At 43.3% G+C, this 288358-nt stretch overlaps 1 protein-coding gene across 1 annotated transcript; it reads right to left on the reverse strand.

Moving 5' to 3' along the window:
* Positions 1–10682: 10682 nt before the first annotated feature.
* Positions 10683–144888, reverse strand: SEMA5B (semaphorin 5B). Its single transcript, XM_065637691.1, has 21 exons — positions 144735–144888; positions 128268–128367; positions 113073–113118; positions 88592–88654; positions 78915–79013; positions 77992–78205; positions 75198–75483; positions 70835–70970; positions 66716–66923; positions 64358–64565; positions 49878–49995; positions 43640–43821; positions 40425–40568; positions 38783–38930; positions 37175–37400; positions 36299–36517; positions 34314–34484; positions 33277–33426; positions 32333–32377; positions 28966–29171; positions 10683–11301 (listed from the first exon to the last, which is right to left on the reverse strand). The coding sequence occupies exons 1-21, from the start codon at positions 144886–144888 to the stop codon at positions 11146–11148; spliced, it is 3279 nt and encodes a 1092-aa protein (XP_065493763.1). The 3' UTR covers positions 10683–11145.
* Positions 144889–288358: the final 143470 nt, after the last annotated feature.

The raw sequence follows: 288358 nt of genomic DNA on the forward strand, positions 1-288358 counted from the left end.
CAGGGTGTTTTGGCACCTCTGGGCTGCAGCCCAGTGCCAGGGGCTGGTGGCATTGGGGAAGGGCAGAAGCAGCACTCAAATGCAGGTGGACCTGCCCTGGCTCTCCTGCTGGGAGTCATGAGAGCCAAGTGGCTGCGATGCTTTGCCTGCTCCAGGAGCAGGGTTTGTGCTGCAGCCGGGGAGTTTTGTCATGAACCAAGGCAGGAGCCTTTACCTGACACACACCGCTGGTGTTGCTCTGCACCCGCTGCCGTATGAACACAGATTTGCAACCAGGGGATTTTTCTTTTTGCTACGATTTGGGCTGAGCAGGCAGAGGGGAAGCCCCAGAGTGTGCGCCATGGCAGGACCCCTCACGCAGCATGTTCTCCTCTCCTGGTGCAGGCCAGTCACCAAGTGAACTCATCCTTGGATAAAAGCTGCAAAAAACACCTTAACTCTTTGGGAGCCAAACAAGCCGGGGAGCATGGCGGTGGGGCAGCCCTGGGTTGTCCTGGATGCCACAGGAGGCTTTGCAGCGGGTTCCTCAGCGAGGTTTCTTTTGGGGAACTTTCTGCTTTGCTGGATCTGCAGGCAGGTGCCAGGGCTGGAGCGGCTCTGCCAGGGGCACCAGGGTGAGCCAGATCCCTTCCCTGGGGCTGCAAGGGCTGTGCTGTGAGCAAGCCTGTCCATCTGTCTGCCCATCTAGCCGTCTGCTTGGCCACAGCCCTACAGCCACAGTAAGTACCCAGCTCAGGCACTAAAAGGCAGTGGGCAGGGGATGCAAACCTCCCCCTGGGACACACTGCCTCGGTGGGACCCTGGTGAGTGGGGCTCAGGTGAGTGCAGGCAGAGGAAACGCCAGCAGCCGACAAACTGACCCTGCTGTGTCCTGAACCTCAAACTCTCCCTGGGGCTCTCCTAAACCTGCCTTGGGTTGCAGAGCTGAGGGTTGGGATTACGGATGTAGCTTCACAGCTGAGTTTTGGTGCTGAAAGAGCATCTCTGGTGGGCAAAGGGTGGTTCTGAAAGGTTTGTGGTGAGCAGATGAGCAGCAGATGTATGTACTAAACCAGTGCAACCTCATACAGAAATGAACTCAACAGCCACGGGTGTGCAAATAAGACCCTTTTGAGAGAGATTTTCAGAATAGGTCTTAGTCTGTGATACAGCATCGCAGCTTATCCTACCCTGTACACTCATAGTACCTAAAGATGATTTTATCTTGTCCGGGATGTGACTGTGGGTGTCCAGGCTGGTGCACAGAAGTGATGCTCGTGGCGTGAGTCCGTACCCTCTGAGAGCACCCAGCGTTGTGGGGACTGCCCGGGACTGAGCTGCTCCCCTGGCCCCTGCCAGCCTGCAAGGTTTGTCTGTTCCAGCGATGGATCAGCAGAAGACAGCAGTAATTGCCAGGAGGCTTTCAGGCAGAAAGCAAGGCTCTTGCTCGTGGACAGGCTGATGTAAGTCGGCACGTAAATTGTGTACAACATTAAAATAATTTCGGCTGAGCTCCTCTGAAGAAACCTATGAACAAAACAGTGTTGTTGCTAAGAATATGAAAACAGAAAACAATAACGTGGCTCCTGCCAAGGTAATAAAAGTGCATCGGCGTTATGCCTGCTCTCTCGTACAGATCGCTTGCTCGTGACAGTAAATTAAGTCCTGCAAAAATGGGTACAGTTTTCTCCCTGGCCACTGACGCTTCACATCATGGAAATATCAAATGTTTCTGATGGCTGTTCATTACCCTGCGCTTGAGAGGGAAGCAATCCATTGCTGGGTCCATTATTTCTATGACAGAAAGGAAATGACTATGGAAGGTTTAAAAATGAAAGAATACAGCAAGGTTAGATGGATTGGACCTTGACAGCCTGTTGCTGTTTGCCATGGTCAATGCCAGCCCCGGATCTGGAAGACACCACGCTGTCTCCCGAGCAATGGAAAACCAGGGCTACTTCTTGCTTCCAGCTAATTGCCAGTTCATAAGCTGTGAAGTTTGACCTAGAAGATCTCCAGAAAACTTATTTTGAAGTGTGACAGCGATACAGCACAACTCCTCAGTGAGGAGACATCTCTGCCCTGCAGCCAGAAGGAGCTTTAGCATTTGCTGGGTACCAGCCCTGCTTCAGCTGGTGCAAGGAACCGATGAGCTGCATCTTCCATGTTACAGAACACACCATGGGGTTGATGGGTGGATGTGGCTGGTGTACAGCACGCAAACATTTCCTTCGGATCTTTGTAGTTTTAAAATAAGAGCAAGCTAATCTTGCATGCGCTTGAGTTGCTGCCATGAGATGGTCAATGTAGAGTCAGTCACAACAACAAAAAAGGGTGATATGAACTTGCCCTGCAAGCACAGCAGGGCAAAGCAGGAAACAGTGAGAGTCTACCCAGCTGCTGTCAGATCCCCTGAGCCAGCTTCACATTTTTATCTCAGCAAACAAAATTACCTTGGCCTGATTCAGTCATTTCTCCAGAGGAAAACGGTTTGGTTTGGGGAAATGGTAAGCAGATTGAAGGGCTGAAATCTGACAAAGGCAGGCAGAGGTTGGGGAGTGTGTCCTGGGAAAAGGGCTGAAGTTTTACCCTAATAGTCTGATTCTCTCCGTTTCTGATGCTAGGGAGGGAACAGGGAGAGCGTACCTGTGTGTGTGCTGGTTTTTTGCTCCTGGAAGCAGGCTTGGGCAGTGCTGAACTCTGCCACCTTCTTGGTTAATTTGAACCCCGCCTTTTTTAAACAGGAAGTGCAATGACAACTCCACAAAATGCATTTTGACTTTTAGCAAAACAGCATTTTTAATGAACCGCCAAAACTTTTGGTAATCGAGCCGTTTGTTTGAGAGCGTGTGGTCTCTTGGCTCTACGCTTGAGGGGGAAAAAACACGAGACACCATGGGAAATGATGCTTTTGTGGGAGAGTGTTGACTGCCGTGCACCTTGAGATGTTTGCTGTGCGGCGGCGTGGCTGGCTCTGCTGATTCCTGCTGACTCGGGGACTGTCCCCGTCCCACAGCAGCACAGCCACACGTGCTCGTACAGCTGAGCAGAACGTCTGCGTGGGCAGCGGGAAGTGCAGGAGCCAGGGACCGTGGTCGTGTCACGACGGAGGACGGGGGGCACTGGTGTGGCACTGGTCGGGGTGCTGGGCACTAATAAGGCGCTGGGCATGGCGGAAGGAGACCCACTTGGGGCTTTTCTTCATTGCCACAGCCTGACTGCTTTCAGAGGAGGGTGTCTGGCCGGTGCTCCCCACGGTGTGTGAGGATCACGTAAGAGAGAGTCGAAAGCCTTGCTGAAAATCCGGCTGCAGGATGGTCCTCAACTCTGCGCTCTCTGCAGGACGTGGTGGCTGCTCAGAGGAGGGAATTGGTCTGACACAACTTGCTCTTGACAAAGCCCTGGTGCCAACGCGCAGCTGCTCAGCAGCTCTGTGGTGGTTGCAGCTCGTTCCCCAAGTCCTTGCTCCGGTGTTTTCACAAGCGCTGATGTTAACTGGGCCAGGCTGCAATTCCCTGCCCTCCTTTGCTCCCTAATGCCGAGCGCTGCCTATGCCCTTGCCCAGGCAAGCACCGCACAGGCTGTGGATTTTTCCAGCCCTTGATGGAGAAGAAGACACCAGCGGTGGGTGCTCCCCAGCAAACCCCGTGGGCAGTGGAGCCCATTGCCAGCAGCACAGCCCCAAGGCTTGGGCTTAATGCATGGCCCACGAGGAACCCCCAAGGTAACAAAGTTTTCACTGTTTACTACACATAGCTAAGAACTAAAGAGGGAAAAGGGTACAGCTGGGATGCGTAGTGAAGGTGAGAGAACAAAATGCACAGGGGCTACAAGTGAAACTGGTATGTTAATGAACCAAATAAGCAACTAGGAAAAAAGTAAAAGAAGTTGTGGTAGGCAGATTTTTAAGGAAATTGGAAACAGTTTCCAACATGATACTTTGCTCCAATTGTGCGCAGAGGCATCTTGATGCGAAACAAAGCCATTCAGAAATGGCCTCTTCGTGTTGTCATGTCAACTAACTAGGAAAAAAATCCATCTTATTCACAGCAAGTTTGTTTTTACTGATCTTGTGCCTCTCAATTACTTTTTAATGGTCGGCATTGAAAAGAAATTCTTGTACGCACACTTGAGAATATGAAAACACCCAAATGATAGCTTATGATTTAGTAGGATTAAAGTATTATGTATGCAGGTGTAGCACGTTTCAGGTTATTAGTAATCCAATCTATTTTTTATGACATTACGGTGTAATTTTCTGTATGAAACTTCAATATAAGTCTTGAGCTGTATCGGAACATAAACTAAAATGTTCCTTACTCTGTCACTTTTCATGGTCTTTACTTTGATTAATAAATGTAACAAGAGCTATAATGTTCTTCAATATGAGGCTACGATCACCCTTCAATCAAATGTGTCCCTCAGCTTTTTATAACTTTTCACATCAATATGTAAGGCTTGAGAAGGAGCAGTGATAAGATTTCATTGCAAGTGAGCACGTAGACCTGAAAGGCTCTGCAGAAAATGAGTGTTTTTGCTGGCTGCAGCTGTTGCATCTCCTTGGCGGGGCGAGCAGTCGTGTCCTTGGAGACTCAGTGTCGTGTGTGGGGAGCAGAGGTGAGATGGGGACTGCAATACTGGACGTGGATTTGGCACCCCGAATTTCAGCTAGATTTGATCTTACCTTGTTGAGCACCTTGCTCAGAAACACCATTTTTTGAATGTCCCCCCCAGATTTGAAGTGGAGCTGGATGCCGACGTTCAGGCTTGTGTGGGAGGGGAGTTGAATTGCAGGGACAGACTTTGCTGTTGTACTCACTAACACAATTTTGTAACCACATAGCCTACAAGCCGTGACAAATACAACCCAAACGGAGGCCTCAGGATGCAGACAGGGAGGAAGGACGTACACTGCAGTTCCCCGTCCCCGCAGAAGCAGCCAAGTGAATTTTGCGTTGCCCTTGGCCACCGAGGCCAGGAGGAATCTCCTCCGCGTTCGCTCGACCCGTCCTGCCAGTGCTGCTCAGGAGCCCCGGCCACACCGCACATCAGGAACGAGGGGAAATAACCCACAGGCTTGCCAGGTTGGTCTGTTTTATTTCTGAATTATTCTTTACATTGTACAATATATAAAAATACAGAGTACCCCAAAAAAATTCACAGTGTCTAAAGGCAGTGATTACAGTCTAGGTCACCTTTATACTAAAGTACCATCAGGTTCAATTGCATAGGAACGGTGATGTGCCTTGACAGCAGAGTCCAATCATACTCTCTAGGTTTTGCTGTTTTGGGGCAAGCATTCTGTGTTCGCATAATAATTCCTCACGTATCCAAGACCCAGTATTGCCTCTGTCACTCTCCCACCTCAATTACGAGCTAAATCCTATCATTTCCATCTCACATACCATTCATCCTCCCTAAACTTTCCTCTGTGAGAATGCTCCTAATTAACCACATCACTTTTAGGTATGCGCAGGTTTGGATGTTATCTGAGGAGGGGTGCGTGGATGGAAACCACACTGTCATGCAGCTGGCTGGCTTTTCGTTGTTTGACATTTTGGTAGTAAAAATATTTTTGCTTCGGTTATTAATGGCCCATCTGTGCCGACCTCTGCTTGACTTCGTGGCACGCGAATGAACAGCTCCCTGCTCCTGGAGGCTTCAGAACTAGAGCGCAGTGTTAATACTTTTCATAATCAGATTTGTTTAAAACTGAATCGCGGCTGGGACTTGCAGGAGCCAAATGCTGCTCTTACAGCACTGAAGCCTCTTGAAGAGCAGGGGTGAATTTGCAGCTGAGTCTGGAGGCAGAGCAGAAAAAATAAAAAATCAGGTTCAAGACCCAAACTTGCATTGAATGCTATTGAGCACTTAAATTTGCGGCAATTTGCTCCTCCAGCCAGGACTAATGCAGACACTAAAATTTCCCAAATGGCCCAAAGGAGGAATTTCCAGGCAGAATGGCTGAGACTGGATAAGTTCCACAAGGGCTTCTCTCCAGAGGGGGTTCTGTCCAGTTTTGAATTGCCTGGCAATCAGGCAGCATCAAAATCTGTGGATTTGCTCACCCACCACAAATCTGCTCTTGAAGCCGCCTGAAGTTTTCTCCTAACAAGCTTAAGGGGAAGGTTCACCTGTAGGAGGCTGGACCTTGCTCACCAGGGCTTCAAAGTCATCTGTTAAAAAAAAATGAATCCTTCCAGCCCAGTTTCCCAGGTATTTCTCTGTTGTGCTCCAAGGGGGCTGCACCCTGCCCTGGCTGCGGGAGGAACAAGACGCAGAACTTCGGCTGGTGATGCTGGAAGCTCCGGAGACACGCAGAGCACCAGGTGCCTGATTCCCAGGGCCTGGTGGCTTTTTTTGGACCCCTCTGAAAACCGAAAGTTTTGGTTTGCAGGGTTACTCTTCCCTAAATTCTGTACTAAAACCTCCTAGTGTGACTATAAGGCAAGGCTTATAATGCCAATCAGTAGCTCAGAAAGCAGTTGCTAACTCCTTTAACATGCAAGATGACATTTTTCATGTTCTAACAGAGGATGTCTTTTCCTCTAATGGTACAATATTTGTTACTCCTACTTGCTGTTTCAATTTTCTTTCTGCAATTACTCCCTATTTATAATTACAAAAACAATAGAGTGATACACATGAGAGATTTGGGAGGCTTATTCAGAAAATATAAGCACTAATAAGAATCTTTTTTCTTAATCATTCTTAACCAGAGTGATTTAGGGAAGAATCAGCATTTCTAACTAGAAAAATCAATTTTATTTTCAATTAAAAATTATATTTCATTCACCTCAAAAGTGTTTTTTTAAACCTTATGGAAAGGTTACTAGATTTTTACAGTTTTTTTTTCTTTGCTTTGTCCCTGTGGAACTTGAATACCAGTACTGCCTTTCTTATTCTAAGTTTCCTCTGCAGGCATTTTGCTAAATATATATATTGTGTGTGTATATATTATAAATATATACTGTATCTATCCACTGATAGATGTATACACTATTACAAAAGAAAAGAGTAAGTTGTTGCACAAAATTTACATTTACATTTTTTATATATATATATATAACTCTCCCCCCACTACATTTGGTACAAAGAATAAATCAATCTCACTGGACAGCAATTTCCTCTCCAGGTGAGCTTAACATCAGATTAACACTGGAGGCGTCAAATTGTCTGCATCAGACGTGCACTCCATTCCTCCTCTGATTTCAAACCAACCTTCTCATATTCTGAACGTAAGGCATTAAAAACAGTGGTGGCAAGACAATATATATTCTTCTCCTACAGTATCTGTACAGTTCACACATTTAAGAGCAGCCCTGGCTCATCTGCTGAACATTCAAGTGCACCTTTAGAGCAACAGCACCTCTAACGCTGGGGCTTGATCATTATGTGGTTTGTCCGTCAGGGAGCAGCACAACTGGTTTTTGGGCGGCAGCTGATCAAGTAAAGCCCGACGGTGAGGGCACAACACAGCCTGGATAACGCTGTAATGAGCACCCCTTCTGGAGGGAGAACGGCAGCCTCTCCCATGGAAAATGAAAGAATGGCCTAATTAAAGATGATTCCACTACATACTTGGCTGTACGAGTTCCATCATATTTGACATGCTGTATACTTGAATTCAAGCCAAAGGGCTTGTAGGGAACCAGTGTCTCTAGACCACCACAGGAACTGCCCAGGGTTCCCCTTCTCTGTCTTAGAAGTGAAAGAAAAGAAATATATATATATATATATATATATATATATATGTGTACAACAAGATGAGTCTTTTGGAAAGTTGCTCCCAACCTAAATGCATTTCCAGTGCACTTTAAGATGGCCTTAGGAATAGGAAACTTTAGCAAGTTTAATGTCCAGCTGCAGGAGCAATTCAAGCTGCAACAGATATTACAGACCTGGTGACCACGCTGCTGAGTTACCTGGATTGCAAGAATATCACTGTACATGATGTCATTAACCTGCCATGCATTAGAGAGTTCATTAAAAAAAAATGCAACCCTCATACCACATTAACATCGTCCTTAAAGAACTGGACTCTCCTGCAAACATTAATTGAGTAATAAGCATCCCAATTTCTTTCTTTCACTCTCTCCTGTTCTCTCCTGGATTCTACTTTCTGCTTGAATGGAGTCTACAGACCCTTGCTGTGATTGCCAATTATATGAAAAAGGGCTGAATCCATTTGGATGACTGGTAAGAAGGAATGTCTTGATGAAACTATAACTACATGCATCACACTCGAAACATCTGCCCTCCAACAGCCTTCAAAATATCCACCGCCTGAGTGCAATGGCAGCAATGACCTATCTTGATGAGCTGAGCATTTAAATAATTTCAGCTGCCATGTGGCACTTCGGGGAAAAAAAAAAAAAAATACCAGTTTACATCATGTCATTCTGCAAAGCTGAAAATGGAAAAAAATGCTTAATGGGGGGAAAGAAAAAAGAAAAATAGGAAATTAAAATAATTGCAAGATTTGACTCACTCGCATCCCCTCAAGCTCCAGCTGCAATCCTGCCACATGCATGGTAAATGCAGGGAATGCTCTGAAGGGGAAGCTCGGAAATGGCTTTAATTTTCACGATGGCTAGATTGATCTTGGGAGCCAATGTTTTCTTCTGACTCACATAAATTAAAGCTGGGAAACCCCATCCTGATAGTCTAATGTAATAATTTCCAACCCTTGGGCTACATACTTGTTAGAACTACTTTAAGTGAGGATTTTCAGTGTTGCTGAGGGGGACGTGGAAATTCAGTGAGACGGGGTGAAGTTGTTACGGCATGAGGCACAAAGTCATCGCTCCTCAAATGGGGTTTGGGGGCCAGGCAGGAGCCCCCGCAGGTGCTGGTACCTGCTACCAGTGTTTCCTGTTTCGCCTGGCCCTTTCCTCCCCTGCAACACCTGTGAGAACATCTATTTAAGGACACCCTGGCTCTCTCTCTCTTTTTCTCTGTTGCCTCTGTTTCACCCGGTGAGACCAGAGCAGAAGCAGGACAAGCTGCTAAATTAGACGAGCAGCAGCTGGAAATGATGGGCACCACTGAGCCTAAGGCATCCTCATGGCAATTCTAATGCCCCCACTTTATTACAAATATCCCTACAGCCTTCAATCACTGCAAACTGAAGTTGAACAAAGTAATTTCAAAATGGGAGGCTGCTTTATTCTGGCCTTCTAGTCAAGCCATTATAACACAGGCTTACAGAGCCATGTTGGCTTTTCCTCGCAGGAAAAGCAATATACTTGTCAAGAGCAACACGGTCTTTCTTCATTTCCTACCAGCTGCCTACGTGAAAGAGCTGAGCACACAGCCCAAGCTGGGCTTTCAAACAAGCAACTACAAAGGAACAGCACTGAGAAACGATCAGTGTCAGCTTACAGCAAAATCTGAAATAAAGCACAGACAAACGGGACCGCTGGGAACACGGCCAAGGCAATGGCCAAGCATGGGCATGGACATTGCTCGAGCGAGATGCAGACGACAAAGCCACGCTGGGACCACGTGGAGCTCATGCGCATTTCGGGGTGTACTTTTATCTCATGCTCAGTATTGCGACATTCTAAAATCCTTAGCATCAGGAGTTCATTATAAATATTTAGAAACACTGAATGATAACAGCAGTGAACTTGTTCACGTTGCTAACACATTGGATGTAATTGTACATTAAGCACCAGCAATAAGTTTCCTTTTTGCCAAACAGTTATGTCAGACAAACATCTGGTTGTAGACAACATGGCTTCTGCATCAAACTAATACAGTTCTTATAGACACAGTCACACACATACACAAAATTACATTTCAAGGCTGGAGATATTGTTTAATAATGCTACCGCCCCAATTTATTTTAATAGCTGCAGCAGCCTTTGTTTGGTGGTTGGTTTTTTTTCAGAAAAATTTAAAAAATATTGGCAAACAACGCACATTACTTAGCTGTGTTACTATTTCATAGAATACTGACTGGAAGACACTATAAGAATGTGCAGCAGACTTTCTGGGTCATGTCAGACTATGCAAACATTCCTTACAAAAATACCCTCCCCCTGCAAAGTCAGAATTGTTCATTCTTTGAAAGTAAATGAACTAAAAACCAACAATAAAACAAGAAGGAAACTTAGCCCAAAGCATGGTGATTTCCCACAAGAAGAGCATGGCCTCTAAAGTTGCCTTTCCTGGCAGACACAATCAGGATCAAAGATAGAACAAAAAGAGTTAACACTCTCTCAGGAAAAAAAAGAACAAGAAAGTAAGAAAAAAAAGCCCATGGCTCTTGTGCGGCAATCATCACATCTCTTTTCCAGTGATATAAACATCTTTGTTTGTTAGGCACTCCAAGTTATGTCTCCGATGTTATTCCAACATTTACTTTTCTCAGTGTCTCACTGCCTGTATAATTTTATTTTAATTAAGACTGGAAACATTCTGGAAAGCTTCTTTGGGTAATGCATTTTGTTTGTGTGTTGTTTCTCATCAGCTGAACTGCATATTACCAAAGAAGGCTGTGGAGAGTATTTCCTGCAATACAAAAAAGATTCTGTTGATGATACAGGGAACACTGCCCTAGAAAGTTTTTTTTTTCTTCTTTATAAGAGACATTAAAAAAAAATAAAAAAATTAAAAAAGGAAAAGAAAAATAAAAGGAAAACATTATTCAAGTTGTTGGCACGATGGAGTCCCGCTTGGCCTGTCCCATGAGCTGCGTGTCATCCAGTGCACCATTGTTACCCTGTCTCAGGAAGGATGCTCCTCACCAGCCAGCCAGCCCTGTCCCAGGAGGCCACCTCTTGTCTTGCTCAGAGTGCACCTGTGTGTCACGTGCTGCTGCATGGTGGCCACTGATCCCAGCACAAAGCCACCTCCTTGACAACGTCGGCCTTGGACAGCAATGCTGATCATCCAGCTGTAAACAGTTGCAGTAGTAAGAGCCATCTCCAGCCAAATATCCACAAAAGCTCTGCAGAATGGTCCATATGCATTTTTGTCCTTGTAAGGAGATGTGCTGTTTACAAGAAATACAATTAACCAAAGGAAAAAAGAAAAGAAAAAAAAAAAAGACCCTATTGTACAATATTTACATCTAGAAGCTGGGCCAGTATTTGGTCCATAAAATCAATTAAAAAAAATCATATAGGAAGTGATCCAGTCCTTAGGAGCTGTCCATCATCAGCTGTTGGTAAAGGTCCTTCCAGGGGAGGCCTCGGGCCTGTAGTCGTATTTATTCAGTGTACTTGGATAATAGGTTGTCGTGTACACATTGGTTTGCTGCAACGGGTAGAAGTTGGTCCTGTCATCTGGTATCAAATTGTTCTTGTTAAGTGTCTGTAAGAGAGAAGAGGAAGATGACAGGCATGGCAATGGTGTCACACGATTTCTCCTTTCTACCTGCAGACACCTCCCTCTCACCTGCCTTCTCCATCATGGTCTCTGTTGCAGCCACCACCACCTTCCCTCCGGCTGGGAGAGGAAGACGGTCCATCGGACACACTACGGGCTGGTCTGCAGGGGACCACAGCTCCTGACAGGTCTCCTTCGGTGGACCTGTACTCAGCTACTGCTAGGGCCAGAACCCAGAGCCTTCTCCAGAGACACAGAGTCTCCTGGTACATGGCATGTTGTCTGAATGTCATTGTCACATGAAACCATGCTGGGCCTACACGAAAACTGGTGATTAATGGCAGCGCTTAATCTAATCTGGTCCAAAATGCTCATGTTATGGCCTGCAGCTCCCTCTCAAACCAGATGCCAAAGGGCAGCTTTTTCTCTTTGGAAGAGCAGGTGTGCATTTACCTGATCTCCATCTCCATTGGTAGATATCCAGGTTTGGACCCCCCGATATTAAGTGTGTCACTTCTGTAAGCTACAGTGTAAGTAACAAATCATGGTCACTTTTGGAAAAACTAAAATGACTTAAAAAAATATTTAACAACCACGTAACAATTGCTGGCAACAACAACATAAAAAATGAGAACAACAAACACCCCCTTTACCATAAAAATTTAGAGATGAGGCTTTTCTCCCTCCCCTCTTCCCCCCATTCTTTGCTTTTTGCAAGAATTACTGTTATTCTTCCCACCAGCAAATAGATGTCCCCCTCCCCCCTGATTAAAGCCCATTGCTATGCCAGCCATCTCCTATGCATAAGTATGAAATTCCATTTCAGGGGTGGGGATGATGCAATAATGTTATAGAACTTTCTCCTTCATCTTTATAGTCATCTGATTTCTATGAATTTGGCTGAGGAACATTTATTATAGTTTTTTCAGTTAACCCCTGGCTTAAATTTCTTACACATATTCCTGGCCTATGTTGCTCCTAGGTGCACCTTTAATGGTTGTCATGCTCACTCCTTTGATTTGGGAGTCAACACTAGGTGTGTTTGCTACAGTACCGTCATGATCAGGGCACAGCACATTTAGTGACAGCATGAGCATCTCTCCTGTCTGGAGCAGAGAGATGGAGAGGTCTAGTGAGGCAACTAGTCCTGGGACCTAACAATTGTTCTGCCACAACCCGATACTCCTGGGGGAACCACTTTACCTCAGTTCCCCTTTGAGACAAACAGCTCATACCCGACCCACTCAGGGCAAGAAGAAAATTAATTAACTAATGCTCAAGCCCATTAAATGCCCAGCTCCATTAGCCTTACTCGACCCATCTAACTTCAGCCACCTAAACTTCAGGTACTGGGGCTCCATTGGCAAGCCAGGGAGAAGCCCCCTTCCTGCAAGAAGGCACGTGTAGATGAAAATTGCCTCCTGGGGGATCCCCTCTCCCCCCCAGCCTTGGCAGTGGCAGGATGGCCCGCCGACAGTGGGTGCCCGACTTTTAGGAGGCTACAGTTGGGTGAGCAGGGTCTCACCCTGTACACCTGCCCACGGGACAGCCAGGGCTCAGCCACATCCCAGCTGTGACCACTGAAAGGGTCAGAGCTACAACTTCTTTGTAATTGAGTAATTTGACTGCATGGGGAAGGGGAGAGGAGGAGGAAGAAAAGAAAGTGCTTTCTTCTAATCTGATAGCAGGCTCACAGCTAGAGCTACCCTGGGAGCTGCAACTCCCAGTTTCATACAGGACATCAGGAGGAAAGGCTTTCCTATGGCAAAAGTATCCTGGCAAAGAAATTTCCCATTTGCCAAACTACCAAACAACCTTTCTGGAAATGAGCACTACCTGAAACATCCCATACATGAAAACAAGAGGAGGCTCAGTGTCCTCTTGGTCTGACTGTGATCTTTCCCTGCCTCAACCCTCTAAAACGAGCTCACAGCACGCCACTTGTAGGAACCAAGGAGACAATTTGTATAGGCACCCTCAAAGGGACAAACATTTCCAAGGAATGAGGCTTTGTGCCCTTCACTATGGAAGGAAGAAAAGCAATGGCATGCTTTGCTGCCAGTCACCCAAAGAAATATTAAAATAGTGCGGGCAGCAGACTGCTGCTTTGTGCTGGAGCTGAGACACAAGGAAGCCAGGCTCAGTCCTCTGCTGCTTGCTCTGCTTCCTCGGGAAATCCAATTAACTGCTCTCTGCTTCAGTGTCTTCTGACCCAACTTGATAAAAACGATTGAGATTCCCTGTAAAAATGCACTTCACTAAGTACTACTGCTGAGTGTTTGGGGGAACTGCTGTCTGGCAAACACCACAGGTGTTCACACCGGCTGCGCATGATGACTGCAGTTTCCCATCGGTGTCTCCAGCCGAGAACACCCACTGTCAGCAGTGTTACCCCTTACCCCACGGTCACGCTCCACCACAGCAGGAAGATGAGGCTGATCCCCACTGCTGCGCTCCCTGGGCTTTCTTGAAAGTGGTCCACCATCCAGGCTCTGGGGCACTTTTTAGGACAGTTAAGATTCATGACGTGCCAGGATTAGCACCTCTGCAATTTGTGACATCAAAATCCTGGCCTGCGATGGCTCGGGACCATCTTGATCTGAGGACAAAGACCTCAGAACTCTACTTTTTTGGATTTCAGTTGGAAAATCTCTGTGAGTTTCAACATGTCCCACACTGTTTAAAACTAGTCTCTTACAGCAGGCTTAGCATTTAATTTACGTTTTGCATTTTTTTTCTCTTTCATATAACATTTAATTAGGAAAAAACACCCTCGCAACTGCTCCTTTGCTCTTTTTGGTTTTATTTTCAATGAAGGGCTTATATCTTAGGGAAATACCTTAGGAAAATGGTTTAGTGGAATTTATAATGCAATTAGCTGCAAAGAATTTGTCTCCAGAAACGCTGCAATGGCAGTACAGTCCTAAATCAGTGTGATCAATGTGCACTGCCTTAACATTTCCCCACACAAACTTATTGGCTGTCTTGTTTTAATAAATAGGTTATTAGGTGCCTTGGCACTAGAAATTCGTTGCTATTTCGACAAAGGGAAATCAGTCAGCAGTGAATTTTAGAGATGTACACATACATACCCATGCATGCACTGCACGAGAGGTATGCAGGTGTGTCTCTCTGGGTGGGCTCCTGTGCTGTTTTACACAGCGCTTTAAAACTTGCCTTTGTCCTGCAGTTCTTCCCTGTGACAGTACAGACATGGCCAATGACCTTCCCTTTGGAAGATATTCCCCCAACGCTATATGGGTTGTGCCATCAAGGTCAGAGCCTCCCAATGACTTGAACTCACTGGAGTTACTGTGGGGATAAAAAAAGCCTGCTGTGCCCATAGCCACTCCCACCAATATTTACCAGTCCCAACAGGAAAGACCAAGAGTCATCACCACCACACAACTACAGCCAATCACAAAAACTAACATGGACCAGATCGTTGCTCACAGCCCAACTCCCACAAGTGCCTCTTCACCTCAGCCACCTCTGAGCCAAGTCCCCACTACTACAGGGGCCAAGAAGTGGTTACTGAAGACAATGCTCAATAAGTCCTCTTAGAAGGGACAATCCTTTGGTGCTTTTGCAGGGACTTATCTGTGTCTGCGGGAACTAAGCTGACTAAAGCAGCACAGTGAGCACTGGAGACCAGGCTGTCCTCACCACTGGTTTCAGAGAAGGAAGACAGACTTGCCTTTGTTGCCTGAGCCCTTCTGCACTACCATCCTTCACCCTTCAGGGAGACACATCAGTCATCAGAGCTCTCACAAGACCTTATTGAAGACGATTTTCCTGATACTCAGCCTGTATTTTCCCCTTCTTCTTGTCTGCTTCCTCCCATATCAAACACTAATGCTTCCTCCTGCCTGCAGCTACAGCCTCTTAGGACTGGTTGCTCAGTAAGCTGGATCAGAAAAGACCAAAAGCCCAATCAACTTCCACGCCTGAAACACTACTTGGTGCAAAATCTCTGTGCCACACACACGATGTATTACAAACACTGAGGGAAATGTATGTCAGGCCCTCAGTTTGGTCCTTGAGAAGACAGAAACTTCCAGTACTTGTACAAGGATAATATTCCCCATAAAAAGTGACCCTTTATTATGTTGTGTTGGCATATGACTAATATATTTTAAAACATTTCCTGAGAACTCTGCTTTGTCAAGCAGGGATGTTTTCAGATGGACTAAGGTTTTAAGAGAATGTAAAACACCAGCAGCTTTCTCCATTACGTGTGATCTGTCAGCTAATCAAAAGGTCCGATCTTATTGCCAGTGAATTGCATGTCTATGCCAAGCACAACAGAATCCTTAGTATTTCATTATTTACAGACATGTATAAACAAATTGTTATCACTCTTGCTATTGTATTAGCAATTAGTCAGAACTGGAGTCCAAGGGGAAAGTTTACAGATATCCTCCCTTGTACGCTGCTTTGCCTTTGTACCAGAGGCAGAATACTGGCATTCACTCTCAGGCTGCTTCTCCCAAGGTAGAGCCAAGTGTCGGATGTGTTAAACATGACTGCATTGTGCCGTATGCATACATTTAATCTTGTTTGGCTTTCTCCATTGATATTTTTAGCCTAAGTCATCATTCAGATTTTCCATTTGTTACTTTTTCTCCAGCAATGCCTTGCCACTACTCCCCCAAATTCTGCCTGTGCTCCAAATCATTAAGTCATAATCCACTGACCTACTTGCTTACATTCTCCCAGATGTATCAAAACATTTTCATGCATAACAGTACGGGACTTTCAGTACTACTCCCATCCTATAGCTGCATGCACAAGCTGTATAAAGATTTCTTACACACACAAACAGATTAAATGTTTCAATTTTCACTAAACAATCATGAAAATGTCAAAACTTGATCTTAAAAGGGGATGAATTCCCCCATCCCCAATTAAAAGGAATTCCATGTAGTGTTTGAGAAGATAAAGTGAAAAGGATGCTTCTAAACCATCTGATACATGTATAACTAATACCAAACTAAGGGCTATAAATTAATTCCCACAGAGTGACTTGCAACGACAAGATTTCCTGAATCTTCTCATGCAGGAAACACTGAGCTTTCTGGAGCTCAGCATTCTCTTTGAGCTTCAGATTTTCTTTTCTATTTTGGGGGTGGTGTGGGGGAACAGTCAGCAAGTTTCCCAAGAGTTTTGTAGGTTAAACTTTACCAGCTAAGCAACACCACAGTCCCTGTGAACCCAGCAAGGACAATTTCTCCCAGTCTCACAGTTTATTATTTCCCCATCAGCAGGGGTTATTTCAGTTCTTCCACCTCTCACTCATGACACTTTCCTCTTTAAAAAGGTAAAAAGAAGAAAGAAAAGGTTGGGTGACCTTCCTGGGCAGCTTCAAATCACTCTGTCTAGCATTTATGGATAAGTTATCTAACCTCTGAGAAGGCTGAGTAATGCAGCGCGCACCTCTCCAAGGGGCATGACTCATCAGAGACGTGTCACCTGTGCCAGCACTGACTGCATGGTTGGAAGTTTCCATCCTGCAAGTTCGTTTGTAATGTTGAACGTCTCAGCGTACTACAAAGAAAACTTTTCCCTTTGTCACAAAGTGAGCGCAGGCACTAAGCCATCAAGGGTAACAACTCCAGTCACTGCTAACCTTGGTCACCCACTACAGACACAGGTGACGGTCTAAAATCAGGGTCCAGGTAGCAGACAGCAACTTTGTAGTCAACCCATTCCTCTTAGAAAGATGCAAACGAAGCCCATGTGCATCCTGCCTCTGCAGAAATCAGGACAACATTCTCACTGAACTCAGTCACACAACGAGCCCAAAAGAACTGAGGGAGCCTTCCCAGTTTTCCTTGGAAAAGCATCCAACAGATTTCCTGCAGAAACAGAGGGATGGCCACTACACCCTGCATCCCCCAGGAAAAGAGAAGGATAAGGGAGTTGTGCAACGATGTAATGAAGCCAAGAGCCAACATTTAGGTTCTTTTGTGCTCCTTTTAAGTTGTTTGCTTCTTGCAGTGAAATCAAATTGAGCAAAATGCCTTTTCTATGCAGATCAGCTGTTTCATGGAGCTAGCCATGCCTTCTTGTTAAAGGATGCTACTTTTTGTGTTCTAGGAACATTAGCCAAATGACTTAGAGTTGTGGAAATATATTAATATTATGAAACATTTCCCACAGCTTGTACATCTCTGGAATTACCAAGGCAGAGACCTCAGAATTATAGTTAACCAGTATATTTGAAAATAATTAGCATAATAATTACATCTCAACAAAATAAACCATACAACTAAAATAACCTCTTTTGGCAAAAACTGACACTGAGAAAATAGATGACGTCTGGCCCACCCACATGCTCCCTTTCTTCCCATCAACTGGATGCCACGACACCGCTGTGCCTCTTGAGCTGTGCATTACAAATGACCCTGGAAAGAAGGAAAGTTGCCAGAAAGACCTTATGAGACCCACGTATTTACTGCAAGCTAAGAGTGATTTTTAAGACTTTAATGATTCTTCTTTCTGACCTCTCTTAAAAATTTGCGTAGTGTCTTACACGAAACCAACTATCTCACCTGATGTTTTTATTAAATCTCTTGAGCTCTGCCTAAGCTGAAGTCAAAGGTAGCAGCAGCCTGGGTTTATGTATCAAGTTTTTTCTGATGAATTCAATAAGGCTGTTTGCAGGATTTACAGTGAAGTGCAGCTGTACAGATGAGGAACCTATTTTCTATATAAGAAGGTTTTTAATCTCAAAAAGAGATACAAAAAAAGTCCCACTGGGACACTAAACTTATGATTGCATGTTCTTTTTGGATGGAAGCTTACCATATTTTTAGACTGGAAATTCTTTGTTCACTGTTATTGGTGAATAAATTAAACAACCCCCAAATGATGGCAGCATCTGTAGATGTGCTCAGGTTGACAATGGAACTAACATTGAATTATAAGAAAACGAATAGCTACAGTTTTCTATAGCTGTTTGAAAATTGTTATTTCATCCTTTTACTTAGGAGGGAGTGAGGTTATATTACTGCCATTTTAAACTTATAAAAACCTTCAGAGTTGGCAACATAAAGGACCATTGTCAGAAAGATGCTTTGGCACATCTCTGAGTTTAAGCACATGAGTAAGATGACAAAACAAACTGTATGTAATAGTAAGGCAAACTGAAATGAGTCTCTGCTTAGAGCTAAATCCAGGTTTAAGTATTTTTCTGAACTGGAAACTGAAGCCCGAGGAGTTGATTGAAATCTTCCCCCTGGCAAATGCAGGTGTCTAGCCTAAAGCCTGCTATTTATCCCTGCCTTGCCAGTAATTTGGTGTTGGCAACACCCATGACGTGGTGTCCAGACACAAAAGGGGAATTCAGGGCTGCCCCAAGCTGCTTCCCAATATAGCTGGTGCACAGGACAGAGCAGACATGATCTCAGCTGCGTGGGAAGGTGCAAACTGTCTCCTTGGCGCATCACTGTGCCTTGGTGTGTGCCCTTCCTGGGTCCCTCACGTATACAACAGCGTTACTACACAGAGACTAATCAGTTGAGCTACAGCATCTGCCCTCCTGCATGCTCTAGTACTCAGACTAACTCACCAGAGGCAGAATCACCGCCTTCTAAAACTGATAGTTCGCACTGGGTGCAGACCACAGAATCACAGAGTGGTTGGGGTTGGAAGGGACCTCTGTAGATCGTCTAGTCCAACCCACCTGCTAAAGCAGGTTCACTCAGAGCGGATCACACAGGAAGGTGTCCAGGCGGGTTTGAATGTCACCAGAGAAGGAGACTCCACAACCTCTCTGGGCAGCCTGTTCCAGGGCTCTGGCACCCTCAAAGTAAAGAGGTTTTTCCTCATATTCAGATGGAACCTCCTGTGCTTCAGTCTGTGCCTGTTGCCCCTCATCCTATCGTTGGGCACCACTGAAAGGAGTCTGATCCCATCCTCTGGAAACCCACCCTTGAGATATTTATAAACATGAATGAGAACCCCTCTCAGCCTTCTCCAGGCTGAACAGACCCAGCTCTCTCAGTCTCTCTTCATAAGAAAGGTGATCTAGGCCCCTAATCATCTTTGTAGCTCGCTGCTGGACTCCCTCCAGTAATTCCGTATCCTTAAACTGGGGAGCCCAGAACTGGACGCAGTACTCCAGATGCGGCCTCACAAGGGGGAGGAGAACCTCCCTCGACCTGCTGGTCACACTCTTCTTAATGCACCCCAGGTACTGTTTGCCACCTTGGCCACAAGGGCACATTGTTGACTCATGGTCAACCAGAACTCCCAAGTCCTTCTCTGCAGTGCTGCTTTCCAGCAGGCCTGCCCCTAACCTGTACTGGTGCCTGGGGTTATTCTTCCTCACGTGCAGGACCCTACACTTGCCCTTGTTGAACTTCATCAGGTTCTTCTCTGCCCAGTCCTCCAGCCTGTCCAAGTCTCACTGAATGGCAGCACAGCCTTATGGTGTGTCGGCCCTTCCTCCCAGTTTGGTATCATCAACAAACTTGCTGATGATCATCATCATCTGGAGCAACTGGGCTACACTGGGCTTCAGCTGATGGTAACTACTAAGGCCCCAGTGACCAGCTGTAGGTCTGTCTGGGGCAGGTAGTGCTCAGTGCCCCATTGCAGTTATATCCAAGCAACCAGCCCCGAATTTTCAGGTGGTCTCAGAGCTGCTTATCCTGGTGAATTGCCTACTCAAGTCATGCAGCCTGGTGCCAGCCCACAGTGCTACATTTAGACTGAAAATTGCAAAGGTGTAACTGCAGTAGTGCAAAAAAAGGAAAAAAAAAGTAGTAAAAATAGAAATAAAAGTAAAAACTGGGCTTAATTTACCATCTGCTAACTCTGCACAGTCTCTTATAGTCTTATTGCTTTCCAAATATCTCCCACCCTCTAAATAGCTGCTTTTCGATTATTTTCCTCACGATTGCTTTGTTTTCTCCCCATGCTGCATCTCACCGTGTTATTTCCTCTCTACATTTATAACCTCCTCAGGTCATTTTCCACTATTTCTATACCAGTGGCTGTTTTTTTCTGACACACCTCCCAATTTAATATCTTCTGCCAGTTTAATTAAACACACTGACTGCACCCTTTCCAAGCTCATAATGAAGATATTAAATAAAGCCAAACCTTGCATTACTGCTTGCAGTGCCCCAAACAACTCCTCCCCATAGCCCTGTATGTTCCCATTAACGATTGCCCAATGTTCACAGTCCATTAGCCAGATTTCAATCTCTACAGCAGCATTCCTGTCCAAACCAATTTCTATTTACACATCACAAGATTATTTAAGACACCAATACCATCCTCTTTTCTTTAGGTGTATGGACCAGTGTAGCTACGTTTTTAACTAGCTGAGAATCTGCCCTTATGCAGCTCCATCTCGTGCTTTCCCTTTGTTTTTGAAAGCCGAAACTCTGTGAAAAAAAGTGATGTTTGATTTGTTCCTGCTCAGCATTAGGTCCCAGCTCAGCTGTCAGTTCAGCTCAACCACCTTTCATTTCGTCAGGGTATGTGATATGTTGCCTCTCAAATATTAATTCAGCCTTGCCTGCATATTAACACTGACAGATTGGTTTCAATGAGTTTCCATTGCTGTAACTGAAAGTACAGTCAAGTAAATCCCATTTGTTTCTTCTGGCTTCACTCTCTGGTATGGCGCCGACTCTGACAAATTTTGAAGACCAAGCGGGATTTAACACCCCGTTGATATGCTCTGTTGCACAGGGAAGGTCCAGGCATACTCTATCGATTGTGGGCCTGTATGCTTCTAGATATTTTGTCTGATCCCCAAATCCAACTAGTGTTTCCCACCCAGACTTACTGGACCTACTTGTGTGACTTTAGTGCATTAGACCTCAGTAGCTTAACAGCGACTCAATTAGCTGGGAGGAAATTGGCCTGCTTTCTTACAAACACTTTTGTGTTACCTTTGCATTGCATGGCACTGGGGTTTTGCCCAAGATCCATGATAGGTAAGGTAAGGTAATTAGAGTTGTTCATTAGCAGGTTCTCACAGACTCTGGGATACGGTCCACCTAGATTCCTTCATCCATAGATTTTCAGTTCTTTCCTTTATTCACATGCTTTGTGCCACATCTCAGGACGATGTTAGAGCTGATTTAACGAGGACTCCCGCAGCTATAGGGGAATGCAGGCAGAGCTACTCCTGCCTACCCTATGCCAAACCTGTTGTGCATATACCACTGATGCACCAGGGGAAGGTGGCGATGGACGCAGCATTGCGGAGGCAGCAGCCAGAACATCCTGGGCAGCCCTGAGCTCTCAGCTGCTCTTTAGGACAGGGCGGTCATGGTTCAGGAAAAAACAGCTCAGGTATTTCAGCTATCCTCTCTCAGAGCTCCCAAAAATGTTCTAGACTTTGAGCTCTAGTTCTGAATACTGACACAGCTATCTTTATTTTGTATCATGCAGCTCCATTTCTTCATAATTCTACTTTAAAATTCATTCTTTGCTAGTGAAGCTATTCTAGAAGAATAGCAAGGCAGCTCAGCTCCAAGAGTACCACAAAGGTTATATGGTTCTTGGTATTCATTGTTTGTCTAATATTATCCTCTTCCTTTATCTTTAGCTCCCTCTTCTTTCATGGCTCTCTATAAACTCTTCTGCAAACACACAATTAATTCCTCCTGCACATTTTGGCAGCACTGAGGATTTCCCAGTTTGGCCAATGCACATAACACTGCCAGCCAGAGCTTTGAGGAGACATGGAAGGAAGAACCGCTTCAAGCACCTGGACTAAGGGAGAACTTTTAGCAAATGAGACTAGGGTATATTGGTAATATTCCTCTTCTGACCAGTAGAGGGAAGTCACGTAAATACACAGTAGTCAGTGCAGTGTGATTTTGTTATTCTCATTCCTGTAGTTCTTCATTTAATTCTCCCTCTTCCAGCACAGGTGGATGGGTGAGGGTAGATACATCTTAACCTCAGAGAAATTAAGAATGGCAAAAATTGCAAGAAAAAGGTAATACCAATAATTAGATCAACTAGTGTATATGGAAAAATCAGATAAACTTTTGAACACATCTGTCTGTCTTCAGGTCTGAAATAGCAGCCCACATGTTCAAAAACCTGCCTGCTTTTCCCAGCTATATTCATTGACTGAAATAGAACCAAACCAAAACTTTTTCTACCTACAAACCTGTCTTGCCTTCATCCACAGATTATCACAGCTGCAGTAATACAACCCCACAGAAAGGCTAATGTCAGCATCCACGATGACTAGCCTAGCCTGTAAGAAGGGAGAGCATGGACCATATCCCTGACCTGGGTGTAGAGGAGATATACCTGGTCATACAAGGAGGAGGACAGAAGGCTGAGTCAACAGAGAGAAACGTGACGGGATGAATATGAAGTATCTACCCCTAGTATCAGTTAAAACTTCTCAATACAGGTTAAAGAGGAAAACAAAAAGTCATCCCAAAAGCTGGACCCTCTCAAAATGTTGGGGAGGAGGAATAAATGACGACAAGGAGGAATAATGTGGATTCCCACTCCATGGTGAGCAGCAACAGCCCTGCGAAGTAATGAAGGGTTTGTATGAAGAGCGGATGGAGCAGGGACCAATTCCCATTGTGTGACGGTCGACGGCAGCTGCTTAGCATCCCAGAGGGAGCATTCGGATCTGAATTTGCACTTTTCCCTACTCTTGAATAATGCATTGATGACAGGGAGATATCCATGACTTGCACACAGCAACCTGCTGAGCCACTGCTGCCACAGGGTGAGGACACCTCCAAGGGGTGCACATCACTTTACAGGGACAAGTGTCCTAGGCAATCCACACCTCCAAGCGTGCCTGACTGCTCAATTCGGCTTGACCCAACAATATAAAGCGGAGAAAAGACACTAATAGATTTTGACTGAGACACACCACTTAATCCTTTTTTCCCCATCAGTAAGCTCTCTTGCTTTCCCTTCCTAGCAGGCATTATGTAAATTGAGAGTCCCCTGAAGTGATATTTGCAACTGCAGGATCATACAAGAAAAGACACAATGCTCCTGTGCCAATACAACCCCCTGCCCCTACTATTCTTTTTCAAATAATACTATACTCACGGTAAGTACTATAAATATGTACTCTACCATTCAAGCACTTAATGTTCTTAAATGCCACTTTGTTCAGGGGAAATAGTCTTTGTTAAACATGGAATTCACTGGGATCAAAATTTATGTTTCAATCTGACTTACTATATTTATATATATATATATATATATATATATATGTATTTATTTTTCCCAGCTGATTACATCAGCTAAATCTCTTTCTAAAACACCATGCAGCTAAAGCAAATACTTAAGGGAGGCTGTTGATATCTTATTGACAATGTTGGGTTATCATCAGCTGTTGGCTTATGTCTGAACTTTACAGCCAGTTCCTGGGACTTGAATGATGCACAGTGAAAGGGTCACCAGGAAAAGAAAAAAAGCTTATATCATAGTGCTATTGGTGTATGTGCTGTGATCACTACAAATAAATGAGTTAGCCAATTTTAGTTAAGTAGCAACATATCAGATTAAGCAATAGAACACTGAAGCCCTAAGTTTTCTATGGCAAAGAGAAAAAAACCTCCTCGGAGACCAAGGCCGACTTAGACAAACATTCCTCTAGGGCACTTGACAGTAGTTAAAGCTCATTTAAACTTGAACCACTGGCTGTCTCCCTGCTATAAAGAAAGGTGTGATTTTCAGCAGCAATGAAAATGACCATCACCAAGAGAAAGACATTTAAAATCCATCTAGAAATCCACTTTCCTATATCCTGAGCTTTATTTCTTTTTGCAGTGTTGAAAACTACAGCAAACACCCAGCCTGATGTTTTATTCAGAAAGATTCTTATTCCAAAGACAGAACTGGTTTCTGTTTCATAACCTTCCACTTCAGTATTTTATTGCCATGAATTATTTGGGATTAGTAATGAAGTGTGGATCACAGTGTCCGGAGTCCTTTGCAGGTGGTGTCTGCTCTAAACTTATATGATTCTCAACAGCATTGTTCTCACTTTATTTAAAAATATTCACTGTAGCTTCTAATTTATCCAGAGTTCCAAGTGATCTACTGAGTATTCCCTCAGTTTTCTGGTAGCTGCATTTATATTTGCTGTATAACTTTGGCCAAGTGCAGGATTCACAGTCCTACTGAAGGAGATGTGTGTTGTTCTGATGTCCTCCTAGAAACCTCTGTTATCACGTTATACATCAAATACTTAGTTTCCCTCTTTCATTGCCATATCCTGCAATCTCACTCAGCTGTCACCTCATCTTCCCCCACAATAAATTTGCTTATTGACATAAATGACTGTTTTGCTTGAGCACAACTTCAGTGTTTGGCCCTCAGCTTCTGTGAGAGCAGCAGTGACGCCCAGAGCAGATGCAACGCTCAGGTGCCTCCTCAGCTTATTTGAGGCATCCGTACAGAAAGAGTTTGACTGCTTGACTCATGACTAAAACTGTGTTTAAGGAAGGAAGGGCAGAGGGAGGCCTGTCCAGCACAATCAAGAAGAAAATCTGCAGAATCATCATCATAACCATCTTGCAAACTTACATTTCTCACTAATCCCATCTGGCCTGATCCAAAGGCCATTGGATTTTGGATTTGGACCAATGTGCAGATGCCTTTGCCTGTCCAAATCCTGTGTAGAATAAAATGTTGGCTCTCTCTATTGGCAGAGGATTTAGCAATAGGAAGAAGTTCAGTCCAAACCCTTTCTCCATGTGTGGCTGTTCCAAGAGCTCCAAATTCACAAGGGCTCAACCTTGACTCTACATCCTTACACTTCTACTGCAGGATCATCTGGTTTTCCATCAGCATGACACTAATAAGTAACTCACATGAGTAAGTCACTGAGTAGCTAAAGCAAAATGTTAAAAAAGAGGATCTCCTCTCTGCTTTGATAGCCAGTTATTAACTAATTGGTGTGGCAGTACTGAGAAGGCTGTAGGTGGTTCTGTAACCCATCATGCCAAAATGTGAAAAGCAGATAATTTTTATTTCATTATGCTCTTGTTCTGCACAGTCTTCAATATTGTCAGAGTGTTGTATGAACTTTAACCAATTAATGAAACATGAACTGCTTATTAGGTGACCCAAAAGGTCTCTCCCCTACAATCTGTGAATAACAAATCAAAGTCAATGTGCTGGTGGTAAATGCATATGCATGAAATCTTTTAAGACATCATGGCTAAAATAGCTAATAATAAACCTCACAGCATTCTTGAGAAAACAAAACAGGAAGGGAAAAGAAGCCAGGAAAAATAAAACACTTTTGTGCAAAACACTGCCTAGGCAAGTTAGCATCAGCTAAATGATCAATAGGTCACCATTATGTATGATATTTACCTCCCATCTGCATTAGTGCATTGCTGTGCTGAAATGTCCAACAAGGCTCATATCAGCTAGCACTTCCTTCATTAAAACCTGCCTTCATATAAAATTCACCTTGATTTATGAGTTTGCATTCAGTGCTGTGCATTTGAAGGTAACACTGCCAAACTTTCTACTATGTTCACCTGCTGGTTGGAGAACAGAGATATTTCAAGATGAAAACAAACTAAAGATGGTTGCAGAAGGCTTATTATTATCAAAGAATGGAAAATAATAGACTTGTGCATATGCTCAGCCTTCTGCCACCATCATGTCACTGTGTAATACCATTTTCTGTTACTGAAAAGTAGTCTACACACCATGTACTTCCTTAATTGTGGATTTATTAACTCTTTCACACACAAACACACCCCCCTACAATGATTCTTTTGCTTTCACTACCTAAAACATGTTGGGGGCAGTTTTCTTGGCATTGCTGAATAGAAACCTACTTGTGTTTAGAATCTGGAATTTCAGGTGTTTTCACTTTCTTTCATACATACACATTTTAAATTCAGACGGGCCCATACCCAAGCTCAACCCAACCCTCATTTTCCAGAAGGTGAATTTTAGCTCCTTCATCATTTCAATGCTAATTGTGTAGCATCACAATAAAACCACACATGCTCCTTGAAGGCACGAAAAACTCCCTCCTGACCCTTAGAAAAATCTGCCAGTTATTCCTAAATATAAAGCTGGCTAATAACAAGTTCTGTAAGTAATTACACAGCACAGAGCACACAGAGCCTTCCTCTTACTGCACTAATGCTGTATTCTTCAAGGGAACACTGCAGAGTGACAAATTTGTAGTATTAAATGAGACATTTTCAGGCAAGAATTTAAGAAAGGAGGGTCAATAGAGAAGACAAACATTAGGAAATGTTCAACAGGAATAGAGAAAAGGGGCTTCACTTAATAAACAGATTTTACCCTATCTGTAAATCTCTTTGCCTCATTCACCACTCTGAAAATGTATGACTTCGAGTTCTCAGCAAGTAGCCCCTTGCTCCTAAACATTTAGTTTTGGTCTGTCCAATGACTGCAGATTTATGTACTTGAACTCTTTCACTTCCTACCATTCTATAAATAAGCCCCATCTGGTCTATCTCTCCTCGTGTCCAAGTCCTTTCCCCCCCCAGCCTAACTCATACAGTCCCAGTTACCTAATGCTTTCCTTTAAATAAACTAGACTTTTCAAAACCTGATCTAATGCCCAGGTTCTTTATGTCCCTTGAAAGAAGATTCTAACAGTTGCTCACTGTTACTGCACACTAGATCAAGTACTCAGAGATGGATCTATCAAAGAGGTCAGCTCCCTCCTGGTACTACATTTATTAATCTGCTGCTATTTCAAACTTTGCTTAGCTTTATTATTAATTCTACTCCACCGTACTACTCAGTATAGACATATTGCATTTCATAATCCATTTACTCAATTGATCAAGATCATTCTGCAAACAACTTCATCCTTCTAAATTTTAACCATTCCTCCTATTTTAGCATTGTCTGATAACATACAATAGCACAACATAAATCATGAAGAAAATGTTAACACAAAACCAACCCTGTAACTACCTGCTTTTGGTCACAAAAATAAATTTGTCTCTTTTCTTTTTTTTGCTTGCTATATAATAAACATCTCTTTATTCCTTCAAGCTTTTCTCATCTGGGTCTTCCTATTGACTTTACCACAACTGCCCACATAACTGGAAGGATTACTCTCATAGTTTGAAGTTTCCAGGATCAGGTCCCAGTTCTTTACCTGTCTTAATAATTTATTACCTAACCCATATATGCAGAGTGTGTAGAATAATACATCCTGTGAAACTTTGTTAAAAGCCTCTGAAAATCCCAATATGTCTGCTGCTTCCCTCACATCTAGATCAATATTTATTTAATTTAAAAAAGGAATCCAATTTGCTTGACATGATTTACTTTCCACAAATCCATGCTGACTCGTGTTATGAGGCTGCCCCCTTATTAAACTCTATGCAACTGTAGCCTTATGCTGCTAGGAAAGGTGTTTTTGAGACTGCATTTATAGGCAGCAGGATCCTCTGAGGTGTTGCAATGCCCAACACGAGGATTTCAGCACATGCTTATTGCCAAACTGGTCTGTTATTTTCCAGTTCAAACTGTTTTCCTTTAAAACACCAAAACAACATTGACTTTTTTCAAATGATTTGATGCAAGCTCTTAGGTCTGATGCATATTCATGTTGCAAATCATGGCCATGTATCAGGAATCATCCTGTGCCCAGCACTAAAAAGTCCCTACATAGAAACAGCCCCCAACATCCAGGGAATTTAGGCCTTGGCAACAGTCCCACTGTTGATCGTATTGCTGGGTCTCAGTCAGAAGCCGGGCCAGATCAGCAGAAACAGACAATCAAAATGTCAACAGCACAGAGCTATCTGGAGGAGCAAGCAGCTGCAGGGTTTCCTTCTGTTTTGTGTTCACGTCCCAAATAATGCTCCATGCTGTCCAAGTGACTTTAGGCAGGCTGTTCTTCCTGCGGTGACACGAAGCACCTTCACCTATCCCACTGCTCATGTTGCTGATCCCACACTTCACCTGGAGACTGATGCTCAAATACAACGACACGCTACTGTCTCAGCATTTTGTTTTTGCACTCTTAGTCCTATCTGCTCAGATAACGGGTGATGTTCTCTTTAGCAAGCAGACATACCAACAGAGCATGCCACTCAACACTCATCTTCTCCTAAGGCTTCAACTCTCAGTTCTGCTGCTATCATTATATTCGGCATGGCTGCCTGGGATAAGTTCTGTCCAGGACTGACAAAGGGAGCAGAATCCTCTCTGCTTTCTCATTCATTCCATTTTGACAGTTCCCAAAGCACTTCCAGAATCTTATCCTACCAATAAGTATTTTCCCAGCTATTTGTCTAACGAAGTTTCCATTTTTATTCTTCCTCCCCTCCATTTCCTCTTACCACATACTAACAATGCACCAAACATAGCTCTTACTGATTTCTTAGAGGAAAATTACTATGCATACAATAGTTAGAATGGGCTGGAGTATTTTGGTATGTATTTGCCAGACTGGCATTCATCGGGACTGTGAAACAGAACAAAATCCCATTGCAGTAATGGGACTTTTTAACCCCTTTGTGACAGGACAGCTAAATGCCCCTTCAACCCCACATGCTATGCCAACAGCTGGGCACAGAAACACAAACCTACCCAATTCCAACCATGACATAAATACAGAATTTGTTCAAACAGTATCAAGCCGATTGTGGTATTTCTCAAGTACCCTACCTTGAACTCCATAGGAGTGTACTTCTCGTTCTTGGGGGTTGTGTTGCCCTTGTAATGGAGGTGGTTGGGAGTGGTTGGGTGGATAACAGTCGACTCCTGGGACTGCCTCTGACAGCGCTGGCAGTACACGTAAATCACAAACGTTAAGAGGCTAGAGCCGAAGAAACAGGACACCCCAGTGGCAATCAGATGGATGAGACTAAAACCTGCAAGGGAAGTGACAAGAGATGCAATTTTCAAAGTACAGCCTTTTTCCCTCTCCCGACAAGACCACAGGTGCAAATCAGAGCTATGACATCTCAGGATCAACATTAATAAGCTGTTAAAGCCAGAGTCTTACGTTCTAACATAAACTGACATAATCTCCCTGCAAATCGGTCTCCCCACTGCAGCTCTGCCTGTGCAGTTTAACAGGTTCATGCATTGTTTTCTCAAAGCTCCCTCCCTGTCTCTCCTCTCTCCCCTCTATTGATATTGAAAGTAAACATTATGTTAAGCTGACAGCTAAAGAAATGAGCCGTACAAACAATGCACATTAATGGATTCCAAAGCATGTACGTATCATGGAAAAAAGGGGATAAAATGCTCAGTGTTTCTTGGAAGGGGAAGGGAGGGAAAAGCCCTTTTTGTCAGCTGCCCAAAATGCCTGTGGGACTGGATGTGGCATGGGGGAGATACACATTCCTCCCCCATGTAATCCAAACGTGCTCAGCATTCTTGCTTATTTATGGGGTGGCATTGCCTTGGCCATGTTTGCACTACCTCTGAGGTGTATTTGTATCGCTGGCAGTGAAATAGGGGTCCTCAGGGGAATGAGAAAGATAAGGTGGACAAAGGAAAGGGGGGAACTGCTTGAAAAACACTTCTTTGTTTGCTTTCTCCACAACCTGCAAAGATAGGAAGCAAGCTGCAGGCAGGTGCCGGCAGGGTAGCTACAGTGCAAATATTCCAAACAGAAAAACCCTGGGCCTATAAAAGCCTCCTGCAGAGATGTCTCCACGCGGGATGGCAGCAGCACGCTCCACGCTCAGCGCTGACCTCTGCAAGGAGCTGTACTTGTGCATCCCCGTGCTGGGAGGTACCTGACTCACAACTCTGGCTGGCAGGGGGAACACGAAATCAAACAGTGCTCCTCATTCCTCCCTCACCTCAGAGACTCTCAAACCACAGGGTAAAACCAACCACCACCAGATCTCCACTTACAACAGAACAAACAGCAATGAACTTTACAGCCACCAAGTTAACGAAGCAACCAGAGGCAATCTCGGGTGGCAAAACTTTATGGCCCCCTTGTCTTCTGGACGTGCAGGGGGGAGTGATGATGGCTCCAAAATCTACTGCCTTTCCTCTGCCTTTGCTCTATCACCTGTGAAACAGGAATGACAGGGGTCCTAGTGCCTGGGGGGTGACCCCAACTGCTGCCCCCCAGGCCAGCTCTCCCAGGGGACAGCCACATCGGCTCAGCGGTGACCGCAGTGGTAAAATTCCCATAACAGTTAAAAAGCCAATTCATTTAGACAGACTGCTGTGTTGCCTTGAATGTGTGCAGAGAAATGGAAGGGACTACTCAGAGAGTGGCTTTAAATGAGCTTCATTCTTAGTCTGATCACGGTGTGCATTTTTTTGGTGTCATCTTACATTTTAACTGATATGCTTTTCAAATGGAGAATTCTGCCCATTAGTCTACTGCTCTCCTCTAATCTTTAGTTAAAAAATATCCTCCTGAGTTTAAAAAGAACAAAACTAGTGGAGTTCTACAGCAAAATAATGCACTTCAATCATAACTATAGTAAGGAACATACAGAATTTATTAGACTGACGAGCTACATTTATTTTTTAAACCACACTATAAAATTCTATTGCAAAATTACCACTTTCTATTGTGTTTTGGATGATTGTCCAAAAAGCAGCAGAAAGATGATAATTTCCTACTAAATGTTACAAGACTGTTCCAAAAAGACATTTTCTTTCTAAAAACCTCTGCCTGCTTTACATCACATCACTCATGAGAGCTAAAACACAGTATATGCCACATGACGCTGTCACATTCTCCTCCTGTCCAGCTTTGGTTATATTGCAGTGAATGTTTCATTTCACTGCTACATTTACCAATTCACTACAGTAGGAAATATTTTCTAAAACGTAAATCTCTCTTACATTTCCCTCTCACCTTTGAAAGACCCATCTGATTTTTCAGGTGACTTTTAGCTGTATCTTAGGGAAAAAAACCAAATTATTTTGTTTGCAGCATCTGAATCTCTAGAGGGGGAAGCTTTCTGGTTCATCATTTAGAAAATATAGATTTTCTGAGATGCATCAACAGAATTTCTATTGATTGTCTTCTTTGCCAAATATTGTGGAGCACTAAGTAATAAATGATATTAGCTATGGTTAGATGTAGATTGCAACAGCAAATACAATGGTGGTGGAGAACAAAGGACATGTGGATATAGCATGTAACAGCAGAGTGCAAGCCCTAGTGAGGAGACCTGGAACTGAGGCAGGTACGTTGCACCCTCTGAGGAAGGAGTGATGCAGAAAGTCAACTGTTACATTGCAGGTGCTGAAATCTTAATTCCATTGATTGCCCCACTGCCACGAATCCAGAGGCCACATTTCCATGCCACGAGTGGCATGGCTTTTTTTTTTTTTCGCCATGATCTCCACAGAGACAAGAGATTTTGGCAGCCTGCAGATCATCTAGATTTCAGGAAAGCAGGGATGTGATGTTAGCAGGAATTGACATGGTCATTAGTGTGAAACTAGCATTTTAAAATGTCAAAGGAACTGCCATTTTCTTCAGTCTGCATTTTTATCATAGGGGCTCCTAGGGCAATGGAAAAGTGACACTAATGACTGGATCTTTCCAAGTTACATGCAGAAAGGATACAACTTCTGTGAGAGGTGAGGATTTGAATGAAAGGAAGCGCTTGGAGAACAAGTATAAACTCTAATCTCATCCTATATCAGCAAAGGATCTAAGAGACCCTGTTCACTCAAATCTTTATAGCTTATTTAAAAACACCTGCCTCCAAACGGCTGGAGGCTTACAGTGGTGGAATGAAGAATATCTCTTCCTTTCTCCTGCACCATTTACCCTGTGGGTAGAGAGAGTCCAGCAATGTGCTCCCTAGTAATTAATGACCCTCAGTGACCAGCCCAAACCCCAAAATAAATAAAAATCTTGGAACTGACAATTGGACATGCAATACATTTCTCTAGTCTGACTCAGACAGCAAGACTCCAGTGGAATTAAGGCTATCAGTAGGATATGAGCTGTATAGATTAATGGCTTGGTTGATATTGCACAGGGAGAAAAGAAGCCAGGTTAAGATAAAAATAAGATATATAGTTAATGGTACCCTACCTCCACAGTTCGTGCTCTCATCAATGCTGGAGGCTGGCAGGATCACTAAACAGAGAGATTGGAGAAAGTCATCGTTTTGCCATCACGTTACTTCTTTAAGTAATTAAACCCCCTGTGCTCCAGACACAAGAAGGTGCTCATGTGTTCTGCAGCAAGATGAGAGTCTCTCTAAATTGAATGATAAGCTCAGAGTGTGAAACACATGCAACAAAACATCTCCAAAGACCTGAGAGTTCCAGTACTGTTACCTGATCACTCTTTGGCTTTGATTTAGGGGAAAGAAGAAAGCTGAGAAAACCATGAAAAAGAAGAGTACCATTGCCTAGAGATTTCAGATTTTTAAGTCAGGACACTGTAATCCATAAAAGGACATGTGGAAAGGGGTTATTCACTGTTGACCCACACAAAATAGTTGCCCAAAAGATTCAATATCCACAAAACACAGGGTGGAAGATGTTGATGACCATCTATCTATCCACAGTGTCGCTCTGTCGGACCCTTGATTAATGTCCCCACTTCACACACCAATTTTCTCCATCTGCCTCACCTTATTTCTTTGCTCTTTTGGGATGCTTCTTTTGATACCTGAACTTAAGGACCTCCTGTTGCTCACACTCATACTGAAAAGAGACATAATTTTTATAACCCAGCCTGAGATGAACTATGCAAAGTTAAAAGCTTCAATTCAGGTGAAGCAATACTACTTATTTATTATGGATCTAGGTAATTCTGTTTTAAAGAAAAGCTAAGCTGCCTTAAAGGAATGCCAGTTACCCTATGCCTTCCACAAGGGACTTTATAATGTTTGTTTGTGTGCTCATTTTTCTAGAAGCATCCAAATCCAATTTATAGTAGAGAAAATCTCAGTGTATCTTTACAGTCTGGGCACGAGCTGCTCTCCTGAACTGGACCACCCTCTCCCTCCTTGATGACACTGTACATACCAGGAATTTCATTATACAGGCAATCTTGGTACTGCGTGCTGTTTCCGATGCACTGAGAAGAGTCTGGGCTGTGTACCTCGCAATAACGGCTGCGGTACTGGATGCCTTCTTCATTACACAGGCTCCACTCCGACCACTCTGACCAGCCACCTGAAATGCAAGATCAGGAAAACACACTGAAAACATCATCAAGAAGGAACAGGATCCCTTGTAGATAGCTTTCCCCATGCTGAAGGATGTCTAGATCCTGGCCTGGGCCTTTTTCACACATCTATTCCAGGGGCCTTTAGGGGATTTAATTTTCTCATTTCAAATAACAATACAAGCATCATACCCTACTTGTCAGGTTGTAGTTTTCTTAATACAGACTGAACCATCCCTTGGGTGGAGAACCGCACAGTACAGAGTCTTAAAAGCTCCTATATCAGCTCTTTGGTTAAGATGTACAAGGAGCTAGACGGGGCAGTGTTGCACCAGGACCTCCAATTTTTGAGGTGGCCTCCCAGGGACACCCTGACAGCCAGCACAAGTTGCAGCAGCTAGTTTTGCTGATGTCCCTATGGGCAGGAATCAGCCTGCACTGGATCAGCAATACACACAGGCAGTTCAAAACCAGCACAGATCTAACCCCTGTCCTCTGAGCTGTAGCACATGCTCATCTGCCTGTCTGGGCAAGAAAAAGGAAGGATTGTCCCTTCAGCAACCATATAGTCTGATGCTTCATGACTCCTTTTTTTTTGTCTTTTAAGCTTCCACACGGAAGAACCAAGCTCCTGCTTTTTCAATTAGTTTAAATGGATCAGCCATTAACAAGGTTTTGCCTGTCCAGAGCATAGGCTAGTGAAGAGGTAAAGAGAAACGTGATACGTTGCAGTTGAATACTGCAGTTGAATTTCCCTGGCTCAATAGACATTTGCTGAATGAACAGAAAAGCTTCTAACTGGTGGTGGTTTTGATTTATCTTTTAAACATTTTGCAGATGTGCCTTCCTCCCATCACCACCCAAGCCAGGTGGAGCAGGGACAAGAACTGGCTACCTTCACAGGGGTGCGTGTTGCAAAGGGCCTCCTCAGTGTGCAGACCAATGCAGATATCCTCTCCACTGGATGGAGCTGGATTGGTGCAAGTCCGCGTGCGCTGGTAGTGTCCTCCTCCGCAGGTTGCTGAACAGTGAGACCAAGGAGTCCAGCAAGACCATGAGCCTTTCACTGAAGGACATTGAAAAGCAAGGAGAGAGAGGTAGATGCCGTTGGTTACTCTTCTCACTGTGACAAAGCTGAAGAGCCCCAATATCTCAACTTCCAGACCCACCCTCCCCAGACTAGCTAGCAGCTTCTTGCACCCCAGGACATTTGGGCCTGACAACAAAAACTTCATATCAAGAGAGGGTATGAGTGTGCTACACTCTGTAGATGCAGAATGAAGTCTATGCATGAAAAGACCCTGCATCGTGAAGTGCCAAAATAGAAACTGTTACTTAGGTAGTCACCGGAATATTCTATTCTAGTCTAGTCTAGTCTAGTCTAGTCTAGTCTAGTCTAGTCTAGTCTAGTCTATCCTATCCTCTTCTATCTCATCCCATCCCATCCTATCATATTTCTTTTCCTAAAACAGTGTTGACACTATTATTATATTGTCTCCTGACACTTTGTCTACAACAACAGCAGATTTTTTGTGAGAAAAGAGTGCTGTACAACCTAAGTGGAGTTTATACAGCACCCTTCTGTGGGGGTCCCAAGTCCTCTAGTTCCAGCCTTCAGAAAACAGAAACTCAAAGGCTTTATCTGAGCATAGCCCCATAACCAGTTAATAGTAAAGCTAGGGAGGGACTTAAGACCCCTAATTCCCACCTCCCCTTGTCAGGCTACTAGACTGCCTGATTTGCAGGTCCACATGCCATTATTTCAGAAGATAATAACCTGATGACTTAGTGCAAGATAAACCCGGGATTTGTGTATACACATTGAGTGAGGCAGGGAAGGAGGGAGACACAGAGAAATAGTAATCATGCACTCAGAACAGATCGTAAAACATCATAGTGTCCAAGGGGAGAAAACAGCACAGAAGAAGGGCACAGACATTAGTGAAAAGCCACTGAGAGCTTCCAAAATAGTACTAATAGCTGCCTTTATAGTGCTAGAGTTATTTTCTTTTTATAGGCCATAGAGTGCAATATTTGACACTCTTGCTACACTCTTGCTGCACATTCTGATCATATTTTCCTATCTGCATTGGAATTTCATCTTTGTATTGAATTTTAGAATAATAATACTACTACTATAATAGAGCATTTTCAAGTGCAGGCCACAAACTATAATGACAGAGGTAGATAATTCCTAGAACTGCAAAGAGGCAAGGTAATTTGTGTAAGATCACTTAAATTTAGTTTAGATAGTTATTACAGAGCAAGAAGGAGGATAAGTGAGAGAGAATACAGCAGTCAATGGTCTATTATTACTATTCTGGACCAGGAGCGCAACATAAACATGAGGACAAACTTGAAAACCAGGAAACCAGGCAAGAATACTCCCTGCTGGCTGTGCAGGAAATGGTAACTGATGTCAAGAGTAGATGCCCATCGCAAGAACAATACGTAAGCAGGAGAGGGGAAGAAACAAGTGTTCACAAGAAGAAACACGACATCAAGCATCTCTACACAGTATTAAGCCACATTTATTAAGCCTGTCTCCTCATCTAGGTGCAGATGCACCGCGATGCCCTCCACTGGATGGAGCATCAAACCTTCTCAAAGCAAAAAGTTACTAGACAAGCCACAACACTATTTTCTCCAGAGGATGTGGCTGTGTTACACTCTGAGCCTAGGTGAAACATAAATCATAGCACTAAAGATCACATACATGGGTCATTACAATAGTTTAAAAAAAAAAAAAAAAGGAAAAATCCCCCAAATTAAAAAAAAAAAAAGGCAGCTTGGAAATACTGATTTTTTTTTTTTGTGGCTCAACCATTAAGAAGGGGAAGAACACCTCTGAATTTCACTCAGTAAGATGATCATAGTTACCTGGGCAGGGATGCGGATTGCAGTCTTGGTACTCCATCGCTGACCCCACGCAGGGCAAGCCCCCATTTTTAGGCTCAGGATTTGTGCATGTTCTCTTCCTGGTCCTAAAGCCCAACTCACAGTCCCTGGAACAGGAAGACCAGGCTCCCCAAAAGGACCAGCCCCCATTGATAATCCGTGCAGAGGTCTTACCAGTCTTGAGGAGGTCATCAACAAGAGCTTTGAGGAAAACAAAAAAGATACCACGTGATAAAAATTAATCAGTTGTTGGTCTTTTAAAAAGGGCTTCAGCTTATTGGTAAAATCAGAATTTATGTGACCTGGGGAAGAGGTTCTGTTTAAACTCTTAGCAAAAACTCTTAGTTTTGTTCCACAGGGTTATAGCTAAGCTAGACGCAAAATGAAATCTGGACACACACAAACTGAGACTACTGAGAACCTTGATAAATGACCCTTCTGGGCAAATCGTGGCAGTCAAGGCTGTGCCCTCAGGACACTCTTTGCATCACAGCAGTAGTAAAGGGAATAACCCCAGAGGGTTATTCAGAAGGGGACCCCCAGAGAGAAAGAAGCATAAAGACACACTGTCCTGTAGAATGGCTTGTCTCTTCTTCTCTACACCCTCATTACTTGCCTGTTCTCTGCCTGGCAGTAACAAGAAAAAAAATCTATGCACTGCCATAAGCGCAGAGCTCACAACTGTATTGACCTCTAAGTCAAGGGGCTCTCTCCATTCCTGCCATTCTGCAGTGATACTAGTCATACATGCCAAGACTTATGCAGGCACAATTGGGTTCTGGTTGTTCTGAGAAGATCCCCCTTCCATCACCAAATCTAGGCTTGCCCTATGGTTCCCCCAGAGCCAGCAAGACGTACAGTCAGTATCACACACTGCTGAGCCATCATTGGGGCAGAATCGACTCTCGGTCTTCTTCCTCCCGAACTGCAGCTCATGAGGATCGGACAGCTGGGCGCGACACGTGTAGCGGAAGCGCTGCTCCTGGCGGGCACCGTTCTGGGTGATGTTGACAGGCATCCAAGGGGTCCAGGGTGTGTTCCTGCGCACCTCCGGGCAGCTCTCTGGGTTGCAGGTCTTATATTCCTGCCAAGAAGGAAATCCACTTTCTCCTTACTTATTAAGCAGCAGCAGCCTAACTGACAGAGATTTATTTACACCCCAGAAAATAAGACAGTACCCTCTGTATCCAAAACAACCTCCATCCACCTTATCCGACCTCACAGACACAAGTTTGTGCTGGGCACAGCACAAAAAGTGGTGACTGTGGAGGCAGTGGTGGTGCATAGCTTCAGGTGGACCTCAAGGGTGAACTATGCTTGCTATTTTTACGTTTCCCTCAGGTTTTTGTTTCTTTGCTGACTCAAAGTCCTGTGGGGTTTAAAAAGCTTGGTGCATTATGGGGAGAAGAATAATTCAGGCAATAGATAATAATAACAGCAAATAAGTTTTCTGCTGTGGCCCTGAGATGCTGCTCTCAGGTCAGCCTAGAGGAGCCCCATGAGAACAAAATGTCAGTAAGGTTTATTCCTTGAAAAGTTTACTGTTTTATTTTTAAGATGGGTTTAGATTATCTCTTTTTACAGCTATTTTTGTTTGGTTGGTTTTCTGAACTCTCTAGTGAGGGCTGTGAACCATTTGCCATCCTTGGTGTAGAACATCCATTGAGTACAGACAATATTCCGGATGGATGGAGATGGGGTGATGTGGGGTCTTTACAATTCTTGCCACTAGTGGGAGGAATTCCAGTGGCAAACATTGCGTTCTTGTTTAAAAATAAATAAATAAACCAGTCTTTTCTGGCAGAGGGAAAAGAAAAGTAATGCTTCAGGACTTTATGATTCTAGAGTAAATGCCAAACAGCTTGTGAGCAGATGGGAGGTTCCAGATCAAATCTGCTTACACTGAAAGAAAACTCTCCATAAAACTAATTAAAACAGCTGCATGTAACAGCTGCCAGAATAGGAAAGGGAAAATAAAGAGAGAAAATGGGTAGCCATTGCCTCACTGATGGGTTAACTAGGTGTTTGACCTGTTGGTTACTCAAGTATGACAGTGAGACTCCTTTCCAATGCATGTAGGGCCTTCCTTGACTCAACAGGATCATCCTTGGGAGTGGGACAGAAGAAAAAAAATACACAGTGCTTTCAGGTAAAGGATGTGATATTTGAGCTTACAGAGGCCTAAAGGAAATGTTCTGTACACCAGTCTGTCCTTACCTGTGTGTGCATGTACTTGTGCGCGCGCACACACACACACACACTCCCACACCAATTTCATTGACTCTGGGCATCTGCCACTTCTCTGTTTCCCAGTTCATTTCAGCATCCTCTCCAGCAAAAGCTGAGGATATAATTTTCTTTTAGCTTGAGAAATAAAACCAAGGTGGAGAGAGGAGTTAAATACCAAGTCCCTAGATGCCCAATGTTGATAGGTGCCCCTTATGCAATGTCAATAAAAATACATACCACAGCACAACCTGGACATGTATTTCCATTTTCACAGGACCTCTGCCTTGAATGAATCCCTCCACCACAATTCACACTACATTTATTCCACGGACCCCATGAGGACCAAAAAATTGGTAATGGACATGGACTGTTCTCATTACAGAATCTGAAAGAAGAAAGTGCATTGTTCAAAAAACATCCATGTCAGCACATTGAGGGAAAAAATCGTGGTGAATGCAAGACTACAAGTTGCATTTGGGTGCAATTCATGCAGGTGCAGAAAGCCAGCAGAAGGCTGACACAACAGATTAGCAACATTCCTGTTCGTGGCAGAGAACTGTGCCCTTTGTACAGAACAGGGAGTGGTTAACCAGGCTGAGCTCACCGAGACAGCTGGAGTAAATGGTTAAGATTGTTTTTTTGAAAGTCCTATGAGCTCATAACTTTTATGCACTGAATTCACAAAAGAGCTCATAAGCTGAAGGCCACGTGTCATAAAGAGAGTGGATGGTAAATATTTTCAATGAGATGTCTCATGGGAGGTCAACTCAACAGGGATCTGTCACTAATAGCAGGTGCTAAACTCTTGACAATCTTCTCTTCACATGATCTGGCCCTTACTGCTGCTGGGACCCTAAAAAACTAGTGTTTGCGACTGGAGCTGAACTAGATGCTAAATGCATCTACAAGCAGGCCCTAAATTAATGCTATTTCACGTTCCCATTTCAAAAGGCAACTTTAATTTTGTTCAGCTTTTTAATCAATATTTTTCTCAAATTGAATCATGCAGGACTGCAATTGACTCAGATGTAGTCTTTAAACCCCAAAAAGGACCATTCTGAATGGCCACAAATCAAACCAAACATTAAAGTGTCCTGAATCAAGGAAGTTAAATGAATTGCCCTTTGTATTCTGAGAAATGCAGAGAGATCTGTCTTAAGTGACCACTCAAGGGACATGCAACATTACTTACTACCAAGCAGAGGTGGCCTTTAATGAAATGTCAAATCTGGAAACCAAATTGGCATGCCTTGAAGCATGAGGGTCTGGGCTTGAAGATGTGTAATAGTGCAGCTGGCTCAGTAGGTTCAAAAAGTACTGTCTTTTAGTGATTTTGCATGAAATTTGCTTAGTTTAGAGGGGGAAAAAATATGTTTTTCTGATGTGAGCCCTGCAAAAACTCAGCGCTGAATCTGTGAGTTAACCTATATTCTGTCTTGACCTTCTTTTGGTGCAACAGCACGATACAGACTTAAGATTGGTGCCATTGGCAATAAAAGCTGCACATATTCACCTGCCTCCTCAGGGATGGATCAAAACAGTGCTAACTGTATTGATAAACTCTACACCACCAACAGCAGGCACAGCTGCTCCTTTTGTTGAGGAGGTCAGCCCTCTGTTTGGGGGACAGGAACACCTGTGAAGGTCTGAAAGGTCCTGCCTGAGAGGGGAGACAGCTCTGAAGTCTCTGATGGTCACAGACACATTGAAAGAGAGTGGCCATGCATATGAGCATCCTCATCTCCCCCAGGCTCTGAAATTCCTTCTGCTCTTTGCATTCAGCCAAACAGCCTTAATCTGCATTCACAGAAGAGCTACTGCTTCTGGGTGACAACACTATAACCACAGAAGTGACCACACAGCACTCTGTGCCTCTTACCTTTCTTCCCTGCTCTGTCCAACGCAGACCCTGCCACCGTACCGCGGAGCAGGGTTGCTGCAGGATCGCTGGCGGACCTGGAAGCCGATCCCGCAGGAAGTGCTACAGGGGGCCCAGGACGACCAGGGTGTCCAAGCACCGTTTCTAACAAAGGGGGTGAGAGGGAACAGGTTACCCAACAATCTGCCCATGCCATGGCGTGCTTAACAACAAAACACATAAGGCACTGGCTCATTGGAGAAGAGATTATTCCTCTCAACTAGACTTCACATCAGCAGACATCTAGAAAAGGGAGTTTCGAAAGTGCTTAGCATTGGTTTAACTTTTCTCCCATTGAAGTCTCTAAGAATTGAAAAGGAAAATAATGAAGCCAATATTGAATGATTTTGAAAATGCCTCCTAGGAGGCAACAGTGTCGTTGCTGTAACTCTCACTGACTATTCCCCCATCATCTTCTCCATGTACCGTAACCCCTCTTTTCTGAGCCAATGGCTCATTCTAAAGCTGTATCTCCTGGACTCTTCCGCACAAGCAGTGCAGGTTTCGAGTCTCAGCAATGCTAGTTGTGTCGAAAGATATAAAAAACCTACCCTCTGCTAATCCAGTAGGTACCGATGCTTTAGATCTCTTACAGCGTTACTACTGCCAGCTGCCATGGTTTTATCACAAACCTCATAATATTTGGTGTTTTCCTAAAGCCTTAAGCATTGAATCTTATTAAGTAGAAATCTTAAATTTCATTAAAAATAACAATAATTGCTTCTAGCTTTCATGGCCACCTGCAGACATCACTGCAGCGTGACCTTAAATCCGTAGAAACCAGAAGGCAATTAAGAGCTCAGAAGCAGGATCAAGTTTCGCGGTTTAATGAGTGATCGCATCTCTGCTGCACAGTGGTTAACTACGCCTGCAGCAAACGTGATGTAAAACCCCTTGGTTCACACCTCAGCGACAGAGATGTCGGGAAATGCTCCGCACCTCGCTCCTGCGACAGGCTCAACACGTGCGGGCGGCCGGCGCTGCAATGGTGCTGCCACACGGAAACTCACCCACCTGCTTGCACAGAAGCCAACATTTTCATCTTTAAAATCTTGCGTTAATTAAAGCTCACCCTCCTCTGATTTAGCGGCATTGCTGAACCTCAGAGCAGGAGGAGGAACTGTATCTCATCTCTTCTATGCTGCAGGTTTCACTTCATATGGAGCCAGTGGCAATGCTGTCTTACAGAACTGCCTAATCTTGACACTTCACTGCCTTAAGCCAAAAAATCTCATTTCTTTGGGGTGTTTTTTTTAATTAAAAAAAAACTTTCTAAAAACTCTACTTAAAAACAACTCAGGTGCTCTCTGCCTCTTGAAAGCTAAGCTTGAAAACAGATGTTAATTTTCAAAGCATTTACTGAACTAATAACACTGCTGGCAAGAAATATTTTCTGGCAGAGCACCAATCAGGGCAGAGGATGAAAGTTAAAACCCACGTTGCCCTTCACACTTTTTGTTTTTGTTATCAACTCTTGCCTGTTCTTGGCAGCTTTATTGCAGAACCCTGTTAGATGTTTCTCCCCTCCTCCTCTTCTCTCATCCCTCTCCCTCATTCCCTTCCCCTCTCCCACCCCAAACAAGGTCAAAGAACAAGAAACTCACTTATACAAAAATCTGACTATTCCATCTTATTCTGCCATGTTTTATCCCACCTACTACCTCCTCACTCCTTAACCCAAAAGAAAGACTATATGTAAAATAGCAAAAAGAAAAAATCAAATGGAAGGTTGCTGTTATTGCAGAAAAAAAGGGAAAGCAATTTCTACTCAAAATTCCTCAAAAAACCAAGAATTCTCAGCATCTATTTGTGTTCCACGATTTTTTACAGAAATAAAGACACCTTCCATTTTCAGATCTCCAGGTTTCTAATAGAACTCTCTTCAAGCATCCTGCTTCCTATTTCCAAAAAGAAATCTCAATGCCATATGAAGTCAATTAAAGGAAATTTGAGGGCTGAGGCGGATGTAGGATGACCAGATGTCCCTATTTTTCAAACCATGCTGTTTTCCTATGTCCTAAGATTGAATAATCTATTTTTCATCCCCTTCTTAGAAGCTGTTCCTGCCTCTTGCCATCAGAGCAGCATCCCACTGGCATGTTTTCCATTTGCTGCTGACATAAAAAGCCTCCAGCCTTGGGAAGGCTGCGCTCAGCCCACGGTGGCAGCCCAAGGGCAGGAATGACTGCACGCCTTTGGGGCAGCACAGCCCACAACTGGAAGGAGAGATGCCAATTAAAACATGAGTATTGCTGAATTTTTGGTGCCAAGACCAGTGCTGATCTCCAGGGAGGAGTCAAGAGACAGCTGTCCTTAATGGAATGAACATTTATAGAGAAGATAAAGTAGATAAAAACTGTATTGACCCAATATTTACAAAAATATTGGCTGGCCCCACCCTGGTTAAGTAGTGCTTAACCTTTTGCTTCGTCTTTCCTTGAGTCATGACATGATGTAGTCTGAGGGTGGTGCGGTAACACAGACATAAACACCATGTCTACGTCTGGGCACCCAACCAGAGGACATTTCGCTTCCATACTGCCCAAGCACCAGCTTCGGGGTTTTCTGGAAAGGCAGCACTTGGACATGGGCTGAGCTGCCTGCGTTTGTTCAAGTGCTGTCCCCGGCAGGCAGGACTCCTGAGTGCCGCTCACTGCCAGACGACGATCTGTTGCTTTCACCCAGCCAGTGTGCTGCAGACATCTCACAGACTGGCAGAACAAGGCAAACAAGACTTGCTTGGAGCAAGGTTAGGCCCTGTCTTTACAAGCTTTGCTCTGAAGGAAATTTGTTTGCTTTTGGCAATGCAACTGCGGAATCCAAACTCAGAAAAACGATAAACTTACTGGACTTTTTTAGCTTATTGCTGTTCAGCTGGCTAACAGCTACCTCTGCCGTACCTTCTTCACTGTACAGCTGAGGGAAACTGAGGCACGGAGTAGGAAAGGTTAATGTGTACATTAATTTGGAGCATTCACCTTCCAAGAGACCTGACTGAAGGCCCTTCTCTGAGAGCCTTTGGGCTCCTTCATTTCTCACTGACTTCAAGCTGGACCTCACATACCTCAGTTTGGCTGGGATACAACAACATGGTCACAGAAACACAAGGAAGGAGCTAAGCTGTGGATGGCACAACTCTTGTCCCCTTCTTAAAAAGCACAAAGATTCTGAGATACCTTGAGCAATTTGCGACCTCAATCCTGGCCCCTTCACAGCTGCGACCTCCGCAGCGAGGACGAGGGCTGTCACATGAACGTGACCTACACATACAGGAGCCTGTGCTGTCCCCATCCGAATGCTCACAAGGTTGCCATGGGGACCAAGGCCCCAATCTTCCATTTGTTGTCAAGTTTTTCACCTAATTTTAAAAGAAACAAAGGTCATTAATAGTAAGTTTACATTTCTGGAGACAGCCCCACAATAGAAATTGCAAACAAAGCTGCTGGGGGGATTAGGATGCAGCTTAGATGGGAGCTGTCTGTGCTTGCGAGCAGGATTCAAAACAGAGGGTTGTTTTCAGACAATGCCGCATCAATATTTACCCTCCAAATTCCACCCTGCATACCTAACGTGTGCGCACAGGCACCCAAGCCGACCCAGCCAGCACCACACCAGGCGCATGCATCCATCTGCCCTGCCACAAAACCACCGCGCGCCCCCGTCCCACACTGCGCAGCTTCAGCCTTCCAAGCCACCCTGCAGACAGTGCTGATTGTCCCTACTCCATTATGCTCTTGCCTCAGCGGTGCTTGGGACTGTTCCTGAAGGATATTTTCTGAGTTAGTGTTCGCATAACCATAGTGACCAGCTGGGACTGGGGTCTCGCAGGCTTTGGTCCTATCAAACACACAGTAAGAACTGGCTCCCTTTCTAAACAGAGCTGTAGCCTAAATGGCTAAGCTGGGTGAAGGATAGAAAGCGAAGGAGATGGTGGTGACTTGAATTAATGCCAAGGATCACACAGTGGGCTAAAGAGCAAGAATTCATCTCAAGGCAATTTATAGACCAGAGCACACTGCTATCTGTTTCCTCTGCCCTTCACTTCATGCCTGTACTGCCCTGAACAGGCTGGGGCTTGAGCTTCCAGTGCGCAGTAATGAGGAAGTAAAAATATGGCAGCTCTGGCAGAGCAAAAGCATAAAAAATGGAACTATTTCAGCCCAGGACTGGCGAAGACCTTCCAGAAGACAGGGTGTCAGATCTTGCTCTCCTGTCCCTTGTTTTAACCAGCGCTGCTAGCTGAGCGCCAAGCCGAGGGCTGGGGCAGCGAGCTGCCCGGTCAAGGCTGCCCAGAGGAGGTGGGTGCTGGCTGCTCCCGCCGGGAGCGCTCCCAGGGCCCGCTGCCTCCTCGTGCCCGCTCCATCGCTGGCACCAGCCCTGACGGCGAAATCCAGCAGCTCCAGGACCATGTCTGGGAGGCTGCCCTGGACAACCCTGCCCTGGCATCCCCTCTGCTCCTGACTTCAGAAACACAAGGCAGAAGGACACCCAAACTGGCCCTGCCCAGGTGCAGCTGTTTCCTCGCTGCAGTGCAGCACCACGATGCACTCTCCTCTGGCAGCAACCTCTGTCCTCCCCACCCCATGTCCCAAAGCACAGGGTCTCGCAGGTGTGGCAGCACTGATGGCAGCTGCCTGCAAGTGGCTCATCCCCACTGGTGTCACCCATGGGGTGCTGGGATGCTCAGTGGCTTTGGGAATACCCCTGGCAAAGGCAATCCTGGATTTGGCCTTGGTGTCACACACAAGCAGGGGTGAAGAAAGGAAGAAGCTGCGGCCCTGGCAAACAGCCCTGGCCCCAAATCTGAGCCAGCTACTGCTGACAAACCCCACTGTGCCATGCTTCACTGAGCCCTGTGCTCAGCAGGATCAGTCCCCTGGGCTGTCCCCGGGGGAAATCCTTTCTCCTGCTCTACAAATGAGGAAACCGAGGCACAGAGAGGCTGCGAGCCTGCTCAGGAGCCACACAAGGAGCCAACCACAGCCACAGCAGTGGTGCTGAAACACGCTGCTCCGCGCGTACTCTCCAAGTCTGGCACTGCGTTAAACACTCACGGTGCACCTCTGGTGGGCTGTCATCTTCCCCTCTCACCCATCTACAGCAGCATCAGAAATATGCAGCAGTGGCATGGAAGTAATTTAGATCTGTTACTGTGCTTGTCAGGCTGTAGTTGGAGGGTTTCAAGCATCTGTTGCAAACCTTTGTTTGCATTAGATCATCATGTAGTCATAAAAATTTGCTCTGGGTTGCAGGTTACAAGGCAAGATGCCCAGAGAACACTGAGTTTTGCTGTTGAATTTGTTGTTTTAAACATGCATGTAGTGAAAAATCAATATAGTTGGGTTGCTAAAAGTCAGAGGGAGAAAAAACAAAAGAACTACTTTGAGATATTTAATACTAGATTTTTATCTCCTTTTTCCTCCTGCCTTACAAAAATCATAATCCAAGTATTGGATCATTTCTATTCATTTTCGAGCCAGAAAGCCTTGCTGATTCCAGCAGGGAGTTCTGTTCAGAAATCAATGGTATGATATGGCCCATGGCTTCAAAAAAAAAAGCTGACAAATAATTATTGGCTCATAAGTAATACTGGGAAGCAACCCAAAAATTAAACAAATAAGCAACCATAACCAAAATGTTGAGATTTATAAACATGTCACGTTGTGAGTGTGGGAAGTTTTTATGCTTAAGAAATTACACATGGATTATTGTTCCATCTTTAAATTCATAAATATATCCTCAAAAGAGCAAACTTGGGAAGAGGGATAAAAACCCATATGCACTGATCTTTTCCAGGAATATCTTTATAAGGCGAATCCTTTGTAGCCAACATAGTGCCCATGAGACAGAGAGGACATCTTTAAAAACATCTGTGATCAAATGCCCTTCTGTCACCTGACAATATTACCAATTTCAGAGTTGTTATATTTTGTAAACTGCCATTCTCCCACCAAAGGCGTCACCTTTTCATTTCTTCCCTGTACCATCTAAAGGCTCAAATGCAGGATCTAATAATTCAAGATTGATCATTCCTAGCTCCCTCTACCAAGATATTTCAATGCTTATCCTGATATTACAGATAAGGCTAGAAGCATTCCTTGTTCTTTCGATTCAACTGTGCTTCCTCTTTAGGATTTAGATGTCAACTGCTTATAACTTTGCCAAGTTTCAATTATTTCAGCTGGAAGTTTTCATGTTGGCTGTCTGATAGAAGCTGAAAATTCTTGCAAAGTTTCAGTCAAAATATTTTGCACATTTCTAAAATAAAATCTAGGGAAAAAGAATGTCCATAAGTAGCAACCTTTTCCTTGAAACAAGCTAGTGTTCAGAGCAAGGAACTGAACTTTATGTCACTGTAACGCCTTTTGCAATTCCCATGAAAAGCGACTCAGATCTGCCAATTTTTCAGAGACTCATACATTTTGATCTTGGCACCTGAAGTCCTCCCTATGTACTGGACATGCTCCAGTGTGGGCCAGAGCAGGATTATCCCAGACACTGCAGTTCTGAGTGGCTGAGTCCACGAGAATGGAGAACTGGGTACAAGCCTGCTAGACACTCCAAAAAAAGGAGTGGGGAGATCGACACTGATTAGCAAGAAAATGGAGTATCATGGAGCAGATGCCAGATGACTGAGAAAGGGGTTTGCTGGGCACACAGGGTAGAACTGGGATGAAAACCTGTGAGGAACAGCATCATTTGGCTCAGGATAAGGAGGACTGTACTCTTCATCTGGAATACTCAGTCCCTGACTTGCCAACCATCAACAGTGACCCATCAGCTTGGTTAATTTTTGTTTGTTAGCCAAATCTAAAGCTCCTTTCCTGCTGGTGGCTCATGTTTGCACCAGTTAGATACTATAAAGTAGGATGTGGCTTTTTTTAGTTTTCCTAAAGCCAAAAAGCCATCTCACTCCCTTCTCCCAAGATGGAGAAGAAAGAGCACGCAGTCATGTATTCAGGACTCCCTGATATGACACATTCACACACGGGAAAGAAGAGCAGCATGTGCGATTTGTCTCCTATCATTTCTTAATATTAAAATTTCTTAAAATTAAAATTAACATTGCAAGCTTAGCAACAAACCTTTAGGAGGTTCTGGATGTGTTACCTGCTGATGACATAAATTAGCCATTGCCCAAGGTGCTCTGTTAACACTGTGTGGTTAACCCTCTAAGGTCCCTTAATCTCAAAGCTGGAGAGTGGGAATCTGTGGCACAATGCAATGCTGTACAAAGATATTCAGACCAGCTCTGCACAAGCATGTTTGCACAAGAGCAGCAGTCAAGTTGTGTTAGTGTTGTGGTTGACTCACACAAATGCCTGGCCCCTGTAGGATATAATTCAATAATATGCCAGTTCTGGCTTCAAAAGTTGGTGCACGCCAGCGTCTCAGCTGTGCCAGACATCTGTTTGTGGGCTAGGCTGCAGGAGAACTCACTGACATGATCTGGGTTAGGAAAGGTTTATTTGGGAGGGGTGCTTTTAATCTACACCCTGTCACACTGGAGTGTGATCTCACATACAGCTGTACCAGCACAGCTGAGCGCCTGGTGCTCAGCCCAGGAAAGAGGGGTGAGAAAAGCCAGGATTTCTTAAGACAGTAACTCATCCAACTTAACTCCCAGGCAGGCCTTTTTCAACAGCGAAATTTGACACGGAGTCACTGCATTCCCCTACCTTTCCAATGGTCATTTGCACACACTGGCCTAGACTCTTGCTCTGTTGACCACGACCCTTCTCCTGCATTTAACACAAGGAAATACTTGGATATGCTCAAATGAGCCATCCCACTCCCTGCCAGAGGTGAATTCATTCCAGCGAGAAGCAAAGGAGAAAGAAAAGAAAGCACTTGCGTGTGGATTTTAAACAACTTGGCAGCACGTCAGTTGAAGAGCGCAAGGCTGATGTATGCTTCGGAATGAGAGCACCTAAACAGAAAATAATCTAGAATGGAAATGTTAAAACAAATGTAAAACTAGCATCCTAGGAACAGCCAAAGCTAAACATTCTGCGCTGGATTTTTATGACCTTGAAACTATGATCTGGAGTAGCCTGTTCCCTAGTGTGCACCACAGCAGACATGTTCAAACTAGAGGATTAACACCTCACACACCTATCAACAGACACAGGCATTAAGCAGGACGAGATAACAGCATGGGCAATCACGAAGCACTGCATCCCAGTTCAACACAGGAGGGTTATAAACACACAAGCCTCTGAATCCAGCAGTGAAAAACTTAAGCCTGCCAAGCTGAGGATGGATTGAAGTAATGACTAATATTTCCCAGGAAAATATCTGAGAAGTAAGGAAGATAAGGAGCATAAACATCCCAGCACCTCCAGACAGAAATAGCATAATGAAGATATAACACATCCAGTCCTCTCTCTCTCTATTTACTGGACTAAGCAGTATTAACATGCTAATTGACATTAGATAATAACAATGGACATTAATGAGAATTTCTCCTCCCCTCACACACTCTCATTTATTTAATAAGATTGGTTTTCCTCTCCAACCACCTCACAGGTGCAGCTCAAGCAGCAGGAACTGAATGTGGCCAGACGGCTTCTGGGGATCACAGCCAGGAACTGGGTATTGTCGTCAGAGGAAGGTGAGTGGGTGACTGCAAGGGAGCTGGAAAGCCAACTCAAACTGATTCAAGCAGAGGCACCTTTTTTTAAACTGCTGTATCTGTTGGAGACCAGGGCAAGGAAAGACCATCTCCTTGAAATATTACATAGATTTGGTCTTTGCTCGGCTGAAGTGAGGTTAGAACCCAATACTCTCTTTCTCTTCATCCCTCTCTTGGTTGCACTCATCCCTTCCCTTGTGCTCTCTAGCACATGCTTTATCTTTTTGTTCCCTCTGCATCCATCCATGCATGCCCTGTTCCTCTGCTGCTGCCTAGAAGCCTCTTCCTGCCAGTGCAACACTTCACCAGCATTGTTTACTGGGCCCAGCTCAGGGATCCAAGAGGAAAATGAGCTGGATACTGCCTGAGGATGCTGTACATCAGCTATTCCCACTTCCCCAGCTGCAGGGAAGCCAAGGAAATTGTGCAGACAGTGAAGCAGCCCTGAGAAAGCTCCATTTTCATCTGCCGCTTACAAGGTCCTCGGCAATTACCCAACAGCATGATCCAATCTTTACTCAAGGCATGGGTGGGCTTGAGGAGGACTGAATGCTTGCTTTGGGATCTCTCTTTCAGAGCAAACAAATACATTTGGGTCTCTGTGCTCTAAACAAGAGGCTGTGCACAGATATTAGTGGCAGCGTGTGACCCTGGGCTCTCCATGTGCTTCTGACAGCCAGTCCTTGAGCTGCCACACACTCACTTTCTCTCTTCCTTCTATACATACGCGCACACTCACACACCAGTATATATAAAATATTTCCACTCCTTCCACTTACTGGGCACTCAGTGATATTTTGAGTCCACAGGCTCATGTTGGAGCTGTCCTCAATGGTGGTGCATCGCTTCTGCTTGCTATCCCAGCCGCAATAGGGATCTCTGGCTCCTAGACATTCCCTGCATGTGCAAAGAGAAAAGATTAAAGCTGTTGAAGACCGCCTAGCTCTAAAGACACATATTCAAGTATAGTGCTTGTATATGACAGCTGTCAAGCGCATCGAGGCTCAGCAGAAGAAACAATTTCTTCTAAGCAGAGGTTTACCTGCTTGGAAGGGGAGAACAGCTGAACAGAAGGGTGATAGGACACAAAGCAAATATCACTCAGAGAAGCTGTAGATTAAAAATCAGTTCACTCCTCTCCAAGGCCTAGGGAAAGAAAATTACTTTACAAATTTTAGTCAAAGAACACTTGTCATTGAGATATCTTTGTGCCCCCATGTAATCACTCAGCAGGCCAAATCTCACACAAAGCAACCTCTGTGAGTATGTTTTCTGACACTGTGTCCATCCAAAGGGGTTAGACAAGCAGAATTAGCCAATGGACCAGTAATAAAGGCTTTCTATTAGTCTTGGCCTGTGCTGGAACAATGGTTTCATTTATAATCCCAACATCAAGATGTCAGTTTGGAAAAGTCACAGCAGAACATTATTTCTAAGCTTTTGGCTGCTTTGAACACTGCTGTATTCATTTTCCTCCTGAATCCATATTTACAGGCTAAGTATGTGTTCCCAACATGTGAGCTCCTAAAGAAAAATAACTAGGGTTACTGCTGCCACTAAACAGAAGGTCAGTCACAGAATTAGTCTGTACCGAAAAAACTCAGCTGCATTGGTTGTTCCTGTGAGTTGCTTTCAAATTGTTAATTTTCATTATGAAAACGTAACAGTACAAGTCACATAATGCATGTATTAGTGAAAGACAAAGAAGAGAGGACTAAACCTAAAAAGATTCACAACATGATTTTTTATTCCAATGATCCAATCTCTTGTATCACACAGAAGGCTGATAGGATCTTCCCAGAAGTCCCAAATGATTTGAAAACTGCCAATTAGACAGCAGCAAGGGACCAAGGGGAAAAAATCAGTTCAAGCAGCTAAATAGGAGAGTAATAAAATTTATTCTAAGGGTAGGTATCGGTATGGTAAATGAAATATATATATTAAAAAAAAAATCAAATGCAATGAGATATGAATGGTTCCCTCCCAGAAATTGTATTAGCCCGTAATCAGCCACAAATGAAAAACCAAGTCCCTTAAGCACAGCTGAAAACACTCTATCAGTCTGTACTGACACCATAGCAATTTGCCCCAAAGCAAAGCCCAGATTGTTTTGCTGTCTGGTACTCAGTGCTTTAGATACATATATATATACACACACACACGTGTACATATTTATATTTTAATTATGAGTTTCCAGTTTGGTCCTACATGGCAGCTCCTACAATTCCTCTATTAAAGATTTCACACACTAGAGTTTTAAGGACCGTAACTTTAACTGTCATGCTTAGGGAAGTAGTTTCAATGACTGCCTCTACTGCATTTTTCCTTCAGCTGCTTCAGCACATCCAAGGCAAAGATGATTTTGTCCCAGCCCCAGGCAACAGAACATCAAATATTTGCCTAGAAAAGACTTAGGATCCTCAGTACAAGGACACAGAAGGGACACGTGCTGCTTTGCTCATTATTCTGGCTAAGGACCCCCCTCCTGCTGCTTTGGCAACACACATCCCCCTCACCCATGAAGTGGGGCTGTTTCCACCCCCAGAGCTGCCCTGGCAACCCAGCAGCCCAGCAGCCCTGCAGCAAGGGCAGCACCCATTAATTTTGGAGCAGGCACGGGGGAGTCTGCCCACTCTCTCGGTAACTTGGCCATCAGGAGGAAACTGGGTGGTAGAGAGAAGAATGAGAGAAGCAACTGGGGGGGGGAAGAAAAAAGGCAAAAACCCCCTGCTTTTATTTAGAGAGCCTTTTGGTCAGGCGTCCAGACCCTGCCACCACATACCAACTATTGTTTCCAACTGCATGAAGCCATTTCACCAGGCACCCAGCAAGCTGAGAGGGGTCATTGTAATTCATAACAGGGAAGGCTGTTGTGAGCATCACCCCATTATGATACACATTTTCTCTGAATTTAATTTATAGGAAAACACATGCTGCATAAATTCAGGAAATAATCTCCATATGTTCTGTGCCACAGCCTTCAGCTGCTCTGCGGGCTGCAATCCATCCCGGTGAGGCACTGACCGCTTTGCTGGCACTATCGTCATGTCTGTCATGTAGCTCGTGTGCTGCTCTGGGCTGGGAGCAGCAAGTGACAGATCCCCAATGCTGCACTCCATGAATCACAGCCTGCAGTCCCCTGCTACCACCACTGACCCCCAGCTGATGGGCCATCGGTAACCAAGCTGCGGAGCCGCCAGGAGGCCACAGTGATGGTCACGAGCAAAAGCCAGTGCAGTGCTTGGTGGTGGTGAGCTACGGCCATCCCATGTCCGCACTCTCTGTCCTGGGTGTGATGAATTCCTGCCCATCCCGGGCTCTGTTGAGTTGTCAAAACGCGCACTCTGTAATTTAACAGCCATCACAGCCCGGGACTTCTCCCTGCCTGACTGCAGGCACTCCAAACCACTTGAAATCTAAAACCAAAATAGCCATCCTGTCTGCTTCCCTTCAGGATTCAGAGCCCACTCATCTGCCTCGATTCTGGTGAGAAACCTATTATATCGACTGACAGCAACACACTTAAGGGTGAGGAGGAATGTATTTACTTACACACAATTTGCTCTTTTTTTTTTCCTTTTGTAAGCAGGAAAAGCATTACAATGTGCATTACTGCAAGAGAACAACATTTCTGGCAAATACTTCAAGGGAACACTTCCAAATCTACCCTAATTTATATCCTTACAATATCTTTAGAATATATATCCCTATTTATGTCATTAAAAGGTAAAACCACAACAGCAGATCACACCAAAAGACAAATAACTGTATGCATACATGCACGCACAGATCAAAATGCTTCAGAAATACGCTGTTGTTCTTGGTAGATCAGGCACCACGGTGTGGAAAATGTAAATATATTGCAGCATCTCCCTGTGCTCAGAACACCAAATAAATTGAAATGTTTATGTGTAAATACCATTTTGTATTACGATACCTCCGAAAAGTCTCACAGAGGCTGGGGGACCTGAAGTCTCACAGGGCAGTATGTAAACACTGTGAAATAAGATACAAAGGAGTTTACATGCTATAATGAAATTCTGATGTTTCAAAGGCAATGGGACTTCTGCCACTGTCTCAGTGAGGCCAGATTTCATACCATAGATACAGGGAACACCAGACTCGGGTCTCCTCAGTGGCAGGCTGGGAATGCCTCAAGGAACTAACAATGCGCTATCGTCTGCCATCACAATTCACACAGGTAGAGGGAACCCATTATCACAGAAGACTATCCAAGCATGGCAGGTTACCACTGGCTATATTAATGCTAATGGTTCAGTTAATGAAATCCCACAAAGTGGGATGTTTGTGGAAGTAAGATGGTGATGATACCACACAGTTTGTGCCCCCAGTTCCCCTCTGGGCATCCAGTAACCACATTCAGTGAGGACTTTGGAGAATATCTCTTGACAGTTTTCTAAGAGGTTGGATTTATTATGACAGGGCATTACCATCAATAGCAACTCACTTCAATTCATTGCCTCACAATAAATGTCTTATCTGAGGCATAAAGGCATACACTGAAAATGCTCAATTGAAAAACAATTCCATTTGTATCTCCTATTCAAGGTATTTTTTCCTCCAGTTCCTTATTCTCACTTACTAAGGACATTTGCATGAAAATAAGATCTTACTCATAAGAGCTCACCTGCTGCCTGCTGTTTGGGAGCTGTGAGCCTCCCTCGTGTTGGCTCTTGCAATCATTTCTACAGCAGTGATCTGGGATAATATAAAGGATTAAGATGCTGCAAGTCGGGCACTATCCACAGCCCACTGAAGTCAACAGAAAATCTTACCTATGACTCCAGAAAGTTTTTATGGGGTCTTGGAAGCTTGGCGGTGCTGAGCCTTCACTAATAGCATGTGCTGTAAAAAGGCTTCTGCTTCCAAGATGCTGGTCCTGCCCAAGATCTCCTTTTTTGTAATAGCCTGAATGACATCTTCTTTCATAATCTTAATTAAAGTTTCAATGTCTACAGTTCAAAAGTTTCTCATTCCCGCTTTAATTTGCTCTGGGTCTAGATAACTTCATCTTTTGGTCATTTTTCCCTGAGAGTTAAAAAGCTTCAGACTGTGTAATAAATGCATCATCAAATCAACAGAACCAGATCAAAGAGATTAGGCTTTGACAGACCAAAGGAAAGAAGGAATTACTAGATTTTCTTCCTGCTCTTACTGCCAGACAGAATATACACAAACATGCCATTTTTGTACCAAAAGCCACAAAACTATCATCCAGAGCATTCACACTGAAGGACTCTGCTCCTCTCATTGGCCAGGATATGCTTGTTCTCCTAACTTTAATTGCTTCTCTTTACATCTACCACTTTCTCATTTTGGTGTCTAAAAGCAAACAGGAATGGAATGATAAGACATTACTCTTTGCAGAGGCAGGGCAGTTAACCCAAAGACTGAGACGCTCCTTCCCAAAATGCATTTCCTCACCAAACCCGGCCATCGCGCCAAAAGAGGGTTCTGTGTTTTTGCTGATGAGTTTAGAACCCGCAGTGAACATCATGTTCGCCAGGTAGAAACAACAACTGCCATAAGCACCCAGCCCTTTAAACCCCGATGGGCACCACCAGCGCATTCCCCAGCTGTGCCATCAGCTGGAGCGGTGCAAACATTTATAAGCCTGATCCTGCAAGGCACTGAGCAACCTACGCTCATCTGTGCCCAGCATCTCAGGAGCACAGGCAGCACAAGGGTTCATCTTGCTCCTTTGGGAGAATAAGATCTTAGAATTTCCCACTGGTTTGTTGCAATCTTCGAGCAGTCACCTCCAAGGGAACAGCCCTTTGCAAGCAATAAGGGGGTTTTAGCTGTGTCTGTTATTTGCAAGCGTGAGGCTGTGTTTGGCAGACAGATATTTCCTGACTAGGTTAGCTTACTGTCCCATTGCTATCAACCTATGGAGGGGACGAACTAAACAAATAATCATATTAGCTTCCAGCCAACCAAATCATAATTACTGACAACCTCAATAGCCTGTGCAAGGAAGAGCAGGCTTCTGCCTTCCCTAAAGCCAGATGGCATGAAAAGAGAAGAATAAGAATCAAAAGGATGTTCATGGCTTAAGAAAATAAGATTAGAAAGAGGAAAAAAAGCACCAGACCTTCAAACAATACCTCTACTTTTGATACCTTTAAAAATTCAAACTGCAAAGATGAGCCAGTGATCTGTACAAATCCATTATCTTTCCCCACTGAGAAGAGAAGCCAAGCAGAACTGAGCTGCTTTAGTCAGACACTGGTCAAGTAGAAGCTTCATTTCTCAGCTGGTGAATACAACATGTTCTGTGCCAGATGCTACTGCCCTTTGCTCAAGACCAGTAGCCATGTACTTCATAAGCAATTAATGGGGCTATTTGTGGAGCAGGGCACTGCTCGGGAGGAGCACACTGCAGCTCACAGGTGCCACCACTGGCAGGGCTGCAGTTGATGTTAATCTGGACAGACAAGGTTTGATATTTTGGCACTTGGCATTGGACGCAGAGGCGGAGAAGCTGAAGTGTGCGTGTGCTGAGTGCGTGTGTAATTTATCATCCACACATGCTTAGCATCAGTGGTTGCTGCTCTGCACATGACTTGTTTTGAATGCATAAATTAAAGTTATGGTGTAAAACGACCTCTAAAACTGAAGTCCATCTATGAGCCAAACACATGTAACTTATTTGAAAGCAACAGTGCACAGACAGAGGATTTTCAGAGGAAGTTTCAGCTCATTTTCTTTTCCACATCAGGGACCTTGGCTTGCTGGTTTCCACCTCCCGCCTTACCGTTTTCAATATCACTGTAATCGATTGTGGTTTATAGATTATGGCCTTGCACAATCTACACAACAAACTATTCCATTTCTTACTTTCTGACATCCCATTCCATCATCTTTTAGCAACAGTCACTTCTTTATTGGATAGGTGTTTATTTTTATTTTAAGGCCATGAAATAAAACAACATTGCATTTATTCAAATATGAAGATTAATGCCATCCCGAGAAAAATTCTGATTAAATCTGGATTTATGTTTACATCAGTAAAGCAGGTTATTAAAAAAAATGAGTAAATGTTCCTCCACAAATACTATTAGAAACTCTTGTCACTGTGCCAAACAAAACTGACCTCTAATAAAAACAGAAGTACAGAGGGCCTCTGCCTACCAGTGACGGGATCAGTCTTCCACAAGAAAACTCGGATACTACTGAAGTCCTAATGAAAGCAATAGCCAGAAGGAATTCCTGAATGCAGGGCATCTTTGTCTGGATTGCAAAGCACAACCATTTCCTAGCCTCCAAAGGCTTTTGAGCCTTAAGAAAACATGCCCCCCCAGGGCTGCCATATGGAAAGAGGCAGAGGGGACCAGATATCCCTTTGGAAAGGCAGCTTGGGCAAATCAGTGCACTCCAGTGTTCTTCCCTGTCTCTGCCCTGTGTCAGTCAGTGTCTGGAGGCAGCTGTCACATTAAGATGTGTTCTGCTCCTGCATTTCTGCTCTATGGTTGCAGATCTGAGACTTCTGTAGGAACATGGCAAATTCCTGTAGTCTGGTGGCGTAGGTGGGTACGGCAAAAAGGGTGGTATAGGCAAGAGCAAATCAACGGCGAGAGACGCAGACAGGTGCTTTATGTAGCCTTTGGAAGATGCTGATGATTAAAAAAACACAAATTATGCTAAAAGGGGAACTTAGGAGGGGAAAGAAAACTGCAAAGGCAGAAGACTTAGCAAGAAATGTGAGTGATGATAAAGAAACCTGAAAAAAGGCTACAGTTGTCACCCAGGCTGCACAAAGTAATTCATATTCAAGAAGTTCCTCTGTGAAAGCTGGATTTTGTTAAGCTCTGAATAATTATTTTCTGCTCAACAAGATGTAGATTCAACTAGACAGAGCCTTTGTAGATTAATGTATGCTGGAAAAAGCAAATAAATATTAGACCACCTACCACACCCTGAGGATCTAAGACACCTCTTGCCCAATGCTTCATTATTTTAACATTGCATAAAGGGCAAAATGGTCCTGCCAACATATTCTCCATTGCTTTTTCCCATGTAATAATAAAAATGCTATCAAACGATATCTATTCACTTCATAACAAGAGACAACATCACTTAAGTAAACGGATATTCTTGAAATTCAGCCCTAACCCTTTGTAGACTGAAGCATTCCCATAGATCTACAGTACTTAGATATTTTGACAGGCAAAAGATATCAGATAGTACAATATTATGTTTTTCTACAACCCATACATATTTTATGTACTGATATGTACTTAAATTTTAAACTTAAACCAACAATAACAAATTTGCTCTGGCTCCAGATACTTCCTCCTCCCCAAACAGGTAAAACAGCTCATCTCCTAATAAAAAGTTAATGATGCATCTGTAGCAGTATATTAATTCAGTATTAACATGGGACACATCCGTGTTTTACGCTGCAAATACTGACTGGATGCTTGAGACATGAAGCAAACCAGCCATGGCAGCAGTAAGGCTGCAGACTCTTTGCATCAGGAGCTACGTTGCTGAACGCGACCATTGCATAGAATACAAATCTTATGACATAATAGTAGCAAATTACAAGAGTTGACAGATGCAACGGATATCTGCCCTGGGGCTTGCTGGTAGCTTTAGTTATTAATCTTGTTTGTATAACAATAGCATCAATGTCATCCTAACATTACATATTCCAAGAAAACTACCTGCTTTCCTGTCAGTCGCCACTGTGTTGAAACTAATTTCCCATAGCCCACCTAGCAGGCATCAGATGGTAATGACTTTTAGACATCATTGATCTGAGCTGGCCTAAAGCCAGCCTGCTAGAAGTAAAAAGATCCACACGCTAAACCATTCTTGATATTGAGAGCCAGGTCATGTTGGCAGTACACTTCAAAAATAAGGAGCAAACAAAAGCCCTCAGCACGTTCAGCCTCCTGCTTTTTCCTCCTTTCCAGCAAATCCAAAGTCCCTTGAAACAAATTGGCAACCTAGTAGTGATGGTAAGTAGACAAAAGCCAGTGAGCCCTGAAATTAGCTGATTTTGTTTGGCTTTTTCTGCAGTGACCTTCATCTGTTTCAGCCACAGACTCAACTCTGGCTACCGCTAAAATCCCCTTCTGCCACAGTGCCATTCACTCGGGGCCATTTGCACAGTTTGGTGCTACAAGCAGGAGCCCAAAAGTGTACAGACAGCTTAAAATCAATGTAAAGCTTGCCACTGGTTAGAGCATTTAATAGAAATGGGAAAAACTGTTAATAATTCATCTGGTTCAGAGCAGAGCCCCTTTCCACTCTTTCATCCTCTCCTCTCCTTTTCAGTGATGCAAACACCAGCAATCTCAGCACAGGCTTATTCCTCAAACTCAGCCTCTTGCTGGTTTCCCTACCAGCACCACATTGCATTTCTCTCCTCACTGTTACTTGTGATTCCCTCATACTTAAATGCCATCCACAAAATGTACTATTTTCTTTCTTCCATGCCATTAAAGATAATGTCAAATAAGATGGAACTGAAAACCAATCTCTCTGGCATTTCACTGGAAACATGCCCCTGCACACTACACTGCCAGTTACCCTGGCCTTCTTTTTTCTCCAATTTCAGACACACATGGTGACGTCCCTTTCCCTGACCGTTCAAATGAAGCTCTTCAATTGCTATCCTGACATCCAGGTTTCTTAGACCTGTACCATCTCCTCAAATCTTAAAGGTCCATATACTGCAAATAGTATAGATGTGCTTAACTTTACATATATAAGCAGCCACATTAAAGAAAATGGGAGTAATTGCCTGCTACAGCAGATGCAAATGTGTTTTCAGGATAGAGAAAAGGGTATAATTTTGTACTTCTATTTAAAGAACACAGATCCACTTCATGTACCAAACTTCATTCTTTCCAAGAGCTTTAGTGATGGTGGTTCTGTTTGATGTCTTCATTCTCTGTCAGTGGGAGTCTTGCTATTTACTTAAATGCAACCAGAATGCCAAACCAGATGTTTAGTGATTTATTCTGATGTATTATTGGATACTGTGGATGACAAAAGATTGGGCGAACACTCTCCTTCCTGCCTATGAAGTTTTGCAAAGCTTTTCAGCATTATTGGTGTTACAACAATTAGCTAATTCCCTTAGTTTTGAAGAGGCCGTATCAGCCAAAGCAGATGGAAATTGATGATTAAGCTTTATCACATTTTTGTAGGCTGTTACCTTTCCTTTTGCCTCTATTTTTAAAGGGATGTTCAATGTGCTGGATATTTTTTAACTCTCAGGGAGAAGATTTTCAAAACAAAATCTGGGCCAGATTTTCAACAGCCTCAGCTCGGAAGAAGAGGCTGGATTTTCAGGGTCTTTAATGAACAATCTGGCCATCAACATCGCCTCAGTGATCTGCGGTTGCTGGGCTCCGCTCAAAAACAGTCTCTGTTTTGTTCCCTCCTCTATCTCGTTTAACATTTTCTCTCCTGTGCTTTTTACCCAACAATAGTTCCTTGTTTGTTCTTTGAGGAACTATTGTCATTCTGATGAAGAGGTCAGAGGATCTCCAGCCTGTATTCCATTCACTCCCTGAAACTTGGAAATTTTTAGATCTCTTCTCAGACCATATTATTCCTCCAATTAAGTTCCCCAACAGTTTCACTCCTGAAATTTGGTAATCCTGTAATTCTGGTTTTGCAATCCTAAATTCAAGTGCTTTATTCCTTTTTTACATAGGATCTTGCAACATATAGGCAGTAAAAAAAAACAAAAAAGAAAACAAACCACAATAATCACCAAAGCTAACCTCCATGTGACATCTCAGCCCCCTTAAAGCCTGGTATGGCAGTGATACAGGGATGGTGCTTGGAGTTCCAGTTCTGCACACTGGAAGGCAGGTAGGAAAGAGAAAAGAGGGCCAAAACTGTGCTTCTTTACTGTGGCTGCTGACCCTTTTCTTCCAAAAACTCCCTGGAGCCATTTCAGGAGTTACTCACCTATATGTACTTAGTTGTCTGATCATTGGCCCAGAGCTATTTAGAGGTGAATTGTGTCTCTCACGCAGATCTCAAGTCAGCAAATAAGAGTACTTGTCAGCTGAGTCATTTCTGCTAGCTTTGCATTAAGCACCATGGCTGGAGGGGATGTACGGCAGAATTTAGGCCAAGTAAAAGGGCAAAATCTCAACATCACTCAATAGCAAACTCGCTGCAACCAGGTCAAAAAAGCAGGCAGAGTTCAAATGAGAGCATGTCATAGCTGCACGCAGGAGGACCTGGCTCTCCCCACAGCCTCGGAAACATGAGTATCTCCACTGGCATGAGACTTACCTGATGTTGTCCTCATACAACCTGATGAGATACCCATATTTGAGCACAGATCAACAGAGAGAGGACAAGCAAGCCAAACTGTTCTCAGAACCTCACTCTACATCCCAAATTACAACCTGCATCATGTGAACTGCAGATTCTATGCAGAAAACTGGAGGGAGGAGGATGAAAGAATGAATGAATATCAACATAAAATACATTAAAATAAACCACTCGGGACAGAGAGATCAGAAAAGGTGGGTATTCAAGAGACTCTGGTCTCATTCCCAAACACATTTTCTTTTCCTCATTTGAATGTGTAATCAAAAAATGGCTACAAAATCACTGCAAGGCCAGCCTCAGATGTGTGTCTGTTCAGGGGCTCACAGCCCTGATGCTGCAATACAAAGACATCACAAAGTGTTCTCTACAAGCAGCTTCATTTTCCTACATGTTTGACTCCAGTTCCTAAATTGAACAATCTCACCCCATCCTTTGAAAAAATTACTAAACTACCCCTACAGATAGGCCCCACCTGAAAGTAATGGTCCAAATCTGAAGTCCTCACTCCTCCAAAATCCAGATCTAGGGTTTCGTTCAGACATATGCTAGAGATATGATGGTGTCAGTGATAAAGCTGCAAGGCTGGCTCTCCAAATTTCTCTCCCCAAAGCTTGGGGGCAACTTGAGGTAAAAAACAAGCTCATTTGAAAATTGCAGGGAGTTACAAAGATTTCAAAGCCATGCAAAATCCAGCAGCAAGCACAGCCAAGCTACCACCCGGCAAAGCAGCCTTCAAAACACTCTGCATGTTCAAAGGGCTTGTAGGTTTTGCTCGCGTTGGACATCTTCCTAATAATCTCCAGCAAGAGTGAGGAATGGCAGCACTGAAGCACAACAGGAAAAACACACGCACAAGGCGAGGTCCCTGCAGCCAAGTCCAGCCTGTAAATTTGGGCAGCTGACATTACAGACGTCTTCCCATTGCCCTGTTGCTAAGCCTGGCTGTTCTGAAAAGACAGATTGAGACAGGTCAGTGGGCACACACAAAACACTGCTCAGACACCCAGAAATATATTGGGTCAATGAACTACATCAAGACATGGGGTTGAGATATTGGTCACCATTTAAGAGATTAAATTGGTGCAGTGTCAATAAGCAAACAGTAAAGGAGATGGCAGAAACCCTTTTCCCTTCCTATCTCTTCCCTTTGCTGCTGCTTTTTCCTCTGTCCCATTTCTGAGCCTCGGTACCAAGCCCCAAGGTCTTAAAGCAGCAAAGCAGCAAGGCTCTCTGACGGGGATCAATGCTGGGATCAATTTTCTCTCGATACATGATCGCTCATTCCAAGGAGAAGGAAGGGTGAAGGCAAGAGCTCTAAGTCAGCAACAGAGAACCCACATCAGCCCTGAGGGTGTAAAAGGCTGCAAAGTTTCCTGATAACAGGAGGCAGCGCCAAAAAAACCAGAGTGTTGTGGTATTCCTGCCTGGGAGGCACAAATTCTCCATCACCTCAAAGCTTCCTGAGCCCCCCTCAAAATGATTAGATTATAAAATCCGCTGAAAGCAGAGCTTTTCAGGGAGGGCAGACAAGAAGTCACAGCACAACAAAAAAGTCAGTGGGGGGTGTTGTAGGAGTGGGAGCCCTTCTTCCAGTGGTGGCTGTATATTGGCATGTATTAAACATAGACACAACAATAAGCAATAAATCACAGCCCAGGAGAAGTGCCAGGTGGAATGTACTGGAGGAAATTAAAACATCCTTCTCGATACAGCTCAGTATTGAAAGAAATACAAAGGAGGCCAAGTTGACTTATCACTGACATAGGCAGGATGCTAAGGGGAAAAAGGGCTTCAACATTTGCAGCTGAAAACTTTGCAGTTGAATAATTTCCTGCAAAGGCCCCTTAGATTAAAATTAATAATGTCACAAACATCCTTTTAAACAAATAAATAATGGCTTTCCTTGGCTTTTCTAAGTTTTCTTCTTTTTTGACTCCATTTTTCAAACGCACAATCCCTCCACAAGACTCAGCCATGCGCCAAAGGATCCACTACAATATACACAAGTACACTTGCTGGCCAGCACCCAAATTCAGCAAATTCTGACCTCCCACGTTGCCAAACGCATGCACCCACCACGCCGTCAGGAGACCCTGTCTTGTGTACTTTGGTATAGTCCAGTAGCTGGCTTAAATTGCCTAAAAGTACCATGAAACAAATCAATGGAAGAACAGTTTGAGTCTCCATCCCCCAAAGAGCTGGACTGCTTCCTTATTTCACTGAAAAATGCCTCCAGAAAGTTTGTTTTAGAAAAAAACCAGCATTGGTACACAAGTTTCTCAGCAATTTCAGCCAGGACCCAGTGCCATACAATGCACAAAACGGAGGCTGCTTGTGGCCACCAGCGTGCAAGGAAACCTCTTCGGAGCCAGGTTTCTGTTTTTCTGGGAAAAGCTTATATTAGCAGGGGATTGTGCCAGCCCTCAGGTCCTAAGTGGAAGGTGCTCCTGTGAGGCACCCCCACCTGTCTGCCCTCCAGCCACTGCTGCTTTTTCTCTGCTTGTCCCCCTTTTAGGCAGTTCAGCAAACCTCCACCATTTGAGTTTTAATGGAAGTGTCATACAAAGTACTTATGCAGGCTGAAACTGGGACACGATCTATAAATTACCAGAAAGCTGAACTCAAGATTAGGAAAAGAAAGAAAAGGAAGAACTCATTTCTCTTGAAAATGGATCATATATATGTATACACACATAAATATTCTCCCACTGAAACTCTCCAGCACAGCCTGAAGAGGACAGCTGTTATGTTCTACCTTTTTCAATCTCTGCTTTTAAGGGCTAAGGACAGGATGGCATTTTCCAACTGTGGTTCTCTTTGTCTTACTAAACACTTCTGTGTCAGCCTGTACGTATAAACAACTAAACCTTTACACATTAAACACTTCTGTGTCAAACTTGCAGTAATGACCAAGTTATATTTTCTGAAAGGGATGATGAAGAGGTTCAGCAAAAATAGAGCTGGCATTTTTATATTTAGACAGACATGAATTCAGTACAAGCTGATAGATAAACTCTACTTGTTGAAAATAAAATGATGGTGACATTTTCTATATCAGTTTTTTTGGCAAGAGAACAGGGACATCTTGCAGTAGGCCATGAAAGAGGGAATCCGTTTAGACATTGCTAACAAAATCCTTCCTCTTGTCTGGCACAGAGGACATCAGTTTCAGACAAAACTCTCATCAAAGAAAGCAAGGGAAAAGCAAGAGGGGAGAAGGACGAGTATTTTCAAGAGATGTAAACAAGCAATTACCTTCAGCAGACCCTGCTATACACTCAGGGAGATTATTTGAGCATATGTCGACCAGTGGGTATCACACTCTTTCACCTGCTTAAAAGGGGGATACCATTTGCATGTAAAAACGTTCTACATCCATTTCTGGGTGGAAAACTGCTCTCTTTAAAAGGTATAATCAAGTCACAGAACCTATCCAGGTGTAAGAGGTGCCACACATAATTGAGATGAGCTATTGGGTTCCAAAAGCAGTAACAAGTTGCCACGCAGCCCAGCCCTGCCTCATCAGGCATCTGAGAGGTGATCACTCCAATAAGCCAGGACAGGCTGGCTGCAACCCAAATTCAGAAACCTGCCGCCACAAGAACCACCAGCAAAACACATGGAGTTACTAAAAGCAACACTGAAACGTCAAGTTAAAAAAAAAGAAAAAGGAGTAAATATTGTTAAGTCCTTCTATGGTAAACACACAATTTCTGATAAGGATTAATTAATATATACCAAAAAAATATTGCTCATTCTCATTGTTCCTGTCATGAATGTATCTATCTGGAGATGCACTTCCAACAGTGTCTTTTGTCTTGTAGTGATGAAAAAAAGCATTCTAAACCAAATCAGGCTGGAATATGTTTTCCTGACGCTTTTCTTTTTAGGCTGAAGTGGAATATATCAGAGTTGTAAATTTGCTTACCCTTCTGTTCTGTACATGGAGCATCTCTCCAGAGGAATTTTTAGCACTCCATTATTCAAGCCCACAAAGAGCGACCTGTCGCTGTGCAGGATTTGGAGACTCTTGATTGCTTCCCGTTGTCCATCAGGGAGGATCTGCATTTCCTCTAAATAACAACTCCTCAGGCTCCTGTTAGTGGTAGAAAGGGCCTTCAAGATGGTGCCATACTCTAATGGAACAAGAAAAAAAGCACAAGTAAATCTTGGAGGAATTGACTTAATTTCATACCTGCCTAAAGAGTGGAATATTGTCATCTTTGCACAGCTTCTTTAAACCTACTTCCGGGTCTCTCGTTGCCCATGGTAGAGAGAGCTCCAGCTACATGGTTACAACCCTCAGCAGCTCTCAGACATTACAGAAACCGTCTGTGAATGCATTTCATGGGAACCCAGAAGGATGTGAACTATCTGGAGAGTGAGTACCTGGAAATATTTCCCAGTTGGAGCACTGAGGCAGAAAAGAGTCTGGTCCCGTCACCAGTGAGTTATACTGCAAAGTGACCCAAGATAGCAGGGATCATTTCTGGTGCTGCGAATCTGTATTTCTTTTGGTTTACGGAGCAGATCAGTATGATTTGATGCCATGATAAATGACGACAGAAGTGGTGGCCCTGCTGGAAATCTCAGAGGTCTCCATAATGATTGCATGGGTCACAGATCTAATTGATCCTTTTCCTAGAAGAAACCGTCCTGCCAGCTTGACAAGGGGATGTTATGGCATGAGCAGTGCATACAAAGAAATATATATGTTTGTGTTCACAGGGCTCTTACCTAAACAATTTAAAGATCTGTCAAACTGTGGGAGATTTGTGCTGGGGAAAAGGGGGCAACCACAGCATTTTTTGTTAAAACCCCAAAGAGGTCTGTTAGCCCCAATTTTTGCTGAAGCTTGATCTTTCCATCCTGATAATGTCTGTATTGGTGCCAGAGCTCAGCAACTACAGTGGCGGGACTGGCTGCCACGTGAAGCTTCTCTTTCCCTTAGGAGGGCCTTAAGTGTGAAACAAGACTGAGGCTCAAGGCTGAACTCGGTTTGTCTGAGGACTGGGTTTGTATTCAGGGCTGCCTCTACTGAAGCATTTGGCTGGTTTAAATGTTTCAGGTCCAGCAGAGCTTACTCTTCAGTCACCACTAACTAGGGCCAGAAAGCAAACACAAATAAGAAGGTAAGGCTGTGGCAGCGGACCTTTGTACACAAATGATACGAGGCAGAAAGTATCCCAGCTTTCTCTCAGGTTTTGTAGCTGGGACTCCTCACTTAAAGCATCAAGGTATCAAAATGGCAGAACCATGTTTTACTTCCATTTAAGTACCATCTTCTCATCATAATCAATGCCCACGGAGGCTCCCACAGTGGGAATGTTACTAGAACACATCCAAGATGATTACTTTTAGAGTAAGTGGTGGTAAAAGTTAGATAAATTATGACACAGTCTTGGAAGGTGGTAACATGAGAATGAGGCAATGACTCTGCATTCAGATATGAGATTAAGCTAACACTTACAGAGGCAATCCATCTTATTCTAAAGTCAAAGCTTCTGCAATAGAGGATAACAACATTATACCCATGAGGCTGGCCATATGCTCTGATTAATCAAACTATTTAATTTAACCTCTATCATTACTATGAATATGGGCTAAGACAATCATTTATAACACTTCATTCTTCTTCAGCATCTTTCACTTATCCAAGGTATCTGTGCTTTTCAGAAGAGGCAATGTGGCCTGCTAATTAGAGGATGGCAGTAGAAATCAAGAGACTAAATCACATACTTAATTCTACCACTGGCTCACTATGCTACCACAAAAAATCACTTGCCTCAGCTTCTCCATCTGCATTATATTTCAGGGCATGCCCATTCCTGAAAGCACTGAGAGTCATACAGCAGTAGGCATGTAGAAGTGCAAAGAAAGAAATAATTAAAACGTTGGGCAAGCCTGGAGGTTAAATATTATTACTGCTTATTTAGAGATGAGTACATCTTAGTGCAGAGAGGCAACTTACGTGCACAAACTCACAGAGCATATCAGCGACCTTTGCTTTTCCCTACTGTTATATATTAGCCTGGTTAGTTGAAACATGTTTTTATAAAAGGGAGAAAAATGTTGTTGTTTTTAAACACAACATAGACTTTTGGTCTGCTCACTTGGGACTCTACCTCAAGTCCTCCATCCTGCTTTTAGTTTACTCAGGCAAACTACCTTCCATGCAGTTTTGCGCCAAAATTATATTCAATGACAGCCATGTAATGATGTCACAACTGGGTTCCTAGGTCTGTGAGCAAGTGAAAGGAACTTTCTTAAGCCCTGATGCTCTTACCTGTCCCAATATACATCACATGGTAGAGAGTATCCTTCCCCTGAACAATATCAACCACCAGTTTGGAAAATCGAATGCTGTCCTGTGTCACGTACGGATCTACAGTCACCGGCTGCACGACGTCATTCATCAGGAACAAGCGCTGCGCATCCTGCAGGACTCTCTCCGTCAGGTTCTTGTTTGGGCTGTCGTCACTCAGTGTCCCACACTAAACATGGAAGATTGAACTTTAGTACCTGCATTTTCTCCCCACTCCAGCAGGCCAAACCCTGAAATTCTTCTGGAAATCCATGTTCTGTTGATTTTCTGTGGGAGCAGGTCTGCGTGAGGGTCACAGGATCAGGCCCCTAGCCTAGCTTTGGCCTGTAGCGCACTCTTGATAAATGTTTCTCCCAGCTCGTTCACTGACCACTGATGTTGTGTTTCATTCCCTTGTGATACCCTGGAGCCAGCACACCAGAAGGGCAAAAGGCATTAACAAACCAAGGAGGAAAAGACAGAATTAAAGCTAGCTGAAGAAAGATGTAAAGCTAGCAGTGGAAAGAGTTTCTGTGGTAATCCTTGAAGCATTTCAAACCATCTTCAGACTCTACCTGGCATCTCAGTCTGTACAATAGACAAACCCTAGAAGTTAAAAAAATTGAAAAATTGGTTGATTTTGCATTGAAGAACCCAACTCACCCCACTGCTTCTCTTCTTCCCTTTGAACGGACCACTCAGTTTCATCTTAACCACAGCAAGTTAGTCACTACCTCCCCCATTCCCACACGCAGCTCTTCTGTCTTCACAGTGAATGGCAGACCAACCGGTGTCCATTCATCCTCCAGCACCAAGGGGTGCACTGAGATCGGACTCAATACCCTTGTCCATCCAAAAGAGCAGGGAAGAAGAGAGCTTTCTGGGCTGCAAGCACACATTGCTGGCTCATGTCTAGTCTTTCATCCACCAGTTTTTCTCGGCAGGACTGCTCTCCATTCCTCTATCCCCCAGCCTGTATTGATACCAGGGTTTGCCCTGACCCAGGTGCAGGACCTTGCACTTGGCCTTGTTGAACCTCATGAGGTTCCCATGGGCCCACTTCTTCAGCTTGTCCAGGTCCCTCTGGATGGCATCTCATCCCTCAGGTGTGTCAACTGCACCACTCAGCTTGGTGTCATCTGCAGACTTGTAGAGGGTGCACTTGATCCTACTGGCTATGTCATTGATGAAAGTATTAAATGGTACTGGTCCCAGTATGGACCCCTGAGGGACACCACTTGTTATCAATCTGCATCTGGACATTGAGCTGTTGACCAGTACACTCTGGATGCAACCATACAACTGCTTCCTCATCCACTGAACAGTCCATCCACCGAAACCATATCTTTCCAAGTTAGAGAGAAGGATGTTGTGGGTGACTATGTCAAAGACCTTACAGAAGTTCAGATAGATGACCTCACTAAGTGATGTTCACACCTGAGTAATTTCAGTAGAAAAAAATCACAAATTTCTTTTCCTGCATTTTGGACCCGGGTGTTCAGGCTTTCCTTGGAAGAGAAGTTAGCATATTGTGAATTAGGATGTGAACGTACAGCACTACAGCTACAGTGTACAAATGTTCCATGTGCACACTCTTGCTATGCATCAAGGCAACCCTTTGCAGTGTGGCTGCCTTCCCGAGGTGCACCTTGCAGAGCTTCTCTTACGCTGTGCTAAAATGAGTTGATGGGAATTTAGCTCACATTTACACAATCAATATGGATCCTATGCCCTACAATATTCTGGAGTTTGTATGAACTAGTTGAACAGGGTGATATTAATTCCCACCACCTACAAACATGGCCAGTTTTTATCAACCGTAGCATCTTCCTGTGGAGCCAGACTAAGGAAACTTCAGTGATTTTTTAATGTGTCCTCAGGTGGGTTTTAATGCTTTTTCTATTGTAATGGTCTTTATTATTTGATGACTGTCTCATCCCAACTTCTAAAGAGTTTCTAGATCTCTTCCTTCTGCTGTCTCCTATACTCCTCCTGGTTTATATTACTGCCTTGCTTTAGATGCTCTTCTCCCCACTCACTTCCATTTCTAGAGCATTGCTGAAGGAGGAGTCTCAGTGGCAGGAATGCCATTGTTGGGTTTGTTTTCTGTTCTCATCAAGTCACAGATAATCCTTTTGGTCTATTGGCAGCCCATACGCTGACACAGCATCCCTCTGGTTTGGTTTTATTTTGTTTTGTTCTAATTTCCTGATTATCTGCGCTGCCCTGATCCTTTATATCCTTCAGTATTTTTCCTTCCTCTCTGCAAGAAAAAAAAATCTGGCAACCTTCCTGCATCTTCCTTTGTGAACATTGAGGCAAAAAAATTAATTTAATTTTTTTGCAATATCTGCCTCTTCTGTCACTAAATTACCCTTGTCATCTCCTAAAGGCCCTTCGCTGACCCCTTGTTCCTCCTGTACTTGAAAAACATCTTAATCTCTTATTGCAATCTTCTTTTTGTCTGCCACATACCTCCTTTTCCTTTCCTTATTTTCCTCTGACCCTTTTCTTTCATCTTGCTGCTTCAGTCTTTGCACTCCACATTTTATCTGATACTTTTCACTACATGGAAATGCTTTGCAAAGTCCTTTTCTATTCCTCCTGGGTTAGCCCAGCAAGGGACAGAAAGTCCTTGATTCTCAGGTAACCTTAATATTCCTTTTAAAGTGAAAAAAAAAAAAAAGGTGAGAGAGAGAGAAAAAAAAAGCCTGGCCATGTTTGGCATGGCTGTGTCTTCAGTGAAGCTTTGTTTCTTGGTTTAGAGAACAACAAGCTGAGGGAGTGATCAAGAGCCCAAATCTGTCTCACCTTGTTCAGGCAGAAGCTCTTACTCAGGTGCCATGAGAGAATTCAAGGGGAGAAATTGGGTTCCTCAGCAGGAACCCAAGCAGGTCCCTGCCTGCAGCGTGGACCTGCCTCCCATCTGCTCTTGCTGTGATTTCAGGTGACTGCAGAGTCCTTTTTGGAAGGTCCCTGACATCACCAGCTTGAAGGCAGATGGCATTTGCAGGCAGCCTCAGCACCTTTGCCATAATAAAGGTGAGCCAGATTCACACAGTCAGGCTGAAAGGATGGGGAAGTGAGGACAGGGAGAGAAGTCCACCCACCTTAGGATTCTCCAAGTGGGAAGGGACTGAGCTGTAAAATGGGCTCAGGAAGAAAGGTTCGCTGGGGCTGTCAGACGCATACCCTGCACTGACTGAATCTGGGCATAAAGTGGCTGAAGTTGTTCTATAATTTTCAAATTGGCTTTAACTCATAATGCCGGAAAACCGCTCATTCATTAAAAAAAAAAAAAAAAAAAAAAAAATTGAGATGAGAGGGAACCATTGTGACCATCCTTATGTGTCCAGTTCCTGCTGCAACGTGTCCATAACTTCTGGCTGAGATACTGTGTCTTGGAAGGACACCCATCTCGCACTAAAACACTGGCAGCCTTAGCAGCCCTATCAAGTGATGGAAGATACACCACATGCTTACACAGCATCAGTGGTTAATTACATGTCTTGTTTAAAAACGTAGGTTTTCTCCATTCTAGGTTGACTTTGTCCAGCTTCAGCTTTCAGTCCTTCCCAGTTTTGGTGGGGATGTACCTCTGTGCCCCTTTGTGAGGATCACATTCTCAGAGTTCACGCGTCAGTGATGAGCATAACAGAGATACAAGAGCCAGAAGAGTGGATTTCCTCTACTGTGTCAGAGCCCAACACAGTTCCTACCATAGCCAGTATTGATTCTGTCAGATAGTTGTTTCCAAGATTTTCCAGTGGGGGGATTTCAGTGATGTATCCTGAAGAAAACTTCCTCCAACATTTTAACCTAGAAGAACACCTCCAGGCCACAGATATTTTAAGTTCTTCACTGTTATAAAAACTGTGAACACTCTTTTTATCTGTAAAAACATTAAATTTCTGCCAAGAATTCCATGGTCTCAATAACAAGTGGAAAGGAGTTCCACGGACTAAACTACTCATAAATGTGGAGAAATACAATTTATCTGCACTGTAGATCTACCTGGAAAAATGAGCTCCACACAAATCAGCCCAGTGGAGTAACAGAAGGTAAAAGTGACTGGAGTAAACTGAAGGACAGAAGTATTACCTGGAAATTAGGGATGGGGTTTAACGTTGGCAGCCAGGCTGATCTTGGGTTTTCTTGGTAACGGAAAGGGCCATTAAATGCCTGAGTAATGGCACTCAGATTGAAGGCACACACTGCTGAGGCAGCTATGCTGTTTCTGGAAAAGGGGAGAAAAAAGAATCAATTTAATCATTAGAACATGGACATTTTCATCATAACAGACATCAGACGAAATTCATGTAAAATGTTAGGTAGAGGTACAGTGATACCAACCTCAAAAGGAGTAAAAATAAATAAATAAATTGTAAAACGCAGATGACTTGCATGCCTATTTTGAGAATTAATTTTAAGCTTGGTTTTAAAATCTGTGATTTAAGGGCCATGGAAGCAGTTCTGACAAGAAAGGTGAATACAGTTTAATTTGCATGGATTATTTGTGTCTGGCTTTATTTTTATTTTTTTAACAACTCATCTATCTTTATTGATTACAAACAACCTAATTTTTAATCCCTTGGTGTTTCTCAAGGTGAAATTCTGTTTCTACAGGCTCCTGAAATCTTCAGACATAAAATATATCCCCTAGTGTTTGCATATCTAAGTATAAATACACATGTGCATGCAGGAGAAGGGAGAGGGTGACAGTGCAAACTGCTTGTTACAGCAGCTCAGCACACGAAAAGGTCTTGCTGATACTTGAAGGCCTCTGTTTTCAATGACCACAGTTCACTTGTGTTCCCAGGGGGAAACAGCATCTGCCTGGGGCAGCCCGTTCAGCTGCACCCACCAGCCAGGGGAGGCACGGCCAGGGAAATGCTGCTTTAGGAAGGACTCTTTGGACAGGAATTAGTTTTAAGGATGTTCTGCTGCCCAGCCAGACTTGCACACAGATCAGTCGGGCTTCACTGTCCCGTTTCAGTCATGGAGGACACATTTCTGCAAGGTTCTGAGCAGGCTCAGCTCCTTTTGCCTCAAGAGGGCTGGAGGGTGCTTCCCAGATGCTGATGGCACCTCGAGGGAGCCAGCCCAAAGACGGACCTTTGCTAAGTGGTAACCTGGAATTCAAACCTGCTCCCAGCTCTCCTCTTCCCCCTGTTTTTTTAATATTTTTTTTAGAGGAAAAGAACAACATTTAGAGAAAAAGAAATCAGAATAAAATTAAAAATAGGGTTAGCACAAGAGACTGACTCGTCATGGTGCCTTTTAAATAACCCAAGCCCTGCTGTATGTATCTTCTTGCTAATTAAAGCAATTTGAATTCTCTGAAAAGAACACATTTTTTTTACTAAACCAATAATTACACTCTCTTACACAAAAAAAAAAAAAAAAAGGCGCCTTGCTCTACAATCCCAGGCTGGAAAGCAGAACAGATTCTTTCACAGCATATTTCTTCTGAGCAACACAACATCAGGATGAACTTCTTGCTTTGCCTTCCCATTCTCCGCTCCTGCCCCTGCCCGTTCCACCCCTGGAGTGATGGAGTAGCTCACTTCGAACATGTCAAAGCAACGCCAGGTGAACCTTTCTCCACTTTTGTCTGAACACCGCTGATGCAGTGCATGCTCACAGAGGGCAGCTCTTAAGACAAAGCTAATGATGGATGACAAGTAAATGCCTTGAGGCACACACGAAAAAAAAAGAAGAGAATGCGAAATAAAATGAAAAAGTAGAAGAAAGAATAAAACCCCACTAGACTAACAAAAATACTTTTTTTTTAATAAGATATTTTTAGGACCCTGCTAAGCACTCCATAGTTTAGCTCTTTCCCTTTGCTAGAGAGCAGAAAGGAAAGAGGTTTTCCATTAAATCTGTGGCCCATTTTTCTTTCCATCTGTGGCCTGGCATATTTCCCATCCCTCCTTATGAAAAGTTTGATCCCAGTATCAAGCCAGCGACATCAGCTTGCACAGCTGGCCCGCGCATGGTCCTGGTGTTAAGCGCAACCTCCTCTGTTCCCACCTCCTACTTCCTGTGGTTAACTGGGTGGTTTAGAGAATGGGTTAAGTTCAAGGAGGTTTTAACATTATCTCTATTACCTCTCAGAAAAAAAATAATAAAAACTTCTTAAATATTTCATCAGCAGCTTCGCTAAAAAGCTCTCCCACTGATTCAGCTGGATACAACATAACATGAAGCAATAAATCTGTACGTGGGTGTTACCACAACCACTAATACCTCTTTGTTATAAGATGACCTTAAACGCATTAAACACGATCCTTCCAAAATAAAAATACCTTTAAACAAAAAAATCAGAGTTTTGTGGTGCATCAGTATTCTACTATAAAGAAACTCAGACTGGAGCATATATCAACCCTCTTTGGCATGCAGAGCTCATGCAGCATGATATAAGCCCCAGTGGAAGTTACAAGAATAATTACCATTATTTCCCTAGTCGGATGACAAATTGGAACATTTTCTCTTTGAACTCTCAAAAGAACATCATGTTGTAGACCCAAAACACTACTTGATCTAACTTCAGCTATTATCAATAACTCATTTCTTCAATTACACAAACGTTACATATTATATTGTCCTCCAAAGATACAAGCGAGAACGTACGCCCATCACCTATAAAGAATAACTTAAGTGTAACGCAGAGGAGACGGGTAACACTCATCATGTCTCATGTTAAATCTGGGAAGCAGAAATAGCAGACAAGAGCTCTCCCAACTCCAGTAGCTTATGTCTCCTGCCTTATATTCCAAAAGCTATATCAATTTGATAAATATGATGCAGTTATTAATAATTTTCCCATTTCCAACTTCTGTTCTTGGCTGGATGAACGGATAAATGGATAGATAAAACATTATCACTATGGACACAGAAGTCCTCTCTGATTTAAAAAAAAAAATTGTCATCTCCAATGCCCAAAGCAGAAGAGCAGTAGCCAGGTTTCTTTCTAACATTCAGGAAGTTTGGCTAATATCCTTCAAATGTTTTTAGAGAACAACTCATGCTCTTTTCAATCCCAGGACAGATTTTCCCCAAAGCCCACAGTCAAGGTACAATGCTCAGTCACGTCTATTTTTTTCTAGTTGCTTCTTCACTTGCTTACTTTTGGCTGACATTGGCAATGCTGGTGCAGAAACAACACGTGGGAGATGGATGAGGGTGGCCAGACTCTTACCTACTTCTTGGTATTTACAGAGAGGGAATAACATTCGGGCTCTGCACAGGGAAACACCCAACAGTGTGTTAGCTCAAGAAGTTGGGGCTGGTGCTGTCTGAGTTCAAAGGCTGAAGTTCAAGCTCTGTCACACCACCAAGTAACACATTATAATAAAATAGGAAGGCAGGTACTTCAGTGGGGCTTCACTTCTTTGGTTTGCTGTAGGCTTCTTGGGTCAAGACCTTTATTCATATTGCACAGGACTTCATTGCGCACAAAACCCCCAAGGAAGCTGGCTACTCAGCATGAGAAAGGCACTTTGAGTGTTCGTCATGTGGAGTAACTAACTCAGACTTTCCTTCTCTAGTTTACACATCAGGATAACACCCCCTCTGAGAACATGTATTATTGAAACTCAATACCACACAGACTGGTTATAGCTTGAAACTTATCATCCTAGCCTTGGGCTTCAGGGAGAAAGTTATTTGAGCTTTCCTGACTTAAAAGTATACATTATGAGTATTTTAATATATTTTTTAATTAACTCCTCTTCTCCTTTCTGCTTTCACAGCTACATTAAATCATTCCAATACAAGTTTTTTCAATATCAAGCCAAGAGGTGATTATGAAGTTCCGGAAATCATGCTTTCCCCTCGGAGTTCCAACGCTGCTTTTGATTTGTGGACCTGAAACAGTCTGCAGCGGAGGTGCAGCCCCCCTTGGAAATGTCAAGTCCTGTGCAGCCCACCTGACCTGGCTTCTATAAAGCGTTGTTCTACAGCAATTTCTGTTCATTTCAGTCTAGGCTGTTGGGATCCCATCTGTCTCATTCTCCTTGTTCCAGTCCTTCTCTCCCAAGCATATGTACCTGTCTATCTCCTGGGCCAGCTCCAATGTTCACACAATTGTGTCAGTTAACCTGGGTGAAAATTAATTATCTTTTTTTGTTGAGTCATTTTTAGACTAGTGCTCTGAACTACACAAGTAGTATTGCCACTACAAAATGTCAGAAGTCTGTCACAGCCCAGATTTATACCAAATTAAGTTACCTTAGAACTGCACAGTCACCTGTCATGGACTCCAAGAATCTATGAACCATGGATTAAAAACATTGTCCTAAAGGCTATATTGCCACAATGGATAACACAGACCTATCTTTTCCTTCACATTAACCAAAGGATCATTCCAAAATGATTGCTCAGACTGTTTAAGAAATCAGGATATGTAGTCTCAGACTGCTGGGAATAGAAGAAGGACAGTAAAACCAGTGCAACTTACACATTAGTAGTGAAGACACCATAGATCAGATCTTGCTCAGGAAGGTAAAAGGTGCTTTGCAATTCATTATAATAGAAAGGGATTTCTCCGGCACGGGAGCAGTTCAGCCTGGCCTTCATGAATGTTGTCCATGTGTCCTCCAGCAAAAATCTCCCTCCGATATCATTTTTGCAAACCCTTGCCACACGAGAATACACTGTTTTCCCACAGTCATGTTCTACTGCATTCTCACGGAAAAAGAAGTAGGTGAACAAGCCGATGTCATAGGCAGCAATAAAGTTAGGCTCTGAAAAACAGACATTTGAAGAGGTCAGAAATCAATCCCTGCTCACTGACTTGCCCAATGCATTGTGCTCCCTTTACACAGGCTGTCAAAGCTGGGACCACAGGGAGTTTGGAGTCAGCAGATGACATAAAAACAGTAGATGAGAGTAATGATATGCAGGGATACAGCTCTAGTTCCACTTTTCAGATGTTGGAAAGACCCCATTGTTTCCCCACTTTATTGGCAAAGCTGCTACTGACTTCAGCGAAAGCACAGTTCAACACTTTGCATATGCATGACTATGTACCTATACTCATTTTACAACATAAAGCCTTCCCATTGGATTCCTTCACCTATTCACTTCTGAAGTGCACGTTATTGTGTGTTAAATATGCTGCGTGCATCCACCTGATTCCCCAGACTGCTGCATTGAAACATTCAACCTACTCTCCCAGCGCAATCACATCTGGCTTTCATCATAAAGTCTTTCCAGTTTGTAGGCACAAAAGATTATCTTATGTCCATAAAACAAAACCACGCCACAGACTGACAGTACTGAAGAAAGCTCTCCTTAATTCTTTTTCTCCTAGAATTATTGTTATTATTTTCAGAAGAATTGAATAGAACCTGAAATTGGTTTGTAGCGAATATTTTAATTGGGTATTTAACAAAGCTTTAAAGTGTACAGTCTTTCATCCCAACAGTTTCTTTGGCAAAGGGAGAAGATTGGCCAATGAATAATATTTGACTAAACACAAAAAAAGCCCTATTGTTTTTATAGGGTGTTTTTACAATGTTCATTTCTGAGTAATGCTCAAAGGAAGAAAAAAAAAGGAAAGTACAGAATTCCTTTAACACTGCAGTCCAGGAATGAAAGGAGAACAGAGTCGTGGCGGAGGGACAGGAAGGCTGATGCTGCTGCAGGCAGGTTTGGGAGGCAGATGGTGGTACAGAGGGGAGGGTACTGCAAAGCATCTCCCATCAAACTTTCTCCTTCACATGGTGAATCTTAAGAGGACTGTTGTGATCACCAACTTGACCTTCTGTCTAACATGAACTAGAGGATTTCACCCTGTAACTCCACCACTAACAGGTGAATTAGACCACATCTTCAGAAGGAGATCTGATCTTATTGGATGATGCCACTTTCCTCAGTGACTCGTTCAAATCACTTAAGACTGCCCCAGCTGCAACCTGCACTTCTTTTTCCATCTGACACTATCTGGTTTCAGCTTCCAATCACAGGCTCTTGTCATGACTTGTCTGCTAGATTAAAGAAATTTATCCTGCTTGAAATCTTCTCCTGATATAAGTACTTCCATATCATGAACAAAACACCTTTTATCTCCTTTTCAGAAAGATAAATAAATTGATCTCCTTAAGTCTCTCACTGTGAGGTAGGCTTTCTAAGCTTCAAACTCCATGGCTCTTCTCTGAATCATCTTCAACTTCTCTGTTTCTTGGTGAAAAGTGGCCAGAACAGATGAAATTACTCCAATGTCACCAGCACTGCACAAGGTTAGAAATCCAAGAGGCATATTAGCTTTTCCAACCACAGAACAGAAACTCAGTTTCTGTTTGTCCTTCCTTAAACTCCTCTGTTCCAATGTGACTTCTTTCTGAATTCTTCATTTGGGCATAGAAAAGAGGCACATATTTCTAGTGAGTGTATATGGGTTATGCTTTTTCTTGGTCCTAATTGGCAGTCTTGCCTGACAACATCCTTTTTCCACAACTCCGTATCTCCATACTGACTTCGATATGCCTGGAGAAGCCTAGTTCAGTTTCATTAAGCTCCAGAGAGTCCACAGTCCCACTGCTCTTATTTTTGATTGAAAAGTCATGAAATCCAATGCAAAGATTTTGAATATCTTGTAAACTTACCTGAGTCAAAGGAGAGAGGGGGAGGGGAATACTAGGGTCTCCATCACTACAGTCTGCTCAGAGAAAACGTGCTTTGCCACAATCAGAACATGTGGACTCAGTGCAGAAATCATTGGTTGCAATGCTATAGCTTGCTCGATGTAGGGTATTATCACATTGGGGCAACAGCTGCTTTTAATAACTATAAATCCACAACAGCATGGGTTTACATCCAACATAACTCGCTGTAAAATTTCTCATTTTTGGACTGATCTTGCACTGAAACCAACTGTCTTGAGCTGAGTCACTGGAAGTGGAGGGTGCTTAACACTGTGCAGAACCGGGTCAACAAAATGATGCTTTCAGTTTGTTTTGATCCTCAAATCTTTGAGTGGTTTTCTTGTTAGAAGGTTGTATTGGGTCATCTCACAAGACCCATATATATGTTAAGTAGCCTGTAAGACCCACTTTCCATTTCTAAATCAACTTTCCTGAAATATATGCAGGTTATTTTTAAATGTCTTCTAAGTTGCATTGATTATTGCATAGGGAGCCCTTCCCCATCGTAACTCTGGACCCCAACATGAAAACACAGGGAAAGATTTACAAGCCTGCCAAGTTGACTTTCATACACCTCTTGCTCAGATATGACCCACATAACTTTACCATTGAGCCATTTGGAGTTGTATTGTGCTGTCCTAAGTGGGGGAACATTTCCAAGGCTGCGGTAAATAGCAGGATCCCGTCCAGAGAAATCAATTACAGTTGCAGCATAGAGTTCTCCTCGTGATGTAATCACAGCTGTCGAGTTATGCCGAGGGTCGTACGGGCACCGAGCCACCCCATTAATTCTGTCAATGATTTTGCTAAGATTTCCTACCTGTATTTAAAAGGAGAGAGGAGATAATTTAAACAGCATCTGGCTTTTTTATTGGTACAGAGAATTCAGTTTGCCCACAGGCAGCTATAAGAAAGTAATGTCAGCGAAGACTACAACTTTACATCCACCATGGGCCAACATAAGAAGTTGTGTCTGAGCCTCACTGATCCTATTGCTTTGTAGGATAATTCCCCTGCCAATAAAGCCTGTAGGTCCCAAGCCACTTGCTGTAATCAGATGCTCTTGCTACCAGCACAGGTTTCTAATCTTCCACAGACATCTCCTGAATATATACTGGCATTAAAAAATATAAAAATAAACACTGCTCTGGACCTGCTCCTGTGTCCCTTGAAGCCAAAGAGAGTTATGCCATTTAGTTTAAGGAAACAATTTAAGTATTCAGCTCAGGAGGTGCTCACAGCTAAGCCTGTCTATATTCTGCATTTTCAGCAGCATGCCTAAGGTTTACACGAGCAGCACTTTGTCCAGATCCAGCTCACCCATAACACAAGTTTTTTTGTTCCCCACCTGCAGGTAGATCCACTTCCCCAAAGTAGACCAAAGGGACCCGAAGAAGAAAACCAAAACCACTTCAGTTCAGCTACATTTGGAACATATTCTCTGCAGCCATGATGTCTTGCCAAATGCATGGCCTTCCCCAGAGCACATATCCAGCCCTCTCCATCACCGCAAAAGAGGCAAAACAGACCTGTCGGCTGGAACACACTGGTGAAAAGGCATTGGTACCACAGGTAAAAACCTTCTTGCCATAAACAATCAGCACTCGGACATAGTTCTGGCACTCTTCCTATAGAGACATAAGACAGAGACAAAGATTTTTTAAAAAGGAGACAGTGAGGTTATTATTACATTAAAAAAAGTTACCTGTATTGCAGCTGGAATAGACCTTCCTTAGCTCTAACCCAGACTGAGGTTTGTTGCAGTAAGCAGTGCACAGCTGTAGGGAGCCAGCGGTCTAAGTGAGCAAGCCCAATTTGCTGGTTATTTCTCTAATCATAGCCCTGCACATCCCTGGACAGGATGTTATCCACCAGGCTGACTCTGTATCAGCTACACAAGTGCTTCTTTCTGAGCTGTGCTTAGACTGGAGGAAGAATTCTCCTTCTTTTCATGATGACACTGCTGACCTATTTTTCCCAACAATGCAGCGGCTTAGAAAACATTACACAGACACAAACTCCAGTGAAGGACAGCGGGTCTGTCTGCACTATAATTCACACCACTGCCAGCATGAAAACAGCAGGAACTTCACTTTAATAGACCAGGCTGGTCAGGAGAATCTCCTGCTTGAACAGGCTGTTACTTCTTGCCTCCCACAAGGACTGTGCGTTCAGGATTTTCCATGGTAGAAGGAGTTTCTCTTTCAGGCCAGGCCAGTCAGAAATAGCAAATCTCCTCTTCTCAACTACCTGACCATTTGCTGGTACTAACAGACAATTCCCTCCACATGCCACTCCCCAAAATCCGTGGGGGCTCCTGTTGTCCCATGAGGCAGCACAAGGCTGCACTTGATGCTTTTTTTTCCAGAAAATCTCCTTTGTGTTGCTGGGGAGAGCCACAGTCTCTCTTTTTTCCTGCAGCCTCATACCCAGAGACCTGTGGGCTACAGATCAGGCTGACCGAGCATCTTTGGGGAGTTAAACGACAGGGGAGGCAGAGCTCACATAAGGCAGGGACTTTCTAACGTGCCACACAGGGAACGGGAGGTGCGACACTCACGTGTGGCTCACACGGGCAGTGCAAGAGGCTGGAGAGCTGCCTGTCCTGAGCTTCATTCCAGCTGCCCCGATGAGAAAAGCCCTGCGAGCCCAGCACAGGCTGCCTGCCCCGGGCTCTGGGGCCACCTCAGAGGAGAGGCCATGAGCCATGGCTAACGGCTGGCACCCACAGGGGTCCAAGCACAGAAAGTCTGTTATATTCTACTGTAAACAGAAAAGGAAACTTGTTAAAAAATAACAACCTCAGCTGGGTTATCCTGGCTGCTTTGCTTTCCTCCCTCCGATAGATCATAATTTGCCACTAAGCTGAGCCTACAGCTGCAGACACCGCTTCTCCTTCTGTAAGGAGCAATCACTCTGTGAGCTCCCCTGTCCCACAGCGCTCCACGCTGTTGATCATTTCCCTGAAGACTTCATTTGCAAGATTCAGCAGTGTAAAAACACTCCCCCTCATCTGGAAAGGAAAAGGCTTGCTTACTGGATTACGTGCTATCTCCTTTCATTCGCTGTATGGAAATCGCCTTGTTGAAGGATGGTATTTAGCAAAACCCCTTGAGCGTTAGCCACAGACAAGCGACTGCCTGGGTATGACACATGAGGCTTGCTTTTGCATGGAGAAGATCACGAGGACTGCACTTCAGAGCCAGGCTAGGAGCCCTCGCCCAGCCCAGGCAGAGGCTGCAGAGCGCCACGGAGCAGCTGCTGCCACTTGGGAGCCTCCACAGGGGTACCTGGGGTCATATACATAATGCCTGGCACCCCAAAATGAATGCTTGAATCCATAGCTGGGTCAATTCAGCACTTCGTATTTCAGAAGCATATCAGTCACGGTGACATGTGGGCATCAGTCTATCAAATAGGACCTTGAGAAGCACCGTCCCACCTGCTGTGTTGGGAAAAGAGTTCTCATCATTTCCTTTAAGAAGACGAAGGGCTTGCCGGCCTCTCTGCCCTCTCCCGCCATTGTCACCTGCTGCTGTAAGCCCTGTTAGCTTTCCCTGCCCTAGAGATGTCTGCATTTCATGAGCGGGTTAAATAATTCCTCTTTCTGTAGAGCACAGTTATTAAATCCCACATAATATTAGGACCACTATATGTTTAACTGCGAAGTACTAGAAATTCTTGAGAGGATGCTATAAAGAAAAGGTATGGGCTCCTCTCCCAACACGGTTTTGCCTTTAGAGTATGATTGATTTGGCATCTAACCCAGAAAGCAGCTCTACACCCAAATTTTACACAATAAGAGAGTACCCATCTGCTCCCCCTCTACTTCCACCTTCCTCTGCTTCGTGCAGAGTCTGAACATAGCTTCTGACCTAAGCCAGCTAATACCATTTGTGTGGCTGGACCCTCTCCTGCCTAGGTACTTCGATATATTCCTATCTAAAATTCTGTCCTGTAGAAATCTAAAATCCTAATTTGCAGGATTCCCTGCTTTGTGCAGAGCTATATTACAGATTAACAAACGTCAATTTCTATAAAAATCCTCCCAGCTGAGAAGAGAGTACATAAAAAAGAATTTCTGTGCGAGGTCATCTGCTGGATGGTCTTCTGGAGTCTACTGTCAGTGATGCATCTGTTGCACATTTCACTCCAAGGCGCAGTAGCCTGGGTTGGTAAGGATGCTGGAAGCTGGTAAAATATTGTGTTATTTTAGCCTAATTAAGCATGGTTTTATCTGTACTCATTCACTCCAAAGCAGAAGTTATTTATTGAAACAGAGGAGAAACCATACTGAGCAAACATATCTGCTGCTGTCTGAACCTGCACCAGAATATTTAATCTGGATGCACCAAAGCCCACTAATTATTTCATTTGCTGTAAGAGGCAGAAATTGGGGTGACTAGTGGATGTTTTCCACTCTGCTTAGATAACGATGCCTCCAGCCATGGGCCACATCCAACTGTAGCTATCCCTGTGAATTAGCTGAGCAGGCCTTTTCCCTGAACCTGCCTTACTGAAGGGGTAACAGCCCTCCGTGCTCCTGGAGGAACAGCAATGATAATATGTACTTTCATCCACTGGTCTCCAAGCAGTTTATACAGCTTTAAGTAATGTTCTGAGACAGATGTGCATTACCTGCCCTGTTCCCTCAGCTGGGGACATCAAAACACACAGGTGCTAAAGGATTTGCCATGGTGACTGAGTCAGAGGAGATCCTGAAGGACAGCAACAAAGACCTGACAACCACAGCCCACCTCTCTCGCTTGCCTGGCCTAAAGAGGAGTCCTGTGCTCATCTGGCATTTCTTATTGCTGTACCCGCTACCAGTCATGTCAGTCTATGAAAACCTCCAGCAAAAGCAAAGAAGAAACCAAACCACTCAAATGCTCCAGTTTGTGGGATTTTTCTCAAGACACTGTCGGGGAGATTTACATTTAATCCTCTTTGTACCCTATTCTCGAAATAACTAGCAAGGAACAACCTCCTCTCTGTGTTCTTTAAACCAGTCTGGATTTGCTCCAAAAAGTCATTCAACACACTGCTCTCTGCAACAATTCAGAGCTGAGACAACCAGTTAGTAAGTTGATCTCACAAACCCCTAAGAAAATAAGAGCTATTTAGTGCAGTTTCTTCCATGTGGCTGGAAAATTCTAGGTGTGCAGGAGGCAAACTTCAGGCAGGCTTTAATATAGGTGGAAAATCTGACAAGCTTGAACCCAGCTCTGTCCAGACGAGACAATATTTGGATCCTGCTCTCACATTATGAGGCAGACAGTTAAATCTGTGTATGATCAGTCTGCAGATCTCATCACCAGAAGATATTATTTGGATCAAGAGATTAAGGATTTAAATAAAGGGGGAAGACTGGATATTTATATGGTTAATGAGAATAACCCAGTTATATTAGTTGGGATTATTATTAAATATATGGCAGAGCTGATAAAAACCTGTGGCTCACAGCCAGAGCATTAAGCATATCTCCAATTTTCCTATTAATTTGGGTTCTTGCTCCTTCCTCAAAATTACCTGGTACTTGTCCCTTTTTTGAGATAAGGTCTTAAATCGAGCAGATATGACTTTTCTCCAGTCTAAGGGCCCTTGTTTTCCTGGAAAGGAAGAGTACGTAACTTCTAATGCTAAATCCTACAGGGCACAGGGTCTCACAGTCCCTAAGAGAATGAACTTCTTCGAAGCCCCTCGCTCCCACCTACCCCTCACAGGTTGAGCCTGTCCTCATTTATTGCAGTTTTTGCAACATTCAGATTTAAACAAGTCTGTCTGTGAGTGCTGTAATGTCCACAACTGTAGACAGGACCAAGCCTCTTTCTAGCTCATACAGATGTCAGGCTGCTTTGAAAACACATTTCAAACCCGAGAACCAAGAGCGGTGGTGCCCTATTCTTCCCTTCATTCATGTGGACAGATCAGCAAATGAAGAGGTTGAACTCCTGCTGGCTTTGGTTTGAGGTAAAATTCAAAAAGACATTTTCAGGATGCTGAGACTAAGCCAGCTGGAGATGCATCTTCAGCCGTTTCATCTGTCATCTCTGAATATTGGAGTTCTGAAATGTTATAAGCCCTTAATCTCATTGTACAGATGTATTTTTCTTTGAAAACATAACCATACGTAAGCACTACTTTAATTGCCCTTTTACTTTGAATAAACCACTCATGCCCTCTTTTCAGAGATCTCCTTCACTTTTTTTTCCAAGCTAACATTATTTCATCACATATTGATACATTTTTATCACAGATTAAAAACACAGTTACATGCTGTATGAAAAAAATAGCTGTTTCAGACGGTCTGTTGTCCTCAAACCCCTGGAGCACAACCTGCAGTTTGGAGATCAACCAGCAGAACTCCATGTTACCCCTTCAATGACACTGTAGAGTGCAACAAACATTTAATTTATCTGTTGCAGTTCATCCCAATTTGTTGAAAAATAATCAAGACCTAATGTTCTCAAGCACTGTTATTAACATGTTTTCAGATATCTATATTTATTTCTTTGGACAAACAATTCTATTAATCAGTTTCAACCAATACCCTGACCAAGCTGTCTCTCTCCTTTGAGTGCAACAGATAGCAAAGAGAATTGCTAATGATTCTTCCAGCCAAGTTTTCTTTAATGGACTTCAAATCAAATTTGGGGGCTGATTCTACGTTGATAGCTTAGCAGGAGTACTAGGTTCAGATCTCCAGGAGCAGGTACAAAGCAAGGCTTGGGAAATCTGACCACCTCCCAGTTATTTCTATTTGCCTGGGGATTTATATGGTGCCTGTCCTACCTAGACGCCTATTATTCGTAAGTGGTGTGGAGATTCCCAGCTCCACCAGATAACCTCTGTGTGACTCAGGGCAACTTGCAGGCCTGAAACAGCGTATTTCCCCATTAGCTCTGAATCCATTTAGGTGGGCTCTACCCTTGGGCTAGGATTTCCCTGTAACCTTGTGTCAATCATAAGACCCACCCAGTATCAGACATCATTCTAGAAAAGGATGAAATTATACGGTGGCACAACTGCCTATCAGACATTTCTCTTGGTTCTTTCTTCCTCCAGAAGTATTATTAGTGCATCACCTTTCTCCTGGCTACACAAAGCTCTTAGGACAGCATGTGAGAGCTGGATTGCTGCCATTTTCACAAACGGTCCCCTTTCACTTTTTGAAATGACAGTGTGCTGCTTTTGGAAAGTTAACAAATAATTCCATGCTTAGACAAGAGACTCTTATTTAGAAAGCCACGACCTTCCAGGCCAGGCAAAATTCCTTAGATGTGGTGGATGTGGAACATCATGCAGAGACAAACCAATTACAAACTAGAAGCTGAGCAACTCTTAATGAAATTAAATACACCTCTTCCCCTTCTGCTCTATCCATCATTCATTTTAACTGCAACCTCTGGGTGATATAATTTGCAAGACAGAAAGAAAGTCAGCATAACACTGACTTTGTTCTCTGCATTGTCTGCCAGTAATGCGGAAGTTTTCTGGGGTCAGTTTTAAGGTTCTGACCAGGATATATTTTATAAATGCTGCAAAAATAAGGCTGATTACTAGAGGAAGCCCACGTGGATCTCCAGAGACATGGCAAATAAAGTATATACGATTCTTTCAGGAAACCACAGGTTTTGGTAGATAAATATGACATAAATGAAAGAGACTTTTCTGAGGTGTTTGTTTTAATACCACATGACATATTGTGGGGAGCTAATTTTAAAATCAGGTTCATGAACTTATACATTAATGGATTAAAATCTGATAAATCACTGGACTGAAAATGTCCTCAGAGTGAAATCATTCACAAAATTGCTACTCTAGAAGGATCCCAGATGGGATGGTAATAGCACAGTATCAACATTTTTCTTAATAAACATTTGTGGATAACCCAAATATTAGGAAAATATTAATTACCAGTGAGGCCAATGCCTCTCTGCATACATATATATATATGTAGTGATATACGCTAGACTCGTGAGCTGGACCCGACAAACAAAATAAATTTTTGTAAGATATTATGCATTAAAGAGCAAGGAACAAAAGGGGTCTATGTATAGATTGGGAGATTACATCACAAGACTGGCAACTGTGAAAAAGATTTAGTGGTCACAGTGGCTACGCAATTCTGCATGATCTCCATGACAGAAGAGCTTACAAAACTGCCAGGTAAATGAACACAGGAGGGTGAATAAGAAGTGGAAGACTGTTTTAATCACACTCAGGCATTTTAGAGAGATTGACAAGGGAATACAGGTGAAAAATTGGAGCATGCAAAAAACAGACACAAAAAATATTCAAGGGCAATAGAAAAATGACTTGGAGAAAGAGGCTTGGAGAACTCAGCTTTTTACTTTATCAAAAAGCCTAAGTACTGATTTGACAAGAGCATATAAGTGCCATTGTAAAAAATAAATATTGGTAACTAAAGGGCTCTTTAATCTAGCAGAGAAGGGCAAAATGAGACCCAGCCACTCAAAACCAAAGCCAGATCCAAAGAGGGAATAAAGTACATGTTGTTAACAGGGAAGGAGATCTGCCGTTAGAATAAGGCAGCAGAGCACAGTCAGCCCATTGGCTTCAGGCCTTCAGTTCAAAACTTTTCGCCTTCCTCAAAAGGATGCAGCAGCTAAACAGAAGTTATTGATCTCAACTTAGGAATAAGCAGGTGAAATCTGTGGCCAGAGCTACACAGGGTGTCAGAAGAAATGACCCAATGGTAACTTCTAAACCTAAATCTGGGACCTGGATTTCTTATCTCCCTTTTCTCTGGCCAATAGGTACTTAAATGTGGAATAGCCACCACATCGTAATAATTATACTTCTGTGATATGCATTTTGTGGCTTTTATTCTTGTACTTTTTATTTTCCTTATGGTAAAGCTCTAAGAATTTTAGAAGGTATTTTCTAAGCAGCAGGAATAATCTGATTTAGGTACTCAATAGGTATAGAATGGAGAGGGAAAGGGCATTTTAATACATTAGGTGGCTTTGAAAACCTCACCCTAAAATACATACATCATTAAATCAGCAAGAAAAATTGACCAGTCATATAACCTATACAATCTACACTGTGATTTAATGTAAGAGCCAAAGTTCCTCCTTATTTCTAGCCTCTATCACCACATATCTAAGTGCCTGACTACTCGTAACATATTTATCATCAAATCATCTGTGCTAGGTAAAAATCTGCCATTAGCCAAGTTTTGACAAAGCAGAGCTGAGGCAGGCAGAGCTCTGGTTCTTGCACCACCATTGCACAGAAGAATCAGAAATATGAAATATTCACAGTAGCGCTGCCCTCACTTGCTGTATTTACTCAGCCAAGGGCAGAGATGCTGGGTCAGAGCTGGACTTCTGAGCTGGAGTAGAGCTCTTCACCAGCTGGCAAAGCTAAATTCAGTATTTTTGGAGCTAGTGCTAAGTCATTTCTCTGCAGTGTAACAAGCAACAAATGTGTAGACTCCTCCTTAGAGGGACTCAGCCAAGGACACACAGGCTAGAGTAGATATGGGCTCAGAAGATCTGAGTTTATTTAGCTACTGCAAAATCCTTCTGCCTTTGTTCGTAGCTTCATGTCTTCTTGTCAGACTCTTAGTCAACACCTCTGTTTGCCATTAATTGCATGTCAAGAAGTGCCTAACAATCTGCTTATAGTTCCTCAGAACTTCACACCCATGGCCACTGTGCCCACCAAACAGATTCAAGCTCTGGATCACAAACTCAGATGTTCAGAACATTATCCTCATGAAATCTTTGGCAAATTTTTCGCAGTGTGAGGAGGCAGCAACAGCAAAGATACTCAGACCATTGCTTTCTTTTGGCATGACAGTAAAAAAGATAAATGGAAATTATCCTAGAATTTGTTCCGTCAAATGCATGGTTTTATCCAGGGTTGACAAAATAATTCTGGGTTATAAATTCAAATTCTTCATGAACAATGGGATACAATTTAAATCTCACAAACTTTACAATGGAAGAAAAGAGCAAAATCCTTCCTTTACATATGTTAAAGTACAAAGACCACAAATTCAAAAATTCCTCATGCCTTGGGTTTTGGAACTTTTTAATTTTGTCCAACTTCTGTTGGGTTTTTCTACCAGCTGGCCATACTGGGTGTTCACCTAACCCAGCTCATTTGCCTCCCTGGTGTTTTCCTGCATAATGTAGTTCCTACACAGAACTAACAGATGTTCTAGGGTACCCAAACTACAGCTCTCCACAGCTACATAAGGCAAATTGTCATGTATCTGGCAAAATCCAGGCTAGCTTTTTTGTGTACATACAGATTAATTAAATAAAGTTTGTTATATAAAATGAATGTGGTCAATGTGTTTAAAGCACTGAACTGGAACTTGGCAGAACTCCAGCATTTTGGGCCAGCCCCACAATCATTGTCTGCTTGACTGCCCATGTCTAAGCAAAGATTGTGCTTACTCTCTCTCATCCTTTGTCCAGCTCCATTGGTTTAGACTGAGAACTCTTTGCCGTGTAGTATTAAGGACAATTGGACACTCTCTCAGTTAAGGTCTGAAGATTTTTAGGCAGTACCAACACCACATTTGAAAACACAAAATATTTTCTGCTTTTAGACAGATAGCTTTGTTTTAGCATCCCGGAAGAGAGGCAGAAAGGACCTCTGTTTGGACCAGAAATGTCTGTGAACTCCAGACATCTGGGACAGCGTGTCTTGGTTCAAGCAATTCTTGCTTTGAGCTGCATTTCAGCCTCTGCCTCTGAAGGAGCTCTGTGATATTCCACCTGAACAGACTGCAGTGTGTCAGCAGACACAATTTTCATGTTCAAGTGAATTACACAAAGATGAACTGTACAAACAAGCATTGAAGCCCACGTGGCTGAATGCCAGTGGCTCACTTCTGAGTACCAAAACTAAGCCAACCTGCCCAGCCTTAGACCCCACTGCAAGATGCTGTCCCTGGCTTGCCACCACTGTGTTCCTTCATGTGTCACACACCGTACCCTCTCCAGCAGTGAAATCACCTTTAAATTTCATGCAGAGCAAGTTTAATAATTTGGACAGGGGGCCTTTGGAATGGCTTGCTCTGTGGTGCTTATACACTCGTGGTGGTGGTAGATAAACTGTTGCAAATTTACAAGCTCAAGCTGGTGTCAGATGCTCCCTGTGTGGATTTCACATGATGCAAATAAATTTACCCATAGCATCACTACAGCAAAGCAAAACTTACCTCTGTTTTCCCTTTACTTTGACAGGACCTCCTGGTGTCTTCATCTGAACCCCATGCTGTTGCCTAAGAAACCAAAACGCACAAGTCAGATGACAATGGCACCAACCACCATGTTCGGAGACTCCCAAAGCAAGTCTCTCCAGCCAATTTACACAGCCCAATTTAAAAGCAGCGTTGTGACAGTTGTGACAGTAAACATGTATCTCGCTCCCACTGTGCTCACAGTGCACACAAATGGTAAATAGATGAGAAGTCCAGAGGCAGAAGCAACTGGAATGTTATCAGAGGACAGATTTTAATTTACATGTAAATACAACTCCTGATCATCATTCAGCTGGCAGGTCCAAGACATAAGCCCCACACGTCGAGTCATCACCTCCTTTTCAAAGAGAACAGTGCTGTATAAAACCACCAGCTTTCATCACCAAAATTAAAACCTTCCTTATAGCAAAGTCCAGGAGTTTTGCACAAATCCGCTGGTCTCCTTAAACTTACCCACAAGATTATCACCTTCTAAGTAATCCCGCAGTGAAGTGAGCTGGATAAAACAACAACTGGGAGCAGATAGGGAGAACCCAGAAAGACAGGAAGCAGGTAGAAAGGTTGGATGATGATTTGTGATACCAGACAAGTGGGGTCAGACCCTGAGGTGGAGTGAAACGTGTTAGGGCTGCGGGCACTATTGACTGGGGGACGAGAGCACAAGAGATCCCAGTCAGCTCTGACCAACTGCTTCGGACTGAAAAGGCCCTTTCCTTCACAAGAGAACTCAAGACCAGCAAAGCTGCATTACAGAGAACTTTTAGATTTAATATATTCACCAACATACCCAGCCATTCGATGCCTTTCCCCCCTTCAGCACTTTTTTAAAAATAGTCCTAACAAATTCAAGCAGGTATTGTTAGCTGGAGGTGAAAATACATATAAACATCCATACTATACATAATTCATCATTCTGGGTACAAGACAAATAGCTCTGTTACATAGGGAAAGGCTAGGCTCGCAAACTTCAGATACAGATCCAAATCTCCCCTAAAAGAGACAGGATTTCTTTTTTTCCCCCAGTGCATTACCAATGCAGGAAACAGCTTAAATGTTTGGTCTGGATCTGAACTCTTCTTGAACCTTCTCACTGCAGCCAATATATATTTTTCTAAACTCTGGGCTTCCATAGAAATTGTCCCCTTGACACATGATAAATCCTGGATCTTGCAGAAGAAAGATAAGAGACCAGTAAGAAGAGGAGATGAATTTTCCCATGCCCAGCTCAGGCCCATGATGACACTTGCTCAGAACCACAAGAAATGCCACCACCCAGGAAATGCATTTATAGACAACATTGGGGAAGGGATATCTCTACCTCACTCAGAAGAAAAAAAAAAAAAAAAAAAAAAGGTATCTTCAGCATTAGCTGAGTATTCAGTTCAATTTGGTGTGAAGTAAGACTTTAGGAGCACAGGTGGGGGAAGGGAAGAGCACGGATCTTTGCCTGGGAGTCACCTGGGAAACAACCTCCCATGTACTGCAGCCCAATCCAGGCTGAAGGCCAAAAGCTCATGCCTCAGAAGTGTTTTTGTGAGAGCTGGGATAAATCCTTCCTGGAAAATATCATTTAGCCATATCCTGAGAGGGGATAGTCACTGGATGAGAGAGCTCACATCAATAAGCCATTACAGGAAAGCAAGGAATTTTGACTGGTGACTCCCAGGAGCCCTTGACATCTGTAAAACAACTGCACAGCAGCATTTTGATCCCCAGCCCCAACTCTGGCCCATATTCATCTAACAAGGGTACCCTTGCACCTTGGATCAATTTTTGACAACTTTTTAGGTGGCTTTTCTTCCTATTTCAAACAGAGGCAGAGCACTCTCCATTATACAGCCCACTTCACATTAACAGTGCTTGACAGGGTAAAATGAAAATAAAAAAAATCGTTGGTGACTTCAGCAATCGGTGCTGCTTGTCTGCAAATACTCCGGATCTTCTGGGACTGCAGCAATGCAACAGGGAAGAATTTGGCCTCCTAGGGGACACCCAGCTCCTCCTGCCAGACATCTGCATCCCAGAGCTTTGAGGCACATTGTAAACAAAGCTCATGTCAGAGCACAGGTCCCCTCTGGCTGTGTTCTTGGTGCCTACATGTTTATTAGGCAACAGTGCCCTTCAGCTTTCTGAAGCAGTACCTTGATGAGTCTAGTGACAAACAGAAGTTCTTGGTGATGGCCCAAATGATAGGAACATGTTGTTTGTGACTGCACCATTAGTCAGGGTGCACTTCATTAGAGCTAAGAGGATAATTAAGCAATATGGCATTCCAGAGCATGTTTTACAAGTCCCACACATGTCTTTGGTGGGACAGGAAGGAGCTAGTTTGAGGGCTGAGTAACTTCAATGACCCCTAGTGACTCAAAGAAAATATTAATGACCCTGCAAAGCAGAACATCTTGTCAATAATAAAAATATAATTGAGAGCCAAGGAGCTAATGTGTATTTCAATAATCATACTGCAAGGTATGAATATGCACCAGTGAGCTGACCTACAGCCTACACATGTCCTTCTGCTGGGCTCCTGGGAGCCCACACACATCTGTGGTCATGGCCTTTGGGTTGGGCCAGGTAAGAGGTCCTGAGCAGGTTCAGACCTTTGAGCTTGGGATTTTCACCTAAGCATTCCAGCTTTATTTGGTTTCTTTACTTGATGGATCAGCTGACTTCTCAAATCAAAATGTCCCACTCTTCTCATGTCTCTTGTCTTGGGCTTCTCTGTGCACAGTCCCTGTGTAATGTTGGTGTTCTGCTTCCTGCATCTCACTGGTATGTCCAACCCAAGCCCCTCCTTCCCAGATGAAATTTTCTTTCTCTGCCCCAGATTCTTTTTGCCCCAGTATCAAACTATGTCTTGGACATTTGGCAGAGAAACATTCAGAAAGATCTCTCTCTTCTGGAGTACATCTCTGTGTACTCATACGTTTCTCAGTGAGGCAGACACCCACTGAATACTACAGCACTGAAAGGATGTTTTGTACTTTTGCCTCCTTACCTGGTCATAATGCTTCCTAATAGCCAGCTTCTTCCACACTGCCTTAGGTGCCTCCCCTCCCTTTCCTCATCTTGCTCAATAACCCAAATTAATACAATTTCTTTTTACTGCTGCAAGCTGCCTCTGCATGCTTGGATGAGGTACAAACTGTATCCACCAGAAGGTTTTGGTCACTCAGTTGGGTCATCATTCAGAATTTATGATTCATTTTCTCAGTTGTCCAAGATATTTAAGTTTCCCAGCTCCATAAAACACATCTGGGATTATTTTTGCTCCTCCTGCTATACATGTCAGTCGAGAGCAGTAGACACCTCTGGACCCATGTGGCAATAAAACAACTTCGATGGCTGTGGGTCACAGAAAAGGGAGCGTGGATGAAGATGTGACAAACCTGAGAGCAGGGCTACATAAACACAGGACAGTACGTACTTTCTCCTAGCTGCTTCCCCACTTGCCCTGTGCTTAAGCAACCAAGCAAACACTTTTTTAGGCTGTTAGGTCAGCAATTCCTCTCCTTATATCCTTAACAAGAGCACCCCAGCTCCACATGCTACCTCCCTACAAGGTTTCCAGCATCTCTTCCCTCCTGCATTTCCAGAAGAAATGTAGTTTCTAACAGTGTTCTCAGCCACTTCGAAGGCTTCCCCTACAACCACATGGCCCATGTGCAGAATGGGGGAACACCAGATTCATTCGCCATCTGAATGAAACAACCAGCTCAGGGATGCAGCTGCTGTGAAGGACAGGCAAACCACAAGCAGGACTGCCCAGCCAGGCACGAGAGTACCAGCAACTTTGTCCCTGAACTGAAAATGCAACTATGTGCCTTCCTTCAGCCTATTTGCATGGACACCTGGTTCTTCACACCTCTATTTCTGTCCTTGAGTTCTATACAGACAGATTTTCTCAATAAAAGAAAAAAAGAAAAAGGTTTGTGTGTTATTTCTGTGTCTTTAGGAAGTCACAAGGAGAACAATCACAAGACAAGCAGCCATGTGTACAACCACATGTACCTGGGGCAACACTGCCCACTAGAAATTAACAGAAATGGGCCACAACGGCTACGCTCAGTGCATATCTGAGTATTCAAATGTCACACTCAGACACAGAAAGAGTTAATGTCTCCTCTAATAAATTACAAGCATCACAATTTGCTCCCAGTTCAGACTGCAGATCAACAGTACTCTAGAAATTCTAGCTCATCATGTGCTGTCAAATCAGTTATTCAGCATGTGCTGCTGGGAGAAGCTTTCTAGATACATTTACTTAATTACCTGCGCTTTCCAGTGTTGGCATCCAAAGTACCTGTCTGTAACTAGCAAGTCCTGTTATCAATAGTTATGTGCATCCTCAAATGCTGATGTGAAAATCTCTTCGACTTCCATGGACCAGCATTTACATTCAGGCCAGCAATTTGCAATTACTTAAAACACCACATATGAATTTAATAGATTAGGCAAGCATTAATCCCTGCACTGTACTTGCACAACAGAGGTTGCAGGTTTAGTGCAAAACCAGAATATTGCTTTAAAACTGGAAAGTGAAGCCTAGAAGAAAACAGGTTATATGCATATTTATCAGGTAAATTAAACCTGTTCTTAATTTCTAAAGTCTTTTATTACAAACCTATCAGTTACCAACCTCACTTCCATTAAAGAAGTACCCTGTGAAAGCTACTGGCAGCCTTGCATGCTTGCAGACAGACCCAGAATCATGTTGATCTCTCCTAGTAGGGGAAAAAAGCGTAATACAAAAATGTACATTGTGTATGTTTGGAAGGAAATGAAAAAAAACCAAAACAAAACAAAACAAGTACAGGCTTACTGAAAAAATAACCAAAAAACCAGGGACTGATTGTGTGAGATGTTCAGCATTTCCTAAAAGGTACTGAGTTCCTCAGGTTTCTGCTAACATCAGCAGAAGCAGCACCTTGTGTCTGCAGGGATTGCTACTGGCAGGAGCTTCCATTTCTATCAACCCTCCGCAGCGCCCACAGGAGACTTCTCAATCTGCCCATGGAGTCAGAGGTGATCCGAGTTCTCCGCGTGTGCCGCACAGGGCACCCCGAGCAGAGCCTGCCAGTCACATCAGCCTTTGCTGAGTTAGTTCTGCCTGAGGAAGGAGGGCAGGAGGTGGTGTGATGTGACAGCTTCTGTGCGCCAGAGACCCGAGCTGGCACCGTCATTTCTTTCCCCGTGTATTTATTTACATCTTCCTTCCAGAAACTGTACAAAGCACTAGTATGTTCAGAGAAATTTACCTCTTGAAAAACAAACAAACAAAACCAAACCAATACAAGCAAACACCAACCAAAACACTTGCTTTGAAGGCAGCTTCCTGGATCCCTTATACCAGCCTCAAATCTCTGCATTTCTTATTTACATTTACTGATTTTTTTTTTTTGATCAGTTCATTTCACAGCAAGGTATGAAAATTTTATCCAAGTGTGGGGAGACAGGAACATGGAGGGACCATGTTTTTGCACTGAATTTAATATCTGCCAACTTTAATGGAAATAAAGCACATATTTACATACCCTACTGGACCAGTTTAACTTAACCACATGCTTAAGGACTTCACTCAATTGGGGTGCAGACCAAGTCCTCCAGGTAGTGGCAGCTCAAGAGGCCAGTTCATTCCCCTACAAGATGCCAGCCTCAGTCTTTTAATCCATACTGACAAACAGATTTCAGACATCTAAAATATCCCCCATAGATTCTTGCTGATAATGACAAAAACATTACATAAGTTTGCAGTCACTACACAAGGTAGCACCAGTGTAAACCTACCCTTCCCTGGGAAAATTCTACAGCATTTAAAAGAATTGGTGACTCCTGGGTCTTACAGCACTTAGAAGAAAAAAAATCTTTGAAAGACAGTTCTACAGGTTGGATCCATAAAATCCATGAAAAGGTTCTTGTTTAACTTAGGTTTCTATGATGTATACTGTAAAAACATTTCTAAAACACTTTAGTTATTTCTTTCCTATTTAATCCTCCAAGACTTCTCTATAAAGACTTGCTGCCTTAGCCTAAAAGCAGAAAGTTAAATTCCCTTTTTGAAACATTGGCTTTTGTCTTGCAAGGATGAGGCACATTTACAGTGCTCTATAAATAACAACTCATTGAAATCTAACTTCTTAATAATAAAGCACAGCAGCTTAATACCCTAGAGGCCACTTTTGAAGCTCCAACACTGATAATTTATTAAAACTGTGATAAACATGTCTGATAAACAGATAACTAATACCAAAAGAACATAATGCCAAGCTTCAATAAATAGTTCTGCTACATACTGCAGCATACAAATTACAGATCACCGCTGTGTGCAGTGACAGGTATGAGGAATGATCACAAGATTCAGTCAATTCATTGCAGGGAGGGGAGCAGGCTTAGATGAAGGGAATTGCATTGTGTTTTATCAAATTATTAATTGATTTCCCTTCAGAGATCTCAGATCCTTCGAGATAGGGTAAAGCTCAACCTGTTTACTTAATTTAAACTAAGCACCCATAGTGCCTATCAACAGACTGGCCAACTCGCACAGCTCTTCTGGAGTGGCTGGACAGTAAGTCAGCTGGGGAAGACCTCAAAATGCAACACTTACAAGATGGGGGGTTGCAAAAATGACCAAAAAAAAAAAAAATCCATCAGTGAGTTCCAGTTCCCATAATCTTAATCTCTGAATTAGAGCTTCTCTCTAGAAACAAAAGTCAGCCTCTTCCTATACTGGGACTGATTTCGGCCTGGCATTTATTGGCTCCTGCAGATGATCGCTCACACTGTTCATGTCAGAACAGAAGTAGATGTTACATACTGGCACAGTAAAGACGGAGTAATTCATCAAAAAGAAGGACTTCCTTATTTTAAGAATTGATCTTTAACTCAGCTCCAAATAATATAATCTTCGGATATCCATATTTCTCTATCTCAAGGACTCTTACCATATCCTTAGAAAGGGAACTGCAAAAGTCTGAAGGAAGTTCTGCAGCCTTGGCTCACCTGTTTTACAAAAATTACAGAAATGCTGTACATCTGCCCCCACTAGTCAGGGAGGAGAGTTTCCAAGAGGTCTGATTACGTTCTCTTTGTTGGTTTCCTTGTTAAGCCTCACCGACTTAGAGCAGCATCTGTCCTCCCACCTCCTGTTTGCAGACTGTCCACACAGACAGATGAAGCATCACTGCAACACTGGGCAGAACAGGGGCTCAGCCTCCAGGTATGGGAGCTCTGCATCCTCTGATCAAGCTATCCCAGTCCCATGGGCTACTCTACATTAGCTGAGTCATGGTAACCAGCTCTGTTCATGGTCTTGTCTTACCCCAGATGCAAGTTTTTAAGTCCTTCAGTCTTCCTCCCGCACAGAGAGCACATTCCCACAGCCGAGCTCTATGGCTGGCAGCAAGCTCCTGCACCTCTGCGGTGTCTGTGCCTACAAAGCCAACACATTTTCAACTGCAGATGTCACCAATTCCTTTTTGAGGAAAAGTTTTCAGCTGCTTTGAGTTCTTCTTGGATGGCCAATGCTACCGATTTTCTCTCTCACACAACTTCAAAATCCCTTGTTATTTACTTGTATTATAGGAGCACGTAGAGGCATGAACCGAGACTGTGACCCCATATTTCTAGGCAATATACAAACACGCTGTGGCAGAGAATTTCTGTCTGAGAGCTTTTACAAACTAAACAGACAACATGGGCACATGGGAGGAAAGGAAAACCAGAAGCACAGAGAGGTCAACTGACTAGGAAAAGCCACGGAGCATGTCAGAGGCAGAGATGAGCACGGAACTTTGCTCTCTTGAGGACTAAAAACTTTCCTGTCTAGCACAAAATGAGTTCTTGGAGAGCGTTTGTTTTTTTTGTTTTTTTTGTTTTTTGCTAGCATCACAAAATGCATCCACTGGATCAGTGGTGCACAGAGGGAGCAGGTTTAGAGAGTAAAATAACGGGCGAGATGCCATGTGTCCTGTCCTCTTCTTTCTGACTTCTTGGGGCATGGCCACGGCCTAATGTACAAAACCAAATCTGAGTTTTGGTGTTTTCAACTTGCATTGGTCCTGCAGGAGATTCCATTAAACAAGATACGGTCAGTAAATCAGACACTCCTCTCTCTCTGCGGTGTTAGATAGGAATTTACAACTCCAGATCATGCATTTGCTTATCTGAAAGGAGCATTGTATGAGGCTTAACAGATCACGGTTTCTACAGCGCACCCAAATAAAAAGCGCTGTACAAGTATAAAGTTTTATTATTAAACCCAATTGTCTAAAGCTTAAGTAAAGAGCATTTGATACCAAGTACTAAAACTAAAATGGTGTTTTCTAAGACAAACAATAAATATAGATAGTCACATCCAGGCTACAAACTGTACTTTTCAGCTCTTTGGGTATTTTAGTGTGCAAAGGCCAGCTTATAATGGATCTTCCAGCTCAACCTTAAAGAGTTACTGTCAAATTAAAATTCATATTTGAAGCAAGAAAATTGGTGTTTTACACATACTTTCAGTAACCCTGGTGTAAAACATTTGTAACTTGATGCTGAGTTCTACACAGTGGAGAATTTCAGATTTTTTACATAAGGGAACTTTCTTTGTCATTCAAATTTGCAGTTTTCATAGTGTCTGCAAGCCTCCATCGCAGCGCAGGACTCCCTGTGCAAGCCTGTGTAGGTATAGCCTTGCCAAAATCCATTATTATAATATACAATGCACCAGGTAGCAGTGGACAGCAGAGCTCAGAGACAATGGAGCATATCCACACCACAGGGAAAGGTCTCGGCTCACCAGCCACATAACTCACTGTGAGGTTTTGGTAACCAGAAGAGTTTTCACATACTAAGGATGGGTTTCTTCCCAGACACAAAGAAGACACATGGGAGAAAGCAAGAGAAGAGCAGATATTAACCAAGGCAGGGAGAGATGCTGGCTTCATGGGCTGATTCCAAGTGGGGTGAGCCTCTTACGGGAAGTGATAAGCAGGTCTGTGAAAGACCCTTAACATTAATACAAGCACTAACACAATGCAACAGGGATACGGCCAAAGAAAGGGGAGGAAATGTCAGAAGATATTGGTGATCCAGTAACATGAGGAGCTATGGATGTGATGCTATAACTGAACAGAAAGGCTTGCAGAAGCCAGGAATGATGCCCAGGTTACAGGTTTTAGCAACAGACTGGATTGTAGTGCTGTCCTTAAGGGTAAAGAAAGGAGAACACACTCTGCTGTGGCTATGTGCTAGGCTTAGACTGACAGCTACGTATTTATGCAGCAATGTTAGATGAACACGCCAACATGTTACTTTGGAAGAAAGATATAGCTCTGAAGAAGAGAGATAAAGATGGCACTGGATTTGTTTCCACTATCTAGTGTTTTTATTTTTATCATTCTATGTAAACAAAAACATCGGTCTGTGACAATGATTTCATTTTGCTGATGATCTACTTCATTTTGCTTGAAAGTACTTAACACTGCAATGATTTACTTGCAAAATACTATATGGGAATGCTTATCTTTTTTTGAAAACAACTTAATCCATTTGATATTTTTATTGCTTTTAAGCATGGAAAAGCATGGACAGGGCCAAATGCAAATTAATAGTCTTAGTTAACTGGGACATTTGGCATGCTAGTAAAAAAAAAGACCTTAAAGCTCGCACCCGTAGCCAGTTTAGGATGAATGACAACACCCAGAACTGGAGAAGGGCACAGGGTATGTTAAGGAAGGATGACTAACAACATTTACTATTACTAAAGATCAAAAGTACACAGACACTGAGACAAGACTTCTAGCATACTGGGTAATTAACAGCCACAGTGGAATTTGGTTTCTTGCCATGTCACATTCAGTTTATAGCTTATGACAACAAACATTTACTAAACGTACTGGAGATTACAGAGCCATAAGATTATATGATAAATCAATAAAATAACTAAATAAAGAGGTTAAAATACACTGAGTCAAAAACAATTACAGAAAAGTTGCACTGCAGTCAAGCACAGGTTGGGAATATAAGCACAGCAGGTACACGTGCAGGTGCAGCTCACACTGGTCAGGTGGGCACCACACTATTTCTCACACTATTTTTAATTCAGTTGCTACAAACAAGGTACAACAAGCTATTTCTAAGAAGCGAGCCAGAGAACAGAGTCACAGCAATGGTCACCCTTGATAAAGCAGAGGCAATTCTTCCTTCGAGGCTCCTCTACCGCCAAAAGATGTCCATCTCCACCCCTTTATGTTCTTTGGCAGAGTCGCCATTCAGAACTAAATCCCTCCTTCCCCTTTGTGGGCTCCACTGATGGATGTGACAAGACTTCTAAGCAGCCTCCTCTCACTGTTTTGTACAATGATTTCTGGAGTAGGAGGTTCAAAAACCCTTCCAATGGACCAGCCCATATTCAGTACAAAATCAATTTACCATGGCTATAGTGCCCTTTGTATTTCTGCATCAAGCAAGGCGATTTTATTCTCCTTCATTTTTCTGCTCTGGGTTTCCTTGCCATTGTGCCTCTTTGAAGCTCACTGCTATGTAAAGATGTTAAGGGTTCTCCACTATACATTTTTTTGTGTTCCCTCCCCCGCTGCTTCTGAGACAGACCGGACAAATCCTGCACAGTCAACTGAGTGCATTTCTGTGCACCCACGTTCAGAGTTCAGCTACAAAAAGCAATCTTCCCATATATGCTTCAAACCAAAAATGTAATCACCGAAGCACATGTGAAACCTCTGTGTATTATCAGCTTTCTAAAGTGAGGAAGTCTTGCATTCTTTATTCCTCTCCAGGTTACATCATTGAATATACTTGTTCAGCATTTATTTGTTTGCTTTGAGAAGGAGCTAAAATGAGTTTGAGGAAATGCCCAATTTGGATCTCATTCTCCCAACAATTAGGCTGAGATTCAGGAATCGATATCAGCACATCCTGCAGTATTAAAGAGACTAATGAAGAACTCAAGATGACATTTTCACTGTTCTGTGCCTCCTGTTTTTCTTTAGGGAAATCACATCTATTGCATTAGAGGGGGCCTAATACTCTTTCAGATAACAAACACTGCAATATATTCTCATTAAAATTGTGTGAGATGTTGAACATGGTTTGAGTCCTGTCTTAGCATGAAAAAAGGAGGCAGTGTACAATTAAACAAATAAACGTGCATACAATTCAATTTATGCTATCAATATTCTTTCCTGGCTGTGCACTTAAGCTTGGTGTAGTACAACCAAAAGGGAAGAAAAGGTACTGGAAATCTTTAATTAAGTGAAAGATGTGTTATTGAGATCAAATGAAAGCTTTGAGATTACTTTAATTAGCCAAGGCAAGTTTCATGCAAGCCAAAGAAACTGGGAAAGTTTTGCAAGGCGGGCTGAAAACAGAGATCCTGTCTGAGCCTGCCTGTACCATGGGAATTTAAGTGAAACTAGACTCTCCGTCCTGCTTTTCCCCATTTTTAAGTAATAGTTTTTGAGCTTCAAGAATATGGGCAAGAAATCCTAAATCCTCAGCTTAAAGGAGTCTTTGTACTTTCCCTGTTTAATACAGCAGATGTATGTCTGAATTTCCATTTGTTTTTCAGGCCTAGAGAAAGGATCCAGGCTCCTCTTCCTAGACACCAGGATTTTTACATGTACTGTAGAAGCACATGAAATACTCAGCTGCACTCTTGCTAGGCTTTTCTGCTTAAAATTAAATGGCAATCCTCGCCCTAGTGAGCCTGAATCCTAGGGTTAAGATGAAAGACAATGTGTGGCTGCACAAAACAGGCAGAAAGAACAAGGAGCAGCGAGATGACTGATATTTGCAATCGGAGAGTACACATGGTGCACAGACAAGACTGGTGCAAGCTTCCCAGGAAAGTTTTTTGGCAACACACCCAGATTTTCACCTTTAGACTCTCTGGCTTCTATGGGGTTTCGCACTCAGTATCACGAACTGTCAGAAAATGTCACTTCTGATAAATCGCTACTAACCAAGAATAAGTACAATCTTTCCGATGTTACCAGGCTGGGCTGGAAGAGGAAGTCAGTGATGAAAAGTCCCCCATATTTCATAAAACAGATTTTGCTATTTTTTAAATTGTTCTATAGCTACATTGTGCATTACATATCTGCTTTCCTCTGCCAGGTGCCTAATGCTCTTGATAAGCTAATTACAGCCTTCTGCTTATTTCATGTCAAGCTTAACTCCCCAGTCTGAGCCTAGCTTGCAGTTTTGGCATGTTTTTTCCTTAATCTGAGACCATCTGTGCTCCATCAGCAAGGAACACTTAAATACAGAGAAAGTGAAGAACCAACAGTGTTGAATTCCCTCTATGTTGCCCCCAACTCCTCTCCCCAGCATTTCCAATTAAGTGTGAAGCCAACATCCATCCAGTCCCAAACACACTGGAAGGTTTTGAGCAGCCTACAGTTGTCTACAGATGCAGCAACACTGTCAGTGGGTAAATTAGAAGCCAGAAAGGACCTGAATCTCTCAATTTCTTTACATGAAAATCTTCATATTTCAAATACCATCACATCATCAGCAATACATGCAGTGGCTGAGTTCAGCGCTTGATCAATGTAAAATCAAATACTTGTCTCAGAGAAGCACAAGGAGTCGGTTTGGGAAAAAAGCAATGGCGCTGATTTATCAAGAACCCCGAAGATATTTCTCAAGTCTTATGTTTGCTGCAAAATAGAAGAGCACAACAGTTCAAAATCAAAACAGGACTGCAACATTAGGGATGATGGCTCTCCTCTCCTGTCCCACCACTAGAAGTTGAAGTGTTTCTAAGCCCTATTGTCCCGGCTGGACGCAGTCCCTGCTGCTGCTGCTGGAAGTGGCCAGAGCCCCATCACTGTGCGGAGCATCAACCCACCCGGCTTCCTCCTCAGGCTGGGAAACAGATGCCTTCAGCCACCCTGCTTGGTCTGTCACAGTTTGCCTTGCTTCTGCCTCCTCTTTTCCAACACCAGACGTCAGTACCTGATGCGTTAGTGAGCTCTGCCAAGATTCATCTCAACAAGGAATTTATTTGCTCCTTCTCCTGCAAAGAAGCCTCTGATGCAGTGTCTTTTATTCCTTCCTCCCAGCTCCTCTGTTGTCTTCTCCAGTCTGCACTCTCCTGCCAACCCAGGATTTATTTTCCAATTTCCTTCAGTTTGAGTCCTGCCCTCACCTTCCTCCTGCCACCTGGCTCTTCTCTCACCTCCTCTCCAGCACATTTGCATTTGACCTCTACCAAGGTCAAAGATCCCACAAATGAGTTTTGAAAATATACCTTATAATTAAGATGAGAGAATACAAAATGATTTTCTAACAGGATTAATACAGCTTACTTCTTTGTGCTTCTGCTAACTCCTTTTTAGTGGTTTTCAGTGCTTTCACATTTATCTTGTATTAAAAAAATATTTTTTTCTTTTTTCTGCCTTGTTCTTAAATCCTCAGTAACTGATCTCGCAGCAAAAGTCACTAAATTTGTAACAATTATATTAGCCACATAATTTTTTTCTCCTGTCACTGTGTTTACCACTACTATGTTTATGAACCATTGATCATTCCTTCCTGCCCCATGCATCAAACCCCTCTCCTCTTAGGCAACTGCAGTTTGTCTCTTAATACTTCCAGGCTGACTTAAGAACTTTTTTGTCATCCTTAATAAAGCTTAAATCACTTCTCTCAGAACAATCTTGCAGCTTATTCAAATGGCTGCAGCCCTGATATTCCTTTTTCTTTACTTATAAGGAATTAAAACATTATTTTTCAAAAACCTCAAAACTATGCTTTGTTTCCTGAGGTGATTAATTAATAATTAAAATATTGTGTGAAATTTGATTCACGTTCCTGACACAGAAGTATTTCCCATGAAAATATATTTTTATTAACCCTGCCCCCAAATTCTTTCCAAGCTGTTCTCTTTTTTAAACAAATTTACGGAATTATTTACATTCTAAGTATTTTCATCTGAATGGATTTTTTTTTTTTTTTGCATTTTTCCCCTACTATACAACAACTACTCTACTTTTACATTAAAAGGTTTTCATTTAAGAAGTTTAGACAAAAGTCGTGAAAAATGGGTCCATTTTCAGTGTGGACACGCAGAAGTTGCATAATTGCTTACCTAGAAAGCAGAGGTGAAGATAACAAGTCCTTAATATTACATGCACTATGAATCAGAACATAACAACTTTGCAGACTCATGATTAAGGCAAATTCCCTATATTTACAAGTGAATACCATCATGTATAATACTTAGGTCTTAAAACAGCCACATATTTCAAAGCACTTCAGAAGGACAAGTATCATTATCTCAGGTTCATATGCAGAGAAAGGAAAGCCCAGACTAGAGAGGGCTGGCAAACACCTTCCCTCCCCACGGCTGTACACGGGAGGCAGGTAGCCCATGCTATACAAACTCTCCTCGTGGAGAATATGCATTTTTTTCTGTGTATCTCCTTCTACTGAGTCCCCATGCTTGGTCTTCTCAATCTCAGAATAGCCTCTCCTCAGTCACGTTAATGATAACAACATATCAGGTAGCTCTCACAGAATCACAGAATGGTTGGGGTTGGAAGGGACCTCTGGAGATCATCTAGTCCAACCCACCTGCTAAAGCAGGTTCACCCAGAGCAAATCACACAGGAAGGTGTCCAGGTGGGTTTGAACATCTCCAGAGAAGGAGACTCCACAACCTCTCTGGGCAGCCTGTTCCAGGGCTCTGGCACCCTCACAGTAAAGAAGTTTTTCCTCATATTCAGATGGAAGCTCCTGTGCTTCAGTCTGTGCCCATTGCCCCTCATCCTATCATTGGGCACCACTGAGAAGAGTCTGGTCCCATTCTTTTGACACTCACCCTTGAGATATTTATAAGCACTGATAAGGTGCCCTCTCAGCCTTCTCTTCTCCAGGCTAAACAGACCCAGCTATAGCCACAGTGTGGCAACTTTTAGATGAGAGCAGCATTTCAGTGATAGTAAAATACCTGTAAGATCATTGTTCCTATTGACCATTCAAGCTGTGGTGGCACCCAGAAAGTCATTTATACCCCACAACCACATCCCTCACTCTCCTCCAGTGGGACAACCCAACCTTCCTCTCCTATTGCCCACCCATTAACAGGTAACTCACAGCACCTGTTGACTGATGTTGTTTACCTAGAGGTTTGCTGCTCTTCCTGTGAGCCCTGAAGAAAGGCTTCTGAGCCTGAATACTTGTCATCTTTCTCCAACCAAGGTGGCTGGACATGCCATAGACATAGTCAAGTTTGTGCCTGTTTCCTCATCCATCCTCTTAGCACATGGATTGTGCTTTCCTTCCTCAGCCTGGGGAAGTCAGGTGAGACCCGGGAGGCCAAAGCTCTTTGGGGCACTCCAGGGGGTCAGGGAAGCGGTGCCAAGACAGGATTGATGTCCTGTGGGAGTGACGAGCAAACCGTTCCCGCCTCTGCTCCCCAGGTCTGGGTCTCTGGTCCCAGCTGTGCAGGGCACATTAGTGACTCTGCTGTGCAGCTCCAGGCTCCAGCAATCCCCTCGCGTTAGTCATTCAGAACTCTTGTGTTTAAAAGAAGCCGTAAAACACACATCAGCCAAACTCTTGCTAACAGAGCAAAGTAGGATTATTTATCTAGGGAAAAAAATGCACGCACTGACATGAAATGTATTTACTATAAAATAATTCCTTTTTTTTTCCTAAGAGCTCAATAGTTGGTTTTAAAGGAAACATATAAGGTCATTCATGGGCCCTTTTAGAGAGGTGCAAATCAATAAATGGTGATTTTTCTTTTAATGCTCTCATTATAAATGACTGGATGCTATCAGGGTCAAACTTAATCCTATGCAGTGAGCCAATGCAAGGGATGCGAATCATTTAGATCTCTTAAGCTCTGCTTTGAGAATAAAATATAGCTATTTCTCTGTATTCTCAGTCTAAAAAACAAAACAAAACCAAACAAAAAAGCACTGCTGCTTTTTTGTTTTTTTGCAGTAATTGACCCAGATACTCCATTGTTCATCTTGTAAGATGCAGTCCTTTGTATTTTCAAGGACTTCTCTTACTTCTGACTTCCCAGCATGTGCAGGTCAGCTCCCATGCCAGGGATGGGTCAGGGTGCTGGGTCCCAGGTAGGAATCATAGAATCATTTATGTTGGAGAAGACCTTTAAGATCATCAAGCCCAACCTTTACCTAGCACTGTCAAGTCCACCACTAAACCACGTCCCTAAGCACCAAATCTATGCATCTTTTAAACCCCTCCAGGGATGGTGATTCAACCACTTCCCTGGGCAGCCTGTTCCAGTGCCTGAACCCTGAGGAGCATTCATAGAATCATAGAATCAGAATAATTTCGGTCGGAAGAGACCCTCACTTCACCCAGCGCACAGCCCCGAGAAGCGGCAAAGGCAGCACCGGCAGCAGCAGGGTGCCGGGACCTCTCCCCAGGCTCCCCGGATGCGCTGCTCACACCTCCACAAAGCTGGGCTTACTGAACCAGAGGAGAACCTGCGGGAGGTGTCACCTCATCTCCAGGAGAGCATGAAGCAAGAGCCGAGTGCGTGAACCCTGCGCTCGGCGTGTGTTGCTGTTGCCACATGGACTGCTCTTAGCGGAGGTGCTGCATTGAACCTGTCCTGCATTAGAGCCTTCACTGACGCCTTCATCATTAGATGCATTCATCATTAGAGCCTTCATCAGAGCGCCCTAACTGGGACAGGAGCAATAAGGAAATGCTTTCTCGGCATTGTGGTGAGCCAGCATTTGCAGCTAGAGAATAAACCTCTATCATTTCTTAAAATACCCCACATCCCTAAAGTAATAATAACAAAAATGCAGCATATTTTTATATAAATCTCAGTTTATATAAATGTCAGTCTAGGTAAGGTGCAGACTACAACAAGAGGCTGATTTGCCTCTCGGGAACATCTGCAGAGCTGTATTTGCTGACGGCAGCTGCAGATGAATGTGTGTGTCAGGGCAGGGGACAGCGGGTGCAGGTACACACAGATCCCAAACAGCCTCCTGGAGCTGCTGGAGTCGGAAGCAGCCCACAGAGAAAAAGGGGTAAATAGGCAAACCAAAATACATTTTGCAAATATACAGAAGCAACATTGGTGATAAGAAATGAGGAGTTCAAGGGGTTTTTTTTTTTCATTTTTCCCCCTCTTCTTTCTAAAGGAGTTTAATGGTCCTGACTGTAAGTTGCAAGGAATAAGAACATTAGTCTTCATTCCCTACACATAAAATGCCTGACAGGGTTTTATCAAATAAAGAGCCCAATATGCTACTGTTATCAGTGACTTCAGCACCTAATTAAATTCTCAGTTTCTGAATCCTGCTCATAATGTTTGCTGACAAAGACCAAAACCCCTGTAGTAATTTTGGCTTTCAGGTGAGGTGAGGCAGGGAAGAAGGGAATGACAACTAACAAATTGCCTAAGAACAGGGGCTGGCAACCCACGGCTGACAGTCATCATGCAAACCTCACTTCACCATGTAAGCAAAACGGGGTAGCTCCCTCATCAGCTCCGTGGCCTCCACTGGCTCCAAGAAGGCTGCCCTGCTTCATAGCGAGTATGAATCCAAACAGGTATAGCTCCTCAACCTCCAACGTGCTACACAATCTTATGTATATGATCCGTCTGTCTGTGGGTACATACATACGTATATATATAAATATATATGAAAAAATATATATATGAGAACTCCCTATACCACACCTAAACACTCACTTCAGAGGGAAATTAAACAGATCACAACAGGCAGTGCACTCTGAGCCAATTCAGCAAATCTACAAATGCACATACTGAGACATATTCTCACTCGGTAGAGCATGCGGCATGTTCTTAACTCAGACAATTCTCAAAGGAAAACAGGCATTTATTTAAAGCTAAACCTGGGCTTAAAAGCTTTGCTGGCTATAAATGGACTCCTGAGCTGGGTTCTCTCAGACAAGGGGGATGTTGTGTTCAGAAATCACTTGATGCTACGGAGTGTGAGAAGAGATTTGCTTCCTCTGCTCTCTGGATTTCAGCTGACAAGTAACACCAGCACCACATTGGTTCCCAACAGCAGATGCTGGAGCCTGTTAAAGTGCACAAGTCCCTGCAGTGAGGAGCTGGAGAAGTGTGTCCTGGGAGGATGAAGTGTGGCCTTCAGACATGGTCACCTCCAGGCTGACATGCCTTGGTTTCTTCCCCCATCTCCAAACCCAGGTAGAAATTTCTGTCTTCGATAAATCCTGGGAATGGAGACATGCACCTGAAAGCTGCAACTGAGCTCCTGATCGGTCATTTTAAGGAAAGGTGTATTCGGGGAGTAGATTTTATTTGGGAACCTGAAACCATAAGAATAAAAAGCTGATTTTGCCCAAAAGTTTGTTCAGCCAATATAAGCTTTATTATGGAATAGCTTTAAACCTCTAGGCTGAGAGTGAGAGGCTTTAGGTGCAGCTTTGGAAGGTGATTTATGAATAGATTTATATGTTAATCTGTTAATAAAAAATGTAGCATACTGATAAAATATGTGACAATCATAACTCAGCTATGAGCCACATATTAAAGACTGCATCTGCTCTAGTAGAGGTTTTGATTATGTTTTTAAATGAGAAAACTGCATTGGCCTAAAAATACAGAAATAAATGTTTTATCTAGAAATAGGTGCCAAATAATTCAAAGATCTATCTGGGAATCTGCAAGAAACAAATAATAAACTGCTTTTAAGAAAATTACTTCTGGAAAGTGAAGCTTATTCCTGAACATTTCAAAACAGAGCTCCTTTCAGGCGGGTCAGAGGTACATAAAGATTGGCAAAGTATTCTCACTCTTTCCCAAGATTACTTCCCAAACTGGATTTTAAATTGGATGATAATCTTGACACTCCAACTAGATTGAAGAAATAAATATTTTCAGCAAAGTTGGGCCATGTGTTTGCACTGCATATGAATATCCAGTTGCCTCATGATTTTTGAAAAGGTATTTTGAAAAATGGGAACGGCTCTGGCTCAAGGATGTTTCTGCAAGTAAATCTGAAATATGATACTTCTTTTTATTGACAAAACTCACAGCACTTTGTAAAGGAGTGTTATAGCCCTATTTCACAGGCCAGCAAACAGCAGGCAGATAAAACGGGCGGATCAACTTTCCCTCAGGCGCCCATGGGCAGAGCCAGCAGTATCAATTCGGGCCCTCCAAGCCCCATCTGGTGCCTGCCCAGCATCTCTTGGGGATGCAAGATTCATGTATTATTTGTAAGTTTTCTGATGAGTGCCAGGGCTTTGTGAACATATTCCGAACCCTTAAAATTTCCTGGTGAAGTATTTTCACCAAGTAAGATTACTTGAGTGACAATTTGTGCTGTAAACTATATTACTTACTGCTCCCTATTGGGTTTGTTTATCATATTTTATTCAACTATGCAGAGAGAAACCAAGTTAAACTCTGCCACATCTCCTCACACTTTTATACACTTGCAGAGTGTGTTTCTCATCAGCACACGTAAATGTGGCACCGCTGAGCCCTAAATAAGTAGAAAATAATGCATTTAATGCTCAGTTTGATTCAAAGTGCAAAATATGAAACCTGTTTTATTTGTTGCTATGTGACATACTGAGGACTGATAGGCAAGTTTTATTATTATTAAGTATACTTTGTTGATAGGTACTGTTGATTTCCCGGTGATTGTGCCACAGAGTTAAAGATCCCTCCAGAGACTAGTGCGGAGGAAAGTGTGTCTTCAGGAGCAGCTGTGCGGTTCAAGAGCTTCATCTCTGTACCAGGGATGTTTCTGCTTCTCAGACTGAGGTAAGAAAAACTGAAGTAAAACTGTCCTTACCAGGAATACACTGGATACCTAGCTACAGTTCATCTGCTACCGGACCATCCAGAAATGTTTTGTCCATATTTCAGGTTCGAAAAAATGCAGAAATAAATTTATTTCAATAAGCTTCAGCTCAAGCCTCAAGAGCTGATGCTGCCTAAGCACATTGCTAACTTTAATCTTGGGTTTAAGTCTAACAACTCCAGCAGGACTGAGAAGTTCATCAAGTTTTGCCCTAGAGAGTGGGTACCATTCTCCAAGGTGCCCACACAAATGTAGGTGCTCCTATTTATGGATTTGGAGCAAAATTTCAAAATCAAATAGAGTCATGTGTTTTGTAGCATTTTCATGTTTTGCACTGGGGTAACTGTAGATCTGTAACTGAAGATGCAGACTCTGGCAGCCCAGGTGGTTCTGGACAGTGTGTAATTCCACAGGCAACCCTACCAAACTCAGGGTTATGACTATTGGGAAGCAAAACACTCTGTCTCTGAACCTAGTCCTCACTTAATTATTTTGTCCTCAGGAAAAAATATTAGATTGTTAATTAAAGCATATTTTATTCTCAACATTTTTGTGTCTTTCTTACCAGATGAACTAACTTATGTGTTCCAAATAGTTTTGCAATAGGTGCACCCAGTTATTCTTTCATATTCTGTTAAAATACAGTTTATTTTTAAAAAAGGCAATATGTACAGACTCTTGAAGTACTTCAAATACTATTAACCTGATGTAACGTAACTGGTCAGCATACAAACTTCACAGGGATGGTTAGAAACTTTTTCACAAGAGATCTTCCATTAAAACAAATAATTGAAACCAAAACATTTTATGAAATTGTAACAATATCTATTAAAATTATCAGATGAGAGTCCAGAAGGGAACCTTGGATCCAGAGGGAAATTTTTGGTCATAAATAGAAGGAAAAAAGATGGCCCAAACAAACCAGGTCAATTGCTTGAGAAGAGAGAAATGCACATTCAAATCCTTTCTCTTGATGCTTCAGAAAATAGCTTGACCCAGAATATTTACATCCCACGTAACCATGTGGCTATCTCCTTCTCTTTCAGATTTTACAAAGACGTCAAAAAGTCTTGCTTTCATCTCAGTGCAAAAAGGTTGGAAATCTTGGCATCTCAAAAAGGTTGGAAAAATCATTTCCCATTCAGTTCAACTGAGAACCCTGAGTTCCAGGTAAAATCAGGGTGAACAGGGGGTAGGCACTGCAGTGGGATTTACGAAATGCCTGCCAAGCAGCTTGCTTTTAATGCACACCAGAGAATAGCATTCCTTGCTAAGAAGTCCTAATCAGCATTGTGCATTTTTAAAAATTTGTTCAAAGGCTTATGATTTTAAAATGACCCTTCCACCTACTCTATTAATTACAAACTCCAGTATAAAACTGACTTTTCTATGCCCTCACTGTGAAAGCTGCAGATTAGGAGCTAACCTTTTTTCAGACCCATGCATAAATTAAGCATGTGCTCCAAAGTGTACATCATTTTAAAAACGTGTTCTATAAATTCTCTAATTCTTAGAGCTTACAACGCATACAAAAGGACATTTAAAGATGGAGATGAAACATGTTTCAGGGATTTTGTTTTAAAAAGCTGCCAAAAGACTTTGGGAATAGTATCCACTTTAAAGTTATGTTTCTTGACTGCTGCAAGAATTTGAGTGCTACATGCTGAAGCTTCCAAAATTAACAGGTGCTTCTGCATACCCCACCTGGGGCATCTCAAGATGCTGATTTTCAGAAATTCTTGAACAATGTGGCTCAATTTTGGCAAGAAAGACAGGTAGAAAAAATCACAAGTGATCCTCAAAATATCTTGGCCTCAATTTTCTTCTGAATATTGACATTCAGCCAAAAATGTTTCTCACAAAAAAAATAACCAGCACCACCAGCACCAAAGTTTCTCATGCAACTGAAACTCATTTGATGAAAGGTTTCTCAGGTCCCAAATGGAATTTCTGAAACACTTTTCCAAGACAAAGAGAGAGGAGGGAAATATCTCAGAGAAGCTGAGACATTTTGTTCTGCAGAGCAGGAAAGGAGCTTGTTCTGCTTCAGTTTCTGCCCCACTCCACTCACTAGTCCTCTCTTGCTCATAATAGTTGATTTTGATTTTTTAAATGAAAGGCCTCTACAGTCATTCTACAGGAAGAAGGAAAGAGTGCAATCTTTAAAAGGTCTGGGAGCTGAAAAGCTTTCTAAAATTAGAGAGTAACAACATGGTTAACACAATATTGTGACACACAATATTCATAAAGGAGATTATAATCCAGGAAAAGAAGAATTTATTCCCATTGGAAAGCAGTGAATAAAGTAATGCTGTGATGAAAAAACATTATGGCCTGCTCAATAGCAGGAAATATTCATTTTCTAGTTAAAGAACAGATAACTGTCAAGGAAAACACACATTAGGTAGAGTGAGCTAGTAAATCTACCCATTACAGAATGAGAGACTAAAGTACCGAATCTGCTGTGCTAGCAAGCAATGGCGTGGGGATATTGCTCCTGTGAGAAGCTGCTGCCACCCTTGCTGGCAAGACAATTAGGAGTCATCTCCTTCAGAGGAACACCCTGACCTCTCCTCTCCATGACAGCTGTGGGGCTGAAATGTGTCTTTTCTCCCCAAGGACAGTGCAGCCTAGGGGTATAGCTGATTGCACAGGAACACTCAGTGAAAAACAGCTTTACACTTGACCTAAGCCTCCTGTAGAGAGGTATATCCCTCACACTGCTGGGCCTTGCCCCACAACCAAGGTATCCTGCTGTCTCTGCAGACTGTGCTCCTCATGTTCTTGCCATCACCTCATGGAAGTACAAATGCAAGGGAACAGACATCTGTCAACACAATCCTGCACCTTGAAGCAGATTTAGCACCGCTGGCAACCTGAAGAGTAAGTCTCACGAGCAGAAATAAATCAGACCACAATTTCAAGATGAAAAAGTATCCCCAGATCAGGCCTGACAAGATCCACACTGTATTTTACAAGCAAAGAGCAGACACAAACCAACCCAAATTAGCATTGCAATTACTTCTTAAACTGCAGCCCCTATAGAACTAACTGCAAATTCCTTGCATTTCTTGTCTTGCTTTCTGATCTGATACTTAAAATGATGCATGGAGAAGGGAAGGTGGAAGGGGTGCCTCTAAGCTGCATCATGTGCTTTATGGCGACGAGCCAAGCAGCTACTTAGGCAACCATTAGGTCGGGAAACAATCGCTTCCATCATTCCCAACACGTGTGTCAACATAATTCCATGCTCTCTTTGTCATGCAAAAAGTCTTGGCAAAGTGACCGGATACACCCAGAAAGCAGAAGCAGACTAAGCTCATTATGTTAACCGGAGATCCCACAGCATCCTCCAGTGCCATAGAAGGAGACTTCCCATGTTTTGCAGTGTAGGAAAGGAAACTCGCGGCACTGAAAAGGGCCCAAGCCAAGCCCAGCTTCACAAGTGTGTGAGGGAGATTCACAATTGGGTTTCATGGCAGGGGATCCCTCGTCTGACAAGCACAAGACGCTGTGTGGGGCGGGGTGATAACAGGCATTTAGAAGGTATGACACCTCCCAGAACTGTGGAGACTTCCCTCTCCCGTGTGCTCGCTGGAAGCTTTCCAGCCATGCCAGAATGGCTCCGCAAGGGGAAACTACTGCCAAAGGGGAGTATCGGATCCGCTATTGTTGTCATTGGTAACTCCGGACTTTGTTTTCATTTTAAAGGAAGATTCAATGCACTCTACAACCATTAAACATCTTTTCTTCTCTCCAGCTGTACTTGTAACTATTACTAACAGCAAAAGGCTTGTGCACATCGGAATGCCCGGCAATACTGCTCTAATGGCTTCTTTGGTGGTCAGGTATAGGAGGAAGGCACTTCAATCCATCTGAAAAATGCTGGATACATCTTCGGTACTCTAGCTGCTGTAGAAGATGGTAAATATCCCAGAGCATAGGTATTTATTTGTTGAGAGATAAGCAGTTGTGGTTTTCACTAACGATTTTTGCTGCATCTTTCAATTCCAGAGTCAGTGCAGTGGGAGGAAAGTCCTAATACTGCTGGATATTTGCCAGCCCTTTCAAACTTCAGCTGCTTTGCCTTCATTCTGCCATGGGTAACATACATTTTTCAACCCATTTTGCCTCTTCAATGCTTGTAAGTCCAATCTTGGTTATAGTAATGCATTCAGCAAAACACAGCTCCTCAGCAATCCATGTTCACAAAGGCCAACAACAGCTAAAAATGAGGATGGACAAGAATAGTAAAAGCTTCTCCTACATGTTGCTGACATCTCCTCTAACAAAAGCCAAGGATTTCTCTTGATTGTTGTGTCTAAGCCTGTATCAGCCACACTACCTGCTTTGTTCCTTAACATACCATATTTTTGGCAGATCCTGTTTCCACACAAACACTCCAGAATCAAGAGCAGACAGTGTTGTCCAAATGGACAAGTGTAGAAAAGCCCTTCCCGCAGAATTATCATTGGAGTGGGAATAAGCATCTGCTTCTGACTTTGCTTCTCACTGCTCCATCACTCTGGGCAAATTTACACTATACAGCCTTTTGAAAATATACATCAAATATTACAGAACATTCATTAGCAGGTCAAATAAAACAAGAGAGTAAAAAGTGAACATACCTGAATCAGAGAAACGTTGTGTAGACTAAGTCTGAAGAGGTAGTTCCTGCATGAACAAGCAGAAAAATTACAAACTGTTAGGCTATCAAAGAAGGAAGGGAAAAGCAAGTCATAGGCTTGGGTCATTCATTTCTGCAAACAAGATTTTCTTGGACTCCTCTCCATAGAATGCAAAAACAGTTATATGCCCCTCGTTCATTGGTGTCTTAATGAACCTCGTAATAAAGTTCTGAGCAGGTCTGGAGTAAAATATTCCAGAATCCACAATGAAGAACCACAATTAAATCCCAGGAACACAGAGACTGACTGCAAACCCTCAAAGGGCTTTAGTTAAGTCCTGTATGGGCTGCACTCATGTTTTTCTCTGCATTCTGAGAAAACTGGGGTTGGACAAAAGCCAGCTGGAGCAGAGCTGAGTCCTATAGTATGTTCCTCCCAAGCCTGTCCTTGTGGACTCTGTGGAAAAGGAGAAGAGGACTGATACTTCTCAGTAGAACCTCCCTGCACAGAAAACCAGCAGGGAAATCAAGACAGTGAATGCAGATACTCCCAATCCTCCTGTCATCACATCTCCACAGGCAAAGCAAGGGAATTCCTGACAGAAGTCACTGTAGCATGGGAAACCACACATCAGCTGAGCTCCTGTAACCCTCCTTCTGCATGTTCACATCCCATCACAAATAGGAGGGAACACATATTTGCATAAACATCTATTAGAGAAGCTTGGTTAACAGGATTTTCCTCACATTTTTGCTTGCTAAGACAATGCAATTACCAGGAATCAAGTGATATATTAAGCCATACGGCCTTGATTGTGTGCTTGAGGGTTTTGGCTGCTTCAGATTTTTGCATCCCATCTGTCAGGGGGTCTAAAGAGCTGTGATCCTTTTCCAACGTCCTTGTCACCACAAACTCCCAGAGAAGACATGTTTATGTTATAGCAGGTGAACTGTGTTTTCAGAGGTGGCTCTATTTGAATTGTAGAAAGTGCAGCTTTGATCATATAGCATCATCTGCTCTAGAAGTGCCAGTATACAGACATTCCCCTACCTAGTAGAAATGCAAGTTCCAGTTTTAGGTCAGTGAAGCCAGAGAAGTCACGGGAAAGCTCCTATAGTGATGAAAAGGTCCCAAGGACTCTTCTGAAGAGCCTTGTTTAGGGTATGTAGTCAGCAGCACACTCTGTCCAAGCAAAGAAAGTAATTCAAACTTCAACATATGAGAAATTCATATTGGGCCACAATGACCAGTACAAGGCTTGAGGAATTTTTCCTTCTTCTGTTATCTCTCTCTTGTGTATCGCCTAGGTCATAATCATAGAGTTGCCTGTATATTTTGTCCCAGTTCTATAAATAAATCAGAAAGGTCTCAACTTCTGCTGACTGTCAATAAAGAAGAATGGGAATAAGGATGATGGGGAACTCAAGAATTCACACTCCTGTTTCCAATCTTCAGTTGCTGTAGCTCTGATTTGCACCATCCTATTCTATACTGAGAGTGGTTACCTGGAGAAGAATGAAACCCATCAGCAATATCTGAACAAAATACCTCATGTAAGTATGAAGAGAAGTATGTACACATACAACATGTCCATCTTCTCTCCTGGTCCTGTCACTGGAGATACAGCAGTTCCTCCGCAAGGTCTGAAACCCTATTCTGTCTCAAAGGGCTGCATACTTTCCCAAGTCATTTGTTATTAACTCTTTAGCATCAGCTACAGAGTTAAATATGTCCTGCGGGTACATGCAGCAGACCAGAGGCACTAAGCTTACATGCAGCTAAAATTTCAAACTGGAAGTAAATTCTCATCCAGTGACTGATTTGACTCAGCTCCCTTAGAAAAGCACATGCTACTCTCACCAAAATATTAATGCAATTCTAGGACATGAGATATTGTAGAATAAGCCTTCTCCTGGAGAAGTTAAGCATGTCCCCGGCCTCCGATCTTACAACACCCTAAGGAGAAAATCTCATAGCTAGGGACTTGAAGTTGCTATCCTGTTGTTAAGCATGCTATTTAAATGCATTGATTTTGGAAGCCTTATAATGCAGATTTCAGCTCCTTGTTTTAGTCTTGTAAAAAGCTGGACAGTTTGACTGAGTAATAAATTTTAATATTAGGGTTTTTTCTCTGATAGCACTGCAGAGCAAATTCAACCAAAATATCTTTAATGGAAGAGACATATCTAGAAGACATGATTTTCGTTGCACTCAGCCCAAAGAGATGCAAATGGGAAGAGTGTCCATTTAAATAAAGCCAGTCTCTGTCCTCTCAGTGACGGCTGTGTACCACCTGGACAAAGCATTAGCAGTGAGATCTCAGGTGTCTAATAACTAAACCAGGCAGGAACGTAGTACTAACGTGAGTAGCACAATGATCTTCCAAAGCCTTCATACTAACCTCAGCTCTTTATGTCTGACCTTGTGGCTTTCTTACAGAAAGGGGGGTTTGCCTGCATTTTTCATCAGCTTGCCTCACCTGGTGTTTGCACAGCCACTGGCAGCTTCTTTTTGCTTATTTGATCCTTCTCACATCTCATCAGCAGCAATACAAACACCAGTAGGCAGACCAGGCTATTGGAGACTCCTCCAGACTCTGGTTGGCCTGCCCAGCTAGAACCGACTAATCCTTAATTAATAACATGCTCTTTTAACCAGACTTCTGTAAAGCTGTACCAGGAGTAAAAAGCCAAGGGGAAGGACCTGCTGAATAAGACAGTGCCATTTTTATCAATTGCATTTTAACTGCAATTTCAGTCTGAGAATGAGCAAAATCTCCGAATGACAGTCATGGTTTATTGTACCTAAAACTGCCCCATTTGTGTCCTTTCTTCCGCTTGTGTTTGAAGTTATGTCTGTTTAATACCTTGCTGACCTATAATTTAAAGCAGCTGAAAGAGTAGGTTTAAGAAATATATGAGAACACTGAGATCTCTGCATGAATGGATGAGGTGCCGCCTTTTTTTTTTTTTCTTTTTTCCTTCCCATTTTGTCTTGTAAGTGAATGCTGGCTAATTCTTTTCTCTCTTAAATTAAACCCATCTGGACTAGGCTAGAAGAGTGATTGCCTGGTGCAACCAACTATTCTAATAAGCTCCTTCTCCTGTATAAAAAGCTGGTGCATGAACGTGAAGGGATAGGACAACCTTCTTATTCACTTTCTGTCCTAAAAAGTCATGCAACGTCACTCCGCAGTATTAAAACACAAGCCTTGTTTCATCCCAGAGTTCGCTGCATTTCAGCCATCTCCCAAGCAAGCGACTACACTCCTCCTAAGTACTCTGACGCAAATGGTATTATATACATTAAAAGGTGTCTCAAACTGCTAATTATTATCACTACTAACTTTACTATTCATGAACATAAGTGTGTTTCTGAAAATGCCCATGTTAAACAGTCATACCCTGAATTCTCGGCCAAGACCGTGGTTTGGTCATGTTAAGACACAGGATGAGTTGATGGTGGCTCCTCTGGAGACTGACTCACAGCAGATGCCTATTTGAACAACCTGAGGGTGGACCTTCTCTGTCACCTCTGATTGCAGGGTTATATTATCTCCCAGCTCAGATATGTGAAGTTAGCTGCTGTAAAGACCTTCCTGCTCTATACAACCTGGTTTTGAAGAATTCACCATCTAAATATATACAAAAGAGTGAAAAAGAGACCTCATTCTCATTTAAATTTAAAGCACAGAGTAAGCAATCTAGCCAACATCACAGGCATATCTGCAGCACAACCAAGAGCTGACCTCCTGGTCCATTAGTCTATGCCCTGGTTAGGTGAATAACTTGCCCCCAAAGCTGGGGCACCACAGCATGTAACCCTGTGCTGAAGTGCCACTTACACTCATGGAAATTGGGTAGATGCTGAATTACTTTCCTGAACTGGGCTCTCTCTCTCTGCTAGTCTGCGTATGGACAGAGCCAAGCCGCAGTATAAATCCTGTAGATGAAAGTATTTGTTAATTGGCTTCATAATTTGTATTTGGCTGCCCTGTAAAACGATTAAGTGCTCACTGTGCCTGGTACCACAAGGCATACGTACCAGAACAGCAGGAGAGCAGCTGAGATGTGTTGCAAGGAAGGGTGGAGGAATATATCCACTTAAATCTGCTTGCCATGACATTCCCAAGTCAAAGCTGCTTATTAAGTGTTTATTTCATATAGCCAAGCGCACCTTGGATGAACTTCGTAACACGATGCCCATGCACTTGATCACACATTGCCTGGCCTTGAAACAGTTCACAGAGAAGGCAAAGTACTTTGTCTATGATGCCACTGAGCAACAGAGATACAAGACAAATTAAGCCTTTCCAATGGGAAGCCGCATAACAAGAATGCTTGAATAAAAGGTGCGGCCCTTTCTCTTAGTTGTACTGAAATTATGAGGGTTGCAACATGCTGCAGACATTCGTTCAGGCCTCTTTTTCAGAGCCTCTTTTAAGGCACTACATCTGTCAGCACTGTGCTGGCTGATTAAAAGTTGCTTTCTTCTAATTAAGAGTGCACGCTTTCAATTTCTGCTGTGGTAGATCAGGAGGAACATCCCTGCAGTCGATGGAATGAACACGTGTAAATGAAAGGCTATTCTAGCTTTAGATTATTTCTTCCATTTAGATGAGCAAGGTTTGTTCACATTTCCACCTCTATCCCCCTCCACACGCACCAAGCAGGTAAAATAACCTCTCTGTGCTTCAGAACAACCTCTGCCAGCAAATCAGGAACCATGAGATCCCTGATGCCGACCACCACCAGAACCTCTCGGGACTTTCACAGATACCAACAATACGCTGCCTTATCTCAGCTGGTCTGTGTCCCCACAAGACACGTACACCTACTCCCATATTGCTACTTTTCTGCACCTTATATCAGACGTGCAAAGCTCACCCCTTCCTTGTGACAGGGCAAGCTATCTCAAGCCCCCTCTGTACACAGACAATTAACCTGCAAGTAGAAACAAAGCCAACAGAAGCTGATAATAATGTCTGATCATGTTTAGGGAAAGCTGAAGAGAACCAAGTGAAGAATCGCTCTTCCCTTTTGGGGACTATTATTGCACTGAAACAGGCATCCAGCACAGCCCAGGTGAAGTACTGGAGGTTCAGGGAGCCTGGTGGTGCTCTGAGAAGGTTTTCACTGCACTTGTGCTGCAATCAGGAACCAGGTCTGCAAGAGGGACTCAAACTGTGACAGCGTAGATAATAAGAAAAATAATTAACAGAACAGGGTCCTTTGGGCAATGCTAAACAAGACACGGAATTATGCATATGACAAACGTAATGCTCCCTTCTGGCACTTCTGGAAGCCACGTGCTGGGGTTGAGCCTCAGGCTAGGAGCCAGCAACTCCTGTCAGCTCTTCCTATCTGCTCCTGGCGGCCTCAGATATACTTTTTACTTCCACAGTACATGACAAACACAGCTTAGTCATGCTTCATGACTCCCTGGGAGCTGGTTAGTATCATTCCCCCCTTATTGTAATGGAGAAAATGAGCCAGAGAAAGTTTAAATGACCTTCTCCAAAGCACACAGCATGTCAGTGATAGAATCGAGATCAAACCCCAGGGCTCTTGGCTACCAAATCTCATGCTAGATTAACACACAGTGCCTCTAAGCAGGTCTAGCTGTGGCTGAACTTTTCAGATGGTTATCCACATTTCTGAACCAGCCAACCATCCCAAGCAACCCAGCTCCTGAAGGATGATTTTGGCCTTTGCTCTCAGAAGAAGTTAATTACATGTCTGCTCTGGAGTGTGATGTGACGATCGGTTTGCAAATGCTGCTCCAGTGAATCATTTGAAAGGCCTGGCACACACATGCTGGAGAAAAGGTGGAAAGCCAGCATCTCTCTTACAAGTTGGATCCTTGTTCACCAGTAATTTTGTTTCTATTGAAGAAAAACTTGTTTGGGACATCATTCTTCCTTAAAAATCAATAGACGTTCAACAGAGAACCATACTAAATGGCATACAGTAATATGACGTAGTTGCTGTATGAGCAATTGCTTTCCCCAAAGCAACATTTCTCAGTGATAAATCCAGCCAGAGCTAGAGGAGCATCCTCTTAAAAGAGGCTCCTCATGCAAGCAGCATATCATTCTGATGAAGCAGCTTCCAAATTAAGCCAGGGCCTCAACTATCATTTCTGTTTGTCACCGAGGCCCATTCAGTATTTCTCAGTGGAAACAAGGATGAAAATCAAATCCTCTATACTCCAGTGAATGGAAGAGAGCTGCCATCAGCTTTAATGGCACAGGGTGCACGGCACAGATCTGCTCGGACTCGATGCTGTACACTCAGGGCCAGCTCTAGGAAGAGTCAAAAGAGGCAGATGCTCATAGCTGCAGAGCATGCAGGACAACAGCATGGCTGTGACACCCTGGACCAATATTCAGAATATTCAGAATACCAATATTCAGAAATCTAGACGGACAGCTGTTGCCATGGGAGGGACAAGTAAGATGGGGATCAGCCCTTGGACAGACAGCCATGTCTCCTCTTCCATCAGCTTGGAAGAGGAGCAGCAAGCTGGCGCTGGTGTCTCTGGCCCTTCTCTCTGCCCAGGGCAGGACAGGTACAGGCTCGCTCCAATGTGATCCCACCTCCTTGGGGGTGACAGTGTTCGCCATGCCACTAGACACCTTGAACCAGCTGTTTTCTGGAGGGAAGCCATATGTACACACTTCAGAGAACAGGGAATGGGACTTTTTTTGTAATATTGTTTGAACATATTTATAAATTGCCAGCCAATTTCCTTTTTTTTTTTTTTTGGTTACATTTCCCTCCCTCTGTTTCACTAGATGAGTTTCTGCAAAACCTCAGAGATGGAAAGTGAGCCAAATTTTCAAAACTCATGTGTGGGTTTGTTCCTGTTTCCCTGGAAGAGTGAGTCCATCTCTCAGACCATCACATATTATCCCACATGCCACCTCAAGTGTCTGTTGACATGCGACTGACAGCTCTTCTCTCCCCCGCTCATCCAGCTGGCAGAGTCACAGAGCACTTACAGCACCTTGATATGGCCCCAAGCCGAATGGGCACCTTTGATCTCCTATTTGCCCAGCACTTTTAGTTGTGCTTTCATAAGCCAAACTGTAAAATTCCTCTTGTTCTGATGCACTGATTATTGTTCAAATATTCTCTGGCAGTGGCCCCCACCTGCCTACTTAGGCTGATAAACATGCTCAGTTCTGTCAGGCTTTCCTCAAACTCTGGATGAGTTCAACATGACTTGTATGCAAATACTGAGAGTTGGCTGCTGAGTTTAAGTTATTGCCAACCAATCCCTTCTCTTTGCTGTGGTTTTTATACCTCTGCAGTGGCACAGAACAGTAGGCTTAGCACCTAAACATCTGGATATAAAGTGATATGCAAGTCACTGTGGTGAGCCCTGCCATATAAAACTGACATATCACCAACTGAACCAGAGCAAGAGAGAGTATTTTCAGTAATGCAAAAGGAAACTGCTCTGCAGCCCCATCCTGTGATGCTGTAAAACACATTAGGTCCAAGCCTCCAAGGCTTTTGCCAAAATATCCTGACCTTGTGTTTGCTGACACCCCACTCTCTGAAACACAACCTTCAAACTTAATTATTCTCAGTGTGTCACTAAAGCAAGTGAGCCTCTCATGGGTGGCTGCTTTTCTGATAGGGTATCACCAATTTTCATTTTATCTGGAATACGAGATATTTTTCCAGTCAGGCCTGCAATTTGCTGTGCAAGGATGATTCTCATCAGCCTGCACTGCACCGGGATTACCTTTCACACAGCCCCGGCTGCGCGGGCACTGGCCGTGAGTCAGCCAAGAGCCCCATTCCTCCAACCACTGCCAAAAGCGCATGGACCACCACGAGTTCATTTGCAGAGAGGTAGATGGTGCTGCCTTGCAGGCAATTTGAAGGACCGACTGTTTTCTCTGCCAACAAAGATGACAGACCAGAGACTGCCATTGCCTCACCCTCTTCTGCACATACAACATCTGGGGTACAGCTGTTTCTTTGCTCTCCTACAGCTGTGGCTTCTGCTGTGCACTGGTCTGGCCCAGCAACCTGACAGTGCTGCAGCATAGTATTTTATTTGATTTATTTCTTCTGAGTTAATGAAAATTTGCATTCTGTGCTCGAGCACATGCACAAATTTTAACTAAGGAAAAAAAATTCCACTTTGACAAAATTTCAGGCAGGCTCCAAAGTTCTCAGAATCCCACAATTACAAAAGTTCTCCTTCTGTCCTTTCCTGCCCACACCTCTTCTCCTCCTCTCCAAGAGTACAAGTCAGGGACAGCACAGATTTGTGGTAAGGCAAATTCAGACTCCTTGCAGACCAGCAGGGGAAAGCAAATTCTATAGGTAAGAGCCAGACACCTCGGTGGGGCTTCACCCCTCCACACTTACACAAGGGCTGAGCTGACCTCACCTGGCACAGTATCAGAAAGGAAAATCTCCCTCTGAACTATCCCAGGCTCAACCAGAAAAATTAAACCCCACACTTTTGTTCCCTCTGTAAAGAAACTGTGCACTCCCAATTATGGATTTAACTAGCTGCAATGTCTAATTACAGCTTTCTCACCTCACCATATTCTTTACCATGCAGGTCAGGCAGCTTCTTTAAAAAACACCAATGGCCCTTCAAGAGTTTCTGTTAATTTCAGAGACTGATTCTCCCTCTTTTCCTCACATCACCATGTTATCTGCCCCTCTCCAGTCTCCAATACAAGGATGCAACTTTAATTAGAGCATTCTTTCGTCTGATAGGAAAAATCACTGTGAGAAAGGGTGGTATTTGTTTTTCTAGGTTTTTCTGCAGCAGGGCTTTCAGCTACCCTCCTACGATCTGAATATAATAAAAAACATTATCATGCTCTTTGCTCACTCACGTCCTCATTAATACCTCAGCTGGCAAGGTAATTTCTCAGCCAAAAGCGAGTTAGTAGGGGGTAAAGCTGGCGTAAGACAGTGCGATACAAATGTGAGCCATCAGAAATGGCAGTAACTCAGCTCGGTCATTTTGTCTCAGAAAAGTACTGAATCAAATCCTGTAGTCAGGGACAAATGGCATGTCATTCCTGGCTCATAACAGCATGAGTCTGTGGACTATTTAACCTTTGGCTATGCCCATGTGCTTGTGGGCAATGTTAACTCGTTTGCATGTTAGTGTCTCCATGCTGCATAAAACTAGACTTTTTCAGCCATGCTGAAACTGTCACAGTGTAAGTGTGTGGGACTCACACACTTTCATGAGCATTTTGAAGAGTTACATCTTTGCAGATGCAAGGCTGAGGGCACATGATTAAACTACCAAGTGGAAACACAACAGTAAAGGGTCCAAATCCCACCTCTGCCACAGGTTTTCTGTGAGTCCATAGAAGAGCTTTGGCTATGTCCACATTAGCCAAGTGCAGAGGCCTCTGAAGTTCTGCCGACTTTGCCTGGTACCTTCAGACAGCATAGTCCCACTGCAGGAGTAGCTATAGATCTACTATAAACTCGTGTCTCAGCATCACAGCCTTTATACAGGGCAGGCTTGCTTTTAATCCCTCTGTGCCTCTGATTCCCATCTATAGTGTGAAATTATTAGTGCTTTCCTGCCTCACAGAAGCCCTCTGAGGATAAACGTTGGTGAGGGACCCTGGTCGTTTGGCAACAGAAAGTGTTCTTGACAGAGTTTGGACCCAACACTGATACTTTAAATCTGTGGGTCAGCTTTGACTCAACTTCTGCCGTCGAATTTTCTGTTTTGCAAAATGCTTTTTGCCCAGGCAACATAATCTGTTGAGACTTATTCTGTTCAGGGTTCAGTGGCAGTCCAGATTGAAGGTGCCCAAGGGTAACAGTGATATTTTCCAAGCAGCACAGGTTTTGAGAGTTTTACTGCAGTGCTCTGGAGCTTTCTGCCAAGCAGGCAAGAAAGAGCCCATGTTCAGCCAGAAACCTGCATGCAACCTGGTGTCTGACAGACTAATCTATCATACACCGGAGACTTTCAATAAACTCAGGGTGCCAAACCTGCTGGTTGAGGGTCCTAGAGTATATTTACAATTTGCCATATTTCTGCAAGCTGCAACTTGAAGCAACTCTTTTGAGACATCAGTCACTCCATTCACTCTTCAGCTAAGCCTGCATGATCCAGAGATGTTTTAACACTACACAGCCAGAAGCAGTAATAGCCAGGAAGGGGTGCGCCCAGGCTGTTGTGCTCCCCCTAAAACAACCTTTGTTGGTTCATATAGCACCTTCCCTGCTCCCCAAACTAACCATATCTCCTTTCTTGAACCCACCTACTTGGCATTAACAGGCACATTCGGTTCAGCTCTAAATCTAGTTTGAAAATCACTCCCATCAAAGCATCCAGACTTGAATCACCAGCAGCTTTGTAGTTTCACATTTATTGCAGAGAAGGCTGGCAACCCAGAATGACGTGCACTTTACTTGCCAGTTTTGAGTCCTTTCATGCAGCCTTTGCTCACTGCCCTCTACCTCCAGGCTCCTCTTGGTAATGACTATTCGTGACAAGGGCTCCTGAACTGCAGTTCCCTGTGCGACAGCCATGGGAGACGATCCTTTCCCATCTCTGGATGGAGCTGGCAGCCCCCTTGGCAGGCAGAACTACAAGGACTTCTGGTGACGTTTTCTGGCTGGTTTTCTACAGTAACGCCTCCATTCACTGCAAACAGCCAACCCTCGTGGCCATGCCTATCACATCTGCAGCCCCAGCAGGCCACCGCCCCGAGCTGACACCCCCACCGTTTCCTTCTGGGAAAAGTCAAATGTTTCCCGTTGGGCTTCCCAGCCACTCTCTGTGCAGCCATTTGTTTGGGTACCATCCTCCTGTTGTCCAAGCTGTTTTCCTTCAGCTTGCTGTCATGCCAGATTGTCACATGGTGTCTCAACCATCATCCTTTAAACCTTTTGTGTTCTCCGCACCAGGAAGATCTTGTGAAGCATGCTTTTTGGCTTGAGTCCAAGCAGGGTCTTTCATATCATCATTTCTTTACTGGCCTCTGTCTCTGTCGAGCCAGTAAAGAGACAGTCTCAAGGAGTATGTCTCCTCAAGAAGGTGGGATGTCACAGCTACACATTGTACCTCCTCTGCAAAATCCACCCTCCTCGGGGACTGGGCACCCTGCCTGCAGCACAGGTGAGACAGCAGAGCTCTGCTTCTCCAACATGCGGGTGAAATCACGGCTGTGGGGATGGGAGAAGGCCAGCATGTCTCTGCTGGAAGAGAAGGAAGGAGGGGAAAGGGCAAAAGAAGGACGTTGGAGAGTTGGGAGCTGGGACATCCTGCAGGAATGGGGATGGAGGCTTCCTCTTGCCCCACTACCATCACCTTCAGCATCCCCATTCTCACAGCACGGGCACATTGCTGCGCCAGGCAGGCTGCTGCTCTTTGTGCTTTCTGACAGCATCTGGACATGACCTTGAGCTACAGCAAGCAGATACCATCAATTCAAACAGTTGCATCTTTTAAGTCACCGCTTTTTAACACAGGTGTCTTTTGCTTGCCCATCGAGTTAGGAAATTCAGCTCATCTCCTTTGTTAAACCGTTTGTTATACAGCAGCTCATTCAAGCTGTTCTTCCCAGCCCATTCACCAGCTGTATTACTGACAAAAGAGCAGTGTCCCACTCTCCTAGCCTTTGTTCTGGTACCAGAATAATCTCCTCTGTGGCTCTTCTGCCGTGGCGGCATATGTACAACTTGTGTCTATAATTCAAAACTATAGCTCATTATGTGACACTAATCTGTGAGAAACTGCCACCCATTTCCTCACCATTACTCTTTGATTTCAGATGTTTAGGTAGAGCAAATAGACCCTCAGTTAATAAAAGCAAACTGCTCACTAGGAATGCTGTGTAGCAGAGTTAAATTTGAAATCTAATAATGGGAAAGAGATTGAAAGTAAAGACAATAAGTATTCCAGATCATGCTATTAGAGAGGGATGGAGGTTTCTACATAGTCGAGGCTGCAATCAGTTTCCATTTCAGCTGCTTTATTGGCTTTGACTTGGAAGGCTTCTCAGGTCTGAAAAATTCAAGGCTTATTCTTGATGAAAAGAAGAAAGTGTTTTCCAAAAAAGCAGGACAATTGGACAGAAATGGCACTGCTGATAGCTAGCACAGAAAAAGCAGGATTCAAGTTACCATAATAATCATTTTTTAATGCATGGGAGGATTTACGTGTCTTTTTTTTGAGCTGTTCAGATCATATTTTCAAGTTTTTTCTCAGTAATAATGAGGTCTAGAAAATTGTTTTTCCTCCCATTAAAATAAGCTCAAATAGTAATCACATGTGCTCAAGAGCTGAAAAAAGCAGCAAATATTTCAAAACAATCACTCATTCATAGAAGAAAAACAGTACATTAAAATACTAACATTACATTTAAAGCAAAAACAAAACATGCAACCTATGAGTCAAAATGAAGGTTATGAATTTTTGAAATGTGTGTTTTTATGCTTAATGAAATGTGGCTCATAATATGAGTAGTGTGAGATTTACAATATTCTAAACTATTCATATCCTTTACTTGCAAGTGTTTGGATTTTACAAATGATATGACAAGTAAATATGTTGCTTAGAAACCATGGTGGGCTTTTGAAACTAATTCTTTTGTTTCTGGGATTTTGCCTTGGCAGGTGCTTGGTGCAGTGGAGTTATCAAACTCCTCTGGTTTGCACTCAGTACAGTCATTTGGGGAGGGCTCTCAGATAAGGATAAAGCTTAAAAATCTGAGGCTCGCGTTATTCCAGCTCCCTGTCTGCGCGGCATGCCCTCAATACCTTTTACATTTTCAGCCATGCTGTGTCCAATTCCTGAAACCAAAAACCCTCATGAGCCCCAGGATCTTCTTTTCTTCTAGGAAGCATTTTCTGGGAAGCTTTGAAACACAGGACGAACTAAGCCAAAGAGATGCTGTGGTGAGGTCATACTGCTTTTAAATAGAGACAGAAAGAACTAGTCTGAAATAATTTATAGTGCTATCATCTAAGAGAATGATGTTAACCAGGAAATTGAGAAGCGGGAGTACTTATAAACTCCACCCTGATCCCAAACTCCTTCCACAACCCCAGAATAGCTGGCATTACTACTAATATGATCTACAGTAGCACATTTAAACATGGTTAACATTTAAATTTAGGTTTCATAAATTACACCCTGTAGAGATGGATAGAGACAGCTCCTATCTCTTTGAGGTATTGTTTCATTTGCAAATTCAAGCAGATGGTGCATGAGCAACTAATGACTCAAAAAATCACCCCTAAAAATAGTCCAGAACAAGGTGTGGATTTATCAGGGAAGGAACAGAAAAGATTTTACTTCCCGTTCCCATTTCTCTGGCACAGCCCCGGGAGCTCAGCACACCCGGAGCTGAGCAGCACCGAGGGCCCCATCCACACTCCACATTCATGCACCTCTCCCTGTCACCTCACACAGGGTGGAAACGAGATGGGGAAGAGGGAAAGGGCTCAGCACTCCCCACTTTCCCCACACCAAGCCTACAACCAAAAACCACCCTGGGAAATTACATCTCCATTAACTCTACCAAGAATTGCTTGGCAGAGCCGTGTGGCACCAACTAAACTTTCAGTCTCCCAGTCAGGTGGGTAGTGCTTCATGAAAACTGACTTCTCCAAGTAAATTCTGTAAATACTTGTCACTGCCTCCTCATGAGGCAATATACTATACTGTACTTCCAGCAGGTAATAAAATTTGCTGTCATTCCCCTGTTTATAGTGATATTGTAGCCTCGTGTCTAACCACACTCGTACAAGCTCTTGTGGCTCCCTCCAGGACGTGTTGCTGGGGTTTGAGCAGGGGGAAGCGTGTTGGCGTTGGCAGCGGCTGCACGGGGGAAACCTGCCGTGCAGCTGAATTATGTAAACCGTAAATTCCTCAGAGCGACGTGCCTGTGTCTGTGCAATGCCTGGCAGAAGGCGCTGTTCACAGCCATCCCCAAAGCAATGCCGTTCTCAAGTAATAAATATTAATAATTGCTGGTTGAAGATTCCAGCACAGGTAAAGCCATGGCTTGAAAAGTGAAATGTTTCTGTATGAAAAGCAGGAGGGCCTCTGGCAATTTGAACAGCTACAGGAATTTAAGTGTTATTATTTGCTGCACAAATACACAAAAAATGCATATTAAATCACACTTCAGTTGCCTCTTCAGAGCAAAAAAAATCTCCCTCTGCTACATATCTTGCTCTTTTCTCTTTTTCATATCATGAGTTCTTCCAGCTCTGCTCCTCACATCCCTGTCCTCCAATGCTGAATATCCCGGAAAGAAAGCAGTCTTTTCCTTCATTTTCATTAATAGCACAGACTGCTACCACAATGTTATCTGATTCTAAATGTTATACTTAAACTGTTTTGTTAGAGCATGCTTCGTCTTTTCTTTTTGGGTTGTCTTATCTGTTTACTATGCAATAAAAATAGTTGCTGCTGGGACTCATGATTCAACCCCTCCTGACGTATATTATTTCACTGAACCATAGCTCTTTTCCCTATTACAAATGCAGCTCTAAATTTGTTAGAGCTTGCCTATGCTCACCTTGTGTGTTTCCACCCTTTTCTTATGATATTCTAAACAAAAATAATGTTTAAAAAGAAAGGAAAATATATTCTAATTATATACAATGGGCCAGAACAACAGAGTTGCACCGAAACGGTTTAGGTGAGGATCTGGCTATATCAGCAAGATGAAGCAAACAGGCTGTGGAGTGAATTCTAAAAGAAGAGAGAGGAAAGCAGTCATTTACATTGTCAAAGTCTGACTATGACTTATACAAAGGTGAGTACATGAACCTGGTACAGAGGGCAAGTCTGGCCATGGCAAGTAAACTGTAAAGTCAAATTCTGTGCTGGCAGAGGAATGGTGCAGAATAACTTCCTATAACTCTTATAACATTCACAATACCAAGGGAGATGCCAGCAGTCTGCTTCATTAACCAGTCGTTTTGATTGGTTTTTTGTTGTGGGTTTGGTTTTGTTTTTTGGTGTGTTGTGTTTTTTTTTTAATTCCAGCAATTTTCTCTTCTTTGCAATTATACTAGGAGTTTAAATCCCTCTACGTGAATTATATCTTTCTTTCTGAGGGGGAGATGGGCCACGTAAGATGGAAACACACTCTACTCTGAAGCCAGAACCTGAAGGGAAAGAGCTTGAGTGGCAACTCTGGACTAATTAAAAGATTATCTTTACCTTGCTCCCACAATGAGCTGGTTCCTGTTGGCATCCAGTGCAAGCTGAGAAAAGTCCTGCACACCTGGATAGGTGAAATTCGACACCCAGGGCTTCAGATCTGCAACAAAAATGAGAAAGCAGGAAACAATAAAGCTGCTCTAGAAGAAGAGAGTTCACCTGGACATCCACTAATGGATTTCCTACCGAGTTATCTGTCAGGGGAAGGCTAATTAATAATCTATTTAAAGGGTTTCTATTTATTCTGATTCTCCACAGAACATGCAAAAAAAAAAAAACAACCCACATAAACACAGGGCTGTCTCAGCAGTTATTTTCACATCCAGGATGGAGTGTCAGCATTGGTTTCAGAGACAACAGCAGCTCGATTTTGCTTCTGTTAAAGCAGGGGAACCATCTCCAGCACCAGGGTTAAGCGGTATAAAGGCGCAGGACTGCCTGCCGTGACACCTCCACAGCCTTCCCTCCCGTGTCAAGCAAAGGGAAACTGCTGCCCTCCAGAAAGGGACGGTGGGGTCAACTAAAAACCAAGTTAGCATAGAGGTGACCTGTACTCAAGACCTGGCTGCTCCAAGGACAAGTTTAACCTTCTCTTTCAGAGTTCAGGTTCTCTTCTAGGTTTCACTTTACCTAACATCTGGGATCCTTGTCAGTTAAATCTTTCCTTAATTTAGATGTGGGGGGTCATCACAGCATTTTTGTGGCTGAGAAATTGCACAAGCTTGAGACTGGCTCTATCAACGAGCTTGGATTTGCCACTCTGGGCAATTGTCCAAACTACAATCACACAGGTTAAATGAAAAGCAATAGAATTGGCTACACTATGCTCTTGGAGACAAAGTTCTTCCAGAAGCTACATCTATTAACACAATATCTATTGAGAGATCTAGGGCAGATAGTCCTGATGCAATAAAAAATACACCTGTTTTTTTAAAAAAAGCCAAATTATTATTTTTAGAGTACTCTCAGGCATGATGCTAAGGCATTCACACAATCCCAGCTTTCAACAGTTAGCAGCTTTCACCTTGTATGTCTCACAGATCACAGAATTTCAGCCTCCCACTTTACACCTTTACTGCACAAAGTAACAGGATAGATGAATATGTGTCTTCCAGAAGGCCATCCAGCTTTACAGTGAAGAATTCTCCTGGGAATTTATTCCAACTGTTAACTGCTCTGGCTGTTAAATACATGGAGAATACCAAGTATCTGAGGGAGCAAGGCGCAAATGACAGCAAGTCAGTACATCTGTAATCCCTCTGTGACCTGTTGACAAGTAACCTGCTGCATTCAAGGACTGGACGTTGGAGATCCAGGAGGCTCAACATGAAAGGTAATATACTCTGGCCTCAAGCCAACAGGATACCAATACACAGGCCAATGACCTGATGACTCATAACAATAACGACGCAGTCCAGACGGGTTCAAAAGAGCTCTCAAAAATTGTGCTCCACTGTCCTTTTATATTCCCAATGACAAACTGAGAAGTCTCACTGAAGGCCGTCAGGTTTGAGTGTTTTGTTGAAGGCATTAGTTCTCCTTTCCCCAGGGGTGAGATGACAATGCTGATGAGGAATCTCATTTAGGTCTTTGGCACCTTTGTAGGGTTACAGAAGTGCAACAGTTTAAAACCTTTGACGTAGGGGTAGTTGTTGAGCAATTTCAAGTCACTTCTCCCTCCAGGGATGGGCGAAACCTAATCAAGCCCTTCAGTTATCAAAACCTTAAGAAAAAACATATAAAAGTCCTTATATTCTACTTGTCCTGCCTCCCTTTCCAAAGCACAACCTTGTCATGGAGCTTCTGCTTCTGCCCTGAACACCACCATGTTTTCTAATGCCTCCTAAGTTCCCCCACTATGGAGCTGGACACCATCAGGCCTCACCTAACTGGACACTGCCAGGACCTCTCTAACAATGAGTCCTCTACCCTGTCAATCTAAAAACCCTGTCACCAGGAACTGGAGGCTTCCAGCCCTTCTCAGCATTCCTGTCACACTGTGGAACCACACACAACACATGTCCCTCCCCTGCCCTTCAATGAAAAGGCATGAGTTAAGGAATAACTCAGCCCATCTAACCTTCAAGCATGTCCACCTCCTACACTCCTCTGGGACCCTTAATGAGGTACCAGCACCAGGGAGGCACTGCAGTTTCACCCCTGGCATTCTCCTACCTAATGGGGCTGTCTTCTTTTCCTGTAGCTCTGTAGCTGCAGAGACATTTCTGAGCCAAGCGGCAGAACCAGCAACAATAACACCTTTCAGGCAAGTTAGCTGGCTGACATGTGTTGCAGATCTCCTGGCACTTCTGTTGGCTGATGGGGGTGGGATTAGGGGATTGCTATATAATGATGATACCTTTTAAGAATCCTGCTTTTAGGCCATAATTTCTCTTGTCATTTTACCTTCTCTCCTACTGACTCTTTCCTACTAACTAAACCACTATTACAGTGCAGTGGCAGGAAGAATATTTCTTCATCTGCTGCTCTAAGCAGAAGCTCCACTCATCAGTTCTTCCTTTTAATGGCAAGCTCTGATAAATTACAGGTTAAAAAAAAAAAAAAAATTAAAGGCAGTAGGTGGCTTGAATCTTTCCATGTTGGCTGAAATGTCAATCAAGCCCAAGAAATAACAGGCAGTGTCTTGATTTCTATTACTACTGCAGGTGGTACAACTTCGAAAGAAACCCTTCCCAGTTATTAAATTAAAGGCTGCAAGGCATGCATCCTCATAGCAAAATTAAGCTTTTATAAGCATGTAGTTGGAGATTATTAAACCCAGCACGGTCCCAACTAAGAATGTCTAAATGTGAGTTGCCAGAATTAATGCCAAACAGCACATTTTCCTTCCCAACCTTCTTTCTTCTTGTTAAGAGGGAAAGGATAAAGCGGAATGGAAATGCAAGCAAGAGTCAGGACATGGGTCTTTTTTCATTCGACACATTCAGATCTACTGCTCAGACCACAGTCATCCCTAAGGACAGTTCCAGCCTTTCATTTTGAAACTAGTTCAGTTCTCCAAGGTAAGTGCTGCCCTGGGTCTATCCCATATTAGCTGAAGTTTACACATATGGACCCAATGAACTTCAGCATTTCTTTGTATTTGACCTTTCTCAGAAGGCTGATTTTTCCAGTGCTGAGTCTTTAATTTGGCTGGAAACCTTCAGTGCTGGGGCATGTTTACATTTGCAAAAGTATCTGTTTAAAAACAGTATGAAAAAGTAGAAACCGAGGCCCTGGCTTTGCATGTCGGCAGCAGGAGCCGGAAAGAAAGGAATCACATGGCTTAGGGGCAAAATGTTCATCAAGGCCTCCTTTGTGCTTCTCATCTCTAATCTTTTCCAGGGGGTTAAAGATCCATGCTCTCACTTCCTCCACATGAGGACCAATGAACAAAAGTTTAATAGTTTCCAACACCGTCCATCGCCAGACATTTGATTCAGAGCCTCTAAAGCTCTGCAAGTCCCTCCACGGCTCAAGGTGGTTCAGGTAACCAGCTGCAGAGGCAGCAAAGCTTCGCAGGAAATGTAAGTCTGCCAACACAGCTGTGCTCAGGCTTTTGTGCATGCACGAGACAAGGTGAAAAGAGGCCCTCTGTCATTTCGGAGGGTGGTCCCTGCAGCCTGCACGCTGCTCTGCACCAGCTTCCTGAGAGCACAGGGCTGCGAGGAGGATTACTCAGCTGCACAAAGGACGATGTGCCAAATGGCAGGAGCCAGGTTTAAGGCCCTGATCCAGAGGCCCTTCAAATCATTGGCAGTTTTCCACTGAGCTTGATGGGGTTTGGATCAGCTTCTAAAGACGTGGTAAACCTGGTAATACTTGAGCCTTCATCTCCTCAAAAACAGCTGCTCCCCACCTCACCCTTACCCTGTGTGTTTTGGAGGAAAGAAGTGTGTAAACACTGAGCTGAGACTTCTCTGTCCGAGGGACATCATTTACTGCTTCGGCTCACTCGAGCCCACTGGCAGCCCCATCTCCAGCAGGCTGGAACAGCTTTGTGCAGCCAGCACACACCACGCAAGAGCAGAGAGGTTAAATGCCCGTGCTTTGAAAGTGCAAAGCTATCGCTAAGTGCACAGAGCACGGCTAACTGCTGTGTTATCCAAAGACATCTCTTCCAGAGTAATTCTCAGAGTGGGTTTCCTAGTCTGGAGCAAAAGCAGCTAAACTAAACAGGACCAATATTTTTTTTTGTTCAAAACAAGGGTATGTTCAAAGATTCCGTAAAAAGACCTTAAGGGAGGAAAATAGGGAACAAGAAGGAAGCTTTAGGGACCCAATTCCAGAAAATACAACCTAAACCACATACATTACACAAAGTCCCTGTAAAATAAGCTGATTCAACAGTAAAGGCTTGTGCAATGAAGTAGAGCATACATGTAGCACTGGGGGCCTGCCAAACTCAATGGGAATAAATAAATACCTGTTCTGCAGATATTCAAACCTACTTTTGTGCAGTGTTAACTTGGCGACACATTGAGTGCTTCCCTTATTCCCTTGTTCGGGTCTCTAAGAAGTTCTCTTAACTCAGCCTACTAGTTCATGGCATGTTTAATTACTGTGGATGAGTAATTAACCATTCATGGGGAGGCACAGATGACAGCCACGACTTCTGAACTGTAAAATCTACTCTCCTTTTGGTTTGCTTCAGCCCTGGCACAGAGCAAACTGTGTTTAGCGACTGATAGATACTCCAGTTTGCAAGTACTCAACCACTTAAATCTTTTCTAGGCCACCCAATAGCCTGGAGGACTCTCAGTGCTGGATCCCAACAATGACCAAGAGATGCAAAACACTTTGTAACACAAGGTAATGTTTCAGGCTGTCTTCTTGGTATAGACTGATGAAATGTCCCCTTTCCAGAATCAGACCTATTAATACCATCTCAGACCATCCTCTGCTTCAATCACTCCAGTATTTAGAGCATTTTTCATGAAGTAGACAATTGCCTGCTAAGTCTGAGGCCACAGCTTCCCTTCTGTGTGGGCCACTGACCAGAACCCATCACAGACAAAGCAAAGAAGGCTGTAGCCAAATATCAGAAGGCTAATCACTACCCATGCTACTACCTTTCTTCTCAAATGCAGTAAGCATGGACATGTCCAAGGATGTACAGAAGCTAAAGCCTACTTACAGTGTTATCTTTATTAGACTGACAATTAATCATTTTTTAATATCAGCCTCATTTTAAATTTTAGCTCTCTGTTGTAGGTCACACCACAGGTTAGTCATTGGAAAATAACTTTCACTCCTACCCCATGCCGAGATGCAAAAGTAGCCTCCACAACACAAAACCACTCCACAATTCAGTAAATCTATTAGGGGAAGGAGAAATCTGCTGTGCGGGCAACGCTGAGCAAACAAATGTGTCAGCACTCAGAGCTCGACTTTACTCATGAGGCCTAAAAACTCAAGTTGGCTTTACCCCAGAAGTCCTCCTACACATACATATCACCCTGCTGTCTTGTCTTCCCATTACCACCTCCACCTCATTACTGGTATTCTCTCTTTCTTTAACCCGATCCATTGAAATCTTTAATTGTACATTAAATATGTCCTATCCCAACTGCTGCAATTTCTAACTTCATTAAATCTTAATGAAGTTCTTCTTAAATCTTTCATCGCCACTCACAGTTGTGAGGACTCAGAAGGCTGTTGGCAGAGTACACCTCTTTCTATAAAATGGGCCGAACCAGCAGTTTTCTTCTTTCTCCTCTCAGTGCCCAAATCCAACTCAGACGTTCTTCCAGCTGTATCATTTTCATAGTTTCACTCGGTTTACCCCTCTGACCCCACATTCACCTCCCCTCCCCCTCCCGCTTTCTTTTCTAGCAGTCTTCACCTTACAGCCATGTTTCTACCTCGTTTCCTGCACACTCAATCAATTCTTCCCATCTTGGCCAACTACAAAACTCCTCCTCAGATGACAGAAACAATGAGCCAAGCCATGAGTGTCCTGAGAGTCACTGCAATAGCTGCTTGCAGTAAGCCATCCCCTTTCAATGAGATCCAAGAACCGAAAGAGTTGCTAATGTCCCTCTCCAGCCTGTCCAAGAACATGGGGATAGGAGATAACTGGAAGAAGGAAGAATAAGACTTTTTCTCTCTTGTTATCATGAAAGAGGGAACAGTGCCATCTCTCAGCTACCAAGGAAGGGAAGGAGACAGAAGAAAAGGCTCTGCTCTTTACCACCCTTGTCAAAACAAACAAACGAAAACCACAAAAACTCCCCACAACACAAACATCAAACAAGGAACCAAAGACTCAGGTCGTACCTTCAAAGAGTCACAAGAATCATAATAATCATAGTAACCTAGACATGTTATCATTTAAGGTTATGTCAAATCTAGATGATTTTGCGCCTCTCCCCTCACTGTCTACGGCTCCTCCTTGAACTAATCTTGCTGAGCTTCATCCATCCCAAGAGAGAAATTACATCTGGAGATGTAGGCAATGTGGTCCCAAGCACCCAATGGCAATGACACTGGAGTCCTCTGTGTCTTGGGCAAATCATGAAACTATTTAGTGTCTCAGGGCTTCCAACTGTTAAATAAGTTTAGGGATACAGGCCAGTGCATCAAGGCCTCATTATCTGTAAAGCATGCGATGCACAGGAGGCACTAACTGTTGCTGATGCATACCAAGCATCTTGACACTGTTTCATAAATTTTAATCATTTCTTCAAAACAAGTGTTGCTAAATTGTTTCAGTGTGGAGAAAAAAGAACTTAGTCCAAATGTAATTTTTGCAAAAGTACAATTATGACTGCTTATTTACTTTTTTATTATTAATGTGGAGCAGCTGGCAAAACACACCAGTCTATGGGGAAGAACCGAGAGATTCAATCCCAGACGAAGAAAACACCAGACAATAAGCACGAACTAGCTCTCACTCCCAGTATGGGACAGTGTACTGTTAAGTTGTCCTGAGGCTCCCTCAAGGAAGGAGAACAAAGGACTGTGAGTCACATTCCCAATACTGCACATTTCTATAGTTTTCCAGCATTTCTGCTCCATCAGAGAGGTCAGTCTTGGCCCATTCTCTGTTTCACTTGGGTTCCTACCTGCACATGCCTGCACAGGCAGAAGCTAAATCAAGACCTGCCCCAGGGAAGATCCAAGAGGCTTCCACTCGATGAGTCCCGAGGTCTCAGGCTGGGGGACTGGGAAAGAAGTCATGTAACATGAGAGACACTCTTCCCTCTTCAGCACGGCTCCTGTTGCTTAGACCCTCACAGGATCTCAAACTCCAACTAACACAGAACCATAGAATCATAGAATCATAAAGTTTGGAAAAGACCTTTCAGATTATCGAGTCCAACCATAAACCTAACACTGCCAAATCCACCACTGAACCATGTCCCTAAGTGCTACATCTACACATCTTTTAAATACCTCCAGAGATGGTGACTCAACATACAGTACAACAGATCCTCACTGGCAATGGCCGATCAAGGGCAAGAGGAGATGACACAGTGCTGCAAGAGTGTAGCGTACAGGTGCACGTCCATGAGTTCCATTTGCCACGCTTGAGATTGACAGGACCAAAGGTGTGTGTCTACACAGCACAGGACTGTTTCCTCAGCAGGCTACCCACTGGGGCAAGCGCTCCCCTAACGCTGCCTCCCCTCCTCAACAACCCTCCTCCAAGATCTTGCCAGCTACCCCACATGGCACTGCACGGTGTCACACAGCCATAGCTCTGTGCCCCACTACCACCTTCTGAAACGCGGCTGAGCAGTGCCACACACAGCTGGCAAACCCAGAGCTTGCTTGTTTTCTTAAGGACGTTGCAGAGTGTTTAAGTATTGGGATCCACTGTTTACTGAGACAAGCCCTGCAGCTGTCACGCAATCTCCCTCGCTGAGGAATGCTCATGCATCACTTGCAGCTTCCTATGACATCCTGATCAGTATAATCCCTTTTTTCAGACACGAAAGTAAGCTGCATCTTGGCTCCTATAGCCACTGCAGTCTGATGGAAAAAACACTCCTTTCTCATTGTTCAACCATCCCTATTTGGAGTCATTTTTTTTTTATTATTATTCTTACAGTTATTTGCCTACACCAGCCACTTGTGCCAGCAGAGACAGTGGAAGATCCAGGACAACTGGTTTCACTAGTGAGAATGCAGGAGGGAGCAGAGAAATCATGGCTGAACTCTCTGTGAGTTTCACCTGCAGGTACCCAGACCTGCCACAGAAGCAGATGCATCTGACTTTGATGAACATCTGAAAAATAAGTTGACCCTCTTCACTGGCTCACCAGAAACTGAACTGGAGACCCCAAGTCAAACACACAGCTTGTACTTTTTAGCCAGCCAGGCCTATAAGGACTCCTGTGGACAAAGGTCCCACCATGAGTCAGTTACACCAATGAACTGGAGCAGAGGCTGTAACATCCTGAAAGACTTTTGAAATGAATCTGTTCTCATAAGCACCAGTATTTTTAAATTGGAAGGTGGCTAATAATAGAAAAGGTTTATCAAAGACCACATTTCACCCATGACCTCCACCTCTTTTATTAATGTGTTGTAAAACAGCAATCTCCATGTATAAAACACTAATCTGAATTTTGCAGCTCAAGCACTTCCATTAAAACACATTCTAAATATCATCCAATGTTATAAAAAGGAAAGAATGGATGATCTATGAAGTCAGAGCTTTTTAAGTCAAAGCACAGGAGTTTCTTCAGGATTTTATCTGCACCTCCCAAGGCTAGAAGTGATCAAGAAAACCTCAAACCCAGTCTAGTGTGTACTGCAGATCACAGACTTCCATCCAGCTAATCTGGTACTAAACCCAGGAACATGTTAGGTTTCATAACCACTTCATTCAGCCACGTTAGAGGAACAACTTGGCCAGCTGGACCTATGGTAGCAGAACTCACTAGAAACAATATGATATGCTGGGATTCCTAATTACAGACTTGATGGTTCAGTGCTGTGCACTTTGACTGTGGCCTAGCTCAGCACATAAGCTTACGCTTGGTTTCAAGTACACAATCCCATTGACTTCAAGGTAAGTACATATTAAGTGCTTGACTGAGCCGAGACTGTTTGTGGCTTTCCAGGGTGAACCCCGCATGATTAAACAATAATATTTCTTATGAGATTGCTAGTAGTAAAGTGAAATTTATCAAAGCATAATGACACCCTTTAATGGAAGGCTTTAGGAGAATGTGATATATTAACACTCATCAGAAGCAGACGTGCTAAATAAATGAGGTCTGCCATACCACTGGTTCACAAACTTACTCAGTTAGGGAACTAAGTAAACTTTAAAATTGAGAATGAAATCTCTGTAAGGCATGTCTTTGTTTGTACCGAACTACAGAAAAAGAAGAAAAGCACTTTGCTTTGCTTTCCACCCTGTTTCCTTTCTCTGAGATGCTGCCTGGGATCCGAAGAGACAGCCCACTTCTATGTCCTACATCCAGCCACTGTGCCAAAGAAAGGACCACGCACATGCTGCTGTTATCTGCTGCTGTCAGCCCCAGTTACACCAGCGGTACCTCTGGAAAATATAAATAAGCTACTCTGCTGTTGACCAGAGCTTTTCATGGCCTTGGCCCATGCATACTGTGCTGGTGACCTGAGTACTTGTTCCTACACATCGTGAGCCCACCTCACTCAGTCCTGCTGCTGAGCATGTGCTGCCCCTCATCATCACCACCACTCATGGTCAGAGGCTGCTCCTTCACCTAAGCTATCGTACCTCTTTAAAGTTTTACCCTCCTTCAGTCCAATATGTAAGAGTTACTCAATCACTTTGCTTCCTGAAGCTTCACTGTAAAGTCTTCCTTTTCTCTCCTGTTTGTCACTATTTGCTCTGTCTGAAGCATTTTGTGAATGAAAGGCACTCTTCCAAGACCCTTTTTCTTCTTGAAGTCCCAAGGAACAGAGCACTGAACAATTTTTTCAATCAAATCTTACTGTGATTATTTGTGAAGTATCTTGGACACCATTAATAGGGAAGTGTCAAAGAACTAGCATCATTATTGTTATAATTATTATTATGGAATGAAAAATATATTGAGAGCTGTTTGGTGTAATTTTCAGAAGTTTTGCCTGAGAGCAAATTACTTCTCTAACCACTGTATGTTTATGGCTTTATTAGTCATAATTTTCAAAGAAATTCTAAATCAACTCTAAGGAAGAAAATATCAGCTTCATTCACCACAGTTCCATTTTTCAAGATTAAAAAGAAAATTGCCACAAGGCTTTCTTAATGGAAACAAAACCTATACTGAAATGCACTGAATGTCAAATATTCTGTAGCACCCACAGGATGCCACCACTTTCCAGTCAACACTTCATCATCAGTTAATGTTTGGACTCCCTGTGTGGAGATTCAAGGGCAGCAAGGCTATGAGCTAGAAGGCAATTCTCCCACAATGTATTTTGCCTTCCCTTTGACATTTAGGCAGATATACGTCTCATACTTTACCTCACAATCTTCACCCTTTGTTAACTAAAATTTCAGTTTGGATTGTCAAAATCTCACTTGCTCAAGAAAACTGTAAGTCTTTATCAGAACTTCCTAAGGGGCTTTCCTAGTTTGCTTTCGGAGTTGATGGATGCTAATGTGCTTTTTTGCCATCAATATACGGTAAAGTGAATAATATATTAGTGACCAATTCAACAATAGTGAGGGTGTTTGGTAAAATGTCAAGAACCTTCAAAAGAAATAAATCATATCCTATTATCCTTCAGCCCACAAAGTTAAAACTGTTTTTGCTTTCAATACAACAAGCAAACACTTAACTGCTCCCCACAGATTTCAGTGTTTGAAGCTGGCCACGTTTCAATAAAATGTTGTTTAAAGGAAGAAAATATTGAGAAAATATATGGAAGCTGCATTAAAGCAACCTGAATCATATTCTTCTGGTAGCAGGTAACAATTACAGACAGTCTGAAGTGAAAACCCAGTTGATACACTCCCAAACTAATTCATTTTGAAAACCTGAAGCAACAGACAGAGCAACTTGTTGCATCCAGGAGAGACTGAGGATTAGACGATGGGTCAAATGCTGCACACTGAGGACTCGCACCAGCTGTGATGATACAGTCCGCACAGCTGAGATTTGCAGTCCTGAGAAGATCTGGGATATTAGCTTTTTAACCATGTCCGCCTCTCTCCTGTGCTTCAGCATGGGATCAGCTGAGCTGGTTTTGTGGATGAAGATAGGCTGCAATAATTAAAGCAGGGACAAATGATGTTCTTCCAGCTTACACTACCTGCCATGGCCCAGGGGAGGAAGCCCTGGCAGACAGAACAGCAAAGGACCTGGGAAGTCTATCATACTTTTTCCTGAGCATAGCGATTTAATGGATAAACTAATGAGAAATAAATAATGATAAAAACTGCAAGTGGAAACCTGTCTACAACATTTCCAGTCAAGTTGTGAACATGCAAGTGATTCATATAACACAGATGAGTTTGCAAACTTTTAAGCACTTCCTTGGTAAATAAGCTGAAACTAAGCACTCTACACCCATTACAAACACATACGCCTGTCAGTCATGGCTCTGGCTCTCGAAATAACAAATCATACATAGTGTTGCCATAGCAGAAGATGTTCTGGCTTCCCCAAGAGGCATGTTACAAAGGCACTCCAAATGTCTTTCATGAACAGCAAAGGTGCTTTCTGTCTAAGAAAGAGCTGTATAGCAATGAAGGACACTGCTAAGAACCAGGGCAGTATGGCAAGGGCATAGCCCAGCTGCGAATGCAGGGACTCATCTATTGGTTATAAAATACATATGGGAAAGACAAGAAAGATGAGCGTGACTGACAGGAACTAGAAACAGGTTCTTCGGTGTTTGGCTTACCAGAGTGGGCCATTGTGGATCTGTGCTGGCGTGACACACTGTTCAGTGAAACAGGACTTGTACACATGTGTACATGTATGTATGAATAAAAAAGGATGCACTAAGAATATACCTGAGTCGTTTCACTAATTTATGAACTCGTTGTAAAACAAACAAGCATTCAAGATCCTTAATGTAGCTACCCGCTCACAACCAAATAGGTAATAAGACACCAGAAACAGGCTCCTGGGAAGTAAAAGATCATTTTCTTATTGATCTAACAAGGGAAATCAAACTTTAACTGGATTTGCTATAAGCACAGAGTAGAACAATCTAATTATGAGAAGCCCAAACTGGGTACGTTATTACTGTTGGTGAACTGTACAATGAGCATCACTTATAAGCCCCAGGGAAACTGGGGCACTGTTGTGTTAGTTTGGTACTGTGCAAACACACAGGACAGTGCTCACAGCACAAATTCCTAACCTGTCCCTCATGATCCCTATGTAGTCTGATAGGATAAATCACTCATCTCACAGCCCCTTCCCGGCACACATCTCCTGGCAGTGCAAACTTTATCCAAACAAGCATATTTAGGACCTGAATTTATGTCCCTTGACTTGTCTAGCCCATTTTCTCTAGGTCACAAGTAATGGCAGGTGGTTTGGGGAATGGACTCTGTAGAGAAACAGGCATTTCTTCAGGTCCAAACAGAGCTAAAGAAAAGGTATTTTGCATGTGTAGCCCCCTTTCCGCTTAAATGAGTAGGTCATGTACTGTATTCTCTGCTTCTTGCTCCTCCCATGGAAATGCAAAGAGATATCAGTTCAAACAGATGGCTGACTAGTGTGGATGAGATACAATAAGCAAGCTGAGTAAGTGTGGATTGGATGATCGGGTAGTGAGGTGGACTGTGAACTGGCTGAAGGAAAGAAGCCAGAGAGTTGTGGTCAAAGGGGCGGAGTCTGGCTGGAGGCCTGTATCTAGTGGAGTGCCTCAAGGGTCAGTACTGGGACCAGTACTATTCAATATATTCATCAATGACTTGGATGAGGGAATAGATTGTACTGTCAGCAAGTTTGCTGATGACACCAAGCTGGGAGGAGTGGCTGACACGCCAGAGGGCTGTGCTGCCATCCAGCAAGATCTGGACAGGCTGGAGAGTTGGGCAGGGAAAAATTTAATGAAATATAACAAGGGTCTTGCACAAGGGTCTGTAGAGTCTTGCACCTGGGCACGAACAACCCCAGGTTCCAGTATAGGTTGGGGAACGACTTGTTAGAGAGCAGTGTAGGGGAAAGGGACCTGGGGGTCCTGGTGGACAGCAGGATGACCATGAGCCAGCACTGTGCCCTTGTGGACAAGGAGGCCAATGGCATCCTGGGGTGTATTAGAAGGGGGGTGGTTAGTAGGTCGAGAGAGGTTCTCCTTCCCCTCTGCTCTGCCCTGGTGAGACCTCATCTGGAATATTGTGTCCAGTTCTGGGCCCCTCAGTTCCAGAAGGACAGGGAACTGCTGGAGAGAGTCCAGCGCAGGGCAAAAAAGATGATGGAGTGGAGCATCTCCCTTATGAGGAAAGGCTGAGGGAGCTGGGGCTCTTGAGCTTGGAGAAGAGGAGACTGAGGGGAGACCTCATTAATGTTTATAAATATGTAAAGGGTGAGTGTCACGAGAATGGAGCCAGGTTCTTCGCAGTGACAACCAATGATAGGACAAGGGGCAATGGGTACAAACTGGAACACAGGAGGTTCCACTTAAATATGAGAAGAAACTTCTTCTCAGTGAGGGTGACGGAACACTGGAACAGGCTGCCCAGGGAGGTTGTGGAGTCTCCTTCTCTGGACACATTCAAAACCCGCCTGGACACATTCTTGTGTACCCTCATCCAGGTGTTCCTGCTCCAGCAGGGGCATTGGACTGGATGATCTTGTGAGGTCCCTTCTAATCCCTAACATTCTGTGATTCTGTAATTCTGGGAAGCAAGAGATGAGACATAGAAAATACATCATTTCTCAGGAAATAAGTTAAAAAGTAGACAGAAAGGAGTTTTGCTTGGATTCTTCCATGATAAGGATATTATCTAGCCAACTGGATGTTAGGAATATCATAATATGGAGGAAAAGTACAATACAAAGAGGGGCTGAGCACAAGCTAGGTAGAACTGATGACTGGAGAACAAAAAACATGTTATGACATCCCATTTGTCTTGCGATGAGAAGCCCAGCTAGCAAGGCTATGAAAAAGAAGCTATTCAACCCCTTCGTAACATAAACTGTTTTGTTAATCTGTTCATTCTGGCAGTAAATTGATGTATCCTGCATGACTGAATGGTCTGGGGCCTTACTTATTATTACTGCCCATCCACTGAAAATGGTTGGTGTAACATAATCCTCTCCCTGGCTGCTGCTCAGGTCATTTTCAGTCATTGGCTCGTCATTCCCATTGTATTGTGGGTGGAGATCCATGGGAGGATGCATTTGGAGACCCACAGAAAGCCCATGAGCCACACTGTTCAGCAGAGACATCTCTGGGCAATTGGAACAGCACCTAAGGGCAGCTTCCTCTGCTTGTCTCCCCTTGCAGCCTAAACCTGCTTGTGCTGGCATCCCAGCTTTAAGGTAAATAATATTCTGAAATGAGATGTATTTTGGAGGTTTGAGCCCTCTTTCATAAAACTTAAATATTATGTGCAGTAGAAATAAGGTGCCTCTAATTTTATTCCTCTGTATTTTCCAGCTGAGTTTTGCAGCAGAAAATATAGCATTAAACTGTATCATGAACAACCATGAGGAAACAGGTGCTGAGAAAAAAAAACCAAAAACTTTGAATCTAACTTGAGTTTAAGAGACCCAAATGATAATCTAGGCCATTTTCGTGATGTGTCTGCAATTTCAATCTTTATTTCTTTTATATAATTGTGAAGTTCTAGTTAACTCATACCAGTTTTTGCCCTCTATCATTAAAGAGAGGAAGGGAACAAGAACAGTGGAAGGGGAGGAGAGATTATTTTTTTCTGTGAAAAATTCATGCCTGATTAAAACAAAGCAAACTGGCAGACTATGAGTGTGTTTACATAGCCATCACTTCTGTAGAGAGCACGCATACTGAGTGCCAAAAAATGTCCACCAGTTCCTCAACATGAGGAATTAGGGCTCTAATATTCCCTGCAGAATGATTTATCTCAGTGCTGGATCCTGCAAAACCATCCTCTGTAAACTCAAAGTTTGGTGCTCCTGGCTAACAGAAAGAGCACACATATTTTCTCTTTTCTGTACCTATAACATCCTCATGATTGTATTATCTATGTAAATATCCAACTGAGTTACAACACATTTTTAACCACAAGGGTTTCTCCTTTCAGCCCTCCGCAGTCAAACAGATGGCTAGACTTACTTGGCAATTAAAATCAAGGTTTATTTACCCATTCCACTGGAGCAAGGTTAAAGCCAGTGCCATATCATGTAGGCTTAAAGATTTTGCTAATTTATTTTAATCCACTTAAACCTTTAAGGCACAGATAATGGAAAACAGACAAGAAATCTCTTACACTTTCCAAACCAAGAGACAAGAGTTTCCTCCTCTGTGAAGAAAAGTAAAGCTCTCTAGAAGAACTCTGAAAGGTCAGCAAGGAAGCCTTTGACTACTTTCTTCCTGGAAACCCTACCTCAAAGGTCACAAAACCACAACTAAATTGCCTCTAGCAGAGAACCTAACTAGAGACACATTGCGAGGTACTTAATTGCCTTCAGCGAAGAATGTAACTGGAGATGCATTGCAAAGCCTTAAATGGAAACCAAAATCAATATTTCAACATTTAGGAGGAAAACGTTTTTAGCAAGGAGATTCAGCAGCTGATGATGCTGGCACCCTGAGCTTAACACACCAGTCTGGGCTGAACGCAGAAAAAAATAGTGGGACCAATATAGTGATCAAACTGTTGTGTGGATAAGTGGACAGACTAGGCAGACAGCAACTTAGGAGTACATGTATACTCATGGAAAATCCAACTGGGATAAGGACAGCAGAAATTCCATGTTCCAGAAGAACAGTAAAAGGATTGCCCACACTTGGCAGGATGCTACAGCACAAAGGCCCCCTCTCACATCCTTAAGATCTTGTGAAATTAAATGCCCAGATGAAAGACAGAAAAACTACTAGCAGAGGTGATAAATACACAACAAAACCAAAACAAAACAAGCAACAAAGATCAGACACTCCCTGCAATTTTAAAACAATTTACTTCTCTTGCATTCAAGTATGTTCAAATTCTCTATCACTTTTCACTTAATAAGCATCTGGATCCAGCCAGCCAGGTGAGGCATATGAGCATTACTGATTCCAGGTGGAGAAATGGAAACTGAAACAGAGTTTCAGTGTGGCACAATATTACAGGGACCCTGTAGCAGAATTGAAAATCGGGATTCTTAGACCAATAGTGCCTAAACTGCCAGAATTAAGTGACTGCTGTGAAACCTCAGAGTTTAAACACTGTAAAGCATCAAAGGGAATATGATTCATCAGGCCACTTGCAGTGGCCTGGGATTGCAGGTATAAGGAAAACAGCACAGCCAAACCATCATCCATAACACCACCAGAAAGGACTTCAAAATGGATCATCCTACTGGAACTTGAAACAGGAATAGAAGCTCTTACCTTCAAAAGCAATTGTGGGGTGTTCTTTCCTGATGCATTGCTGATATTCAACTTCAGAGTATTCAAGTACATTCTGTGATGTCGAGAGATGAAAAGCAAGAAGAAAAAGGCTTGGCAATGACAGGGAAATGGCCTTTAATCTTGAAACAACCATGACTGAAGGGTGGTTGCAGATCTAGCTTCCAAGGTAGGCCCAGGGAGGATACCTGAAATACAAATAATTCCACTTTGAGAAAGACGAATGCTTATCCAGAGTGTGTAACACAGGTAGAGAAAGGCAGAGGTTCCCCTTTCATACCAACCCCACTTGTGCTAAATACTCAATATAATATTCCACAAACAGCACCTAACAGAAAATTACCCGATTTACAACTGTATTTGGGCTTCTAATTTCAAACAGAATGGAAGTGCGCAGCTCCCTAAATATACACCTCTGTGTAGCTTTGGGGTGTGTGTCCTTATACTGTAGCCGGTGTGCAATGCCCAGTGCTAACAACATGAAAGCTCAAATACTCCAGATATAAATGTGCTCCCCAGTGTGGACACCTCCCTCCTCAGTTTCCCGATGTGTGTGTTTAAATGCCATGCTACATTCAACAGATCTCTAAGGAAAGACCAACATCAGTCATCGCCGGAACACATGTGCAATTAATACTGTTCTAATAGGAAATTTATAAATTTTAGCACTGCTGTTTTAAATGTCTTGAAAGAAGAAAAGCCAATTAAAAGGTGTTGCTAGGAAAGTGCTAATTAAGGTAACATAAAAATTAAAAGAGCGTAATGGGGAGAATGGTGAGAAGTGAGTCAATTGTCTGCATTACCATGGGATGCTGTAGCTCCCAGTCACAAGAGCTGAGGAGGAGGAGTCCTCACTCTCCAGCGTAGGAGAGGGCAAAGTCATGTGTTCCCTACGTGAGCAGGTTTTAACAATAGTAGCAGAAAAGATATAGCTTTAAACACTCCCCTGGGTCAACCAGGCCTGAGGCAGGAGATGGAGGACTAATTAGCCCACGCCACAAGCTCCCCAAGATGCTGCTGCAGCTTAGAAAAATCTGTGTTGCCAAATTCAATCTTACTGATGCGCATATGTAACTTTGTTCAGTTATTACAACACGTGTTTTCAAACAAATGGAGTCTCCTAGCCTTAAATCTTATCTAGTGATAAAGCTGATTCTGACTAAATTCACTCATAATGAGATTTTCAAATCCTGCGGGTGTAAGTGATTCATAAGGGTAGTATAACAGTCAACACCTGCAGAGCCCAATACCCATTTTTGTTCAGTTTCCAAACCACCTTCAGTGAGCTGAAGTGGCCAGGCTGGTGGCTGACAACACGAGGCAATGAAACACAATCACAGGCTTGTGGCATGGAGCGAACTCCAAATATATGGGACAATATTGCAACATCAAGAAGCTAGAAGAAGTTCGCAAATGTTTTTGGGGATCATAGGAGCAACAAGAGACTGCTTACAGCAGCAATGGGAGACAGCTGGCTTGAAAGATGGATCCTATGTTTTATTCTTATCTGCATTTCTCTGTGATTTTAAACACTGGCATAAAGATGAGTTGCCAGTGCATCCATTATGCGTGTCCTCAGCAGCAGCTACATACCATTGACTGAAAATAGCATTGGCATTCAGGATTTGGGGTAGCTCTAGGGACTTGGTTTCCTAGCTAGTGTGAGTGAGAGATTACAGCATTTCACATTTTTTCCAGCCCCAGATACATGCAGATTTTATGCAGGGATGTGTAAAATCCCCATCCAGTTCTCCAAAGGAGGTTCTACAGCGCTTAACTATGCAGGGTTGTTTTTTTTGTTTGTTTTGGTTTTTTTAATTAAAAAAACACAAACAAAAACAAAAACCAACAAAAAACCCCCACAAAAACCAGCAAATATCATGTTAAATTAAAAAAATGGGACTGGCAGAAGTAAGAGATGTGAAATCATTCAAAGCTAAGGCCAGCACAGCATTTAGTCATTAAGCATAAGCCTATTGCAGGGTGCACACAACTGAGCACTGTGGCATCTCAGATGATGGAGATGTTGTGCAATTCACACTGTAATGAAAACTATTGATGATGAAGCATCAGGTTATATTTTCAGCCACTGGTTCAAATGATCTTTTTTTTTTTTTCAGTACAGATCCAGAAGTAAAACACAGCACAGAGATGTGAAACCCAGGGAGATGCATTTTGTTTAGCTCTCGGATCCATTACAAGTTCTAAAAGAGACAAAGCCAAACTTTCCTTAGATGGGTGATGGTTCTTGTGGGATATGCACAAACGGCAAAAGGACTTCACTGTCAGATATCATTGATGGAAACTGGCAGAGACAGTCACGGAAATCTCACTTGATGAATGCTCTACTCCTCCTAGTGAAGCCACTACTGGCTAATCCTAGAAATAAGGTACTAAACTAGACAAATTTTTGGTCTGAGCCAATATGGCCACTTTCATTTACTATGCAACCAAACAATGACCTCAAATTAGGTGAAAAAAATTCTTAAATCAAAGACATATGGTAGGGTCCCACACTCCTCTAAGGGCCTGTGTGGTCTAGAATCAGCAGATATGTGAATTCAAGTTTCACAGTCATCAAGGTAATGAAATTATATGAACTTGCATACAGGAAAGCTTCACAACATCCCACAGCCTATTCTGTGCCAAAGTAGAGTACATTTACTAGTGTTTTGTCTGGACTAGTTGTAAAATGTGCCAAGTAGCTGGATTTCTGCCACTTTCCCTGGGAGATTTTACCACAGTCCAAGAGACTTCAATGTTCCTTAGAAAGCTGTAACCAATATTTGGGGTGAAGTTCCACCTCCTTTTTCTTTATTGTCATGGGGAAATCCAAAGTGTGCATGAAAATAATGGTTCCAAACTTGATATGTAGTGGAAATAGACGATCAATCAAAGATGAAAGAGAAACATTAAAAAAAACTTGTATCATTCCCTGTGTCCCTTATTTCCTACATCAAATTGCATCCATCGAATGTGTGGAGCTCTCATGTGCTGGGAAACTGCACAAAATCAGTGTCATATGCAGCTGTGAACTGGTGTCTACCGGAGTCAATGAGTCAATGGGTAAATGCCAGCTTGACCAAGGGCGACACACACCAGAGCCCTAGAGCATCAGCTGAACAAGATTCAGACAGTGGGCAGCAAGGCAAGAGGTTATTCCTTCAACCTGCACCTTCCCAAGGCTTCCTTGCTCATTTTTTTCCTCAATATTTTAAGAGAGACTCTAACTCAGTAATTGCTATTGCCAACTGCTGCAACTTTATTTCTGAAAAAAACCCCCTCCAAATATGGAGCAGTGCCATGTTTGTATGCCAAAAGCAAACTAGTAACTGCTTGGATAGTCCAGCAGCTAGTTATGAAGAGCAAACATCTTAATTCTACTGGAGATGGCCAAACTTAAGCCTCCGATTTTTCCCAAGCTGCAGATTTTCACTGCGAGGGCTGGAGTATGACCAATGCTCAGGACCAGTCCTCATCAAGACTGCTAGAACACTGCACATCCTAAGCACAGCCCAGGCTAGTGGTGGTTTGCACTGCTGGAACTTGCCCTAGCGTTAAGCCGTTTAGATACAGTTAAATGCTATAAAAAGAGCTGTTCTTATTAGACTGTCTGCTCAAAATGGCTTAGGGCTCAAGAAATCAGCTGTCAAGGTTTCAGTGCAGATGAGAGACAAGAGCTCAAATCCTCGGTTAAACTCAAATCTCAGACAGAACATATCATTTCAATTCTTTATTTGCTCATCTTGATGTATCTTTACCACCTTAGTTATCTCCCCTGCACCCACAATGGAGATGTGTTAAAAAAAAAAAAAAAAAAAAAAAAAGGATAAAAATGCCCAATAAGATTATCTGTCCAAGTTTATCTGTCCTCCCCTCGCAAAAGCCTGTCCTCTGCACCCCCGCACAGGGCCAATGCCCAGCGATGGGGCATCTCCCTCCCTCCTCCTGCTGCGCACCGTGAATCCCTCTGGCCCTCTGCCAAAGAAAGGTCAGCAAAGTCAGGCTCCATTGGATCCAATGAAATATGCTCCAGAGAGAGGTATTTTGTAGAGCACCACTTCTGCCACCATCCTCTTGTCTCTTAAATCAGGCTTTCAAAGCTCATGGGCCAAGAGCTGCTCCTCTGGGCAGAGCCGGAGATCTGCAGGCTCAGGGCATCCCTGGAGCTGAGATTTGCAACCCCAGCACCCACGTGAGCACAAACCCACAGCCGCTGGCCCATTTCTCACCCAGTCCCTTTCGCGGCAGCCCGATAGGGACAGCATATAATTCTGCTTTGCCTTGTGGCTTCATCCCCTCGGACAAGTGCAGCATTCAGGGGATCACCCACAGTCCCTCCCTTATTCATTCTCGGGGCATGAGTCTTTTCCAACTCGCCCTGTATTGTATCATTGTAACTCCATTGATTTCACAGGAACTAATCCTGATTTACAGAGGCTAACTCAGATCAGGCCCCCTTTGACTAAAGCTCCACGTCTAAAAGAAAAATACCTTCAATCAATCTTCAGGGCTTTAAAACAAAGCACACTTTAAAAATGGCTATACCAGGAATTCATATCCTGCTTTCCTCTGACTGTAACTATCATTTTAACTTAATAAAACGTGACAGTAAAGTTTAAGGATAAAAGAAAATGCTTCATCTTTCATTTTAAAGAAAAGAGATGCCTTTAAAAAAGACTAAAAAAGGAACTTCCTATAAAAGCATTAATTCTTCTGTTTGGGATGTTTTGTGATTGGTACAGTTGAGATTTTATTAGAATGGGATACCAGAGGGAAGAAGAGCAATGAAAAAGGGTGGACATTAAAATATTCAAAAAGTACTGGAAGAATAAGATAAATAAATATACACATTACAAAGCAAGACAGCTCAGCAATGTCGCTATGACAGGCTGGCACAGACAGCTCTGCCCTAGAAAACTCCAAGGCCAACAAAACCACGGTCCTTTATTCATGCGCTGCTCCTTGCCCTCCCCTCCCACCGCCACCAGCTGGAATTCATCCTACCGGACTGGCTCCAAGGGCCATTCCACACTGCCAAAGAAAAGGCACAACTTTTCCTTCTGCCCCTGGCCACACTCAGCCCTCGGCCATGCCTGCACTGGGGAGACGGATCTGTCCCACAGCCGAAACACGGCACGCTGCATTTGCATGTCCACATGCCAGACCTCACGTGCACCCTTACACTGGGCTCCTGCATAATGAGGTTTTCTCATTTATGTACTTTTGGGGAAAACCTATGGGAATGGCCAAAGTGCTGTCCAAACGAGAATCTGTGAAGAGATCTTGTTTTGCTTTAATTACATCACCCGACAGTCTCCTGAAGAATCAGTGAGTTCACCTCTAACTTCACAACGGCTTACACCTGCAGGTTTGGCTCTGGCTGGGTGTCACCGTGCTCTCCTGTGCCCACTTTGTTCAGGGCTTCCCGGCTTCCCACAGCCACCACTACAATAGCATCTAAAAGCCACACACTGAACTCACTCTCACAGCACCCCAGGAAGACCACATTTTCATGCCTATAATCCAAGGATTATCTTTAAAAAATCTCCTAGAATCCGGCAGCAGGGTAGATCTCAAGAGTGTGCCGCTAATACACTCTCCTGCAGCAAAGCAGAAGCTGGAGCTCTGTGCCGACCACTGGGCACTCCCAGAGCTCCTGCCCTGCAGTCTGCAAGGCACCGGCTGCAGCACCACAGCAGCCTTTCCACCAGGAATAAACAATCGAGGTCTCACAGCACAGCTCACTTCATTGCAACCTTCCTGTTATCTATTTAAACAATTCAGGTAACTCTTTGCAAAGGAGAAATCAGTTTAACCTAATATACTGTTAGGTTCATGGCTTGTGAAGCCTGTAGTGGAGCCAAATAGTAATAGTCTGGAGTCTGATCTTCTTAGGAGTACATCCCACAAAAGATTGACAGTGCACTTTGGAGCATTTTATTGCTAGAGTGCTTTCTGATTGCTGTTCAAACCCATCCAGGACTGGTCAAGGTCCCAAACAAAACCTATAAAATGCAATAGGATGTTCTCATTCAGATCACGTAACAGAGACAAAACTTCTAATAATGGCTTGGTACAAAATAAACTGGTTGGTGTCAGTCCACTTCTTTACGGACTGGTACCTGCCCTCGCTCATCGCCACCATCAGCCACCACTTGGTTACTTGGCCTCAGAGCACAGTCAGTGGCCGCATGGTCCTGGAAACTGAACTGTTTCCTCACCTTTAGGGGAGGCCCCTCCAGAACAGGAACCTATTATAGAAAGCTCCCGTTAAAAAAAGCTGATTCAACAATAAGAGTCTGTGTAACAGAGCAAAATATACTGTACTGCTGGGTTCCTGCCAAACCCAGTGGGCATAAATAAATACAGGCTCTGCTGACACTCAGACCTGCTTTTGAATCATGCTAACCTGACCACACATTGAGTGCATCCCTAAGGGCTTCAAGGGGGTCTCCCCAAAGGGCTCGAGATCTCTTTTTTTTTACTGGCTACACATAATATAAAGACGTGAGAAGTTTTGTTAGCATTTGTTTGGGGTATGAATTTAGCACTTGTGAAAAGGTGCCTTGGTGTCTGAAGTCTTCTGGTTATCCAGAGATCACATTTGGCAATGAAGGCTTACACTCATTTATTTCCCCGGTGGTATGCCTGCCCTGTTCTCTAGAAGAGTACCTCTACAGTGGGGATGGGAAGACCTCCTATTTGCTGGTCACAGAATGGTCTCTCTGAGAGGCTGCCAATAGACATGTCAAAGTGGGCATATTTTTGGTAATTCTGGGACCTGAACTGACTGTGGAATTAGTTTTCATGTGCTCCATCTGTGAAACACAGAGAAGAACGCAGAGACTAACACAACAGCAGAATGCAACGGATGCTATGGTACTCAGCACAACTTCAATTTAGACACAAAGTTTACTGCAGCCTAGATTAGAAATCAGGATCTCCTGGCTCCCAGTCAAAGTCCCTGGATGCTCCATCAAAAGGAGGGGATGAATGAGTGTAACACAGCCCAAGAGAGGAGCCATCCCAGGGCTCAGGAGACAGCAGCAACACATCAAGAATAACTATTCCAGAGGCCCTGACCGCAGCAGGGGAGCGTGCCCAGGGCTCATATCCCTTGCAGTGCAGTCACCTTTCTCGCTGTACACGTGATGTAGAGTCCTCTGCATGGGTCCTGTAAATCCAAGGTGCCAGGCATGCCGTTTACATGCAGATCAGCCACATAATGCACATACAGTAGGTTCAGCATCAGACTTACTGCAAATCATCACCTGGCTGCAAGGGCTCTTTCTGGTGTGAGGTTTGGTACTGCAGCCCACAGAACCATGCCTTAAGCCTACAGCTGTTGTAGAAACACTAACACAGCAGCTTTTCTTCAAGTTGCTCCCCTGCACAACATGTGAATGGTTTGTAAATTTGCAAATTAGCAAAGCCACAGCCCCGAACAGCACACTGCGCAGCCAGTGTCATTCCAGCACTGGTGCCTGACAGTCTGGAGACGCTCCTCTGTTTGCAGGGACTGCCAGAGGTGTGGTGCTCCTGGTCACCCACCTCCTCGCTGCAGCTCTGACACTACAGCTGGGGCAACTGAGGCATGACACAACTCTGTGACTCGGTCACTGGTAACTGCAGGCAGTTTTTGGTAGAGAGAGAAAGAGAAGTAAACCCCTCCTGACTCTTCCAAATGCTTTTGGTATGGGGCTTTCTTTTGTCTCACAGTTTGATATGAAAACTTTAAGTGTTCTTGAATTTTTGACTTCTCAGAGTACTAACTGTTGTTTTACTGATTCTAGTTTTTTATTCAGCTCTAATTAGAAGGTCCACTGGAAACATCCCACGGGATTTTCAGTAAGGAAGTTACTGACAACAGTTCCAAGTTGTACCAGACCTAATACAGGTTGGTATAATAACCCTCTTCAACACCATGAGGGCAAGTCAGGTTCAGCTGCAGTCCCAGACTGTGTCAAGCAGACAGGTGATCCTGATAAGCTATGTCACAGCCACTGTGGTGATTCTGTAACTGCACAGTTGGGAAAACAGTAAGAAGATGAAATTTAAAAAAAAAAACCACCACACTTAATTCTCCTTTGACCTGAAGCAATCTCACAATTCAAGTCTCCAGCAGATTAAAACTGAGCCATGAAATCATCACACCAATCAACGTTCTGTGTGACAGTCAGCCATAACATAAGGGCTTGACTTTCCCTAGAGCCTTGTTTTTCCAGCTTAAAGACTCCGGCACTGGCTCCAGGGCTACCGCTCCTGCCACCCACCCCACTTCTGCTCCATCCCGCGAATCCTCCTGCATCACTCACACAGCCCCATGTGCCACGGTCCAAAGCAGCTGCTGTACGTCACAAACCCATCTCGTCCCTCCCAGCAGCTCCTTCCTCTACTGCTACATTCCAACAGGATGAGAAGAACTTCTTCTTTCAATGCTTGTCCATGCAGGAGACAGAAGCCACAGCTTGTTTGTTTTTGTCAAAGATTTGTGATTACCTGGTGCCACATAACACATACTCACAGTTTGATTGTAACTCTAGGAGCATAAGCACAAACCATCGCTGTAGCGGCACTCCAAGTTTAGCCTGCTTGGAAACAAGAATATGTTTCACTGCAACATCTTGGCACCACACAGCATCATTTATCATGCGGAAACCTTTGGCTAGAAGGCATTCAAAGGGTCTACATATGCCCCAAATCTGAACAGACAAAATAATAATTCTCAGGCAGACTCTTTTTCTCTCCTGCCTTGCCCAGCTTTTCTCATATTTCTTGCAGCAGCAGTTACCTCTTGGGCTCTGTTAACTTTCCCCCTGATTGGAGCCAAGGGCTGCTCTGGTCTGCCCAACTCTGGCCTTGCACTTGGGACACTGCAGAGAGAGCGGCTCTTCCCAGAGCTGCCCGGCTGTGGGACAGCACTGAAGGGAGGCAGAGCAGAAAATATACAGCTCACAAACAACAGGTTATTACTGACTCTTGTGTGCGAACAAAAAGGGACTGATTCCTCATCTGCTGAAAACAACAGTGACATTAGTTTTCCCCCGAAAAATTTCTGGTTATCTACAGTTTCTGAAAAGGCTGACCTGAATTTTCCTCTTCCTTCAAACATCCTACACAACTTCTCTGATCTCAGGAGCACAGTGCTCTGTTACCTGATAACCGAAGCTCACCAGCCTAAGAACACAGGTATTACTATGCTGGGTCATAGCAACATCCTTTTAGAGCTTTTCTCAAAAAACAATATTTAGTAAAAGAGAAAGTGAAGCCGGACAGGTGACCTTCAAAAAGCTCCTAGTACATTCTTTTAATGAACTGCACTCATAATTTTCACTGTCCATAGATTTACTTTACTTAAACAGGACACAGTACAGCCTTCATCCCGAAAGGTGTCCCTCTCCCAAAATTCCCAAAGACACCAAGGTGAGCCAGGGTTTAATACAAACCCTATGATCTAAGACCTAGCTAAGCAGCTCCATGCTGGAATGGATGGAAGAAATATCTGGACTGAAAGCTCACATCATCCTCCAAACTCATGTATTTGACAAATTCAGATGTCCAGCCAAAACAGAACATCAGAATCTTCTCCCATCAGGTGGGACAAGCAGCCTGCCAGTGGACACCCCCACCCTGAGGTGCCAGATCACCCCCTCAGAAATGCTTTAAATAGCCCAAACAAGCCCTCGGACAGAAACTTTGTCATCTTCCCAGAGGCGGGGTCTGAGCAAGCGTTTGGGGGCTGATATCATTTTAATACACTCTGAGGCCAGGCTTTCTGGAAAAGATGAATTATTTGTAATGAATTCCAATCACACGGCACTCCAGCCCCCACACCTTCATCCTGCATATATAACCAAATTAGTTTAGGAGATATAAGTTATTCAGGGACTTAGCTGTTCAGTCTGGCCTTGGAGGATTTGCTCTCATTATGGCTTTTATGCAAATTCTGTCCTCCAAATCTCTTCTGAATCAATTATTACTAGATTAATTTAAACATGTCCACCTGGGGTGCCTGTATATCATGTGCCTCATGTTAAAAAGTAAAAAGGATGATAATGAATTCAGGAGGTGACTGAAACAGATTCCTGCTTTGTGGAAATGTGACCTTTTTGCATAATGTCATAAAAGAAAGAAGTTCCCTCAAGAAACATGGCAGATAGGGTGGTTCGTTGGATCAGCTGGGCTTTCAATCGCTCTTTGGAAATTAGCATGATACAATAAAAAATTAATAAGAAATTAAAAAAAAATATCACTTTAATGCTCCAGACTATTAAAGTCTTAGATGGACTACTAATTGAAATGTAATGCTTAATTTTAAGCAATGCCATTTTATTAATGGTAAAAACTTGAATTAATGGCATTAACCAATGTTAATATTACAAATCCCCTGAGGGATAACAAAGCAATTATGTTATTCACAGAATTGAAAGGGGTGAAAAAGATGTAGTCTGTACACGACTGCACTGAGGCAGAAGGGACTGCTTCCATCTGCGTTTCCTCTGCTGAGAAAGGGGGTTTGTTTGTTTTTTCGAGCAAAGAGGAGGGAGAGGAAGAGAAGAATTTGTGCTAAGTTAATTACTGCTGATTTTCAGGCACTTAATAACTAGGAAATTATTCTGTTACTCAAACACCATACTGTGGGGATCCTGGAAAAATAATTTGGGAATGAGAAATTGATTACAAACTCTCCTTCTTGGAGGCCTCCCCTCTGTGCACTTGGATGCTAACACACGCACCAACCACCTTCACCTGATGGAAAAACCTGATGTAAGTCGTTGGCCCCCACCTGGCAGTAAATGGCTCTATGGAGCTGTGCTGGTTTGCACCCACCAGGGATCACCCAGGAGCTCACCTTCTGTAGTACTGGATGCCCTCAAGTCCGTGTGAGGGCAGGTGCTTTTTATTTTATATAATTCAGCAAGTTCATCTTCTTGTCAGATCTACTGTTCATACAGCAGGATAGATGGGGTTAGCCTTAATTAAAGAACCAAAACTAAAACCCTTGCCAACTGGCAAAAGTTACATTGCCCAGAGGGAATAAGAACCTTGTATGGTACTGGTATAATGCTGCATTTACCCCAGAATAACCATGCTTGAGATAAACCCTTGATTAACTATTGTTTTATTGTCTGGCTGATACTTCAGGGACAATGAGGAGATTCAGCAAGCCAGAGCATGACGAACTCCCCAAGGAGCTACAAACCTTGTTATTATTCCTCAGAATCCCAAAGACTTTTTCTTTTTGTTTACACAAAGTGAAAGTAGCCGAACGCACCCAACACGCCACTGCCAAAATCCAGGACTAACACAAATGCCTCTTTCAGTGCTCACTTCTCAAGGCAACCAGTCAAATGTGTCACAAATTCACAAACAGTATTAATCCATGGGAAGAGATATAAAAATGAGTTTCCTCTGTTTCATCTGACATGCTGTAAACCAGCTCTCAGGATGCTCAGGAGATTCTTCTGACACTGTCTAGCCAAGCACTTTTTAAAAATTAAGTTCATCTCCTTCTTAGGTGAAAAAGAAAAAGAAAAGCATTGGCACTAATCACTACCAGGCTTCCTATTTATTATTATATGTTTATTACAATCTGCTTATTATAATCCTATTATTATTATTAAATTATATATTTATTATTAATATGTTGTACAAAGTATAAAACCTCAATACTAACTCAGAAGAAATCAACTGAAAAAAAGACCAGGGCTTTCAGTGGAGTGAGAATCTATTCCTGAATTTGGCTGGATACAACACTTGGTGGCTCCGACCAGAGTATCTTTGTTTCTTTGTAGCCCAAGCACAGAACACCCAAGTGCTTCTTTATATTTCCGTTCAGGATATAGACATAACTGTAAAACACAATGAGATTTTGGGGACTTGGTTAAATTGATACATTACTTAGCAATTTTATTATAAATGGGAGAGTGAGCAAGAGGAAGAATTACTGCAAGGTTTCCGTTGTGCTTACCAATGAGGTACAGCACGTGGCAGGCTTCAGTCTATGGAGCCAGTTATGCTCAACAGCAGGATGCTTTTTCCTGGAAATTTGCAAATCAGTGCATTTTGTCTGCCAGTAATGGTTTCTCTCTTACCTCTTCTCTCCCACATTTCCTCAAAGAGCAACATTAAGCCTCCTCTGAAATATCTCCAAAGTCCATTCTGTCACTGTTCCATTTTCTCTCCCAACTCCCCACTCTCAATATGAAAATAGAGAGGGGGAAGCCACTGAAGACACCAAGGTCAAGGCAGAGGGAGAGAAAGTCAAATTCCTAAAATCATTTAAAAACACACGCCACCAGACCATTACAGAGACACGAGACGTTATGGATTGCAGGTTAACAGATCGCCATGGAGGATGATGGGGGAGAGGGGAAGAGAGAAATGTTCCTCCTGGGTTAAGACTTACTGATTGAAGTGCACAAGTGGGCAGGGAACCGCGACAGCACTTGTGCTCATAGAGCCGAGACTTCTCGATATTAATGGACACACCGTTGTCGCCAGACGCAATGTTTTGTTTTTGCGTGATTAATTGAAAGTCACACGCAATGACATATTACGGGCAGGATAAAGCTGTCACTGGAAAGCAATTCTTCACAGTAATTCCTGCCAGTCTCTACATTCTGAAATTGCATACCCTGTTACAGACAACCGCTCAAGCACAAACGCATTACATATCTTTATATAAATAACCGTGCCTAACAACGGCAGTCTGAGGTAATCTCTGTGGGATAGGTAATAAAGGTAAGACAGAGAAATTGTCTTCAAATATTAGTAAGCTTGTCCATGCTAATCTCCATCAAATAAGCTATTTCTCTTTTCCTCTAAAATGAAAACTGTTCCTGTTAGAGACACACAAAGTAAGATAAAAGGACATGTTGTGGCATCTATGACAACCAGAAGCCTTTCTTCTTCAAAAGGCCACTAGGTCTAAATCTTAAAAACGTATCTTGATCAAGACTAATTAAACTTTGACACAGTCGCTTTATCACTTACTTAGGTCAGTAACTAAGTATCAGTAACTGGTCCAGCTCACTTTTTTAAAGCCCCCAGATCAAAGACTCTTTTATATTTCTTTTGGCAGCAGCAAGAAGATATCAAATCATTAATTTTCTCCATGAATTTTATTTCTGTCAGAATCACTGCATTCAAAATACAATGTAGAATAAAAAAATCTCCAGTGCTCAAGGGAAAGGACACAGCCCAGGGGCATATCGGCACCCAGGAAATAGCTTGCGTCACTTATATTTCACATACGACAAATTCACAGCTGAATTGACAGTAATGGTACACAGTTGCCTAATCTTTGGTTGGCGTTTAGCGCTCCATTTCCCATTTCATTGGCTAAGGGTTAGATCTGTCACAGTGCTTGATTTATTTTCTTGCTATCTGAACATAAATTGGAGACAACACCCCACTACTCAGATGAGAAATATTTTAAAGACTAACCATCAGATAGGGTGGCATCATCCAAAACCAAAGAGTATCCTCTCTTTTGCAACTTCTCCATTAAAAAGAGCTCAATTTCACACCCCCACAGAGATGGTCAGAGGTTTTAGGCCCTATCAAGCACATCCACTTGGACTTTCTGTTACCAGCCACTTATAAAATAAGGAAAAGTGATGCAAAGGCCTTTACCTGCTCAGAAGAGGATCTCTTGCAGGCTCTTGTAAATCTGCCAGCGACAGAATCCAAGAAGAATGGGGACAGGAGAGCACAGAGCCTGGGCTGTCCTGTGGCCTGGAGGCAAATCGCAATTTCTGTCTTCACCTAACCCAGCCAGAGCCCTGCAAGAGAGTAAATCTGTGTCCACTGGCCTTTTTAACAGCCCCTTAATGACCGTTAACTTTTTTCAGCCAGCCATTGATTCTAATGGCATGTGCATTCACACACAATAATACCTCAGACGGCCTTCATTAATTTACCATGCATAATTTCTCTGAAAGCTTTTGCCAATAGAATACCCCTAAACTGACTCACTAACTCGTGAAGATAAAGCACTTTCTGTGTGAGACCATTATGCAGATTCACAGCACTCTCCTCAAATAAGTTAAAAAGTAGGTATTGTTCGGCGTCTACCCATTTTTTGGATGCAGCAAAGTACCAGAGCTCACAAATGTAAAGCTGGAGTATCCGGTGTGACAATGAATATGTAAGATACTCCAGGCTGGGGAAAGAACAACAAGAAAAAAGGCAACTTATATGAAAAAGCCTTTCTGCTGTGAAGTTCCTGAAACCTCTTACAAATTTCAACAATAGCAAGTCCTAAAAGTGAAAGGCTGTTAAAGTACCCAGGGAAAAGGCAGCAATATAGATATTCACCAGCCGAGGTCCATTCATCCACAGAGAGCGGGGGGAAGCTCCAGCAAAGGGAGTGGATAAGAAACAAACTGTCCTGGAGAACGAGGGTTTGGAGCTGTCAGGAATTACAGTGCTGCTCGTTAGCCTTGCAATAAATTACGGAGCTGTCAGCATTTTCCCATTATAAATCTCTCAAATCTCCTCCTACATACACTGATGCAAGATTCAGACCCTACTCCTGTGACAGCAATGAAAGTGCAGACAAAAGCACCACGGCCCCCCTTTGGAGGTATAAGAGCCATAAGTATAACCAGTGATCTTATAAACTTTACAGGATGTTGGTTTTATGAAATAAAAGAGGATTTTTTTTTTTTTAGTTACAATTAATTTGGCTTTAAGCAAAGTCGCAGGGTGACAAGTGAAAAGCTGATTGAAAAGGTGATCAGGCTCCTCTTCTGCACAACACTCAGGTCTTTTATCCACATGCAAGTCTCTTATCCCTTCTGGAGGATTGATCACAGAGCCAACGAATGCTGCAACTCCACTTCTACAATAACAGGTGGCAACCTGACTTATGTAAAAAACCCCTTCCACAGACACATACGCTTGTTATGCCCTCTAATATTAAATGTGGAAGTAAAATGAAGGTTTAAAAAAAAATCAGACTGGAAACTTAATCTGTCTCAAATTCATGAGTTGTTCTCATGAACTCTCTGAACTCAGGTTCTGGGTTCTCATCAATGAGCAGTGAACCACTTGCAGAGAGCACAGGAGCAAATGTAGCCACAGAGCAGGTGGATTAAGAACAGAGCTCTTGAAAAAATCTCCATTAAAAGAAAGGTTTGTATTTTTAAGAAGTGGCTTTTTTGTTGTTATTTCAGAATACAGACTTCAAAAGAGGACCTGTATACTTCCATTAAATATATATATATATGTATATATATATATATAATGAAGACTGACACGATATGTGGGGGAAATAGGCTCACATGGAGATACTTTTTTAAGTGAAAACCACCAGAAGGATTTTGGCAATGTGGATTTAGTACAAAGGCTGTAAGCCATTATCAGCATAAAGGTAATGAAAACTCAGAGAAAACACCACTGCCTGGATTTACTGTCCTTAAAGACCATTAATATTGACACTAATTACATATGCTTAACTACAGCTTTGCCTGCAACCTTAACATCACAAAATTGCCAATAAACTGGTCAGTCTAGGAAATAACAGACTTCTTCAAAAGCCCCTAAATATGTGTTTGCAGATGATATGGGGAAAAGCGATCTCACGCACCTGAAGAATATTTCCCCTCTCTCCTCTTTTTTTTTTTTTTTTTTTTTGGTACAGCTGACTTGCTCCAAACAACCAACTGTTCTCCTGGCTCTGAGCGGATGGGCTGGTCAGTGGTGCTGGCGCCCGGAGCCCGGCCCATCAACCCCAAGCGATGTGAGCATGGGCTGCAAACCCAGGTGCTTCAGTGACCACAGTGAATCTGAGCAAAACATCCATGGCTCTACTAGACAGCGAGTAGTGCAAATGCTGGAGGATGTGGGGCTGGCAGCAGCCTGTCTGCTCCAGAGACGAGCAATGAGTCAAACACAGGCAGGAGACACTCGAGGTTCCAGGTGTGCGACAGCCCCGCAGAGCTACAGCCGCCCCAGACCACCCTTCAGCAGGAACAGCAAATCATTCCTTACATTTTCTAACCTTTTAACAGTGTTTCCATACAATACCATCCTCTGCTCTTGGCTTGTGTATTACAGGGAAAAAGTAGGACAAAGTTTCCTTTTTTAAACCTTGATTTTTACATTTTTTTAATTGTATAGGGTATTTTTACTGAAATCTTGCAGTATATCTGCTCATAAAGTAAACAACATAGCGCTCTGCCTTAGAGAGAATATATAACAGCAAAATAAAATTCTATCCATATGTCCGAAGTACAAGAGGTTCACAGTCAGAGCTGGCAAATGGTATGATTAATCCTGACTGCATTTCAGCGAAGACAAATCTAGAAATAATGTACAATTTCTCTGTGAATTACCACTTGAGAAAACTCCCTGCCTGTATCATATACACCCAAAGCAATTTTTGAAGATTGTTTACAATAAATCAAATTTGGGACAGTACTTGACTGATGAAATTTCAAACACCATCTCTTTATTCTTTGGGTGCTCCTTTTATAATGTCAAGTTAACAGAAAAAACACAGCAGATACACAGACGCCAGACACATTCAAAGGTTTCCATCTGGGCTTTAATTACTATCACAGTTGCCTCACTAAATTGAATACGTTCCTCCCCCTCCTAAGGGCTTCGCCTTGTATCTGATTTAGCTTACTTTGCCTTGATGAACAAAATCTGGTATAATCATTTTCTATAATGCCCTAGAGGAGCATCATCCCATGTATAAACTTGCTGCCCCATAAGTCAGCTTTTTACATTTCTCTCTTCAGACATTACTCTGAACTTTGCTCAGAGAGATTCTTCTTTCCTTCCGGAAATTATTTTGGAAAAGTCCTGGAGCAGATTTTCTCCAAAGGCCGCATTTAGATTAGATTAAGTCACTCACATTATTTATTTAAAAATTAATTATTTATATTTATTTATTTTTATAGATATATTTACTTTTATATATTTATTTAATAATTTATATTTAATTATTTATTAAAAAAGAGGCAACACTGTTTAAACCCCTTCTTCCAAATGCAGAAGACAAACACAACCCTCTTTCTCACCCTCCACACAGCATCACCTGTTCCTGACCCCACTGACCAGTTCATTATTGCTTTCAGATGGTAATTAGTAAGCCCAGGCAGCCTGATCTTTGCCATTACTCCTGACCTATTAGGCTTGGCCTCTCAGTTATTATCAGTGTCTTTCTGTAGGTGTTCTCAGGGAGCAGTAACAAGCATGCCATCTGTTTTAGCTCTCCTCATTTGAGCTGTTAAATAAAACCAAGTAACATCAGCCACAAGAATACCTTTGTTAGGGTTCTGCAGCAAGCTCTGAACTCCTTATAATTAACTGCAGATCTACTTCTTGGTTTCCAATAAGGTCACTCTTTCAGTAATCAGAGGTGGTCCCAGGAGGTAGTACATAAATAGCCTATATTGAAGCCTAAATTAGGCTAACTCAGAACTTCCTGTACTCTTCACTGCAAATAAAGCAAATATTTATAGACTCTTGCAATTTTTGAGCTTCCTGCCTAAGAATTAGGATCAGAGCAGCTCTTCTTGTCCATGGTAAATCAGAACCCAAGCAAATGTCCCAAAGCTTGGACATCTCAGTGTATCATTTTTGTTTGAACCTCCCCATGCCATTCTTTAGATATCCTTTTAAAAAATAAAAAGACAACTAAAAAATAATTCAAAAGGAATATGAAAACAGACTTTGAAGGAAAACATCTCTCTGTTGAATTCCTGTTAATGCATATTGTCACAAACTCAGAACATCTGGCTTCTATTCTGGGCTCTGCCACTGACTCGCTATGTGGCCTCAAGCAAGTCCTTTCAGCTTTAAGTATCCATCTTTTTTTATTTTCAAGCAAATAAGAGTTTTCCTTTCTTCTCCCTTTGCTTTCTGTCTTGACCATTGAGAGCTGTGCATAATTTTAAAGAAGACAAGTAACATCTTCTCACTTCTCATATAAGTAGACACCTCACTGAAGGATGGAGGCTTTGGACTGTAAACACTTCAGGGTAAAGACCATCTCCTAACATTTGTCAAGTCTTCTGTTTTATAGACTATTTAGAGAAGGCTAATGGTATGCTGTAGGAGTTTCTGGAAGCAGCTGGCTGAGTTTCTGCTGGAATCATCACTTTAAACACTGTCGGGATGTCATTGTTTTATTCAGAGGTGTCAGAACGCCTAGAGCTTTGGCGAGCCATCTTTTCTCATTAGTAACTTTCACACAAGCCTAAATAAATGTGTTTGTACCGTGCCCAGCGTAATGCAGCTTCTATGTGCCACATTAACACAGCTAATAAATAAAAAATCCTATTCATGGCATTCTTACACCAAGCCAGCAGTAGAAAATGGACACTCATCAGGGAAGCGGGAAGCATTAGTGGCTGGGGTGGACGGTGTTAGCAAACAGGCTCCAGCTGGAAGTGTAAGCATTACAAGTAACTTTATCATTTATTTTCAACAGCTAATTCTGCATTTCCTTGCCCCTCTACCACCTCTTAGAGGTCTGGAGAAATGCATGGTACCCATTCATCCTTGGCTGGCTGATGAGCCAGGAAGCCTCTTTGTTACATTTTGGCCTGGAAACCAGGAGCAGACCTGAATGATCGACGCTGTTCAGCTTCTGCCTCTACCCGGCCAGCAGTGCAGGAAGAATGATACCAATGGACAAGGAAGAATAGCTGCCACCAACACACTAGATGCTTTTCAAATACTCAATACCCAGCCTAAAAGCCAAAGAGCTTTCAGACACCACTGGAACACAAAATCAATACACAGGGGAGCGTCTCTGTGAATGTATCACTGCAACTCCATGCCTTTTGCCCTGACTGGACCCAGCTGTGGTACGGCTTCCCTGCATCTCTTTGTCACTGACTATCCATCTTACACAGAATGATGAAATGATCATGTTTCACGAGAAAGTGTTTTAAGAATAGAGACTTGAGTTTAGAGCCAAACATAGCTAATTATCATAACTTGTATACACATTATCCCCCAGAATCTGGAATTCCAGACTAATCACATTATTTACTTCTTCCAGGTAGCATGGTTAACCGTTTTCCTGATCCACAGAATAAATGTATTTGAACAAGCATTCTGCAACCACAGCGTCCCATTGAACTCCACCTGGGCTATGGACTTACAGAGTAAAGGTTCCCATCTCCTTTAGCCCGGAAACCAGCTCTTCTCCTTTTAGGACCAGGTTCTACCAACACAAATAATCCCGTATCAGGTTACTGAGATTCACTGAGTCTTTCATAGAAGAAATTTCACAACCAGTCTGCAGAATCTCCTCCTCTCTGCAGCCCCAGCCCGGAGCTCTTTCTTTCCGCTGTCTTTCTCTTTATCTCTCCTGTTCCCCAGATGGGGAGCCCAACTCCCAGGCTGAGACGAATACATTTTTTTCCAGAGCAGTGAAGCTAATGTTACTCCCAACAAAGTTAAGGGAGTTACGAGTAATATTCTTGGCCAAGACCCCTCGCCTATGAACACACCTGACAGAGGAGAAAGCTCAAGCCTTCCTAACTACCAGCCTTGCAAAAATCCAAGACAAGAAATCATTCACCTGTGCTCATAAATAATAATAATACTTTGCTGTTGTGATTTTAGAAATGGAGCTACTGAAATCTATGAGTGCTAAAGAAAAAGGAGCCTCTAAGAGCAGCCTTCTGTGAATCCTGAGAATATGCTGCGTGGTTCACTATGAAGATGTCAGTTGCCCTAGAAACCTCATCAGCTGGAGTGGCAGATAACTGAAGTAGGTGAGATCTGTCAGAAAAAGTTTGGCACCATCAAACCAATGCTTTGAAAGCATAAAAATGACTAATTGTCTGTATTTTCTTCTCCCTCTCAGACAAAAGGCTTTCCTGGCAATGCAGAGCAGCTCTTCGTGTTGTGTTTCACTACTCACTCATTTGTTTAATTTCAGAGTGTAGGATTTAAAGCTTATTTACATTTTTTCTAAAAGCTTATTTCATTTAAATGAAAGATAAGTAAGTAATGGGCTTGCATTTGTTCCCCTTCTCTTTCAAAGACCAGAGTTCAGACAACCTTCTGAAAAAGACTGGTGTCCTGCTGGCCCTAAACCTTACTTGACATCACTATAAAGATGCCACATAACTGGGCACAGGTCTCATTTTCTGGCTGGGAGGCTATCAGACAAAAAAAATATTTGAAGATCTGACCTGCGATGCATTGAAGCACAAACACTGTCTTCAACCAGACTCTGACTTGTCATATCAAAGTAGATTTGCTGCTCAAGGTAGTAGGTGAACACAGAGGCAATACGAATCGAGGTTTGGTTTACAAAACCAAAGTACCAGAAGACATTGACTTTTGCCAAGTCTACTCATCCACATCTTTCATCAGCAGTAAATAAATATCAACATTGAAAAGAGAAAGATAAGCTTTGAAAAAAAAATAGCTATAACGTATTTAGACTCACGTTTCCTTATTTGGCCTCTTGGTGTATGTTTCGTATTCTCTCTCCCTCCCTTTAACTGGCCAGTTGCCAAAAGAGGAGAAAAGAACAGAAAAGGAACAAAAATTAATTATAAGCCATAAAAGTCATTCTAAACTTTCTTAAGGACTGGTGCCAGAGCAGGAGGGAAAACTCAGGTACTCTGGATTTGCTGCACTCGTCTTCACGGGTCCCCAGTGATGCCGGTGTATCTGTGTCACCAGCACACAGCAAACAGCTGTTTGCATTCTCTTGGCACAGGGAATCATTTTTTTTGTTTCATACATCATTCACAACTTGCTGCAGCCATTCTGCAAATTCAGTACATCTTTAACGCAACAATGAGATTGAGATGCAGATTCTTTGGTGTTTTGTTTTTTTTTTTTCTTTTTCTTGAATACTGAGAACACCGGATATGGGTTTTCTTTCTATTTAAATTTCTCTTTTCTATTTGGAGCTGATTTAAACTACACATGATGCAGACAGGCAACAAGTAAGGATTTCCTGCTCTAATCCATGCCTTCTCCTCCAGACAAGCCTGCAGAAATAACCCTCCAAGCTTGGACATAGACACATCCCCTACAGTTTAGAGAAGAGATAGTCGCAACTCCCCCAAACTTCGAAATCGTTTGGGAATTAATGTCTTCAGATAAAATATTCTCTTCTACCTCTCTACAGTGAATAATACAAATCATAGTCAACTCCTTTGCGAAAAGCAAACATTTAACACTACCATCACCATTTCCAACTCCCTGCTTTTGAAAAACCCCTGGACTGCAGCCACCAAAACTTATTCTCGCTTGATGTTCAGATGACAGATTTGCCAACAGACTTGGGAGGTGAAATAACATCACCAGGCCACTTGCTCCTTGGAGTTCAGCTTTAATAATGTAATGCAATATCATAAGCTGAAGTCATTTGATGCACTTGATGCAGGAGGGAAATGTAGATTTTCTCGCTTAGTCTGAAAGTTTTGGCTTTGGCGCCACAGTAAGCTGTATCGTTCTGCTCCCACATCCCCAGACTGAACAGAGCAAACAGTCAGATTCATTCCTGGTGTCAGCCTTGGCTTGGCATGAGGCCAAAAAGAAAAAGAAACTGTGGTTTTATTGCCATTTCTAAAAGACTTACTTGAGCACAATGAGCACAGATTTCTTTGCACACTTCAGGTTTGGCAGCCACTTTGCATCTCTTCTCCAGATAAAGTGGAGCATCTTTGTTTTGCTTTGAGAAGTTAATCATTTTATCATCGAGGCTTCATAACATACTGCATAGGAGTGTCTCTGGAAAACATCCATCTTGCAGCTGGGCAGGGTTGGTTACCTGTTCACTCACTACAGCATCACGGCAATATCTACCCTGTCAAGGTTGCTGAACACGAACTGGATTTCATTTCAATACTGCATTGATGCCATATTCTGAACACGAAATACCAATTTGCACACAACATTGTAGGAACCAGATTCACACGTGTCACTCAGTCCAAGTCCAGGGACAAGAGCAGATGTGTCATTCACAGCAGATCTGCTGGTGCAGGTCTGGCATTAGCTTTGGTGGGTTCTTGCAGTAACCCACCTGCAATAGTCACGCTTCCTACTGGAGATTATCACTCTTGTATAGGAGGTACCCCATAAGTAAGTCCCCTGTTCCCACTGATGTGAAATCCTTTTAGGAAAAGTTGCTAAGCTTTAGACTACCTGTGTGCTATACCTAGAAAGCGGGGGACCCTGCTAGAGAAGTGTGTAGGCCTTGGTTCTTCACCATGAGTGAGGCTCAGGGCTCATACCAAAGCCCGCCTTTTTTGTACGTGGGCTTACATGTTAAATGTGAGGGTCTTGACAGTGAAGTCAGTTCCAGGTTTCAATTACAAAGCAGAAAATCCCTGTGTAATTTCAGTAGCGCTGTATTCACTGAGCAAACGTTTGCACCAAGTTCAGGTCAAACTAAATGCCACCTGCACAGGCTGGTATGACATGCAATGAGTAAAGGTTTCTCCTGCAGAAGTAGGTACATGTAGAGTTGTTTCCTACATTTGCAGCGGAACAGGAACTGAAAATGTACAGAGTCATAAATACACTTAAGTGTCACCTAAGGCAGCGCATCTGTCAGAACAGAGCTTTACCAGTTGCAGGGGCTCATGTTGTTCTTCCTCCATTGAACAGGCTGTTAAATGAACAAAACCAATTTGATCTCACACATCCAACTAGCATACAAAAAAAGCTGAAGAGCAGCTGCTGCCTACCTACAACTCTAATTCCAGCCCAAACAATCTGTTTCCCAGTTGTGGGAGAGCAATCCGCAAAAGGATGCAACAATCAGATGGAGTCAGCAGAGACGTGATGTTGTGCCTCCAGCTCTGGCGCGCGGCTAATTACAAAGGACAATTATTATAATTAACGCCAGTGGATGTGGCCAAGTCTCCCTGCAACTGCTGTGGGGAATTTCTACCCCTGCTTCAACCAAAAACCATCTGTCATACAGGAAAAGCACAAAATAAAACCCGTCCTTGCCAAATATTCTCAGTAAAATGTGTTATTGCCACTAACCTGGCAGTCACAAGGAGGTCACACAAGTTTCAAATAGGAACCACACTGTGAAGTGAAAATCCCTGACTTCATATTCTCCACCTCATCAGGAAAATAGTTCATTGATTTATGCACCAAGTAGCTATTGCTGGAGAGGTGCAAGGATGGATAAGTTACTCCTATTTATCCCAGGCTGGTTTAGTTTATTTAGTAGGCTTGGCAGCAGGTATCAGCTAGAGAAAATGGACTGGAAATGCTGCTACTGCACAGCAATATCAAGGTAGTGAGTTTTGCAAAAGCTGCTTGTCATTGGCCACTCACACATTTAAATTTTCTTGTCCTTGTACCTCAGTGACCACTTCAAAGGCAACAGGAATATGGAAAAATTATTAAAGCAGACATCATGTTCCTGATTGATCCATGCACAGACTGCTAAGAGGCAAATTTTGCTATGCAGGAAAGTTGTTGGCTATGACAAACTACTTTCTGTGCAACTAGGAGACAAAGCCCATATAACTGTCTGCCATGGCACTCTGATTCCTTCTCACCTCTCCTCCTCTTGCTGCAGTGCTGGTGGTGAACACCCATCACAAAATACCCACTCGTGGACCTCTTTAGCCACTTGTGTCAGGCATCAAACTCATAATTCTGTGCAGAAACCTTCACTTGCTAAGTATTGGAACGGAGGCCACTGCAAGAACTTTGGTGGTGGTACTCAGGGATATGTGAACCAGCTGAGACTGTCAGAGACTCAGCCATTTGTCCTCCACTAGAGGAAAAAGCAAATGGCGAAGGCAAAACTGTAGCCAAAAAAAAAAAAAAAAAAGTTACACAGCGAATAGTATTTGAGCTTTTTTCTTCCCCAAGTGTAGTTTTTACTGGAATAGAAAAGTAATAGCTTATAAACTTTCAATACCACTTTTTTCCAGACAGCTCAGTCATGTTTTGCAGTCTTACCAGCTCAAGTGAGGAGCTCCTGACACTTCCCCGCTGACCTACCCTGCGATCCCCGCGCCAGATGCACTTACACTCACGCCACCTTTCACATGCGTACTACAGGTACCATTAGTGACTTCGTCACTCTAGAATGCAGCATGGCTGCACAACTTGCCTGAGAATATTTGGGCCATAATGCAGCTGAAAAGATCCAAACTCACAGCATATAGCTACACACTGACACTACCTGGCGGATGGCTTCTGAGGAGTTGAAAAGGCAAAACTTGTGTCTGCTGAAGAAAGAGACACCTTCAAATGAATCTAAAGCTCAGGTCCATGTCATTTGCTTCCATCCGGCTATTACAAGATCAAAGAGGTCCTTAATTTGGGCTAATATGGCTGGAACACCTGGTTCGGCTCCTAGCTCTGCAGGAGTAACATGGAATTTAATGCAAGCAGATAGATGACATATAGGCACCATTAAGTGCTACTACGTGCAAAAGCATCTGGGGGTGTATTCCTATTCATCCCTGTTACTGCAATAATTATTAAAATAGACATCTGCTGTCTGCAAAGCCTCATGGGGCAGAGTTAAGGTGTCTTCGTAGGATATTTCTGTACAGGTGTAATGAATTACGTACATGTATTGATCTGAGCTGAATGAAGATTTGTTCTTCTTGTAAGTCCTTGTTGATGTACCGCTATGCAACGTTTGACATAAGTTAATTAAAAACTGCTTAGCAGTCTTCACACATAGGCTAACGGTGAATACATCTGTAAAACTGAAACCATTACAGAGGACAGATGTTTTGAGCTGTAGTTTTGTGTCATACTAGAGAATGCTGAAATATTAGTATTTAATTTGAACACTTTCATAGTCATGACAACTGTATATTTTTCAGCCCATTTAAAAGGTTTTCATTATTTCCCATCAATATTTAATTCTTTGTTTGATAATGATTAGCCCAAAGAGAATAAAAGGCTTCAGAGGAACAAGGAAAGCAATTCATAACTTTCAAGAATAATTTTCTATGGTAGCTAGCTAAGTAAACCAAACTCTTGCATGATATAATGGGGGCAAGATAATATATCAATGAAGCATGTTTATTCTAAGGATTAAAATGTAAAAGTGTTCACAAAAGTCTAACTCATCCTTTTACATTTAAAATCACTCTTGCTCAGCCTAGTCAGAGTAAATCATCTTCTCAGCTTTAAAAAAAAAAAAAAAAAATCTGAAGTACAAGGCTTCTCACCATGATGGTGATTCAAATGTTGGTGTGGGTTTTTTATGTCTAAAATGACTTTAGTTTTTATTTCAATTTCTGAAACAACTATGAGAAAATAATCTTCATATCAATGGTAGGAATCCCTTCAACTATCTGAGCCTGTCGAGAAGAGAAAAATAGAAACTTCCAAACCAAGGAAAGTAGTTTAGTGTAATAACTAAGTACGTGTTGCAGCAATTGCTTTTAAACCCGCCTTCCTGTCAGATAACATACTCATAAATCCATCAGCACCAGGTCACCGCTGCGTCCCTCTGGGGTGCAAATGTAATTGAAACCTCGCAGCCACTTAGAGCTGTTGTTTTTCCATGTTTAAAAAGCTAGAAAGGTTAGACTTGACTGCACTGATCTATCAGATCAGGCTGGCATTTATACCACCACTGTCTCACTGAAAAGCTCCTTGTAAGCCTACAGGCAAATGTTTTGCTTCCGATTCACATTGACTTGCAGTACGCACATCCAGATCGCTCGGCCTGCGAGGGTCGGGGAGATGAGCCTTCGGAAGAATATAATACGACAATCAGTTAACGGTGCTTAACATCTGTTGCTTAACTACCTTATGTCTCATCAATCAGTTTTCATCCTACTTCCCATTGGTGTTTTTCTTTATCACTCTATCTTCTTTCCATTATTTCTGTTCAATGCAGTAAAGACAGTAGATGAACTGTTAAAATGACTTAGGAATTTCAACTGCAAGACGGGTGTATAAGCAACATTAAGAGTCTGATTTCAGTGTAAGAGGATATTCAGGTAAATCACAGATCCCAGAGCAATTCAGCATCTTGGAATTACAGAGGAAAGGTTTGCCATTTGCATCCAAGAATGCCGACAAATTGTGCATGCAGCTCACCCAGGTATATAATTTTTATTTCCTTTCTCTGTTCTTTCATTTTTTCTCTCCTGTTTTGAAAGTTGCCTTTTTATTTTTCTAAGCATCATTTTGCACCCAAAATAGGTGCTATCATCATCACAGACTCTAATGCAACTGCAAGATTGTTTGCAGCACAGTGTAGACAAAGGTGGGCCAGCTCTCATCTGGAAAGGAAAGCAGCCAAACTGGAACAGCATGGACATCAGTACAGGTTAGCCACCAAATTCAGGCAATTCAGCACAAGCTGACTTCTGCATCATCACAGCTTTATTGAAGTGGTTCCTCAAAACAGCAAAGTTCCCAGAAAACCAGAATACAAGAGCTCAATGTAGAGGGCAAAAAGCATTGTCCCTGTGTTAACAGAGTTTTCTACAGGGGGACTATTTTGTATCCAAAATCAGAAGATACACTGAAGCTTTGAAACACAAAGAGAACAAATACAAACCCCCAAAATCAACTTGATTATTTTCTGCAGACAGTTGCACTCAGGATGCCTGCGAGTACCTGGCAGCAGGGTCGGCGTGTCCCTGGGGCCGCCGTGTGACACTGGCCGCCCCACCACGGGCCGGCACACTCCACAATGCGCAGTCCTACACAGTGTCACTCTCCAGACAGCACTGGATCACATGACCACAGCTAAAGCAATTCTGCAGCTTGTGCAGGTCTTTCTCCAGCAGATGGTCTCTTAAAAATGCAGGAGCAGAGCCTCGCCACCACACCAGGATCTGTGCCTCCCGCACCTACAACACCAGCCAGCAGCGCCTGGCGTCGTGTCATTATGCAGCCAGAGAGCAAGTAACATACAAACCTTATTTGAAAGTTCTTTTTAATAATGTTTTACACAGCTGAGTAAAGTTCTTTGGGATATTTAATCTCTCTTTTTTGCAGGGAACCACCTGCCCGGATAACTGATCCGGTGCAGGCTCCCTGGGCAGGTGATGTCAGGGCTGGCAACGCTCACGTCTGGCGCTCTCCAGGCAGGATATTTCAGGTTGACGCTGACATCCTACATATTGAGAACTTATAGCCAAGTCATCTGTATCAATTCTGTGTTACTTCTCTGCTCAATAGGCAGCGGGTTGAGAAATTACTGGAAGCCAGGTGGCCCTCATCTCCCCCATAGTTATTAGATCAAAACTGAGTGATAGCTCCACTGGCTCAAATACACAGGGAAAGAGCAAAATCCCAGTCACTCAAACATGTAAAAGCAGTTAAAAGTGAAAGCAGAATTAGGTTAGCTAAGTAATGAGGAAAAAGTACACCTATTTTTCATTTAAGTTCTATGGTAATTCAGAGGCTCACAAGTCTTCACTGCTTCGTGATAGACCATAAGAACTCATCAGCAAAGCTTATTTTAATTCTGAGCAAATTAAGACACACATTATAGTAATATTTGCCTATGGACTTGCATAAATGATTTACTTAAATTATCCAACTAAAGGAAAGGACTAAACTGTATGGATTGTGAGTAATAAATGTAATGAAAATCGAGAATTTCCACCGCACTGTTTCAATTTACTCTGCCCTTCCCTGGTTCCACACTTGGCCAAGCCATACTGCCTCAGCTATCTTTGCTTCTGCTCTGTATCATCAACAACTCACTCCTAACATCAGCCACGAGCTAAAAATCACTGTCTGTGCTTCGGGGCAGCAGCCAGCTCTGATGGGTGCCAGTCAGAGGAAGCTCCTTTATGGCACATTGTAGTTTCCTGCATCTTCCCTAAAGCATCCGACATCGGATACTGTCACTGGCAGCACATCGGAAAGGAATGATTGCCAGTTTTATCTGGCGTAGAAATTCCTATTCTCCTAACAAGTAATGAGAGTTGTAAGCATCTCTCGAAAGCACTGCTTAAAATATGCACCCTTAATTGTTCTGCCAGTGGCCTTCTGGAACCCTGTGGGGATGTACTACCCACAAGGATATAGTGTGTCAAATAACTGGCTTCCTGCTGAATAAAAGTTATCTTCAGAAAAGTATTACAAAAGCATGCTGGATACAGACTCAGCTGTGCTCCATTTTTCATCTGCACAGTATTTGCATCATTTGCAAACAAATGCCTAGTGCTGCATAACCAAAGTAACTCTGGGGAATAGACTTTGTCCTATTCAACCCTGTCTATTAGCAGCGAAGTTACCAGCCAGCTTCCTAACCCAGCCTCCTCACTGCTACTGCACCCCTTTAAAAAGTGGGAGGAAAACATGTTTTCTCCTCTGCTTCTACATAGAGTTTGCAGTGGCCAGATATGGAGAAAAAAATGTTCTCACTTGGAAACTGTCTGGCTTGAGTCTGTGAGCATTAATCAGGAATAAATAAGAAATATTAAGTTATGTATTGCACTGTTGGCCTGGACCATGCTCTGACGTTTATTACTATGAAACACATTTAAGAATATAGGAAATGCCTCAATATGGAAAAAAATAATCTGGGGAATAAGGGAGGAGCAAAGCAGAGTATGCTCAGGGTCTGTGATGAAAGAGCTTTGGTGACTCCCCCTTCCTTTTCCAATCATCCAGTCCCGACAGGCAGGGACAAAATGAATAAAAATCAAATCCAGTGAAGGAAAAGGAGGAACAACATTTTTTATTAGCTTTCATATCCGACAATGTGGTGGGAATCCCTAGAGAAGGGGTTCAGCACGGAACAGCCCGGCCATGGAGCTGCAGTTCGTGCCCACACACTGGCTGAAAGTCATTTAGAGGCATGACAGACAGAGCAACCCATTAGATGGAAAACCAAAAGATCAAACAAATAGGTAAGTGCTAGAATCTTAAAAATCAACCAGCTACTTTATTGGGAATCAATTTTGCTCCCTTAGGAAAGAAATAAGATAATGGAAAGCCTTAGATCCGGAAAAGAGCCCTGTACCTGAATTCTGTACAGGAGGGCAGCATAAAAGGACACCCTCTGGCAGTGACTCAGAACAAAAATGGCCAAAACCAGGTTGAGATGGAATAAAAGCACACACATTTCTGTGCTACCACTGAAATGAATAGTCTTAATTCATGTGATCAGTTTGTCTGCCTTTCAGACATGGTATTCTCTTTAACATCACCCTCTGCTTCAAATCAGACCATTTCGCTCCCTTCACAAAAATGCAGGTTCTGCTTTTCTAATGCTTCTCTCACACCTTGTCCCAATGCTTTTCTAGTCCAGTTCCTTCACTATCACCCCTGGCCCTGATCTTCTCAGACATTTCCTTCCATCAGCAATTATCTAACCAATGCTCCTTTAGAATTAGCCATAAAACAACGCAGCAAGCAGCACTGACTTCCAGATGTGTTCACTGAAGCCACATCCTTCCCCTTTGCCCCTTCCTTGCCTGCTTCCATGCTCCCTCCTGTCTGCTGGATCTCCACCACATGCCCACTTAGTTCATCTCTTTTCCAGGCTGGTCCTGGTCTCTTTCATTCAGTCATCAAAAGTTACAGACGCACCTGGTGATAAGATTCACTTTTTTTCTTACAACTGAGGTCAGTATTTTCTCTCCTTGAGATCAAACCTGAAACACACCGAAGGCTGAAACAACACTCCCAAGCCTCCCAGATTAGAGTTTGTCCACAGGTAGCCAAGACTTCACTGCACGTGATGCCCTACAGATATCCCCCAGCCCAGCTCAGCTCCAGGGGTGACAGTATCCATCAGCAACATGTCAAAAGCACCAGCATACCCTGAAAGAGTCAAAGCAAAGACAATCAAGGTTTTACGCTCAAGACTCCAGCATATTATTTGGACTCGCTTTGCTGCAGGCACCAGCCAGGAGAAATCTCCTTCCAAGGCCCGGTCTCGTCAAACTGCAACAGAATTTCACATGCGGTTCTCTGTGCTTTTTGCCCTCTTTGGCAGGAAAAGGCACTTTTGATAGCTCGGCTGTTTAATAAGGAAATTCCTCAGAGAGTCTTTGCTGAGAACATACAAAAATCTACTGACAGCTGCTGTGATGGTGGCTCATTTTTGGGTTAGCACACAGTATTAGACAGGAAGCAGCTGAGGAAAAGGTACAATTTATTAAAAATAGGCCGAGTTCCAAAACTCACATTACGGTACAACACATGGCACAGAGACAACACACTCCCGCCGCAGCTACCCGCATGGACGGGCAACCCTAAATCCCCACTATTGTGAGCCAGGAGCGGGAGCTGCAGTTACACCAGGGGAGAACAGGACACACACCACTTGCAGTCCTTCAAAACTACAACAGTGTGATAAATTCCTTTTTTGAAAGACACATCCTGCTTTTCCACATGGTGCAAAGTGAAGCCAAATCTTTGCATTTCTTTTTACATCTTTAGAGCAGCTGTCAGACAGAAAGCTGTCTCTCTGAAGGACTCACACAGTCCCTCACATCACAACCTTGCTGTAACACAACCATTTTTACAGCATGTTTGGGAAAGATCTCCTCCAATTTACAGGAGGAGAAACTGAATGAGAAAGCCTCTCAGTGATTTTGCACAGTGCTCCCCACTGCAGAGGACGTTGATGATCACTCTGGCTCTTACAGACCCCCCAGCACTTACCTCACTGGAAAAGCTGTTTGCACATCATCCCATCCACTCCAGCAGTGGGACACAGGTGGGATTTTGCCCCCTGCCCATATCGTGGCTGCAGCCCCCAACATGGGCAGCCTTCCTCCTTTTGCTCTTCTTCTACCCCCAGGGCAGCTGCATCACTTCAGTGGTACGATTTCTGTACATTACAGCCTACAAACCCCCAAGGGGCCTCACACTGAGCGTGCTGTAAAATGTGCATCTCCCTTGGTGCAGAGAAACGACCTGGTCTGCCCTGCGGAGCCGCACCGCTGCCAGGCAGCCGCAGCTGACGCCGGCACGAGGTTTGTGCTCCAGATACGCCATCCCGCCCTCTTCACGCAGCCAGCAAAGAAAACCTCTGCAATGGGGTTCATAAAGCACCTGATGGCAGCCTAAATGAAATAACAACAAAATGAGCGCTTCCAAAAATTTGTTGCTGTAAAAAAAGAAAAGAGATTTTGCCATCCACTTCAGAAATTCCCACTACGAGGTGGTGACTATTTTACTTCGCTTCTGTCTCCCCCCTTTCCCTGCCTGTGTCAGCAGCCTCGCCTGGATGTTTTCATGTACACCCACATTTGTCTTTCCTCACATAATATCACAGAAACATTTCATTTTGCTCTTTTCATACACTATGTTCCAAAGCATTTCTGTCAACCACATTCCCCGTGCAAGCTCGTGTGTAGTCAACTGGTAGGCGTCATCAAATCCCACATCCAGCCAGACCCTGGCTGTAAAGACGAGGATCAGTGCAAAGTGATGAGCTGCACAAGCACACAGACACACGCACGCCTTTCCTGCCCTCGCCACCAAGGCTTTTTGCCTAGTTTAAGCCCCACATAAACCCTTAATGTGTATAACAAGCCCGCTAAAATTTCAATGAAATTTCATGAAGGTTCACGCAAGGATGTGCACCAACAGCTTGGTCATGCAGATCTTGGAGTGGCTGCACCCACCAGCGCCGTGCACACTGATAATTAACGTTAACACAGAGGTGCAGAACTGCTCACTGTTCACAGCTGTGACCATGAAAGTCAGAGGTTTTGTGCATTTTGGAACTGAGCCCCGGCCACTGCACTGACCACAAGACCATCAGGGGCACAGAACCACGGAGGGGGAAGAGAAGCAGTGTTTGCCTGGAAGAGGCAGTACTTTGCATTTTTTCACGATTAGAAAACTCAGCAGTGGTTGAATGGATTTATATCTGAAGTATTAGAAAGAATATTTTTTTCTGCCTCTAGAGAAAATAGCACCCCAAGCGCTAATTTTTACTTAAGTAACTGTAGAGAGCAGTCTAGAATGAAATTGCCATCTGAATCTTAATTATACCTTCACATTGAAACACTGTAACGAATTACATGTAAGATCAAAAAAAAAGGAGTGATATTAACATATAATGAGCCTCATCAATTACTATGGATCAGGAAAAGTAGCCCTCATACTATTGAAATAGTTTAATTTGCATGACTGGATGATTCAGATTCTTCTTGGTCATTCATTCAAATCTCTCCAGAAGTCATCGCCACAGACAAATGTCCCATAACAGGCTTGGCCTTAAATAACTAAATTAAATACACTGTTAGTTACCCTTTCATTTTGTATCAGGGAAATTGAAAAGATTTCCTACAGTAATTCTAGGGAGGAACACAGATCTCTAGCCATTACTGAGCTAACTGTATATGTATATAAAGTTTGTATGATTTTTATAGTGCAGCAGTATGTAAAATAACTTGCATATTTGAGTTTAGCTTCTCATAGAACAAAGTTCAGCCCCATGCTGGAAGCAAGAAATGTATTTTAGCAGTATAGCGAGGGATGGACTTAAGGACAGGGATCTGTGTTCCCATCATTTGTACAGGAGCCCAACAACTACCAAACCACCCAGAAAACAATAAACTACACTCAGAACTAAGGCTGTGTGTGCACTTGGGTTTAGGCCCGATTCAGCCACTGGCAAAAGCAGCTGATAGATCCAGGACTACAAACCACGTACAGGTGAAGCCACATTGAGATGTTTCCTCTGATTTCGCCAAATCCTGGCTTTTCTTGGCTGTCCTTGGAAGTTTTCCCCAGCTATAACTGCATCGGTTAATGATGACAAACAGCAGGATGACAGGTACAAAGATACAAGTCAGGAGCTGCTCAGCATTGCTTTGGACATCACATTTATCCTCCCTGCTTTAATATTCCTGCTCAAGAGTTACATTATTTCCCTATTTTGCGGGGACGTTGGGAAAATCCATTTAATACAGTTGAGCAGATTAAGATGTTGGATGAATATCGATCACTGAGCTCATTCTGACTTTAGTACCATTTACATATACACGCCAATCTCCAAGACACTTTTGATGATCAGCACTGACCGATTATATTTAATGAAAACTATTTTAGAAACACATTTTACTTGGGTATCATTCATTCATTTCTAGATTCAATCAGCAAAGGAGCGGGGGAAAGTTTGTTTCCTTTTCTGCAGATTAAAGGTTGTTTCTGCTTGGAAAATTAATCACTTTCTGCTATCGTAAAATGCTTCAAGAGGCAAACTGATGGATTGGCACGAGGTTGACTCGCAATAAACAGATACCCACATGTCTGCAAGCACTTGTAAAGATTAAGGATGGGAAGGGATTTTTTAGAGCTACACGGAGATACCATCATGAGTAATGAAATGAGGAAAACAAAGGCAAAATCTTAATTTTAAAATGCACTGTGGAGTCTTTCTTAGAGACTGGGGCAGGGATAAACCTCCAAAGGAATCCCTGAAAATTTCATCACTTGCAACTGGATATAAAAGAACCAGACAAAGTGCCTGAGAACATACTGTCAGGTGTACTCATGTTTTGGCAGGCAGATGACCTAAAAAGCTCCTTTTTCCATCTCATATTCCATGAAGGCCCATAGCTGGAATTCTTACGAGCCCCTAGTCCAGCAAGGCCCCACAGTGAGCCAGGGCTGTTAGCACAGGAGAGATTATGGAAGGAAGGACCAGCAAGTCCCCGAGACACCAACATTGCTCACAAGCACAACCCAGCCATGCACCATGTCCCCCTTTCCCACCTCCATCACCCCTCATAGAAAAGAGCCTGCTGTCATTTATCGCCCTTAAAAAGTAACTATCTGACCAAGTGACTGCCTAGCCATGTCCTGGCTTTAAATCAGAAAGATGGCAGGACATTCACCACATCCCTACGTATTCCTTGTGCTCCTCAGGCATCCTTCTGCCCTACCTGTGTCACCACTGTCCCAGCCATGCCCTTGTTGTGGGCAGCACGGTAACAAAGTATAGATAACGACTCCAATTAAGAGGCGTGAATGTCATTCCACTCCCTGTGCTCTCTTCCAGGTCACTCAGAATGTGTTTGAAAACTACTGGCACAGCAATTTAACGATAATTCAGATTTAATTTGCACTCTGTCATCTCTGTTTTTTCTATAGGCTTTAATAGTTTAATTTAACAGTCTTAAGCACTGTCTATATTACCGAGACATAATGTCTATTTCAGATTTGAGCAGCTGCATGGCACAAAATAATATTTCACATTTATATTGTGCCTTTCATGCTGAAGATACTTAAAAATGTCTTGATTACTATATCCACACAAGAATCAACTCATCCATCACTGAAATGCAGCCACTTCTAGGTTGGAAGCCTCATCCGTCTTTAATAATTTAGGCAAAATACAGCAGAATATTCCACTGCAATGAGGAGGCAAGTCAAGCAGGTAAAATTAAGTTATCCAAAACTGCAGCTGGGCAGGGCTGTCTGATACACTCACCCTCATAGCAGGAAGTTTTTTACGACTCTCAGATATCTAATCAAAAGGCAGCACCTGCGGGAATAGTTTCCCTTACACCAGTATCAGTTTATTACGGGTTGAGAGAAGGAAGGTTCCGCCGCCTGCTGAAGGGCTGGCACAGCTCTGCCCTCCCTCTGCCACCCCCGTCCTGGGCAGTACAGCCCCATCTGATGACAGTCAGGACTAACCCTCAAAAAGATAAAGAAGCAGTGAAATGACTGTCCAAGTTTCTCACTCCAGCGCTGGCCAGGCCAGATCCTTGAAGCCGATGAGAAGACATCCACTGATGTCCCTATGCCCTGAATCAGGCCCTAACGAAGTGCAGCTTGGCTCTGCTCATCGGCCCCGACACCTCCTGGCATCACCAGCTGCCAATTTTCTAACTGAGCGGCTGTCTGGGGAGAGAAACTTTCATGTCTCATGGTGGCCTCTGCTTGATCTTTCAACGATCGGTGTAGGAGAGAGATCTCTTACACACGTAGATGGAAACTATCTGGTGATGAATTTCCTTTAGCTGCCCCATGACCCCTGCTCCGATCAGTGGGAATTCACAGTGTTACAGCCTCTGCCCAGAATGTCATGTTCTCCAGGCCCTGGCAGCCAAGGAAAGTGGTGCTTTCCCACGTAGTTTCCCAGCTAAAGCTTTGTCTCACTGGCGCATTTTTGTGATAGTGATCCAGGGACCAAGTAAAGTAGCAGGGAAGTGGGTGGGTGGAGAACAAATGTGTCAAACGTAATAAAGATTCCCTCTATTTTCAAGCACATTATCATCCATGTTCATCACTTATTAAAAGCCTTTCATTTATAAAGTCTTTAAAGCCCAGTTTAATAACCTGCAATCATTACTTGAATCACAAAATTTGTTTTTTATTATATTGCGTAAATGAAGCACTGCAGCATTTAATGTAAATTATTTTTCCTCTTCCTCTTTTATCACTGTTTTTAAAGCCATTATGATCAGGTGTTTTTCTCAACCTACCCTAAAAATGCATAGCACAATATCTATGGCCCAAAGTAACGCTGTTCCTGGGATTTGAGTATAGCAATGAAAGAACGAAGATAATAAACCAGCTTTTCCTGTGTGCTTGCTGCCTCTGAGGTTTCTAACTGGGCTGCTCAGACCATTCTCCCTCCCCAGGGAGAGGCTCGAGGTCCCCTTATAGCCAGGAGGCATCAAAAGGAATTTGTTCATTATTAATACACTGTCTCCAAGAGGCTTTTCTTTATAAACCAAGCATAAATTCTGCAATGGAATTGATACACATGCAAGCTGAGAACACCGCATCATCGATAGGGTCTTCTGGTGTTACGGGCTAAGGCATGGTAACAAACCATCAACCAGACTGGAGACTGGGGGACTGGTGTAGAGTCCTGGCTGTTTCAGGCCAGAGAGAAAGACATTTGCCATCTAACCGAAGGAGGACTTCCCAGGGACAGTGTTTACTGAGCTGCCAGAATGCCAGTGGGGTCAGTCACCTGCCTGTGTCGATGCCAGAGAAACGTCTGTCAACCCAAAGTCTAGTACACACTTCCCCCGCATGTATCAGCGCATCCTGCAACCAAACCACAGCTCTGCAGCCCCAGGGAGGCTGGTGGCAGCGGGTGTCATGCCCGTCACTGAGACCAGTCTTCCAGAGAGACAAAATGAAACCATTAAAACATCTGGAGTAAAACCAGAAGGAAAAATAAAAGGGGAAGAGAATTAAACACTGGAAACTGGTCCAAACTGCAAAGCTGAGAGATGTGGATCCAAAATCTGGAGCAATTCTAATCAGGGGTTTGGTTCTGGCTCATCTGTAATTAAAATGAAGTACAAATCTGCCTGAGACAGTCAACAATCTCAGCTGTTTCCGAGATCTGGCTTTCATTAATTTCATTAACATCTTAAATGCATTCTTATTGCTTGTTCTTATGCTGAAGAGCAAGTGAAATAACAAGACACCATGAACCAGTTTATCTTTGTCTTTGCAGAGCAGCAGATGCGGTATCAGTCTCAGGGGCACACAGGCCCTTTGCATGGAAAGTGGCAGCAAAGGGAGTTGTGCAAGTGTGGAAATCTTTGGCCTGAAAAATAAATAAATTGAAACTAGCACTTTCATCAGTGTCTCGTACTTTGGGGAGCTGCACCAGTATTATTAGTATTAATCGGTGTGACAATCTCAACCTATAATTTGCCAGTCTTGTTCCTGAGAAATGGTCAAAAAGTCAGAACTTGTATGGAGCCCTCCCAGGTACCTGCGCACCAAGAGGCCGGATCTGGGGATCCTGCATGAGGCTCACAGCCCCTCCTGATGCTCCTGGAGGCAGAAACACCACAGAACAAGCTCCTGGTCAGCGGAATGCATTGAATATGCTACAGTCAGGTGTGTGACCCAGGGTGTAATGGCACTTCTGTCCCTTCCTTCAGTTCAGATATTTAAGATTAGAGTGAGGAGTGGCTAAGGGAACTGGGGTTATTCAGCCTGAAAAAATGGAGGCTCAGGTGAGACCTTACACTTGACCTAAATTCAGGCCTCACCCCTACTCTAGAGCGAGAGAAGTTACCAATGGAGCGACTAGAGGGTGCTACAACACATATGGGCCTCGGACTCTGACCGCCTGGCGTTCAGAAATTCCTGGCATAAATTAACTGTTCAGCTCTGTGATGATGCTGATTTGCTCTACTTGGCATAAGCAGATATTCTCCTAAAAGAGAAACAATACTTTCTGAGACCTGTCATCCTCAGGTTTTCAAATCCACAGGCATATTTTATAGCAAAAAAGATGAAAGACAAAAATAGTCTTGTACAGAGAAAGACTTCTGTGTCACAAATGAAAATTCAGTTTAATTAAGCCAACTCACATACATTATATTCCACCCATAAAAGTTATTATCACCTAAAAATTCCCATCAAATGCAAATTTTCCTCAGTGATTTATTTATGCAGTTGTGATGTGGGCAGAAAGCACACAAAGCGGTGGGAGCTGCAGGCTGAAGTAAACAGTGTTGTCAGAATATGCAAAACAAGGGAAGAACACAAAAAAAGAGAGAGAGAAGGGACAAACATTCTCTGGCTGGAAAGTTATAGAGTGTTTAGAGCCAAAGAGAAGTGGAAAGCTTGGGGAGGAATTTCTACACGTAACCTACGGACTCTACCCTATTTCCACTCCCAGCATCTCTTCCATTTAGCTAACAGATGAAAAATCTTTTTAGGGTTAGATGTAGGGTTAGGTTTGTGGTTTTAAAGGTCATTGACTAAAACCAGCACGGCAGTGAGCAGAAAGGAGCTTTGCAGTTGGTCGGCTTCGGCATATCCCACACTTTGAGGAGCCTGGTGATGAGGTAATCCCCCAGGAATGTGTGTGCGGTTGGATGGCTGTGAAAAGAGAGCGGTCAGCTACCAAAGCTCTGTGCTGAATATTCACGTCACATACACACAATCATTTTTCTTGTTAAGTATTGAGAAGAATGGGAACATTATAAGTGCGGTATCTTTTTTGGCTACAAGTTTAGCTGCTAAAGATCTGCTCCCTCCCTGCTCCTCCACTCCACCAGCTGTGCTCTGCCTCCATCCCCAAACTGAATCTGCACACACCGAATTTGTAAGACCAAAAAAACAGGGAGAAAACTAAATACAATTGTACTAAAGCTAAAGAGTAAGAACTTTAAAAGATGCCAACACAGCAAACTGGAATAAGCATTTTAAGGTCACTTGTCTGTATAAAACTCACACCTTACTGAACACATAACCCCCTGCCACGTGCTTGGGTTATACCCACATCCATATCCACATCCATATCCACATCCACATCCATATCCATATCCATGTCCATGTCATATTACTCAAAGCAACCGTTTTCCTCTCTATATGTTGAAGAGTCATTACAGCCACAGCAGATTAAGTTTGTTTTGCCAGTGCCAGGTAGTGTTGGTAGTGCTGGCTGTTGAAAATACCTTTATCTGCCGGAGGCAGTTAGCAATTAGTTGCAGTGAGACAGAGTAAGTGAGGATCAGGCGTCGCAGCCCAAAGCTCAGGCACCTCACAGAAAGTTTTCCACTCATTTTGCTGAGTTTTGGATCAAGCCCTAAGCAAGAAAAAAATGCAATATAATACTTCTAGTCACTTTTCTGATTATCTGCCAATAAGGCTTGACAGAGAATCTTGTCTTTTTTGTTTTCTTTTTTTTTTTTTCCTTCCTGTTTCGTACATCCTAGCATTGGCATTCATCTGTCCACTTCCACATGTTCCTGCTCATCCCATGCTTAACTCAGTGGGCTCATGCTCATGCAGTTTGCCTGCACAGAAGCAAGACAATGACACTGCACAGAACTAATTTTCAAATTAACGATATCCACAAAAGAAGAGAGAGCTAGACAAATCACATCCCTCATTTGAAGTTAAAATTTTCTCTGTTTTTTCAAACAATTGCATAAATTTGAAGGTACAAGACTACATTAAGTTTCTAGGTCACTAAACACCTGATTATGAGATGATTAGCTTGAATGACACATTTAAATGTCAATCTCTGCCCTCTTATAGAAAACGACCAGTTCAAACATGCCACTCTTGGCCCACTCTAGTACCTTTAAATTTACTGTTTAACAAAAAGAAAGAAAGAAAGGCGGATGAAAAGGTGTCAATCTACTTCAAAACGTCAGCTATATTCATAGGTAAGCAAAGTGCAAAAAGCATTAATATATGTGCTCAGAGAGATTAAAACTCATTAGGAACAAACTTCCTAGAACTAAGAAGCAAAAGACTCAAAGCATTCAACTTTTAAGCATGCATATATAAATGTCCTAACAGCTCTAACTCCAATGCAGAGATCTTCAACAATGTGTAGCATTGGGTAAGGTCCGGGACAGTATCTGGTACTGCTTACTGCCAGCTGAGGATTGCCCCACAATGCATCACCTCTTCTTCAGAAGACACAAAACTCTCCACATATATTAACTGACCAAACCTGAAAATCATACTGTGTTCCATTAAATCAAAGCTGTCCACTTCCCCAGAGGAGAAAGTTTGACACAGAGCCACCAAGGTACTTCTCAGGGTCCTTCCACAAATTGTGACTATGAGGTACAATTCTCTTGTGTGTTGGGGAATTTAACTCCTATATGAGACTACACCTGAACCCTGCCTCTAAATACTTCACATCAGGATGTGAATGACCCGCTTCATACAAGGAGGACCACTGTTTCACACCGTGCTAATGAAGGTCATTAACTCACAAGGACAAAAGGTGCTTTCTGAGTTTCTATCATTACTGCCATGACTACAGCAAAGTCTGCTCATGCTTCAGCTTCCAGAATGGCTGCCCCCACTGGAATTTCTTCAGATGGTCCATCTCCCATGCAAGACATCCACAAAATGTATTTTAAAATGTCCACGTGAAATTATGTTCATAATTTCAAAACTGTCCCAATTACACATGTTTGGAAGGCGACAATCAGAGACTATGGTTAAAAAAATTACACTACTAAAAAGTTATTTTCCTTTCAACTATCTTGTCAAGTTCGTTAATACCTTCTGCTGTTGGTGAAATGATCCCCCATTAACATTTCCATTTATTATTGCAGTTCTATTAATGAGACCACAAAAAATGGAAATGAGGCCTATAAATATGCTAAGAGTTAAAGTGAGGAATCGTAACTGTGTGTGCACTTTATGAGTAATGTTCCGGTATCGCTAGCATTCAAAACAGCATGGAAGGATGGCTCTGCAGCATAAGTATCTGGCTTAACAAACAAAACCCTCGAACGCCCAAACAAAAAAGCACCACGATTCCTGAAACTATAGGTTAAAATCTCAGCAGAGTCAGCTCAGTCTTAACCCCTGCTGCAGCAGACGGGAGAACTCCACGCAGTTCACTGTTAAAGTGTCTCTGGAGAAGGATTTTCTCAGTGAAGGTCACAGGGACTATTAAACTTCACAAGGCAAATTCTGCAGGAGGAAGGATTTGTCTCTGTGTCCTTTGTTTAAAAACCCTCTCTCCATGCTGATGTCACCCTTACTGCCACCACACCCTGCACTGGGAGAAAATTGATTCTCAGGTCCTCCAGGAAAAAGGGCAGGCTATAAATAGAGAACTCCAGCCTTGGGAACCACATTAAGATTCATTTGAGAAATATGTTTATTGCCAGGTAGCCCTTTAGATCCACCAGGCTCCCACAGTTCCTCTGCTGATATTTTCTCCAACAAACAGTGAATATCCTCCATGGGTCAAGAACCATCCTTATGCAAATGGCATTACTGCAACTCGCGTTTTCAATTATTAATATTTCACTTCTCGTCTTGCAAACTTTTTCAGAAAAGGAGGAAAGCAACAGCTTGTTCCCCTGGGAACAAAACCACAACATGCGGTACCTTGTTGAGCCTCGAAATGAACGGTCCCTTCAGCACAGGTGTGCTATCTCATGCTGGCAACATTTTTGTTTCTGCATTTTATTTCTCTCTAGTGATTAAAAATGATCGATCCTACCCCATTTTCTGTGCATAGCTGATGACACTAGGCTTATGCTAAATGAAATGCGTAGCCACACTTCCACTAGCACTATCATCTTCCAAGGAGCAAACTTATAATTATTACATTGATTTTATAATTTATTTTCCAGGAAGCTCAGATTTCATGACAGGGATTGGCTTTGCAGTGAGGTCCCACTGCCTCAGTGAGAACACTGCAGTTCATGCTTCTTTTAAGTATTAACAGAAGAAATAATCTAAATTAGCCAGTTTGCCATGGCAGTAATAGAAGGTTCGGAAAAAAACCCAGACACCTTCAGTAAGACAAAATAAAATGAAAACATAAAAAGCAAACTATTTAATGAGAGTATAGGCTATTTCAATAAATCTAGTTATTTGATAAGCAGACTGCCACTGTCAGCCTTTTATCCTCTGTGAAAACGCATGATGGATCTTCTCTGTTTGCTTACAATTTCAAACCTTCCCCTCCTGATCAACATTAGCATTTTTGCTCCAGAGCCTCTAACGACACGGACTGGCAGCACGGGCCCAGCTCCCACCTCTCAGGGAGGGTCGAAGCGCTGACAGCCCAGGCTCGGCTCAGCAGCACATCCGTACGGAACACAGAGCAGGTGGATGGAGGCTGTTAAATGTTCTTCCTCCTCTGAGTTTGCCTAAAGGGAAGGAAAACGGCCCCTGCTGAGAGTGTATGTACATAAAGCTGTAACAAACATTTAATTTGAGCTGCTGTGAAAGAGAATGACTCTGTGCACTCTGCGCTGCCAGTTCCTACTGCAGCTGCTCAAAAGAGGTGAGTCTGGAGGGTTACTAATTCCCATATTAGCAGTCAGCCTCCCCCTCTTTGCTGAAATATAGGCTCCCAAGTGTGTTTCAGTCTTACTTTCCCACATCTTTCAATTCTCCCATTATAAGCAGATAAGGTCATTATTTGGCTGAAAAGGACCTCAACCCAACACAGGCTCACAATACTTTATCTAGCTTTATGATTTGACTACACACTTTTCCTTCTGTGTAAAAAAGCTTGTTCAAAAAAAAAAAAAAATTAAAAATGTATAGCAAGTTCCAGGGAAACTGCTGAAATGGCTACTGCCTGTGTTTACTGTTTGTGCTAAACCAGTTAGTAGCCACAGGAGGGAAAGAATCAGATATGATTTTTAAACTAGGATAGTGAAAAACATTTCACTCTCCACCAGAGGTGATTTGAAAGGATTATTTCTCTGCTACACTTGGAGAGGGCAATGCTGCCAGATGCCATGAATCTAAAAGCACTGTGTGCAAAACATAAGGCAACATATGAAATCCCATGTACCTTACATACCCTGCAGCCTGCTTCTGTCCCTTTGCTGAGGTTTAGGTACCAAGCTCAGGGGTACTGCTGGAACAACCCCCAAAAACTCCACAGAGATTTGACTCTGCTTGAACGGGAGCAAAGCAATAGCTACTCCACCAAAAACTGAAGTTTAGCTCGTTTATGCTAAGGATCTAACTCCACTATCTACAGATTGAAAGAGGCTAAAAAAGGGCTATTTTACATGCTTTACTAAATATAAGACATGATTGAAACGTAGGCAGAGATTCATCTCATTCCACTTTTTTCACCTCAAAACTGGGCTAGGCGAGGCAGTGAGGCACGTGGTTCGACAGCGCGAGGAGATCAGTGTTCCCAAAGGTCGGCACTTGTCGCCTGTGGGAACATCTTTCTCATGAGTCACTCTCGCGGGATGCTCATCTCCTTCCTCCACTATACAACAAAACTGGATTATGATAGATTGTCCCAACCAGCTGTAACAAAGTAACCTTATAGTTATGCAAAATCCTGATCCTCCTCCTCCTTTCCTCCCCTAGTGGTTTTGTGCCAGCATGAACCCGCTGACTTTTGCAAGGTTATTCAAACTCCGATCCATCTAATAATAATTCCGACTCCAAAGTCATGTTCACCTGGACTGAAAGCTGCTGAGGGCACTGAATTCAATTTTCCTAACTTCTTCAGAAAAAGTGCCTGAAAGGTAAGACTTACAGATCATCCTTTATATAAGGCCTTTCGTTTTTTTCATCCAGGTTTTGCCTCAACAGCAAGCTCTCACAACAAATTGGGTCTGACACAAGACAACTCTACCACGGAACAACTGAGAAATACAAATTGCTGTAAAAGCCCCTCACCACAGGATGAATTGCCCTGGATACAAAGCAAAGGCAGATAATGTTCACACTTCACTGCATTACTTCCAGTGAATTTTGCTGAAGTTTTTGAGGATTAATAAGCTGTCTGCTTCTCTTTCAGACTTTAACAGTGTCAAGGCTGTATACAGAGAGGTGTATGGAAACAGTATCTGACCTAAAAGTAGAAACAAAAGACTTTATTTCCCCTTATCTGCTGAAGAATCCAGTAAGCCTCTTGGGCACAAAGTTGAAACCACAGTAAGGACTGTAAAACCCTTCCTGGAGTTGAAGGATCAGAAAGAAAGCAAGAAACAAGAGGAAAACGAGTTGTTAAATAGAGTATACTTGAGGAGAGCTTTAATCAAAGGCGATAAACGGTGTATGTCCCTCAGCAGACATTCCAGCACTCAGAACAGGGACTGAGTACTGTGGCTGTTCCTGTTCTTGACTCAACTGGGGCTGCATTTCCACCCCTGGGCACCTCTGTCTTCCCTACCTGCAAAACGGTGATGACTCCTTATGAATACAATCTAGTAGATGAGAGTTAAGCCTTATTAGGAGGCCACATCCTATGTGTCTTTAGGCAGGCAACACCCCAGGGAAATCAGTGTGGGATTTCCCAGCCAAAGGGTTAGAGGACAAAGCCCAGAGCTGTGGGACAAAGCCTGTAAAAGGCTGAAGAGATGACCAAATGCCGTGCCCTTCACATATTTCCAGAGTGGTGCAAAGTAATTCCCAAGCTTGTTGTTGCAAAGCAAAGCAGAGATATATTGCTCCTTTACAAACACAGACGTTTCATCAGAGGACATCAAGACATGTTTTGCCTTTGTTTTGCCTTTCATAACTAAAAAAGACATCCCACAAAATAAACAAAATCCCTTCTTTCATTACCTCCAAACACGCTGCCTCTGCCAGGAGCCAGCCTCTGCAGCAGCCATCATTTTGCTCCCATCTGGTAAATGTCCTTTCCTTCCTTTCCCCCGCTCCCCCTTTCCTACCTGGGGAATTCAGCTGCTTCCAGAAAAAGTTGAAAAGAGTAAAAAGGAATAAAAAAGTTGGCCTGCATGGCCCACAAATAAGAACTGAAAAAAAGCGAAACCGTATGCCTCGTCCCCGGTGGCTCTGGGACTTGGAGCCAAACCAAGGCCGTGAAAACAGAATATTGCTCTTTGTTAACCATAAATAAATAAATAAAGGACTACTCGCTCTTGCCCTTTGGGATATGTTTTCTAAGGAGGAAGAAATGCCCTGTGGAGTTTATTATGTGTAGACGGGAAGTGTGCCTCCTAGGGAAAAGCAACAGGGGTAGTTTTTCCCTTGCTGATTTCTTTCCCGCCTTTCCATCACTCCTTTATTCATTTTGCAAGTCTCCCTCCCCTCCCTTCTGCAATAAGTGAAGCCATACAAAGGAACATGCAGGTAATTCAGCCAGTCAAAACTACACAGCATCTCCTCTCCTATATAAACGATCAGTGTGTGGCCTGGGTTTCATTTGCAACTGTAAATGAAACAGGCCTACAACTGTGTTCATAATCCTCCTTAATTGAATTTCTGTGACAAAACCCAGACAAAATTATTACCCTCAAGTTAACAGTTTGCGCGAAGTAGCCAAGGGTTCCTGGGAAGCTTTAAAACAAATGCAGGACCAAACTGGATACCACAAAGCGGTTATTTGGTGTTGGTACCATTTGTTTGAATGGGGGGAGGTTTCCCTGGAGGAACAAGGCCATTTTAATATGAGGGACAGCCTAGAAATTCAACAAAGGCCAGAAAAAAATGAGAATTAAATAAGCAGTGGAAGAGCTTGGATGGAAACCAGTACATGCTGCTCACACCACAGCTACTGGAAGGAGGTGTTGGGCTGTCCTGCCTTTTGAAAGGGCAGCTTCATTCACAACTTGGTGTGGGTAATTGAGAGAGTTTCACAAATCCAGAAGGACTTGAAGCAACTATTTGGTTTGTGCTGAAACTCACGCTCCTTTAAAGCCCACCATGTAATCATTTCCTTAACTTGATCACCAGTTAGATGGTAAATACGCAGAGCATTAGTAATGATGTCAGGCTGCTGACAAGATATCAAGACTTACTTTTAAAATGTGAGAACCACAGCTAAATGGAAGCAAGGACGTAAAATGGGCACTGCCTGGAAGGGTACTCCCACTGCTTGCGGAAGAAGAGAATTAAAGCCTTTCCTATGACTGAAATTTAGTGTTTGTTATTCTTTCAGATGATACAGATGTTTTCTTGAAGGATTGGGCAAAGCTGGTATGAACAGAAATGTCTGTTTGCAACAGACAACTCTGTGTGTCATATGCCATGTACTTGGACAGACACCCTATTTTACCCCAAAAGACCATGTTTTCATTGTCTCTGTATCAGATGGTAACTACAGCAAACTAGCAAAGTTATTAGGGATCAAAGCAGACCCTTTATGCTTCAGTTTACAGAGAGCTGATCAGAGCAGTGAAAACCACATCACCCCAAGGCAATGCCTGCCTGAGTTACACCCCACATGCTCATAGAAGTTCATATCCTTTGCAATTTCAGCAGAAGGCAAGGCTACGAGGGAGCGGGGAAGGCTGAGGTAATGGAAAGAGAAATGCTGCAGTTCCTCAGTGTGCGCTCATGTCCTGTGTGTCATGCAGACCACTCGCAGGCAGAGGGGTGATGGAAATTTAGGGGCAGAGGAGGCTGGTGTGGCCTTATATGAAAATTCCCTCTAATGTAATTATGCAGCATGGAAGTAAAATATTGCTAGAAGTGATTAAATGAGCAATACTGTTCAGAGACCAGACCTCATTTGCACAGACCTCCGTGCTGCTGCAGGACACAGTGCCCCTGTCCCCACCCTCACTTGCAAGGTGAAGGTGGAGTAATGAGGGACCTCAGAAGAGTTTCCAGGAGACGTTTCGTCTCCCAGAGTTTCAGTGGGGTAACAACCAGGTGCTACCGCCTTCCTCAACCTCTGTGCTACAACACGTTTCAGCAGTTGCATTAACACCTGCTTTTGAGAAATTGCTCATTAGCCCTTGGGTCCTGTGCCACTTTAAGTAACATTTTAAGAACACTTCTTTATAGCTTGTGTGCTCTGTTTTTCCTCAGGCCACAAGTTAAATGCACTGAACAACACCAGGGGCAATGTGAGACAGAAGTAAATAGATGGGTATGCACATGCCTGCAACCTCCCACATACACACACACAACACACACACGATCAGGGCCAGAGATCAATGTCTTCAGGAAAAGGCATGCAGGGGTAAATTCACCACAGTGCTTTTTCACTGGTGGCAAATGAAAGAAAAAGGAACATTTAAAAGGGTGATGAAATGTTTCAAGAAAAAGCAATATTTTTAATGTACTTGTAAAATCCATTGGCAATGACTTTTCTGGTTAATTGGTTTCATCTTATTAAACTAAAAACCCATTTTTAAAATACAGACATATTCAAGCATAAGTCCAATTTCTTCACCAAAAACCAATACACCATTTCAAAGAAGAAAATTAAGCAACACAAACCATTTCCATTAGTCTGAAAGCACAACACTTGGTATGGGAAAGATAAATGGAACTGTGTGCTTGATTTTTCTAAAATGCACTTTGGAAAAATCGTGTTGCTAATTTACCCCAAAACTGCAGCCTCCTTCTTCCCTGGCCCTGTGAAAATGGATGAATATTTTGGGCCAATTATGCAGTGATTTATAAACCAGCCTTCTGCTATCTTTCCCTGCGCTTGTCATGTTCAACTGCTTCCCCTTATCAGACCACTCTCCTTCTCATTAAGAAGTCCTTCTGTCTCACTTGCCAAAGAACTGCCAATGGGCCCCTCATTTTACAGAAGAATAGACCCAGCCTTACCAACGGGAAAGGGCCTCTAATGTACCATGGACACCGCACAGTGAAGCGTGGTAATTTGCCTGTGTTAATGATGCTACTTCACAATGATCAGGAAAACAAAAATCTTTAATACCTAAATGACATCCAGTCCTTCGGCAGCCTGTTGAATTCAAAACCAGTGGAAGCAAAACGCAGTGTCCCTTAAGAGATGAGCTAAAAGTGGCTGCAATTCCTAATCTGTGTGGAATCACTAAAATGGGTGATTTGATGCTCGGAGCAGAACAGAAAAAACAATCCAAGTGTTTCAAAATATTTTAGCAGCTTAAAAGCAAGGGATATTAGGGGGAAAAATTAACGAACAGATATGTAAACATTTTTTGGACATACTATACACAGGCATGATTCTCAGCTCCCATTGCTCTGTGGGAGGAATTTTGTGCAAAATACCAATGAAAAGTGGGTCTAAAGCATAATCGTTTATTTTCTCCTTTTTAGGTGAAAAGAAGAAGTCATTATTGCGGGAAGGACAGAGGGGCACTCTGCATGTGCTACTGCTTCTTTCTGAGGATCCACCAATTCCACAAAGCACTGAGCTCTTGAGTGCTAAATCAACTCTCAGAAATGCTTTCAACCTCAGTTCTCATCAGAAGCTTTTCCCTTCTTAGAGCTGGTTCCCTGGGCTGCCTGGCTGGGTAGAACACTGATTGCTTTGGCCAGTCAAAGTCTGGTTGCTCCAAAAAGTCAGTCTTCGAATAGAACACATTAAGCTACTCAGTGGGAGAAATTCTGCTCTCATATTTGGCCAAACACGACAGGCAGAACAGCACTGACTTTGATGACATTATTTGGTGTGCACCAGAAGGAACTGGGGATCATAAGCGATCACATGGTGCATGTTTGATAATCCTCTGTCACTGTTGAAAGGTTGGAGAATAGACTTAAACTTACGTTTAGGAAAAAAAAAAACAACCACCAATATTTACAATATAGCTCATACAAGAAAAGGCTTCTATGATATTTTCCAAGTGCAGCGGGAGTGATTTGTCAGAAGTTGGCCAGTTGCAGTTTTGTAGCACATTCCACACATTTCTGGTACAGCTGTGCAAAACAGGAGCAGGACTTGAATTCAAGAGGCTGCAGGAAGGTGAAATTGCTGAGAAATTAGGACAAAGTCATTTCAGTGCAGCACTTGTCCAGGCATTCTTCAAATCATGATGTTCAACACTCAACAAACCTTGAGGTAGACCTCTATCACAATTAAGCAATAGCTTCTGCTGTAGTGTTTGCAGTGGGTTTTTTTAAGATCATTCAATGTAGAGTTCATCAGTCTTACTGTCTTGCAAAATTATGTGCTTACCACAGGAAAGGTTTGTCAACCCAGGTTGAAAATAAGTACCTAAAGACTCTCTAAATATCTGTTTACTCATTCTGGAGTAGCACTCAAGGGGAGTACTAAAATCTTTGAGACAAATGTCACACGCTGCATGTTAAAAATTCCCCCAAATGTTGTTTTCTTAAGCCTTTCTTTACTAATGTGCTGGCTTCAATTAAAAAACATGTTCTAAAAATCCCCCAAGGGGTATATTTCAATGGCTGGCTTTTGCAGAAAATTTGCAGAAAATGTGGCTACAGCGCTAGCAACAGGGCTTTGGGAGGGACATGAGCAAATGATGTCCTTTAAAGACCAAATGATTTACTGTAGGTTTAGATCTTAACATTTTTCTGAATGAATAAATTTTATACCTTTCATCTCGAGTTCTGTGGACCTTGCCAAGTTGAGACCATAATACTTACCATCAATTTATCAACAAAACCATGGATGACACTTCAGAGGCCTGATATTTGAGACCTGTCTTTTTCCCTAGGTATCCCATTGCAGAGACTCAGGCATGGCTTCCAGGAATTTTTGTAAAATAAATAATTTATTTTCAAGGTAGAGCATAGAGCAGCTTGAGCTGAGTGCCTCCTGAAGAGAGACCCTCAGCAGAGGTTAATGCTAAGCAAACTTATGCCAAGCAAATTCCATATAAACAGTTTCTAAACAAGTTTTATAAGGAGCAGTATATCAAATAATTCAATAAGCTAAAGCAGTCTATTCTCTGACACACAGAAAGCTTCCCAGCTGTGACCCAGCACAAGTACTTGTACAGTGGGGCATTCGATCTCCGCACAGCACAGTTTCATCTCTTGGTGTCTCTCTGGATACCAAACTGCCAACCTGAACACACCTGAACACGGACAGGGTTATGGCGGAGCTGATACAAAGTACTTGTCATGGCAACTTAAGTAACATCCATGAGTTTCCTTCTAGATTTTGCAAGATGAATGCACAGGTGTAATCATTAGATTCATTAATTCTAAAATAGTGGTATACCTTTTGCTTGCTATTTGCCAGGCAGATAAAGCCACCAGGGTGGGCAACTATTAAGGGCAAACCACAGTTCCTATCACCCTTTTTTGTTCTTGAGCTTCCTTTTGCTGTGCATTTTCCTTGAGCTCTTTCCCTTTTGATCTCCTTGAGAAAAATGTCCTCCTTTATTGATTAAATTACAAATTCCAATGGTGGATGGATGATTGAGTTATATGATAACACCTGCCGGAAGTCATCAACTACAATTGAAATAAAAGGAAAAATTAGCACTCTCTTTATTACAAAGGTTTGGATGTTGGGTAGCTGACTGAATTAAATGGAGATTGAGCAGATCTGAGAGAACTGGTTAGGAAAAACAAAGCAGAATGCAGGAAGGAGCTACCAAAATTAACAGCTCACTAATTCACGTTAGAAAAAGATATAAAAAGTTGAGGAAGAGAAGGAAATTGTAGTTTTTTCAAGCATTCGCAACCAGAAATTGCACAAAAGCTTGTCTCTGTGATAAGACTCCTCAGATACCCAACTCTGACACCAAGTTACCAAAGGCCAACAAATACATGACCAGAGCAGCAGCCCCTCGGGTTCATTCATTCAGCTTTAATAGGCCTTTTTAATTAGTGGTATCACAAGCAAAATAGGGTTCTTGGCCTTTGTTCTGTGCCTGGGAACCAACTGCATGCCAGCTTTTGGTAATGTATCATTGCATTTTATTCACTGCTCATCTACGCTAATGAGGTATTTTTATTTTTGTCTGCTTGTGGCATTTCCTGCAATACTGACAGATGTCTTTGGCTTTCCTCCTGAAGATTAAGCAACCATTATTGGAGTTCTTAAATGAGACAAGAAGCTAATACAGCAAAGTGTTTAAAATGGCACAATTCACTTTAGAACTGTGTCATCTTCCAGTCACTTCCTTGCAAGCTCACTGCAAGGTCAAGTCCAGCAAAGATGAGTTCTAGCAAAGCTCTGGAAGGAGTGTAAACACAGCCATTAAAGAAGGGTTGCAAACATTATATTATTTACTTACAGCCTCTGCATTACTGAAGTGTCATATTCGAAGTCACGCTCCAGGGAAAATCTTTAGTAATCTGTAGAAACATCAGAAACAGAGTCTTCAGTGGATAATTCTAACTACATATTCTGTCCAATGGGGAAGAGAATTTTACATCACATTTTGACATTATTTTGGAAACAAAATGTAAAGATCGTATCATTTAAGTTTAACCACAAAACAGTGTAAAAATTTTCCTTAATGCTCATCTGCAGGTTGCTTCAAAACTTGCTTCAGCTGCAATCTTTTTTCTCAATATTTGCTTTCTGCAAAAAACCTAACCTGCAGATTTGCTAGCAGCAAATGTTCATAGGAACAATAAATATTTTAACAGACTCAGTCTAACTTAGAAATTGTGCAGCCCTGCCTGAACTTTTCACAATCCTGAAAGCTTCATCCTCACGGAAGAGACAAGGAATCGCTTTTGTCCAAGTTTCCAAGTGACAGATTTGCACCAGTGAGAAAAGTAGGCTGTGAACACACATCTTATTCCTCACTGCAGCACTCTGCTTGGGGACATTGCTGTCCCCACCACCCATCACCCTGCCTCATCATTCACCCCTGCCCAGCTCACTGCACCCTCCGTTCTGTCAGCAGAACTACTCACAAATACTGTCAGAAACTGGTTAGTAAGACCTATTTAAACCATTCCAGTGAATCCAGGAGCTGCAGCCAGATGAAGACATGTGAACACAGCCTGCAGGATTTGTCCCAGGTCTCACCGCAAGCCTGGCAGGGCAGACAGCTGGCATGCTCGCTGTGAGCCCATATCCCCCCTCTTTCAAACACTGAGGGTACTGACCCCAAAGCAAAGCACAGACTGAACAAATTTACTCAAAACCCCATACCTCAAAGGTTATTTTCATTATTTTCACCCTTCTGTCTTATCCAAAAGCCTCAATTCCACCAAAACTTGATGAAAGGCAAAAATTGTAACAAATTATAACAAATTCTAGATTCTTTTCTAATCGTTTACTCTTTAGCTTCACATGATGGCAACACCCCAAAGCCCACCCCATGCCTGACCCCTTTGTGCTAAGCACTACTGGCGGTGGAGTCTCTGCTCCCTGGAGCTGCCCGGCGAGAGATGAAGGAGCTGAACGTGTGGGCAGGGAAGAGACAGAGACGGCAAAAATCAGAGGACGCTTCTGCACAATGGCTCATGAGCACAAATCCCACTCAGTCAGTAAGAAATGGTTCACTGTAAACAGATTCTGACCCTGCTACCTATTATGCCTGACAGACAATTTCACTGAAATCATTTATCTAGTTATTTACATGGCTTCCATTAGAGCAATGTCTGAGCATTCACAAGCCAGATGGGTTTTTCCTCACTGCACTCCTGAGAAGGAGCACATGCTGTTAACTCTTCATCACGGACAAGGAATAGAGATGCTAAAAAGGAAATTTATATATACATATATATACATTTTTTTTCCAGGAAAACTAAAATCTGATCTGCCAAAACCCTGTATCATGCCACAGGGCTTCCATGGGTGCCACACTCAGGGATGGGCCATCAGACTTTAGCCATAGGCAGAGCTCTCACCATCCTGGTAATTCTTCCTTGAACAACAGCTTCTAAATAGAGTGAATCAGGAAAAAAGAAAAGGAAGAGGAAAGGAGAAAAGGGAAAGCAGAAAGAAGAAAAAGGAAAGGAAAAAAGGGAAAGAGAGAGAGAAAAAGGAAAATATAAAATAATAAAGAAAATGTCATAATAAATGTAGCAAACTGCAGCAGCAGAGTAACCAGTTACCAGCTCACTGATAGAACTGAAGCAATTGTTTTCTACAAAAGCTTCATTCATCACATTTCCATAACCCAGAAAATGCTCCCACAGTCCCCTCTTTCAACGTTTTAATACTAACACGCATACACACTCTCACATTTCCTTCCTTCTCCTATCAGTCTTCCCTTGTAGAAAAAAATCATAGGAAAGGGACGAAGACGTTGCAAATTTCAGCAGCTGTTCTGCCAGGGCTGAATCCCAAAGGTGGGAAACCCAGGGGAGCCCAGGGGTGACAGAGCGGCTGACAAAAGGACTCAGCCTTCACTGCCACTTGACTCTTGGTCTTTAAAACGTAGAATTCCTTTTTTTGGTGATATCCCAGGAGGCAGTTCAGAGCCCAGCATAGTAGGTTGTAAGAAAATAAGATGCATCTGTTGGCTCAAACCTCCAGGACTGGTAGTCTTTTCTACAAAGTAAGCCACTGGTCAGCACAAACTCTTAGGTTTGATCATCAGAAGGATTTTTGGTCTGCAAACTGCCTAACTCTCTAAACATAATAGCTCCCTCCTGACCAGAGAATAGAGGATTCCTTAAACTCACCCTTTGATCTGCAAGAAACAGCCTTCTCCTGAAATTACTTCTCAGATCTTTGAACTCCCTCTCAGGTTACAGCATGAAACCTTTCCTATCTCTCCATTAAAGCAGCAGATAGATGGGATAGTCGTCATCTTTCAGGACTCTGGAAGTTTGTTTCACATTAATTTTAACGGAAACAGGACACTCAGAGCTCCCGTTGAGGTTAAAAGAACCAGACCTGTAGAGTGTGCTCAGTCAAAGCCAGGAAAGTCTGCTAGACCCTCGGTAATGCTGTCATCAATTACAAACAAGCAGGATAAAATAAGTAGTACTGTGTAATGGTCAAACTTCCCCTGCCACACACTCGTCCAAACCCATGCTGTCTCAGCCAACAGCAGGGAATTCCAAAATTAAAATAATAAACTGCCCATCCTGAGGCAAAGAGCCTGTGAGACCAATGCAACAGCCATCATCCAGCCTTTGCGGGGCAGCAGAAGTCTCTCCGCTCTCCCCGGGGCTGCCAGCCGAGCTCTGGTGAGTGGGATCTGCTGGCCAGGGCACGGCTGTCCCCTTGTCCCTGACTGCTGCCCAGCCCTGGGCAAGACATGTTGCCTACCTCTGACCATGCTCAAGAAGAATATAAAAATGTTCACAATAATTTGTGAAAAATCTCCAAGCAGTGCCGACAGAAAGCCCCGTGACTGGCGTAGTAGAGGTGGAGCTGCACCAGAATCAGGACCCGCACGTCCTCTCTTCATTCATGGGTTTTACCCTCTCTTCATCCCCAGTCTAAGGCAGGCAAGTGCTATTGCCTGTTTGCAAGCTATGAAAAACCCAACAGAGCACATGGATTAAACACCTCACCCAAGGTCTCTCGGGACACGTACTGCACTGCGAACTGATCTCAAAATGCCACAAACCCAGTCTATTGCCCTTCCCTCCAGCCCAGCCTAATTCTCTGAATTTCATGATGATTCAAAGCTCTATTTAAAGCCCTTACAGCTATGGGTGTGTGCAAGGAATTAAGGCTGAGCCAAAAAGTTTGAATTTATTAGCTCTGGTTGGGATTTTTCTTGTTAACAGCAAAACACAGAGCTGTGGGGTTTTAACCTGAAGTGGAAAAAAAGGTGGCATGTGTCATCCGGGTCATGATGTAAACCTCCAAGAAGATACAGCAGCAATGCCAATGTCTTCTCTTTCCAAATTAACCTGTCTCCTAAGCAGCCCAGTGGTGGCCAGCCAGCCTAGCACAGTTTTCCCAAGCCTGCTGCTTGCTTACAGAGCAAGGGCTGCTATGAAACAGGAAAAAATCAATACAGAAGATCCGCTACTAGTATCTCTTGCAGTCTCCCAGTGGCCAGGCACAGTTACATGCTGAAATGAAGGGCAGCCCAGATAACTGACAATGTTCAGAGACACACAGCCATGGTTATTACTCAAACCATGCTAAGCTCTTTAGGTAAGCTTTATTATTACAGATGGTATTGCTTGCCCTAGATCTGTTGACCAAAATGAGGTTGCTATCCATAATCCTTCAGAGGCTGCTTATAAATCAGAGAACACTTCACCTCTGGACACATGGCGCTAATAGATAATAATGTAAATGGTCCGATGTTTTAACCTTAACAGGCATTTGCTTGGGTTGTTGTAGACAAAAATGAGGTCAGGAACTCTGGTCATGAGCGTTAGGTTAGAAGAGCCTCAGTCTGGGGTCATCTGGACCACTCTGGCCTTTGTGGCATAGTGCACGTAGCTGACACAGAACAGCAACCTATAGGCTGGAGTTGCAAAGGTGAGGGTGGGCTATACCGCTCCTGCCCCTGCACAGCTGTACCCCGCAGGTGCCCACCACCTCCGTCTCTTGGACCCCACCAAAGTCATTACGTCTATCAAGAAACAGCAACAGCAGTAACATGATTGCTGTGAAAATAATTTTGAAGACATCAGCTCCTAAACGCACACAGGAAATAAAATCTGCTTCTATATGAGCCTTTTTACTTGTCCCAGGCATCTGAGGGATGTCCTTTATAAAACATGAGATAAGAGCAGACTTGTTGTTCAGGCTGCATATCTGTGTGGTTCCTTGGATACCAACGAAAGCCCAAAGGCAGGTCTTGGCATCTCATCCCCTTCTTATAAACTCTTTCAGAAAGTTAGAGCTGACTTTGACACGAATACGATGAGAAATGAGGAGCTATCTGTGCCATTCTGGGGAACATGCCAAACTCTGTATTAACAGCCCCCACCCCATTAAAAACAAAACAAAGCAAAAAACAACAAAAAACAACCCTCCTGTTTGCTACTGATTAGGCAGCCGAATTAAAACTGATGAAGTGATTGGATAGGATCCAAAGCTGTTTATCTGCACATAAATCACAGACATCCTTTACTGAGCCAGTATGGATTTACTGAGCTAGGGGAAAGACTTCTTATTCAGAATGCTGATTATTACAGCAATTAAAATATCAATGAACCAAACATTTGGGGTAGAAAACTGTCAGGGACTCCTGGAGAAATCACTCCATTAAATATTAATGCAAACAAATTTCTAATTAAAAAAAAAAGTTTTAATTGAGAGTTGTTTTGTTTCTTCTAGTTAAGTATATGATGTTAGAAAAATCAAATTCTAAAGGAAGAAAGACGCAAATTAACTAGCTGGACACGGCAAAGGAGATTAAAAAGGATGGCTGATACATATTTCATGATCACAAGGGAATAAAAAATTAAGAGAGATGTACTGTCAAACCAGACACAGTGTTAATAGCTAGTATATGGCAATAAGAAGTGCTGTTCCCACAGCTATTAATGTAAACTGAAAATTGGGAGCAGGCAGCAGCAGAAAAAATAAATCACGCTTTTTTTTCCATTTGAAAATATGTGTAAAATAAGTCCCTACCCCCAGCATTCAGTCTCTGCATCCCAGCCCCCGAACAGTAAGACAAGGACTGTCATTTCAGCGAGCTACAACTTGCAGGCAAGTAAGACAAGTGACAATTTCTTCCTATTAATCATGGCTAATTTATTTATGCAATTTTTCTACTTATTAGAACCACTGGCCTGGAGATTATCTCCCCCTTCCCCTTTGAGTCCTGAGAAACTATTTAACATGGGAAGTGGCTAAGGGGGGCAAAGAGGGGAAGAGTGTCATGTAGCCAAGTTACGCATCCCAGCTGGAATTTGGGATGATGTCTTGCAGCTCTGACTCCTTCAGCCAAGTTTCATACAGGAAGCATGAATGCGCCAAGGGCGCAGTGAAACACACTGGAGCCAATAAATAGCACTTGACTCCATTAACACACTCGTGCTATGGATCCCATCACGAAACCCTCCGTCACCTTGCAATGTGTCTGCTCACAAGGTAGCCAACGACCTGCACAAGGGACAGTTCAGCAGCCAAGAGCATCCTCTGATGAAGCCTTACAGATGCAGAGTGCGTATGTACGTGGGATGTGAGAAGAGGCAAATGCTGCTCATATATAAGGCCTGTACTGAAATACTGGCCACAGAAGGTTATGGTGTCACCAGTGAGGCAAAGGGCAAATTGCTGTGAGGAACATCCCCAGCCCTGAGGAGACAACCCGCTCTTGGCATGAAGGCTGCTCTCCAGGCCTGGGGTGGGTAGAGGGGTACCAGAGAGGAGCGGGCGTCCCCAGTGGTTCATGCAGTATTTGCCCATACACATCAATCTGTTCCAGCTGTGCCGCAGAACAGGAATTTGTCACCAAGTGGCTGTCAGAAAGGGAATTTGTCACCAAGTGGCTGTCAGAAGGGGAACTTGCTAAGACCTGTTTTTGTCTTCAGTGTTGTATTATTTCTCTTTTTTCCCTAGCTACTCAGAGCACACATGCAGTGCTGATCCTCTCCCGCTCAGCACGCCTCATGCACCAGTTCCTCCCTGGCCTCACTGGAACAAGAAGTTGGCTTCATGTTTAATTAAATCCCCTGAGATGACCAGGAGAAAGTTTCTGAAATTCTTACATTAAAATTTTGTAATGCAAACATTGGAAGTCTGCTAGCTACTTTAAAAAAGATATTAGTAGCAAGAATAGTTTCACCCAGCATAGAAATACTCCAATTTTTCTGCTGGAGTAAGAGATAACTTTTGAGCAAAGTAGTTGACAAATTACTTGACAAATTTGTCAACTGCTTTGGAACCATCAAGATGAAAGGCTTTATATAAATGTTGTATGATTTTTTATGTGTATATATATAAAATACTTTCACTGGACTGTTGATAAAAGCCTGAGCTACAAAGGAACTCTTTCCCCCAGTTGAGAAAAGGCAAGCTGCTAGACAAATCAGTTCAATCTCTGCCTTTCAAACAATATAAAGCAGTATAACTTTCAGGAGCAACACCTCATCTGTTTTGGTTTTTTTTTTTTTCCAGACTGCCTATCAGGAATCAAGCAGTAAGTAAACATTTGAAAAGTGTTCCTCTGAGAGCAAAGGTTTAGATTTGAGTCACAGGATCCATTGAAAAGAAAAATTGCTTCTGTGCATTGGGACAGTGCCTTCCCTTCTGAAAACTTTATAACAAGAATAAATGGAGATAATCCTTTTACAAGGTATAGTCCATATGGAAATTCATTATTGCTTCCCTTTAAAAAAAGTCAAGATAGTTTAGAAAGTGAGAATGGTGTCACTATTGGAAAAAAAAAAAGTATGCAGAAGATTTCCTAATGACTATATCCAGTAAAAGTATTGTCAAAAAGCTTTATCATGGTTGTGAAGCCCCTTTTGATGAGAACATGAGATAAACAAAAGAGGGAAAGACACAATAAAGCCCTAAATCACTAAGAGTATTTAATGCAGAAGTGGGGGTACATGTATGCAGAGATTGTTGATTAAATATTTTAAGGACCCATTCTTCTTGTACAAAACACTCGCTCGAGTAGCTCCAGTGCTGCGGCTCCCTGAAGGCTGCATTACTGCCTGTTAGCTCCGCGCAGTCGCTGCTGTGGAGGAGCAGCTGAAAGGAACCATTGTTCCTGCTTTACAAAAGAAAACTGAACCTCCAGAGAAGGTGAGTGATTTGCAATGGATTTTACGGCACAGCTGGGGGAAGGGAGGAACCCTGAGTTATGGGCCAGTCCCTCCCAAAGGCTGGTCTCCATCGCTTGCAATGTTTCTGCTGAGAACACCATGGAGTTAGGTACTATTGTCATTCTTGCCTATTCCACATACACCCATGATTATTAATTTAAGGCTGTCACCAGAAGCACGTAGGTACATGAGGGAGGTCACAGAGGCAGGGCCCGGGATCCTGCTTGAAGACAATTAGATGTAGACTCTAATTCCAACAGGTGTGAATCTAAATAAACTCCTTCCTTCAGTGGATTTATACCGCAGGTTAAAATTTTATCCTAAAAGGCCTAAATTAAACCTACAGCTGCTTGGAAATAGTTTGTTGTTGTAGCCAGCACTCATTCTGAATTCTGTCTGATTACATCGTGTAAGTATGGCAGGCACCTGAGGCCGGAGTGCAATCCCGCACCATATGCAGCTGTGACACCTGGACAAAGCAGCGTCAGTCAGAGGCCAGACAGAGCACCCTGGGTGGTCACACTGAGCTGCACGCTTTTCTTGAACACTGATTAATTTAGGTGATTGGATGAGTCAAAGACTCAGAGGGAGCTTTAGTTCATTATGTTTTTTTTGTCTTTGGCTATTCCAAGAGAAGGTTTAAGGGACAGAGGATCTTTTTAGCATAAAGTCATGATTCTCATTAGCACTGAAAATATGAATATGAAAAGAGTTGAAGGGGAGATGGGAAATAACTGTAAACATCTTTAGTCAAAGAAAATGCCTTTCCTCCTTCAAAGCGTACAGCTGCTGTACACCATTCTGGGCAATGAAGATCACAGAAGTAAAACCCATTGAGCAAAGTTCACTCTTTGCAATCGTTTCTAAGCCAGACACAGGATGTAGTCAGTAGATCTGCCCAGGAAATTCCCAACACACCTCTCTTCTGACAGTAAGGCTTAATTTGTCAGCACTGACACATCGAGTCTTTTTGTTTCACCAGGTTTATCAAACAAGAGGTGTGAGGGGATCAAGCTTGTCTCATTGGTCTCTCTCAGCACCTCAGGCTGTAGGACGCCAGGGAACAGCATGCAGGGCCTGCACCGCTACAGCGCTCACGGCTCCAGGTCAGATAACATTCCTCTGCCTCTAGACTGCCCATGGTACAGGAGGGCCTTGCTTGAGCAAGGCTTCAGAGCATAAGGAGCACACAACTGTTCCTTTTGTTCTAGAGACAGTAGCACTCGGTTCCTCTCTTTGTCTTTTTCCAGCAGCAGAACTGGGCAGCATGGTCCCGTCCTCCCTTGTCAGATGACCAAACCTACACTCAAGCATATCAACCTGCAAATGAACCAGGCACCTGGGATTGCTGGGGCTTACTGAACACCTTTCTGCAGACTGTTCTCTGCAAATGGCACCATCTGATTAATTCTTGATGCCTCCTCTACGCCTCCTCTTTTTCGAAGGACCCCCAGGCTGAGAGCTGCCTGCAGGACCAACGCTGCCACTTTCCATGGAACAACTTTGTGTGGACCCATATCTCTTTTCCAGACAGTCCAAAGGGAAATGAATCAACAGGATGGGACCAGATTGGTTATTCTGGAAAGCTCTGTGTTGAGTCCATCATTCTACAAAATCAGAGAGAAACACTTTATATTTCTGTCAAAATAAAAAATTAATTTTCTATGAGGAACTTAAAATGCCTTTCTGTTTTCCAAACAGAAGTTCTAACCTCTCCAAAGTGGAAACGATTCCTAATTTCAGATAGCACAAACTAGGCATAAATTGTAAATAGTATCTCCTTGTAATGCTACAGTGGAAAAGCGATATTACAAAGCTAACTCCTTGCAATGCTGTTTACTTAGTCTGAGATATATTCTGGGACCAAACTGACCAATTTCCATTCATTGTTTCCCTGCCCATTCTGCTTTACATGTACCCATACTGAGTGATGATGAAGTAGTAGGTATTTGTGTAACAAGGAATTCTGGCTAAACACACCAACAACATCATTTTGGATTTTCACTGGAATAACTAGGCCCTGAATGTGACCTACCTTTTTAGTTAAACTATGTTTCCCCCACCCAATAAACAGCATGTGCAAAAGTTGCCTCAGTTCCCTGCACTGCAGAAGACACACATTTTTTATATTCAAATTGTTACAGAAACCTACCTACTTCACACGCAGACTGAAATATACGGTCCTTGTTCCCAACAAAATCAAAGGAGAAAGTCTCATTGAGTCCAATGACAGTAGAGTTAAGAGAGTACTGGAAAACACTACATCTAATGTCTGTCATCCTTTGCCTTGTCCAAAATCACGAATAGGCTGTGGCAGCCTCAGAAACAGAGGCCAAGTCTTCCAGCTCTCAGATTTGTGCCTTAACTACTTGATACATCCTCTCATCACCGGAGGACAAAAACCAGAATGATCAGAGACCAAAACCCCACGTGCTGAGCAATCTGAAAATATCATCATGTTTCAGCACAACAGAGACGTGTGTCATTCCATCACTAACTCACCAGCCCAGAGGCCAAGTCCAAGACAAATATCCCAGCAGCAGTTCAAGGTCGGAACTCCAGAAGGTAAACCCGTCAAGAATTAGTGACGTAAACACTCCCTCTCAGAGGCAGTCCCACTGCAGTCTTCTTTGAATCCCTTGGATTCTGCAGACTTCTTTCTCTCGCATCCCTCTTTGGCCTCCTTCGTTCTATTTTTCTCATAAGCTTGTCTGTGGATGATTTCTCTAAAAAAAAAAAAAAAGGCATTTTATTTCCTTCATTAAAAAAAGTGTGCCTGCATTTGGCTGACACAATGATGCTACTATAAAGTCTTCTCGGAGGAAGGCCATCTCTACTTCTGTCAGGTTCTTGCTCTTTCCTGAGTTATGTGACTAAGATCTTGGGAAAACAGCTCATAGCTCATAGACTTCACGGTCAGCATCGCCTTCCTTTCTCCCTCCTCAGAACATTTTTTGAAACAACTTAAATGATCCCATGCCTGGTCTGAGCATCGAGTCTGATATAGTCATCATCTCCTAAGGCTCTACTTTTTATCCATCACTGACCAGCACGCAGAATCCCTATTCAGTGTATATGTGACTCAGTTTAATTTTTCCAAAGGTCATTTGTTTACTTTCTGCTAGAGACTAATGAGTAAATATTATTTGGTAGGCTAGAATTTCATGAAGCCAAACTAAAATGAGGTCTCCAGATCACTAGATGCAACATAAACATATGGTAAAAAGTTTGTAATCATCCCCAATGCTACAGAGGCACCCTGGGAGGCAGCCAGGAAAGGAACTGAAGTCAATTTTCTGAGTCCCAGTGTAAAGCCTTAAACATAAAGCCATCTTTCCTCCATATCTCTGCTCTCAGAAAATGCTTATTTTCTGAGTTTCTGCCTAGCTAGCCAATATCTAAAGCTAGCAGCTATCCATCTCCCGTATCAGCTCAGTTACAATTTTAATTGTAATTGGTTTCCTAAGTCTCTGTCTCTTCTTATAGTAATTTTTGCTGAAAATATATCTCCCATTGTTTCATGGGCTCCATTCTAATCAAGCTACACTGTTCTCTTCACATGTTTAGCACCACATTTAAAAATCAAAGTGCAGAGAGACGCCAAACTTTGACCCTAAATAAGCTAATATATGAAAACATGGCAGTGTTGCTTTGGCTAGAAGAAAAGAGGATTACTTATAAAGGCTTTACTCAATTCTTTGTGGCTGTATTACAAAACAAGCAATTACAAATCTCCTCAGATTGTTCTAAACAGTACAAGTAAACTAAAAAAAAGAGATACACACGCCAACATCATAAACCTTCTTCCATACAGAAATGTTAAGCACAGTTACAGCGCAGCTTCAGGTCAGTCCAGTCCAGTAGTAATTACAAGTGTTAAGAACATACAAAGCAAAGACCAGATTCCAAGCAGAATCCAGCCTTTTTCACCTATAAAGAAAATAAAGTTCAAAGAAAACCCAAGAAAGACTGAACCAAACTTCAGAGAAGTGATAAAATCCCCGAGCCTGCCCTATATGCAGAGCTAAGGATGGCGCTGTTAGGGACCTGAATGGCGTGAAGGATGGAGATTCTGCCAGACACTGACAAGCTGAGCCAAAATGAAGCAAAACAGTTCTAAAGAAAGACTTGCTTTCTCTTGGTGATTAACTACTCTGTTCAACTACAGACCCAGAGCAGAGATAGGAATTAGTTTATGGTATCTAATCAAAAAAAGGTGTCTGACACCTACTTAAAGAAGGGAAGATATTGGAAGTAAGTCCTTTATTTAACAACATGGGAAAGAGTCTTCTCATCCCACAAAGCTTCTTCCATTTTTCACATGGGGATAACAATGAGACTTTCTAGGGAAAAAACATCTGCACCCCAAGGAACAACCTGATGCCCAGTATGAGAGACTGAAGTTTGAATCTCCACACTGCCTAATTTAACCAGACCCTCTAACATTTGTCTTTCACTTCTCAGCCAAAAGTCTAAGCCACAAAGTTACTGGCTGTCCAGAGAGATGTATATATCTGCATCTTAAATAGTGACCTGCAATTACTAGCACATTCCCAACCAGCTCTGCTTTCTAATACCATACGACGCCAGCCTGCTTAAGCTATATAAAACATCCCAAGAAATTCTGAAACATCCGTGCTTTCAATTCTTACCAACACAGAGGACTGTCCGCAGGAAGGCATGTTTTAATGCTAATCACACAGCTTTCTGCAACTCCGTTCTGCCTTTGCTCGGTGCAAACACACACATGCCTGTGGGCATTAACCGAGGCATCTAGGACTGTGATTCAGAGAAGTGAAGGCAAGAAGGAACCAACAGATCATTTTCTCTGGCCTCCTGCTGACAACTCAACTTCCCCAGTTACACAGCTGAGTCCAGTAAGTGCTACATATTAGTTGATGAGCACTGGTAATGTGCTATATAGGTCCAAAAAATATTCCCACGAAACACCCAGGGAGCATTACCTTTCCTAGGGTCCTGGAACAACTCTGCTACTATAAATTTTATGTGTTATTATTCAACAGCTTCAATGACTCATGGGAGGGACAGATTAAATCCATGACTGTCATTCTCCGACCCCAGCCAAAAAGATTGAGTTGATTCAGAAAAATGGCTTGCACTTACTCTTGGTAATTTGCATCTGCTTTCCTCAGCCTCTTTCTTTGACATTTACTGTCAGTGCAACTGCTGCCATTGCTTTCACTGAACATCACACTTTATTACTAATTTTCAGCACATCTGCAAAGAGTAGAAGTCTGAAAGCAACTGGGATGACAAGCCCTCCAAGCACCTTACAAACTTCTGGCTGGAACAGGAACCTAGGAACCAAGACTTAGAAACTTGCAGCTGGAATTAGGAGCTAGCAGCTGAGGTATTCGGTACATCCAGTAAGGGATGTATAGAACCAAGAGGCAAAACAGAATAGATTGAAAAAATTGATTGATTTCTGCCATAGAGGCAGTAAAAATGGCTACTCCTGCAAGTGTTTGTGTGTTTGCACTGGGGAAAAAAACTTGACCAGAAACCAGGTTTCCTTCTGAAACTGTCTGGTAGCTGGAAACCGATAATTTTCAATTTTTCCAATGAAAATCTCAAAGCTTAAAGAGATATTTCTATAAAAGTAATGTTTTTACATGAATGAATTAATTTTCCAACCAGCTCTCCAACATACACATCTATAGCAGCATGTAACAACTAATGCTAGTATTTAGGTTGACTTATTTTCCTTGCAAACACCAACACTGCTCTTTGGGACACCACCCATTTTCACCTCAGATAAATTACAGAATAAAATCTACTGTCTTCTCCACTTCCATTGATGCTGGCAGAGATCAATGCCTTGAGATTTTTTTCTTTTTCCATGTACACTTAGATCCCCAGCAAGCTCTGCCCATCAGATTATTCCATTAACTCTCCAAACAACATGAGATCACAGTTTTACATTCACTTCCTGATCATTATCAAGATCCTGCAAAAACTGCATTAATTTTTGAGCAGCTTGAATCCTTAAGAGAATTCTATTACTTAAACACAGTAATCATCAGTTGTGTTGGACAATAAGAGCCATTTCCATGCACCGAACGCTACCATTTAATTTCATTTTCAGACACTGCAAAACCCACCAGTTGGTGATCATTAGCTGTTAACCGGGATCCCTATGAAACCTCATTAATTAGCTACTTTGTGCCTGTCAACATATTTAAAATAAAACAAGAAATATCAACTGTGTATCTGTGCCACAGAGAGATAAACATTTTTGTTAATCACTTGTCTTCATCATATTAGAATCACTGACTTAAAATACCAGTATCAGTTCTTGCATTGTTCACTAATTCCAGTAAGTTTACACTGGAAATACATTTCGCCCACTTTTACTCAGACGTGAGGTTCTGGCAGTATGAATTTGTAGTCTTTTCCTCATAAAGCCTTCTTGGCAACACAGATACGAGGCTGTTTTCAGGCATGCTCCTAAAAAACACTGTAGCATGCGGGAGACTAAGAGCCCATTTGGAGCAGCAAAACCTGTAGGTGGTTAATTAAGACCAGCCCTTGCATCACTAATGGCCATCAGGTCAGCTCTGCTTCAGGGAAGCAGTGGAAGTGGAATAGAAGACTCGGGTTTTGAATAGATACCTCTGGAATGCCCAGATGTCTCCACGACACAGTGAAGAGCGAAGTACTAAAGTCCCAGGCAGCCCCAGGAAAATCCCCACCAGCCTTTCTCTAACGCAGTTCTGACCAGATACAAATGCTGCAAGGCTGCAAATCTCCATGCAGTCTAGAAATATCTGCTTGTACAACCACAGCACACGTAACTTTTCCTTTCATATTGTGAAGTCACAAAAAGCTAATTTATTTCTTCACTGTTAGAGATGAAAGAAGGATTCTCAACATGTATCGATGTTACTGTAGTGCCTTCATTCAAATATGCATTATTAATGCAACTAATGGTCATGATGAACAAGGCTGACAAAACCCCGCTGGGCTCCCCAGTCAAACCCACTGTATCAGGTAGGAAAGATTCACCTCCACACTTGCTGAATTCCAAAACTGGGATGTTTCTCCTGAGTCTGTCATAACTACCTCATTAAGCAAACAATTTCCCTTTCTGCCTGCCCTTAACTATCTAGAAGTTTAGCTTCATTTCGAATTTGAATTTGCCCTTTAGTAAATTGCATTCATTGTTCTCTGTGTTACTACTTGTGTTATGTGTCATTTCCTTTTCCTGGTATTAAATGACCCTTAAGATGATCATCCTGCCATTAGACATCTCTTTAGATGAAACTGGCTAAATTCATTCCTGCTCTCTTATCTCCTTTAATATTGTGGTCTTCCTTTGAAGTCTGGTTTCCGAAGTTAAGAGCATAATCTTGGTGCATGACACTACAGGTGTGATCTTAGCAACAGCATAAGAACCATTTGTAAATTCTCTTATCCTGACCAAGCTGTTTTTCAGCCTTCAGGTGTTATGAGTGATTTTGTTCTTCTCGAACACATCACACTAAAATGAGAGGTGTTTTATTAACTTCCATCAGCAAATCCTTCTTTCCCTGACTGCTTTCAGTTCGTATCACTCACACTCAGGTTATGTTTGCAGAAGGCTTTGGTTCAGACCAGACTCTCCCCTTGTGGCAATGCAAACATCTATACCTGGAATTACCTGTCATTAAAAATCCATGGGGTCTCAGTGCTGCCCCAAGCCTTGGAGAGTTGGCAACCATGTTCACAGTGGATTGCGCTGCCAAACAGGGATGAAGTTAAGAACTCGTGCGTTTTCCTGAATCTAAATCTGGAACTTGGGTTTATGGGATTTGTTGTGGAGGCAAGGACTGCCCAACATCAGTAGGGTTAATGTAGTTGTGAGTTTCAATTGAATTACCTCTCCCTTCATTTGTATGGTTTTTTTAACTTAGTTGTATTCTTTCATATGTTTACTACCTTCTCACTTTTCACACGCAATTTGACACAGCCATTTCCTCAGCTGTGATCTTTTCCTGTATGTCTTTCTCTGAATCCAGACCAAAACACACCTGTTGTTACAGAAAACCACAGGGTGATGATCCATTTTTCAATGCATCCATGTGGACAAACACAGAAAATGCTGAGGAGAGCAGATTTTGAAGTAAATCAAGGAAGTAAATGAGTGCGGGGACCGGGGCCCAAAAGCCATTTTGGAAAGCCAATTCTGAGTTACCTTGATAGGATCGGGCTGCCATATTTCAAAACAACGTCGATGGACAGAAGTAATAAAACTTGTCTGATCAGTTTAAGTGCAGGCATCCCTCACAGTTGCTTTCTGCATGCGTGCGCATGCACTCACGCAAACACATACACTTCTTCACCCATAGAATCAAATCTCTTATATTTCTTCCACAGTTAATTTGCAAATAGTTTATAACACAGCCAGAGACCCACCTAGAAGACTGCCTCACCGTACGCACATTCTGCCCTCTGAAGATGCTAATTTGTAAGGCTTTTTTTAAACAAATGTGTATGTGGATATCAATATAATCTGAACATCTAAATATATGTATGTATATGAACATAGACACTTATTTATTTCTAATTTTGGCTTTATATGCCCCCAGAGAACAAAACACTCACAGATTACTCTCGCAGTGAGGCTGTGGCAGCATGGCGAAAATCTCTCTGTTCTTAATTAGTCAAAAGCTCTTAAACTCATGCAGATATAAGCTGCCAGAAGGAGAAATCTATTGAACGTAAGAAATGTGCTTTAGATAAACAGCAGGCAATAAAGTACAAGATGGCCCAGAGTTACTTGGCTTGACGAAGTTTTACTTTCCCTGGATCAGCAGCAGAACTTTTAGTGTTCCTCCTTTACTTTTAATGAAACTTTACCACGGAATCTCCCTGATATCATGACCTGGGATTCATAAAAACAATGCAACAGTCTCTATATTTTTCTGATTATATTTTCTAGAGCCAATTTTACATAGGATGTTTATAAGTCACAAGAAAGGAGAAAATGACAATTTCCATTTCTTTACTAAAAAGCAAAAAGCCTCAAACCAAATAAAAAGCAAAAAGCAGCATCTCCATTTCTTGCATCGTACACAGCTGTGTGACACCAGCAGTGACTTTTATGATACCATATGCCCCACTGAATGGTGTTTCACTCAGCTGATGTAGCCTTATTGGAAGGTTAATAAAGAGGCATGATCTTTGGCTAATAAAGGCTGAGTTCATTATAAAGAAGATACATTTCAACTTGCAGGGAGAAAGAGGGAGGAAAAAAAAGACGGCCAGCAGAAATCTCTGCTGAGGGCACTGTTGACATGTCATAATTTGCAAAGCAGGGATCAGGGGCCTTTTATGAGGTTTTGCTATGACAGCACATAGGGCAGGCAAAGCCGGGACTTGCTCCAAAGCCCCCTGCAACGTTTTTTTCCCCCAGAGCCACACAGCAAACCCAGAGCCTGTTTCCCAGCTTCAGGATAACAGAAAACAATGTCCCAGCTCTCATCTGCTCCTGTATTTGACGCTCCTGATCCCTTTGATGGACTGTGTTGCAATTAAAAAGGGAAGAGGAGGTTGCCAGCTTAGGAGTGCTTGCTTTCCCTCCAGAATGTGCAAGAAGGAAGGTCTCAGATGCAAACCACCTCTGAAGCACACAGATGAGAGCATGAGCTGTACTGTCCCTAAGACACGGCTGGGTCACCGCCGGGCACCAAAGAGCCTCCTCAGGAAACAGGAATCCTCACTTGCTCTTTCCGCCACTGCTAAGAAAGTGGGAAGCCAAGTTTGTTTTTAATCGAAGCAAGCCTTCTTTTCACATGTGCAGCCACTTCTGGAGAGCATAAGCCTGGCAAGCTTCTTCCAGCCTCCCAGGAAAGCATTTCCAGCACACCCCATCCTGAGACCCTCTCCCCCTCTGTTCGCCCCACATACACGCTCTCAAATCCCACCGAGGTAAACAAGTGAAAGGACTTCAGGACTGGGTCTACTGACCTCAGAAGGAATTTTGCTCAAACAAGAATTAAGCCTGTAAGGATTTTGTCCTTACCAAGAGGCTTCTAAAGGTTTCCCACGTAACAGCTTCAGGAAAATGACTTGTGGAATTTACATCCCGCTTTGCTCCCTCAGTCACTTTGGCAGCTTATCCTGGAGGGCACCGGAGCTGGCACTCAGACAAGCCATCAGCTCTCAGCCTAACAAATTATTGAGTCTCTCCTCGCTTTGAAGCAGACAACAACAAACTCCTAAATGCACTGCATTCTTCAATATCTCTCTCTGGAGAAATACCCGTTTGTAACACTGGCAGTAAGGGGGCATTGCCATCTCTCAGGCCATGATGGGTGGATGAAGCACTGCAGTTTATGTATTTTGTTCTTCTGCCTTCAACCAAGGGCTGGTGACTAAGGGAGATTTTTGCACAGTGCGTGACTTTCAAATCCACAGTGGGACACAGTGAGACGTACATATAAACATTCAAGTGCACACATATACGATTGATTGAACTTGGACCGCAGAAGGTGTCCAACAGAAAATGGGGTTAAGAGCTTGTTTTCCCCAGTATTACATTAAGAGGCAAACACAGTTTTCTATGCGTCATGCACTTAATGAGCTCCAGATTGCAGGATATGAAAAGACCTTGACATTGCCTTGAAGAAACAAAATGTTCAAAATGATCTGGATACATTGAGGCCCTTCATCATAAAAGGCACATCACCACACTGAGTATCAGTTTTACGAAATAGCTGTTATTTTTCTGTAACTCATAGCAATGTGTCCCCAGCTCTTCTTTTCCTCCTGCCTTCTCCAGTGCCTGCTCACTGGGGATGTAGGTTCTCCCTCAACCCACTGATCTGGAGAGGTTGAGCCTTCTGCTGCTGGTATCCCAGCTCTGCAGCGCCCAAACACTGAAACCAGCGTCCTGATCACTGGACTCACGTCAAGAAAGGCATGAAGAGCAGCACCTACTTCTGCCTCTCTGCTTGTAGTCATGGGAGCAGCTCTCTCTCATGTCAAGGGCTAGAAATGAAGGACATCAACGGAGTCCACCACAAGCCAACCCCGCTGGGGTACACGGGACAGCCCCAGGAGCTGCAGCTCACAGTCTTTCATTGCAGCCCATATGCAGTGCCTACCACTGCCTTGCACCACCTCACGTTAGGACCACAAGGGCTCCCTTGGGCAAATTCTGCCTTCTCTCAGCTTAGAATACAGACAAAAACAGCAGCTCAGCTATTTGGCATTGAAATGCTTCCTCTGCACCCGGAATCAATACGGTTTTCACACAAATTTTTACTACATGTGCTGCACCAATTCTAAACATTCATTCTGTCGACACACCTAAATAGCTCTGAAAATGATATTATGGCTTCTCAGGTCAATGATCTGCAATTTTATGTCTCCCTAAATACATACTTATAAACAGCACCATAAACATTGTTAAGGTTATTGTGTGAAATTCTTATAACATTTCTAAGTGTATTTTTTGCAAATGCTATTTTTATCAGAAACATTAAACAGCAAAAAAATTACTTTTTGCTTCAGCCACTCCTTTTCTGATAAAGATTGATGTAACAGAGATTACAAATGCGCAAGAAATACTTTGTACCACAAATACTTTTCATTGTCCCTGTGTATCGCAGTATATCCCAATTTCAAGTCTGCTTTGCTTTAGATAACGTTGCCAAGTTACTAAAAAAAAACCCCTCAGCAATGGGCTGTTTGCATCCCAGGGTCATAATAATGTATCCTGGTGACACTGAAACATCAAGATGTAAACAATAAAGAGACAAGGATGTTGACCCAAGTGGCTGAGTCTAAAAAAACTGCAATTCCAAAGCAGTATGGTGTTTAGATCATTGGATACATTATTGGTACAGGTACTTGCAGAACTAGGTGCCAATTTTAATAATAGCATTTCTCAGATTAATTTGCAAACTGAGTTCTTATGTTGGGCTCACTGCAGAATAGAGATCTCTAACAGCTGCAGATTCATATATGCTGAAGAGGCTGAAATAATCACTCCTAGCCCCAAGGCAGAGAAATGGGAGAATATTTGTTTTCAATACTTAAATCAACTAACGCTACACATAGTTCATCATTAATACAAACATATATAATAACAGGCAGAGGACAGCACTGAGACAGATATCTGTCCTGGCTGGCTGGTTTTGCAGCCTTAAAATACACTGGATACAAATTAAATATGAGCCACCATTAGCTGCAGCAACATTTTAGGTGATGGACTGATAGTGAGACAAGGTAGATCATGTGTATCTTTTATTGGACTAATATATAAGCTGTTACACATGAGCCTTCAGGCCAAAAAAGTCTTCTAGGGGCTGGCAGCAGAATGAACATTTCTGTCCCGAAAGCACCTCACTGTTTTGAGCCAACACAAAGCCTCCACCTCAGTCCATTTTATCTCAAGCAGCTGAAAATATTTTTTACAGCCTGTTTGTGACAAACAGTCACAATGGCAACTCACACAAACCTGGCAGGCCCAACAGAAAAGTCCTTACAGCTTAAGTGCTCTGTTTGCTTTTTGCAGTGTCTGTGTTCATCCGGGATATTTATAGAGCACAGTCACTGGGATGTTCACAGCCCAATCATACAGACTTGGCAAGTTTTGCAAGAAGCGCAGTCACGAAAGGAGCAATTCTCTGTGAAAATGTACAAATACTTTCATCTGTCCCTAGTACTTGAGTGTCCCTGGAACAGGTCATTGCAAATCTTTTGGTATTACCATGCAATTTAGGGAAGGAAAAATACTGTCCTCAAGGTGTTTCTCAGAGACGGCCAAACGGGGATTTGGCCAGGAGTGATATCCATGTCACTTTTGATAATGTTTCCATACAAGTATGAGGGCCACTTAGCTGTGACTTGAACAAGGTGTTTCCAAACTAAAAGCCTGAAGAGGTGTCGGCTGAGTTAAAGAGCCGGACTCTGAAATTACCAGCTGCAATAACTCAGACCCTGTCTAAACAACCATAGAATCAAAAAAATAAAAACTTCTTTGTTGTTCACATTATACCAAAACTATGTGAAGCACAGAGAGTTTAAGTGATCTGGCCACCAGGATCAGGAGCTTAACTGTGATCTCGTGCATTTGCACAACACCTTCCACACCATGGGCTGGATTTTTCAAGTCTCTAGGAAGCCCTTGAATACCAAATAGGGTTTTCAGCAGCACTGAGACTTAAGGGGTCAGAAAATCTTTGGAAGCTTTTTCCTTGAGCCAAACAATTTGGGAAATCATATCAGTTCTGCTGAAATTGTGTCTGAAAGGGAAAAAAAAAAAAAAAAAGGGAAGAAAGCTGGAAAACTTCTGAAAATGGGAAAATCAGACATGGAAAACTTTGAGAAGCACAAAATATTCTGAAATATGGTTTTGCTTCAACATGGTCTCTGTTACACATCTGAAGATAAACATTTATTAAAAGGAAGCTTTTCTGTGAACTCCAAAGCTTTTCTCTCCCTCAGAGATTCCTTTCCAGTTTTGATGTTTTCTGATTTTGTTCCTAATCAAAATAAGTGCAAAAATTTAAAATCCTATGTAAAACATAGCTTTTGTCCATCCCACAACTTACACCTGACACTCCATTCCTCTCTATAGGGACAATGTACCCAATCACTTTACAAAAAAACTCTGTTCTCTGCCTCTTGGTATTGTTAGGCATCTAAAGATTTTTTTTTAAATGTAAACTCAGCTGGTTAGCAAGAAATGAAGCCAGGTAGCCCTAAAGCATACACCAAACTGCATTTCCAGACAAGTCAGTTAGAAGCATAAGGCTATGAGTAATATGAGTGCAACCCTCCCCTCCCAAAAAGGAAAAATAATAAAGGGAAAGGGGAGACGGGAGGAATTCAAAGAAGCAGTGTCCCTATGATAACGACAGTGCCGGAGCAGCGCTGTAGTGTAGCCGGGCTGTGGTAGGCGATAACATTCTTTCCCCAGAGGAACTTTTAGGTTTATGACAAATCAGGGATGATGCTCAACAGTGATTTGATGAGCTCCACAACAGCTGCTGAGGTCTGCATGCCACTGCAACACAGCTGGAAATGCACAGTGCCGCAAAATTAACTGGATAATAACTCAGGGCTTGCCAAGCACTGAGTATCACTAACTTTTTCTGGTGAGTTATTTGTGTCCATAATCAGCTGTGAAACTCTTTAGGAAAGGTGTCCTCTGAAAAGGAGGATTTATCTGAAAAGGAACCCACTGTCATTAATAAAGCTATCTGGCCTCAAAGCCTCAGCAAATCAAACTCAAACCTATGGTGCAGTTGGTCTTCAGGCAGTTAAATGTTTTGCCAGTGATGGAAATTTAAGGATTTTTTTTAAAGAGAGAAAAAATGGCAAAGAAATGAATTGTCTATCAGAAAGGATGATTAGCAGGGGGAGCAGAGAAACTACATGACCATCGTAGTACGATCAGGGATGAAAACTTTTACATTATTGGAGAGCCAGTTCTGACTTGGGAAAAAAAAATCCCAATAGCGCAATCACTTACATCATGATTGTAAGACGGCATCTGCTCTAAGTACAGGCTGGCACCAGCTCTCCCAGTGAGCAGGACCCAGGGAGCAAATTGTGGTTCAGGCACCTCCAGTTCCTTCAGTTCTGCCGAAGAAAAGCTGTATCCACTTCACTGCAAGAAACATTAAACCCCAGGGTGTGTGCAGCCACCCTGCAGGGAAAACAAGGGGCAGAACCAAGCCTGTTGTTTCCCCTTGCTCTGTCACGGTGAAATGAATCAGAGTAGGAGGAAATAAATATTGTGTAGAGCGCAGTGGGCGACAGGACTCTGCTCCACTCCCCCTTGCACAGGGACAGGTCAGGCCAACCCATCTCTTCTAGTTTGGCTTTTTTTTGTGTACAGTACAAGTCCCTGGCACAGCTCTCAGCCAAAAGATGTCTCCTCTCATTGAGTGATTGCTCTGGCCAGTTACGGGAGCATCTCTCAGCTGGTGGTGGGGCAGCATCACGGCTGTCGTCACCATTTCTGGAACCGGGATGCTCTGCAGCTGCTATGTTCTTGGGGAGCCTGTGAATCAGAAAGGGGTGACAAGGGAGGGCATGGCAGGTGAGGGCGATCTGCGGGAGGAGGGCAGGGGGCATATTCCTGTCTTTGCCTAAATAAATGAAAGATCAGCCCACCATCCAGAATTAGTTGTTCACACGTTGCCACACTGACCAGTCTTTTCCTGTCCCACACATGCCAAAGGCATCTGCCTTAAAGAATGTCGATTGAATAAGAATCATTGTCTTCTCCTTCATTACACTAATGCCTGGAGCATAAAAAGGAGGGGAAAAACCCCAGCAGAATCTTACTCTGATTTACATCACATGCCATTTCTATTTTTCACTGGCTGCCTGAGAGGGATGGAATATGGGGGGTCTTTATTGTTACCAAAGGAAGAGAAACACAAGAAAAGAGCAGATGGGAGAGGATGAAAAGAGGGATAGAAAGTATTTCAGATAAGTGAGTTTATAGCTATTGTTTCTTGGGCATTTCACAGGTTTATTCCGAGCACATCTGCTGAGGAAGGGGAAGAGCTTTCAGCTTTCTCCAGCCAACAGGAAAGCCTGTGATTTTCTTCCAGAGGCTTCTGCTGCTCCACAGCCGAGTCCCATGCACTGCTCCATAACAGCCTCTTAGGCACCATGACAGCAAGACTCTCCTCTTAGCAGCACTGATTTTGCCAGCATTAGAGGAAAAGGACTCATTTTAATGGATCTCAGCATGTTTCACATGCTTAGCCTTCACTGAGGGTAGGGACAGAGCCCATACACACTGCAAAGACAAAGGCAGAGCATCCCCTGCAGACTTCTGCTCATGTAGCTGTATCAGTGAGCAACTGCCAAGGAGCCCATTGGTGCAGAAGACCCCCCCAGCAGGAGCTACAAGGCTGAGAAGAGCTGTATTAGCCATATCCTCCATAGACAGCCTGATAATGACTGCACAGAGCACAAACTCCTCTTACTCTCCTCATGTGACACTCCGGACACGCCACGCTGAGCTCACATGGAGAAGGCGGCAATCAAGCAGAACAAAACAATGTCCAGCCTTGTGGTATTGTCTGCCCAAGCAGTCCCAGGGGTAATCAGGCCTTTTATTCCTTTGCACATGATGGCCGATCAGAAACCATCATTTTCAGCTCTTGCTTTTATCCCAAGTCTTGCACTGATTGGTCATTTCTTTAAAGCGCTATTTCCTATAGTTACACAAAAATCAGTGCTGTTCGGGTCCCTAAGTAAATGAGACCCCACACGCAGTCTGAATGCCTCTTCTTCCTAATATTATAACTTGTGAACTCATGGACTAGTTTTAATCCAGACCTGAGAAAATGGGAGGTTTCCAGGACAAATTCCTACAAACTTCACAAACACAAGCTCTAGAAAGGACATAGATCTAACAGCTCCAGGAAAAGCTGAAAGGTGAACACATGCCTTATTAAACTAAACTACATAGGAAACAGCCTTATATATGAGATCTAACTACATTCATCAGGGTTCACAACCAACCACAAGACAAAAATCTGCAGGAGACCAGGCTCAACTTCTAGTGTTCATTAGGAACTAAGACAGAAAAGACTGAAAATCTGAATAATACAAGATTAGCCTTCATTGTCATAAAATATTTAAGTCCAAAGAAAAAGAACCTCTAGTCACTTTTTCAGTTTTCAGGCTCCGTAGGACAAATCAAACCCTTCCAGGCCTGATCTCACAAGGTCTGAAAACCAGTCTGGCGATATGACACTTGGTTCAATGTCTGCAGCTTAACTGTAATTAAAACATGAGACATAAGAGTCCAAACCAGAGTACACACAGCTCTGCCTAGGCTAAAGAAAGCAAAGCCAAGAAAACTAAATAAGCCAATTTAATTGCAGAGAAACTCCCCTCCCCTAACATAAGGTTTAAAAAGCATTTGTTTCTAAGGATCGTTAAATTAATAATCATGAAAAACAATTATTTTTCCAAAAGCTATTTTACTTCTCATCATTAATTCAGCTTCTTTGAACTGCTGAAGAGATATGGATAGGAATGGTGAACTCCACGTGTTCTACATGTGCCACACCAAGATCGTGGAGTACTACAGCACCCTCCGTCCCCTCACTAAACCTGCCTTGGGAACAAATCCATCCCATGGCGTTGGGATTCAGCCAGAACCACCATTGCAGACTACACCAGTGATAACATTGGCATTTCTGGTACTGCGTTAACTAGCATGCTTTAAGATGCTGGTATTTCAGGCTTCCCAAGCAGATCTACCATTTGGCTCCCTTTTACGCTGTCACTGATGGAGGGGACACCTGCGGGAATTCAAGCTCTGAAAATATCTCCAAGCAGACAGGGCCAGTGAGGCCTTCTCCTCATGGTGATTTACTTCACTGCAGCAATGAAAATTCCTGTCTGGAACCAAGTGCCTGACTGCAAACTTACCACAGCTCCAGGGCCAGCAGAGTCAAAAGGTCACAGTATTTATTTGTTGCTCTTCCAAGATCACTTTCCCATGAACTTCATGGATTCTCAAATGCCTTCTATTGCACAGAAGACTGTGATTAATCTAAGCCTTGGTTCAGTTTGGGACCAGCAGTGTTTTCATCAAAAACTCATGCTTACATTCATTCCTCAGATTTTTAGAAATTTTAAAAGTGAACAATTAGTTTTAAATGAAAATACATCAAGGTTTTCCCTATCTAATCAAGTATAATGACTACAGAAAATAAATTATTCTAGTTCTTAATGTAATCCTTTGCCCAGCAGAGGAAGAATTCCACTCTCAGGACCTTCAGCCACCCTCTTTTTCCCCTCTCTGTGTTAAGACACAGAAAAAGTCAGTTCTGCTCCCTGTCTTGCTACCCACCTTCTGTGCTGTTGCATGTAAGGCTTGAATTTCATGTGTATTTTCTCAGCTAATAAAAGCGCTTCTCTCTGTCTCTGAAGTATGGTATTATTTAATTTTTATGTAATATAATAGAACATGGTGATTTTATATAGTCTCTCATAACTTTCTCTTCTTTATAAAGCCACAGTTCCTGGAGCCATGTTGTTACATAAAATTCTCATTACACACACACACACACACAAGAAAAAAAGAAGCTTTTAGTGCTCAGGGTAAGAAAGAGGAGATTTGCAAAGGTGAATACTATAGGTTCAAAAACCACATGAGCCCTCTCTAATCATGTTACAGAAGTTTAAGACATCACCATTCCCAGATGTCTGCCTCAACCACTTGCCAGAGCTACCGCTGCTTGAAGCAATGGGCAGAGTAGAACATGTGTCTGCACTTAAACACAACAGTTTACAGCCAGAGAGCTGGGTTCATGCCCATCGCTCTCACTGGTTTGAGCTAGAAGATGGGTTTTGCATAGGAGCTGGAGGCAGCACAGGCTTATCTGTCCCTCTGCCTATTCTGCTGTGAACCAGGGACCCAACAGACTGACAGGGTAGACAGCTGGGGCCACCTTTCTGGCCCCAGGTCCATCAGCCCTCATGTTGGACCCCAGCATTTCCGACAAGCTGTTTTGGAAGCAGTAATGCTAATGCTCCCACAGGATCTAGGTCAGGTGTCACTCCCTACCTGGCCACCCCTGTAATCCCAATTCTTCTGTGTCCCCTGTAATCCCATCCTGGCCTTCCAACACCCTTCTTGCAAACCTCCTGACATCCCCACATCACAAATTCTCTCCTATACCCCTGGCTAGAACCTTCACTTTCTCCCCATACGCCCCCACTAGCAGTCAGACATTCGCTGCCCATCTGCCATGCTGACAGTCCAGCCAGCGCTCAGCCCCTGCGGGCCTCAGGTGACTGCTTCTCCATGGAGGTGCCAATCTGCCTCTCTGTTCTCCACCCATCCATAGTATCTTCATTCACCAGTGGCAGTAATGCATTTTGTCCCTTTTCCTGCAAATATCTATGCATCAAGAACCTTCAACAGCAATGATGCAGCGTGTCTCAAATTGCCCTGCAAAAGGAGCGAGGGGGTACAGATGTTTGTCACCTATAACCTACCCGCACTTTAAACTCACAACCTTTGGGTTTTAGCCCCCCCAAATAAAACACTTAACGTCTAGTCTTCAGATTGCCTTCACCCCAAACACTCATCAAAATTAATAAGGCATGAGGTCTTATATGCTAAAATGGGCATGTTCCCAGTGGGAAAACATCCATCCCAGAAGTCTCAAGCCTGGCAGGAAACTCCGGCTATCCAAGAGTCCAGAGTTATGTGGGACAAGCTAAATGATGCTACTCAGCAACTGTTTCCCAGAGAAATACAACAAGGGCCATGACAAGGCCAACAAACACTAAAAATATCCCAGTTTAGCCCACGCTCTACATACTGTTTCATTTAATGTGCCATAATTAAGGCTTTTTGTACACACACAGCAATGTATGAAGTGCAATACTGTCACACAACCAGGAACAGCAATGCCTAAGAGACACAAAAACAAGGGGATAGCAGTGCTGTTCGGTGTGGAAGACAGATGGGAGTCCTGGGGATAAGGGAAAATCAAGAAGAATACCTCAGAAGGAAAAGGTCTGCTCAAGGGGTGATGGGAAGCTGGAGTAAACATTCATCTGTTTAGATGGATCCCAGCAATTTGGTGAATGTAGCTGCCTTCAACATTTAAATTTCTCTCATGTCTACAAATTGTACTTGAGACTGCAAGGCATCTGTTTAAAGCCAGCTCTAATTTGAGACATTTTTTCCTTTGATAAGATGATGGCTTCAAATTCCAAAGTGCTAAAAACCAGACAAAAATCAAGAGCTGAGATGCTGCAAGATTTGACATTTTTCATGTAGCAGCAAGCCAGTCTGACACTCTCTCATGGATCCCAGCGTGCTGTTACTATGAGAAGCTCTAACGCCATTGATAATAGTTAAAGGATGGCAGTTATGTTTCAGGAGCCAAAAAAAAAAAAAACCAAAAACAAACTTGAAGTGCCTTTAAACAAACATTATTGAAACCTCTCATTTTGGTCCTTGAATTCCCATTGGGTAGGCACCATACCCTTCACGTAACCTGGGGCTGGTGATTAATGAAACTTGGCAAAGGGTGGCAAAGCCATGCCAAAAGCAGCACAAAATCCCAAGTTTCTACAAATCCCAGAGGTGAAAATGCACAGAGAAAAACAGCAATCCCTAATCATTTCCTGACCTCACTTAGCCACAAGTTTTGAGGTAAGAGCGCTCAAATTGGCTGTGCTTTTCCCTCTGTATTCTTGACAATGGCTCCACATTCAAAGCAATCACAGCCATCTCCTGTGTACAATTACTGGCCTTTTACAGTCTCACCTTGTCTAACTTCTCAGTATGGACCACAGCTCTAGTCAGACACTACGTGCATTTGCAGTAACTTTTCATGTAGTTGCCTGGATTTCTGGCTCCTGTAGGAAACTTGCTGTCTGAAAAGTTAACAGGCATGAAAACATTGGATACAATTCTCACGTAAGCTAAAAACCGAGCTTTTTGGATCATTAGTGTTCATAGCACCTAATCATGCTACTGCTAGAATAACTAACCCTTTACGTTCTGCAGATACTGGCTTGAGCTGCGAGAGCCAAACATCCAGGCTTTCTGGGTGTTCATGTTCTACATCACATCTCAGTTTTCATGCTTTGTTTCATTTATGATTAAAAAGTAATAATCCACATGCCATGTGATCAGAGAATTGATGCTCTGGATGGTTCCCCAACCAAAGCAGTGTCCCTTCCAGGGCCCAGACCCGCCTCAGCAGCAAGACTCAGAAGAAAATATACAGCAAGCAGCAGCATCCCAGATTCTTGCCCACAAACCGGCAGCTTGGCACCACTGGCGCACAGACAGAGAGCAACACACTGCAGCAACAATCAGAATTGTCCAAGGTGACCTTAAATAAGCTAGCGCAGGTCCCAGGTCTCTCCAGAACAAGGAGGAAGGCTTGTTCAGCCATGGCACAGCAGGACTCCAGATGCCCCCACCATACCCTACACAGCAGAGAGATGAGCCAGGGCCAGGCCGGAAGCATAACACGCTGCCCACAGCCGAGGGCAGAGCGAGCCCAGGTTTGCTGCTGCACTGTGGGGCTGTTTGCAGAGAGACAAAGCCCAGGAAAGCACAGTCATGCCTTGTCACCTGGGACATTGAGATGGGTTTGCACACACCATGACAAATGTGTCCTCAAAACAATTCACGTGGATTTTCCACCCCGTGCAAAGTCACTATGCTTTATATCTACACTGGGTTGTGAGGGGAAACAGCTAGCTGACCACCTTACAGCAATTTACTTTTATACTGTTCGGCCATTTGCAAACAGAAAGACTTTCAAGCAGCAATCTCAAATGCAAGTAATTCATTTTTCAGTCAGCTAAAAGGGACTTTTCACAAAACATATCCCATGTGTCACGTGTCATAACATGTACCGTGTATCATAATATACCCATGCTTCTCCCAAACCCACGCCTCAGTCCTACTGCTCATCCTGAGTCAAAGTTTGGCAGCTGTCCATGCCTGGTGGCAATTGCCATTGCATGTGGTAGAGGGTAGAAGGTGTGCATGCACGGGGGCAGCAGAAGACCTCTCAAAGACCTTCCAAGAACATGCCTGGAGGCACCAGTGCAAAAATCCCAATGCCAGTTCTGCTTTTGATTCCCTCCCATGACCCTGGTTAAGTAATTATGTGCCAGCTTTCCAATCTGTGCAAGACCCCAGTCCCTGGGCTCTTATGAATATTAACTTCTGTAAGGCTCTTAGGAGAAGAAAAATAAAGTATTATTTCCCTTGTGGTTGCATAGCTGGCCTTGTGGAAGAGTCTTGGGCTTCTCAACAGAAATGTAACCAACGGCTTCTGCAGCACTGCAATTATGTTCTACAGAAGGGACACAGAAAACATATTCAAGAAGAATTAAGGGCTTCTGGGAATATGTCTTAGCCAGCATCTAGAATGCTGCTGCTGGGAGCTTGTGCTCTGCTCATCTTTACAGGATGATTTAGAAAGACTCCAAACTCCATTTTGCTGTGTAAAATACTGAGACTGGGAAAACAAACAAACAAAAAACCCACAAACAAGACCAAGACAAAATGCAGAGAAGGGACTATAAATGAAAAGTAAAGTGTTAAGTGTCTAGAGAGGATAGGGCAAGAGGGGAAATAATATTCCAGGTGCGAAAACAAGAGAAAGCCAGAGGATAAGAAATGCTTATACATCAGTGAGCGAGCAGTAGCTCATCTGGGATGAAGTCTGAAAGAATTAATTCAACACCGAAGTGGAGGAAAGGTAATGCAGAAAGGGCTGGTGCAGCATCTACAGACTTCTCAGAAAAGTCATGGCAGAAGTGCCAATGAAGTGCACATTTTTATTACTGCTAAGCTAGCCCCCCACTACGCCAAGGTGCAAGATCACAGAGCCTGAGCAGATGGATTTGTTGATCACCCCATCACAAGCCATGGGTGGAGAGCAGAAAATTCAGGGGGCTCATAGGGCAGATGGTGAAAAAGACTCTTGGGCCGGTTGATGGGGAGAGAAAGAAGGATGTGTAAGCTACTCAGAGGAGGTGATGAGACACCAAGCCTCTTCTCCCCATGGAGCTACACGCTGTCCTTGCCACTAAGGAGTAACAGTGCAGATCCAGGTGTCACATCCAGCACCAGCGACATGGTTTCTCGATCATCTAATGTTCAGCACATGGGCACAGCAGGAAGCTGCCAGGCAGCACCCCGCAGACCCAGCTCCCAGACATCAGGAAACACTGATCATTCAGACAGCAGGATAACAATGTGTGGCACTGACGGAACACCAGTGATTACCGAGGCACTTTGTAAGTATGAACGCAACCTCTGCCTGTCACTAGGAGACAAATTAATATTTGTCCTCATTATACATGAAGGAACCGAGACACAGAAAGGTTACGTGATTTGTTCTACACAGCAAAAGTGAACAGCAGAGCAAGGAAGATGATGACTGACAGACAGTTAGCTACTGATTTTCCTCCACAGTCCCTGTTTTATCTCTGCTGTTGGTTTTGTCAAACTTCAATGCACTCATACTGGCAGCTATGGAGAGAAAGTACAACACACAAAGTTGGGACTGGGCATTCATATTGGTAACAAGTCCATCCAGCATTGTGATAACAAACTCTAGCTGCTGAGAGGCAACAGCTTTTGACAAAATACTGCACATTTCAGAGCCAATCTCTGGATTTTAGGAGCTAGGACAAGACATTCACAAAGGATGGCTTATTGCATGCACAGACCCCACACAGCAGCAGGTTTCAGGCAGTGTCAGACCCAGCAGATACACAGCTCGGGTGGGAATCCCAGTCAAGGCTGCTTTTCCCAAAATTCCCACCAAAATCAGAAAAGAGACAGAAGTGCAGAGTGGACTTGTTACTAGCTGATACATATGAACAGGCAACTGGAGACAATTCAGTTCCTGGCTGACATAACCCGCTCAGGGGCAATTTTGAAATCAGCGAGAAAAAGAGAATAAAAATATTTCCTCCATGGATCTCAATTTCTCTCCCTTCCTGTAATACTTTCATTGTACTTGCCAGATTGGAAACTGCTTCTGGCCAAAATGTCCCCGCCAGGAACAGAACAGAAAATGAGCTGTCCGCTAATAGGTATCACCTAATAACAGGGAAAGGAGTTATTTCACTTACAACCCATGCTGGTATCTCTGAAGGACCCGGAGAGCAATGCATTCAGAAAGTGTATTCACAAACCCTAACTACCGGTTTGAACTTCTGACATCTCCTTCACTGCTGAGCATTATCAGCCTCACTGCTGACTAACACTGGGTGCCTCATTCACCTCGGCCTTGCACCCTGTGAATTCACTAAGCCTGTGGTGCCCACCAGCAGCTTTTTAGCTGCACGCTCACAGCTAGTTCAAACGCAGCCCCCATGCTGAGCTCGTTACATTGCCAGCAGTGCAGCAGGTATAGACATAAGTCACTGCTGTAGGGGAAGTGAGCTGATAAAGGTCATTAACTTCTCTCCCTGAAACCCCATTGCATGCCCAGTCCAGCCTCATCCCGCAGCAGAACGGTCACTCCTTTGCAGAGCTTGTCTCTTCTCCCATCTCTGAATTAGGCTCAGCTCCCCCTCCAGCTCCCCAAGGGATGCTGAATGTATTTCATGGCCTTCAGCCACATGGAGAGTTTAGACTGCCCAAAACTTGTAGGGTCAGGAATTTTGGCCATCTTTACATTCAGCTAATGAAAACGAAAGGAGCAGTGCTAGATCTGGAGACAGCTGTGCTGCTCTGGAAGGGAACTGCACAGAAGCGCAGCTGCTCCTTGCCCACGTGACAGTGGCAGCAGGCAGCGACCTGCAGCCCCCCCAGGCTGCCCACAAATCTCTGCTCATTTTGATCTGTTTACACCTTATATCCATGTTGGAATGGTGTAACTAACTGCAGAAAGCAAGCAGCAAAAGAGGATCCCCCCCGCTTCCGCCAAGAGATAATAAAGCTTTTCAACGAAAAAAAGCTGCAAAAACGTCAGGGTGCCTATAAGGGGACAGGGGAGCACGCACAGGTGGCTACTATTTTATAAGTCAGCATTTGCAAACTCGATGCTGCTGAGCTTATTTTGTTGTTTTCTCTCCTCTTCCCCTCCACATACAGTGAATGCTGAACAAGAAACACGCACCGCACTTGCTGGGAGAGCCTGACAACCTATAAAACCAGTTCAATTCCCAAGAAACAGCAGTTTTGTAATCATTTGTGCAAGTCAGGTAGAAGCTTACAGTGCTGGACAGGAGGAACTCCCAGAATACCTGAGAAGCAAAAATGATTAAACTCTCATGCCTAAAGCAAGCTCCAGAAAATTCACACAAATCTCCCCTGCTGAAAACCAGCCCCCATCGCTGGGCTCCCACAAGGCAGCTGCTCCAGCCTCCAGCCCTCCCCGTGGTCACCCACAAAAGGAGTGGAAACCTCGGGGAAATACCAGTGGGCCAGCTCAGCGTGTGGAGGTAGCCCTGTGAAAATCTGAGGGGAAGGAGATTCAGCAGCTGTGAGAGGGGTTTTGCTGGCCATGGTCCCTGGGGCAGGGAGGAGGCTGTGGGAAGCACAAGCCCGAGGGCCAGCTGGAGAGAAAAGGACAGGTCCCTGATGGTTAATGTGTCTCCAAGCTGGGCAAAATCCACCTCCCTCCACGGGGTAAAGGTGAAATGTGGCTCCACGCAGCTCCACACAGCCCCACGGGGCAGTGAGAACGCTGCCTCAGCACAGACACTTCGACCTCTCCTCCAAGCACATGAAAACTATTGTGCCTTATCGGCTCTCCTCTGCTGGAAGCCTCCCGCAATCCCGTGCTGGGGACTTTGGAAGAGGTCAGAGAGGGAGAGTTTTACAGGCTGAATCATTCCCAGACAAATCGTTTCCTTATTATACATGGCAGCCTCCCACGGACAGACTGCCAGAGGGCTCTCTGAAATCGTATTAGGTGCCTTTCCCTCGCTTCTCTTTATCCCTCCTGTCATCCTTCTCTCACTTGAAACGTTATAGCTTACAGTCCCACCGGAGAGGGTCTGGGGGGTCATGAGCACTCAAACAGTCCAAGGGGCCCAAGCAAGGGAACGGCACAAGGGCCCCATGTAAATCTCTCCAGGCTCAGCAACTCTCGCCGCACTCTCCGCACGGGCGGCCGCGCTCCCACCTCACACTCCCAGCCCTTCGCGGGACTTGCAGCCAGATGTCAGGATCTGGCAAGCCCAGCAGCCGAGCTGCTCTCCAGGGCCGCGAGGCCGTTGCTCTGGCACACTGCCGACCGTGCCTGCAGGTTAGGTGTGCACACTCCTACCGTGTCTACCTGTGCCCTGGGCTCGCTGGATGCAAACCAGGAGCCACAGAACTGTTTTTGCAGAGAGCATCAAAGAAGAGTTAGTTAATAAGCCCCAAGGAGGCATTTAGCTCCACACCATGCCAGGGCTCTGGTTACAGCCTCCGGGCTGGAGCTGACTTGCACCCAGCCAGCCGGGAGCATGGAGGGATGGGGCTAATTCCTCCCACCAAACCACACCGACTTGTGTGGGGGACGACTTGTGCTGGGAGGTGCAGGGCTCCGTGCCGGAGGGCTGCGTGCCCGTGCCTCCCGCGCTGCGGCTGCTGGCTGCGAGGGGAGGGCGAGCGGCGGAGGAGCACGAGCTGCGGCTGCAAGTCCCTCCATGAGGCCTGGGGAGATGAACAAGACACTAAAGCTTCACGCGGGCGGTTTCTAGTGTCGGCAGAGCGCCTTGATGGAATTACAGCAGCATTACTGTGCGCGGCTAGGGGTAAATTATTCCTTATGTAACTCTTATTTAACATAGTAACTTCCCTTGTAAATCACGCTGCTCAGGCCCCAGTTGCTGCAGGGACATTGCCGATCGAGGCTGTGACAGAAGAAATGCCAAATCTGAATCAAACACGCAAACCCTTCTGAGGTTCCTCAAAACGCACTCAACGGCTTTTCAGCAGGGCTGGGTCCGCCAGCTCGCAGCACGTGCTTGGGCCACGCTCGTTCGTTACCCTGACCCAGCGATTCCCCTGCGGAAGGAGGGCTGGGCTGTCACACAGCAGGACAAGGTTTCCATTTATTCCCGCAGAACTGAATAGCGGTTCTCATGGTGCCTCTCCACTCAAATGCCTCGGAGCCACAAGAAACATTAGGCTGTCAGGGAAAACAGAAATCTTCTCTACACACACAGTTTCCTAAAAATTGTACCATCAAACCTGCTCATGAGCCATCCCTCTGTGCTGTCATTTTTCTCCTATCCTCTGTGCTCTGCTTTACCTTGCTGGGGAGCGGGCACCCTGCAGAGCTTTCTTCTGTTTCAGAAGTATTCAGCAGCAAATTACTGACAGCCCCACAATGTCGTAACAGGTACAACAACATGTAAGGGTGACCTAGAATCACTGGACGATTCAAAATTCAGCCACAGGAGGACATAGGGATTTGTGACAAACTGCTTCTGGTTCCAGCTTGGGGGTGGCTTGTCGCCTTAAGAACACACAGCCTCTTGGTGTGGTGAGGTTGGACTGAAATGGTGACTGCCCTACAGAGTTACAAATCCCATCTCAGCCTCTAGGTTCCTCTGAACCTTACTAGAGGTGCTGTGAACCTCAGGTAAGCAAAGCAAGTCCTAATTCTAGGAAGTGAAACAAGAACTGCAAGTGGAATGTTATTGCTTTGAAACGACTCTGCTCTCTGGACCCACTGGAATTTGCACAGCATGCCCATACTTTCTCCTATCAGCTGAGCACCTCATTATCCCTCGTGGCTGATGCGGCACCACAACGTCATCATGCAGAGTCCTCATCTCCAGCACACGTCAGCACAGAAACATTTCGCGCAGCTGTGGGAGCTCTCCCAAGAGACGTGAGTGCCCCACTCTAGCAGGCACCCACGAGGCACAGCCCAGCTCCCAAACCTGGCAAGCACCAGCCTTCCACCCTCTGATTTCATTTGCCCCAGGCCTGAATCAGCTCAGGGTGGCCTGGGTTATTGTTCTGGTTTTCCTGCAGCCCATGGAGTCCCACTGTCCAGTTACCGCATTACACAAAAGGAGACCATGATTGCCCTGAACAGCACATAAACTAGACAAGAAAGGAAAAGGCCGGGGGAGGATTATTCTACAACTGCAGTACAGAAAGGACATGGAGATTAACTGACTTGCTCAGGGTGACACAAGCAGTCTGTGGCAGAGACAAGAATTAAACCAAAATCCTCCAAGTCCCACGCTAGTGCCTTTCCTGCCTGCCTGTGAAGGAGTGTCTTCACCTTTCAAGGGCAAAGTGGGGAAGATGGCAATGCTGCTTTGTTTCTTTCCTGCAGCACAAGCAGAAAATGGGAGTTATGGCATAGCCAGGTGGGACTGAAGACAGAGCACTTGGAGCAGCACTGCCAAGTGGGTAGTCTTTTTTGGCAATTAATGAATATGTGCTACAGCCAGAGACTTCCTTTCCCCCCATTGCAAGCTGCTTCCACCTCCTGAACTGTTTGGACCACTTCCCTACTCCCTCCCTGCTGTGTGTCTGGTGGAGTTACAGAGAGGTGGACACTTGGGCCAGCAGAGCTGATTTACCTTCACTTGCTTTGCTCCTCACCAGTGCCTGCATCATCACAGAACATCTGCTTTATGTTTTATAGCAGCTTTAATTGGGAGCAATACTGAGTGCTCAGTAACCAGCTCTTTCTTTGGGTAGCACAGTCAGGCTCCAACACTATTTTTTATTCCTAATTGGACAACTCTGCCAGGGCAAATCCAAAAGCACAACTGAAGCAAGTAACTGCTGAGACTCTGCATGTGTTTTGAGAGAGATTCCCCATGCAGTCCTTACGTCTCAGTTACCTCCTTGAGCAGTGGGACAGAAAGGAGAAGATGCATTTGACCTTCCTAAATTGGAAGGCTATGATTCGTCTCTCTTCCAGCAAAATGGACCAACCTTTTTCTTCAAACCAGACTTGAAATATCAAATCAAGATCAAGAAAATCAAGTCATAAAAGCAGAGCAGAGACTGACCTACGCATCCTTGAGTAACCTGTGTCATGGCCAGATATTTCAGATGACGACCACTCTCTCTGCCGACAGAATTAAGCTGCCACATCTTGATGTTTATCAAATGTAAGCCCCACATTAGAACCACAGGAACAAGCCTACTCTAATAGTCTGGAAGTGAAACAAAGCTTCTCCGATTGCTGTTTTCATTTCCATCCTGAAATACGATAAAAGTTACTGAAAGATCAGTGCAGGCTCAGCATTGGGTGATCACAATGTCCATTTTCAGAATCTCTAAAGTTCTGATAATAAAAATAAATAAGACGATTTCTCTGTGAAGTGGTAAAGAACAACACTTGACTAAAGAAACAAAGAAACTGCCATCCTGCATTCTCCACCCAGTCTCAGACTGTCTTTCTTCAGAAAACAGACTGTTTCCAAACAAAACCACTTTCCAAGCCCGCCACAACAGCCCTGCTTCGTGCTTTAAAAAATTCCTGCCTGAGTCCAAGCCTCCTTATGCACTTTGGTGGAAATCCTATACTGCTCATCATAGAGACTGAACTTGAAACCAAGCAAGCGTTCAAACTTTGTTTTGAGATACTTCATACAATACAAGGGTTCCAGGCCACAGCCCCTCCAGATGTAAGATTGTTTATCACCCTTTATATAAGCCCATTTGCAGCAGAAACAATGAGCTTTGATTTAAAAACAGGGAAACAATCATGGCAGTGAAAATCCGAAATGCCATCAGAGTCATCAGTACAGTTTTTCATATGTCACTATGTTATTAAATCACAGTTTGGTGTACAGGAGATGGACTGAGGACCCACTCTAATTCCAGTCCTAACGTTCCTTCTTTGGACTGAATTCAGACTTCATTTAAGGAGCTGCAGTTTTGATGATTTACATCCACGTATGCCAAGTCTCTGTTTGGCTTTTTATGTAGCTTGAGGCATATGTTAAATAGGATCATAATATTTACTTACCTCACCAAAGTGGTGGAAGACTTAATGCGCCGACTTGCATTTTAATGTGCTACAAAAAGATATTGTCTGAAGAAGTTTCAGGCATTATCTTGAACCCCCCTGTTCAGTTTTTAAGGCTCTAAAGATCACATATTTTTGTGATGTTCTCTCTATTTTGTTCTGTGCAAAGAGGTAATAAACAAAAGATAAAAGCATTAGAATCCAACTAGCCCCAGTTTCCAAAACTGCAAATACTGCAGAAAGAGGCTACGAGGAATGTAGTTCATTTTTTTTTCTGTTCTTCTGTGATTCAGACCAGTTAATAAAGAAAAAAGGAATTAAAACTTCATCAATCACAGCTCTGACCAGAAAAACAAGACGGAAACCCACTAAAAATTCCTTTCCTTTCCTTGCTCTATGAGCAGAATTTATTGCAACATTCAGGTGTTTTTTGTAACATAGTTAAGCTAAAAATCAAAAAGATAAAACTGTGATTTCTTCATTGATGACAATTCTTCAATTAGCTTGTGTTTTCAAAGAGCTTTGAAGATGTAAGTTACTATTATAAGTGTTAAAACATTATTTACCAACTTTGCTGGAAGAGAACTTCAGCACAGATGATCCACCAGGGAGGAACAAAACAATCTGGCTGGTGGTTCTGAAAAGCCATAACTCAAGAAGTGCCCATGATGTGCCCTGATCCTGCACATAGGTGGATCTTCTACTGAGACTGTGTTACTGCAACCAGTAAACTTGATGCACATCCATGATAAGTAGGCTTAACTCTTCTACAGCCATTTTCATCCTCATCCTTACCACCAGAGCTCTGCGTTACTAGATCAGTTTTCCATGATGGGAGGTGGACAGGAAACATGCAGAAAGCACTGTCATCCAGGCAAAAGATTCAAGGCTGTAACTGCATGACCCAAGTCCTCCAAGTCTCAGCTCAACACTGTGTGTGGCTGTGCTGCCTCGCCTGGGTCACACCAGGGAGTTCAGACATGCAGAATCATTGAACATTTGAGTTCCCTCACTCAATGGGAACAAGATCAAGAGGAAAAACAGGCAACTGTCTTCTGCTTAACAAGGAGGCAAGATCAGGAGGATCATACCCCATCAGCAACTTTGACTTGAATGGGCAAACATGTCTTAGGCTGCCTAAGCCAATCCCTCCCCGAATGTTCATGAATCCTTTTCACTCAACCACAAGCCACCACCTGCCCCAAGGCTCTTTGCCTATTCTTTAATGTCACCAGTAAAACATTAACATGGGAGAACTCAGAACAGAAGTCAATCAAACAGGAACCATTCACTCCTCTCCATGCCTTCCCAACTACAAACAACTTTTCCCTAGTGCCTAATCAACACCCCAAACGCTTCTCCCTTTCTTCAGGAGACACCTTAGTAAACAGGTGTGTCTAACAGACTGCTCTCAAGTTCAGCAAATCTCCTGGGAAGCAGCTCATGACTAAGCTGTCCTGTCTAATAGTTGGTCCCTTTTTCCATGCTTGGGTGAAGACAGGATCCATGGGAGACTTGACAGGAAGTGTGCTCTTGTGGCTCCCACAGACGGCTGTGTGGATCAGAAACACTGTTTTCATTTTCAGACCTGGTTTGTTGACCTGGGATGTATTAGCACAAGTCTGTCAGCCTCCAGCGCCCAAAGTGCATTCACCATTTAAGCAGTAAGCTGTTGGGAGAGATGCCACTGCTGTCTAAATGGGGTAGAAGAAGCCGTGACCACATCAGGTGATTTCGGAGCACGGTGTTAAAGTGCAGGGAGGCTAGAAGAGCTGCTAATGCACTTCGAGCTTTCTCCCAACCTGGAAAATCTGCAACTGTCTGAAGCCACCTCCCAGGACGTGTTTGTAGCCTGCCTGTTACAACAGGTCCCTGATCTCTGACAGATCTTCCTGGCTATTGCTGAAAGAAGCATAAATGCTAGAAAGGCCAAGAGCCGCCTGCTAAGCCCCAATCATTTTCATCTGAGACTCAAAAGAATATTTGAACTCAAGGCTATTGAAATGAATGGCTGGTATCAGCTATCCGCTGCACGACCTGCATGGCTCTCCCACACTGCTTTGACCTCAACTGAGACCATTTGCATTTTTACTTCTTCCGCACTGGCATGAATTAATGATCGATCATGGACCTTCACCATGAATCTCCAGGCTTCTGTCAGCCAGTGTCACAAACTTAACATTATCTAATTGTAAGTTTTCCCATTTAATTGCAATATACACCTGCTCAATGTCCCTCTGTGTGCGGAAAAGCATCATACTTCATTTAAAAAGCCCTCATTTAAATTCTACAGCTAGCTGCACAGATTTAACCATTAAACTGATTTATGTTGCATAAAAGATCAAACCAGATCGCACCTTGTGGCCAAATAACCATAAAAGGTTTCTGTAAAGATCATTAATTCACCTCCCTGGGCAGTTAGTTTAGCAGTAAATATGACTTAGATGACTTTATCCAGTTAACCTTAATCAATTTGTTATTATGATTAGTCACCCTAAATAATATAGATGTGAGAAGGGAAGGTGCTACAGTTCAGACCCTGCTAATGAACAGCCCGGTACTGTGCTGACCCTGGATTCCGTCCTCTGCGCTGCAGGAACCGCGGCCGGCCTGTGCTGGGGAGAGCATCCCAGCTGGGCTTGGCCAGATCCTTGCCGGTGGCCCGCAGGTAAGCAACTCCCACCACCGCAACATGAGAAAGGGAGGAAGATGAGGGCAGAGCGGGACAGAAGGCAAGGACGGCCCATTCGCCCCATGCTGGGAAGAAAGCTGGCCCAGCCGTCCACGTACCAGCTTGAGATCTGGCAAGGTTTTATTTGGCAGACCCTGCTCTGTCACAGACTTCCAGAATGACCTTGGCCAAGGTATTTCATCTTACTGTATCTCAGCTCCCCAGCTGTTAAGCAGGGATGACACTGCTTCCCTCTCTCACAGGAGTGGTCTTAAAGTTTGTGAGGCATTCAAATATCACAGCCCTGGGAGCCATAAAAACTCCTTAAGCAGGCAGATCCATCATGCTCGATCCTCTGTTCTCCTCTCACCCCGCACGGCTCCATTGACTTCAACCCATTTACCCTGTCACGGAGGACACGAAATCAGAGTCAGGCCCTTGATCTGGCAAAGGAATTGCCTCTTCCTCAGTGTTGCTGCAATAACCAGCAGAATGGGACCCAGCGGGGGCTATAGCAACGTAAGTGATCATCAGTACTAAAGGAAATAGGCCCATATCTCGGCCACCAAAGTCATTCACACCTGAGCAAAGCACAATATGCTGACAGCCCAGCACTCCTTATGCAAACTGCTGATATCATCTTACAGTTTTATACACCAGTTTGGAAACAGAGGGAAGAGAAGATGAGAAGGGGCTTAAATCTTAACATACATACTGGTATAGGTTGGCAGTAAATTCATGCAGTAAGTGGAACAATATTGGTATAAAGAAGAAAGCAGGATTCAGGGTGTTTGGGGTTAGAGCCCCTGGCCTCCCAAGGGGCAGAGCCCTGCTCCTGTCACCCAGCTGCACTTGGTATGCAGGCAGCGCATTGGTAAATCAGGACTCCCCACATGAAAGGGCACATTCTGTCTGTGTGCATTTCTCCGTCTGTGTATTCAGTCTCGCCACGGCAAGGAAAGCACTTTATCCTTCATTTCTATGCTCGGCCACATGCTTCTCCGGGCTTCCCACATTGTGTATGCAACTGTAAGAATGTGGAATGCTTCTGTTTCCAAAATGCATACATCTCCATCTCCCAGGAAAAGGACTCCAAACCCACTCCTACGTTCAGCATGAAGTGCTGAACATTTTCTTCTAAACCCAGCTCCTACTTCACAAGGCGTTTGATCTGAGCAGAAAACAAGGGCATGATCAAAACCAGGCAGTAAGGACCTTTTTGCCGACCCCAGTGGGCTCCAGCTGGGGTTCTCTGTGTTTAATTACTTAGTTACTCTTACAAGAAGAAGCTTGAGTATACCTTGCAACCTGCAAAGCTGCTGAAGTGGAACACAGCACATGAGGAGAGACAATGTAATTCACTTGGGAAACTTAACATGCTAATAGAGATCCCTTGTTTCAATGTCAGTGATCTTTTCCACGAACTTGGTTGCATGATCATGTGTCCTTGGATGTAAGTTTAGCTTTCTACCAGTAAAGAAAGGGGATTATAAACTTGCACAGCATACAGGAAACCTCTGTTGCTATGATAATAGCTTGCACTCTTCTGGAGCTGGCTGCAGGACTGTGGCCAAGGCAATATTACAGAAACCAAATAGTCTACCACCATTCTTAGCAACATTCCCAAATCCACAGAAATAAAAGCATCAATAAAGTCTGAGAAGAAAATATGATTAATTTTAAGAAAAGAGGGGTCTGACTTTGTGTAGCATTTAATAAGCACGTGCTTAAGTTTAAGCATTTGCCTAAGGGTCACTAGCTTCAAGGCCTAAGTTATGTCTTGATTTGGGATCTGAAAGCTTCAACATTAAAAAGCAAAGGCACAGAAGACTTTTCATTTTTATGATTAAAGGCATATCGCGTCAATCTCATATCAACAAGAAGACTTTATTTATAGAATGTGATATTAAATCTGAATTCCTTTCAAATATTGAGAGTATTTTGTTACATTACGCATCCAGGTGCTATATGTGATTTTGACAGACAGGCTAATCCGAGAGGTGCCAATTAACAATCACTCTCAGAAGCAGAGCATGACAAAAGTCACAACATCATCAGAGAAGGAATGTGTTTTCTCTCACAGGAGGAAATAGCAATGAGGAAAAAAGTTTGTTCATCTCCTCCAACTATATGTGAATAGTTCCCCTCAATTATCCCATTACTCTTTTACTAACTACAAAGAAATATCACAAAGAATTTTAATAACAGCATGAAGAAATTATTTCTATTTTATGTAATACTTTTCCGTTGTTACTAACGAGTCAGAGAGAGTTAAAACTTGATGAAAAGGCTGTTGAGTTTTTATCATCATGTTTGCTTTTAAAACGAACTCTTTCAAAGCACTCATTGGAGTGCTTAAGCAAGCCAGTGAGTTCCACATTTGTTCCTAATCTGCTCTGAAGGAAGGGGGCCAGCAGCAGGGTGAAACAGGCAGCGTCTGGCACTTCTGCTTATTTTCTGATAGAGTTTAAGGCAAGAGTCCAGAGCTGGAGGGTGATTTAAAATATTGATCTTGAATTTCTATAGTACTTTTCTTCTTGGAAGGAAATAATGGTGTCTTACACGCTATGGCCACAATGCTACGCTGAGTTTGTTCAGGTTTCATGTATGAAAAGGGGATGAATTTTAGGATGATTGGGGCTAGAGGTCACTGTGGCCACTGCTTAATGCACACAGCTGCTGTTTAAGGGTACGGAGCAGAAAATCCTACATGACTTCTTGTTCTATTAAATCTGTCGAGAAGTAACCATGCAAAATGGAACTGGCACTCTTCACCTCTGAAAAGTGCCATGTGATAATTAATGATTTAAAATGTCGGAAACTTCATTTAATATCTTTCCTGAAGGACTAGTGACACCGTGCCTGACCGAATCAGCAGGAACAACTCTCTTATCCAAGTCATCATCTGTCAACCCTAAGGGTCTTTCTTCAGGACCGTCCTGCTCAAACATTATTTCCCATACAAGATCTGTCAAGAGCACGATGTGCCCGAAGCTGTGACTGCATGCTGCTGACAGGTGAGGCTTTCTGTCCTACCGGTATCCCAAAATGGCCCAACTCACCCCTCCGGTGATGTCTTTGTAGACATTACCTGTTGCTGACTCACATCCTGCCAAAGAAGTAACAATCTCCTACTAGAACCAGCTCTGATTGCCACATTGCTTCCAGCAAGTGCATACAACCAGAGAACTCCCAAACCTTGTGTACAGCATGAGGTACTGAGAGGCATGTTTATGCTACTGAACTCACTGAGCAAGAAGCTTAGCAATTCAGTCTGTTTTTACATATTTAGTCTACATCATAATGTAATGAAAAGATTTTTAGCAATAAAGCAATTAATGTGTTCTCAGGTTACTTGGCACAAGCCCCCTAGATGGTTAGTTTTTCTTTTGTTCTCAGTGAATTGCCTTTGAAACTTTCCTATTTCTGAGAGAGAGAAAAAGATGTCATTTTGCTGGGCAACGACTTCAATTTGTATGCAACTTTCTTCCTTGTTTTGTCAACTTCAGACAAGGGTAACAGGTTAATTGATGTTTTTAGTGGTAATACAGATGCCAATTATAAGGCATGTGCTAAACTCCTATGTTCTAGTTAAGTGAAATAAAACAGACCACATATACCATCCACGCTTTGCTACCCAAAGTAATGAGAAATTGGAATATCCCAGGTAAGAGAAGACAAAAAAAAAGACAATGCAAATAGTAAAGAGACACCTCGCCACAGTGAGTCAGCACAGATCCAGCACGGCTGGCTCTGAGACAAAGCTGAAAAGCCCTGACTGATCTGAGCAGCTCCCCAGTTCTCACCAGGCTGAGAGCTTATGTGCTCACGCTCCACGCTGCGCCTGAGCAAATCCTACTGGAGCCTGGGGCCACTCTCCCAGTGCTCTACTGGTTTGGGCCCAGCCCCAGCCATGTTCACGAGATCCAGCTGTGCCAGAGCCACTGCTGACCCCACAATCAGTGTGATGGTCACAGCACAGGTCCTCCCCGTCTCCTGTGGGAAACTCAAGTGTCTTCTGGGCCAAACCACCTGTAACATGCTTATGGCCTGAAAGAATCCACAGAGCTACACGCTAGTTTAAGAAGCTTACTAATGGACTTGGCAGACAAGAAAATGTGAAGGATTTAACATTTTTCTTATTTAAATCTGGAAACACTTGGTAGATGCAATTAACCTTGTGTGGTCACCTCTTCCCACAGCTTCATGGGGCTGCATAACATTCTCATCCAAATTGCTCATTCGGTGCAAAGTTCCTCTTCAGAGAGTTTTCTTCCAATTTTTCCCCCCTCTTCAAGTGGTCTTAAAGAAAGGACTTGGGCAGCTGGACTTCAAATGACCCTTGAATGCTGTGCTTACTTTCCCAGCAGGATGTATGAACCGCCTCATCAAATAAGTCTCAAGCAGACAGGTTTGTTGATTGGGAAAGCAAAGTTTCCAACTGAGGCTAAAGGGTATGTCACAAATATTAGTGTAAGTACAGTGAAGGCCCTATATCCTTGCAGAGAACAGTGTTTGCCCTAGGCTAAAGTCTGCGCTAGTATTTTGAATTTATATCGCATCTTCTCAGCTGATCTTATGGGAAAAAGGCCGATGGGATTTTATAGCTCAACAGCTAATAGGATTCTACAGGATTTGATAAAGAAAGAAACTGCCATTATAGGTTTAACTATTCTGTAACAAGGAATATAGAGCTCTGTTAAATTTCAATATTTTCTAAAATATTTGCTCTGAAAATAGTGCTGCAAATCAACGTTATGTTTTAATATTTTAAAATAAATACCTGTATGTGTAGCTGCTGATGAACCCCATACTGAGAAAAATAAGGTATCATATAATTTTATAGTCTACATCTCTGACATCTGCAGTATCTTCAACTCCAAGTGCTCCCTTTGCTTTGGAAATCTGGATTCAGAGAAAGAAGAAAACTGGGATTCTGCAAAAGCTTAATCCAGAACCAAGGTAGATCAAAATGAATTTAGGCGCTGCTGCTTACAGAAATGTCTACGGAAGCATATGGCACATTAATAGACCCTGGGTTGGTACTGCCACTCATCCCCTCTGCAGCATCCAGATTCTCCCCAGGCACATGTGAGCCTCCTTTTGTCAGTACCACAGGTGCTTGCAGACAGGGATATGGCAGCCCAAGCTTTTTCCCCCTACACTGAGAGCTGCCATGGGCACCCGGCTCTGCAGCTGCCCAGGGACGAGCACTAATGCCACAGGGCACCAAGAGCTTCATGGCTTTACCAAACTGGTTTTGAGGAGAACTTGGCTGTACTACCAGAGAAGGAAAGAATCAGAAACAATTTGTACATAGGCCCAACTAGAAAGTAAACAAAATCTTGAAGGAAGCATAAGAAGGACTGTAAAGTACCAGGCAGACTAGATGCTGAAGCATGGATTGAGCGCAGTTGATTTTGACAGCTCTCTACAAACAAGATCCTTACGAAGCTAAGTCCCTTCTGACGAACTGACTCGAACAAAAAGAGCTGCTCTGCAAATTGGACCTTGCCAGAGAAGAACCAGATAAGTGTATGACAAAGACCATACCTAATCCTAGGGAGAAGATCTGACAAGTCAGACTCAGGAGCCTAAAGCTATTTATGATGGCAGGAAGAAAATAAACTCTCAACTATACCCTTGGAAGAAACAGGCTTGCTGAGCCAAGCATCATCTCCTAGATAACAATCTAATGAGAAATCTCTCCCCAGCTCCCTTCCTCCCTCCCCTCCTCTGTGCGTGCATCCCTTTGATGTACAGCTGCAAGGGCTGGCCAGGTGCAATCTGCTTTATTGAATAATATGCATATAGCTTTGTAAAATATTCTCAAGACTTCAGATGAACCTGGGTTCAACTTTTTATGTCTACGAGTTTCAGCTCCTGATAGGGAAGTTCAGCAGCTGCTGGCTGAGCGCATCTCATTTGAAGGGCACTGAACCTGCCCTCTTCAGCTTGTAGGCATCTGAGTGAAGGAACTGAGATGCAGGACAACCCTGCATCTTTCTACAAGGAAAGTCGGGGTGGGGAACTGGCTCTCGGGGAGGGGAAGGCGATTGAATGTGAGTTTGCAGGGGATTCACTCACTTGCAGTCTCTCTGAACCAAACAGGCACAGTCCTGCCTGTGAACTGAGGACTGCAGGGAGGGAAGGGGCTAGGGATTTTTTATGTGCTGGCTGCTATGTTCTGGGCCACTGCAGGCAGATGTATTTCTCCATTACTCAGCTTCCAAGTGAGGCCAGATTGCTCATCCTGGCTTTGACTTCTTCTTTGCACAAGTCCAGCCATGTGCTGTGGAGCTGGTTTGGATGATTCCCTTCTATTCACCACGCAAGGACAAGTCTGTTTAAACCTGCCTCCATCCCCAAGAGTAGGTGTCTGGAGTGTGCTGCTGGGCAGACCCCCAAGACAGCTCTCAACACGCTAGGCTGAGCCTCGAGAGCAACATAACCACATCTTGTTTGGCACTTGCGAGTAACGTAACCACTCTGCCAACCTAATGCAACCTGCTTCCAAGGAAGACTAATTAACCCAAAAAGGCATCATACTAGTGTCATCACCTGGCTCTGGATTGCTAAACAAGCACCTCAGGGACTCACGTGGGCATTTCTGAGAAACGCTGCTCTGAACCACGTAAGCGTGGTGTAGCATGCTACCTGCTGCTGCCCACAGCTCCAAACTCCTACCAGAAGCGCAGGCAGAGGTGTACGTGCTATCCCACCCACCCCAATACACACACCCAGCAGGAAGACAGGCAGCATCCAGAGACACTGAGTACAACTCAAAGATGGCAAAAAGGCAACAGTAAGACAGTTATAGTAGGGAGTCATAACACACCCAGTTGCTCAGTGCTCATGACTGTCCTGCTCACTGGAGCTATTCTCCCCTGTCCACACATGCATCTCCCTGGGCCTTGACACCCAGGGAGGGAGAGCAGCAGAGAAGTGTCTGACCCCAAAGCCAAGTGCTAGCCCCACACAGCATGTACAAAGGATCGAGAAACACCCACTCTCCTCTTCCTTTGCCAGGGAATCAGCGGATGCTGGATTCCATCTACAGGTTTTTTCCTCTCAACACACACACAACGAGCAATTTCCAATGTACATGCTCATTACGCTCCAGTGGAGCATACGATAAAGGAAAGGTAAGCGGCAGCCAGAGGACTGTCTGCACACAGCAGCCAACGATGGGGAAGCTGTTCTCAGCTTACAAAATTGACTCAGACACTTCCAGAAATTCACATCAGATATTCACCCTCTCTGAATGGATAATAAATACATCTGACCCAATAATCCAAGTGTTATCTGCGTTCCAACTACCAAATCATACAATACAGCTACACACCTGATGTAATTTTAATAACATAAGACCACAAAGAGCAATGGAGCACAATGGCAAAAGCAGACAAGGGAACATTGATTTTCAGATTGCATTCCACTATAAACATCAAACTGCTGGCAGTTTGTCTGAAATATAAGCAGACCTAAGCAGAGCAAAGGAGGCTGAAGTTCATGCGTTTAGGCTGAACAGTGCTCAATGTGCCAACCCCAGTGAATCCTGCAGGCAAGCTGCCTCTGCCAGCCATAACCAGATATTCTTCATTCAGGATCAATACAACTTCAACTACAGTTGTACTAATTGTAACAGCTGGATTTTGACAATGTTCATGCACGTGTTATGCACCACAGGTTCCTGCCTACAGGGGGAGAATTTAAACTTCTTTAGCACAGATAATTACAACGTATCTTAAGGGCTTGACCAAACTCTTCATGCTCATGTAACATACGTTTTAACGTGCTGAATGCCTTCAGCTCTCACAGACTGTTAGTCCCTGGAAGATTTTCAAGAAAGGCCTCTAGGTAACAGGTCCAGAGGAGAAGGAGGTTCACTGCTAGCTTTTGCTGTCGTTTACTTGGTTCTCAATCAGGTATAACTTCCCTGACATCAGCTGAATTATTCCTCTTTGCAACAAGGAAATCACAAGCACAATTTTGTACACTGTACTTTGACTTTATTGAATCAGATAAGGGATCTCAGTTTCCTCTCAGAAGCTACATTCCACCTAACATATTTGGGAGCAGACATACTGTGTTTTGCTGGCTAAACTATAAGCCATTAATCCCTCTCCCTACTCAGAACGCATAAGCTTCCAAACCACACACCAAATGGCACTGAGTTTAGACAAAAAGGAGTTAAAATTTTAACCTACTTCTCAACAGGTAGCTTGGACAGACCTGTATTCCTAAATCTAACACTGGCAGGAGCTAGGAAATTTGGATTTATGTTCTGGAGAAGATGGGCTCAAATGATATAACTTTAAAAGGGATAAGTCAGGAATATTAAAGATGTCAGCCCTGGATGCAGGGAGAGCTTTGTAGGGATGAATTCTCTATATACTGATGCACTGCAAGCTCCATGGGTTCCACTCTAAGCATCTGCAGCTGTCTGCTGTCAAAGGCAGACACCAGGAGAAATGGGGCTTCAGTGTGATTGACAGGTCTAGTGAATGACGGAGAACTTCTAAACTCTGATGGCTCTGATGGCTGTCCGTTTTTACCCCATGTCACTGCAGCCGACAGCCAACTTTCCTTCTTTACTGGCACACTGAACAAATACACGAGGGCCTTCCTTCTGGGCCAGCAAAATCTGCAGCCAGATCTCAGCTGAAAGTCATTACTTACTTGCAGAATAGTTTTACTGTAATGCTCAGGTTTCCCAAGAAATGCAGTGGCCACAGAAAAGAGATGACTGGATTGGGCAAGTACAGCCTCCAAGGAGATGATCATGTTTAGGCACTTTTGTGCTTCCATGGGGCTCCGGGGAGGACTCCCTGCTGATTCCAGCAGCAACAGGATCATGAAGACAGACAATTCAGTTACCTAGCTGATAAAAGCACAATATTGGCATTGCTATCACATTGGTCCCAAGCACAACATTTCCTGGTTCTTTCAGAAGCTTTTCAAGCACCATTTGGGGCTCAGTGAGCATTTCTTCACCATCACTGCCTCTCTGAAGTGCTAAAGAAACATTTACCAGTATGCAAATACTTACAATTGTGAGTTTACACAAGAAGAGGAGATGCTTCTAGATTACTGTCTGTTTTTCTTTGGCAAAAATACAGTACAGAGCTGGTCACATTTTGGAATGTATTTAAAGCCTAATATTTTTCAAAGAACGAGAGCCTCTACAAAATAAATAAAGCAACAGAGCTTGATTCTCCACTGGACACCTCCAATTTCACACCGGTGCATCAGTATCAATCGAATGGCCAAGAATGAGTCACGGTCTGGAAAACACACTTTTCTGTGGGAGATTTAGAGAATTCAATCTTGTTAGCTTATGAAAGAACAGGTGAAGAGGAGATTTGATCACAGTCTGTAAGTACCTACACAATATCTGATCCTAGGTGGTTCTTTAATCTGGCAAACAAAGGTATAACAAGATCAAAGCACTAGAAGCTGAAATTAGACAAACAAACTGGAAAAAGCAGACTTTATACTCTTTACCTAGCCCTTCAACCTGGAATGTCATAGATTGTCCATTTCTTGCATGTTCTAAGTTTGAATTTCTTCCTACTATAGATAAGTTCCAGCACAGTCGTACATTATTGGATTTAATGCTGGAATTAGAAGGTGAAATTCTGTGTTCTGTAGTTTAACAGAAAATCAGGCTAGATGCTTATAGGCTGTTCTGGCTTTAAAAATAAATATGAAATAGAGTTATACAAACAATATGAAATAGTTAAATAAACGTGCAATAGAACAATGCCACTAATCAAATAATTTTTTGACATTTAGAATATATTTTTACAACAAAAGATGTGTTGATTATGAAACAGTAGGTAAGACCTTCTTTCTTTTTGTCTGTAAGGAAGTTGGCTCCTTCACTCCTTACACTCATTTAATTTATTTTGGGACAAAGTGAGAAGGTTTGGGATTTGTTTGGATGGATTTCTTGTTATTATTAATTTCTCCCTTATACAATTAATATAAAGGCATCTTCAAAACTCCCACGGATGGAAAAAGCACATTCATAACCGTGAAGATCTTCAGTCTTTAGCCTGGAATGCAGCTGAGTTTTCCTTTCTCAGCCATTACAGTTTCTTAGCTTCCACAAATGGATATTGATATTTATTCTTTTTTCCTTTTTTTCTTTTCTTTTTTTTTTTTTTTAATTCTTCCATTCACAGTGTGCTAAGGGATTTCACTCAAAGTAACACATGCTCCACAGATTAGCAAGTTCTTAAAAATATGCTTGCCTTCTCTTTATGGGCCTGGTCTATTAAGAAGAAGTTAACGGAAAGACACCCATTAGCTTCTGTGGGTATTGGATTGGGGCCTAAATTATTGCTAGTGCTGAACACGCACAGTCAGAAAGTATTTCAGAACACATGTGCTCCCCACTGCTTCCCGAGTCTCAAGCAGATTTCCCCGAGATCCTTTCTCAGCTCCAATGACTAGCTCTGGAGAAGACATCTGCTCTCTCACGGAGCATCTCCCTCTAATGCTGGGCAGGAATCAGGCATTCCCTGTGTGCTCACAGGGAGTTTATATCACTTATCTCAGGCTTTATGCCCTACACACACACACACACACAGAGCTCTTCTATACACCAGGTTATCTCCTCTCCATCCTAAACTGTCAGCTTCTTTCTAGGCCATCAACAGGAACAATACTTGCAGCTCACAGAAACCAAATCGTTGGTGAACCACTGATTTTGATATGGTCACATTTTCTAAGCAGCCACACCATACCCCGTATACACGGCACATCTCTATGCATCCAATGCACCTTGTGAGCTGAGGAGAAATGTCTTAATAGATCAAACAACTGCATGTGATGTACAAAGTACATTTTGCAGACTCCTAAACATTTCCCTGGCAAGACCATCAGTGGGCTCGCCAGCTCATTACAGAATGCTAATTACATCCCATCAAGTGACCTGAAATTGCTGAACAGCCCTGAGTTATGTACGCTTTCATGGGAAACACCAGAAAGCTAAACCTCTCCACAGTTGGCTTAGAAAAGATTAGTTTACAGAGACGTCTGTTCCTTGTCAAAAAATTCCTTCGATTTCTTTTTTTCATGTTGCACACGGACAGATCATTATTGGCTTGAAATTGCAGAATCTATTTCTTCCTCTCAAGAAAATCTATGCTAAGTCTTACTGGGTTAAACTAGTAATTTCTAAAAACAAAATGAAAACAGGCAGAAACAGGTTTCTGAAGACAAACAGAGTTTAAAAAAATAGTTTTAGTTTTAAATGGAAGCAGAAGTGCAAGCACAGAGAGCTGAATTTTTTTAAAGTGAAACCAGAAGTTGAAATCCAGTTGTGTGCAATCTAGACTGCTCCACCACTCCCACTTACTCCAGTTACCTCCTCATTTCCCCGCTACTGTGATGCTCACTTGTTGCCTCTTCTCTTGAATTAGGCATCTATCCCCCAAGCTGTCTGTAGCTGCAGTGTCGCATTCGCTGCAACAGGGCACAAGGTTTAGCTGTACAGAGCACTTTGCCATCTGTTCAGGGCTGGGTCTGACCTACATTGCGTGTTTGAAAAGCATCCCATATGCTGAAGCCACACTCCTCACAGAGGCCTCTCAGTGTTACTGAAAGGCAGAATAGGAGCCTGCTTAGATATTAGCACAAAAATTAAAAATTACAGATTCTTTCCAGCGCCAAGTGGGTTCTTCATTCCCACACCTCTCCAACAACTTTCCTCAACTGGTTTTATAGCTCTCCTGAAGGAGATAAGTGTCTGTATTTACAAAAGGGGAAACTGTGCACAGGAAAAACTGATAGCAGAGCCGAAAATAGACCCCTCAGCTCCCCAGTCCCAAGCCAAAGCCAAATACACTAAGCTACGCTTGTCTCTCAGGAAGCTGCTATGGTCAACTCCCTTCAAGTGCTGCATTAGTGTTTCTGAATGTGCCGGGTTTATTTTAAATAACTCCTACTCAGAGAGAGTACGCAGGCTAGCTTGTGTGTAAAATATGCTAGTACGCTTTTCCGATTTGATGCCTATAATATCCTGCATGGTTCATGCTAGAGGGAAAGAAAAAAAGCTGCAGGATACTATCTGCTTCCACCACACTGCTGAGCTGGCAGGGGATAAGGACATGCATGGGGAAGTCAGGAATTGATTGGCAAATATGTCCTATCTGTTCCAGTTCTGGTCACATTAACAGCAAGGCTCCTGTGAGTTATCTCTGCTGAGTATGCTCAGTGCCAGCTAGGGAAAGGAAGACTATTCACCTCCAACTCCTAAAGAAGCTCCTACCTTACCAACTTTGTTGTGACTCTGCTGAAAATGCCAGAGACACATCACAGCTACAGAGTTTAGAGCTAAACTTGTCCATATGGAGAGAGGACACAGACACCTCCCAAATCTGCACACTCATCAAGTCTCTTTTTCCCTGGCGGTTTTGATTCTGCCCATCTCAAAGATGCACTCTTGACCACTGCAGCATTTGAGCTCTGCTCTCCTCACAGCATGTGAACTGTCTGACCCCAACAGCCCAGAGCTGATCGGGGTGACAAGTGACATCTGACAAAGAATGACAGGAGAGAATATCTGCAGCGATAAGGTATGCCAAAGAGGACCCTGGAACATAGAGCTAGGCCCTTACCTGGAATAGTAACACTTAGGTCCATATATATTGTTTGAATTTGATCATCATCTTGGTTCTTGAGGAACAGATTGGTATCAAAGTCAAAAAAGGAACCTAGCTAAGTAGGAAAGTAGGAGTTGCCTTTAAGAAGGGATGTATTCGGTTGCCCTCCACAGTCTAGGCAAGTGTGGAGCACATTTGTTACAGACTTCTTTATATGCTAGTTCCACTCAAAAAAATTACAATTAATCTAGTCAAACGCGGGATCATTCACCTAGAGACAACAATGCAGTCCACCCCTGAAGGCTAAAGAACTGCTTACAGAGCCACTGCTTTCCAGGAAAGGAATTAGGGGATCAGAGCAAGCAAGCAACTCAACATGAGCTCCCAGTGCAAAGCCTTACATCAACAAGAGGAGAGCTGAAGCAGAAAGGTCATTTAACTTGAGTTGAAATAGTATATACCCTAACCCAGTTCATCTGCACTAAACCAGCAGGAGTTTTCCTCCACCTAATGAGCAGTTGACCTAAGAGGGCAGCAACCCCAGCACCGCTACAGCCCAAAGAGAACATGGGAACACAGATTTGACATTTACGGGCTGGAGAGAACATAGTGAAAATGGTGAAGACAGCTTTGTATTTTCTGAAATGTCTCAGGAGGGTGGAAGATGGGAAGCAGCAGTACTGTGGGAATGCCCTCTACATTTCTGAGCGACATGACAAAATGTGCTTCTAACTTTGGCACCTGAAGACTTCTTGTTTCCTCTGCTCCAGCAGTTAACACAAAGGATATGCCTGACACACTGGATCGCACACCAGGAAAAAACTCTGGAGGCCTTTGGGAAGGTCCCATCCATGCCGGGGTGCAGCACCGCGCTGACCCCCTGCTCCAGGCACAGCCCTCAGGGAGCTGAAGGACCCACTGCCCAGCTGCACCTGCAGCCGGGGCTCATCGAAGGAATGGGACAGAGGTGGCAGCTCCGCAGCAAGCAGAGGGTAGATAGCTCTCGGGGACTAAGGGAGCTCTCTTTACATGCCCAGCCAGTATCAATGCGACCAGTACAGCCCACAATCCATACTGGTCCAAGGATTTTCTTATACAGCACCTAAAATTTTTGCATCTCCAAATCAGTAATGGTTAAACACATCTAAGGACCTGCTATGAAGCAGAAAGAATATCAGCTTTCCCTCATCCACAGAGCCATCTCTGTGTGGCCTGGAAAGCCCACAGTGATGGTGCAAAATGAAAAACTGCCAGCACAGCTTGATATAAGCGCATGCAAATGCATCCAGGATACATACATATTCCATGCAGAGGAGGGCAGGCTAAGCTGCTGTAGCAGTGCGTGCATACTAAGTGGAGGCTTTGCAGTACTACTGAAGAGAAAGCATGAGGTGTCTATTTGCACAGACAAACACAATAGTCAGATTCAATTATTCTCTGTGGATGGCTCTGAAACAAAATACTAACACACCAAACAGTGTTCTAATGAGAGGGTCCTATCCCTGAAGACCTGTTAGTTCAATTTATATAGCAGAAGATACAGGGACAGTCGTGCCTGAATAATTGGAAAATGAGCCAGCATACCTAAAACATTCAGAATTGCAATCTGGTTTCACTTGTCACACAGTTTTCCACATCTTTTTCCTTTGCTTGGCTTTGTTCTGTTTTCTGACAATACAAGAGATGAAAAAGAAATTTCTGTTGGCAACCCCCAATATACACCATATTCTAAAAATAGTCAGGGTTAATGAGGCTTTTCTGAAAAATGCCATTTTCTCCACACATGTAACTCACAAGACATGGGAGGGAGCCCTTCGACCTTAGAGCAAGCTGAAAATTTAAAATGCAGCTCAGCAACCTGAAGGATGGTCTCTACAATTAAATATGGCAACATAGACAACCCAGGTTCAATACTGACTCTGCCCCTGATACCTGCTCAGTCCCTCAGCCTGAGCCCTGGGTCATCACCTTGAAAACGGAGTTCAAAAATTGAGTTCATAGTAGGTCTTCAGCAACACGATTTGTGCATGTGCTACAGATAGTTCTAGAGGGTACGAATAATTTAGGGCAACTATAACAATACTACTCCATGGATCTTGCTCTGGATTCAACTTTTTGCTAGACTAACAAGAATAACTAGCCAGCTGAGACAGTCACTCCTCTGCTAGAGTAACCCAGCTGTAAATCTCGAAATCTGTCCCAGAGTCTTGGGTGTAGGATCCAGCATTTCAGCTTGGACTCATCTTTAGTTTAAATCACCAAGAAAGAAAATTCAGCATTTGATTGAAACCATTGACATACAGAGCAATCCTTACTGATCAAAGAAAAGTGATTATCTGCTCTTTTTTGAGAAGGGAAATGACTGTTCCTAAAGAAGAGATCACAAATGCCAATGTGCATTTTCAATAGGATTCTGAATTATATTTCACAGCTCCAGATAAAAATTAATGACCTTTGCATTGTGAAGAATGCTCCAACTGGGATCACTTTTTCTTTTATTTCTTATGCCTTACAGTACAGACACAGAGTAAAATGTCTTCACAGATATAATTGTGTTATATCACGATACTAGACAGACACAGTGCTGAGACCAGACAGTAATTTACTCATTAAGGCTCTGATCCAGTTTCCATTGAAATCAATGTAAAGGTTTCCTCTGCCTTGAATGACTATTGACCAGATCAATCTTTTTGTCTTCATAGCTGGAAACGGCAATTTTGCCTTACTGTTCTGTGACCTTGCTTTCTCATTAAACTTCACTCAAGGGATTCATAAGATACAGAATACTGCATATGGAAGATAACTCGAGAGATTTATTATATCCAGTCATGTCTAAATAGAGTAGTGACAAGCAGGCGAACATACTTCTTTTCCTACCGTGCAGTCTGCTGGCCATCGTGAGAATGTCAAGTTTTACTTTATGCAAGGTAAGAGTTTACACATAATATCCAGATCTCACCCCCTACAAAGACATGGAAATATGTGCCATGGGGTAAAGTAAGGACGATTTGAACTGTGAGATCGCTGGAGTTTGCTGACGTTGATTTGAATTGGACACTTAAACACATACAACAAAAGTTGAGCTGTTTGTGCTCTTCTATTGAACTCTGTCGGGTCATCCAGTCTCTTCCTCTTGCACACAACCACATCATTGATCCCTTTCATAAACAGCCATGATCCACATTAAACACATTCCCCTTTTCAAAAGCTGTGACTGAACCCTGCCCCTCACTCCTCTAGTGACCAGAACATTACAGTTTCCAGTTTGAACTTACAACCAACATACACGTATCTAATCCTGTGCCAGCCTAGTCTTTTAGCTCCAATCGTTCTTTTCCTTCCCTGGTATTAACACTCATGATATATTTATGGGCACTCATATCCCCTTTCCACCTCAGCTTTGCTGGGATAAGCAAGCCAGGCTATTTTCGTTTCCTCTCTAATGATGGCTTTTCACTCTGTTTGGAGTATTTTGCACCTTGCAGTACTTTAAGCTACATGCAAAGGTCTATACAAATTATCACATTTTACGGCCAGATTAAGCCATTATGACTTCTTGAATTACGCTGGGTATAGAATACCACCTGTAATTCCTGCATTTTGGCCATCATTTCAGGTTGAACTAGGGCACATATTTAACAGGCAGCGGAGAAACAAATCCATGTTACTCTAATGCATCAAGCCCCAATTGTGCTCAGGTACCAAAATGATCAGAGGCTCAGTAAAGGATGTACAGAGGGTAGAGCAGTAAAAACCAGAGGCCACGAAAAATGCTGCATTGTTTTAACAAATACACATTCTATGACACAGTGAACATCACAAAGTTCTTTCAAAGTTAAAGGATAAACTTGTTATTCATCCAACAATTATAACAATATCAAGCTTTTCTTTACAAGGAAGTCTCCTAGAAACAGTTCCATTTGGTTTTGTTTCTGTGCAAATATCTAAAAATCACTCCAGGAGTGCAGAGGGAAGACCATAAAAAAGAAAACACAGAGGCGGAAAGGGAAATTGATTTAAGATAAAAGCAAAACTAGCTTTGAGTTTTTGGTCCGAACCTAAAAATATATGGAAAACATAATGGCAACATTGGTTTTACATTCTATTTTGCAAACAATAACGCAATGTAACAATAGGTCTTCACGCAGCCAGCAGATCTTCAGCTGGTGCAAGTCAGCCGTATGCAGAAATGTCAGTCCCAGCAGGATCTAGGACACCCTCGGACTGACCCGTTCAAAAGGAGCTGAGCATTCCTGGGAGGCTCCTGCTCCTTTACCCTAATGACTCCAGTCATCTGGCCCTGAGGCTCATTCCTACCGGGAATGCCTTCTTCGATTCATGACTGCTTTGAAGCAAGTGCAGAACTATTTGCAGATGAGGTACTAATTCTGCATGAGCAAATACAGTACAACCTGTGGCTTAGCTGTAAGAACTCCTGAGCACCCACAGCTTCCATTAGATTCCTCTGAAGCTCAGAGTCTTCAAAAGCAGAGCCGGCACGGCCTCAGGGCCGGATTTTTCACCAGCCCCAGAAGCACTGAAAACTAAAGCATAAGGGTTATCAAAGGAGTGTGTGAAAATGTACTAGATTGTACAGAGTACATTAAATTAATACTAAATGTGTATCTATCTAGTGCTCCCTGCAGCTGGTCTGCCAGTGAGACACCAACCAGGACAGCTCCGCAATTGGAAAAGCAGATGGGCTGCAATATTTTCATTATGAAGAACCAGAAAAGGTCTTACTGCTCACAGGCCCATGAACATATGCTTCCCCAGGACTGATGCTTTACATGCTAAATAAGGCAATGCATTGGATAAAACTGTAAAGGTGTTCTAGTTTAAAAAAGACGATCTGTGAATGTTGGGATTTTTCCATCACTGGCCATATAAACACTGCTGCAATAAGAACATGAGTATTGTTATATCTGAATCTACAGCTCTCCTGTGATGCCTGGATTTAATTTCCAGTAAGCCTGCACTTACATGAACATAATTTTTTTTTTCCAGTTTTCTTTGGCTCTATTTTCCAGGCCTTTGAATTTGATACAGAGCATAGAAAGCAGTACATAAAGTGTTCTAGAAACAGTATATCCTACGGATTTAGGGTAAGACATATATTAAGGATATGAACTGGACTACCACCTCTACCTCTGCACCTCCACAGGCTTTTGCAAATATTGTGGCCATCATCCTATCTTCATTTCTGAAAGCGATGGTGCTTTAAGATCTGGCCTTCTTGCTATCAGCTTAATTAAAAGCTTCATTAAATGAACTGTTTCACTTTGTACTGAAACAAATTAGGAATACTTACATGATCAGTCAGCTGAGCAGCAGATAATGAACAGCTGAGAGACACTAACAACCTAAATCAGTACAGCTGTTTAAAAGGCATGGGCATGACTATCTCTCAAAATTTGCGGTATCCTTGTGAAACAGATAAATATGCTAATAGATACACCCCTCCCACACCTAGATTTCTTAATTACCCTTGTGTGGTCTGCTGTAGCCATAGGAGATCCAGGACAGACCTGAGGGCAGAAACCAGAGTCTTCCCATACTGCACCCACTTCTCAGCCAGTATCTCTCCTCCAGGTGTCGGCAGCAGCACCGGGCAGGTTCCCTGTTTAGCTGAACTCCCCCCAGCAAGTTCCTCTTGACAAACACTGCATTTTTGTCTACAAACAGCTGTGAGGCTGATTTTATTGTTGTCCATAAAGAGACTGCATTTGCAAAAAAAAAAAAAAAAAAAAAAATCACAGAGGAAGTCCTAGCAGTTTCATGAACGCTCATGTAAATACAATTTGGCATAAGCATCTGGACAGCTGACTCATTAAAGCCCCCCTTCTTGCTTACTGAACACTTTGCCATTCACTCTGATGGTCGACATACTCGCATAGGACTTGTCTACACTACACCATTGGCCACCAACAGACTATCGCCATGCAAAACCACAATGAATTCTTCTCAAGCAACTCTAAAACTGAAATTTGCCTGCTTAAAAGCCTAAGTGTATACTTACTTTGAGCAAGAAACAAATTTATCAAGACTCAAATCCTTGTGTGAAAACAAAATTGGAGCTATATTTACTGAAAGTAGTTGCTGTGATTTAGATAAGTGATGCAGAACCTCAAAGAAGGTACCTCTTAGCACAAGCCACTGATTTATGGACACAGGGGCCTAAGCAATACATTTTATTTCCTAGAAGGGTCATCTTGCCCTGACTACCAAAGTAGGCAATATGAGCTGACATCACACATAAGAACAGATTCTCTGGATGTACATACAGATGCCTATGATAATCTTTAACACAAATCCACGCCAGAGACGCAGGTGAATAGGAAAGAATTTGAAACAAACTCCTACTTATTTATAATCCAGGAAATCAGGGTAAAATTCCTCAATGGGGTTTAGGTTTTCTATTTGTTTTGTTTTGTTTTACAGAGGAAGAAAATCGGTGCTCCCAGAATGAGGAGATGCTGTATGCCAAATGTCAGCATGGAGCACATTTTTACAGCCAGCTTCTAAACCCGTGAATAAAGAAAAGGGCTTAGCGGAAATACTGACAGAAGTTTAACCACAGTGGGCCAAAGTTAGCCCTATGTAGGTGCGGGCAACTCCACTGATGCTAATGGATTTACACCAAGGCTAGAGTTGGCCCAATGCCTCTAGCTGGCACAGCTAAAATCTGCAGGCATGATACAGAAAGACGGCAGCCTGGAGAGACTGGATACTTCCCTCTGAACCTGTTGGGATGCATGTTCATCAGAATGGATTGCATCAGTTCCTCCATGAATAAGCACCTGCAGATTCACCCATGATCAGCTCTAAAGAAACTCGATGCCAGCTTTTCAGGGGGCAATGATTATGGATTACAGTGCTCCTAGTAAATTGTAAAGCTTGAGGGATGATAATGTGCCCCTCACTGGCAGAAACCTCCATCAGGCCTCTTTTTGCACGCAGCGCTGTGCTTGGGGTTTTTAAGAGAAAGACCACACAGGAATTTTGACATCCTGTAAATGGAAAGCTGTAGCTGGTTTCTAAACATGATGAATCCAATCCGGAGGGCCTTAGCTTCAGCAGGGGATGAATGCTCAAGCTCAGGAAAAACAATGGTGCATTATCAAATTAATTTCACAGTGCAGATCACGTGAGATTCCCCAGAGTCCTTCCAATGCCAAAACACAATCCGATTGTGTAGATCAGCAGCACAACTGCTGTCATCAAGGGTAAACTAACTGGCCAGACTCATCCCTAGTGTAACCTCGCTTGAATCACTGAGTAGGTCAGTGGGATCCTGCAAAAGACAATTTTTAACATGGAATTTGACCTGCTTCACGTTTTGCCAATAAGTGGCATTTCCAAACAATGTCTAGATTAGTATATTCAGTAATATAGCATAAATCCTGCCCCAGTAAGGAGCTCCACGTAGGTATATATTTTGTCCATATAGAGTCCCACTGCTTTGAAGTATGCTTGCTCCATTTTCATTAATGGAAAAACAATGGGTCACAGCAGGCAACCTCTGAATCCTACAGGCACAGGGAAGCATAAATACCCATATGCAGCCTGACATAGACTACATCTCTATCATAATCAAACCGAAAGTGATTTAGGCTCCAGTCCTGCAAAGAATTCTGCATGGGCACATCTAGAAATGTACCTTTTGAAACATTTGTTGAAAAGCTGTCCTGAGCAAAGCAGCTTTATCTCAGCAAATGCTGAGAACCTTGATGAAGTGTGCACACATTGAAATAGTTCAGCACAGCACAAGATCTCGCAACACTGTGGAAACCAACATGACAAGTACGTTAGGGATTTAACTAAAGACATTCAGAGTTAGACGTATGGCCTGCTACCATAAGCTGAAGGATGAAAAGTTTCTGACTGCAACTTCTGTAGTTTCATTACAGCCCAAGTCCCTGAAGATGAGGCAGACACTCAGCAAGAGCTACACAAGCAACTTGCAGCCTGAGTTCTACATTTCACATGCTTCAAATTCGTTGGCATGCTCTAATGAAAGGTGATGCTTATTCACAGTTCAAAAAAATTGCTGATACAGAAGAGAACAGTGGTATCATACATGACATAAGAGGTATGGCGCAAGCAGTTTAATAATGCAAAGGGCAAGATCATGTATTTAAAAAGTAGCAAGGATATTGTGGATATCATTGTCTAGAAAGAGGAAAATAAAGACTGGGGTTTACAGCTGAATTCACAAGCACATGAACCATTAACAGGACACAGTTGCTAAAAGGACAAACTAAGCCACATCACTGTATTAAAACACATTTTTCTGGCAGAGGTGGGAAAGCATTAATGGAGCTGTACAGTACAGTTCTATCTCCAACCCAAAGAGGAGGAATTCAAACTTGAGTAGATCCAGAGAAAAGCTACTTATGCTATCAGACACTTTATGAATCTCGTGAACTTAGACTGTTTAGCCTAGTAAAACAAAAGCTGAGAGGGGAGATGATTACTGACTATAAATATATCAGGTATAAAAGAGCTTTTTAGGTTAAAAGGAAGTGTTCGTGCACAAAAACAAATGATATAAGTTATCTCTGAGCAGCATTAGTACAGACCTTGGAAAATATTTCTGACCAGAGGACTGAGTTTCTTTAACAGTTTTCCAGTGAGAATAGTGGGGACAAGACACCTACGTGCTTTAAAAATGGCTCTTGCTAGATGTATTAAGGACGGCACAACATACGACCTTCCAAGAGCAGGGAGCAGAGTCAATATTCCTGAGATGTCATCCCAGTCCTGCATCTCTGTGGGGTACTTGAGACTCCACAGCCCTGGTGAGGCACCGGGGTCCTGCTGTGCTTGCCACTACACATGCACTTATCACAAAATGATGGACTCTTACTATACTGTAGTTTTTCTATGTCTTGTCTTACCTGAGAGATTCAAAGAGCATCTTACTTAAAAATTAATAAAACAATCTGGCCAAAATTTAAGTCAAGACTACAGAAGAACTAGAGGGGAGTAGAAGCTGAGGAAGAAAAGACTTCAAAACCCGGAGTGTTAATACAGGACAAATAAAAACCTACAACAACTACAATCTAAGGAATAACTATGCTTAGGCTATAAAAAAACAACAGTAAACCTTGTGGTAGCATGTTACCTCTTGTCAGATGAACATAAAAATTGACTCTATGACTGCTCCTAGCCCATTGCAAATGAGAAGCGAAGCATGTTAACCTAAACAACCTCCAGCAAGATTTTGGCGATGAGCAGCTGGAGTGATAACATCTAACTGCAGCTCAACTCCAGCAACACATTTGGTGGCAGCCTCCACTGCACAGAGAATCAACCAGCAAAGAGTAAGTCATTACGGCGTGGTCCCATGATGTGAGCAGTCACATCAGCACACTGCAGACAGCTGCAGCAGTGAGCCTTCCCTGACACTTGTAAATACTATACGGTATATGTATAATGCATGATTTGCCTGACATATTTAGAAAGCTCTAATTAATTTAGTGATCGATGCTCTAAAACTACTGAGTGAAGTTAAGATTGTTTTTTAAATTGTTAAATTACATCTGTGAATTAACAGGAGCAGGGCTGAGTAATCGCCACTTGATGTTCATGTATAGTTCATTCAGTCCAATTAAGTTCTGCTGTATAATGGAGAGGAGAAAACAGCCAAACTACTATTGCAAAAATCTGGGTGAAAACTAATACAGTTTACAAGAGTAAGAAAAACGGTAGATTTTCTTTAAAACTTTTAAAGAAAATAAGTCTGAGATTTACTAAGGAGGCAAGATATGTACTGTTACTGGTAGAATTATCTCATGCTTAGAGCGAGAAAGTGTTTTGTGAACTATCCTTAGAAGACGTTCCACCCTGTCCAGCAATACAGTCATGTCTGGAGCGGGAAACAGCATGTCATGCAGACGCACAAATGTTTTAGGAGAGAAGGTAAGGAATACTATAAACAATTGAAATGCTACAGAGAATTACATGCAGATACAAATACAGGATATCTTGAACATTCTTTGTATAGGGAACATCTTGAACAATTCCTCACAGAATGGAGCCTAAATATTCCTTGTATCTTGTTCAGGTTTTACCTTACTACCTACCACTATGGTAGGAGAGAATCAGTAAAAAAATAATAACAATACCATTGGCATCAAGGATTAAAAGGGATTGATTGAATTTTTAGGGCAAAAAATATATATCATTTTTTGCTGTGCTTTACTGGCTGGTTGGTGAGCTTGCTTTTTACAATTCTGACGAGGGTAATTTAGAAGAGGGGAGTTGGTTGATAGGCCAAAAGTGAATATGGATCCATATTCTCTGAACTCATCAATCCTAATTCTCTGTACGGATAAATTTCTCGACAGACCCTCTCTCTTAGTGTAAAAGCTCAAGAAAATCAATCAATATATTACTTTCGTTATTTTCCACACACACAATCTCCCCAGCTGTGGCTGCTTTGGTCCCCTTGGTGATGTTGCTTAGTGCCTACTCACACAGAAGCCCAACACACCTTTCTCTGGAGATTTATTCTCCTCTGTAACTCGCCATGGCAGCAAGAATATAAATTGCTCCAATTTGCAATCTATTCAAGACTCAGGGGCTCAAAAGCAAAGTGCGCTGAGGTATGAAATGGATGGATACTGACCATGATAAGACAGTTTGGATATCAGAATTACTTCTTACCTTAAAGATAATGACCCCAGCAACATCCTACCCTTTGGCAGAGGAACTTAGCACATGAATCACAACTATCTCCCTCAATTCTGCACCGAAGATCTGGTTGTATCTGACTCTTCTCAACTTGTGAGAACCCAGACCCAGGTCAAGATCTGCAGAATGCTGGTCACGTCCTCTTTAAGCCGTGACATGACAAGCAATGCTCTTCCACACCATCAGGAGAGGGGCTGTTACCATGAATTCCTGGCACCAGTGCCTTCTCTGTACACGTGCTGACAGATGCAACTACTCTTGATCTATCAGCAAGCTCTTCACCTTTGAGAAGTCCACATGAGAAAGACAAAACCTTTTACGCATCCATCTTTCTCAATTTGCCGGGCACACCAAGAGGAAGCGCACGAAGCGATGCTAACTGACTGAGCAGCAGATGAACACCGTAACATTGTGCTGCGCAGGCAGCACAGTCAATTCCTGCAGCAGACACTCATTTGATCACAAGTGGTTCTGCTGGCAATTTACTTTTCTTGATCCCACAGAAAAAGAGTTTTAGTCTCTGCTTTAAACTTGACTTCTACTTGGTGCCCTCAGGAAAATCAAGGCCAGATAAATGATTTTCAAAGACAAGACAGTTCCTTTTTTTCAGATTCAGAAAATGATTTTGTCTTGATGAATAATACAGGTTTTATCCGTTTAACTTACCTCAGAGCTACAAAGCACCTCTGCTCTCTCCAGGTAACCAAGGACACATGCATTTTTAACACACCTGTCTCAAAATGAGTTTGCAGGCCAGGCAGCCAAAAAATCCATCCTGTAGCTTGGATAATGAGATATGGAGCCATTCAAAACCACTCAACATGCAGCTCCATGCTGCCACTTCTGCAGATTCCTTTTATTAAGCAGAGCTCCACTGTAAAGCTTTTCCCTTTTTTGGGGGGGATGAAGTTATGTAAAACCAGTATTTATAGAAGCATCACATACTGCCAGAGCTCCACAGAAACCTGAGACTTCTACAGAAGGTAGAGTGAAACATCACTGGTTACTCCACATCAAAACACAGGTAATTTAACCAGAGAAAGTTACAGTCTCCTCTGAGTTTGCTGGATCTAACACCAACATTGTCTTGACATGACCCTTTCTCTCTCATTTCTAATTCCCTCCTTGCACCCACACACCGAATTTCTCCTCTCCTCACTCTAACCACTTGTGCTTTTGACATCATATCCCAGCGTGTTTCTACATCACTCGACATCTCCAGCGTTCAGTTTGCGAGCAAGGCAAATAATCCAGCCCCACATCAAAGCAACAAGTAGGAGCAATCTGAAAACTGCACAGGTTTCAGTAATGGAAGACAGCAAGGAACAAGCAAGGTCTTATTGCCAAACAGCGAGGAAAATTAATGAGGCTTTCAAACGCCCAACTGGCAGTGTTAGTGCGTTGAAAGAATGTAAAAGAGGGGAAAGGACCATCTGCCTGCCAACTATGAGTACTCTCTGGCTGGTGCTAAAAACTCCACTGACTGCTGGGCTTGAAATTCAGGTATTAAAGTTTAAGGGATGTGTTCAAGACTTTTATGAAATGAATGTGATTTACACCAAAAGACACAGCCAGTGATGCTTTTTATCCTCTGTTACTTTTACCAGTATTTTTCCTCTAAATGGATTTTCTGGATATTTGGCCACTGGTAAAATTTCAGGCTTCCAAAAAAGGATTCTTTTTAATTTACAATGAATCATAAAATGTATGAAACAGGGGTTGATGTATAATTCCAGATTGCTGCTTGGTCGTTGAGCTGAAATAAAAGAAAATGATAGCCTAATCATCAAACTGAATGATGGCAAAGATAGTCTAAAAAGGAGTATTTTCCTCTGAAACCCTTTTGCTCTATGTCCAGGTTCAGACCTGACACAGACAAAATAAAGGGCTCGTCTAGGATTTGGTGGTAGGTGAGCTTATTTTAAAGATAAGGCACCATCTGACACAGTCCTGATTAGTATTTGCTTTCTGAAGGTTTTACTATAGCACCTACAGGTGCTATTACCCCTAACTCATAGCTGGGAAGGCTGAAGTATCTCAGCTCATTTGCACAATATATCTCCCCTACATGCCCCCATACACAGCTGGGGAAAAGCAATCTGTGCCTCTCATGCACAAGCCTCCATTCAGAAGCTGTCTTGACTTATCCTGACAAGTAAAATCACTTTCCTAGGGCTACCACGCGAACACGTGTTAGCATCACATTGAAAAAGGAGGTTAGTGGCTTCTCACTGCATGAAGTCATCTTGCTCCAAGCCTGTGGTGCCACATTTTCAGAGGTATCCAGAAATGCGGTTTTATTCAGAGCACATAAGATGCACAAGTGGCTTTATCAAAAGACATGTTGGAGTTTGAGCTGAGCATTAATTAGTGGCACCAGAAGACGTACACCTCCAGAGTGAAACATGATGCAGCATAAACAGCAGTTTATAAGAATGAAGCTTACGCTGATCCTAGATCACTGACATGACATATGGTAACAACAGAGCTATCTAGAAATACTGGAAAAGTGTAAAAGTCTAAAAAGAGTTAGTCAGGAGAAGGAGAAGGAAAATAAGGGAAGTTTAGGCTGGCTGTTAGATGGAGTTCACTACTGGTGAACAGCACACCTTCCCAAGGGAAGCAAGAGATTTAGTTATTTAAAGCCAACAGGAAAAAATGCATTGCAGGGAACAGTCCCACATTAGCAAGGGATGACCTGGATAGGCTGTCAGCCCTTTTTCAATTCTAATTAGCTTATGATTTACTAATAATTCTTCTTTGGGTCATAAGGTGAAAAGACCCTCCACCATTCTGTTTACTAATATTCTTAAATATACATTACACAACAGACAGAGAGCACAAGTTCTCCCTGTATAATATGCTGTATCTGTCGCCTTACAGTTACTGAAATTTCATGCAAAGTCTTTTCACCACAGAGATTTTACTTTCTAAATGATGCTGAGGGTCATTTTAACAAGAACGTCCCCTTGCACTTTGCAAAACAACAGAGCAGTTGCACCATGTGTCTCTGAGACTGAGTGTGCCTGGAAGCTATGCTTGGATTTAAAAAACAAACAAACAAACAAAACCCAAAAAACCAAAACGAACAGGTTGTGATTAAGATCTATTGAGATACCCGGAGCAATTCAGCGCTCTGTCTACAAATACTGTTTGCATTCCTGGCAGCTGTAATGCACTTTCAGCTCAGGCTCCAAACTTCAAGACACCTTGCATCAGCCATAGACTAGGTGGACTAGGAGCCCATCACACATCTCATATTGGTTCTGGAAGAAGACATGAGACAAACAAAAAACAAAGTGAGTAGTTTTATGTTCAGATGGGACAAAAGATGTGCTAAGAGTTGGAAGAAGCCAGTTATTGCAGGTGGGCTACAAAGAGAAGCATTTGGTAAACGGCTTTTCCCCGAAGTGTGGAAAACAAAGAAACATGCTGTCATTCTAGAGTTAAAAGACTAGGTGGGTTGCCAGAGATGAAGGAAACAAGGGCAGGGAAAAGGAACAAAAGGAAGTTTTGCAAGGATTCAGCTGTCAGCTATGAATGGCCCTTGTTCAAAGGGTGACACTGAGATTCAGAAGGGAAGCCAAGCATGGGAAAGAAAGGAGCAGAGATTGCATAAGGGCATTTTTTATTCTCCCTGTTTTTCTGACTCCTATTCTTCCTGAAAGGATGGAGTTAATTGGTTAGAAATCCTCTGAAAATCCTATTTCTTTCATCTATCGCATGTTGCTAGAGAGATAAATTATTGTCCAGAATGAGCTGGTATCTAGAAACACAAGGATACAGAACTGGAAAAGACCACATAAGCAACCAAGTTTTACCCCCTGCCCATTTATGGTGGTGGTTAAAAGCATAAAATTAAAATGCCTGCACTAACACATCCCAGCTTAGCCATGCCGAGATGAGCCCTGCTAACTAGAGCTGCGGGGCACGCAAAAGCACCAGATGTTTGCCTGCTGAATGACTAATCGTGCCCTCGCCCTCAGTAAAGTGTTCAAGTGGCATGAAGAGACACATTCTTGGCTTCATAAACAGCTACTGCTAGCATTCCGTTGAAAATGTCATTAAAAGTCAGTGTAGTGCAGCCCAAGGTTGGAGTGGCTGAGAACTCATCTTTCCTTTACCACCCCAAGCAGCCCGTCAGGCAGATGCGGAGGTTTTCTGGTGAAGCACAAACAGCTGTAATCACTGGATTAGGTACGGTTATGAGGATGAAAGCAAAGGACGACATCCAAGCACGGCAGCCTGCAGGGACTGGGCAGAAGGAGGGACGGAAGCCGCCAGCACCTCGAGCGGGGCCGAGACGGCCCCGTCACACCAGCAAGGCAGCAGCCCAGTCAGCAGCAGCCCGGCAGCAACAGACGGGAGCTTGCCCATTTCTGACAATGCGGATGGGAATCGGGAAAGGAACAGAGGTTATAGGGCAAACAGCATGAGAAAGGCTGGAGCTCAGCCTGTTTCCAGCCAAAAAAGCCACATAATTTACCAGCCTGTAAGAGAAGCAATTCGGCTGAAGTTTGCTCTTGCCTTTGGGGGGATCTCTGACAGAGAAACAGAAGAGACCTGCCCTCCTGCATTCAGCACAGCAGATCCATGACCTCTAAGGACAACTGAACACCGCAGCACTTCCCTGCATCAGGAACCCATGAACTCCAGGCTACGAAACAGTCTCCAGCCCCCTCGCCAAACAGGGCAGCCAAGGCCAGAAGGCTCTTTCTGAACAGCAGTGGTACTACAATTATCCTTTGCAGACTGGTGTTAATAAACAACAACGCCCCAGAGGTCCTTCTCTCTCCAGCAGATACGACTCCCTCAGCAGAAGAGGACAGCACAGGGATCTGTTGTTACACAAGCCCTTCCTGATGGGAACAGGATGCCAACCAAGCGTGCTCTAGATTTTTTACTATAACTCCCTGTCAGACTGCCAAAGGTATTAAATAACAAATGTGTTTATTTTCAACCATGACCACAGTTCAGCGCAGCCAAGTGAAAACAGTCCATTGCAGGTGGACAGCACATAAAGCACTACACCCAGCCCCTGGAGAGGACACCCTGCCCTTAACGATGTGTGTTCCAGCTGTACCGCAACAGATGCACAGTCCCCATTCAGCTTAAAAAAAAAAAAATACTGGCTTGGGTAGACTCACTAGTTTAAAGGTAAAATATGCTTTTGGCTCTGACTTCAGTTGTACAACATTGATATATTCCACCTTCTGTTAAAATACAATCTTGGTAGCTATCCATGTCTGATGCAGTAATGAGAATCAACCTGCTTCTACAGCCCACGAGTCATACTAAATGAGAGGAACTGTGAACTGGGCATGCCAATAGGAGCAAAATGCAAAAACTTCTGAAACAGAAAAGATATGCACAGTCCTCAAGAATACTTGGTTCAGATTAGAAGAGAGGACAAGTACCTTTAAAAGACAGCCTAACCCAAAGCTGATGGAAGGAATTTTAAGACACCCTCCCCCTTTTATTTCAGTGATCTTTGGATCAGGTCCATAGCAGGAGGCTTAGAGCCAATTCATAGGCTTTAAATTCAGGAGGAACAAATACAGTAAACTTCTTGAGTAACTTTTAGAGTAACTGTTCTAAAGAGACAATTTGCTCTCTGCGTTTCAGTCCACATCAAAGCTGCTGCCAAGTAATCAAGTTGATGGGCGCTTCAGTGGCAGTTGGACCCCTGCGATGTGCTCTTGTAGGGGAGAGAATGGGGAGCATCTTCATTTGCCCCCCACTTCAAAGTCAAGTTCGCTAGGGTATCATGGGAACATGGACCACTGACAAGAGAGCCTTGGCAACTCTTTTGCAATCTCTTGGTCCTAAGAAGGAAGCTCAACAATTAAAGCGAGTGTGCAAGCCTTAATGCACCAGAGAGGTCTGGCTTTCAATCCGAATGCTGAGGTTTGGAGGATCATAGCCAACAGCAGCCACAGAGTCAGCAGCTTGTTTCCAGTTCATGAACTCCATACGCAAGCTGGATTTCCACTTCAGGAAGGGAAAGGCTGAAGGGAAATAATTCCAGTTATCATGCCTTTAGGGTCTATGGGTTTTTAATTTCTTTTTCTTTCTGCCCAGGCTGGCACATGTCACTAGGAGCAAAGCCAACACTAGACACACAGTATGTCAAGTGACTCACCGCTGGTCCCTGCTTGTTACTGGAAGCTCAGGTGTGGCTGAATCTAAGAAGGGGAAATGCAAACTTCTTGCATCAAAGGAAATAAGGGTGGCTAATGCCAGCTGCTCTGCGAGTAATTTGGGAAATGAAGTGGAAGAGTTAGCAGCGGCTAACTGGTGGGAATCTAGTTTTTCTGCAAGCGCTGCTTCAGCAGGGTGGGTTTCAGAGATAATGCTGCCAGTTTGAACAAGAACATCTTGTTTTTAACAGCACACATCTGTCCTTTCTGTTGTTTTGATGAAAGAAAGGGTCATTTCAAATGGAAATCACCAAATGCGAGCTGTGCTTCAGAACGATTTTTTCCTATGTGTGCAACTAATATGCAGAGATGGGAAAGCATTTAAAATATAGAGCATTTTTAGGCAATCCTTTAAAACAATATCTGAATAATTCTCACAACTCTAGAAATTGCTGTCTTTTTTTTTCCCCTTATGCAGTACTACTTCAACTGAGAAACGTGATGCTGACTTCCCATTGTTTGCCCAAGGCCATGAGTGAGCTGCTGGTAGGGATGAGTTTAGAAGTTAAAACTTAGCAATTCCCAGGTTTGTATTTAAGCAATCACAGCACATGTCTCTCTTTCTCAGTCAATTCATGTCCCTTTCTAACTCCTAACACAGACCAAAGCAGGTAACATTTATACAGGCTTACTTGATTTCAAGCAATATTAACCCTTGCAATTCTGTATCTGGCCCAGACTAAGTGTTCCCAGAGCTTCACAAATCCCAGTGACCACAGCCTCACAACATCTCTGTGAACTACTATTTGCTTTGTGACGGAGCTGAGTAACGAAGCATGGAGTATTTAGGGGACACGCTTATGTTCACACAGTAAGCCTGTAACAGGACTTGATGCTAGCCAGGGATGCCAGGTCATTCACAGATATTTCAGGAACACTGCATCTTCAACCTGTGTTCAGCCCAACAGCCCATTCTGCCCCTTCAGTTCAGTTTTCAGCCAGAAGACGACCATGTCCAGTGATCTTGAACAACCTCAAAGCTAGATTTCCACACACAGAAATTTTGTAGGGTGAAGGGACCAGTCACAACAGACTACTGGTTTGGTTTTCTAAACAAATTTTTGGGCTGTGTGCAGTGCAATGTGCATACCATTTAACCTTTTAACACTGTTAGTTGTAGGTGCCAATAAACTCAATAAGGGAACACTTGAAATCGGTCTCACCTAACTGTAAAATCAATGCTACCTGTCACAGCACAGTAAAACACTACGGCTCCAGCTGCACTGGATGATTTCAACTCAGAACTACACAAAAATACACGCAATGCTCTCTAAGATAATGCAGTCCTGTGGAAACAATTTTCATTAAATGCCTCAAAGAGCTAAAGAGATTGTTATCTGAAAACAAAGAGAAAGCATTTAAACCACAAGGCACTTGGATTTCAGATGGATTCCCAGAGCTATTTGTGTTACAGATACAGGTGGAGGTTCCACATGAGTAGCACGGCACAAGTTCCTATCCATGGAGTAACTTCTCATTCCAAAAGAACTTTTAATCTCAGTGAACAAAACAGATTACATGTACTCTCATATTCAGAGAGCACTCAGACATCCTCTTGGAGTTGGTTTAAACTTCCTGTCCCTGAACCGTCTGACCTCTGCGTGAGTTACAAGTTCCTGCAAAAAGGAAATTATTGCCCAATAATCCAGGATGTAAATCTAAATTGCAATAGGTATTTCCTGCTAACTCCCCAAGCGGATACTGTATTATACCATCAGAACATCTTCTTGTGGTTAAGAGGATTACACTAGACCACATAAAGGCACTCTGTAGTTATCGTTCCACCACAGGCAGGAGATGCAACCACTGCACAGGTCAGCATACCTGCACTGGCTGACGAGGCACAGGCAGCATTAGCGCTACCAACATCCTGGGTACTTACTTGGGCAAGTGATACCTTTGCTTTTAAAATAAAGCCGTCAGAGCCATAGAGGAGCAGCCCTTGGGCTTTCAGAGCTGAAGCGCGTAGAGAAAAAAAACAAACTCTAAACCTGTTAGCTGCTAAAGATGTTTTTGTTTAAGCAACATATTCATTCTTTCACAGCCCATTATCTGACCAGGTTCAGCTACATCTAATAGCTCCAGTGAGGGAAAAAAAAGAAAACAGCAACTGTAAGAAGAGAGGATTTTTGTAAGTCCATACGTATGTGAGTGGGGATGGTTTTATGAATTTAACCCAATCAAAGAGAAGGAGGTGCAAAGAGCTGTCCCCATTAACATGGTAGCACACAGCATCCAGGTGCCCTCTCAGCTCTGACATTCCCGAGTCTCCTCCAAATGCCACCTCCGTTGCCCACAGACCTGAAGCAAAGCCAGGAGGACGCACAGCATGTGTGGCATGCTGCTCCCTAACAGCAGAAAGGATGTTTTGGCTGCTCACTCCACAGTAAACCCTTTCTTTTCATTAAGGATATGTCCAAACAGTATTTCACTGATGGACACGGTCTTTTGCTCAGACTGAAGACAGCCATTTACAAGCCTCGTTCACCTGCATCCTTAATTGGGGCTCTCATTTGGCTAAGGCCTCTTACCTCACTTTCACACATAAGAAACTGCAGCTCAGGAGAGGAAGTGCTTTAAACTCCAGCTAATTAACTCAGCAGGAGAAAGTTAGAGCTCCAAATCTACCCTCCTCTATCAGAAACTCCTTACCCTGCAGTTAGGAAACACGAAGCTGCTGACAACTCTTCAACACTCCTCCCACAGAAAATGTATTTCTCCCATAACTTCTGGGGAATTACTCCTGTACAGTCTCAACATAAAAAATCCTGGGAAACAGTGACACCCACATATACACACACCTTCCCAGAGGCAAGTGCAGAAACACTAAGGACATGCACATGGCTTTGTTATCATGCATGTTCAGATGGACCTTCCAGCCTCTTAGATGGGTTGTGCAATGAACACATATGCATCTGTGACCAAATTCTGCTCTGGCACAGCACAGCCAGGCAGCAGGACACCTGCACTCCTCCCCCAGCTCTGCCACTGACCACACACCCCAGTCCTGAGCCACTAAACACCAGTGGTCAAATCTGAAAAGAGGTGCCTTGCTGGAGAGGCACAGCTCTGAGATCCCTCATGTCTCTTAAGTGTCCGTGACTGTCATCTGCTTTGAGCTTTCAGGAGCACTGAGACCAGAAATGCGCAACCAGGCATCCAAAAACGAAGGCTGTACCTCATTAGCCTGTATGAAAAGCCATCTCTTCTGCTGTTCTACACGAGCAGCATACAACCATACACATCCTAGTACAGCTACGCCTATTAATGCAATATGGGGATGTTGCGTATTGGCCTTAATCTCCCTCTGCTTTACTTTATCCTCCTCTAAACTGGAAATAAATAATACCCACACAGCATGCAAAGCACTTTGTAATCCCCAAATGAAGGGTTCCGTAGGTGTGAAGTATTCATAAGATGTATTTATTTTCAAACTGCAAAAAAGCTTGCTGCTGCGTTCCCTGGCTGTATTTAGCAGACCTCTCTGCTGTGCAGATCTGAAGCAGACATCAGGGAAAGGAATGCTGTGATAATCAACTCCAAATCCCGCAATTTATTTGTTCTACTAATTAAAGGAATATTTACTCAGGAAGCAGGTTTATACTAGATGAATAGTTTCTAAGAACAAATATGATTTAATTATGTGTAGATGCAAGAAGCATACTACATATTAAGTAGATTAATGTATGCTCACTAAAATTACAGGCAAAATTGGTGCTTGGCTATTAATCTTCTATGTTGGAGAAAAGAAAGGGTAAGAAAGAGTTCACAGAGTTATCTGCTTTAGAAGCTTATTTAAAAGTGATCTGCATTAATTTCAGAATCAGAATAACTCCTTTGCATAAGATAACTTCATTTAATCACTGCATTTTAAAAATAAATTGTATTCTAGACTAAAATAATAAATTTTATGGAATTAAGTAACAGAGCAAGAAAGAAGTGAAGCAGCTTAAGCAAGGAATAAAGCAGATTTTTAAACAATGACATGATGTGTGAGTGAGGATGAACAGGTTAAAGAAGCGCCACAAAGCGGAGTTACAAGGAGAGTCCTTACAGGGGCCAGGGCTAAAGAGTGTTTGATGATACATGAACCTGCAGCATACTCAGCCTCTATTCCCACATTCTATAGTGAACACCAGACATGGAGTGGCTATAACAAAGCAAAAGGCAACCTACACCACGAGTTGTGTGGAAGAGTCTCTCTGCCAGCACCTGTTTTCTTTAAAAATAGGACAGACCTCCAGAAGGTGACCAACGCTTGAGCAGAACTTTGAACTGAATCCACGGATTATTGCGTACAGAGTGTATTGCTTTAGTTATTGAAAGAGCTGATAGAGAAAAGCAAGACAATATTTTGGTATCAAACTTATTTGTCCGAATTGTTCATTTGATGACACTGTGGATTTTTAAAAATTGTCTTTTTTAACAGTTACCATTAGTATTCATAAGGTATCCATCAACAGCATTTGGCCTTGCTTTATAGGAAGAAAAAATTTCCCAGAAAGGGCAGGGACTATTTCAAGGCCCTTCTGCTTTAACATAAAGAATTCATCATACTTCTGCTGTCAAACAAGAAAAAGTGACTGTGACTGCAGGACTCTCATTCACTGCCTCCCTCTACGGGCTTAGACAAGGACCCCAGCTACTCTTTACCTCAGCTTATTCCCTGGCAAACCAGAATTTTTTTCACTTAGGAATCATAAAGGATGATGCAATGGGTTTGATATATTACAGGTGGATAAGGTACAAAAAAACATGACAACTTTTTTGTAAATTCTTCTTCCTGTCCTCTACAGGTGCTACTAAATATAGAGAAGCAAGACTGTTCTAGTTGATTCTTGTCTTTCTTCTTTCTGCTGCCTTTCATTTTCTGCAGAAGCTTCCTCCTTTTTCAATATCCTTAAAAAACATTAAAAATTTACTTGCATCACACCACACTTCAATGTGCCGTTACCACCTGGTTTCATATCAACCAGAAAGCTGGCTTTTCCCATTTGCTTCTGTGTTTGCAAGTATGTAAAAGACTGAAGTTCTCGAAGATACAGCCTACAAGTAAAGTTTTTAGGAGTCTTGTTGACATGGAATATATCTAGTCTTGTGGGTGAAAATTCTGAGATGAATATATTTTAAGCAAATCTCCAGCCCCTACCAAGGTTTAGCTACTGCAGAGTTCAGCTGAGCCTGTGTTCAGCTGAATGCTGATGGTATAGTTGATGCTGAGGTCGGGGAATGGACTAGATAATGTGTCGAGATTTGTTCTAGGAAAGTCTGGCCACTGATATATTAAATGAGTGTCTGGCTGTTTATCAGTTGAAGCTCAATATTTCATTACCATGTTTAAATCTCAGCTCTTAAAAAAATACAAGCCAGAAATCTAGAAGGATATGGGAGAAAGGAAACACAACCTTTGAAACCCTCCGTGAAACAGAGGGGCCAGCAAAATACAAAGAGCTTTGTAGCATTTTGGAAATTAATAGCAGCCCGTTTTTATCAAATAAATGCTTTTGTAGCTGAAACAACACAGATTGCAGACACATTTGTAGCTTTCTGTCTTACAGAGAAGCCAAAGTTTTCAGGGAAAGATCTTCCTACATCAATCTGCTTTGAAGTGCTTCCTACAATCATGATAATCTGTTCCAGAAACTGGTCATAATAGAAAACACCGTTTCAAAGCCGTCTACAAAATACATTTCTAAAAACGCTTTCAGTTATACCTCAATTACAAATATGCCACTGAGCCACTTACTTTTTCATCTAGGACGGTTGGCTGTGATAAGCACACATTTTTCCTGATCTCCTGCCTTTTAATCATGTCTATCAAGTCATTGTAACTGACAGACATGTTAGTTCTGCTATTCAAAACAAATAAGAGATGCCTAAATTACACTGCTGCATTTTAAAGAGGTACTGTCAGGTTGAAAACCTGGGGCCAACTCCTGCAGCCCAGACTCAGGTAATCTGCCAATTTCAAAAGCAAATAGTCCTTGGACAAAAACTGCAAGACACGAACTTTTGGGGTTTTTTTATAATGAAAAATCAAAATTTAGCTTACATAAATGGAACTTTTGCTACTGGTATCCCTTGGTGCAGGATCAGGCCCTTATCTCTTCTGCAAATATGTTAGACCATTAGAACTGCAGACATCAGATTATTTCCAATCCTTTATACTATTAATTTAAACGTCTGACTCTACCAGGTAGAAGTCTGCCATGCAAATAATCCCACTGGCTCAGGTCCTTGTGATAACTTCACTGGAGCACTTCAGTAGTTCATTTGGTCTATTTGTGGAAAAAAGTCTTACTCAAGCCAAGTAAAAACTTCAGAGGTTTTGGTTTTTTTTTTTCCCCTTCCTGAGTTGAATCAGCTTGAGAAAGGAAAAAAAAAAAGGCAAGCCTCATTATTTTATTTCTGTTTCTAATCAATTGCATCTGCAGCCCATGCTGAAACATTTGGGAAGCTTAAAATTCAACAGAAATAGCGATCTTGTTGTTTGGGCTTTTAAAAAAATTTAAATTTGAAATGCTCCTCTTGATGCTGGGTTTTGAAATGGTATAATCTTGCAGACCTATTTCTGGAGAGTGGCTCTGGAAAAATACCATCCCTGTGCAACCTTTTCCCATAGGTACAAACTTGTCTTTGAGCTTTTGGGCTCATACTTCTAGTCCTCAGTCAAGGAAAACCGCAGCTCTTCAATGAGGCTGCACTAGTATATCTGTGAGTAGAACTAGGCTCTTGCACTTTTCATGGACATCCAAGTCCTTTGCGAGCTTTGTAAATGGATAGCAGAGTAGGCTGCCAGAAAACAAAGAGTTTTCATTAAATGATAACATCTTTCCAAACTAAAACCAGAAATGGTATTACTTATGGGAAGGTTCTAGTCCTCTCAGACCACAAGTATCACAGTTAAGGTTAGTGCAGCCCAACCATACTCTAGTATAACGTTTGGAAATAGTTTAAGAGTGTTTGCCTTCTGTTAGCAATCAAGAACTCAGGCCAGTAAATTCTCATCCACAGGTCATTTCAGTGAAATAAGTAACACTTCATGCATTTCTACAGATTACAAAAGTGAGTTTTATTCTGCAAACTCAGATCTTACACTTGCAAGAACAGAATGGCTTCCGCACCAGAAATTCAACCTGAACTCTGCCCTCAGTTAAAGTGTCTCTTTTCTCTTTGCCGACATCGCAGATCTCCTGAGCGAAAGACAGTCTGGTTGTGCCCAGGCAAAGCGCAGACAGATGTTTTGACACTTCCCTGCAGAGAGCTCCTCTGATCCAGCGCTGCTCTGATTTCCAAGCAGTGCTGCTGCTGCAGTCCCTGCCCACCTCCCAGCCGTCCTCCTCTGCCAGTACAAACCTGCTGTTGCTTTTTACCACTACAGCTACTCCAGTTCTTCACCAGGCACGTATCACACCAGGTTCCACATGCCAAGAGCTTCCTATACCACTATCCCTATTTTCTGCCTTACAACTTTATAGTCCTTCTCCCCTGCTATCTATCTGCTCAGTTCTGCTCTGCAATCTCTGCTGTTCCAGTTCTCCTGAACCTTTGCAGCTGTCAGCATTACTGTCTTCTTTGGCCAGTAGCATCCTTAGGAAGCATTCAGAGAAGAGCCATCAGGCAATAAGGATTGAAAAAAACACAGAAGAATCCAGTACCATACTGAAATATCACAGAGAAATTAAGAGGTGACCTGACTGCAGTTCACAAGTACTTCCACAGCAAGAAAAAGTGATGTTCTCCAGATGAGAGCGTAACAGGACCAAGAACCTGGTAACTGAGAAACTAAGAGGCAACATAATCACAAAGGCTGCTGAATTTTAAACACCTAACCAAGAACTGTAAGATGTTTTCTTCCTTCAGAAATATTTAAACTGAAATTGAATGCTTATTTAGAATAGTTGACCAGCTCAAACCTGAATCAGCTCAGGGAAATTCTGTGCCTTCAGGGAAGACAGACAAAATGACTGAAAGCACCTTTCTGGAGTTACCATCCATCACTGTGGGAAGAGGAACTAGAGGGGGAAGAATCCCAGGAATCAAAAGTAAAATGTTAACTAAAGGGTGAAATGCTAAAACCCCAGTTCACATGTATTCTCTCAGAAGTTAATGTGCTTCATTTAAGACCGAGTAACCACAGAAAAGCCTGCTTCCCTAAAGTACATCAGCTGCAAATCTGCCAATGAGTTTTCAATGAAAAATTACATTTAGGTTTGTCAGCCTTGATACACTTTGTCTTTATGAAACTAGGAATGAAATATAACATTGGGAGTAATTTTATCCAGTCGTCTTAACTAATTTACCATTTTGGATGCCTTAGCTTATGAACTTTACAGAGAGAGTCTTGGCAAAGAAGGATAGCATTGTAACTTCAGCCTTCTTAAATTAACTCACACCAGCTATTCTCAGTAGTACCATCATTATCTGTGAAACTGTGCTCAAATGAAGAATCAATAAATAAATATGAGGAGAAATTTAGGGAAAAAACGAAGTGCTATTAGCATTCCAGGAGTATAATAAACTCATAATTCTCCGAGGCAAAGCAGTGAAGCCTGGATTTGCAAAGCAACCACAGACAAGGAGATGCACAAAGCTCATTCCAAATATAAGTTGGTTTAATATTTCAAAGACCTGTTAGAGGGAATACATAGCATTAGCAATATCATGGTTTGTATTCCTGATGTACAGTCCTAGACAAATACAGAAAGTATCTAGTAAATTACTCTCTCAGGAACAATTTCTGTTGGTTAAGGGGGGAAAACATTAAATTTTAAAGATGTTAATCACTTGCTTTCGTTTTAATTCAATCTATATAGATGCACGTCTGGTGTGCATATAAAAATACAAAATATAGGAATGATCCCTAGTTCATTTTCAAAATCTCAGGACTAATTGTACATACATGATCAGGGTATTTTTTTCTGAAACTGTAGTCCCACTAACTTGAACTGAACTGCTTAGGTAAGTAAAGGATTTGCACAATCAAGCTACCTACTGGCAATGTTTAGCAAGGAGACAAACGCATAGTCTTGTAAGGCACAAGTTTAGGGCTCTGATGCAGGAAAGCAACGAGACTAAACATTTCATTCATAGGATTTAACTACATATTTAGGATTAAGTATGTGAATAACTGTTTTCAGAGGTTGTAACGTTGCCTCTGCCACTAATGCATCCTACGGCCTTGAGCAAGTCATATAAGACCAGACTTTTTACAGACCTCAAAGTTTAATTCATACTGATTTCAGCTGCTGGCAATTCCACTTGGCGCCTGTCTGCATCATTATGTTTCATGATATCTTTAACAGATGAGCACAGAATTCTCCAGTCCATAGTCCTTTTATGCCTCAGTTTCTCTCTCTGATGGTTATTACTTCTGACTGCTGAGCATGGTTGTCAAAACAGAAATGAGGGTATGTTGTACTATTATATCACTTGATTATCCTCACAAAGCAGGAACTGTGGAATTCTTCGTAATTTGTATTATGTGTTACTTGACATCATCCGTCATCAGTATTGGAACAGTGCATAGATACAGTGCATAGTCCTATTTTGCTCATGTTAAATAATGTATCTTTATCCTACCACAAGCCACTAACTATATTATTACTATTATTATTATTATTGTCTTTTATTTTAAGTAGGTGGTTACTAGCTGCAATTCCAACTAAAAGCTAAGCTCTCTTCAACTGGAGGAGCACCTTGGACACAGGCAGAAACTGAGGCTCAGCTTTGTATTTTTAATGAAAATGCCCTTCATATGTGGACCCAACCCCAAAAAGGTCAGAGAGTGAAATATTAAGTGGTTTATAAATATAGACTGATTGCTCTGTCCAAACCATGTGTTTGAAAATTTCCTTCTGGCAGACAATCATCTTCAATCAGGAAGAGAGAGCAGAGAAAGGAACATGAGGCTGGGCAGGGGGATCTGTAATCACTCTAACAAACTTTTGAGACCTAGCCAATTTTTCCTCCCCTGCACTAAATATACAGGCTCCAAAAGGCATCTCCTTCTACGTTCTTGAATTTAGTACATTATCCTGTCAAATGGACTTAGCCAGTGACTGTCCTACCCTTTCCTTTCTTATTTTTTTCCCCTAATCTTTGATCTACTGTAAATCAGCATCATAGCAGATAAATAAACAACCTTTAGCTGAAACAGCAGGCTAAACAACTTCCACATGGCCAGGCAACACAGCAAAGCAATTAAACCTGCCCAACGGGCCATCCGTAGCCAGCATCCTCCTCCCTTAAGAGGCTGGCCCCAAAGTGTTCCCAAATTTAGTTGCTAATCCTACCTCTGAGATGTGCTGATGGTCTCAGCACCCATTCAAAACCTCTTTCAAGTTACTATGGTAAGCTTGTTGGTCCCAATTCTGTTGCAAGAATGAGGATGTAGCCAAGGTCTCATCGGAGTTTGTTTCCTGCCCCTTGAGAAGACAGGAAGGATCTTCTCCTTTCTCACAATAACTAGTCACAGTTGTCACAGCCATATTTTGGAAACACCAATTCGATCTCTGAGTCAGGGCACTTTCATACCACATTCTGTTATCCTTTCACATAAAGTTAAAGCTATTTTTTCATTTTTACTCTACAGCAGTAACCTGCATAAGGTTGCACTTGAAATGAAAAATACTACTTTTAAAATGACAAACACTGAATACAGGACATTCATTACCACTAAAAATAAGCCCTCTCTTTTTATGGAGGAACATAATTCATTTACTGATAGATGCACCAACATTTTCTCCAGGGAGTTTCACAAATTCACACGCACTCCCAGCACTAAATTTTGCATTTCAATCTAGGCATTAGCTATAAAGGTGTGTAAAATCTTATGTAGTCAGACAGAAGCTGTTCCCTATTGGTTACATAATAAGCATCTTAGGTGGCTCCACGGTATAAAATTATTCCAAAAGGGGTGTGGAAAAAATTACACTGCATAAATTGATTCCAGATCCACCTGTTCTAGGTGCCAGCAAATATATTTTGTTAAAGCCATCTGCTTGTCTTGAAAGCTAACAGTTTTTGAAGACTATGGCACAAACAATCTGCAAAATACACAAACTTCAGAAGCCACAAACCCTTAAATTGCAAATGGCTTATATATCATCTACATAGGACTTAGCCTGGCTGTTCTGCAGGACTGTAGACAGCATCTCTGCTTAACTTCTGAGCATATCCAGCATCAGGGTATGTCCTCGATAGCAAAGAGGGTTCAAGGCTACTGGAGGATCCATTTGGCATCACCAGATCCTCAGATGCTATTCCCAATCATGGAGGCTGCCTCATGAGCTTGAAGTTACAATTAAGCTTTTGAGTGCAGCACAATATTTGGCAGAGATAAAACTGATGACTACAGCTCTTTTCTGCAGGTTGCCACATCCTGGCTGGTCACGTGTTGCTGCACAATGGATAAAGTCAAACCTTTGAAATTGGCACTCTACAATTTATTTGGCTTCCAGCAGCAGCCTAATAGGGGGTATATTATATATTGAGACTAGCAAGCCCGTAAGTATTTAGCCTGTTCAACAAAGCAGGTGACCCACAGAGGTCAGACACTGCTATGGTTTGTATTTATCAGGGTCTGATCATGTAGGGTGCTGTTTCCCAGAGACACGCTAACAAGAACGATGAACATGTAGCACCTTGTAAGATCAAGCTCCTTCACAGCAGCTTCTGGGAAGAAAATATCCTGTGCTCTCTCCACAAATGACCCCTCACTGAAAACCAATGAAATTTCACAGATGCTTTATAAACTCCCAAGGTGTTCACAATTGATTTGGGGATTATGACTAGTAATCAGCATGTTTACCTATGATCTCATTTAAAGCTCACTAAAAAGTAAATAAAAACAAACCAATCCTTAACCAGCACAGTGCTTTGGTATATGCTTAATTATAAGCACATGAATAGCCCTGTCACCAATTCAGAGTCATACTCTGTAACTTGGTAACATCCTTCACATGCAAATTACCTCCCAGACTTACTACATTCCAAAACAAAACAAACCCATTGGGTTTGTAGATAAATTTTTGAAAACAGTAATACTTCCAGAATATCACTACTCATACACTCATCATCAGAAAATCACTTTGAGTGATTTTGTGTGGACCTTAAAAATTCATGCTTTATATGAGTGCTGAAGCAGAGGTAACTTTGGGAGTCGCGGCGCTGTAGTCAAGGAGATCTTGCATACTGAAAGTCACAGTTGTGCTGTTGGAGTTGTGCTGCACTTTGCTCACACACTTGAGTTTGAGGTAAGGACTGCTGCCATGCAGTATTTTTTTGAACAACAAAGAGAAAAGAGGTGAAATAAATACTGAGGCTAACTGTGCTTGAAGAGTAATCTCCAGCAAGCAAGGCACTGTCCATACAAGTTGCAGGCTCAAACACCCATGGAAGTCTTTTACCTCATGCTCACACGGCTCCCACTGAAACTAATGAAAATTGCCACCATGGACAGACATAGGATGAGACCTGGTACTGGACATGCTGGAAGAGTCAGCAGCTCAGAGTGTAAAAAGAAGAGGAACGATCCCTACAATAAGACTAGCTGACATACTCCCTTCAGTGAGGTTGTTTTATTTTTCCTCCTTGAAAAAAAGGTAACAGAACCATAACAAAGAGCTATTGACTTGATCCTCAAAGTCAACAACATCATATTCGGACACAGCCCATTTCAATGCACAGCAGGGATAGTGCTGTACTACTCCATGGTTTGTCTCCTGGCCTAAATCACAAGGATTCAACCTAAAATAGTCTTCAGTTCGCCTGCATAGTATTCAGTCTGTAAAAGGTACAGTCTATCACTTAACACTGACTTTGCAATCTCAGCATGACTTGATACCACGGATCTGCTGCACAGCGACCACCAGTGAATGTCACCCCTAGAGAACCGTTCTGAATTGCCTCCAGCACTATCTGCAGATGATTAAGTTTCCCTTTTTCAGATTTACACCAAGAATGATCTGGTTTGGCATGGTCTGAAGTGAGGCAAATCCAGTTGCAGACTTCACACTGGACTGCACCTGAACTCTTAAGTCTTGGCACTGTCCCAGCAGTGGAACATCTTCACATTACTGTGAGAGACTCCTTGCTCCTCACCACTCCCGCTCTCTCTTGGGGCCGCTCTGCACTTGCCACTGCAGCTCTTGCCGTGGAGGCAGTTGGTGAGCAACACTTAGGAGACCTGACCAAGCTGCAATCCAGTGCATCGCTTTCCGTTGACAGACCTTCAGTAAAATTACCCATGGCTCTCAGTAAAAAATGAACTAAGAAAAGCTAATCTAATGATTTCAGGCATATAGATAAATAAAAGGTAAAAAGGCTTTTTAAATGCATTCTAAAACCGGTATTTTATAAGACAGATCAATAGATTTCTCTAGGCTAGAAACAAGTGAGTTCTCAAAGAAAGTTAAATTCAAAGAAGAAAATGTTTGGTTTTCCTAGTACAGAAAACAGTGATGACAGTTCCTTGGGGGTCATTTATACGAGCAGCAATCCAAAACTAGGGCTTCATCACGCTCTCCCTAAAATCAGTGGAGTAAGGGCTGGGTAAGGTTACCACTATCAGTCTACTTAATGTGAGCAAAAGTAGCTTTGCAATCATACAGCATTGTCCTTAATTTCCAAGCTTTCACTGGTCTAACTGGCATATGGAAGTGATGCAACCATGAAGTAAAACAAAGACAGCTTTGATCCTGCGTCTTTTATGCAGCCAGTAAACCTCTCTGATGTCTTTACAAGGAACCACCTGAATAAGGGCTACCGGATAGCACCCTAAATTCCCAGATCCCAGTAGATGCAGCACGTCAGTACTCAAGGCAGAAAGGCAGCCGCACGGCGGATGCTTTGTGGTGTTGTTTGATACTGCCCCCTTTTGCCAAACAGCAAGTCAACAGCCTAGACTTAACACAGAAACTTTTCATGTCATGTATATGTTTTGGAAAAACATATTCATGCAGATGGTCTTATTTAACCCTAGCATGACTGCTCACATGATTACTAATCCTGGTTAAAATAGAAACCCATTGTTCAAGTCATGTTTAATATCACAGAGTGAGACCATTCTCCAGGAACGTTTCCTCAAACAAGGACCCACCATGTCTCAGCCCAGATCATTCAGGACTTTTAAAACTGACCACCAGGTAAGAAGCAGACTATAAAGTCTGGGTAGATGTTCCCCAAAGTCAGTTGTCTGCCTGGAGAATAAAGGACAATCACACTGGATGACCAAAGCAATTTTGCTTGGGCACTTGTTTCATCTTACTGCAAAGGAACTAAAGTCCCATGGCACCACTTACATATCGAGTTTCTGTCAGACTACATGCATTCCTACTGAACACATCCCTGTGCCATCTTTTCGAGTCTATATGACTGATTTGAGCCACCTCGTTAAAAGTTATTCCCCACACAGACCCTCACCCCCTACATCTCTCTGTTCAAGCCTTTTGTCTTCTGGGGTTGTGCTTTTTCACTCGCTGGAGTTTGCACATTTTCTCCTCCCTGTTTGCCCCAGCTCTTTGCAGGAAGGGAGGGAGGTCACAGAGGGCAGCTGCTGCCAATTCCATCAGCCTAACGGGCTGGGAGGATGAACAAAGCAAATATCTATATTCTGAATGGTGAGATCTCTCCCCCTCCCATGACTTCAAGACTGACATGTCCCTGACAGGAGAGGACAAAAACTTAATCTCTCTGAGGAAAGAAAGCAAGATAGGGAGCTAAAAAAAAAAAAAAAAAAAAGTGAGAGAAAAAAAGGGGGGAAAAAAAACCCCAGAGAAATTGCCTCCACTTGACTGAAAACGCGAGGGACATAAAATCCAGAGATCCCCTACTGTAGACTGCCTAGCAGAGCCTACTTATCATTCAATCCAATCCGAACAGGAAAGTTTTAGTCCAAAAGGGAGAAAAAATGAAAAAAAATATATGGATGATTCAAGTGGTTGTTTAAAAATGAAAACTCTATTTAAAAACCTGGTTAAATATCAGCAGGATTTTTCTTTTTCTCATTACCTTCCTCTCTGCAGTTTATGACCAGCTTTCTCCCTCGGATGCTTACAAATCACACATATAATCAAGAGAGCACTTTTCTGTATGAGGAGCTTATTCCAGCTACTCTCACTCCTCCTCCTTGCCTTCACTCAGGATCGGTACTGATCTCAAACAGCAGTAAGAATCAAAGTCCATTATCACTTTTAGCTTAGTTGGTTTCTATTTTGTTCACAGTGCAGCTGGCTTGGGGTCTCAGCCTATCACTGAACCCAGCCAGAGGCAAAGGGAGCTAACCTCTTGCCGCTTAGGCTATAATTTAAGAAAAGAAGTATTTTCTGTAATGAGAGGGAACACTTCCACAACAAAAAATGAAACTTCACTATGATCCCAAACAGATATATCCATGCATAAACAGTTCAAGGGAAAAAAAAGGGGAAAAAAAGAAAACCCAACCAAAAATAAAAACAAAACAAACAAACAAAAAAAAAAACATGCAGGACCTGGCATCTACCATGTTTGGAGACCTTTTTTAAGGACAGGAAATTATCTAAGAGTCTAAACTGTGCCAACAGAGGAAAATGAACCTTTAGGACATAGATACTCCTCTATACTTACACTCCACCTAGAAGCCCATGAACAGACAGGTTCAGTACCGACTTGGCAAGCACACCTTTTGTTTGTTTCCTCTGAAGCGTAACAGTAAGTGTGCTCCTGAGCAGCGCGGAGGAGCAGATGGTAATGCTGGAAAATACAGATCTCCCAACTTTTGGTGTGGGTGTTGGAGCTGGATCGGCAAAGGTTGTTTCTGGGAATCCCTAACACCCCCCCCGCCCTGTAAGTTTCTAACAATACACGGAGCTAAGGAGCCGCACAAGGCTCTCTGCTTCCCTCTCCCCTTCGCTTTTGATCTCCATCAGGACGTGAGCTGAAATTTAATGGGCCACCCCCCCTACCACAAAGACAAATTACCATCTGAAAAAAAAAAAATACCATTAATATCCCTCCGTCTAGGCTATCCGGCTTCCCACCACTGCCCCCCCTTCCCTCTCGCCACAGCCCCGCTCAGCGGGTTTAGGGAGAACTGGGAAGGTGTGGGAGAGAGAAAGAGTAAAGAAACCACCTCCGCTGCCACCTCCTAGCTAATGTCCTCTCCAGCACTGCCGGACGCAGAAACAGCGACAAAAGAAAAGGCAACCAAAAAGCCCTTTTCGCTCCACAGCCCGCGGGAGGCAGGAGGACGGCGCACCGGGCGCCGTGCACAAACACACACCCACGCCGCACAGGGTGCCCCCGGCCCCTCCATCACCCCGCCGCAGGGCTGCGCAGGGGGCAGCGGAGCCGCGCAGCAGCCCTGCACTCTCCCCGGCCCCGGGATCCCCATCCCAGCGCCGCCCGCTCGCCTCGGCCCCCCTCCAAGTTGAGAAGTTTGCGCACCCCCCGCCCCGGCCCGCCTCCTGACCCGCCGCCGCGCTGCGCTTACGGGGTGGCCGCCGGGTCCCGGTGCGGGGCTCACCGGTACATCGGGCTCCGGCTGCCGCAGGAGCGGGGGCAGCCGCGGCGCGGCTGGGCTCGGCGGGGCTGCGTTCGGCGCGGGGCGAGCAGGGAAGCGGAGCGGCGGCTGTTCCCAACCCGGCGCTTAGGGCGCGCCGCCTCGGGCCATGCGAGCGGCTGCGGGCAGCGTCCCCGCAGCGCGGCCGGAGTTGGGACCGAAGTCCTCCCCTGCGCTCCGCTGTTTCTTCCAGGCGGCTCCTATCAGCACGGCTTCAACTCTTTCCATTGGAGACCGGGAGGAGGAGGGGGTGGGGGCGGAGGAGGAGGAGGTAAGAAAGGAGGAGGGAGCTAGGGGCTGGCAGCCTCAACTCGCACTGATGTCAACTAATATATTCAAAGTTCAACAGGGCATTTCTTGGCAGGCGAATCGCCCTCGCCGCCCTGCCCGCTGCTCACAGCCGGCCGCCCCGGGCCGGCGGGGGGTCCCGCGAAGCACGGTGGCGCTCCGCGGCCGGGCCCACTGCGGAGGGGGGCGGCGGGGCCGGCCCGGGGGCTCGGCGATGGGGGAATGGCGCGCTCCCCCTCGGGCGGGCAGGTTCAAGTGCCGCCGGTGTGAGGAGAGCTGAGGATGGAGAAGAGGCATCAGCCTAGAGCAAGGATAAAAGCCTGCGGCGGAGCGGTGTTTGGTTTTAAATCCACCCTCTTCCCTCCCTGCTGGAAGGCGCAGGGCCGGCAGCGCTACTGTGGCTGAGGATGGGGTGGGATGGGATGGGAGCGGGGCACAGCGGAGACGCTGGGCTGGGGCTTGGAGTCGCGCCGCGGGCCCTCCAGCCGTGCTGCGGGGCTGCCGTGCGGACCCCGCGGCAGCGGCCGCCTGGAACCGCCGGCGGGCAGGGTTTGCAGCGAGTCCCCTGCCCGCGGCTGCTCCCTTCATCCGGGGCCCGGACTGAGGCTGCGTCTCCCCGTGGCCATGTCCCCCTGCTCGGCGGGGATGAACGGGGTCAAAATGAACCTGGGGGAGGGAAGCGTCAAAGTTTTCTCACGGCGAAGCGGAGACGGCGGCGGCGGAAAATCCGCGGCGAGGCGCGTAGGCTGCGCGTAGCGCAAGGGAGAAGCAGCGCCACTGTGCGCTGCCCGGCGGCAGCGCCGCCCGCTCTGCGGCCCACAGAGCCCCGGGGCCGGTCGGCAGCGCCCGCAGCTTCGCGCCCCCCCCGGCGCTGCCGGCCGGATCCGCCCGCGGGGAATCGCTGGGGGTGTTTTGGGAAGGACGGCTTCATCAATCGTATTTTTCAAGTGGCTGATGTGCCGCCGTGTCCCTGCGGGGATGCACCGTGCCAGTGCACCATCAGCGGTAACTGCATACAGCTGTAGGAGGGTCTCTGCTGATGGACAAGCAGGAAAAGGATAAAAATACATCTGGGATAGTTTTGTGACATTTAAAAATCGCAAGATAAGAGCCTCAGTTGTTTATCAACTGAATCCCCAGACAGAATGGCTTGCACTGGTGCTGTTGCATATGTATGCGTACGTACATAATGAGGCTGGGATTTTTTTCTTCTGTAGACTGATCCACTCATTCATGTTGATGGTATGTTACAGCTATATAACAACAGTGTAATTGTATGATGGCACATCAATGCTATGACAGCGAATTGTGATGGCAGTGGGTGTTCTCCCAATTCACGTCTCAGAGAAGTAACAGCATAGATCCACTGCAATGATCATTATGCAGTACGTAATTATTTGCCTGTTCTTAATTTCTCAGTTCTTCCTTAATCGGGTAGCTGTATCACTGCATCTGTTCGTGCAGCAGTGCATTTTTGGATACAGCTTGTATGAAACTTTCAATACATTATCTATATGTATAGCATTTCCATTTTAAAAGTCTCACTGGAAAGTTTAGGACAGGTAATGGGAACAAAATAATTGCAATGAGACTATGTGTTCTGCTCAAAACTCAAACTCTGGGATAAGCCTCAAGTCAGACATAGCATGGAAGCTGCTGAGTGGACTGCCCCATGCACAGTAGCATCGCATCTGCCCCTCTTTTTCCATCCTCATCTCATCTGAAGACCTACAGAAAAAAGCTCTAGCTGATTTGTTGTGATAGCATCTTCTTAGGGTACTGTCTTAACTTACACATGAATAGTAAATAACTGTCAAGCCCCTCCATTTCCCTAATATGCAGCATGATATCTTTCAATTTAGTAAATTAAATTTTAAATAATGATGTACAGCAGCCTGGGTGTTTGAAGTGGAACAGCCCTGTGCTGTGTTCTGCTGTGCTGGCGTGCCACTGTAATTTCCAGAAGACTCAGCTCAACCTTTCTTCCTCCTAAGACTTGCAGATGACGCACTGATCTAGTAGCATGAGACCATATAAACTAAGTTTTTTTTCCAGTATCTGTCAACACTTCAAGACCTAATGGATAACGCTTTTCTATTAAAGATTGAGTGTACTGAGCATTTTCCTTCTACTATTTTGCTGTTTTCTTCCCAAAAGTGGCAGTACTTCTGTTGGTCATCTGCATTGCTCAGAGACCCATGAATAAAGGTGCATATAAATTAAAGTTCTGTAATGTTTCATTGGACACTCAGGTCCTGCCGCTTTAATGCCATTACACAGTATGAGATCTCCAAAATCACTGGCCAGACAGGGAAACTACTCAAATCATTTTAGTAAAGGGCTTGTGATGCAAAGCTGTACAGTTCAGATTAGTTGAAAAAGAGAGAAATTCCATGGGAAAAGTCAGGGTATTGCACGAGAAGTCATCTATATCAAAAAACTTGTTTTCAGTCTCCAAATCCTAGGCCTCGCTAGGGAGAGGAAGTACCAGGTTCCTGCCGTTATCACAATTGTTCGCAGAGGCGTTGAACTGCACCTCTATCCGGAGCCGCCTCTGCTGGAGAAAGGCTCGTTACTCTGCTTTTCTCCTGGCTTGTCCCCCCGTCCCGCATGAAGGAGAGACGCAATATTCCCTCGGGATCGTTTCTAGCCACTGCAAAGTGCAGTTTCACCAAAGGGATGTCTGGCGGAGCCCCGTCGTCCCCGCTGCGCTCAGGCCGGCTTTTACCACTAGGTGCTGCTAGTGCCTCCCGGTGCGCTCGGGCGCGGCACCGAGCGCAGGCGGGCCGGTACCGAGCGCAGGGGAGCCGGTACCGAGAACAGGGGAGCCTGTACCGAGAGCAGGGGAGCCGGTACCGAGCGCAGATGGGCCGGTACCGAGAGCAGGGGAGCCGCCACCGAGCGCAGAAGGGCCGGTACCGAGCGCAGGCGGGCCGGCACCGAGCGCAAGCGGGCCGGCCCCGCACACCCCGTCTCGGGCTGGCACGGAGCCACCCCACCTGCAGGGTGACCCGGGGCCAGGGGAGCATCCCGTTAGTCGGGCGAAACGATCCACGGAGGTGCCGGCACACGGTGTAGCACACGGGTGAGCAGGCTGCGTGGCCCGCCGGCGGCTGGGGCTGCAGGTCTGGCAGCGCTGCCCCGGGGAGCTCGCTGGAGGAGCGGAACCCAGCGCTCCCACTGGTTGTGCAGGTGGGAATGAATGCCGCTGCTTGCAGAGCAGAGAAGCCACCTTGAGTGCCTTCAAACACAGCGGTGCACAGCACTGAGAGACAGGGAAGGATTAAACAGACCAGAGATGGAACTTATAGGGAGGAGGAAAAAAACTCAGAGAATGGAGGACTTCAGGCTATAGGGCAGAGGAAGGCACATGATAACAAGTACTGCTGGGTGCTGGTGGGGACAAGGACCTGTAAGTGTAGAACAGAAGTCTATGGGATAAGAAGAGATCAGACCTAGGCTTTTGGTGAGTCAAGTCATCCAAAGACAGTACCCCAAATCGCAGCTAGTGTCATGTTTTGCAGCCTAACCGGAGTAGGCTGTGTTAGTCTGCATTTCATACAGCAAATCAATCTGTTCATGACTGAACTGGCTAAGCAGACCTGCTCAGACTTGAGCTTTTTCTGAGCATTCAGTTAAACTTTACTGCTAGATGTCTTAGGGGGAGATCTAGAGGAAAATCTTGAGTCTGGCCTCATCGCCTGGAGGCAAGGCGACAAGATTCACCCACCCACGCTTGATCTCTCCACCACCGTTCCACAGTAGTAGCAGTCTCATTAGAAAAGTAATTTTGCTGTAGATGTCCAGACCACTTCATATAGACTGAGAGAAGGGGAAAGTGCATTTGTCAGTGGCAAAAATTTTAAATTATGCTTAAATCTAGAGTTGGACACATATGTTCAGCCAATAACCACACAAGCCTATTTCAAGTTTTTATTTCCCTGTAGTGCTGCAAGGGGAGAAGCAGGGTTGCCCTGATGAAAGCAGTCAAAATATAGGCAGCAGAACATCTTTATGCTGATGCAGATGAGTCAAGTGGACGCCAAACTGCCCTTCTCTACGGTGCAATGTTTTCTCAAAGGAGAAAAAATGCTTTTCTAAATACAATATCAGCAAATACTCAAAAGCATTGGCATGCAGCAACAGTGATAGTAAGCATTATCCTGAATGCTGAGATCTAGATCTGAAGCCAAATGGAAATTAGCCATAAAATATTTAGGTATTTCTTTAGTTTAAAATAGGTTGCTAAATAGTCACAGTTGTGGTTTCCGGGCTCAGTCTGGTGGCGACAGTAACATTTTAATTTATACTAAAGAGAAGGCAAAGTTAAATCCATGACATGAACTAAGAGTCAGATGGCCTGAAAGCAAGGGAACACAAATGAGCTCCCTGGAGAGAAGAGACTGTGATGGAACAAATAGAATAATACAGAGGAATGACTTGACACTATCACCAGAGTGACTGTATTTCACTTTTTGGGGAAGAAATGAAATGAGTTTAAATTGGAACAATTGCTTTATTTTCAGAGAATTACGTCTGAAGCCTCTGCCACCTACAGACAAGTGATATACAATTGTTTCTCCCCCTGAAGCCAGGTACTATTAATTGCCAGTTTTCATATGTCACTCGACAAAGTCAGCAGATGTCATCATACTTAATAGAGGCCGGCCTGAGTATACCCACTGAGTCTCACAGAAGTAGAAATTTCCCTGTTTGCAGACAAAGAATCGTGAAACATAAAAGTTGTGTTAACTCTGTAATATACCAGGAGGGAAGGAATCTTAAGCTGAGACACTTCTTGTTGCCCAGTAAGCATCCACATAGAGGTAAGATGCACAGCGCCTGGTAGTCACCTATTTGTTGGCAAATAAAACGAGCAGTGAAAAATTAGTTTTCAACAACACCATTAGGAGGTTTGATACTACGTCAGAAACTGCTTTCTCCCCTCCTCTAACTCAAGCTCTGAGCCTAGAGGCTGTGTTTATTGGAAATTACATCTGCCTTGAGACTGGAATATAAACCCAAGCACTGAACACCTTTATGGTGCTCCTAGATACATCTTACCTGAGAGACTCAAAACTTCCTTCATAAATACAAGTGGGATTTTTTTCTCTGGAGGCTGTAGGTACCTTTACAATTATACTTAAGCTTTAATTTAAAGACTTGTTGTTTGGCACATCAGACGTCTCACTGAATGCTCTGTACAAAAAACAGATTTGAATGTAAAGTGAATTCAGGACTGTTGACAGCTTATCTACTAACTTCATACCCAACCTTAGGCAATTCAGCTGAAAGATGAGTTTCAACACTGTGAGTTCCTATTACAACCTTTGCAGTATCTTGCCCTATTCTAACTTGCCTTTAAACAGCTACATTAAAAAGCTTTACAGGGCCCACTTATATGACAAAATGCTATGTCCAGAGAGCTGTGCTCTACTGAAAAGTCTGGGTCTAAATGTGAGCAGGTTTTGAAAGTTTTAGCATTCCTTCCTCTACCCACTTACGTGATGACCCATGTATTGATAATGCAGCTTGCAGTATCTGGTTTGGAAAATGAAATTCTCAGTGTAGTGGGAATGTGAATAACCTGGTAAAACTGAATATGTGCTCTCCTGTAGTATTTGGAACTCATGACCTGGAAAGCCAGTCTGAGGACTTAAGAAGTTCATAGCACTTAGTTAATATGGTGTCCTTCCACACCTGCATGCTTTTAATGAACTTAACTAAAAGCCATACTGTACCTACTTCAGTGTGATATTCAGTTGCTTATAATTCAAATCAAAACCAACTGATTTTCAAATCTCATCCATTTTGGCTGCAGGGGTGTTAAAACTAAAAGATCAGGAGAAAAAAAGATTAAATGAAACTTTTTTAGTCCTCTCATTCAAAATATGAACTGCTTTTAAAAGCATATTTTCATCTTTACGCAGAGACCAATTAGTTTAAATTTCAAACCTCCTTTTTGCAGATTTTCAGGCAGGAATTGAAAATAAGGTCTTAGAAAAGAAACTGTATTGTAGCTTCACCTATGGTGGTGGTGAAACAGGCCCGTTGGAACTGATGCAGACAGATCCATGATCTTTGCAAAAACGTGCTTTCAGATTCCTAGACAGGGTAGGTACAGTTTCACAGGTTGAGACATTTCTCAACCACAAACCTGAAATATAACCCTAAACCAAAACAGCTCTGCCTGCTGCATTAGGAGAACGTAGCTTAGATCTGTACATTGTAGCCATGTTCCCTCTAGAACTGCAATGTGCCCTTTGTGACTTCTTGATGCAGTGGAAGGCCCCACATTAGGGCAACCTCCCTGTGAAGTGTGAAGAAGATGGAGGTCTCCCACAGAGAGCCCTCTCCGCTCTGTTCATTGCCTGATTCACTGAGGCAAGGCGGCTTCTCTCCCACAAAAAGAAAAGGGTGGTGGAAGCAGTTCTGTGATGAAAGGGAATCTTGGGCCTAGGCTGAGCTGTCCTAAGAAGAGCTAGTAATAATGTGGAATATGAATATTCATTGTTATTTTATCATTGGTAAACCTAAACACCAGGAAGAGGTTGGGTTGGTTGTTACTATGATGTGTGGCCTGGTTTTGTTAAAGAAAAACGTTGGACAAGGCAGCCACCCTTCTTTTTTTTTTTTTTTTTGCAGTACCTCAGCAAAGAGATTGTGGGATACCGCAAACATTGCATTAACAGCAAGCTAAGAACACTGTCACATCAGACGGTACACTGCATGGCTTACTAACAGAGAGTGTCTGCTTCCCTTCACCAGCACAGCCAGGATGGCAATGAAGAAAAATGATTGCAGCAGAGTGGGCTAGTACACTAAGAGATTATCTTTCTGCTTTGCATTTTCAGCAATTAAAAGCCCTATACCTCCTTCTCCAAAATATCACATCCTTCCTTCAGCTTGGCCATCACAACATGTAATGGTGGCATCTCAAATATAAGGCACAACAGCACAGCAAGTGAGAGCATCGCAGTGCCTTCTGAAGGCACAGAGTGTGGCAGCGCAGATCAGGGTGGTGGGAACGGGCAGGGTCAGGTATTGAGCCACAGGTATTGAGCAGCGCGCCATTATAATTCTTCCACTCAGATAATTCTAACCGCTTCCTATTTATACATATATGGTTATATATTACTGATTTATACTACTGATTATCTATTTTGTATTTCTTTTCCACACAAAGTTGTCCATCAGAAATACCTTTACTAGATAAAAAAACATATTTAAATATGTATAATCAAAACACAATTAGGATATATTTCAAATTAGCATAACGTGCTGCAAAGTATTTGTATATTCAGTCTAGTCTAGTGGCCAAAAATATTCCATGAATTCTGGTCAACAATTATCAAGAATTCTATTTCTGCCAGAAAAGCTGAAAATTATCACTTGCTGACTAAGTCAATATGTTACCCTGCTGCTGTGCCATATGGCCCTGGATGCTGAGACACAACACAACCCCATCAAGTGACATCCAAACTGGAGGAGTGGTTGATACACCAGAGAGCAGGGTTTCCATTCAGAAGGACCTTAACAAAC

Source organism: Caloenas nicobarica, chromosome 6, assembly GCF_036013445.1.
Source record: "Caloenas nicobarica isolate bCalNic1 chromosome 6, bCalNic1.hap1, whole genome shotgun sequence".
NCBI lineage: Eukaryota > Metazoa > Chordata > Aves > Columbiformes > Columbidae > Caloenas > Caloenas nicobarica.

Bases quoted from the DNA above. Each gene is read 5' to 3' on its own strand.
- SEMA5B (XM_065637691.1), bottom strand. From the start codon at position 144,888: ATGGTTGTTTCAAGATTAAAGGCCATTTCCCTGTCATTGCCAAGCCTT. The intron at 75,484-77,991 runs GTAAAGTTATGT...TCTGTTTTTCAG, and splicing joins CAACTCCAAATGGCTCAATG to AGCCTAACTTTATTGCTGCC. The intron at 43,822-49,877 runs GTAAGTGGAAGG...TTTTAAAATTAG, and splicing joins AAAATATCACTGAGTGCCCA to GTGAAAAACTTGACAACAAA.